The sequence below is a fragment of the Stegodyphus dumicola genome, chromosome 1 (genome assembly GCF_044657685.1).
Source record: "Stegodyphus dumicola isolate Sdum_Otavi_A_Nest chromosome 1, ASM4465768v1".
NCBI classification, from domain to species: domain Eukaryota; kingdom Metazoa; phylum Arthropoda; class Arachnida; order Araneae; family Eresidae; genus Stegodyphus; species Stegodyphus dumicola.
Window position 1 is genome coordinate 130946509 of NC_140768.1, and position 243793 is coordinate 131190301.

Genomic DNA, 243793 nt, shown 5'->3' on the forward strand with positions numbered 1-243793 from the left:
TTTATAAATCCTTGTGAAATATTTCTACGTCTTGTGTAACTTGGAAAATTCGTCTTCTTCTCGTCGATTGGGGTGGAGTTATAGAAAAGAAATGGGATTGGAAAGAAATCAACATATTACAAAAAAAAAAGGAACTTTTTGTTTCTATTTTTTTTTCTTTAGGGATTTACATACCATTTCATTCATGAACATTCAAGGGTTCTCTCCAAGACCAAATTTTAGAAGAGGACCACAAAGAGTACACTTGAGGATCCTCTTTCAGATCTAGGTGAGATAAGGGTTGAGACCAATATTCTTGGGTCTCTAAAGCATCCCAACTTAGACATTTATTATTATTATTATTAGAAAGTTCATCCTCCTCCTCCTCCTCATCGTCGCACGAGTTCTCCTGGGGAGATTCTTCCGCCTCCTCTTCGTCTTCGACAGCTTTGCTCTCGGAGGGGTAACAATGTAATTTCCGGAAAACGTAACTACCCTCCATCAAATGGTATCGAAAATTTCTCACCTTGTTCTCGGCACAATGAATCATCTTTTGGAAATATTGGTGTCGCGTGCATTTCGACTTGTTCCGCCACTCGGTTTTCCCTGGGATGTAAAACTCATAAACGGATCGCTGGCAGAGCTTGCTGAAAAATTCGGCTTTATCGTATCCATTGACGTAGATCACCTCCACATTTTCGGTCAGTATTTTCAGGATTGTAGGAAGATGCTCGTAGGAAAGACGACCCTCGGTCCATTGCAGACCGTGTCGGTTATTTGTAGTCTGGTTGACCACAGCTTGATTGCGGGACGATAAGTCATCGTAATGGACAGGAGGGAGAAAAATCATGGATCCGCATAAGGTTAAATCGCAAGTGATGTAGCCCGGTTCTTTCAAGATGAAACATATATCTCCCGTCTTTGGATCATAACAGTGAAAGTATTCCATATCCAGAACAATGTAGGAATCTTTGAGAGGTTTGGCACTCAAAATGTCCATCTTCTTCAATTGAGGAAAAAAAGAAAACAAAATTCTCTCTCTCTCGCTGTGTGTCCTGAAGGAAAAAATGGATAGTGTTCTCTCGCCGTCTCCTCTTTTATATATATAGAGAGAGAAGGTTGCACGTGACAGGTCGTATGAATTCTGGGAAAGGTCACATTCGTATATATATTTGTTTTTTGAATAATATCGTGCGTATCTCAATACACATCCATCATAATAATAATAAGAAAGGTCACCTTGGAAAGAAAAAGAAATAAAAAACATGGAACTCGTGCTCGACTTTGAAGGTTTCTACGATTCTCAAGGAGCCTTTATTGTGAAAGAATTGGCTTACGTCACATTGGACGGTACTTCTCGAGGGGTATTTGTTTTTAAACCCCCGTTTCCATGGCAAATGCTCACCGAGAAAGAAAAACGAACCGCTGTGTGGGCGAGTGATTATTATCACGGCTTGTCGTGGTACGAAGGAGAAATTCCGTACAGTTATTTTCCATGGGTGTTAACGAAGTTGACGGAACCTTTTTCCATGATTTGGGTGCGAGGAGAAATGAAACGGCGGTTTTTAGAGAAATGGTTGCAAAGATCCATTTATTGCATTTCGGGATCGACGCAAGAGATTCTCAAATACAATGGGATCGAACACATGAATTGTTCTAACCATACAAAAGGTTTTTTCCATTGCGCTCTACAAAAAGCAGTTCGGTATCATTATTATTTAAAGACACAGAGAAGAAATTCGCAAGGTCGATCCTGCACAATTCAATCTTGACAGAACTCATTAAAAAAATACATATATCACGTTACTTCTTCAACAGCATAGATGGTTCTGAAGTGAAACTTGGAATTTTGAAATAATAGATCAGAGAGAAATCATTCTTAAAAAAAATGGTAAAGTCTCGAATCGGCTGGGAGAAAAAAAATTTCTCAGAGCTGAAAAAAAAAAAAAAACTTTTGGTTAATTTTTATCATGTCTTAGACATGATAAAAATTAATGACCCTCCCTTTTTGTCTGGGAAGGATGTCTCACCCTTTCTAAAAATAGACCATGACTCATCCTTTCTCTAATGGCAATCATTCCATGAATGAATCACGATTTGTTTTTCAAAAGAGTGAGACAACATTCCCAGACGAAAAGGGAAGGGGGGTCGTTAATTTTTATCATGTCTAAGACATGATAAAAATTAACAATTTTTTTTTTTTTTTTTTTTTCTCAGCTCTGAAAATTTTTTTCCAGCCGACTCAAGACTTTACCATTTATATTTATGAATAGTCTTTGGATTATTTATTTATTTTCTTTTAAAAAGAAAAATTCTGAGCTAGACCTATCTATTGGCTTAACACTCTGGTCATAGAAACAGTCTAGAATCTCATTTTATTTTTCGAGGCTAATGCACGGGTTCTCCAATCAAAAGGGTTACTATAAAGAGATTGGTTTGAATGCATTTATCTGCAAATGTTGTAGGATTCTGTTGTTGAGAAGGGGGTATATTATTATTATTATTATTATTATTATTATGATGATGATGATTGTGGCAGATTCGTTTTCTACATGGAAGTCTAATCTCCTCCGAAGACCTTTTCTGGGGATCGTCGATAGATGGTTTTTCAATAGGAATCGTTTCCCTCGGATCCTCAAGAGATAGAGGGGGGTCCTGTCTTGAGACATGGAGCGGTCTCTCCTCCTCCTCCTCCTCGAGAAGTCTTGAGAAAGGGAGAGGATTTTCGGTTCCCTTATTCTTGAGGGGTCTTGACAAATTGAGAGGTCCCTCCTCTTCGAAAGAGAGAGAAGTTTTGGTTCCCTTATCCTCGAGGGGTTTTGACAAATCGAGAGGTCCCTCATTTTCGAGGGGTCTTGATAAATGGAGAGGTTTTTCATCTTCGAGGGGGTTTGATAAAGGAAGAGGTCCCTCCTTCTCGAGGGGTCTTGATAAATGGAGAGGTTTTTCATCTTCGAGGAGGTTTGACAATGGGAGAGATTTCTCCTTCTCGAGGGGTCTCTCTTCCTCAAGGGGTTTTGAGAAAGGGAGAGGTTTTTCATCCTCGACGGGTTTTGACAAACGGAGAGGAATCTGAACAGGCTTCTCCTCATCCCCATCATTATCGAGGAGGATGAGGATAGGCTTTTGGAAAGGTTTTTTCTTTTTCTTCTGAACAGGCTCCTCTTGATGCTCGGGGAGAGGGATGGGGTAGTTGTTCCACCATTCTATTTTTTCTTGCTCGAGGATTTTTTCAAAAGTCGTGGCCTCTCTATGATGAGACGAAGGAGGAGAGTCCTCGAGAAGAATATAATAGGTATTCTTCCCAGTCTTCTCGATCGAGAGAGGTTCGTGCAAACATTTATGCAACCATTCACTAAAATGAACGAGAATCCCTTTTGTCTTCTCAAGACGATCCATAATCCTATTCATTTGCGAGACGGTTAGAAAGTGGGACGTGTAAAAATATTTGGCTCGTTTCATTAACAAAATTTGTGCATCCAAAGGTGGAATGTCACGAGCCATCAACACGTTTTCGTCGGATAAAAATTCGTCCCGCATCTTTTGATAACTCCCCACGGTATAATAACCTGCACATTTTGAAAAATCGGAGGCTTTCAGGTAAACGACTCCTTGGATGATATAAAAGGAAAGATCAACATATTTATATTTGAAAGGAATACACGTAGTGAGCTGGGGATGCCTCCTCATGATCCACTTGGACAAAAATACGACTTTGGGGCTCTCCCCTTTTATTTATAGAGAGAAAGAGAGTGTGACCTTCCCTCCCTCCTCCTCCTCTCTCCCTGCTTCCTCTATCTCTGGACGTCCTTGGATTGGAAAGGGTGACTTTGAAAAAAAAAAAAAAAAAAAAAGAAGGTCATGGTTGGATAATTTTTTGTTTATTAAATTATTACTTTCACTTCCTCATTCCCACACACATTCATCTTTTTAAGAAAAGAAAAAGAGGTCATGGTTATAAGATTTCTTGGAAAGAAGAGAGAGAGAAACAAAAAAAAACAAATAAAACGGACGTCATAGAGCCTCTATGTGTGTCTGTGTGTGTCTATATAGATATATAAAAAGACGAGAGTACTGGGCGAGATCATTTCTTTTCCATTGGGAGCCATGTCGCTATTAGGCGTTTTTCCAACTCAACGGATTTCGAACGGGGAGGATTTGAAGACGCTAAAGCAAATCTCCAACTTGAAAATTTTTTTGTCGTGTCATTGTGCGACATTTATTCCGCATTTACCACCTCATCAAGCGATCGTTTCTTTCAACCAAGATGTCGAATCCTCCAACCTGCTCGTTCAGAATATATACAGAAATTTATTCGAATCGCAACAAACGAAAGAGGAATCTCCCTTCTCTTGGAATCGGATGGATCGAGCTTTGAGACGCCCCATTCAAACAGACCGGCGATATACAGATCCGCGCACGAGTTTTCGGTGGAAGAATATTTTTCTCACGAAACGATATTTTACGTTTGGAGTGAGAACGACGGCTGAGGACGAAGTTCATATTGTTCAAACCACAGCCGCTCCTCTCGCCTATTACGAATCATCGTCCCCCAATCTGAAGGAAAGAAGTTTTAAAGTCACCGACAGGATGAAATATAAGAAATATATTCTAAGACCTTTTCAAAACTATGTCGTTCCCCCGAAAACGCAATATCTCATCGTCACAACCCAGAAGAGTCTCTTTCTCGTCGATCGGTGCTCGTACTCGCTTTGGAAACAATTGAAAGAGGAGATTTCTTTCCAATCGCCGATGATGTTTCAGGAAAAAGAAGAAGAAAACCCTCCGCCACCTTTACCCATCCCTTCCTTAGATGATAAGAGGAGCTGGACCAAACCGTTATTTCCCGAAACAAAATCGACCCGGCAACGGAATGAAATTGAAGTCATCACAATTGAAGATGAGGAGGAAGAAAAAAATTACCTCTTAAAAACGGTCGACTTACCGGAACCTACCTGGCGTGCAAGATCCGCTTCAGAATCCAGAAGCTTCTTCTTCTTCTTCTTCTTCTTCCCCGACTTGTTCAAACAGGCAACCTCTTTCGGACTCCTCACAGACAGAACCTCTTCTAGTATCCTCTTCTTCTTCTTCTTCTTCTCCTCCAACCTGTCCCGACATCGTAGAGGTAGAATGTCAGACGGGTCCACAAGCTTCAAAAAGTCCCGACATCGTAGAGGTAGAATGTCAGCCGGGTCCACAAGTTCCAACAGGTCCAGAAATCATGGAGGCAGAATCACAGCCGGGTTCACAAGTTCCAACGGGTCCAGAAATCATGAAGGTAGAATTTCAGCCGGGTAAACAAGTTCCAACGGGTCCAGAAATCATGGAGGTAGAATTGCAGCCGGGTCCAGACATCCTAGATCCCTCCACTCATCCCAAAGAGACTCCAAGTGTTTCAAGACAGCCTTGTGAGGATCCAGCCCTTCCCGTATGGAATGATTATATGGACTTACAAAATTTGGTGCAACAGGAAGGAGAAGAAAATAATCATACGGATGGGTGGGTCAAAGACTGTTTAGATCATTTAACCTCGAATGAAATTGAACTGTTATGGAATTGCATTTCTGAAATCACATCGGAAATGGGATAAAAACCAAAACAAAAAAAACAATTTTTTTAATAACAAATTGGAGGAGGGTCATGATGTCAATTTAAAAAAAAAATATTATATAGAGTCCAATCTTGGTGGTTCACTTCAGTTTTCCAGCATGAGGTGATCCACGTTTCCCGAAATATGGATCCCATTCCAAGAGAGATTGTGTAGAGCCTTCACTTCAGTTCTTTTTTTTTCTACCAAGAGGAGAGGGTCCCCAAAGGGTTACCCATGTCCAAAGAGAGAAAGTGTAGAGCGTTCATTTCAGTTTTTTTTCCAAGTTTAGGGGAGGGAGGTCTCAAAATGACACCCCCCCCATTTTCAAAGAGAGATGGTGTAGAGCGTTAATTTCTGTTTTTTTCCAAAGTTAGGGAGTTTTCAAATGGCTACCCATTTCAGAGAAAGAGAGAGAGAGAAGGTGTAGAGCGTTCATTTCAGTTTTCCAACATTAGAAGGTCCCAAAATACCTTCTGAATTCAAAGAGAGATCGTGTAGAGCGTTCATTTCCAGTTCTCCAAGATCAGAAGAACAGGGTCCGCTTTTCCCAAAAGGGCTTTCCGCATTCAGAGACAGCGAAATGCAGACTTCAGTTTTCTCCCTCCCCAAAAATAGAGGGTCCCAAAATGGCTTCCCATTTCAAAGAGAGAGGGAGAGGCGTTCATTTCCATTCTCCAAGATAGGGTCGTCTGCTTTTTCCCAAAATGGCTTCCCAATTCAAAAAGAGAGAGAGAGTAAAAGGGTGTGTAGAGCGGTCATGTTCATTCTCCAAGATAGGGTCGTCAGCTTTTTCTCAAAATGGCATCTCCCCATTCAAAAAGAGATCGTAACCAATTTTTTCCAGTTTTTTCCAAGATGGGGGGGAGAAGAAAACCTAGGATGGAATAACACGACACACAGAGAGAAAGAGAAAAAAACGCCATCTTGTCATTTTCTGATAGGGTACCGGTGTTCGAATACTTTTGTGACCGACTGTACTGTATGCATGTATGTAAAAGTATAAACTGAAAATTCAGAAGTAAGTTGAGAAGAAAGTTTTTGTAACTTATATATGAATTTGAAATATATGTGAAAATGTTTTAAAAATGTATCATGAATCATATGAAAAATTCGTCATTTTAAAAAACTACTAGAGAGAAGTGAAACATCTTTATATGAGTGCGAAAAATCGGAACTTAAGATTCTCTAAAATGTTAAATAATTAAAGTTTTAACTAATACCGCTAAAGAGCCAAAGATTGGCCCCCAACCGAAATTGCAACCCTAAAGCGTCGCAACAACATGGCTGACGACTCACCCATATCAGTCGTGACGTCACGCATCGTGACGTATCATGGCTTCATTTTCATTGCATGGGAACATACGCTTCTCCATCTATTCTAACCTCCTTAGTTGCTACCACCCCCGCTACTGTACCGAGTTCATCGACCTCGCCTCACGAGCTCTGTGTTGTTTCTTCTTTGGCTTTCGCCTCGCAAAAGCGTCGCCTTAACTGCACTGCTGCACCCTTCGCTGAATAAAACAGGTCGTATTTTATTCTTTCTTCTGATTTTCTTTATTCACCGTGCTGATAAGGGTACCTTCGGGTACGGCCTTTAGTAAGGCCTTTTTCCAACTTATTTGCCTCACATGATTAATCAATATGACACAACAAACATAACTGTAACTAATAATAACATAAACATGGAAAATTCACCTCCAAACTTAGAAAATCCTCACATAAGACATCTCAATGATGAACCCAACGTTCTCCGAATATTAAGTCACAAAATTACTTTATCCAATGACGTCGAAACTACCAGATCCTTGGTGGAAGATATCCAAGATATCCGTAACGGCCCAAATGTGATTATGTCCGCTAGTGATCAAAAAGAACTAAACTTTCTCCTTGTAAAAGCCATCAATCAACTGCGTATGCAGGAAAACGAGATGGCCAATGCAAAAATAAACGAATTACAAACCTCTAACGAAAAGCTCGCTAAACAAGAGATCAAAAACTTCTGCGACATACTTCAATCCACTAGTGGTTTCAAAGAACAAAGAAAAGGAAAATTGCGCCATAGACAAACGGATTCTGACTCCGATGAGGAGCCTTCCCTCAAAACCAGCAATCGATATAAACAATTAGAGAACCAAATAGACGACATTCATTTGGACAACGAAGATGAATCAGCCACTCAGCTCACTACCACCCCAAAAGACCAACCAAACAAAAGTGACACCATTCCCGCAAATTGAAAACCAAACTCCAGCCCCAAAACAAGCAGAATTGATAAAACGCCAATTATTGTCGTAGATGACGTACCAAAAGCGGATGAATTCTTAAAAAACTTAAACAAGCAAACCAGAAAAGAGATAACTGGCACCTTAAAAGGACGCCGCCTTGAAATACAGCCTGCAGACTCTGACTCACATCGATTCATTCGCAAAATAGTCGAAGAAACAAAGCTTAAAGCCCACACCTACTTATTGCCCGAAGATAAAGTTTTAAAAGTCATAATAAGAGGCTTACCCATCACCACAGATCCCCAAACCATCACTCAAGAACTTCTTGACAAAGGATTTAAGGTTAACTTTATTACACTATTAAGAAACAGAAAAGAAAATAAACCAATGCCGCTTTTCTTAGTACATATACCAAAATCAGAAGGAAATAAGGAAATATTCAAAATCAAACGCATAGGTTATATGAACGTAACAATAGAATTATTACGCAAGAAACCCTGCCCTCCACAATGCTATAGATGCCAGGGATTTTTTCACAGTTCCCTGCTCTGCACCAGAGACTGGGTATGCGTCCGTTGCGGAGGCAATCACAAACCTATAGAATGCACCCGTAGCCGCCCCCAGCGCAAATGTCCTCACCCAGCCAACTTCTCAAATTGCCCGGCCAGACCAAAAAACAAACAAAATCAGTTCCAACCCAGTCCTCCACCAGCAACCAATCCCTGGACTAACAGAAGACAAGACTTTCCTCCGCTGACATAAAACAGTAACGAAAATATCGCTCAAATCTCCATTCAAAACGAAATTCTAAGAGAAGAAACTACCAGCACCGCAGAATCCTCCCTGTCAGACCTCTTTGACTTCTCTTCGCTAAAAACAATCTGGACAATAGTGATACAAGGACTCAAAAACATTAAAACCAAGAAATCGTCTCTTGATAAAATAATCGCAGTAGTCGAAATCATTGAAAAAATAGGAAATCATCTTTAATGCTAATAAATCCAAGAACAGATGCAACATAAAAATCCTCTCTTGGAACGCTAAGGGTCTTTACCATAAAAAAGATGAATTATCCAACCTCATTATTGAAACTGAACCTGACGTAATACTCATACAAGAGACTCACCTTAAACCAGCACTTTATGCTAATTATAACATCTACCGTACGGATCGTGAGACAGGAAGAGGCGGTGGCGTCATCACATTTGCTAAAAGGAGCATAAAACATGCTCAAATTCCTAATCCCAGCACCACTTTCGAAAGTAACACAATAGAAATTGTAATAGAACATAAAAAATTCAAAAATTTCGAATATATACATCCCACCAAATAATAATCCCAGCGCACAAGAATTGATTCACCTCCTTAATTCTAATACTTCTACCATTGTCAGAGGGGACTTCTGACAAGCCTGTAATTTCAGCCCTGTCTTCCGACCACAACCCCATTGTATTTGAAATCCCCATTAATAAATACCTCCCATCACTTGACACAAGTATAGGAGTTACAAATTGGATGAAATACTCTGAAATTCTGAATAACTCCATACAAGGTAACCCATGCATCAACAATACAGAAAATTTAGAACACGAAGTCTCAAAATTTACCAACAGCATCAATTCAGCTTTAAAGGAAGCCACCAATACTTTTTATGTGAACAAGCCTTTCCTTCCCCTGCCTGCCGATATAAGAAATAGGATTAAAGAGAAAAACCGGATCCGTAAAAGATGGCAAACCATCAGGGATCCACAACTCAAACACGAACTAAACTCTATGCAAAAAGAAATCAACAGAAGAATCAAGAACTTCAAAAACCAAAAATGGACCAATTTCCTAAATAACCTAGCTATAGAGGACAATTCCCTATTTGACATTTCCCGCAAATTCAAGAAACCTTATAAACCTATTCCACCTATCCATGGACCTAGTGGAACTTCATATGCGGAAGAAGATAAAGCTAAATCTTTGGCGGAAAATATGGAAGATACATTCACTCTTAATCCCACTCCGCACGACAATAACCATATTGAACGGGTCAACCAGGTGGTCAATAACTTCCTTAATACCCCTGCTCCGTACAATTTCACTTTCCTGACTACCCCAACAATCGTTGCCAACACCATCAGCGCCTTACAAACGAAGAAAGCCCCAGGACATGATGGCATCTCGACCAAAGCACTGAAGCATCTTCCGATCAACGCTCTTACCTGCCTAACTAATAATAACTAAGATAATCAACAACATTATCAAATTCCCTCATTTTCCTAACTCATGGAAGCAAGCTATAATAATTGCTTTTGCTAAACCGCAACAAAATCCAACTCTCCCACAGAACTATCGCCCTATCAGTTTACTTAGCCACCTGTCTAAAGTTACTGAGAAAATCCTACTTTTCCATTTCCAAAAAATTCACCCTTCCATGAATTTTCTCCCAGAAGAACAATTCGGTTTTCGTAATCATCATATCACTTACCACCAACTTCTTAGAGTTATCAACATTATCACTGAAGGCTACAACTGCAAGCTTCCGACCGGTGCTATATTTCTCGATATCGCGAAAGCTTTTGACAGGGTATTGCATCTAGGCCTTATTTACAAACTAATCACTCTTAATTTTCCAGATCATTTTATTCGCTTAATAGCCTCTTTTCTCAGCAACAGAACATTCAGAATCAAAATCGGTACTGCTTACTCTACCACCAGAGTAATAAATGCTGGTGTCCCACAAGGGTCGGCACTTTCGCCGTACCTTTTTAATATTTATACACAAGACATCCCTAAAGACCCTTCTGTTCATCTTGCACTCATTGCCGATGACACTGCCATACTTACTAAAGCCTGCACAGTTATCGCCGTAAGAAACCAACTCCAAAGCTATCTCATAAAACTGGAAAAATGGCTTACCCTTTGGAGGATTAAAATTAACACTGATAAAACTAAGGCAATAATTTTCCGTAAAGGAAACATGAAATAATATCCTCCACCCCCTGAAATATTTGATGAAGAAATAGACTGGATTAATGAAACTAAATATCTTAGAGTCACCCTTGACCAAAAACTTACCTTCAGAACCCACTTCCGTAGTACAAAAATTTAAAATCACCATAGCTACTATGCGACCTCTTCTTGGTAGAAAAAGCAACTTATCTACTACAAACAAATTAATTCTATATCGCTCCATACTGCGCCCAGCTCTTCTTTATGCAGCACCGATCTGGGGACATGCAGCTAAAACCAATATTAAACAATTACAAATTCTACAAAATAAAATTCTACGAGAAATTATCTTAAATTGCTCCTTGGTATATTCCCAACATCTATATTCACAGAGAGCTTCGAATCGAACTTATTCAAGAGTATATTAAACGATTAGCGGTCAACTTCTTTTATTCAGTACAAACCCACAGTAATAGCCTTATTAGCACTCTCAGACACTCCCCGCGTCCCAGAGAAAAACATCGTTACCCTGGTGACGCCCTTCCCACATAAGAATTACAACCTTAATTGACTCATTCACGCCAAACTGACTCTGAGGTTTTACCACCCGCGGCTACATCTTATAACGACACTGAACTTGACACTTCCCCTTTTTTCGCCGCCGCTAGTGCGACCTCACTCTCTTTCATCCGCCTCCCACACTCCTTTCACCCTTTTTCCTCCCACCCGATCTTTATCAGAAGTCGAGTAAAAAGATGTTTCTACATCTTGACACTCGAGAATAAAATACGATCTGTGTGTGAGGTATTAGCTCCTCCTTCGCACCGCCCACATTTCGACGTCAAACGATTGTACAACAACCAATGAGAAGACTTGTTGAAATATGTTGAAATATGAAAAATTTAATTTTTTTTGTATCATTTTGGCTGTGTCTACCTGTACGACGTCGGACGGTTAGCTCAAACATGGTAAAAATGCTAAACGTACGACTAGTTGCGCAGAAACACTTTCGTGAATTCTGCGCATTCCGACCAGTTGTGAAGAGATGTTTGTTTACATTTGTGTTGTTTATCGGAAGGGTGAATTGCTTTTCCGTGTAGTGCTAGAATGTAAATAAAAAGTTATTTTTATTTCGTTTGATGACTAATTACTATAATTCTTTGATAGATATCTAAAACTTTATATAAAGTAAAGAACTTTAAAAATATCTGACTATTAGTCTTGTTTTAAATTGCTAATGTTTGACCATTTTATACAGATACGGTGTTTAAACAAATAATGCGAATTTCTTGAAATTCTTATCAACAGATTTAGATAAATCATGCATGCAAGCAGTAAAATCACATTCTTATGAAACGGAATTGAAAAATCATCTTAAAACCTTGTGTAACTTGTGTCATGCGTAGCTAAATATTTCTATAAAATTGCATACAGATGCATTTATATACATAAAGAGTGTTTAATTCAGAAATGTATGTGCAAACATGGTAAAAATGCTAAACGTACGTACGGATGTACGCTTGTATGTATCCGTAATTGTGCTTTCCATGAATGTATAATGTTATGAATATTTTCTAAAAGAAATATTTTCCTGAAAATAATTATATATTATATTCAAGCATATTTATATATTAAATTCAAGTAATAGATGGCATATTTATATATTCTCTTTAAGAAATAAATGGCAGCATTATGTCTTGTCATTATTACAACTTTATCAAAAGAACTTAGGTTCAAAGCACCTAATTTCTAGTATAAGAACTGTACTTCGAATGTCCCCCCCTTTTTTTTGTCTTTTTTCTTTTTTTTTCCCCGTAAACCTTTTACTTTATACTATTTATAGATGTAAGTGTTCATGTAGCATATGTATATGTGTGTACATACATTTGTGTGTGTGTGTGCACAGATATACATGCATACATACATTTTTGAGTCTGGTCTCGAAAAAAGTCTTGCTGAAAAAAAATGTAAACGAACCACCCAGCTCCTTAAAAAAAAATTTAGAAATTTTTTATCATAATTTTGGTTTCTACGGCAAACTTTTGTGCGTGGGTTTGTTTTAAACTCTTAGAAGAACTCATTTTAATATAAAGACGTGAAAATTTTTTACCTTTTGATAGTGTACCTGATGATTTATTAAAAATACAATTGACTCTCTTATATTTAATATTGAAAAGAAGGAGGGGGATATGTACAAAATGATAATAAAGATAATTCTAAGGTATTTTTCATAAATATATGTGACTGATTACACACTCTGAATATAGAAAATAATCGCTTACAAATGACTTATGCAGTATTTGTTTCATTATCATATCCTGCCCCCATAAGCTCAAAAATAAAACTTTATACAGGAACACAGAAAGTCAATTTTACCTCCAAATATATTTTATGGTATTGAAGTATGATAAGATATGATTATTTTTGTTAGAAAAATTATAATGTTATGAATATTTTCTAAAAGAAATATTTTCCTGAAAATAATTATATATTATATTCAAGCATATTTATATATTAAATTCAAGTAATAGATGGCATATTTATATATTCTCTTTAAGAAATAAATGGCAGCATTATGTCTTGTCATTATTACAACTTTATCAAAAGAACTTAGGTTCAAAGCACCTAATTTCTAGTATAAGAACTGTACTTCGAATGTCCCCCCCCCCTTTTTTTTGTCTTTTTTCTTTTTTTTTTCCCCGTAAACCTTTTACTTTATACTATTTATAGATGTGACATCTAAAAATGCTTGGCCTTTTTTATCCAAATATCTAATATGGAAGTCTGAAATAATGCAATATATTTGTATGTATATAGAGTAAAATATTAGTAAATTCTACATAAGTACATTATTAATCTAAGATTATGTATTTAAAAATATTCAGTTTAATGCAAATATGTGAACCAATTTATGCATATTAATTTTAAGTGTATGACTTCTGTTGGATGTTTTAAGTAAACGATAAAAAAAATTAACCTTTTTATCAACTTATCTTGCACATATATACATTATTACTTTTTTTTCTATAAGAATAAACTTAATCTAATATAATAATCTAAAAATAAATAATACACAACATCTATTAAGGCAGACCATTTTTAGTACAGTAACAAATAATACAAGCAATATAATTTAATACTTTCAGTCGTCAGAGAATGAAGTGAGTTTTGTGAAGCTATTTAATGAAAAAATCTGAAAACAATTTTTGATGGTTCTAAAATACACGTTCTAAAAGAATTAAAATATGTACATGAGATAAATGTCGTTCTTTTTGTTTTAACCCCTTTGAATAAATTTTAACCAATTTGATACTTTTTTTACTTCTTTTCAAAACCTTAAAATACACGAGAAACTGATTTCAGGACAACACATTTCTAGAAATATTGCTAACTGCAATGAATCAGCACACATGTATGACTTCATCAGAATGTCTTGTATTACCTTTATTCATTTATTTAAAGTTACTAATAGATTTATATCTAGAAGAGCTGAGATTTCTAATACAGTTACCACACTGGCATTTTTAATGATCTTTTCACTAATGATTTGTAATCTATATATATTTTTTATTATTATTCAAATGAAAAGTTTTTGTTCATTTATTTCCAAAATAACAGCTACTTTCTTAGTTCAATTATTATTTTTTTAACTGGTTTGTCTGGAACTCCTGTGAATTTTTTATTTTATTTTTTTATTTTATTTTTATTTTATTTTTTTTTTTTTTTTTTTTTGTCAATACATTGATTCTGTAATTTTTTGTTTTCAGTTTTTAATTTCCCTTTTGAAAAGTTTTCTGCAGTTTAACTTAATAGCCTTGAAACTTATGATAAACATTCAAAATCAAACTTCCATTTAAAATTTCAGTGTTTACTTGGATTCATAACAAGTGTATTATTTTTTAATTATTCAGACAACTTAAGAGCTCTGTGTCTTACATCTTCATAATGGTAGAAAATTTCATTGCACAGCCTATGTACATTTTAGTTTTGTCATGTCATGCCATTTGTGAAATATTCCTTCTCTCTGTTTAATTTTATTCCATATATAGAGATATTCAGTAAGTTTAAGCATAATAAATTTGTAGAAGATAAATGTCTAAAATTCCATTTTCAGTTTCCTATGCAGACTTAAATACATTTACACTGGTGTGCAAAAATTAAGGACGAGACGGTTTTTTCAACATAACTTTGTACAAAAGCTTTCCAAATCAACACATTTAATACCGTAAGATGCCCAATACGTAAGGACATGAGTAATATAAGCAACACTTACTAAACGAGAAATCAGAGGGATAAAAAGAAGCTTTATTGAAAAAGTAGTGTACGTATCCAAATGATCAGAAGGTTGTTGATGCGTGTTCCTTGATCTATTACACCAAGATATTTTACTGTACATTTATTTACAATTTATTTACAAGTCGTATGCCACCCGGCATGTTTACAAGCGTTATGCCTCCTGGCATGTACATGATAGACATATTCTGCCATCTGGCATGTGAATTGATACATCATACCAGTTTTCTGCCACCTGACAGATACAATGCAATTACCTCAATTAGCGGTAATACGTCCGACATTTTTGCGTGTCCGCTTCCCTTACGTTCTGTAACGCAACTAACTCTTTGTGCGGTGCGCCCTCTGGGCACAAATCACCGCAATCACCGAGGAGGCCAAAACATCCTCCCCCCCCCGATGAATTACATTCATCTTAATACAATCTTCAATATATGCAAACATGTAAATGAAAAATATAGAAACTGAAAACATACAAGAACCTTCAAAAAGTATAAAATTACATATCACACTTACCATTCTTCTAGCAAAACATCTTATATCTTACTATATTGAAACGTTAACTATGAGGGTTAAACTAGAACAAACAAATAAAATTATTAGTACAATAAGAAATGAAAATAATAATAAAACATATTCAATATGAAACAAACACTTAAGTTAATGTTCTTCAACTGGTAAAAGACACAGTTTGGTAATAGGACGTTTAATGTCCCCGTGTACAGTTTTTAGTCTAACCACTCGGACATTATTGTCTCTTCCAGGAAACACTGCTATTACTCGCCCGAGTTTCCAACGTAATGAAGGCATATTATCTTCTTTAATGAGAACCAAGTCATTTAGGCGAATATTTCTGCTAGGCTGTCTCCATTTGCTACGCTGCTGTAGTTGGCACAGGTACTCTTTAGACCACCGCTTCCAAAACCCTTGGAACATCTGCTGTGTTAGTTGCCATCTTTGCAATGGAGACACTCGTACTTCGGTTAAATCTTGTTCCGGAACAGCTGTTAAAGAAGTCCCTATAATAAAGTGTCCAGGAGTCAAAGCTGTCAAATCATTGGAATCACTGGAGACCGGTGTTATTGGCCTCGAATTTAAGCATGCTTCAATTTGTGCAATTAGAGTTAGAAACTCTTCATAAGTCAAAATTTGAGTTCCAACACATTTCTTTAGATGCAGCTTCATAGATCTAACAGCTGCCTCCCATATACCACCATGATGTGGAGCAGCTGGCGGGTTGAATATCCACTTTATGTTTTCATTTGCTAACCACCTTTGAAATTCTGAGGTTGACTGGGCAGATGAAACTGCTTCCTTGAGGATTTTATTTGAACCTATAAAATTAGTTCCACAATCACTTCTTATTTCTTGAGGTTTTCCTCTCCTCGAAGCAAATCGTTTTAGAGCAGCTAGGAATGCTTCACCTGATAAGTCGCTAGCAATCTCTAAATGGATAGCCTTTGTAGCTAAACAAACGAAAATACAGATATAACATTTAATTGGTTTTATACCTCTTCCCCTTTTCATTTTCACAGAAAATGGGCTGGCATAATCAACGCCAACCTTTGAAAAGGTTCTACTTGGAATCACTCTACTTGCAGGTAGTTCTCCCATTAATTGAATAGATGTTACTGCTCGTACTCTGCAACATTTTATGCATTTCCAAATGCATTTTTTAATTTCATTCTTTGCACTTATTATTCAGTATTTCTGTCTTATTGCGGATAACATTAAATGCAACCCTCCGTGTAAATGTTTTTCGTGATAATGCTGTATCATTAATTTTGTGAAGTGATTATTATTTGGCAATATAATGGGATGTTTACTTTCTCTGTAATTTTTGCGTTTCTTAATCTACCTCCTACTCTTAAAATTTCGTTTTCATCTAGAAATGGATTAAGTGAAATGATTTTGCTTTTAATTTTAATCGGTTGTTCTGTCTTTAAAGCCTTAATTTCTTCTGAAAATTCATTAAGTTGAACATTTCTTATAATAAATTCTGAAGCCTTCCGTAACTCATAGGCGGTAAGCACACCAGATTGCTTTTCACGAGCGGATTTACAGTTGTTCACGAAGCGCAGAACATAAGCCATTATTCCCAGTACTTTGGTTAAATTTCCGTACAGTTCAAGATTTAGTAACGGTTCTGTAGATTGATTCCACAAGTGTTTTCAAAGTAACACATTTTCGTTCTTCACTAACGTTTTGAAAGTCAGCTTCTGTATTCATTTCGTTTATGTGATGTCGAATATCTACTTCTAAAAGCCAGGGTGGCCCAGAAAACAAATCGCTATCATTAATTAGAGCTTCAGCATCCATCCCCCTCGTAAGTTTATCAGCAGGGTTTGTCTTCCCACTGCAAAAGTACCAACTGTTTAAAATTGTTTTCTCTTTGATTTCTACCACACGATTTCTAACAAATTGTTTCCACTCGTTGGCAGATCCCTTGATCCAGTGAATGCAAATTTGGGAATCAGTCCAGTAAAATATATTTCCCTTATCCAACTGCGGAAATATCGATTGCAAATACGAACCTAATCTTGCAGAAATTAATGTCCCCAAAAGTTCAAGCCTAGGGAGTGTTACCCTTTTTAATGGAGCCAAACGGGATTTAGACATTATGATACTTGTTTTACATTTATTTTTCTTCTTAAATCTAAAATATGCTACGGCACCATAGCACTTGGGACTGGCATCAGAAAATATGTGAACTTCTATAAACTTCCAACACATATCACTGAAGTACTGTCTGGGAATTTCGAAAAACTTTATTTTTTTAACTTCTTTTAACCATTCCTGAAATATGAATTCTGTATCAAGGGGAACACTTTCGTCCCACTGAATACCCTTTTCCCACATAGTTTGCATTAAGAGTTTAATTCGAACAGTAAATGGATTCATAATTCCTAAGGGATCAAAGAGCATACCACATGCTGCTAAAATGATGCGTTTAGTTACTTTGAGATTTTGTAACTTCTCAAACTGAGATGCATCTATTTTCAAATTATCATTGACATTGTCCCAGATAATACCTAAAACTTTCAACGTTCGTATTTGCAATCGATATTTCCAACGGTACCAAAGAGTCTTCAGATGTTTCACGAGAGTCAATTCCATTAAGTTTCCATAGTTCATTCAGCTCAGGTGAGTTTGAAACCCATCTACGTAAATTCATACTGGCCTCGCTAAGAATGAAAATCATGTCCTTGCTTAAATGTAAGGCCTTTGCTACATTAACTGTCCCAGAAATTAAATCAGCTACGTAAAGCTCTTTTAACATACTGCATGCCTCTTCGTAGGCATCTTCATACTTTTTTAAATGCAGTCTTACTGTAGCTGTTAATAAATAAGGTGAGCACTTGACCCCGAAAGGAACTCGATTGTGTTGGAGAACTTGTAAGTTGGAATTACTGTGATCGAGATTTGACCCTTCTTCATTTATTCACAAAAACTTTAAAAAATCCCTATCTTCTTTAGCTAAGCCTACCTCTAAAAATGCACGCTGAATGTCGGCACAAAACGCAATGGAATGTACTCTGAATTTAATGATAATCTTTAGCAAATCAGGATTTAAATTAGGTCCGCTTTCCAAACAATCATTAAGTGATAAATTTCCCTTACTTTTAGAAGAAGCGTCAAAAACTATTCGAACCTTTGTAGAATCCTTCTGCTCGCGCACTACCGCGTGATGAGGCATGTAATACCCCGTTTTCAAACTACTATTTAAATACGTATCTACCCGTTCCACTATACCATCTCTCAAGTGTTCATTAATTATCTCATTATATTTTAAATATAGCTCGCTATTTTTCTGAAACTTATTTAAAAATTGTAAACGCTGTTTCGCGATTTCATAATTGTTATTTAAACCTTCAACACCCTCTTTCCACAATAATCGAGTTTCATACCTTTTATTCTTGTAAGTTGTATTTCGTTCAAATGACTCTAAAATTTCTTTATCTGATAGAGATATTTCTTTATCCGAACTTATCCCAATTGCTTCTAATTCCCATAATTTTTTAACTCTTTCATAATCTAAGTCCTCATTTACAACGGTTATATGATTAACTTTTGCTTCCTTACACTTTGATCCTTCGTCCTTGCCTTGAATCACAAAACCGAAATTGCTTTCTGTTGCGACTAATTTTTTACAAATCTTCACGTTTCGTTCTCCTAAAATTTCCCAAATATAATCCGAACCTATTAATACTTGAATTTCGTCATTTGTACCAGCATCTGCTAATTCTATTCCCTTCTCAAACGCCATCTTTCGTATCCACCGAGAAGGAACTTTTACTTGCCCTAGTGTTATAGAATCAATGACTATTGCGTTAATTTTTATCTTTTTACTGAGATGGCTTACATTTTGCAATACGATTTCTACGATATCATACAAGCGCTCTTTTGCATCTTTGCATCCAAATGTGAAAATAATAAGCGCTTCTTTATTAATAATTTTCAACCCCAGTGAATCAACCACTTCTCGTAAGATGAATGACTTTGTTGATCCTGAATCTAGCATACAACGTAATACCTTTTCGTTCCCCCCTTTACACCTAACTGTTGCCGAAAACGTCTGTAAAAGAACGGAAGTCAGTGGTTTAATTTTGTTATTATTTTCATTACATAAGAGCGAAAGAGAAGCTTCAGCGATTGGCGTTTGTTTTGTCTGATTGGAAGTATCCGTCTCTAAACCTTTCGATGCGGCGTCACATATTAACGAATTATGTAAACCTTGGACATTGCACAGTCTGCATTTTTCATCTTTATGAGCACAGAAACGCCTTGGATGCCCTTTCGAAAAGCAAATAAAAAATAAACTTCGATCCATTAATGCCTTTCGGCGAGCCTTTAAATCAAGTGCGCAATCATGATTCATATGACAAGCAGATAAACAAAATATGCAGACATTTTGATTCTCTTTCTTAGGCGGGGTAGAGAACATTCGATTTGGATTAAAATGTGATTTTGAAAGTATTTAGAGGGAGTTTCGCTTTGACTAGTTAATACCGAAGCACCTTGCTTATTCGTACTGTAATCATTTCTTTTAGAATGCATGTAAGATTTATTTTGATAACCTTGATGGGAACTTTTGTTTCGTATTGATGTTCCATTTACATCAAAATTCTTAGAACGCGCTAACATCATTGATGTTTCCCTACATTCCACTTCGTTTTCAAGAACGTTAGTAGTTCATTAACATCGAAATTTTGTTTATCGCTTCTTTTCCTAGTGAATTCTAGAGTTAAATTCTCGGGTATTAACTTTAACAAAATAGGGGATAATAAATGTCCATAAGAACCACTAGTAACATTTAAAGAATTTAAATTCCTTATTTGTATTTCTATATCGTCATAAAGCTTCCTCAAAGAAGCCGTATTTCCGGAATATTTTACAGGTTCTAAACTCAACAATTTATTCATATGCGCATTAATTAGCAGGTCATCTCTGGCGAAACGGTTTTTTAGTATATCAACAGCCACCGTATAGTTTTCACTAGTAAATGTTAATCCACTAATAGCATTTAAAGCTAAACCTCCCAAAAGCGATTTTAAATAACAAAACTTGTCAACTGAACTGAGACTTTCGTTTTGGTGAATGGAATTACTAAACTGATTCCAGAATTCAAGCCAAGAACAAGGATCACCGTAATATTTTGTAATCGTTAATTTTGGCAATTTTAAAGTATTAACTTCACAAGTTTTCAACTTCGGAGATATAGTTTCCTCACTAGAATTTCTAGATTCAACTTTACACGCGTTTTTTCTTAATTTTTCCTGAATTTTACATTTAAAACTTATAATTCTTTCCTGATATTCCTGCGCGGAAATTACTTCTGTTTCCAACTCCTGTTCCGTAATTATAAGTTTTTCAATCTCAGAATCGTATTGTTTCAACAACTGCGATTTTTCAAGTAACATTTCGAGTAATTCTTTTAATTTCTCATCCGCGGTTTCACCCTCTTCTAACAATGCAGAATCTATTTTACTCATCAACTTAGTAGTTAAGCTACGCGTCACCCTACGCAACTTCTTTGCCTTATTCATAGCCTCCATTTTACCATTAGATTCTATCAACTATAATAATCACCAAGATTTTTATTCAACAATTCTATTCAAAACTGGAAAAATGAAAAAGGGCCTACCTCGAATTTCTTCGCGTTAAATCCTGGCTTTTCAGTCATGAACTCACTAATTTTCTTTGTCCATTCTTCACTCCACAAATCAAGTCCGGTGTCACCAAAAAAAAAATGTACGTATCTAAATGATCAGAAGGTTGTTGATGCGTGTTCCTTGATCTATTGCACCAAGATATTTTACTGTACATTTATTTACAATTTATTTACAAGTCGTATGCCACCTGGCATGTTTAAAAGCGTTATGCCTCCTGGCATGTACATGATAGACATATTCTGCCACCTGGCATGTGAATTGATACATCATACTAGTTTTCTGCCACCTGACAGATACGATGCAATTACCTCAATTAGCGGTAATACGCCCGACATTTTTGCGTGTCCGCTTCCCTTACGTTCTGTAACGCAACTAACTCTTTGTGCGGTGCGCCCTCTGGGCACAAATCACCGCAATCACCGAGGAGGCCAAAACAAGTAGCATGGAGCGCAATGCGACTGAAGGCCGAAACATCCCTGTGATGGGTGTCCAGTAAGAAACATCCGGTCTTTAATAGGGGATATGGTCTCCCCTGACTGCTAGGCAGGTTTCACAGCGTCTGACCATGCTCAGAATGAGGGTGTCAATGAGTTGTTGAGGCATTGCTGCCTATTCGTCTTGCAGCGCCAATCGAAGCTCCGGAATCGTAACAGATGGTAAGGTACGAGCTGCCAAGCGTCCGCCTAGAAAATTCCATACATGCTCGATGGGATTGAGATCCGGAGATCGTGCCGGCCAATCCATACGTTCAATATCCTCACTCTCTAAGAGCTGTTCGGCAGATACTGTGCGATGACATGGTGCATTGTCGTCCATGAAAAGGAACTGCGGACCCATAGCGCCTCTAAAAAGATGCACATATGGAAGAAGAATCTCGTTACAATAACGGGTCCCGTTAACTGAACCTGCGTCGAAGATGTGAAGGTCTATACAACTACCAAGCATGATGCCTCCCCAAACGAGAACACCGCCACCTCCATACCTGTCCATTTCAATGATGTTCGAGGGATGATTGCGGCTTCCCCGCTCTCTCCAGATGAGTATGCGATGAGAATCGCTACTCAGACTGAATCTGCTCTCATCTGTAAAGAGTACTCGTCCCCATTCATTGTCTCTCCAATTCCGGTGTTCCCGGCACCACAGAGAACGCCTTCTCCGATGGGCAGGCGTTAGAGGTACACACCGTACAGGGCGTCCGTACCGTACAGGTGCAAACAGACCACCACCGTGCAGTTTTCTGGCCACGGTAAAGCGCGATATCTGTCGTCCAGTCACCTGTGTCGTGTGTCTAGCGATTTCTCCCGCTGTCTGCCGCCTGTTTCCTCTGGCCTGTAAGGCAGTATACCGGCCATCTGCGGGTGTGGTTCCTCGTGGACGACCACTACTAAACCCCCGGATAGCTGTTCCTTTGAAATTGTCTCCAAAGTCGTGAAACGATGCTGTGAGCAATTCCGAACTCTGCAGCCACACCTTTCACACTGCGGCCTTCCTCCAACTTCCCAATGATTCGACCTCGGGTAAAAGCATCCAGATGTCGTCTAGCAGATTGATTATTCGCCATTTCTCGCTGCAACTCGGTGTGATTTTAACTGCTATACGGCGTGCAATCTCTTTGCCAGAAATACTGATCTTACACCGACAACATGCTTTACACTACTCAGACACTCCCCCATTACGTCTACCTGCACATCTGCGCATGTGCTACCGCACATCACCTTACTTAATTTCCTGATTGATCTTTCTGTCCGCTCTGCCTCTTCGTTCAGCTGATATGCTAATTTTTCGACTTCGTCCTTAATTTTTACACACCAGTGTATTCAAAATGAATGTAGATGCAATATTTTACTTTCAAATATGTCAAGAAACTCATACTGATCAGCCAGCTAATTCAGTAATAATTCAGTAATACTAAATAATAATAATAAAAAGGACAAGAGCTTTTCATTATTAAAAACTGTTATGACCTAGAAAAAAATTAATCACATCCCTTCACATTACCATCCATGCACACCAATCACATAATCATCCAGCTAGTTGGAGAAAAATGGTTTGAGGTGATGAATGTATTTTGCTTTCTTTAATTCTCCTGATATGAAACTCAACCAGATCAGATTCGTGTATTTAATTGTAAAATATGGGTATTCAGAAGAAACTGTCATTGGCGAAGGGCTTGGGCATATTGCAGATGACAGTAGGAATCTCCCCAGGAGCTGGCCCATAGTTACGGATGGATAGAGAACTAACGTCAATTTAAAAAATATGTCTATTAATTAATTAATCATGTGAGGTTTGTTTGTTGCATTATGAAAAATGAGCACTATTTATGAACAACTTAAGATACTTAACAGTAATTTATCATCACACACATCACAAAAAAGAAATGTATCTCTTTGAGTGTGCATATAGTAGCCTTGGATATTCAAAAAAAAAAAAAAAAAAAGACAAAGTATATTTTGTTTAGTATTATAATATATTATTATTTTTCTTATTTTTATGTTAAATGATAATTCTTAAATAGATAAGAATGAATGCCTTTATAAAAACAGTCATGTCAATTTTCATATTAAATGACACCTAAAGGTTTTCTCAAAATTTAATACAGTTATTCCCATACATGTTGATTTGGCATTCATAGTTTGTTATGGCCAAACTATTATAATGCAAATAATAGAAGAAAAAAAATCAAAATACAAAATGCATTTTAAGTGAGAACAGGCCACATCATGCCAAAATAATTTGTACTAAAATTCCAATCATAAGCACAAATACACAAGCATAAAATTAAAAAAAATTATTGTTCCGACATCAAATACAATACCGCTTAGTTTGCTTATAGTACTTAACATTTTATTCAGGGTTTAATTAAAACATCAGAATTCTCAACATTAGAGATACAGAAAATATATTAAAAATGTATACGATATAGTGTCCAAACCCAGCATGCATAATTTATCAATTAAATTTGACTTCATTTATATGTATTTTTCAAATCATGAGAAACAGTTTTTGACTGATTTTTGTTATGAGACACTAGAAGATATTTTCCAAGAAGGGATGTTTTAAGACAAACTGGCTTGCATTCATATTACACATGGAAAAATCAAGACAATGCCTATGCAGGCAGTCCATTCACCAGGATTCAAGCTATTAGTTTTCAGCTTCTCATCAGCTTGTCCACTGGCACACAACAGCCTCTTGTAATACTTTATCTGCAGACATGAAATCCTTCTGTATTTATATGTAAAGAAAAAGTTATACATTCAATATTAATTACAAAACCCAATTTCCTACATGCCTACTGACAAATTATAAGTAATCCTCAACTCATGATGAGTATTGTTCCAATAGACCCATCATAAGTTCATACTGATGTAACTCAGGGACTTAATAAAAGTAGACCTTGGTATGTTTGATTGTATTGTTATGAATAAGGCTTCTGTTTCACATGAAAATGATTTAAGGAGGTATAAACTTATGTGACATTTATAAACAATTTATTTTCATACATTCACATGAATTTTATAAAATTAATACATATACATACCTTTCATTAGTTGATAAGAACAAAAATACATACAAAATTCTTTTAATTAAAATAATGAATAAGTAATTGTTACTCATTTGAAAGAATTGTTGTAAAATACAACTTAGTGAAAAATTATTATTCAGGTATGATCAGAATCCTATAAAAACAATGCATGATGCATAAGCTGTTTATATTTTTCTATAAAATAAACATTTGATCTGGACAAATGCATACTTTTATTTCAAAATGCTTTTTTAGTTAGGACTACCTAATATACACTAATGTTTGTGAAAATCACAACCATGAAGGAATTATGCACTTTGAACCAAACTTACATGAAATGTAAAGTGAAGTAAGACATACAAATGATTAGAATTACAAAGAGATTATGCATGTATGAAATGAGAACTGGCAGTTGTAAAGGACTGTAAAGTTGTGCTGAAATCTGTTTATCATCCTCTGTCTGCAGTGAACATTTAATTTGTGCTCAGTATGCCTCGTGAACAGTGGAGGATGCCATACCAACAAGTTTGAACGAGGCCGCATTGTCTGTATGCAAGAGGGTGGACTTTCATATCAAACAATTGCAGCCCGCACGCAACACAATGCCACAACAGTGATGCATGTTTCGAAGAAATGGACAGAGAGAACCAAACAAGGTGAAATCCTGGCAATGGGGCACACAATAGCACAGGACGACAACACTTCATCTGCATGGCTGTGATGGATCGCAGAGCATCCTCTCGTATGTTAGCACAATATTGAAGCACGGTGACAAGTGTTCGTCGCTGTCTGCTGCAATATGAACTGCATGCAAGGGTTCCTCTACATAGCATTGCCCTGTCGCGGAGTAACAGATGCCTCCGACTTCAGTGAGCACGGCAACGCAGTGTGTGGCGTGCTCTGTGGCAACAAGTTGTTTTCTCAGACAAATCTTGCTACAATCTGTAGTATAATGATGACAGAGTATGCATTATTCGACGCATTCCAGGCACTATATTTTAGAAAATAAATGCCTATGCACAAGCCTTCTTTAGGGTACAACAGGTTCTGCTTCTTCCCCAGATAAGTTGCTCAGTCAGCATGCCTAGAATTTCATCGGTCAGCATGCCTAGGATTTCATCGGTCAGCGACTCACACATACAGCTAGTGGGGCACACACTGAAACTGAACTTCCAAATCAAGACAAAGCCATTCCCCAGGATTACATTCAAAACCTATACGATTCAATGCCACGATGTGTACAAGCTCTCGCTCAGCATGACAGAAACCCAAAGTACTGATTCTCCAATTTTCGGTTTTTTTCCTTTGTAAATGTGATCGCTTATTTGTATCACTATCGGTAATATGTGGAATAAATTTCATTCATTTCTGACAATTCCTCCATGGTGTTGCCTTTTTCACAAACATTAGTGTGTCTACAGCTTCCAGTGCCTGTTCAGCATCCTCTCGTATGTTACTGAAGATAAATGACTAACTGAAGACAATTTTTAATCTCTATTGAAATGCCTGTAATGATTCGTTGCTAAGCACTTGTCACTCCTAGAGATGCCTCATTCTGCCTCTAGTCCATCATCAGAAAACTCCATCAACCTGCTCTGGAGGAAGCTCCACGTTTATAAAATCATTGCCGTCAGATTCAAAGGCAGAATTACAGAGGATTCTGGGAATCCCATATTATCTTTAAATTCTTTATGTACAATGCTTGTTGAAATTCTACTCAGTATCAACTGTAATCTCCAAATGCGGCTTTATGAATTTGTGTCCATCATCTAATGTTCCAATCACATTATCTTTCGGCTACACCGAACTTGATGATAAAAGGGGCAATTCTCAGAACCCGCACATTTCCAGGAAACCCACGTAGCTAGGTTACCATTTTCACTTACTACAAAGACAACGCCAAAGAATAATCGATTATCGCTCAGATTGGGATCACGTGATCCTTCAGAAGCAGAACTTTCGTCTGATTGGTTGATTTCTGCCCGGGACAGAGCTTCAGCTGAGACTTTTTGGCGAGGTTTGAAAAAATATCACATAGCCGCCACATTGTTTCCGTAGCTAGGCGGGATTCTTTTTTCTAAGAATCCTCTCATTTAAAACAGTGCTACCAAAATCTTGTTTCTCAGGAAAGTCCCGTCTAGCAGGGACTGTTGCTAGAAGTAATAACAGCTTTAATCAACACTCACCAATAATATAGTAAAATCACAATGACCAAAATTAGCCTCAATCCACTACGTCTAATCAGTTTTCCAAACACGTTTCACTTCTGTGATAAGAGGAGAGTGGAATGGGAAAATGAACATGAGCTCAGCATAAGATCATATAGGTAGTCTACCACTTTAGGTTTTCTACAAACGACATTCAGTGGATGAGTTGAATGTTACCTTTTTCCCCCTCCGAGATAGCTAGATGGTGTTACTAGGCGGCTTAAAGTATATGATAACCAAATGAGCACCACAGCATTTAATGGGTTAATATATGACATAATTACACAGATCAGAATTTGCTAGCAAGTTTGCCCTTGAAACAGAAAAGAAAATTAAAAATCCTGCTCCAGAGGACATTCCAGCTGGCAACTTTATCAAATTTATATACCACCGTTACGAAATAATTTGATCTAGTCTTGTGAAATTAAGAAAATATATGGCATTACTGAACTATACAATCTTCTGATGCATATTTTAACTTTGAATGTCAAAACAGAATGAGCACGTTTTTTCTTTTCTTTTCTTTTCCCACTGCGGCTGATTCTTACCTTAAGTCATAAAGATGTTGTGATCTCTTATTACGATGCATGTTGCTTTATCCAAGACCTGCCAATGATGGATTATTATATTCCCCTCATTTTCCACTTTTTTCAATACATTATTAGAACGAGCTTTCCTATAGTTTAAAATGGATTTGTTGATGTGGTAATCATTGTCTTATTTACAAAGACAAAATCCCATAAATACATATAAAGGTTATGCTGAACCTTTCTTCTCCTTGTAATTTTTTACCTTAATGCCAACTTAACACAAGAACTGTTGAACCACAGTGAAGCAAACACGAACTGACATTCATTCTATGATTTCAGCTGCATACTCAACTTCTCGCCTACGACTCTGCAGTTGGGAGACAAATGATAATGTTAGGCATGTCTACATTGACTTACACACTAACAATGTTGTGAATTACATGCATAACTACCTGTACTACCACACACATGCAATTACAAAAATGCAACTATTATATTTGACATGGCATTGTGTCAAGAGATCGCAAAATCTCTCGCCACACTATCTTATTTCAACTGAAAATAATCACAGCTGCAAATTGAATCCTGTTGTACAACTTTTTCAGGAGGGAATTCAATGATCTCGTCTAACATTTCTCTATCTTCGGTCATTAAAAAATTAGCAGTTTACGTATGAAGCAATAAAAAATGCTGCAATCATACAAAATCCATCAATTTGGATTAGTACTGACAGAACAAGCACATCGCAGCGAAAGCCACTGCTTTTTGCTGCAATTTTGTATATTCTTTACTTAATTTCCCTACAAATAACAGAATTGTTGATTGCAACTAGGTTTGTTTACAATAAAACATATAACGATAGGTTTCTGTTTTTAATATTACACGCTCTGGCTTGTCTGAGGACACAATGGGGATGTTTCTGGGTAAACAATCTCAATTAGAAGCATTATTAAAGGTGATATCTAATAATAAATGGTGCATGTTGAGCAGGATAGTTAACATAATATTTTATTTATTTGCTCAGCCAGATAATTAACAGTACTGTTCATTTGATACAACAGAAATGATACCAAAAAAAAAGGGGGGGGTGTCTATTTGTTCAAGAGAGCACACAAATACAAAGATATATCACATTTCGCCGTATTTAATAAGAAAATTGGGTGCATAAGTACATAAATGACACGAATTTTTTTTCTCTTTCAACTGCACACACAAAACTGATTAAATTACATACAATTAATAAATAATTTTGTATTCAAAGTTAATTAAATATTTACGAAATTAAAAATAATTCTTACCTATACATTCAGAAATTCAGCAAAACTATTTATGGCAATAATTGTCCTCTGTGCAAGGGAAAAAAAAATATTAATTCAAATTAATTAAAAAGACAATTAAATTAAAAAAGACTATTCATTTAAGTGGAAAAAGCATTAGAATTTTAATTTATTTTAATTTCAACTTAAAATTTGGAACAATAAATATCACTCGTACACTCACCATCCAACCACGTTCGAGAACAAAATGGCGCTAGATTCGCATGGCACATTGAAGGCATGTTCATGCGCAGATTGTTTCTGCGCAACTATGCCAATGCCAATGATTTGAAAATTACGGAGTTCCTATGGTTCAAAACCATTTACCTCCTCATCAGAATTAATAAAAGCGAGCAGAAATGGGAAAAAATTTTGCATAAGTGAGTTACTTGATGCACACTAGAGGGAGCCACTGGCTCAAGAAAGTTTAGGGATAGAGATGAGATAATAAAAACTTAATAATCATAATATTTTTTATAAGCTTTTAGGTTTTATAATTTTTTTGTATTTAATATTTTATACTTTTTTTTGGTTTTTATAAATTTTTGTACACAATACAACACTAAAGCAGAAAGCGGAGAGGAAAGATTTTAAGATTAAGAGGCTCATTGGCATGTGGCTTGTGTAGGATAGTGCAAATAATAAATATGAACGCGTTGAAAATATTCATGGGCAGATTTTAAAAATCTGCGGGAGATGTGATTCTATGCGAACAGATTGATAACTTTGCTTGAAGATCTTGGCTGCAGGTAAAGATGGTAATAAGCAATTATATGGCAGCTCGCTGAAGAGACTTCCTTCCTTCATGGCGCGGGAGCTGGTACTGATGTAGAGAGGGCGTGTCTTGCCCTTTTAGATGGAGGGTAGATGCCGAACTCTCGGCCAATCACGGCTCTTGGTCTCTTCTGTGAGCTGCGAATAGCAGGATCGTAGGCTGGCATCTGCTGAAGTGCTCGGTTATCAATCTGTTCAATATTGAGGAATAAATTTTGACTATGTTTTTTGATAAGGTAATCAACAGGTTTAATGTTAAGGTCCGAATGAATCACATCTGTACGGACGTACCAAGCTGCGTTTAGGGCCATACGTAAGGTTTTACTTTGAAAAGATTGAAGTTTTTTCACATGAGTTTTTGCAGCAGTACCCCAGATTGTACATGCATACATAAAGACAGGTCTTATTATGGAAGTATAGAGAAGGATTTTGTTTTTAATTGACAGATTGCTCTTTCGAGCTAAAAATGGGTAAAGTTGGGCTCTGGCACCTTTTGCTTTGTTGAGAACATTTTCAATGTGAAGGCGCCAGGTTAATTTTGAATCAAGTACAACTCCTAGGTACTTGTAAGAGTTTGACCAGGGAACATAGTCGTCAAAGAATTTAATATTAATGGAAGGGTACGGGAGGGGGCTACGTTTGAATATCATAGCAGCACATTTGGCAACATTAATTTTTATTTTCCAAGTGATGAGCCAGTGCTCAAGGCTAGAGAGATAACTCTGAATGTTTTGGACTAAGTTTTCCAGGCGTTTGTGTTGAGCTAGGATGGCCGTATCATCTGCATAAAGTGCAAGAGTGATACTTGGTGATTTTGGTATGTCATTTATGAAAATGTTGAACAAAATTGGGCCTAAAAGTGACCCTTGGGGGACGCCGCTTAGTATAGGACGGGGTGTCGAAATGATAGAATTAACTCGTACAGAAAAAGATCTATTAGTGAGGTACGAATTAATTATATGAATTAAATGGGCCGAAACGTCAAGTCGTATGAGCTTGATAATAATTCCTATATGCCAAGTCCTATCAAATGCTTTGGCTATGTCAAGAAATATCTGCGCAACTAGTCGTACGTTTAGCATTTTTAGCATGTTTGAGCTAGCCGTCCGACACAGGCGTCTCAAGACCAGAAGAGGAAAATGCGTAACCTAATGCTGATTGGTTATTAAAGGTCACGTGGTTTTCTTTACTTTGGACGTCAGCATTAACACTAGAACTTAGCTGCGTAAGTTTGTTTACCACTTTTGGCGAAAATTTAATATTTAGAATCGCCAAAATAAAAACGCCATATCACAGTTGCTAGTTGCATCGTTTGTGATGAATTACCAAAATAATTCATTAATAAGATGGGGTATATTAAAAGGCGCAACAGTTTGCTTAAAAATTTACATTAAGGTTCAGAAGTGGTGTCAGTTTTTTCAAAGTGAGCCAGAGTCAGGCCGAAATGTTAATACAACATTTTGTTTATTTAACACTGTTTATATTATATTGTAGTTCATATGTTTGCGATGTGCTGTTTACCACTTTTTGAGATGAATATATTTCAAAGACTAAAATCATATTTTGATGTTCAAAGTAAAGATATGACCGGCTCATTTGGGATACCCGGCTCTTGGCTGAATTTGGCGAGTTTTTGGCCGCCATCTTGGATTTCAGAAATGCGCCAAAAAGCGCATTTCTGAACTGCCGATATGATCACATTAAAATGGAATATATAACGCATTTTATAACATATGGAATTATTTGCATGCATTTCTCCGGTCATAACTAAAGAATTATAAAACAAAATTAAAAATTCAAGTGTGAACAGGCATACCAAACAGTATATTTCAAGTACTATATTACACAGGAATTATATAGAAATTGATTTGAAATAACTGTTTTGGGTTTGTATTATAATAAGTTGCAATGACAGGAATATTATGGTAATGCCATTGTGAATGAAAGCATATTTCTGCTAACTTTTATTTTGCAATTGATGTCAAAATTAAAATTGCTATATTTTATAACTGCAAACTGTTTTAATAGTTATAAGTGTATCTACTTATAATTTCCATTAGAATATCATTTATGTTATTGATAATTTGTCAGTATGTTTTCTCATGCTAAGGAATTACGTATTATTTATTTTGAAGATACAACTTTTGTACCCTTTTTTTTTTTTTTTTTTTTCAAATCCATTTCACTTAATAAATAATGTGAGGTATTTCAATATATATTCTTTCACAAGATATTTTGGCCATGTTCTGTTATCGGAACCAGATTCAGAAATGTATATATCAGGGTTGGCCAAACTTCATTTCAGTAAGCACGTAAAAGCCACAAGTTCATATTTACATCATTACAGAAGTAGTGGAGGAGGTTTTAAATAGAAAGAAATCCCTGATAACTTTGTAAAAAGAGTCTAAACTAATTAATTACTTCCTTTTGGACACTGAATAGTTTTAGTTTACCATATTTTATATGCATGAGCCGCACAAATTGCCTGCAAGAGCCGTATAAGGCTCGCGAGCCGCACATTGGCCACAATTGATATATATATTTTGCATGTGCATATATATATGTATGCATACACACACAAATAGACATGCACATGTATATTCATACATACAATAAATCCTCATAACAGAAGAGTATCAATATTTCTAGCAGCTGCTTTCTTAATTTTGCATGAAGTTATCCTGGTTATGAAATCTCATTTTCATATTTGTTCAACTACCTTTCTTCTATAATTCAAGGTAATTTCATATGTTGTATAAAAATTAAAAGCAGTTTTATAGAGTGTTCGTAAGATTATTCTTTATCTTCACCTGTGATTTTTTAATATTGTGAATTCATTGTATTCCTGATTACTTTTATTTACATTCCACAATAAAATATGAGCATATAAAAAGTGTGGTTTCATTTTGGCATGAATGCAACTTCAGTACTTGGTTTAAATTTCATAAAACTTTCCTGAGTCAATAGGTGTTTTTCTAAAATTAATACCATAAATACTTAAATATACACTTATGCATTATTTCATTTAGCCTGTTTATATTATAGACTTTTAAAAATTTAGTAGCTTATTCATATTCAGTTCTTGTTCTTCATTTTTAATCTAACTGATATGCAGTTTGAAGTTTGCTCACATGGTATCAAGCTTGTAACAAATTGGTTAAATGTGGTACTTTATGGTGTATTTTCAGGAAAAGCAGCTACAGGTTTTATAATCTTAAATACTTTTCACAGTTATATATCCAGGAATGTTTGTGCTCCGGGGAAACCCCGGAATTCCAGGGATTTTGAACTTCGATACCCGGAAATTCCGGGGATCGTCGTTCAAAAGGAAGTAGGAATAATAACGAATTATTTATTTTGATCTGGGTAATTTTGTTTGCTTTGAAAGCAGAAAATGCAAGGTCAGTGTGTGTGGTGAAAACTTTTCCTTTCTTTCTCCAAAGGCAGTGATAATGCGTGAAAAGGGGGGAAAAACTTCTTTTTTGTTCTTTCCTTATCGCGAGTTATGACTCATTACCCCGGTTCTCGGACATTCTCTTCTGGATTCTTTTCGGCAAGTAGGACTTCGTTTGACCAGATGTGCGATCACATGACTCTGAGTTCAAAGGTCTTATCTCTCCTGGCGTAGCGCCAATAAGTAGAGAAGGGGGATTTTTCGCCATATTAGCTATTTGTCATTGATCGCTTCTCAACTTTTTTTTCTCCGTTGTGTAAAATTTTCGTTTCATTTATTGATGCACGTGTAAATTTTTCATTTTGTTTATTCAGAAATCATCCAATAGCAAAAGAATTCCAAATTTCTCTGATGAAAGCGTATACTAATACAGCACAGCATATGAAACAGAAATTACCCCTTAAAAATTCATATCTAATTAGTTTTACAGCATTAGACCCAGAGCTAAGAGGTAAAACCAGTACAATATTAGCTTTTGAAAAATTATCATCTTTTATGTCCCATATTTTTAGTGATAACGAAAAGTCAAAAGTAGAAGCCGAAATAAGGTAAAGAGTGATATTGATATCACCAAAGAAATGCTCTACACATCTGATGAAAGTGGAAATCAAGTCAAGTATACAATTGATAAATATTGGTCTAAAGTTTTTAATTTAAAAGATGATTTCACAAATGATTATAAGTATCCTACATTGGCTAAATTGTTCAAAGCCTGGCTTAGCTGCTTCCATGGCCCATTAGTGGAAAGTGCATTCAACTTAATGGATACACTTGTCACTGACTACAGAACCTCTCTTAAGATTGATTCCCTAGATGCAGTGCAGACTATTAAATATGATTTAATGGCTTCTAAAGAAACCTCATGTGAAAAATATGGCTCAAAAAATCCAATGACTGATCCAATTCACAAAGATCTCTTACTGAATATGAACAGAAGTTGGAAAACATATCAAGAGGACTTAAAAACATGTATTTCAGATGAGTCACCTATAAAAGTCTCTGAAAAACCTACATTAGCAGAAAAGCAAACTGCTTCTACCTCTGCATGTGCAGTTCTCGAGGAAATTTCTTCAACTGTAAATGAGGAAAATAAAAGTCAACCTTCCTGCAATTATGAAGTTCACCACAAAAGAAAGACAAGCCCACAAACATCAGAAAATAAAAAAAAGCAGCAGAAATTAGATAATTTTTTTAAAAGAATTAATTCAGGTAGTTAAAAATATTTACATAAAATGTAGTAGTTTATATGTTTGAAAATTTATGGTTATTAATTTTGCAAAAAAAGTAATTCATTGAACTTTTATAATTAGGTCATTCAATACTTCATAATTGTAATTTTTCATTTCTCTCCCCCCCCCTTCTCGAAACTCCAAAATGTCGGTTAGTAAGTCCGTAAAAGTTTCAGGGGATTTTTTGGGGTCCCACAAACACCCCTATATATCTTTAAATTATAATGTTTTTAAAATGTAGGGTTATGAAAACTATGTCAGTGCTTGCATTGTTATAGTATTCTATACTAGCTTTACCCGCGGCTTCGCTCGCGTTGATATCCTTAAATAAGTTTCAACTCCGCGTAAAAATTCTTTAAAAAAATACGAAACAAATCATTAAATATATCACAAAAGTCGAAATGTTAATAATAGTTTCAAGTCGGTAAATTAATTAGAAGTTACTGATTTTAAAATGATTTTCCACGTGTAAATTCGTGAACTTTGACCTTTTTGCCAACCCAACGGTCGACCGGATACCAGTTCCCCTCACCTCTCCGTCGCTTTCGAATGGCAGCCTGTCAATAAAGAGTTAACAATAGCAAGCGGATTATTGTTTCATCTGTGATTAAACTGGAAATAATTAAGCGACAAAAAAAGTTACACCAACGTTGTGTTCCTATCATTCAGAGAGCGACACAAATTTCTAAATTTCGAGAAATTTGGATAATTAGATCAGAAGTGATAATTTTTATCACCAATTTATTGGACCCACAAAGGAAGACCTAAGAAAAAATCCCTAATGTCACTATTCAGTTGCATTCAAATTATGTTTTTAGAGTTTTTAATTAATATTTCAGCTGATTAAAGTCGTAAGAAGATCAGAATGATATCGATAGATTCCGATGAATTTTTGGATCAGGGGATATGTGTCCTGAAATTCAACTAACTGCTGTTCCATAGATATTTGTGAAATTATAAATTGGCGCGTAGCCAAATTCCTTTAATAGGGAAAAACCGAACAAAGTAAGTGAAAAATGTAGGAAAAAAGTAGTTTTTAATTAATATCTCGGCTAATTAAAGTCATACGAAGACATTTTATAGCCTATTATTTGAAAACAAATAATAATATCAGTGAGTCAAAAAAACCGTGATTAATTAATTATAAATAATTTTTTTAAAATTTTTCTAATTCAAAAATCGAAAATCGGGCTTCGAGGTCTGGTGGCCAGCCCCTTTGTGCTTCCGTATAAAAAATTCCAGGTCCCTGCGTGCGATAGATTTGGCTGGAGAGCTCGGTCAGACAGACAGACAGACTTACACTTGCTTTTATTATTATAGATTAAGAATTAGTCAATTTTTTATATAAACCAACAGATTTTTAACATCTGAGATAAGTATGAGTAGTGTGCTCTCTAAATTTTTTATCGCTTAATATTCAAATTTGGCATCTTCGCTTATTTGTTATCTGATGAAGGTTTTTACTTGTTTCATCCTCGTTATTCTCCATAATACAAATGAAATAGTTAAAAATTATCTTTCAAAAAATTAGCAAAAATATACAAATTTTATTCAGCTTTATTTTCCTAAAATAAACACTTGCATTTATGCTGGAAATAAAGCAAAGATAGCAAATTTTCATTATTTCATATAGCCCACCAGAGGCCGAGCGGTTAAGACACTGAACACTGGTAGTTCGGTCTGAGGTTCGAATCCCGCGAACGTGCTGGCTGCATGGGCGTTTTCATGGTTTTTCCCATGTGTAACATGTATACGAGCCAGTTTCCCTTAGAAAGTCATCCACGAAGGCATCCCTTCCCTTAGGCAGATAGCCATAATTAAATAAACCAAACCAAAACCATTATTGATCTTCATCAGTAACTAATAATAATATATGTAAAACAATAATAATAATTCATAATAAATTCTCCTGGTCAAAAGACAAAAAAAAAAGTTAAAGTGAGACATTGAAATCAAATTATGAGCCATACTGTGCACTTTTATAACAACTTTTCCATATTAAGGAACAAGTAGTACAACAAATTATACATGGCAGTAGATAAAAAAAATAAGTTGCATTTTTTGTTAAATTTTTATAAGACATTAGAATAAAAATATACAAATTGCACCCACACAGAAAAATAATCTTGGTTGTTAAAACTATAGTGTTCTGAAATTATAAGTTTTATAGTAATTAATGTATACTAATTTTTTCAAATAAATGTATATTTGTGTGCTGAAACAGCTTAAATTAATAATACCATATATATGGTGTTTTTTCAAATAAATGTGTGTGCTGAAATAGCTTTAATGAATAACACCGTATTCATTAAGCTATTTAATTTGAATATAAAAAGTTTAAGAGCTATATACAGAAGTCACGTAATATATTTTGCTTATTTATAATTGAACTAAAGAACAAAATAAGGAAAAGATCATTACAAACCTTGCTTTTTATGGAACTCCAAGTTTCAGACATTTTATCATGTTATTATAATTATGGCGAGTCTTTAATCTTAAATCTTAAAGTGACTTAAAACTCACTTAAAAGTGAGATCTTAAATCTCCTGTGGTGAGAAACAGTTCTAGACATCCTACTTCACTGAATTTAATATTTTTTCACTTTACATTATGAATGCATATTCTGTGTTTGCTTAAAATTGATGACGAATATGGCGTAACTTTAGCGACGGTATCTTTGTGCATACGTTTATGTGCTTTTAAATATCTCATCACATAGAAAGACACACTGCAAGATTTGCATTATGTTTAAATATCTATATAATATGGATATGTTTAAATATCCATCTCAGTAATAAAAGCAAAAAGAAAGAAAGCGAAGTGCAAGCTCTTTGATTTAAACAAACTGCTAACAATTGACGAGATACGCAGTTGGAGGAGAACTAGAAATAGAGCCAAAAACGTTTCAGGACTGTCACGTGATATAGTTAATGACAGTAAAGATAAGCATTTTACGTTATCTATCTTGAGATGCCTGTTGCAGCATGGCTCTAGAAACTTCTGGATGAATTGGTCACAGGGCTTCGAAAATAGGTTTTCGTGTCATAACGAACTTTGCATTTATCTTGCATAACGCATCCTGCAGAGTATAAATATGGGTCTGAGAACAAGAGAGTTTGCTTGTGAATCAGGTGCCAGACTTTGCAGTTAGCTGAATTACAAGTTAGTGTTTATCCTGAGAGAGTGATTTAGGAATCTGAGAAGTGATCCTTGATTTGTTTTCAGCCATTTTTGTTCTGTGTGTAATAGTATTGTGCCTATTCTCCTAATAAATTGTTCATACCATCCTGCTTATCTGGACTCATTATTTAAAGAAACATCAACAATCCTATCACCTAACTGGGCAATGATTACGTATATGATAAATGTGTAATTCACATTTACAGTAGAATAGTTATTATAAAACATGACTTTATAAATAGATTTAATATATGTGTAGATTAAGTATAGGATAAATGCATAGCTTAGATATACAGTAGAACAGTTATAACAATTTTGTTAAATTTATAATAAGATACATTATTAAATTAAAATAAGACATCCAGATTAGTTACATAAAAATCAAATAATTTGTTATAAATACACAAATTTTAAAAATACTTAAATAGCATAATTTTCTTAAACATTATTTAAGGACTTTTCTTTTAAACTTTTGGCATTCAATTCACTGCAATACAAATGATCATAGCTGGGATCTGAATTAACAATTAATTGATTTAATAAAATAGGTTTGGTATTATTTTTTTCTGCTGTTAAAGGATTTCCAAACTGTACTTTTTTACACACTTTTCGTTTTTTAACTGAATAAAATCTCTTTGGGGGAACAATTTTTTTTATTTGTTGGTTCTTTTGAAATTGAAGCATGTGCTTTATCTAACAAAGGAACTTCTAATAATTAATTAATTGCATTTAAATGCTTTTTTATTTGTGTAGCAAGATTAATGTCAAAATTTTCAATACAGTTTAATTTTTCAGAAATTGAAAATGAAGATTGAATAAGTTCACTAATGCATGTTTTACTTACTGTTAAAGATTCATAATTATTCCTAGTAGGTATTCTGTTTAATGGGCCTATATAAGATTCTGTCTTTTTTTCAGACATGATTACAGAATGTATATGTTTACACATATTATTTAAAATAGAATAATAATGGCATGTACATTTATAAGCTTTTAAACTGCATGAACAAAGTCTACAAGTTATGAGGCATAAATCATTACAAACATGATCTCTGATAATTTTATTAAAATTTTCTCCCAGTTCTGATGAAACTTCCCATACATCATCTTTTTTTACACAGTTAGTATTTAAAAGCTCAGCAGCTTTATGACGTTGAAATGTTTTTGTTGTCTTCTTCGTTATTTTTCCTTTCTGATATTTTATGTAAGTGTCAAATTTTTGATCACTGACAAGATTAATTAACTCGATGATACATTTATCAACCCGTTTGGTTTTCTTCCCATCTAAATAAATATATTTTAATTTCCGATGAAATGTTTCAACATACATATTGGTGTTGATTTTAGCCCCTTTTCTGAAACAGTATGCTCACATTTTGGCTCTTTCAAAATAGTATGTCATAAAATATTTATGGAATTCTCTCGTGTCTTCATCTTCACATAGTTGCTCAGAAAATGTTTCTAACATTTTGTTGAACATTTCTTCATCTAATTCATACATTAAAGTTTTTAAAGTTTTATACACTGCTTGTCTTTTATGTTTTAGCACAGAATTCAAATGACCTTACCATGCTCTGTCCACATGCCAAGCACATAATAATTTTTGGCAAGAACCAAATGTATGCTCCCATGCATTATAGAACATGGGAGCATTATCGCTCATGAAAACCTTTGGCTTGATATCACTGATCTTTTTGATGCAGTTAAAAAAGTTTACCAAAATTTTTTCTGATACTGTTGATGATATTAAGAAAGCAACTGGTATACCCTCTTCATACATATCAACGACAAGCAATGTTACAAGTTCAAATCCATAAGCAGAAATTCCATGTGTAGAATCAATACAGATTCCATCATTACCAAATTCTATCAACATTTTTTTTTTTTTATTTTTTAATTCTGTCATTATTGCTAACATGAAATCATTTTCGTTTACATTTGCATATTTTTCTCCTTGACGTTTATACATCAGAATGAATTTTACAGATAACTGAGTCCCTGATACCGGAAGTTTACCGAAAAATGTGTACTTTTTCCCATGATGCCTTTCGAAATCGCTGATGCAATGTAAGGTTACCAGAATAAATTTTAGAGCCAAGTGCATTGTTCAAAAGTAGCCAAGCTTTTGTTCAATCTGTCTTTGTTCGTAGTTGTATTATTAATATTAGGTCGTTCGCGTCGTGAATACGAATTGGAAGTTTACCACAAAGTTGACCCTTTTAAAATAGAAAAATTAAAAGTTGAGATGTATAGAAAGGCCAATAGGTTCGTAGGCATAATTATTCCTATTATGTAAAAGAGCTGCTTTGAGGAAAACTGTGAGAGAAAAAAAATTTTAAATTGATGATGCTTAGTGAATTGAAACTAGTGCCATATTTATTCTCATTATTCAAAACTGCTTTAGGAAAGATTTTAAATGAAGTATGCTATAAAATTAAATATGTTATTAATATGTTGCTTTAATAGTTCATTAATACTCTTAATTCAGTTTTGTTCATCAGGCTTTTGTAATATTTAAATTAAACTGTATATTTTTATTAAACCAAATAAATATATATTAATATCTTAAAACTGTTAAAAAATAAACTTAAAAAAGTTACAATAACATTTTTTTTTTATATCATTTGTTAATTTGTTGTCCCAAGTAAAACTGAGAATGACTAAGAACTTTAAAATGTTCTGGTTATAAACCCATTTTATACCGTAAATCAAAATATTGTATTAAGAAAATACAAAATTTGAGAACAACCTTTAACAGAAAATTTAAATAAAACTCTACTTTTGAACATTGCTGTCTAAAAAAAATTTTTTTTTTGGGGGGGGGCTCCTGTGTCAGATTCCCAAAAAATTAATAGTTTTATTTAAAAATCTCTGCCGATTTATGCATTGTCATAAGAGTTATCATAAAGTCATGCATAATTTTGCATAACATCTGTATATATGCACAGAATAAACGACTTCTTTTCCAAAAGGAATTTTTTCAATGATTTCTGTACATACATATGTATTTATCTCACATAACTAAAAAAGATTATCCATAGAATGTTTATTGTATATGGGACTGCTATAGTTGTGCATCTCTCTTTTTATTGTAATTGCCAGAACCAAATGTGTATATATACACACACACACCTTTACCTAGCCTTAATTTTCACAATCATTGGCCCTAGTCTATACTCCCAATTATCATTGAAATGCTTTAAATGATGAAAATAGTTGTGTTTTATCAATGTAAAACTTTTTTTTTAAATTATTTTGACAAATAACGAAATCTATTTTAATGCGATCTCCAGCTTCCTTATGTCTGCAAAAATATCTGGGACATTTTTATACTCATTATAAAAAATGAAATTATGAGAAGTTTGACTCCCATGTGACAAAGACTGAGCAGTGTTTTAAATTTCAAAATCTGCAGTTTTTGTATAATTTAATAAGTAATGTGATGTGCACATCAGATTTTGCATATGTATTTTAGAATTTTATACTCTTTAATTTACATCTAGTAATAATGTATTAGATTGAATTAAATTTTATAATATATGTTTCTGGTGTTATTTTTATTTTAATGTTTGAATTTGTGTTGAGTCAGAATACATACGTGTGAGCATCTCAGTTAAAGGATGAAAATATGACTTTTTAAGTAAATTCAAAATAGTTTCATTCAAATAATTTTGAAACTGATAAAAAGCTTTCAGAGATTTGTAAAATAATAATAATTTGTAATTGTCTCCCGAATCCTTCTCTTGTAAACATTGTATGGTAAAAAAATCTGAAAATATTAGTATATATGATGTTTGAATATATTCAAATCAAATAGATATTTATTGAAATTGTTTTGTTCTAAAGAGTTTATGTTCATAATGTATATTTTAGCATCTATAATCAGAATTACCTAAATCAAACTTATGTTTGTTTGTCCCTTCATAATAACTGATGGGCAACAAAAATAAGCTTGTTTTAGTACCTGACAGATTGAAGGAAAACCAGCACCTGTATATCTAAGTGGGTAGGTATTGCTGGGCCTTGCTAAGTACTAAGCTTCCACCAAAATGGAATTTTGAAGAAGAATGCTCTGAATGTGGTCAGAAAGTCTCCTACCACCAACCTCTCAAGGATTTCGCCTCACCTTCTGCTTTTAATGCTCCTTGCTAAACAACCATTACACACTTACATTACAACATCCATGCCTTCTTTGGGATTTGAACTCGAACCTTTTGGTATGGTAGGCAGCGTCATTAAGTACTATCCTGTCTGGGTGCTACAGCATAGTGTTGCTATAATGGAAGATGTCTTGTTCTGTGAAGACATGAAAACAATCACAAAAGAAAAAGATGCCTTTCTGCATGTGAAGGAATTCTTTGTGAAGTATGCTCTTTTGTCAATCAAAACAAAATTCAGAAATCGCTTGGATGCTCAAGCAGATATGCAAATTGCTATTAACAATAAAGTGCCACAATTTGAAAAAAAATATCCAATACAGAGGAATAGAAATAGTTATTAATTATTGTTTTGAAAAATTTATGCAAATATTAAATTTTGTAATATTTTTTTTAGTTTATTATTAAAATTTGATTACATAACTGTTTTCTTTTTCCTCACCCTCTTTAGAAACTTTGTTAGGGGCTGCAAGAATATAATTTTTTAGAACTGCTAGACATGGAAAAGTTTTGGAACCTGTGTCTTAGAAGATGATATTGTGAAGTTCAGTTTTGAACTAATAAAGAATACTGTATATGTACATATAAAAAAAATCTAATATCTATGTGAATATGTTTCAAACCTGTTTCTGAATATATATATATTTATTTATATTTACATAATACACTTAAAAAAAAAGGGAAAATAACTAAAGTTTTCATTTAATAAACTAAATATACATGCAGGAGTAGTATTTGACCTACTCCACTCTCATGTAGACATTACTCATGCAGGAGTAGTGTTTGAGCCCAATACTGGCATATGTATATATATATAGGAGTGAAATCATTAAGCAACTGGGAAACAAAATAATTTTGCCATTTACAACATTCAATTTTTTCCATACATCTAAAGCATTCTTAGTTACATTGCTGTCATAAAATCTGGTCTAAATTTTTGTGAAATGTAAGTTAGTACATTGCTTATACCACATGTCCATCAGAGTTCTTATGCAATCATTGGTGGTATGCATATATTGGAGTTTAAAAAAACATGTAACTTCAAGTTGCGTAAGTCAGGTATAACTCTACTTGATATGGGATTAAGACCAGGAAATTAGCTAGATGCTTTTAAACATGGACTGTTTATTGTATGACATTCTAACTCGATGAAAAGGAGATTATCATTTGCTTATATTATACATTATACATATCAATAAGTGTGGTGTTAACTTATTCTGAGTCTTTACATGCGGAAAGATCTTGAATATTCATAATAGTGCAACTTTATACCTGTTACTTGTGGTGTTTATGTTGCAGCAGTATAGGTAATTATTTCTTAGATTCGATACATAAAACCCGAAAAGACAGATTCCTGTGGTTTACACCTTTTGTTTGCTTTCTATCATCCACATCAGAGCACTTTTGGACTGACAGATTTCAAGTGTCCTTAATGTACTTAAGCATAACAGTAAAAAAGTAGCTTATTTGAAGTTCGAATCTTGGCACAAGTGAGTCGGTTCTTCTGAACCATATTGATCAAGTTGCTGCATAGCAATGAATTATCTAGCTTAATATTTCAGAAAACACAAACAGTTCATTGTTTCTGGTAAAAAAAAGGGGATGCAATGTCACAAAATAAGCGAAATGTAATCACAGAAAAACGCAATGAAGTTCATTCACTATAACATAAATCAACAGTGCTATGTATTAAATCGATGAAGAATTAGCAATTTAAAAAAGACTGGAAGAAAAAGAATAGATCAAATAAGAAGCAGACTATATTACTTAAAATGAATGACTCGTAAAATTTCTGGGCTGGCGTAAACATTCAGGAAATGTAGTGTTAGAAGAATTAATGTGCAATTTGAGAATACAGTCAATGCGTGGGAAGGTGCAGAAAGAACGTCTATGCATACAACGTCGAATATATAATCTTTGTTTGATCAGTTGACTTATGCGAAAGCCGGTTCTTTGGAGAAATCAAACGAGAAACAGTGCTTCAAACGAAACATTTTCGTTTAAGTATAAAATTATCTCGCTAGCTAGGCGAGACGCAGTTTTCAACGAAACATGTTTCAGTTAGAAACACTTCAGTAGTACACTGTTGGCCATTAAAATAGCAACACTGTGAAGAAAAGCAAATACAAAAAAGATATTTATTGCAAAATGATATGTATGGCATACGACGTGCAGTCTCCTCGCTGCCTCCAGACACATATACGGCCATCAGAATATCACACGCTGAACAGGGACATGTCTGAAAAGACAACATTGTGACATTCTTTTATCCAGCTTTGTCGTTTGGTGCACCAGAATCACTGTCTCTCTCTATGCTGCATTTTCAAGGGAAGCCAAAGTAGCAGTCATCGTGTTGATAGTTCACTCCGCTGCAGGGCTTAAATTTTAAAATTATAAGTGCCGGAGTCCTATGGAAGACCGCCAGCAAAGAGCAATAAAAGTAAATAAATAAATTAAATGACTATTAAACTCATTAATAATTTTAAAATTAAACAGTTAATTATAATCAAATTAATTAATAGCTATTTAATTAAAGTTTATAGATTTTATTCAATTAACAATTATTATATAATTCATTATAATTTAATTGATAATTATTAGATAATTAATTATTATTTATTGAAATAATTAAAACTAAAATAATTGTAAAGCGACAAATTAAAATGTCATAAGCGATTTTTAATATAATTTTATTGCTAAAAATAAAATTTTCGAGTTAAAATTTCTACGGAAATTGTTATTCAGTTACATAAAAGAATTTCCGCAGCCTTCTTATTTAGGGCTCCGGTGCACTCCGGCTAGAATTGTAATTTATCTTGAAAACTGAGAAGTACCAGAGCTGGGCTCCGGTGCAATTTAAGCACTGCTCTGCTGCAAATGTCGAAGCACCGTACGAGCGGATACTCGGCGTACTGCAAACATACCCATTTCCTAACTAATGGTTCGTTATGTGTTTGTGCGGTTTTTTTTCAAGGCTAACCTCACAATATGTCTGTCCTCTCGAGCGTTAGTCAGGAGACGGCGTTGAGATCCTGCATGCCGTTCAGTATGACCCTCAGCAACCCATTGATTATATATTCGCATGACAGTGATTGGATGTCGAGCAGTGCGACGGGCGATATCGCGGAACGATAATCCACACTCTCTATGGGAAACAATCCTGCCTCTACCATATTCCGACTCTTGCTGGTAAGAATTTCGTCTTAATATTTGAGGCATAACACGATATTCTGAGAAAACTCTGGCCGTACAAAGCGCATTCCGAATGAGAAATCCACTATGCAACTTTTTTTATGCAATACGTCAGATGTCTTTTCTCCCTCCTTGCATGCGCTTAAATTCTAATCCATTTGCATACCAAATCTCTTCTTCCTTTCACGTGCTTTTACCGTTCGTCGCATCATTCCTTCCTGGTGTTGCAATTTTAATGGCCAGCAGTGTAGGTGAGGACAAGCTCATTTCCCGAAAAAACAGTGTGCTTATATAAGCCTTCTCTTGTCTTACTTAAAACTGCCTGAGCAAGATTTATTCAGTTAAGCATATCGACTAACGTGTCAACGTTCTATAACTTTGACTACTTATTTCACAGTTTTGTTTGCATTAGCTAATGAGAATGTATCCGAATACTCAATATAATCCAAATGAATAAATTCGACAGTGACTGCATTACCACTTTCATGGGAACGGACTGATCTTACTGATGCATCGTCTGACCTGAGAACCAGAATTCTGACAAGAGTGTAATACAGTTAGAACTGTATTGTTACTAAGTATTACAATAAGGCATTCAGAATCACCAAAAGGACAGACGCAGAGCTAGAATGGCAGTTTCTGGGAAGGATCGTGGGATAGCAAGAGTTACTGCAAATTAGTTGAAAGCTTCTACCATTCAGCATCACTTACCTACATACTCTAGACGTGTAGTTTTAAAAAACAGTGTTGTAAGGAAAGGTGGTTTGAATTTTCGGCGTCTGTTGCAATATCCATAACTCCTAGGCATGGAGAGCAGAACAGAACACTGGAGACGAGCTCCTGCCCTGTATTAACTTTCAGAAAAAATCCTCAGATCTGCAGGAGACCATTCAGGCGGACGTAACTCACGCGGTCTCCTACGGACTTTATATATATAACATTGGACGAAAGATAACGCTCAGTCAATAAAAGTTTCAGCTGGGTACCAGTCCTGTTTCAATGATTATATTTGATGTGTTGTTCCATCTACTAAGTGCACCAGAGGACCGAAGAGCCAATGACCCAATGAAAACGCCTCATATCTAATCATGTTGCGACCTACAGTCAATAGGCAGACAAGACAGTGCCATATGGTCCCTGCAGGTTCTGAATGGTGCCATATGGTCCCTGCAGGTCCTGAATGATGCCATATGGTCCTGAAACATTCTCTGAATGAACGTAGGTTCTAGTCCTGTAAAGACTGATTATACGTGGCCGAAACTGCTTATGTATAGATCTTAGACAGTAGCTTCCCGATTTTCCGACGTAGATCCCCGGAGAGGGGGCATTGAGAGCAACGTTTATTCTGGTGTTGCGGCTGATAATTTTCGAATGTATCGGGTTAGAACTGGATCATGTTCTGCGATGAATTATGATTTTCGTTAGCTTGGGATTCATACGTGAAAGAAGATTGGCTTACCTTAATTCAGCATAGAAGTCCCAGTGAGCTGTGTACCCTTTGTCAACGTAAAACAACCATACCTCTGTATATACTGGCATTATTATCTAGGCAGCCAAATTCTATAATAACCAAATTTGTACTGATCTTTCGCAGCACTTTAAGAGCCCAATGATTTATGGACAAGATCCTGCCAACTTCTGTATTGCCAAAACTATGGCATTTGTCAGCGATCATCCTTGAGCAAGATAATAGCCAGCTGCATGCGGCCAACGCCTCCAAGGAATGTCTGTTTAATATTACAACGTCCCTTTTGCTTGCCAGATCTTCAGTTTTTCCCCAAAAGTGATATGCATGAGGCGTGTTAGGACGACAGTTACAACCATTTGAAAACGCGCATAAACCTGATCAACAATTAAAAACTCTTGTCATCAAGTTTCGAAATTTTATGTTTCAATTTTGTTTCTGAAAGTGCTTATAGGATTGAAACCAAAGAATTGAGTTGGCACTATTTATGTTCGGAAATATGCTCTTCAGCCAATATGAGATCAATTATGCACGGTGACAATCGTTCTCTTGAAAGTTAACATTAGCATCTGGTGGATAGCATCAATGAAGGAGTGTACGCAGGGCCAATGGTAGGTTCTTTGCCCCACGGTGCAGTCTTTGCTGTCTTAACTTCTGCCGCCCAGTGCCTCCCTAAATTCTAAAAAATTTGTCTTCCCTAAGTGCTACCGCCCGGTACGGCTGCACAGGCTCCGAACCTGGTCCTGAGTGAATGTGATCGGCAGCGATATTGTGGTAAGCTGTAGTGCTAATAGCTGTTTTCTGAGAGCATAATTTCATTGCCGTCAGTGAATAGTTGTCTCTTTTACAGTTGTCTTTTTTTCAATCGTCAGGAGTTCACTTTTAGGGATCTTGGGCCATGTTTATCAGTCCCTCTCCGTGGGTCCTTCGTCGACGTAGGGAAGAGACGGCAATGCATGAGTTGGCTGCTCTACTTATGCGAGTTAATCGGACCTGACCTCGCCCACGCTGCTCACTTATTCTGCGCATACGTTGGGAGTGGAATATGGAGAAAATTAGCGGCCTTCACAGAACTATAAGCACCGTTCTGTTCAGTGCGCGCTCAGGCGCGGTAGGGATTCGTAATGATACTACCAAGGTTTGACTCGGGCTGAGTGATCGCTAAATAGTTTTTAGACACCCTTTGGTGTCACAGCATTCAATGCTGTATGGCTTATTGCCGGGTCGGAACTATTTTAATCTTTATGGCATGGTAGGCCGCCAGATTCGGGCAGAACAAAATATCGCAGATCTGTAGCGACAACTGATGAATGCTTGGCAGAATGTGTCGCAGGATGACATTAGGAACCTCTACCATTCCTTGCCTCGACGAATTAAAGCATGCATTGCCGCCAGAGGCAGTTCGACCAACTACTAACTTGAACACTCAGTGGGTGATTGTGAGCCATGAACAGGTACTATAACTTTGACCTTTTAATCAGTTTATTACCTGTGTATGAGTCATACATATATTCAATTTCATCAAAAACAACCACTTCCTTCATGGTGCTTGGATTTTTTGCAAAAGAGTGTAGTTTGTGTTCCGAAGTATGCTCTTCAATCAATTTGAGACCAATTATGCATGGTGACTAAGCGTAGACTCATAGGCTTCCATCGTATTTTCATTTCTGTATTCTCATTCCTCTTGCATGTTTCATGATGATCATATAATTTTTCTAAATGCACACAGCTGATGGTTAAAGTACTCTGCTTTTGGGCGTTAAAATTGCTACACTTCCATATATGGATACGTCCATCATGATGGCTGACGCAGAACCGAGTTTCATCATGATGTTGAAGCAGAACCTCTACAAAGAGGATGTGGTGGTACTCTTGTGTCCAATATCGTCGTTCGTCAATCTACTGGTACGTACGCCTGTCTCTGCTGCGTCATCAATTGAAAACCGCAATAACGGTCGCAGTCCTAACAGTTCGTGGTGCTGCAGACGTCATAGCGCGGTCTGTGCAGACACTCGTAGTCCTGAACATGAGGAGCCAAATTCCTGACTCAGGGCACGTGAAGTCATTGTACAATCCCGCAAAAGCCGAGACGAAATGGCTGTCCTCTAGGCGCTAGTGGACCGATAAACCCTCCAATCCTGGAGCAGTCGATTTCTGACAGGTGCTGGTAGGAGTTTTTCGTTTATAATAGTATGTAGGCGTAATACTCAAACGACCGATGTTCAGTTGTGATTTCTAAATGAAAATCGCGGTGTGACTTTACAATTATACACAATACAGATGTTATTCATACCTGCTTTGTGTGCATGCGCTAGAATGCTCATCATTAACTATTTGCACATCCCACCATGTAGTACTTTAGGCAAATTTGACATTTGTTGCATGTCGCAGTCATGGTATAGCAAGTTTAGCAGCTAGCAGTATAATACCAATTTCAAGGAAGAAAGCAAAGTATGACAGTAGGGACTCAAATAGGTGGGAAATATAGTCCTCAAATATGTACTTTGTAGGTTATGTAACCATCAGATCCTGACTAAGGCTTAATCGACTAGAAAGTTTATTACTATAAAAATTTAAATATATCTAAAAAGTTCGCATGTTTGAAGCAGTAAAGCATAGGAGGGTCCCAAAAAAGTTTTTGGTAAAGTCCCCATTTAGGCTAAGTTGGGCACTGGCAATCATGCTTCTTATATCATTGCTTCTCATTTTAGTTTGACAACAGCTTGGATTTTTTTCTGAAGTCACATACGGAACATTATATAAATATTAGGACCAAGCAAAGGAAACAGTGTGATTTAATTAATGCCAAGGTAATCAAGAGTTACATAGCACTAATAATTTATTATTAAAATTTAGAGGTACCAAAAGATATAGCATTGATCAAGAAACCAAGCTGCCGTGTTCTCATATGCTAGCATCCTTAAACCAAGAATTGTGTTCTTTCCTAATAAATAATGCTGTATGATACATGATATCTCTAAATATTTATTACAAATATTACTGTTATGTGTAAAAAATTTGAATATTGACAAAACACTGCCTTCGAAGAACTTAAATTACATACCACGGTAGATTTTGTTTCAATTAACTTAAAGCAAAGTGTGTAAGGAACATCTGCTAAGAGAACGGATGCTTTTCTGGACGATTTTTGAGATACAGACTTCTATTCATGTTACAACATTTCATTTGCTTGTCAGGACGAAAAGGGGAAGTTCGTTTTTTACCGAAGACTTCTACATATTTGTTAACATTCCAGGTTTCAATTGATTAGAATCTCCTGAGAAGTTAGAACAACTTCTATGAATTTAGGATAAATAGGAAAAAGTAGGGGGAAAAATAAACTTACTCAAAATTCTGAATTTTGAGTAAATTGAAAATTTGATTGAAATTTTGATTACAGCACCCAACGAAATTTGACTTATTAAGAAAAGTTAGTATCCATTTTTGATAAAACTTTTAAGGTATTTCTCCGACTTTCTTGGCATGCCTTCATGATGTAATGGTCTACACACTGGGCGCGTATTCCAGAGGTCCGTTGTTGGATTCCCGGCGAGAGCATTGCTCATTTTTCATCTTTTCTGCTTCCAAAAAAATACATAATGTCTCTAAAGTGGCACTCAAACTAAAAGAGTGGTGGATGATGATTCTCCACACCCAGGATTTGGCGAGTGGGTCCCATAAAACCTCAGTCACCTTTTAAAAGGGTAAGTGTATAAGGTAATTCTCCCAGCTTCTTAGCATGCTTTCGTAGTGTAGTGGTCAGCACGCTGGGCGCGTATTCCAGAGGTCCGTGGTTCGATTCCCTGTGAAGGCGTCGCTAATTTTTTACTTCTACTTCATTTTAAAAAAAAAAAAAAAAGAAGAAGAAGAAGAAGAAAGAAACAATATCTCTATAGTGCCGCCTGAACTAAAAATGATGGTTGATGACGATTCTCCACCACTAGAGTTTGGTGATTAATCAACAGTGCCCTTTAAAAGGGGGAGTATATAACATATTTCTCCCACCTTCTTCGCGTGCCTTCGTGGTGTATTGGTCTGCATGCTTGGCGGGTCTTCGAGAGGTCCGTGGTTCGATTCCCGGAGAGGGCATTGCTCATTTTTCATGTCTCTTGTTTTAAAATAACTTAATGCCTCTACAGACTCATCAGGGAAAGAGGAATTTAAATTATCACAAATTTTGAATTATCAAAGTTATGTTTGATTTATGAAGAAAAGTTAGTATACATTTTTAAAACAACTCATCAGGGAAAGAGATATCTAAATTTAAATTATCACAAATTTTGAATTAACAAAGTTCTATTGTCTTTTCAAACTATTAGATATTAGAAATAGTATTAGTAAGTCTGAATACTATTATCAGAAGCTCTATGCTAACAGGAATAATTTTTTAATGCCATAACTTCATATCAGTGAAATCTCCCATCTGTTAGGTACAATTTTATCTTTATTTCCAACATTAGCAATGAGATTCATTACATTAAAAACAAGAATTTTTATTTTAAAAAAAGTTAAAAATTTCCATAATTTTTAAATATTAAATCTGAGAACTTTTTTTATGAGATCATGCATTGACAAATTATGTATGAATAAAAAATTCAGGATGTTTATTTCATTAACACATCATGATGCTAAGTTTTTTTTCCCCCTTGAGAAAGTAAATAAAAATTCCATATTAAACATTTCTGAAATGTGAAAAAAATGTAATAATATATACTATTGGATTAAAATTATAAATTTTTATTAAACATATTTCTGAAAATCTTTTAAGCATCATGCATATAGTTTATGTGAGAGAGCAGAAGCAAATAATGAGTAATGAAATAGCAATAATTAAATATCTACACAGTGAAATCTCTGCAAGAAGGGCATCCATGGCTCTTATCTTTCATGGAATCCATCATCTTATAGAGATATTTAAAGCTTAATATTTAAAAACGAATTCTGTGAAGTTTGATTTATGATCTCAGAAACATTACTCATTTTCAGGAAGTGGTTGCCCCAATGATTTCACTGTAACTGCTAAAAATGATCAATAATTATAAATAAGTAAGCAGTAAAATCAAAACTTCTCCCCATTTCACAAACCACTGCATTTAATAATTGTTATTGACAACTTATGTTAGCACACAGTGATGAAATAGCACATATACATATATAAATAGTAAACTATTACATAAGTTATATTAAATGTAATAAAATCTCCCTAAGATGACCATATATGATTCCTGATGATTTTTCAATTTCTGTTTCTTTTAATAGCTTTTAGATTGCTCAAACAAGAAAATAACTATTACTAATGCCCAATAATAAAGCTTTTTTATGTTCTCAGAATTACTATTAACTTTCAGAAGTTTCCAAAATTGTTTTACCAAAGATTTTGTACAATACTAATTCAGAAGTCAAACAACAAAAATCAGCGTTATACCTACAAAATTTTCACAGGACTAGTTTCGATGGTTTTACCGAACCATCATCTTCAGCTGCAAAACCGCAAATGAACAAGATAGGAAATTTCCTATCTTGTTCATTTGCGGTTTTGCAGCTGAAGATGATGGTTCGGTAAAACCATCGAAACTAGTCCTTCCTATCTTGTTCATTTGCGGTTTTGCAGCTGAAGATGATGGTTCGGTAAAACCATCGAAACTAGTCCTGTGAAAATTTTGTAGGTATAACGCTGATTTTTGTTGTTTGACTTCTGAATTAGTATTTATTCGGCGTGTTATTGTGTCTTAATTTTGTACAATAATAAAATTTCATATGTGTTATATGTTAACTTTTGTTATACTTATTATAAGTAATGTACAGATCATAATTAAATTGCCAGATTAATTTTTCAAACTGCAGATTGGTATTTTTGCTTTCATTGAAAACATCAAAATGGATGTACGAGTAAAATTTGAATTTGTTTGGCAAAGTGAAATTCCAATAGTATGTGGATTTGTGCCTTTATGCAAACAAAAGCAAGCTCTTATGATATAAGTCAGTTGCATTTAAGAAATATATAACTTACAATCGTTACACAAAATACAATAAATATCAAACATCTTTAACATGACTCATCCTAGCCATTTTAGGTCAATACTATTTCTTACTGCTGGATAGAAATTTCTATTAAAATTTTACATGCTGGATATGAAGGTTTATATATTCAGGAAAAACATGACTATTGATTTGACCATTTGTCATTTTTTATGGAAATTTTTTTCTATGTAATTTTATTCCATAGTACTGTTTTGTTTTTAAAACAGTAATTTATTCCTCTATTATAAATAAAGTGACAAAATAATCATATTTATCACAATATGGTTTATTTTAAATCCTTTTTTTATTATTATTACTTATTTTTATTTTTCGCCTTTTAGGGGTTTCATTCTGTCCATCAGAATATATAAGTGAATAGTAAAATCTGATGTTGAGAGGATGAAGGATAATTGAATTTCTGTTAAATTATATTTAACAGTACATATCTAAAAAAATAGAAATTTAATACAGATCTCCACTTTGCAAAAGAACAGCACTGCTGTAAAATCTTTAATAAGACAAAACGGTAAAAAGTAATGAAGCAGCTAAGGTGAATTTATATAGAAAAACTAACCTTTATTAAAGGATATTATATAGAATACTTTTTTTTTTTTTTAAAGGACAGCTATTAAATCATCATTGGCATTTATTTCTGTATGGTTAGCTTCTGTGCTTATGTTTCAGAATATGATGCTAATGTCTGAAATGTTGACTCATACCTGATACTCTGAAGAAACTTATGGAAATGATTCACCGCGAAAATTTTATCCAAATGAAATCATGAATGTTTAGGAATACGCAGAGCTAAAATGTCTTACAACTAGTCCGAAGACAGTATGAGAATTATAATAATCTGCCTGGGGAAAATCTTAAAGCTGATAATGTAACCAAAGTCATAGGTAAGGTTTTCAGTGCCCAGCTGAAGTTTTCGCACCCCCTTTTGTTTGCTAAGAACGGAAAATATTTAATTTTAAAATTTAGTAACATCAGTTTGGCTCCCCTTGGGGGGGCAAGGGACAGATGTCCACCCTCACTCCCCTCTAGCTATGCCCCAGGAGGTAACAATGAAAAGAATGTTACATGTGAACCACCATGCAAGGAGACCAATTGTCCTCATTTGGTAGACTCTGTCCTTCTTCAAGAAGTGTCCTCCCAACTGTCTTCCTTTTCAATATTTTACAACTAATCTGTTTATCTCTGTATTAGTTAAAGATGCTGCTTCGAAATGTTACACGTCAATGGTCATGTGATGGTGCAGTTCGAAGAAACATGATTATAAAATGCACAGACAACACATTCTGGCCATATCAATACATCACGCAGCCACACTTGTCATGCACCTCACACTTTTGCGCACTTTACTTTGTTTATTTTAATGTGTCTATAATATTATAGTTCGCATTTACATCTGATGCAAATACAAATTTCCTTTCACTGTATAATTATTATACTCTGAGTATAATAATTGTGACAATATACTTGCAGAAGACTTGAAAAATGCAGTATTTGTAACAGTTTTATCTGAGGCATCGAATCATAATGAAACAAAATTGTATCCAATAATAGTAAGATATTATAATGTTAACAATGGCACTCACATAAAAATTTTTAATTTAAAGTCTATTGAGGGCGAAGAAATTTTGGTGAACCATCTATACAGAGTAATAAATGAAAACAATTTGAAATATAAAGTTGTTGCACTAACAGCAGATAATACAAATACAAATTTTGGTGGGAAAAGATGCAAAAGGAGTAAATAATGTCTATGAAAAATTACCAGATTTACTCTAAAAGAAAACACTAGGCATAGGTTGTAATACACATATTTTGTCAAATGCAATAAACATGGTATCATCTGCCATGCCAATTGATGTAGAAGTAATAATAACAACAATTTATTTGTATTTTAGTCGTTTTACGGTTCGTGTGTCTGCTTTAAAAAAATTTTGTAAAGACGCAAATGTCCTGCTTTGTTCGCTTTTTGTCCTCTTTTTCACTGTAAAAAGAAAAGGGTAACCTTCATTAAATCATTTTCTTATAATATAAATGTTGTCCTTTTTTAAAATCATATCAATTTCTTAAGAAATAAAACATAAATAAAAGAAACAATCATATGATGAATACATAGATTATGTAGATAGAAGTACATGTATATTCGGTGTAAAAAAATGAGTCCATTGGAAACTGTAAAGGAGATGGCAGTGAAAATGTAAAGTGAGTTGTGAAATATCTGGTTGTGCAAGATATAGGAGACAGGTTGAAGACCACTTATTAATATCTAATTATTTGAATCTATAAGATCACTATGTCTATAATTTAGGTGCCCAAATGGGTCAAAAAGTTAAAAATTTGTTACACTTTGACTAATGTTTAGGATACTAGCTGTTAAAATTGATATCTGCAGATACTTCCTTAAAACTGTTTGTTTCCTTGTTTTTCCTGTTACATCATAATTGGTCCTACTTTTCAGCAGGCATTATATGAAATAAATGTTGCACCATAATTCTGCTTTCCAACTTTCTTCATAAAAGTGAAAGGATGTAAAAAAGAACAAATTTTTAAACAGAAACAGTAAATTTTACATAAGCTGCAATAATAAGTGTAGTTAAATATAGTAATAAGCAATAAAATCTATATCTAAAATTATCTAACATTCTTGCATTCAAAATTCTTTAGTTTTTAGTCATCTAAATTTTCTCAGTAATTTGCCGATTACGCCCTAATTTTTAAATAAAGATAAAACAATTGATATCTAAGACACTACTTAACAGTCTTACTTTTATTTTCAAAGAAAATATATCTATACTTTTTGCAAATATGCAGTTTTACGATTGCAAGGACAAATATTGTAGAAATCAATAAGGAATCTCTGCATTGATGAACTCACATAATTGTTCATTATATATAAAAACAAATTCTGTTAACATGAAAATATATATGTGGACAAGTTTTTTTACATACACAATTCTTTTGACCTAAATATTTATTTTTGATTGATTTCAAAGGTTACAATCATAAATATTCCACATTCATTACATAATATATAAAAACAAATATTTGAGAAAATGAATAATAATTGCCTTCCTTAAATCTTTTAGGGAAATATGTTTTTAATACAATGTAAGGTTTCTTTTCATAATACAGTGGACATATTCAACAAAGAGTTAACAGAGCGTAATGTTCGGAAAAAACTTGCTTAGCAAAACAATCCATTATACAGTTTTTATAATATTTCAAAGATTACTCCACTTGACAATAAAAACGTATCTCTCCATTAAATCAGTAATAAATAAGTATCTCTCCATTAAATAGATAATAAAATATAACACAGATTTCAATCTGATTTCATGCATTTTAAAAACTACTGCACACTCCAAATATTATATACATATATGCCAGAAATATATATTTCTATTTGTGTATGTACGAAGAAATAATGCATGAGTAAAATCACATATCTAATGCATTTTTTGAGCAGACTGATTAGTTTTAATGCAAGCGTATATATAATGATAATCTTAAGTTCTTGCTACAAACTATACCACTAAAGAGAAGAGTCGTAAATATTTTATAAAAACTTCCCCAAACCCATTCACATGGCAATTACAACATACGTAAAAGTATGATAACAAAAAATAACCAGTACGGCGATAAATAGCCAATTACAATAACCCTTCATTCGTCAATAGCACTCGTGTGTCGAGAGTATTTGCCCTGAGGCCGGTAAATATCCGGGTAAGCCTCCTTCGTCGGGTCTCAGATATCAGACAGATTCCATCAGAATGGGGTTGAATTCGATTTGCGACATCGTATTAACCCAGGACCAAACACTTGTCTCATCATCTGTTAAAATTAATCCTTTAGAAATTAATGCTCAGACCAAAATCCCTCTTAATGTTATGCAGGTCTTTTCTCGTTATTAACTGTTTTGTTTCAATATCATCTCTCGAAGAGAATCTTGCATCTTGCAAAATTCGTTTCTCTTCCACCCCCTGCAATAATTTACCTGAAATAATTTAAAAAGATAATTAGGAGATAAAAATTATATATACTATAAGCAAAATAAAGTTTTTCATTTATATGAACTTGAAAAGAAAATTTTATATTATTTTATACCTACTAAATATTAATTCCATGCAAACAATGGTATGATATTAGAATATCAGCTTGCAACTGAAATTTTTTTTTAATGAACACGAATACAATCATTGCCCTAATCAATTATTTCAACAATATATAAAATAGTAAGTGTTTTGAAATTTGAACATCAACTTAAGGAGTACAGCAACTGAGACCAATATTTATCCAGCGCTTTTTGCATTTCTGCCTTATAAGACACAAGCAACGTACGTTGTAGTGTTTCAGGAAGTGAAATGTTAGTACCCTAAGTAGAAGCCGGACATTATAAAATTTGATTTGGAAGCCGCAGCCATCAATAGCTGTATGTTAGAATTTCCCAGTTCGACTATATCCGGTTGTAACTTTCATTTTAATCAATGTTTGTGACATAAGATGAATGGGGAGAAATGGGTGTAATAAAGGAATATAAAGAGAACGAAGATATAAGACATGTCTGTAGAATGATTTTGCCTTAGCTTACTTGCCAATAGAACATGTAGATGATACTTGGAGCATTGTATGGGAAAAAGCTTTGTAGTGGCCCAGTTAGTGCATGAGAAATAATTATTTTTTATTTCATATATTTGTTCATATATTTAATTATTTTATAAAATTAACTTTAATATTTTGTTAATATTCATATTTATATTTAAATTTCTTTATGCTGAATGGCAACTAGTTCTAGTTCTGATTCATGATTGCTAGGTTTTGGTTTCAAAACGTTGCTCGTAGCGTCGCATTTCGATAGCTGGAAAATAAAATGCAATAACTTAGCTAGTTGTTTATAATTCATGCTGTTACTAGTCATAAATTAATTTTAAACATTAGTAGCCAAGGCTACATCGTGGTGACCCTGATTAATTTTCGAAATGTCAACAAATGACTCTTCTGAAACTGCTATGAAAGATACGATGCAGTCACCGGAGCTTCATAATGTGAGTGTAAAAATACCTCCTTTTTGGATTGATAAACCGGAAATATGTTTTTTTTCAAGTTGAAGCTCAGTTTAAAATTAGTAATATCGTTTCAGAAGAAACGAAATTTAATTATTTAGTTTCACAGCTTGAACCTAAGTTCGTCGAAAATATTTGGGACATTGTAACGAACGATAGTGCCACAAAATATTCGGATGCTAAAATTAGGTTATTGCATTTATTCAAAGAAAGTGAAAATGTACGGATTAAACGTTTGATTACTGGTATCGAACTTGGAGACATGAAACCAAGCCAACTTTTGCACAAGTTGAGATCAGTTGCTACTACAGATGTGTCTGAAAATCTAATCAAAACTTTATGGCTGGAGAAGCTACCTGACTCCATAAAAAATATATTATTAGTTAGTGATGAAGATGTAACCAAGTTAGCGTCTATGGCAGATAAAATTAGTGATATGAATCGGAAACCAGAAGTATTTAGTACTAATGCTCCTTCCGTTCCCGCAAATGATTTGTTGCAAAGAATTACCTTTTTTGAACAAAAAATTGATCAAATAACCATTTGCTCAAGACGCAGGGACTCGGATTTACGTAATTCACGTTCACGATCTCGAAGCCGATCTCGTAAACGATATGACGCTACTGGCAAATTTTGTTTTTATCACTTTCGTTTTGGAGCAAAATGCATTCCAGAGAAATGCAAGCCTCCGTGTGCTTGGGTAAAAAACGATTTCAAAAACCAGGAAAACTCGAATCTGCAGTAGGTTCAGCGGCAAACGCTGCTGCAGAAAATATGAAGGATTGTCGCAAATTTCGTTTATTCGTTCGTGACCGAAGATCAAATTTGCACTTTCTTATTGATAGCGGAGCTGACGTAAGCATAATTCCTGCTACTTCACAGAATAAATGTAAAACTGAATATAAACTCTATGCAGCTAATGGCACAGATATTTCCACTTATGGCATAAAAACGCTAACTCTTGATTTGGGATTACGTCGTGATTTTCAGTTTCCGTTCATAATTGCTGATGTCACAAAAGGTATTTTAGGAGCTGACTTTCTTCACAAATATAAATTGCTTATCGATATAAATAAGAAAAAATTAATTGATGGCGTAACACAGCTTTGTGTCCAGTGTGATGTCGCTGCTATTTCCAGTGATTACTCAGTAACCACATTAAATAAATCCATAAAAATTTTCGATTTACTGCCGAAATATCCCGAAATTTCTAAACCTAACCTTTTTCCTACACAAATTAAACATGGTGTTACACATTTTATTACGACTGATGGTCAACCCGTTTATTCAAAGGCACGACAGCTCGATCCAAAACGCTTAGCTATAGCTAAAGAGGAATTTAAATTTATGCTTGACAATGGCATAATTCATCCATCAAACTCCCAGTGGTCAAGCCCCTTGCACCTTGTTACGAAAAAGGATGGTTCATATCGTCCTTGCGGAGACTACCGACGATTGAATGCGCAGACGATACCTGATCGATACCCAATTCCTCGCATTGAAGATTTTCATCATATTTTAAGAGGTACAAATATTTTTTCTAAAATTGATTTATTCAAAGCTTATTTTCAAATTCCCATTGCAGAAGAAGACAAATGTAAAACGACTATCATCACTCCTTTCGGTTTATACGAATTTAATGTAATGAGTTTCGGTTTAAAAAATGCTCCTGCAACGTTCCAAAGATTTATTCACGAAGTCTTTAGAGGATTAGAATTCGTTTTTCCCTATTTAGACGATATACTCATTGCATCCAGTACCCATGAAGAACACGAAAATCACCTTAAATTAGTTTTCGAAAGATTACATACATTTGGGTTAAGAATTAATGTTTCAAAATCTGTCTTTGCTGTTCCCCAAATCGAGTTTCTAGGCTACCTAATTACACCTAAGGGTTCCCGTCCTTTGCCAGAAAGAGTTCAAGCTATTACTAACTACAAACGACCAGAAACAATTCATGAACTTAGAACCTTTCTTGGAATAATTAACTTTTATCGTCGTTATATAAAGGATGCAGCGAAGAATCAAGCATTGTTACATGCGTATCTCAAGGGAGCTAAAAAGAGGGACAGACGTAAAATCGAATGGACTGAAGAAGCTGAAAAACAGTTTGAAACGTGCAAGAATGACCTGGTGAACACGGCACTGTTATCTTTTCCCAATTCTGAATTACCTCTGGCGTTATTTACAGATGCTTCAGATACGGCGATTGGCTCAGTGTTGCAACAATATGAAAACTCCTCATGGAAGCCAATAGCATTTTTTTCTAAAAAATTAAGTGATACTCAGCAAAAATATAGCACCTATGATAGAGAACTATTAAGCATATATCTTTCAGTTAGACACTTTAAGCACTATCTAGAAGGAAGAGTATTTACAATTTATACAGATCACAAGCCCTTAATATTCGCCTTTCGTCAAAAACTTGACAAAGCAACACCTAGACAGGCTCGCCAACTTCAATACATCTCCCAGTTTTCGACTGATATCAAATATGTAAAAGGTGAGAATAATATTGTGGCGGATACATTATCTAGAGTTAATGAAATTTCATCGATAGATTATGATAAAATAGCTGATGAACAAACTCAAGATGAAGAACTGAAGAGTTTGCAAACCACTACTTCCTTGAATTTCAAGCAATGTTCTCTACCTTCGGGGAAATATTTGTGGTGTGATACATCAACTAAACATGTTCGGCCGTATATTCCTCAGGCTTTCAGACAACACGTCTTTCAACGAATTCATGGTTTATCACATCCAGGAATAAAATCGACTATGAAATTAATGACATCAAAATTCATTTGGCCTAACATAAAAAAAGATGTACAGTTGTGGACAAGAACCTGCATTCCTTGCCAAAAAGCTAAAATCAGTCGGCACACCAAAACAAAATTAGGTGAGTTTGAAGTACCACCAGGAAGATTTTCTGTCATCCATATCGATCTCATAGGACCACTTCCACCATCTAAAGGGAATATTTATTGTCTTACTTGCATAGATAGATTTTCGAATTGGATGGAAGCAATTCCTTTAGAAAATATTTCCGCTGAGAACGTCGCAAGAGCCTTTTATAGCAACTGGATTGCGCGTTTCGGAACGCCAAGTAAACTCATTAGTGATCGTGGATCCCAATTTAAAAGTGATACATTACGAGCTTTGTCCAAAATCTGTGGCATCAATTTACAACACACTACTGCCTACCACCCCTCGTGTAATGGCAAAGTTGAGCGCCTTCATCGAACATTAAAAACAGCATTAAAAGCCCACAACAACATATCTTGGACGGACACGTTACCAACAGTACTTTTGGGTTTGCGTACTGCTATTCAAGAAGATACCAATCATTCTATTGCGCAAGTAGTTTATGGCCAGAGTCTCAGACTTCCTGGAGAGTTTTTCAGCGAACCAAGTATCCAGACAGCATCGGAGACTTTTGCTAATAAACTCCAGAAACAGATGGAAGTTGTTGGACCGAGACTAATTCGTAAAAATTCATCTGAACAGATATTTGTCCATAAAGACTTACAAACTTGTTCTCATGTGTTTCAGCGAATAGATCGGGTAAAAAAACCTTTGGAACCTCTTTATGAAGGACCATTTCCTTTTATTGATCGCAAGGACAAATATTTTACTATTAGCATAAAAGGAAAACATGTTAATGTATCCCTGGATCGCTTGAAACCAGCATATATTTTAGCTGAGGAAAATTCTCAGTTGATACAACCTGACTACACTAATTTGCAGAGACCGGACTCAAATTCGGATGTGAATCAAAAACATTCTCGCACAGGCAGAACTATACGTTTACCTGTTAGATTCAAGGACTGACTAAATTATTTTGATAGTCGTTAACACTGCAATACTAGTTACTACCTATTTCTCCATCTTCGTAACGTAACTTAGTTACTGGTGGGGGAGTAGTGTAGTGGCCCAGTTAGTACATGAGAAATAATTATTTTTTATTTCATATATTTGTTCATATATTTAATTATTTTATAAAATTAACTTTAATATTTTGTTAATATTCATATTTATATTTAAAGTTATGCTGAATGGCAACTAGTTCTAGTTCTGATTCATGATTGCTAGGTTTTGGTTTCAAAACTTGCTCGTAGCGTCGCATTTCGATAGCTGGAAAATAAAATGCAATAACTTAGCTATTTGTTTATAATTCATGCTGTTACTAGTCATAAATTAATTTTAAACATTAGTAGCCAAGGCTACAGCTTTCAGCATTGACAAACTTACCACATTCATTGATTCTTTTGTCGAGCAGTGGATGGAAAATCCAAATATGCCCATTAAAATACGGAATGTACATGGACAGCATCATAGGACAAATAATTCTGTTGAAAGGTGGAATTCTAAATTAAACACAATCACTGGCAGAAACCGGCCTATTGTGCACTTATTAGTTAAAATACTAAAAGAAGAAACACAAAAAAGTGTCTTTTAATTTGAAAGCCAGAGAATTAGGCGACCCTGAAATAACAAGGAAAAAGCATATGTAAAATTGGATGAAAGAATTAAAAACATCCTAAAAGAATTCGAAACATCAAACAATTTAGAAAAATGTCTAAAATCTTTAAGTTTTGTAACTAGGTTGGACTAAATTGTAAATTATATTTATGCCTTTATAATAAAGGATAGCTAGTATTTATTTACTAGTATCTGTTTTGTATATTTTACTTCTAATATTTATTTTTACTTACATTAATGCAGCTAATTAATTTTATGGTAACTGCACCTTAAAATACAGTTTTCCACAAAATCCCTGAAATTTTTATTTTTATTACATTTTATATTTACACAAAAGTTTTTATTTTTATTACATTTCGCTATGTTTAAAATGCATTCGCACTATAATATCATAACAATTTAAATACATATAAATAATTAAATATTATTGGCAAAAATGTATTTATCATTGTAATTCGATAATCGAGTGCAAAAAGAGAAAACGTCGGTAAAAGAGATTTGCCACTTAAAATACTGTTTTAAATTATATTTGCGATTTTTAAAAGTATTTATTTACTTATTTATCTACACCCTTTATCTGTTCTAAGATGGGGAAAAGATGTGCAGCTCTAACCACGATGAGTTTCGAAGTGTCCGCTCTGATCGCGAAATTGTATGTGTTCGCTCTGGCAACGTCCGCTGTAGCCACACCACCTGTTCACAAATGTGACAATAGATTACTGGCGAAAACTCTAAACTGACTATTAGCTCATTAGTATAATATAGTTACTGAAAAATGTAAATATCATAGCAGATGTATCTTATATACTAAAAACTAATGGAATAAAAAAAGTATCTTTAAATTTACAAATATGCCTATACAGTAGATTAGTAAGAAATATGATACTTAATTTAACAATAAGAAAAACAATTGTTACAAATATCAGGTTACTTAAATATAGATAATTAATCACTTTTATATAAATATTTAATATGCTGTTCATAAATACAAGAGAAAACAATTTACCATAATTTTAAATCAGGCAAAATATTAATCTTAGTTTCATCTAGATTTTGAATCACACTTCAGCATTTTCAAGGTCCCTCTTCTTCAAGAGAATTATCCAAATTTATATTAAAAGCAGTTGACAGAGAAACACAAACATTGCACCATTCAGATAAAACAGTAATGAAACAAATTAAGATATTAGAATTATAAATGTGTTAATTCCTTCATAACACATTTAGAATTATAATATCTTGGTTTTACATGCTTCATTATTATTTTCCACAGCAGACAGTGTTACGTTCAACTTTACTTTGCTCTACCCACTCCTTCCATTTTGCAAAAGTTTTGTACTCCTGAAGAGATACCTGTGTCTGTCCTCAAAGCTGATAATTTTATTTAAAATCTATGCAAATTAAGTCTGCTGTTAAGCCTAATTTTAAATTTCACACTCGCGTGTTTCTCTCCCAATCTGAATTTTCCATGAATGATTTTCATTATCAACTTCATTAATATTAAAATTCATTCACTTTTGGAATTTTGAACCACCTGTATATTAATGACAGCTGGAAAGGCTCCAACTGCATAAGTAATTATAGTTTTATTTAAGAGAAATTAATACAATCAAAATACGGTCTAATACATAACTTGCCAGCTATGCTTTGCTTTTCTTGTTTAGGAATAGGGAGATGACAAAGGGATTTTTCATGCTTGTAATGTTCTTTAAAATATACAGCTTCAAAACGATTGCCAAAATCTTTTAATATGACAGTAGCTGTGCAAGAGAAACCTGTTTTGGAAGTCCCTTGTGCTTTTAACTGTCTTTCACCTTTGCCTTTTGCTTTGTATGTCCCACTTCTATTACAGCAAAACAGCGTCCTGGTGTAATTTTTATGTTTCTGCCCAGATGAATCTACCACAAAATGAGTCTTTGTTTTTCTTTCTCCATCCGATAGCCACGAATAAAAGTCTAATAAATAAATAAATGTATAAATTTTCATAATAAGGGCATCTAATTAGTAAATAAAAATATGCAGATTGCAGCCACACAGAAAAATAATCTTAATTGTTAAAACTATAGTGTTCTGAAATTATATGTTTCAAAGTAATTAATTTGTTAATTTTTTCAAATAAATGCATATTTGTGTGCTGAAACAGCTTAAATTAATACTACCATATATATGGTGTTTCTTCAAATAAATGTATTGCTGAACTAGCTTTAATGAAGCTATTTAATTTACAAATAAGTTATTTAATTTTAATGTAAAAAGATTAAGGGCTATATACAGAAGTTACGCAATATACTTTGCTTATTTATAATTGAACTAGGAAAACAAAATAATAAAAAGTTCATTGCATATCTTGCCTTTTTTTAAACTCCAGTTTTATACATTTGGTCATATTGCTGTAATTATGGCAAGTCTCTAAGTGAGATCTTAAATCTCCTGTAGTAGGAAATAGTTCCCGGCATTCGTCTTCGCCGCATTTAATATTACTTCGCCTTATATTATGGATCCTATGTTTAGCTAAAGAATTTTTTGTACAAAATTGCTTCGTACAATACGTACACGAAAATGGTGCAACTTTATTGTTTAAATTCGCGTATTCTTTGTGCATGCGCTTCTCATGCGCTTTCAAATATGTTTCTGCATAAAAAGATGAACTGCAAGATTTACATTTAAACATATCCATTTTGATAATAAAAAAAAAAGCAATATCCTTGATTTAAACAAACCGCTAACAATTGGCGAGAAACACAATTGCAGTTGGCGAAAAACCAGAAATAGCGCCTAAAACGTTTCGGGAGTGTCACGTGGTATACAGCCAATGACAGTGAAGATGAGCATTTTCCTCTTCTGGTCTTGAGACGCCTGTCCGTCACAGTCGTACGGGTAGACACTTCCTATCATTTTCCATCTCTGTTTAGAATAAGCTGTCATCCCGGATGCGATGCGTATTTCCAAACCCTACCCCACTTTTCGAATTTTTGACGTCATGGACAAATCGACTAGTTTCGCCTGGATGGTAATTCTTGAGCATGCGCGGAAGGGCGAGAAGTAACATAAACAGAGCTTTGGCTTTCACTTGTAAACAGTATTAAGTATATTGTCTGATAGTGCATTCGTTTATGTAATTGCATAATTTTACTATTTCTGTAATAAGAAAACTTCATTCAGATAAAATTTATTTTAATATTATTATTATCTGCTTATAGGATTATACGAAATGCTGAGTACTCCAGGTACTATCGTAATCTTCGCATAACCTTTCACATTGGATTTTGCCTTATCATTGTAAAATATATTGTATTATAAAGATTAAATCAAAGAAAATTACTTTGTTAGAGATGTCAATGTTCTAACTTAATTTTCTTTTTATCACGTATTATTTATTTCCTCTTTGAAAACACATTCATATTTGACAAATAATGATCTCCGGTGAAAATTTTTTGATTGTTTGAAAACTACTATATTTGTCAATACTATAATAAAAACTCAATCTAGTGGTTCATAGATCAATATGACAACGAATTCAAAATGTTTTAAAAACAGTTCTTAAATCTTTATTTTGCAGTAGATGCAACTAATGTCACAGAGAAAAAAATATTTCAATAAAAAAGTTCTCCATGTTAATTCAATAGCAAAATTATTTCTATTTCAGTGAGAAATCCACTTTCAATGCTTATATAACAGAAAAATGGTATATAACATAAGCATTTTAGCAATACATAAGCAATGGGCTTATATAACATAAGCATTTTAGCAATACATAAGCAATGGGCTTATATAACATAAGCATTTTAGCAATACATAAGCAATGGGCTTATATAACATAAGCATTTTAGAAGTTTTAAATATAAGCTCAAAGTTTATTGTACAATTTTATGTAAGAAACGTAATAATTTACTTTCATTCCTTTTAAATTGGCATATTAGTTTTCAATCAACTAAAATTTTTGGGGTTTAATCCTAGTATCCGGTGCACACAGGATTTGGCTACTTTTGGCGACTTTATGATGAGCAGTAAAAGCAGGACATATACGATGAGTAGTTAACCGGTCATTCAAAGAAAATATACAGTTAAACATAGTATATACTATGTATATAGTATATATACTATGTGTGTATAGTATATATATAGACGTTCTTTGGATCATTTTTGGTGTTGGCGATAATTTTCAAAGTCACGCCAAGGCTGCACCGTATACTAGGATTTTACCAATTTTTGGCAAGGTAGAGACTTAACACACAGTATTCCGTCACTTAAAATATCAATTAATTGTTCTTTTTCATTTAGAGATACATTGGAATTGAAAATACCAAAGGAAAAATGGGTCACAGATCCAACCTAATTCCTTATTTGGAAATTTTTCAAAAAATTTTCTGTCAATTTTATCATATGTTGTTTTAAATAAGAAATCTGTATTATTTTCTTTAGTAAATTCTGAAAAGCATGTTTCTGTTCAATTCTCCTTGCCAAAGTATTGGCTTAGTTTTAAAAGCTTCCATTAGTACAAACTGCGACACAGTGTGTCTAGGTAAGATTATTCGTTTCAAAGTGTCTGTTAATAATTTCAAATATTTTCTCTCCAGTTGCTTTTCCTTCACAAATATTATAACATAAAAAATATTCTACTGCATCGTCTTCAAAAACATATCTGAGATAAACGATGAATTGAAACATTTTAGTAATGTCAGTAGTTTCATCAAGTTTTATAGTAAAGACTGGATTTTACATTCTATAGTGTCTGATATGACAAAAATTTGGTGAGAAACGGTATCTTTTTTTAATGCTATTGTTTTTAAATCGTCACTATATTTTTCTGCATGCATAAATGATGTTATTTTAATTGCTGAAGGAAGAATGAGCGATTCTCCAATTGTATGAGGTTTTAAATTTTTTGCAATTAAATATGAAACTTTTAAGGATGCTTGTAAATCATTCTCAGGAACTGTTGTATATTTTCTCAAAATTACATTTTAATTTTTCATACTCTCGGCTCATTCCTTAAAAAAATTCTCCAGATTTATTTACTTAATCTTTATGTTTAGTTTCTGAGGTACTTTTCCGTTTCACTGGCGCATATCGCGCCAAGCAGACTTTGTTGGTGACAACATACATTATTCACATAAAAAATTTTAACAAACGTTAGTTCTAAGAATTTTTTATTTTGATGGCATAAACATTTTAATATCTTTTAAAATTTTGTAAAAAGCCAATAAATAAAGATAATAAATTTGTAAAAAGACATTAAGAATTTACTATATTTTCATGGTTCAACATCCTGATTCGCCGGTTCGTATCACGTGACACCACGTGATCTCATCTCACGTAAACTACACTACAAAAATATAATTCTCTCAGTAATTATTTACATTAATTTCAAGTTAAATCTTAATTTCGAATACAAGTTTAAATGCAAGAATTATTTCGATTCGTACAAATAGCTTACTCAGAAATTATGTAAAACCGCAGTGCTTTACTTCGCTACTGCATTCTCATTAGAAATGATGAATTTAACCCTTGATTTTGCCTTTTCTATTTTTTTGCCTTCGGGTAAGTGATGTGATTGCAGTCTAATTGACTTTAATTAACGCGAATGGTCTTGGGGCATAAAATTTAATTATCTTGTAAAAATTCTATGTAGTTGTATGCCAGTATTGAAAGAAACAATCAATCTGATAAGAAATCGCTGCGACTTGTTTTGAAAATGAGGCATTGAAGGTTGGCAGAGAAGATATTCCGTTTGGCATCAGTTGTACCATTGTTGGCGTCTTTATTTTTTGCGGCGGCAAAACGGTAAAAGTACCGTTTCTAAATGTGTTTTTAATTTTGCAGGTTTCATACTTTCCATGTGCCAAGTTTCCACTGCATTTCACACACAATGGGTATTCATTTTCCATTGATAATGCAACATGTAAAACAGTATAAAATAAACTCTTCTTGATATTTACTCCATTTTTTTTTTTTTTCTTTTAGAAGTATAGAAGTAGAAAGAGAGCCAATGGTTTTATTTTTGTTTGCATTTTCATTAACAGTTTTTCTCTTAAGTTTATTTGATGTTGGACCATCCATCCCGTTTCTCTTGTGAAATACCCAATGTTCACAAGAGATTTTCGGCCATTTAACCATCATGAACAAAATTGCAACTAAAATAAAACTGTTTTTATTATCCTTCGAGACACTACTGAATTTTCCAATGCTTAGGAAATGTTATGTGCTTACTTGACAACAAATTTGATTAGAAATAAGACACATAGTTTATAAATGATGCGTATTACAATTACAAATTGCATGCAAGACACTACTAAGATAGCCGAAAAAACTACATCTTAGCTGCGCATATGCAATTGCTTTGAAATTTGATTCGAGCTGTTTGGAAATCATCAAACATAACACAAAAATCAAGTGGAAAGCAATAAAATCAAAATTAAAATATGGAAATGTTTAATTTAAAATTCCTGGCAAATGTTAAAAAACATCCAAAATTCTCTTCAAATTCCGTATATCTTTTATTCTCAAATAAATTTCTTTAAATTTGGTGACCCCCCACAAATTTGTTCATGACTCCCAGGTTAAAATTTTGTAAAAAAACAATACAAGTTATCAATTGCATTTTGAAGGGAGGAAAAAAATGATTTCAGGCTTGGCTTCAACAGAACAGCATGCAATGAAGTATTTTCAAATTTACGGAAAAGTACGACTTATGTGAAAATTGATAAACATTGGCTGTCCAATGTGAAAAGTGAATTATGGTTTAAGATGTTATGTTCATAGCTTGTGTATTTTGATTATCAAACTAAATACAGAATGATCCGTTCCTTCAAACTTCTGCTGGAATAACTGCTAGAATATCTATCCCATTTCAGATGAACAGAAAGCAGGTGTTGTATTCTTATTCAACAATTACAATACTCTTGCATAATACTTACAAGGAATGAGTTAGGTTATTTAACTAAAGTGCAGTCAATTTTATTTCTTATTTACATGAATGATGTATCACACAATGCTGTGTAGGCTGGTGACGTAGCGATGATGACTCAAAATGCATCTCTGCATTCAGGCATACACTCCTTACGAAAATATAACCATGCACTGGAGTCCTAGCTTTGGTAGGTACATTTTGTTGTGCTATGCAATCTCTTTGGGTCCTAAATTCTAAAAACTTTTCCACTCCTTAATTACAAAAATTTTGCTACTCGATATTTCTGTAAATTCCAAAATTTTGCACACCTGCCATAATTGCACTGGCTGTGGCCTCAGTTATTCAATGTTCCAACGAAATCAAATATTGTAACGTTATTTTAGACCAGACTTTCTTAAACTGTAGATCACAACCCCCATCTACAGCAAGGGGTCGCAAAAAACTTTAGTAGTTTGGGCATTTCTTAAACTTAATATAATAATTTTACAATTACCCAATGTTTTTACACAATGTATCTGAAAATAGATAAAGATAAGACAATACAGACAAAGAGAAAAACAAAAATGTTTCAACGCATTCTGTTTATAATATAAATGTTCATTTTACTTGCTTTGCATGTGACGCTGTCATTTCGTCTGTTAATTAATTAAAATTTTCACATTGTTCTATGTCTTAAAAATGAGAAATTAAAGATAATGACCTAAAACTGCAATATTATCTTATAATACATGTGAAAAAATTGACAGTTTCACTCACGCACATGTCAGATTTTCGGAATATGAGGTTCCACAAAATTTTCGTAAATATTTTGGGGTCGTAAAAAAAATCTGTGATAAAAAAGGTTCACGACTGAAAAAACGTTTAAGAAGCTCTGTTTTAGACCAATCAGTTTCCTGACGCCAACCAAATTTTTGGCCTGTTTTGTTTCTCAGCCAAATTATGTTTCTGTGGGAATTTTTCTATATTTTTACTGTTTCAGCTGAATGGAAAAACACGCTAAAATGTTTCAAATGACTATTAGGGGAAGAGAATCAAATACCCCACATTATTATTATCTCTATTTATCTCCTGTTTCGATTCTGAGTTATGTTTTTTGATAGAATTTTTCCATATTACATATTTCAGCTCAACAAAAAATCAACTTTTAAAATATTGAGGAAAAGCATGTACTAAAATGTTTCAAAATGAAAATTTGGGATAAATAAATATATAAATTAGTTTTTTCTAGGAGTGTAGGAGTTCTTATATATAGTATATAAAGAAATTTGGAAACAACTTTTCACAAGGACTAAAAAATTGAAGTTCAAATGATCTTCATAAAATCTTATAAATGTAGAACAAGAATACTTTAAAATGTAAAAATTAACATGTTGACTGCCGCGCGCATTTTTTTACGTGATTTGCCCATGACGGCAACTTGAAATTTTTATTATGCGATATATATTATGTCGAAATATTATCTACAGAAAATAATGTTATGTAATTGTGCTTCATGCTGGGGGTCACCAGCAACCCCCAAACATCTGTAGACCATTTTTGTGATTTATAATTTAAATTTTTACGATTTATTATTCTTCAAACCATACAGTAAGAATGGTACTATTTAAAAATTTATCAGTATCGGTATTTATTCTAATTATGTATTTTACTGTTTGTCGCGTTGCCGGTGGTACCCACGGCGCTGTAGCCAAGTCGAGTGCCGGTCACCGGTGACCCCCACGGCAGTCAACATGTTAAAATAAACCATCACAAGAAAAAACAAAAAAGTAGTATAAAAGAACAAGAAAGGTGGGGAATCCAACCAACTTTAACATAATATCATCAAGAGGAGGTGTACTGTGATTCTAAACTAATAAGTGGACTGTATAGCAAAAGAACTAACTAATTTATTTAAAGTAATTAACTATTCAGATCTAATACATGCTCTGGCATGTTGCTTAGCCGAATCCAGATGGCCAAGTGAGAGTTTCTCTACTTATCCAATAGGTGGCGCTGTATTCTAACTTAACATGCCGCCGCCCGTTGAAATTACAAATTTCAACATACAAATTACTAACATACATACAATTTAACAATCAAGAAAACTAATTCTCCAATACAATATGAAAACTAATAGATAATCTTTCATCATGAATATAATATAAAATATTATAAGCATTTAAGAACATTAACATTCACACTGTGCTACAATCGAACTTATTCTTTAAAACAGTTCCATTTTTATGTAAATCACAATTTCAATAAGAACATAATAATGTAAACTAAGCATTATTATCCTGGATAGGTAATAAACAAATTTTACTAATACATCGAATATACACACCATCTGATGTTTTCACTTTAACAACTCTGGCCTTATTATCTTAAATGACTTAATACCTGCTTCCCATAAACCACCGAAATTTGGTGCTCTAGGTGGAATTAGTTTCCAATTTATACCTTCAGATGTTAAGAAATCTGCTATATCAGAATTAGATTTAAGGACTAAGCTATGCAATTTTTTCAGTTCTGATTTTGCACCAACCATATTAGTAACGTTATCTGACATTATGGTATTAAATTTTCCACGTCTAGCAATAAATCTTTTAATAGTAGCAAGTAATGAATCTGTGGTTAAATCAGTTACTACCTCTAAATGTAATGCTTTAGTAGCTAAACAAATGAATATAGCAACGTACACCTTTGCATAATTACCCTTTCTCTGATTTTTATACTTGATGAGGAATGGACCAGAAAAGTCAAGTCCACACATATTAAATACAAACCATGGATTAACTCTCTCACTAGGTAAATTTCCCATAAGTTGTTCACATACAATTGGTTTAATCTTAAAACATGTTACACATTCATGTACAACCTTTCGAGCTACATCTCGACCATTAATAACCCAAAATTTACTACGAACCTGATGCAATAGTGCTTGAGCACCAAGATGTAAATATTTAACATGGTAATACTGAAAAATTAATCTAGTAAATACATGATCTTTTGGCATTACATAAGGAAACTTTTGGTTGTAATTAAGATTACTATTGGCAAGTCTGCCTCCTACTCTCAGAAGAGAATCATTATCTAGAAATGGACATAAAAATTTTAACTTACTTTTGGAAGAAACACAATTCTTATTTTTTAAAGATAGAATATCCTTGCTAAAATTTTGTAACTGTACATACCTGATCATGATTTTCTCAGCGTCATCCAATTCCTTAACAGTTAGAGAACCTATTAAATTTTTTCCCTTACAATTGGCTTTAAATCTACAAACAAAGCTTAACACACGAATAATACGAATATAGTTATTACTAATGTTAAGAATATGATCTAAAACAAGATAATTAGAGTTCACATTTAGATTAACTAAGTCATTATCCTTAAGTTTGAGTTCTTTGACGTATTCCACATTATCCATATCAGATGAAATTAATTCATAAGGATTAGTCAAAAACCTCTCCTTAGTCAAGAAAGTTGGTCCATACCACCATAAATTATTATGAAGATCTTTAGGTTCAGCTCCACGTGATATCAAATCAGCTGGATTATTGTGAGTGCTAACATGGTACCACTCATGAACAGCAGTCATGCTTCGAATAACAGATACTCTATTAGCAACAAATGTCTTTAGTTGATAAGGTTCCTTCTTAATCCATGCTAACACTATTGACGAATCAATGAAGTAATAAACCTTGACTATAGGCAGCTGAATGGCCTCTAGTATTCTTTTCATTAGTTTTACCAACAGAACAGCACCACAAAGTTCCAAACGAGGAATGGTAATTGACTTCAGAGGTGACACACGAGACTTGCTGCACAGAAGTCTTGATGAACATTCATTTGAAGATGACAAACATTTCACATAAATTGCAGCACCATAGGCTTTCTGACTAGCATCACAGAATCCTATAATTTCTATTTGTTGTAATCCATTGGTTAGAACAAATGTGGGGATGTGATAATCGTTGACTAATTTGAGACTATGCAGAAATTCCGGTTGATCTTTACATTATGGTAACTTGGCGATTTTTTGGTGAAAATTTGGCAACCAACTCTCCTACAGCAACCCTCTATTTTTTTTCCCCGCCGCCATTTTGTCTTCACGAAGTAAAGACATGTTTCTTTTCTTTTTATCTACTGAACACTTCTTCCAACAATCTACTAGCCGAATTACACTTATGCTAGAAATTTTATCAAACAAAACTGCTTAATCATGACAAATATTTACTGTAAAATTGGGAAAAAGTGCACAATACCATACTCCTTACGCGTTTTTCAAAATAACACATACACATAAACCATGTACACGCCGACTTATTTTTACTTAAAAAAACATCCCAGAATTGCACAAAAATGGCATTGCGAACACTCTTCACTATATCTATGTACACTGCTTTTTTCTCATAAATTAGAAAAATTTCACGAAAATACATGACAATTTTCTCAATCTTTAAACCCGGTAAAAAGAACATATATGAAATTACCTGATCGCGAAAAAGTATTTACCCTTTACAAATATGAACATTTCCACATATAAAATAAATAAAATATCCAAAAACTTTTACGTCTAAATCATCTATTATATTATAAACGTCACCAACGAATTCATACCGCAACCATTACAAATACTTAGTGTCAGATATTTAAATTATTTCCATGCACGTTTACTTCAACTAAAACGTATACCAAATTCCTACAAACATAAAATTCACAAAATAACTATCATTTCATTAAAATATAATTAAATTCAAAAACACTACTTAAAATATAAATGAGCACATACATTAAATTAATAAAAATTACCTTACAATCCTAATTACTTTAAACTAAATCGTTGCTAATAACAATTTTCCCAATAATACCAAATTCCTTTCCACCTTACATTTAGAACAATGCATAAAAATAATATCCTCAAATAATTAAAAATACTAACTTACCTAATCTTCTTCAGAATCTTGATTACGTGGCGGATACACTTTTCTAATTCATTCAATAAAATTATTGAAAGATTTTTTCTGCGAATTTTTCCTCCATACTTCCTCCGCTAAATAAAAAGCAAACTTCTCTTTATCACAATGCCTAAATACCCATTTCGAATTCACTTTAGTTAGGGCCATGGGATCCAAAAATTAACCAACACTGTTTCACACAACACAGAATAAAGCTAAATACAAAATTTCCAGAGTTTTTCCCGATTTCCCCCCTTTTCCGATTAAAGAACCGTAATTCGTCCATTAATATCACATGACATATCCCATGATCTCTCATTTCCCTCACGCAAAATAATGCGTAATCGGAATTGAGTACTGCTCACATTATTACCAAAGTCCCAGGTAGTAACCTTTATCGCCTCCAAAATGTCGCCAAACTACCAGTTACCATATTGTAAAGATCAACCCAGAATACAACTGTTTAGCTCCCCTAAATAACTTTATAAACTGCTTAACAGATAATGCAAACGTATCCAGTCTGCTTCGGAAAATTCTTCTTTGAATTGAATTACGATGATGTATTCAGTTTAAAATATACATCGCTAAACATTCATCCGACGCCATTACTTTTCGATCGCAAGATTTTTAAACGGTTACACATAAGCAGCCGAAAACCAGACGATCGCTACGCCGCACGAAATGGTTTCGATCGGTGCTCGAGGATTGCAAATTGTCGCTCCGCACGAAAAGCCCGTCATATGTGACGTCACTCTCGTATCGAGATCTCGTCGCATGCAAGGAGGATAAGGCCCTAAATTTGGCGATTTACGAGGTCTTGGCGAAATTTGTGTGGCTAGCGCATGTGCAGAGATGGCCAAACTATGGTGATGATTTATACAAAGCGTCTAGACCTCAAACCTCACTTTTGCTCATAACCGGTGTTTTCCTTCTCTGGGATATGAGGAAGGGAAAAGGGATTTTGAGTATAGGGAATTTTATATAGCGTGCCTGTGAAATCTCTATACGAAAAATGTGTTAAAGTATCTTCTGAAATAATAAAACGACCTTTAGAGGGACAAGTATTTTCGCGTCGGAAATTCAGCGGTTACCCTTGGAAACAATTGAAAGATCTTTCTCAGGGACACGCAAAATCAACTGTCGACTCTTCTATGAATTACGGAGAAAGATAGCTGCATGCCCAGAGTTGGCGATTTTATTACCCAGATAAAATTCCACTGCTAAAAATTGAGCTAAACTGTGTTCCATCTATCTAGATCTATTAGTAAACTTGTATGAATAGTTAAAGTTCCAATATGAAAACAAATTTTCCAGAGAATTAATGCAGGTAGTGCAACACAAGAGTACCTGATGCGTATTTCCAAACCTTACCCCACTTTTCAAATTTTTGACGTCACGGAAATATCGACTAGTTTCACCTGGCAAGACGCCTACCCCACTTTTGTCTACTACGGCGCGCTTTCGAAAGAATTTGGTGCTGAATAGTGTGTTTAGGTGCTAATTGTGAGATTTTCGCAATTTAAATTATTATGAGTGGGAATTTACGCAAAATCTTTAGTGAATGGTTATTGTTTAACGCCGTAGTGTATTTGAGGAAAGAGGAGAATAATTCACTGCTGATGTATACATTAACAGTATTTGGAAGGTGATACTCGGCAATAAATGTGCTGCATTTCATCGCAAAATTCAGCGACGCCAGTAAAATAAACGAAAGTGTTCGAAAAACTTATCCACATCTGAAGCCACTATACAAAAATTGTATGTTTGCCAATAAAACAATTTAAATTAAAAAAAAAATTGCAGAAAACTTCAGATCAAGGAATAAGAATTGCAGTGCCTCTATGTGCTTAAAAACTACGAAGCATTCTGCAGACTTTTGTGCCAAAATCAAGGTTGACAAATAGATTAATACATTTTATTATTTCTTTTAGTGTATATATTTCAAAATTATTAAAATAACTTGAACAGTTGTTTAATTGCTTAAAACAGCAATAAAGTTCATTTATAAAGATATACAAGGAACTTCATAATTCATTGCTTTGTTGAACAACTGAAATTTACTAAATTACCTAACTTTATAATATTAAATATCTTTGTAACTGTGTTATTATGCTCTGTTTTATAAAAGCTTAACTACTTCTAAAAGCTAACTACTAACTACAAGCTTAGCTACTTACTATTCATTTGTTATACATTAAATATTTTCTGATTTATTTACTAAATGTATTAAGAATTTCCATACATACTTGTGCTGTGTGAATGCATGTTTGTGTAATGAACTTTGATTTTCATGAACGAAAAAGAAATACAATCTCCGAATAAGTACTTTTTTGTTTTCCAGTTCCTGTGTTTAGCTGTAAAAGTAAATTCACTTCAAGTATGTGTCTGTGCAATTTTGACGATGTAAATGCTGAAATGTATGTATAGTAAAAATTCAACAAAAAAATATCCGGAAAGCTCTTGAAATTTTGGATAGCCGAGCATATAAAAAATGAAATATTGTAATAAGTGAATGGAAGAATAAACTAATAGTCTAAAATCATAAAAACAGTTCATCTTATTTGTATCAACTTGACTATCAAAAGCCAATATTTAATATTATGCACGATTTTGAAAAAAATATATGCTGCTGATCTTTGGAATATGATAATAGGTGATTTTTACAATGGTTGTTATATGGATTAAGACTGCAAGTTGAGACTTTAAATATGAACAATAGTAATCTGAAAATTTGAAGTAGTAATTTTATATCCAACAATCTCTGCCAAATAACTTCCATGTTTTAAGTAATTAAAAAATATATTTTTAACCACTTATTATTAATTTTATAAAGTACATTCTATAATTTAAATCTTATTTACTTTCATCTATTTTTAATGTTTGCCATTATAAATTTCATACTATACTTTTTTAAGATTTCATAGTTGCTAATTAAACTTCCTTTACAATTTATTTAGTTATTCTATACATACATTTATATTTTATGTAAGAAAGGGATTTATGTGCAACAGATATACAGTGAAAATCATTTAACACAAAACTGAGTGGACTGAAATATTTTTTCGTGTTAAAGAATATTAAAAAAAAACATATATTCAACAAAATTAAGCTTATTATTAGAGTATATTTTATTTACATATATATGTATATATGCATGTATTTAATAAATCAATGAAACAAAAACATCCACAAGAACTTCATGGAATTTAATACAAAATTTTCATGTTTTTTAAAAACAAAACATTTATTGAGTTTTGGGAAAATAATCTGATATATTTCTTTCCATTGTCTTTTTTAGCATCAAATTGTTCAATGTCGAACATTTTGTTATTCATTTCACCATTGGAATGTGCGTCTAAATAACTGTCCATACTTTTTATGATATTCCTCATTTCGGATGACATGGGAACAGGAACTGCATTCATTTTATTTTCGTCTCTGCATCAATGATATCTTTTTAGCTTTGAACAAACTCCAAAATAACTTTGTCTGCCATAATTGGGGCTGTACACACATTATCATAAACTACTGCAACGAATTCTTCCGATAGTACAGTAGGACAGTTCATTAATACAGAAACTTTCTCAAACATTTCATTAAGTGTCAGCTCAGTTTCAATATCCTACTTCTCCATTTCTTTTGGAGCCAAAGAATCTGATACTTTTGAGAATCGTGTGTAATGAAAATAATTTTCATTCAACCTTGGAGTCACTGAATTCTATGCAGTGCAACATATGAGCCAAACTCACTAATTTTTACTTACACTGCCATGTACTCATCACTGAATTCCAAAGCTAACTCATGAGAGGTGAGATGTTTGTCTGGCGTTCGTAGACGTGGAAGGCGAAAGTCCGTAGATAAACAAAACTGGCTCGTGTCACAGGCTATTCCGAGGGTATTTCAAAGTCAAATTAGCCTCTTTTCTACGAAACATGTGAAACCACCTCTCTTTCATTTCACACCCCGCTTAAATCTCGCCAGCAATGCCAGTGTTTTCTGTATTTTGTTCATTTCCAGAAAAGGATATCTTTTCGTGTTAAGCGATTTTTGTTTCGTGTTAAGAGAAACAAAATGCATGAAATTACATAGTACAGTCAAAAGTCGTTAATTCGGACACCCATAATCCGGAATGATCTATAATCCGAACCTCAAAGCTAAAAACATTCTGCGCATGCGCCGCGTTGACACATGCGCATAGACGTTTACGCATGCGCGTAAGACCTTTTACGACTGCGCAAGCGCAGAATACATTTTCGCTTGCACGTTTTACATATAACGGACGGTATAAGCTAAAACTATCTAATTATCTATTTCAGTTAATGGTGATGATTGCGTTGTTCCTTAATCTTCGAATTGGATCCGGCTTATTATTTTTTGCAGACTGTAAGAGCAATTTTATAAAAGTAAACTTGAACTTTCGATTATGTCAAATAGAATTTCCGATTCTGGAGCTCCCAAAGGATCGTACAAAACGAAAGTATGTTTCGATGTCCATCAAACAAAAAGTGAAATTGCTGCAAAAAATGGATAAAGACATGAAGAAGGTGACAGAGAGGTTAGTGAAAACGAAAAAATTTCGATTGACAAATTAGTCGGTATTCTCGGCACAGCAATTATAGGACTTGGAACTTTGTAACTGAACAAGAAATTATGTCTGTTTATAGAATTAAAGAGAAATTATTATCACATAAAACGAAGCAACTTAAACAACTTACACTGAAAGAAATGTTTAATAAAGTAAACAAATAAATATTAAGCTTTTTTTTTTTTTTTTTTTTTTTTTTTGTAAATTTTGATACCCTTTAGATTTCATAAATTACGGTTTCATATTTTTGATTTTAGAATTTCTGCATGCCATGTTACGAGATTTAAACTGTTGATCTATAATCCGAAATCGCCGAAGTCCCGACGAGTCCAGATTAACGACTTTTGACTGTAGTTTGTCGGGACTGTTGCATTATTTCGTGTTAAACGTATTCCACTGTATACAGATGTGTTTGGACTATGTATATACAAATAATTTTTTAAAAGGAAAATTTATAATCCTTCCAAAACTTTTTGTGCATTATGCTGCTAAAAATGGATCAGTAAATATATAAAGAAAGAAATTTAGAACCAATTTTTCAGAAAGAATAAAAATTGAAATTCAAAATAACTTGATAAAATCCTGTTTAGACTAGTAAAGTCTTTTTAAATTGGAAGATATTTTTAATGATTTTACTTCCCTCCCCCCTCCATTTTCCTTTGCTACTGCTGTTTGATAAGAGGTTCTAGTAAAGATTTGTGTTAAAATTATTTTGAACTTTCAAAGATTTTCCACTGCAGGATTTTAATTTTTTCTACATTTTTTAAGGCATGTTTTCTTTCTTTCTTTCTTTTTTTTTTTTTTAAGATTAGAAAAAAATATTTTTAAATCGGAAGATATTTTTAATGATTTTCCTTCGCTTTGAGGAGGACTAGAATGTTTTGGTGAACTATTAAGATAAAAAATATATTGAAATGGTTCATCAGCTGATTCTGGATACAGAGAAGCAAGGATTTTGTCTTAGAAGGGAAAATGTAATTAAATATGACATACCTCCTCTTGACGATATTATGTTAAAATTGGTTGGATTCCTCACCTTTCTTGTTCTTTTATACTACTTTTTTGGTTTTTTTGTGATGGTTTATTTTAACATGTTGACTGCCGTGGGGGTCACCGGTGACCTGCACTCGACTTGGCTACAGCGCCGTGGGTGCCACTGGCAACGCGACCAATAGTAAAATACATAATTAGAATAAATATTGATACTGATAAATTTTTGAATAGTACCATTGTTACTATAATGGTTTGAAGAAGAATAAATCGTAAGAATTTAAATTATGAATCACAAAAAAGGTCTACAGATGTTTGGAGGTCGCTGGTGACCCCCAGCATGAAGCACGATTATATAACATTATGTTCTGTAGATAATATTTCCACATAATATACAACGCACAATAAAAATTTCAAGTTGGCGTCATGCGCAAATCACGTAAAATGCACGCGGCAGTCAACATGTTAATTTTTACATTTTAAATTATCCTTGTTCCACACTTAGAGGATTTTATGAAGACCATTTGAACTTCAATTTTTTAGTCCTTGTGAAAAGTTGTTTCTAAATTTCTTTATATACTATGTATAAGAACTCCTACACTCCTAGAAAAAACTAATTTATATATTTATTTATCCCAAATTTTCATTTTGAAACATTTTAGTACATGCTTTTCCTCAATACTTTAAAAGTTGATTTTTTGTTGAACTGAAATATGTAATATGGAAAAATTCTATCAAAAAACATAACTCAGAATCAAAACAGGAGATAAATAGAGATAATAATAATGTGGGATATTCGATTCTCTTCCCCTAATAGTCATTTGAAACATTTTAGCGTGTTTTTCCATTCAGCTGAAACAGTAAAAACATAGAAAAATTCCCACAGAAACATAATTCGGCTGAGAAACAAAACAGGCCAAAAATTTGGTTGGCGTCAGGAAACTGATTGGTCTAAAACAGAGCTTCTTAAACGTTTTTTCAGTCGTGAACCTTTTTTATCATAGATTTTTTTTACGACCCCAAAATAGTATTTACGAAAATTTTGTGGAACCCCATATTCCGAAAATCTGACATGTGCGTGAGTGAAACTGTCAATTTTTTCACATGTATTGTAAGATGATATTGCAGTTTTAGGTCATTATCTTTAATTTCTCACTTTTAAGACATAGAACAATGTGAAAATTTTAATTAATTAACAGACGAAATGACAGCGTCACATGCAAAGCAAGTAAAATGAACATTTATATTATAAACAGAATGCGTTGAAACATTTTTGTTTTTCTCTTTGTCTGTATTGTCTTATCTTTATCTATTTTCAGATACATTGTGTAAAAACATTGGGTAATTGTAAAATTATTATATTAAGTTTAAGAAATGCCAAAACTACTAAAGTTTTTTGCGACCCCTTGCTGTAGATGGGGGTTGTGATCTACAGTTTAAGAAAGTCTAGTCTAAAATAACGTTACAATATTTGATTTTGTTGGAACATTGGATAACTGAGGCCACAGCCAGTGCAGTTATGGCAGGTGTGCAAATTTTGGAATTTACAGAAATATCAAGTAGCAAAATTTTTGGAATTTAGGAGTAGAAAAGTTTTTAGAATTTAGGACCCACAGAGATTGCATAGCATAACAAAATGTACCTGCTGAAGCTAGGACTCCAGTGCATGGTTATATTCTTATAAAGAGTGTATGCCTGAATGCAAAGATGCATTTTGAGTCATCATCGCTAGGTCACTAGCCTACACAGCATTGTGTGATACATCATTCATGTAAATAAGAAATAAAATTGACTGCACTTTAGTTAAATAACCTAACTCATTCCTTTTAAGTATTATACAAGAGTATTGTAATTGTTTTTTCGAAATCAACCTCAAACTTCGAAACAAGTCGCAGCCATTTCTTATCAGATTGTTTCTTTCAATACTGGCATACAACTACATAGAATTTTTACAAGATAATTAAAATTTATGCCCCAAGACCATTTGCAGTAATTAAGACAGTTAGACTGCAATCACATCACTCACCCGAAGGCAAAATGAAGGGTTAAATTCATCAATTCTAGTGAGAATGCAGTAGCGAAGTAAAGCACTGCGGTTTTACATAATTTCTGAGTAAGCTATTTGTACGAATGGAAATAATTCTTGCATTTAAACTTGTATTCCAAATTAAGATTTAACTTGAAATTAATGTAGATAATTACTGAAAGAATTAGATTTTTGTAGTGTAGTTTATGTGAGATGAGATCACGTGGTGTTACGTGATACGAACCGGCGAATCAGGATGTTGAACCATGAAAACATAGTAAATACTTAATATCTTTTAACAAATTTATTATCTCTATTTATTGGCTTTTTACAAAATTTTAAAAGGTATTAAAATGTTTTTGCCTTCAAAATAAAAAATTCTTAGAACTAACGTCTGTTAACATTTTTTATTTGTATATTGTATGTTGTCGTCAACAAAGTCTGCTTGGTGAAACTGAAAAGTACCTCAGAAACTAAACATAAAGATTAAGTAAATAAATCTGAAGAATTTTTTTAAAGAATGAGCTGAGAGCATTTAAAATTAAAATGTGTTTTTGAAAAAATATACTACAGTTCCTGAGAAGGATTTACAGGCATCCTTAACAGTTTCATATTTAATTGCAAAAAATTTAAAACTTCATACAATTGGAGAATCGCTCATTCTTCCTTCAGCAATTAAAATGACATCATTTGTGCATGCAGAAAAATATAGTAACGATTTAAAAACAATAGCATTAAAAAAAGATACTGTTTCTCACCAAATTTTTATCATATCAGACACTATAGAATACAAAATCCAGTCGTTACTATAAAACTTGATGAAACTACCGACAATACTAAAATGTTTCAATTTATCGTTTATGTGAGATATGTTTTTGAAAACGACGCAGTAGAATATTTTTTATTTTGTAATATTTGGAAAGGAAAAGCAACTGGAGAGAAAATATTTGAAATTATTATCAGACATTATGAAACAGCCTTTCTTAGACACACTGTATCACAGTTTGTACTTATATAAGCTTTTAAAACTAAGCCAATACTTTGGCAAGGAGAATTGAAGAAAAAAAAAAAAAAAACAGAAACATGCTTTTCTACAATTTACTAAAGAAAATAATACAGATTTCTTGTTTAAAACGACATATGATAAAATTGACAGAAATTTTTTTGAAAAATTTCCAAATAAGGAATTAGGTTGGATCTGTGACTCATTTTGCCTTTGGTATTTTCAATTCCAATGTATCTCTAAATGAAAAAGAACAATTAATTGATATTTTAAGTGACGGAATACTGTGTGTTAAGTTAAGTCTCTAACTTGCCAAAAATTTTAGTTGATTGGAAACTAATATGCCGATTTAAAAGGAATGAAAGTAAATTATTACGTTTCTTACATAATATTGCACAATAAGCCTTTAGCTTCTATTTAAAACTTCTAAAATGCTTATGTTACATTTTTCTGTTATGTAAACATTGAAAGTGGATATTTCACTGAAATAGAAATAATTTTGCTATTGAATTAACATGGAGAACTTTTTTATTGAAATATTTTTTCTCTGTGACATTAGTTGCATCTACTACAAAATAAAGATTAAAGAACTGTTTTTAAAACATTTTGAATTCATTGTCATATTGATCTATGAAGCACTAGATTAGTGAGTTTTTATTATATTATTGACAAATATAGTTTTTAAACAATCAAAAAATTTTCAGCGGAGATAATTATTTGTCAAATATGAATGTGGTTTCAAAGAGGAAATAAATAATAAGTGATAAAAAGAAAATTCAGTTAGAACATTCACATCTCTAACAAAGTAATTTGCTTTGATTTAATCTTTATAATACAATATATTTTAAAATGATAAGGCAAAATCCAATGTGAAAGGTTATGCGAAGATTACGATAGTACCTAGAGTATTCAGCATTTCGTATAATCCTATAACCAGATAATAATAATAATATTAAAATAAATTTTATCTGAATGAAGTTTCCTTATTACAGAAACAGTAAAATTATGCAATTACATAAACGAATACACTTTCAGACAATATATTTAATACTGTTTACAAGTGCAAGCCAAAGTTGTGTTTTTGTTACTTCTCGCTCTTCAGCGCATGCTCAAGAATTACCATCCAGGCGAAACTAGTCGATTTGTCCTTTACGTCAAAAATTCGAAAAGTGGGGTAGGGTTTGGAAATACGCGTACCTGATCCATCATGAAGTATTTTTTCTGAATGTATATCCTGGAAACAGATCTGTAAATGACTATGAAAAAGTTCCAAGAAAATATGTAAATAAGTAAAACACCCTGAGCCAAAGTATCCGCTAAAACATGAACCCCCAAAATAAGCACATGGTCCACATTAAAAAAATGGTTCTCATAAATACTAGTTATTTACAAAGCTTGGAACAGCTTCAGTATAGCCCACCTTCAAAGTCTGGCGAATTTGTTTTGACGCCAAAGTACATGAAATACGTTGTTTTGAAAAATGATTGCCATCCATATTTTCGACGAAACTCCCGTGTTTCAAAAAATGGCGGCCATTTTGATTTCACCAGAAATCGTGGATAATAGAAATAAATTTATGACTATTATACACGATTTTAAGAGAAAGAAATGATTAATAAAAATGATTAAGGTTAAAAGGATGTAATTTTAAAAACAATACCGGAAACCTTTACTGGTAAAAGCGTACAATAGGCTGCATCAACAAAGTTGAGAAGGCGGAGCTGTGTGACGTCCATAAACGGGCGGGAATAAGCTTGTGAAGTCACAATGTATTCTCCATGCTACGCGTAATTTCTATTTTCTCTTTTAATGAATTGTTTATTATTGTAAATTAACATCAAATTCTTTATTTTAAATTTACATTTCTGACATTTAAGCTTAGGCGTAACTGAAAATAAGTATAATAAATTGTTTATATTTAAAATTACTATGATTCAGTAAACGAATTCAACCAATTATTAAACCGATAAAGAACGTCGCAGTCTCTCGCCTATTTATCCCTGAGTACCTTTGCTGAGAACAGCAATTACCTCCACAACTTCGTTAAGAAGGACTGAATAATTAACACAAAGCATAACTAAAGTAAAAGGAACGAGAACCGTTAAGGGTTTAAAAGCACAAGAGGATGGTTAAGAAGTCCACACAAAGGGAAAACTTCTTTCAACTCTTAACTTCGCCTAGGTATCGGTCAAATACCTCCCGCTGCAGCTAATGTAAAAGAGAAAGAGGTGGTAGATGAGGATATCCTTACTTTACACACACACACACAGATCGTATTTTATTCTCGAATGTCAAGATGTAGAAACATCTTTTTACTCGACTTCTGATAAGAATCTGGGAGGAGGAGAAGTAGTGTGGAAGGAGGTGGGGGAGGCGGAAAAAGAGAGTCAGGCAAAGAAAGTCTATGTAAAGAAGGAAAGGCTCCATAGACGTAATGTAAACCAGTTTGTCTTCTACGCCGCTAGAAAGAAAAGGGACAATTCGCCAAGGGATTTGGCGACGGAACCTGTTGGCGAGAATTTCCCCCTTTGTGATGTACCTGGCCGAGATTTTCCACCTCCGCCACGTGTACAGGAAATTGAGGAACACTGGTTAAGATGAATCGTTCTTTGACTTTTCGCGATAATTTAAACTCGAATTTTCGTGCTTTTTTGCTTTACTAGTTGAAGTTGTATTATCCATATCGCAGTTTGATGTATGATTTTATATCTGTCAATATGTAGGGGGAAAATGGAGTCATACAGCTTTAAGCTCTTGATAAACGTGACCGTCGAACCTGTTCGAACTTCGACATCAGCTTCGAGCTTTGGCGCTTTTTGGCGACAGATATTTCACGCATGCGCAGCTGTGTCCCTTTTCGTTCGGAGGGAGCCACTCCTGCTCTTGCGAAGCTTTCCTTCTTAAGACTACATATTCTTTGAGTCAGGTCCGCGCTAAGGGCGTCGAAGAAGGGGGGTTAAGTTCAGTGTCTAGCCGCGGGTGGCAGACCGCAGAGTCAGTTAAGCGTGAATGAGTCAATTAAGGTTGTAATTCTTAGAATGACTACCTAAAAGCAATTTGCCTTAAATCTGATCCTGCTAAAATTTAATCGATTTTCATGAAAAAATAGGTTTATTAGAGGCCGTGTGGTTAAGACCCTTTAACACTGGTAATTGGTTTCGAGTTCGAATTCCAACAGATGGGTTAGTTTCATAGGAGCTTCATATGATTTCCCGTATATGTAACGTGAATACAAGCCCGTTCCCTTTATAAAGGCAATCCTCCACAAAGGCTGGTCTCCCACGAGACAGACAGCACTTTTGTATTTTGTAGTATTCATATAATCTAGCCCGTTATAAAAATTTATTAAATAATTCAATTTTTTAAATATTGAATTATTTTATAAATAATGAATTTGAGGTTACTGTGGCGCCCTGCCTACTACAACTCAACGCTGCCAGTCTGGTAACTCATAGCAACGAAAAACAAAATAATATTTATTCTATTGTTGATATAGATTCGAAGAAGATTGATATTATTAACGATCTATTTTTGTTATTATAGTTGCTTCTCCAGCTACGCTTTATTTATTATTGTTCAAGACGGCTTATTATGAAAATTAAATTATTATATTAAAAGCAGTGTGTAATTCTCTGTCTGTTTCAAAAAATTGTTCTACAATAGTTACTAATGTTCTTCTTGATGTCACGTTGAAGAGCGTTCAATTCGTTTTGAGACTTGGGTTTCCTGTATTTTGCCATTTTTCCTAATGCGATTTTTTCAGTTGGTTTTTTGTCTTATGCTGGCTTGAAGAAGAAGAAAAGTATGGGGACTGAGGAATTTATTGGTAGAGAGATATTGATAGCATGTCAAATATAGGTGATCAACTTCTTGATTTCAGACTCAATATTGTTTTCATTCATGATGTTGGGATTTCCAGGAATGATATCTGAAATTACTTGTGAATTTTTTCCGGTCTGTGACTCTCATACTCCTGCCCAGTGAAGGTAAATAACTATTTATGCTAATTTCAAGAAAGATGGGATTATGGTCAGATGAGATAGCTGGAATAATGGAAATCTGGCAATTATAGTTGAGGCTGTTGGATAGAAAAAAGTCAATAATAGAAGAATTATTATAGCCTTAATACGTTGGTTCTTCAATAGTATGAATGGTATAGCTTTTATTTTGAATCATGCTAAAAATTTCTCTTAATTTTCTATTATTAGCTCCTTGATTCCAGCATTGATGCTTAACGTTTAAGTCTCCTCCAATTAAAGCAGGTGAGTTAAAATCCAGTGGCTGTTCAATTTCAGAAATGATGGGACTATTATTAGGAGGTATATAGATATTAGAGATAATGAATTTTTAGAGCTCAATTTAAATTTGGATACTATTACTTTCAAAAGAGGTAGAAAATTTTGTTTCAGTTGATGTTGGATGCTCCTTTTAACAAAGGTGATGATTCCATCTCAGCTTGCGGTTTCTCGATCGGCACGGTAAATAGAATAGTTTGCGTAAAGCACTTTCAGTGCAGGTTTCAAACGCGTTTCCTGTGTAAGAATTACGCCAGGTTCGAGTTCCAGATGAAGATCGCCAAATTCGTCTTTTTGTTAAATAGGCCGTTAGCATTCCATAAAAGAATTTTGATCTTTCTCAGATTAATACTGCGTAGCAATTACTAATTTTTGTCAAAAATGTCCACAATTGCACCTATTTTGTCTATAGGCGAGGTTTGCTTCTTCATAGTTTTGAGTCCTATAATAACAGTCCATATTGTTTTTAATGAGCGCAAATTAAATAATTCTGAAAAGGTGGAGCTTGTGGTTGGAATTTCAAATAAGTTGGAGTTCTTAGTACTTTCACGCTTCTGAGAATCCAATTCTTTATTGAGAGGTGGAAAGTAGTTGTCCTGTAAATTCCAGGAATTTTTGTTTGGTGGATTGCTGGGTGTGAACTTCTGCTTGGTTTGTTGTGGTCTAGCTGGACATTGGGAAAAGTTAGCTGGATGTGGGCCACCACAATGGCAGCAAGTTGCAGGTTTATCTTTGTCAACTGGGCAGTTTTTAGGTTCTTGATTCTCCCAAACTCAGTCACGAGTATATAAAAGTGAGCTGTGGAAGTATTGCTGGCAGCAATAGCATTGTGAAAGGGGCAGGCCTCCTTTTAAGGTTTCAGCAGTGACATTCATATATCCGATGGACTTGATGTGATAAATGTCTTTTGATGCTTCAATCTTAGGAAGGTGAAGTAAGAAAAGCGGCATTGGCTTATTTTTCTTTCTGTTTCTTATGATTGTGGCATGATTTATGGTAAAGCCTTGGTTTGTTAGTTCTTGGACAATATAGTTGGGGTTCATTGTCACTGGCAGGCCTCTGATTACGACTTTAATCACTTTTTCTTAAGGCAGAAGATATTTATGGGCTTTAAGACGTGTTTCTTCTATGACTTTGCGAACAAAGCGGTGAGAGTCAGATTCAGGGGGTTTAATCTGCAGTCTGTCTCCTTTAAGAGTGCCCATTGTCTTTTTTCCAATTTTATTCCTAAATTTGCAAGAAATCCTTTGGCTTTTATAATATTATTCTTTCAATAATATTGTGGGTGAAACATCATTCTTTTTAATTTGATTTGGTAGTTTTTGGAATGGTGGCACGTATAGCTGGTTGAATAAAAGTAGGTGGATGGTCATCTTCAGTATCATTCACGTTCATTGAGTCATTATCGATTTGGAGAAATTGAAATTTGTTATTTGTTTTAAGATTTGGTTCGTCATTTGCCGCTCTCAGAATTTTCTTAGTTTTGTTTCCGTCATTTACGGATTTCACCTCTTTCATGAGCTTCGCAGTACTGTTTCAAGTCATTTATTTGATTTTATAAGAGCTCATTAGAACTTTTGAGTTTACTGATGGTTTCAGTAGCTTTATAAAGATTTTAAATTTTACTAACGTTTATTTTATTTTAAAACTTTGCTATCCTCTCTTTTCCATTTTTGGCCAGAATAAGCGTGAGTACGATTTTTATGTTAATGAGTTTGAAAACTGTGTATTTATTTAAGAAGTGGCTTCTTGCTAAGAGAAAGAGGAGCCTTCCTGCAGCCCTGCTATGCGCGTGCTTTTCACTCAGTTCATGTCTGCCTTTAAGGCCAGAACTTAGTTCCTACTGATATACTACACGTATTGTAGTATTTGCATTTCGCTCACTACATACGTAGTGTCAAAAGGACGATCTTCGCGTTAGTAGTCTCTGTACAGAATTTAAGTTTAATTATTATTTAGTGAATATTTCTTATTTTCTACGTTTTAGACCAAAAGTGTTGTTCTCTGTACCAAACTGTTCTCTCTGTTGTTCTCTGTGTGGGAGCGCCTGTACGCTGTGAGAAATAACGAGTAAAGTTAACCATTCTTACTTGTGCTGTCTATTCCACGCATACATGAACATAGCTTGAGTAAGCTTCCTGTTTCCATTCAGGATTACTAGATGTTTCCCAAGGAAATTAGAAGGAATAGCAGGCCTGACAGCTTGAGCATTTTCTTGTTCTCTTAGTCGATTGATGGCTTTTGCATGTAGCAGATGTAGTTCTTTGATTGTTTCAGATGAAAGTTCAACATTCGTTTGATTTAAGACATTTTCAGTGTCGAGTACAACTTGCCTGGTGGAGTTAGCACTGTTCGATAAAGTTATCTTGTGACTGAGGACGTGAACGAAATGAGGATCTGATAAAGTCTGCGTGTAGTCATGATCATTAGTTTCATATGAATGTGCAGAACCCTCCATGTTCGTTGCATGCGCAAGCGCAGGATCTAAGTGTAAATTCGACCTTATATCAGCACAAGATGTCATGCTCAAGGAAAAAAGAGTAAAAGAAGTTGCAGTCTACTCTACTAAAAGACGCTAAACTTCTCAGCAGTCTTGCAACTGAATTTCTCGGGATACCTCTGACCGCAGTCGGGGCCGCTGCTTGGAGAGAACATTCAAGAAAGAGATCCAACGAGTAATACTTACCAGGAAGCAGGCACAGCAGCTATAACCCAAACGCAGAACGGCATGTGGGATGCTGTTATCTAGACGTATAAAAGCAGGTGTGTGTTGAGTCATCTACAAGGGGGAAGCGACGCAGACGATAATGGGTAGTGAGAGCAGCAGACGAGACGAAAAAAACCTTCTCGTACGACAGCACAAGCTCGAATGAAAAATTACATTATCAGATGGAAAAACGTTCGAAAAATCTTACCTCTAAAGCAATTCTCTAAAATCTTCTTCACCCTCTTCTACAAGGTTTCCATTTCAAAGTTAAAAATAATAATCTCACAGAATTATCTTTTAATACTGTTTCCTTATAAACGGGCTTGTTACGCATACAGTTGTTGATATCTGCGAAGGTTTTTCAAAATATTATTAATTTGTAAAACATCCTGGAATTGAGTGCTTTATTAACCTTGGATATGTGCAGGGAATTCTTATGTAAAGTTATACATTCCAATACTGTATTTCCCATTACATTTTTCAATACAGCATTCTTTTTGCCCCTTATGTTCCTAACATCATGTAAACTTGCGTGTTTCTTCCCTTAGCTTTATAGCGCAAGGCTCTAAAATTGTTTTAATTATTCACGCAATATTTGTCTTCCTCAAGGCCCCCTTTGAGCCCTTGTAGTGGCAGCGCCAAACAGGCGATACAGACTCAAAACCTCTGGAGAAAAACGCCAATTGGCGAAACAGTAAACCTGCTTGACAAACCTACGGGCTGACGGGAAGAGAAGAATTTTCCCCGGCAGTTCTGGGTAACAACTTCAGTCTGTGTGTGCGGGTCTGTGAAACAACTCTTGTGCCTTCCACGTGATATGTAACGCCGATCTGCGTTGGGATTGTACGCTTCCTTAAGCTATTATTATGTATCTATATTACTTCTCCTTATTAAATCTCATTCTTAATGTTAAATGCTTATCTATTTCTATTTTCCTAGGTAAGGTTATCTATACTTTTCTAGACACGCGTCACTCGCACGTACCTCACTGGTGACCCTGTCTCTCGCTCCTTCTATTTCAGATTCCTAATGGCTATCCGTCTCAATCTTTCTTATAAAGCTAAAAATATGCCTTATTTTGATGAGCATGCTCTTTTGTCTGAGTGATAACTGCTCCATCCTATTTATTTTCCTTAATTTCTTTCTTATTTTATGGTACGGATTACACGTGGTTTATCACACTGTGAAGGAGGATTTACAGGTATGTGGTCAAATTTTTTTCCTTATCTGTGATTGGGCTTAATGTGCTTTTGTGATATATTTTGCTCTAAAATTATAGTTTAAATTTAAACTTAATTATTCATTGTTTAAAATTGATCTTTGTGTAATATTGGTGCTCGCAATTTTATTGAGATATTGAATGACTTCATTATTGTATTCTAAACTGATACGTAAGTCCTAAAGCATAGTGCAAAACATTAAGTTAACGATTTACGGTATATTTATAATTGTTAACCATGCCAAGATCGGAAGGCCAAACCAACGACGAATCGAATGTGGTGGCACAGGAGCCACAACTCTCACATGTGGCGGTTAAAATTCCCCCTTTATGGAAAAATAATATTAAACTTTGGTTTATTGAAGTTGAAGTAACTTTGCTCTAGCAAAAATTAGTAACGATATTACGAAATATAACCACATGATTTCTTCCATAGACCCTGAAACTCTTTTTGCAGTATCAGATATTTTACTTAATCCCCCCGCGACAGAAAAATATAATGCCCTAAAAGCTAGGTTAATAGCGGAATTTTATGATTCGGAAAACGAACAAATAAGCAGACTTATTTCTGAATTGTATTTAGGGGATGACAAACCACCTCACTTATTGAGAAAAATGAGAGAATTGGGTGGAAACTGTATAACTGACGAATTTTTAAAATCATTATGGCTGCAAAGGTTACCTTCCGAGGTGCATGCCATTTTATCAATAAGTTCTGAATCCTTAGATAATTTAGCAAAAATGGCTGACAAGATAGCTGAAGTGCGCACGCCAACGAACAATAGCGTGTTCCCTGTCCAGGCAGCTTCGGCGAGTTTCCCCAGCGATCCGAACGATTCTTGTGGCCCCCTCGAAGAGCTTAAGGACTTAAGGAGTGAAATTTCTGCCTTAAGTAAACAGGTCGAGCGACTCTCCCGAGAAAAAAATTCCCTCGGGATCCACATAACAGACCACGTAATTCTTCACGTGGGCATTCTCGAGAGCGCGTTAGCAATTACTGTTATTTTCATTCGCGATTTGGTAATAACGCACGAAAATTTTAAGCACCTTTTCTTTTTCTCAGAATACAACGGGCCAGGAAAACTAGAAGTAGCGGCTGTCGACCGAAACTCGTCGGCAGTCGCGCATTCATGTCGTTTACATTTTTACGATAACAGATTAAATTAAAATTTTTTATTGATTCGGGTTCGGATGTCTCATGTGTGCCAGCAACTTCTAAATTTAAGAAGATGTATCCTGATTCGTTACAATTATTTGCCGCGAATAATTCCAGAATTTCTACGTATGGAATAAAATTGTTAAGTGTGAATTTAGGACTTAGAGGAAACTTTTCTTGGAAATTTTTAATCGCCGATGTACCAGTGCCTGTAATAGGAGCCGATTTTTTAAGACATTTTGATCTTTTAATCGATTTAAAATGAGGTAGGCTTATCGATAATACTACGAAATTAACTCGAATTGGTTTTCTTTCCGATTCTGAAAATTACTTTTCGGTAAAGCTAATATCGGGTGATTCACCGTAGTACAGAATCTTGAAAGACTTTCCGGATTTACTGAAGTTAAAATCTGATTTGGGCAGAGTAAAGCATAGTACGGTTCATTACATAGAAACAAACGGTCCTCTCGTGCATAGTAAACCGCGTAGGTTAAGCCCTAAGTTATATGAAGCAGTAAAAAAAGAATATCAATTTATGATGGATCAAGGTATTTGTAGGCCATCAAAATCGGCATGGTCCACGTAGTTTCTAAAAGTTCGGGCCATATACGGCCAGTAGGAGAATACCGAAAATTAAACGCGTGCACCGAACCCGATAGATATCCTATTCCGCATTTGCAAGACTTTAATAATACATTTAGCGGAAAGAAAATTTTTTCAAAAATCGATATCGTTCGGGTATTACATACCAGTTCATTCAGATCATATATCTAAAACTGCAGTTTGCACCCCATTTGGTTTTTTTTTTTTGAATTTCCGTTTTTAAATTTCGGACTGTGCGAAGCAGCTCAAACCTTTCAAAGGTTTATGAACGAAATTCTTGGAGATCTAAAATTTGCCTATGTCTACTTAGATGATATTTTGATATTTAGTGATACAGAAGATGATCATAAATCTCACTTACGTACTGTTTTTGAAAAATTAACTACATTTGGATTGACAATAAACGCTTCGAAATGTGTTTTTGGCGTTCCCGAAATATCTTTCTTATGACATTTAATTAATAAAGATGGTACCAAACATCTGACGAACAAAGTTGAACTGATACTTAACTACCCACTTCCTAAAACGGTAAAAGATTTGCAGAGATTTTTAGGATTTTTAAATTTTTACCGTCGATTTTTACCCAACGTGGCCCAGAATCAAATACATTTAACTTCGTATTTAAAAGGAGTTAAGAAAAATGATAAGACAATCCTGAATTTGTCTGATGAAGCGCGTAATGAATTTCAAAAGTGTAAACAATTAACAGTTAATCGCGAATGCCGTTCTTTTAGCACACCCGAAGAAAGATGCCCAGTTGGTTTTACAGATTGATGCGTCAGACTTCGCGATAGGCGAAACGCTATCACAAATAGTTGATGGAAACTTACAGCCTCTCGCATTTTTCTCACGAAAGCTTTCGCAAGCAGAAAGAGACTATAGTGCGTATGATCAGGAGCTATTGGCAGCTTATGCTGCTATTTGGCATTTTAAGCATGTGTTGGAAGCACGGAACTTTCCTTTAATCACCGATCACAAACCGCTTACGTATGCATTCCGACAGCGTTTGGATAAGTGTTCACCTCGTCAGGCTAGGCAGTTAGACTTTATCTCACAATTCACCACTGAAATATACCATATAAAAGGTTCGGATAATATCGCCGCGGACGCACTTTCGCGCATAGAAGCGATAAGCATGCCTAACCCTATCGACTATGAGGAAATTGCTAAAATGCAACAAATTGATCCAGAATTACAAACTCAAAAGAGTTACCTTACCTAATTGCAGTTTACCAATATATTGTGATTTGTCAACAGGTACCGCCCGCCGTTACATTCCCCCGGCATTTCGTGAGAAAGTTTTTATTTCGAGCTCTTTCCCAATTGTTGGGAATCTAGAGGGTCAGGACGTCTCCGTACAATCCACAGGCGAATGAACTTATCGAGGAATTCCACCGTCCTTTGAAAGCTGCCTTAAAAGCTTATGATACCAGTAACTGGGTGGCAGCTCTTCTAACGCTTCTGATGGGTTTCCGCTCCGCTCTCAAGGAGGACATAGGAGCAACCACTTCTGAACTTGTGTACAGAAAGATGATTCGTCTCCTTGGAGAATTTTTCAATTCGACACCTATGGACGCCTTCCCCAAACAGTTTGTAGAGGATTTAAAATCCGATTTTGCCAGTGTACGCCCGACTACGACTTCTAGCCACGGTCAGCGAACCTGTTTCGTTCATTCACGAATCCACGCATGTGTTTGTTCGACACGACGGAGTTCGAAAACCACTGCAAGTTCCCTATGATGGACCATTTAAAGTGCTAGAAAAACGAGATAAAACGTTTGATCTCGAAATAAAAGGGACTAAGCAAACAATCTCCATAGATAGATTGAAACCCGCTTTTGTAACCATGGACTCTTCACAAGTTGTTCCAAAGAGTGTAAAAAAACCTTCGGACATTGGTATCACCCGTTCTGGACGTTTAATCCAACCCTCACGTCAGTATGTCACATTTCGTTGACACTGCGGAGGGAGTATGTAGCGGCAGCGCCAAATAGGCGATACAGACTCAAAAACTCTGGAGAAAAGCGCCAATTGGCGAAACAGTAAACCTGCTTGACAAACCTACGGGCTGACGGGAAGAGAAGAATTATTCCCGGCAGTTCTGGGTAACAATTTCAGTCTGTGAAACAACTCTTGTGCCTTCCACGTGATATGTAACGCCGATCTGTGTTGGGAATGTACGCTTCCTTAAGCCATTATTATGTATCTATATTACTTCTCCTTATTAAATCTCATTCTTAATGTTAAATGCCTAATTAAGATTGCTAATTTCCTCAATTAAGATTCTCAATTAAGATTGCTAATTTCCTAGGTAAGGTTTTCTATACTTTTGTAGGCACGCGTTACTCGCGCGTACTTCCCTCTCCTCTCCTTTGAGGTCTAAAGAGTAACAGTGAACAATAATAAGACTGGGCGATATTCTAGATAGAGAAAGTAGAAATGAAGTTATATTTTAGATACTGGATAACGTTATTATTACATTTTATTCGTAATGGAATGTATATTTCTTATAAATAAATAATATTACGATAGTTACCGTTAGTTTATCCATGAAAACTTTTCATTTGTTTCATTGTTCTGTAACCACGTCTTTTGGAAAATAAATTATTTCCATAATTTTCCCTTCTCAAATTTCGTGTGGTAAAATTAATGAAGAAAGGAGAGAAGAACGGTATTTTTTGGAAGAAAGTAATAACTAAGTATTTTTTGCATGAAAAATTCATTTTGCATTATATATTACTACGTATATCACAAAGCACCGTCCAAATGGAGATGTGAAGAATGTTATTCAAGAAGGACGAACAGATACGACTATCATTTCTGAAGGCTTCATTTCAATCTGGATCATTCTAATTACTCGATTTTCAAGTTAATAAATCTAGGTGTTCCAAAGACAGAATTCGAAAGTTTTATGCAATGTGGATGATTCTAGCCGCGACCTGAAATCTAGAGGCAAAATATAATGTCTAACTCTGAAAACCATTATATAAACGGATTACGGAAACGCAGAAATTAATACTGTCTAAAAGTGACTGAGAAGAGTTTAGGAAAAAACAGGATTTCCAAAGGCCTGCATGGTTCTGATCAAACTGAAAATACCTGGCAGTCGTTGAAAATGGCGATACCAATGAATTCGCGGGATTCGACAAGAGCAGTGGATCAGGCCAAGATAATTAGTAATTCTTTAACATTTCAATTTAACTTTTCGACAACATACTTAATCACTTCATAGTTCATAGTTTCTGTTTCATTTTTACCAATATTCTATTGCTTATTTATATTACTATTATTTGTTCATTTTTAGAGGACTTACAGGTATCATAAATATTCTATATGTATGCAGTTAAATGATAAGATTTCATACTGCATGGAACATTATGTATTAGATATTAAGTATTACACATATTTTGAAAGATCATGATTTCTTTAGTTAATCAAAGTACCATGTAAATTTAGTAGCTCTTCTCTGTATACTTCCCCCCCATTTTCAATTAAAAAAATAACGAAAAGTACTCGCACTAATCAACTAATTAATTGATCAAAATCCCCATTATCCATGTTTTCATAATCTTTAGATCTCCGAAATGTGAGTTTCTAGAATCCTCGATAATCAACCTACAGTTCAATACAGTACAGATTCCGGACTCGTTGGGACTTCGGCGATTCCGGATTAGGGTTTTTTCCGGATTATAGATCATCAATTTAAATCTGGTAAGATGGCATGCAGAAATTATACAAAATTAAAAAATGAAACCGCAATTTATGAAATAAAGAGCAATTATGATCTAAAGGGTATCAAAATTTACAAAAAAAAAAAAAAGCTTGATATTTAGTTGTTTACTTTATTCAACATTTCTTTCAATGTAAGTTGTTTAATTGGCTTTGTTTTATGTGCTAATACCTTTCTCTTTAATTCTACAAACAGACATAATTTCTTGTTCAGTTACAAAGTTCCACTGTTCAAATCCTGTAGTTGCTGTGTCGAGAATACCGACTAACTTGTCAATCAAAATCTTTTCGTTTTCAATAACCTCTCTGTCACTTTCTTCACTATCGGAAGCGCGCATGTGTAAAAGCTTTACGCGCATGCGTAGCGGACGCGCGTATTAAACGCGCATGCGTAAGTTTGTGGCTTTGAGGTCCGAATTATAGATCATTCCGGATAATGGACGTCCGGATTACGGACTTTGCACTGTATTTTCTTTGGACACTGTACTGTTTCTTTATTGGACTTTGTACTGTACAATGCTGGCCATTTTCTTTTTGAAAACAAGAACTATGAGTATAATGTGAAGGTCTTACAGAACCTGTGTCAAAGTCTGTGAGTTATATTAATTAGATCTGATAGCCCAGCGGTAGTAACGTGATATTATAAAGCAATGAATTATTCAAGGCTAGGAAATGAATGATTCATAACCTTAACTGAAAACCAAAACGGCGACATTTAAATTATTACTATTTTTGTTATTATAAATATTATATTAACAGTCATATGATTCGTATGAAATCTGTACTTGTTATATTATAGAGATTGTCAAGATTATTGATATTATTCAAACCCATGTACATTCACATTTTATTATGTTTAGAATTGTTTAAAATTAACTGAACATTGTAACAATCTCATCACAGTTTTGTGAATTGCCACATGCTGCTACATTTTTTATTTTGGGGTTTTAATTATTAATAACATTAAATGGTAGAAACCTTAATTTTTTTAATTCTAACTAGCTTTACATACCTGGTAAAGGTACCTGGTATTCCTGTACCTTAAATAAGGCTTACTTGTACATTATGTAAACTTGTATTTTATGCCAATCAGTCCCCCTCCCCACACATGTTGATGTCAGCATTTATTCGTATTCCTTACATTTTACAGCAATAATTCATAAGTTTGTCTTATAGATATCTGAGATATGAAGGAATATGTAAAGAACACGTTCCCCCCCCTTCGGGGCCGAATTTTGAAAACCTTTGAAATTGGATTTTAGGTATTCATATTCCATACATTTTAAAGCAAGAATTTTATGTACATCTGTTTCTTCCTTATATGAAAAAACATAGAAACACATTTTGCCCGCCGAATCTTAAAAATCGCTTCTTAAATAACATCTTCGGTACAAAAGGAATAAGTTCCTAAGTTTTGATATCTCTAATAGCTTTGGGCGATGATCTGTAGGTGAATAAATCAGGAATTCTTCCTTTATGTATGGATTTATAATAAAACATCTGAACAAATAACTATGTATACCAGTTAAAAGGAAAACTATTTCAGATAAACTAATAAAAGAGATTAATTTACACTCAGTAATGTGCACCAAGTTTGCAACGTTTTAAACGCGTGTCGTTTTAAAAAAACGGCTTTGACCACTCCAAGCTTTTAGGAGTAAACACGCTGCGCGTGAATCTGCGCAAATGATCAGGGAGGAATCAGGAGGAAACTAGCATCTGAGGGGCTAGACACTTGTGCCTCGTGCCAGTAGCGTGGTTGCAGTCGTCCGAGATGGAAGCTCTTATTCCTTCTCCTGCCGCCTACGAGGTTGGGTCAAGTTCTTGAATGCAAGTACTGCGCCAATTGAAATTCATTTTCAGGTCTATGGGACAAACATCATGAGTAAAGCAGATGATGCATCGTTGGTGTAGGCAGTTTTCAGAAGGTCGTCAAAGTGCTCATAATGAAGAGTGCAGTGGCAGACAGTCCCTCATCAATGATGATTTTGTTGAGCTTGTGCGGCAGCTCGTGATGGAGAACCGTCGCTTCACGATTACGAAGCTGAGGAGCCATTTTCTGCAGATATCACAATCCTTGTTGCAAGAGATTGTCACTAAGCACCTGCTGTTCAAAAAATTGTGTGCCAGGTGGGTGCCGAAAAACCCGACATCTGAACACAAAATTGAACGCTTAGGAGCAGCATTGACATTTCTGTAAAGGTATCACGATGACGGCGACAAGTTCCTCAATGGGATTGTCACAGGCAATCAGATTTGGATTCTGCACTTCACCGCGGAAACCAAGCAGCAGTCAATGCATTGGCAACATAGTGGATCTCCAGTCCGGACGAAATTCAAACAGACGCTATCAGTAGACAAAGTGATGTGCACAGTGTTATGGGACAAGAAGGGCATTCTGCTCATTGAGTTCCTTCCACGTGGGAAACAGTAAACGCTGACCATTACTGTGAAACACTGTGGAAATTGTGACGCACCATTTGAAAAAGATAAATGGCTTCGAAACGTTTTGGGGATCGAGAAGTGATATGTCTTCATACAACTTCCTTTGCCTTTTAAACCTACTATTCATCGATTAAATGGCGTTATCCATTATAAAAGTAAAGACAATAACTTGTTTGATAGAGCAATTTAAATTATAGTCGGCCGATTCTTCATCGTCTAATTGTTTCACTTTTGGTATCTTCTAACAGGTAGCTCTACTTTTATATTTTTGGTGGTCGTGTGTGCTTAATGCATGATATAATTAAAGAAAATAAGAATAGACAATCTCCTATAACAAAAGAATATATTAAGTACTAAATTACAATTTAAATTACATTGAAGAGATCAACACAGAGCTCGGAACACAGTTCATGCTACCTTCGCGTACAGTTGTGTGTCGAGAAGTCTGAGTGAGTAAAGATGTCGCTTTGCTGCTCGGATTAAGAACTGGATTTTACACGTGGCGCCATCTCATGAATAGAAGTTGAAGTATCTGTCGGAACGCCACAATACTCCCCCCCAAGTACCATCGGTACGTTATAAGTACTTTGGGTTAAATTTAACCTTTCTTCCAGATCTGGTAGTTTTAGGTTGCTCTTTAACGGGATGTAAGCTTTCTTCCGGGAGTGATGTTGATGAGGAAGTTGTTGGATCTTGCATTAGAAATGCTGGTTTGAGACGATCGATTCCAATCACTGAGTGTTTGCCATTGCAGATGATGGTGAAATGTTTCGGTGTTCGTTTGACAACTTTGAATGGACCATCGTATGAAGGTGTTAAAGTTGGCTTGATTGCATCGTTGCGCACGAATACGTGCGAAGATGTCTCAAGCGCAGGATGTACAAAATAGCTTGGCTGGTTATGCGAAGATGCTGGGGTTGGCGAGATATTGCTCATGGTCTCACGTAAACGTTGAAGGAATGTTGGAGGGTCGATTACTGGAGTAGATTCTGGGTGAAAGAATTCACCTGATAAATCTTTGCCAATGCTTAAAATTAGCACATTGAAGGGTGGACAACTATATTTGTCAATTTCAGCAACTAAGTACTGTAGCTTCTTTAACAAGGTCTGTTTAATCACTTTTCAGCTCAATAAATTTCAAAGAACTGTCCACATATTGTCATATTTTTATTAGAGAATTTGAAAGAAAACTGAATTTTTAGATGAACTTTATGAAAAAAGTCAGCACTCCTGGGATCATAGAAAGTGTTGTTTTTTAACATTCTTTGGTGGTCGTGTGTGCTTAATGCATGATATAATTAAAGAAAATAAGAATAGACAATCTCCTATAACAAAAGAATATATTAAGTACTAAATTACAATTTAAATTACATTGAAGAGATCAACACAGAGCTCGGAACACAGTTCATGCTACCTTCGCGTACAGTTGTGTGTCGAGAAGTCTGAGTGAGTAAAGATGTCGCTTTGCTGCTCCGATTAAGAACTGGATTTTACACGTGGCGCCATCTCATGAATAGAAGTTGAAGTATCTGTCGGAACGCCACATATTACAACCCGGCCTTTCTAGTTTATTATTGTAATCCGTTGCAAACAATTTTGATGCATTAAATGTTAAATTGAAGTTTCTAGAGATGGCTTTTAAAGAGCTTGCAGCCTCCCTAACTATATTATATGCTAGCATGTAATCTAATCCTTTAGTCTGCAAATATTTCATTACTGGCTCAGTATATTGAAATATTTTCAAATATACACGAGCAGACAAAATTATTCTAAAAGTTGTTATTTTATCCAGAATAGATTTTGCCATTTGTCGTATCTGTGCATTTTGTATACCATTGGAAGATATACTTTTCAGAGAAAGTATTAATTCTACGCACATACCCTCCCTCCCAGGGCTGTCTCGCCGAGTCATCTGTGTTAATTCGATTGTTCGAATTTCTTGATCAGCCCATAACCGCACCAGCCTTATCCACCACTGAATCTTACGGATATCTAAAGTGTGAAGAAATATGTGAAAAACATGTTTTGCCACGGGCGGCTAAAACCCGCCAGGAACTGGAGAAATTCAACCAATCAGAGACAACCGTTGCGCCAGGAACTTTTGGCGTCATTTTCCGATCGCCAAACGCAATTTTTGTGCAAAACTGGTATACAAGAAAGCAGTTGTTAATGTTATGGTAACTTGTTCATATTTCATGGGTAGAAGTAGTTCATTGGTTTTGGTTATTTTGTGTTGCCCTGATATGATTTAATATTTAATTTACTGTAGAAGCGATAAGTGAAGTATGTAAATCTCAATTTCGAAAACAAATACAATTTTATATTCCACTCAATTGGCTAACTCGATACCCAATAACTTTTCTTTACTTTTAAATAAAGGGTGAAAATAATAATTGATAAAAATTACTTAATGTGAAATTTCTGGGCTCTTTGTGTATTTGAAAATGCTTGTTGATATCTAGGTTCATATTATTTCACGTACTCTAAACATCGTGAAATTCAATAAAGAAAAATATTTTAAGAATGTGTCTTTTTTTTTTTTTAAATTTAAACTACTTTTAAAACTTTTAGAAATTTCTCTTTTGTATATTTTTCCGTAGGCAAAAATCACATTAACAAAAGCTCCTACTGAAATATAGAAAATACAATGATTATTCAGAGAATCTGTATATTAAAATGCTGATGTGGGATAACTCATAAAATAACCCAGTAACTCCCAAAAGAAAAAAAAAATAATTGAAAAAATTAACATGAAACTTGTTTATGCATTATTCTCCATCGAAATAATTCTGTTTCATTTCATTGTGTTATGTAAAAATAAAGATGTAATTTTTGAAGTCTTGGAACATTAGCACAATCAAGTAATTTTTATTCATGATGAATCTGTGGGGTATTTTACACTTTATATTACACCGTATGTGTTACTATGTACATTATTTTCTTTCATTGCCAAGACTTTTCTGAATAATATGCAGTAATTTATCACCTTCATTAGTCTCCAGAGTTTGTAATTATATTTTAGGAAATCACACAGTCTTTAAGCTGCAATTTTAATTCCACTTGCTTATGATTTCAGATGTCATGTATTAATCCCTAGCAGAAATTCTGTATAAGTTTTCTTGAAACCCAAAGCATTTTCTTTTTCTGTACAAATAAAATATTCCAACAACAGCTATCACCATTGGATGCTTCTAATTTTTATTTTGTAAAGAGCAACAAATTGTATATTGTAGTCTACACATCTGCTGCCTATGTTCCTATAATTTGCTATCATTTCTGATTGTGGAATTGTGGTGAATTTTCACAATTCTGTATTATGCATATTAGAGCACGCATAAAAATATTTCAATTGGTAAGAGATTGTATAAGTGTTTTCTTTCTTTTTTTTAAAAAGTTCTGTATCAATGGTAGTAATTTATTTAATTCATTATTGCAAAGCAGGAAAACAGTATCTTCTTAAGGGTAGTAGACTTTCATGAAGTATATGTTTAAAAGAATATGACTTCTGTTCATGCGGCACAAGAGAAATATCCCATGCAGCTAGCCTGTCCACCAGTGTTCAAACTATTAGTGCTTCTTAGTCTTATCCACTCGACTGCTGATGAATACTAATTATGGAAGATAGTAATAATTTTTCTCAATGTGAAAATTTTGTGACCATTTTATAGAAAATTTCTCACTGTAGTCTGCTCCAGAATCTTCGGATGAAGTTATCATTACATGATATATCATAATTTATTCTTTATATTGAAACTGATTGGGGAACTTTTTTTTTTTCATCTGGAATAATTGTTCTTAGTAGCAGAATAACTGCACACAAAGGACTCTGTTTATAATTGTTATTCTCTAAGCAGATTTAATAAATTAACATCATTCAGTTTATTATACCAGTGTTGTATAAGAGTCAAAAACGACTTTAAGACAAATGGGTGGTATCTGAGTATAAGTGTGCATTTAGTTACAATAATTAGTAATAATCATTTGTTGTTTTACAATGGTTTACATTAATGCTATGTTTTCCTAATATCTAACATGTTAAATAACAATTCTATTTTGCTTGGTTTAAGGTTTTTTCCTAGGGACCAATGCTATATTTAATATGTTAAGAAATGACTGATGAAGTGTTAAATTGATAAAAACAACTTACTTACACATAGAAAACAAACACTTGAAATTTTGAACTTCAAGTTATATTTTGTGGTTATCCATATGATCCATGCGCAAAAAATATTTTAAAATATAGTATTAAAAAAGAAAATTTACAGAGTTTAAAAATTTATTAAAAAATATTCATATTATGCTACATAATCTGATATTTTGAGCAATATATATTAAATTGTAATTTATCAACCTAGATAAAATTTTGATTAAAATATCTAGTGGTGACCTATTAAAATATTAACAAAGAGCACACACTTTATTTTATAAAATTCAAAATACCAAATTATGTTTAATTTTTAAATGTTTTAATTTTTACAAAAACGGAAAACAAATAGTAACTGTACATGAAAAAAAAATTAAATAAGAAATATCATGGAAATTACATAAAATAGCAAATAAATTTCATGATGTGCACAATTTGTGCCAGAAGTTGCCCCTCACTTTTCTTCTCACATCAGTTGATCATTTGTAAGGTTTTAAGAACCAGCAGAGATTTTTCAAAAATTTTCTATTCTGCTAAAGGTTTCCCCATTTAGCATTGTCTTTAAATCTAAAACTTCATGTGAGTCAAAGAAGGTCTTATTGTGGAAACACTTTTCGTTAAGCTTAAAGCCTGCTTACCTTCACCTCTATTAATACTAATAGTCTTTATAATAACTATACCTTCCTTTACACTATTAGGAATTCCATTATGCAGTTTTCATGTTAAAACCATCTCGATGGAAATCCTAAAATAATTTATTTATATTTCATGTTTTAATGTAAAATTTAACGTATGTTAAAGTACGGTTACAACATGCAAGACGTTTTTCCATGGAATAAGTAATAAGCAAACAAAAAGAACAAAGGACAAATTGAGCAAAGGACGCGTGCAAACTTCGTACATCTCATCACTGAAGATATCATAATGGACTTTTTGTACCCCATTTAATGTTGAAAACACCTAATATTACTGATACTAAGAATAGGCTAAATAGATTTCACTTGTATATATATCAAAGCTATATTTGCAGACATCTTTAGAAATTTCAAGACACTTTCAACTCAGACTAATTGCCAAGCAGGCTCATTTCCATTGTAGAACTGATGGTAATGAAAAAGCTGATTTCCTCACACAGAAAAAACAAATTTACTGAGTGCATTAGATTTCACTTTTGACGAATTTAATTTGTAAATTTTTCATGCAGAGTCATTTCAAGCATGTAATCGAAGAACATGGAATGCTATTCGAACAAATCCCCCTGTGGTCCCAGTTTCTCAAAAATATATACAGTCAAAAGTCTTTAATCCGGACTCGTCGGGACTTCGGCGATTCCGGATTATCGATTTTTCCGGATTATAGATCATCAGTTTAAATCTGGTAAGATGGCATGCAGAAATTATAAAACTAAAAATATGAAACCGTAATTTATAAAATAATGAGCAATTATGATCTAAAGGGTATCCAAATTTACCAAAAAAGAAGCCTAATATTTATTTGTTTACTTTATTAAACATTTCTTTTAACGCGCGGATGCGTAAAGCATACCTTACTCATAGCCGAAATTAGAAAATTGCAACCAGAAAACTATGTGATTTGTATTCGTGATATTTATAATGACGAGGAATTTGATTTAAATCATATCAAAGACGGAGTACATCGAAATTAAATACTACATTTAGTAAGGAATTATAAGCCGACTAAAATAAAAACATCTGCCCTGAAGATAACGATAGTGTTGACAGATCAACTTCCAGTTCATTGCGCGCCGCGACGTGCCCCCCCCCCCGCGCAGAGCAGCGTGAAATTGATAAACAGATTTCGGAACGGTTAGATAAACAAAGGATATGCTTTTATTCATTTTTTGTAGCAATTCGTTTTTTGTTTGATGGACATCGAAACATACTTTCGTTTTCTAGATCCTTTGGGAGCTCCAGCATCGGAAATTCTATTTGACATAATCGAAAGTTCAAGCTTACTTTTAGAAAATTGCTCTTACAGTCTGCAAAAAATAATAAGCCGGATCCAATTTGAAGATTAAGGAACAACGCAATTATCAACATTAACTGAAATAGATAATTAGATAATTTTAGCTTATACCGTCCGTCATACATTAAACGCGCACGCGAAAACGTATTCTGCACTTGCGCAGATGCATATGCGCAGTCGTAAATGTCTTGCGCACACGAGTAAAACGCCTATGCGCATGCGTCAATGCGGCGCATGCGCAGAAAGATTTTAGCTTTGAGGTCCGGATTATAGATCATTCCGGATTACGGGTGTCCGAATGAACGACTTTTGACTGTAGTTGTCACAAAATTTGTCAGGTCATGAATTTCAAGATTAAAATAAATCAAGAAGGCTTAGAATGATGCAGAATTTGTATAATTTTTATTAATTTTGAGTGTTATCTGATATCTGTTCTTCAAAAGGCCAGGAATAAAAACCTTTTTTCATTTTTATTGAAGAAGAGGGACCTACATCAGTTATTTCTTAAAACTGACACAAGATTTTATGTTAAAGCTGCTATTTTTGCCTTACTTTAATTTTATATGTTTTTGTCAGTTAAGTATGACTTTTATCTGCTCTTGAATGTCAGAAACATTAGTTTTTCTAAACCATGGGTTGTATCAAAATAAAGTACTTTGGAAGTAGATTTAAGCAAAATAAGTATGTTTCAGAGAAGACTCATAAGTATTACAGAAATATAAATTCTAATTGTATTGGAAGCCTATAACTTTAAAATACATAATTACAAATGTTTGATATGTACATATTTGGTTATATGGTACCTGTCCCCATACTGCTTGATAAGAGTACTCTAGCTGATGTATTTTGTGTAATATCTACATGACACATATATTTCACTGGCATGTCGGTTTCCGCAGCCACAGTAATCTTATTTGCAGATCAGACTTAATATTGGGTACAAATACTTTGTTTTTCATTTACCATTTTATACAGATCATCAGACCAGATAAGCTAAGCAAAAAGTGTCCAAATATATAGTTAGGATATAAGCCTAACTATCAGTGTTCAGCAGTCTTACCATTCATGGGCTCTTTTTCAGATGATTATCAACTGCATTATATTACATTATAAAGATCTTCCCATTTTACACTCCTCATGTTATGCTAATGACAATTTTTCTAAAAATCTATTTGTTGCATGCATTAATCCTTCACGCATCCTTCTTTTGAAATTGGGAAAGAATTCCAGATTTTATTAGATAAACAAAACAATTTAATAAAATTTCATATTAACCTTTTCAAAAATACAGTACATTTGAGATTTTTACTATCAATTTATTCAACATGCTACATTTCTTAAAAATCAAATATCACACAAAAACGTAATGCATTTTAGAAAAAGTTCAATCAAATTATTTATTATTATTTAGGAATCTTCTAATACATATATATATGTGTGTTCTGCATGTGGCTTTGTTGGCTAAATTTGAGTACCTAATAAATACTTATATATATATATTAAGAAAGAAAAAAGCAACACATCTTCTGCACAGGCCAAATTAATAAGCCTTTTTCATGTGCATTTTTTTCTTGATGATCAAAAAAATAAATTCTTTCTGTAATTTTCAGTGCCACAAAATAAAGTGAAATGTACAAACTAGCATAAAACTTTTGCGATACAACACCGTACACCTTTTACGGGAACAGGCTAGAAATTTTATTACACATTTCACGTGATAATGCACCGAATTTTCCGTATTCACTACATTATCTTTTATAGCAATAAAAGTTAGAAAACTATTATAAATTGGTTTCGAAAAAGAAGTAATCAAAAGATACGAAAAGAGGAATATGAGCGGAAAATAAATCCAAAACAAACCCTTCAATTGCTGCCATAAAAATTGGTCGCCAAAAACAGTCTCCGGCGGTAGCTTATTCTGATTGGTTGAATTTCTTCAGTTCCCGGCGGGTTTTAGCCGCCCGTTGTTTTGCCCCTGTGGCGACTTGCCTATTACAATGCTGCCAGTCTAGTAACCCATAACAATGAAAGACAAAACAATATTTATTCTATTCTATTGTTATTATTATTATGATCTGTCTCAATTATTGTACTACCTTAATAAAAATTTTATTACCACAGCCCCGCCGAATTCTCAAGGGTAGGGGTCCTTGGGAGGGTCGAACTTCTGAAACTGGTTTTTAAGTATTCATGTTCCATACATTTTAAAGCAAGACTCTTGTGTACATCTGTTTCTTTCTTATATGAAAAAACGTAAAAACATTTTTTTACCCTCCCCCCCATTGGGTGCCGAATTTTTAAAAATCTCTTCTTAAATGACGCCTTCAGTAGACAAGAAATGAGCTCCTAGCTTTTGATATCTGCATCTGTAATAGCTTTGGGCTAGAGCTACTAGAGATACAGGCTGACTCGTCAGCCATTTTGAATCTAAGCTTTAGGGTTGCAATTTAGGTGTGGAGCGGCAACTTTGGCTCTTTAGCGCTGTCCGCTAAAATTTAACATTCTAGAGAATCCGAATTTCAGCTTTTTTCTGCAATCCTATAAAGATGTGTGGCTTTTTCCCCTTCTTTTGTCTGCAGTACAGATTCTTTCTCGTATTTTTTTTTTTTAAATTGCCAAATTTCTCGTATGATTCAAGTTATTTTAAAAGTTTCTAAAACATTTTCACATATCATATTTCAAATTTGTATTTTTAGTTAAAAATGCTTTCTTTTTGAATTCCTTCATTGAATTTTCAATTTTTTCTTTTAAATACACGCATAATGTTATTTATCTCAAAATGTATTTTTTGACAAGAGCTTTCCCTCAACCACATTCTTAATATGGTTGAGGGAAATCCCTCAACCTCCATTAATTTAGGATAAGGTTTAATCTTTAATTTTTGTTTTTTATTTTTAATATGTTATTTGAATTTTGCTCACATGGAATCAAATGTCTATTACTGTAGCAAATTTGTTAAAAATGTTATTTTGTGTGTGTTTCCAGAAAAAGCTGCTAAACACTTTATGATTTTAAATACTGATTCAAGATATACACCTTTAAATTATAATGCTTTTAGAATGAAGTGCAGAATGCTATAAAAATTACTTCAATGCTCAGATGACTGTGGGATTCATAGATTTAATAGAGTAAAAAATTCCATTAAATTTTTTTTTTGTTCTTTATTTAGCTATAAACAATATTAAAATAATACACACACAAATAAATAAAAATAAAAATAATACCTTTACATACAGAATTTACAGATACTATTTACTTATAAGTTTATTTGTTGTTGATGGTTACTTTTTATTATACTTGGAAAAATTATACTTACATACATATGCTCTTAATATTACACGTATCTGAATATTTAAATGATAATTCCATAACATAATAAGATTCAATCTATATCACAGCAAAGACAATACTTAAATCACAGTTCTTTTTATTAATTAATTTGCATAAGTAAAAACATAAAAATATTATTTAGCTTCAAATCTATAAAATAAGTCCTCTAGTAACAAACATATGACAAACACATATAGTGAAAATAAAGATAAATAAATAAAAATGTTTTGCTTTTTGGTCTAATGTAGTGCAATTAGTCTATTATATTCAAATTTTATTAAAACATACTGCAGTAATTGAATTTTTTCCATTATACATCAAACAGCTTTATATAGAATGATATTATATTAGTTTTACTTTTAAAACTAATATAATATAATTAATTCTCATTTATATGCGGAGATGTTTGAATAAATGCAAAAAACCATCTGAATAAATTTTAGCCAACACTATTCACATAGTATTCTTGTTTTCAAGGTATATCATTTTTATTTTGTTCTTTTTCCATTAAAGGAGCTAACCTAAGACCACAAAGGTTCGATAATATTCAGGTCTGGTGACTGTGGTGGCCAGGGGAGATGGACAACTCATCCTCGTGCTCAGAAAACCAGTTCTGGACAATGTGAGCTGTGTGAACAGGGGCTTTGTCATCTTGGAAGACACCATCACCATCGGGGAACAAAGTTTGTACCATGGGATGAACTTGATCGGCCAAAATGTTCACATAAGTCTTGGCAGTCATGTGCCCTGACACAGTTCATTTGGGGCTAGCAGAGAACCACGATATGGCTGCCCAAACCGAAACAGAACCCCCGCCATGTTTCACTCTTGGCAACAAACAGTCTGTATTATAGGCTTGAGATGGCGTTCTCCAGACGTAAACTCGGCCAGAAGTGGGAAACAATGTGAAAGAAGACTCGTCAGACCATATTACTCGCTTCCACTGCTCTATAGTCCAGGCTTTATGACTTAAACACCACCTTTTCTTGTTACGGGCATTAGCATCACTGATGAATGTCTTCTCAATTGCAGCACGGCCAGCAATTCCCTGTTTATGAAGCTCCCTTCTAATTGTTTTGGTACTCACAGGGTTCGGTAACACAACATTCATTTCAGCAGTAACTTTTGCAGCTGTGGTCTTCTTATTTTTCGTCACAATTGCCCTTAATGATCATCTGTCACGATCACTCAGGACACACTTTCGTCCGCGCTGTGATTTAGCAGATGATGTTTTTCCGCTTTTCAAATATGCGGAATAAATCTTCGATACAGTACCTCTTGAAACACTAAACACCTCGGCTACCTTGCTTACGGAAGCACCTACCATATGTGCTCCAACAATTTGCCCACGTTCGAAGTCTGTTAACTCTGACATAATGCAATGACAACCTCACATAACATAACTCCGACAACAACTGAACTGTTTAGCACATTTACGAAGTTGTATAGGTGGCGTCAGTAGTCAAAAACGCCAGCACCACGTACATTTCATTAAAATCAATCTTTCTTTTCAAACATGCATTTCACAAGGTGTTTCCATATTTTTGTCCATCCACTGTATCTCATTGATATATTATAAATATAGCTTAAACATGTTTTATGTGCATACCCAAAGGGGGTGGGAAGTAAGCCTTGATTCAAAATCTGTTTTAAAGCAATAAGTAAATAAATAAAATACACTGGTTCTATTAGAATGTCAAAAAATACTGTTATGTATTCTATAAACAAATCCAAATTATCACATCATACTATATAACCCTGGTACAAAAGAAATGTCTGATTAGGAACATACTCTATTTATTTGGTAAAAAAGAAGAGTAAAACATATGCAACATCCCATTATGAAAAATCCTGCAAGCCATTACAATACTATAAGACATTGATTAGTAAGGTAAACATCAGTTGATCATTCTTTCACAACAGCAATAAATGTTTCATTTAAAATTCCTAATAACATGCCAAAACAGATTCACAATTGATGCCTCATTTAAGGTCACACAAAAGTAAATCCGATTTAGCTGACTATGAGATCTTCTATTGTAGAGGACTTTCTAAGGAGAACTGGCTTGTATTCACATTACACATGGGGAAAAACCACAAAAAAACCAACCATGCAGCCAGCCTGTTCGGAAATAGAACAGAAGATGGAACTCCCAGCATTCAGTAACTTTAACCATTCAGCTGTTGGTGGGCCTAATTATTATTCGAAGAGACAAACAGCAATTTTTCAGTGACAACTACTCTACTTTTTTACAGACAGAACTGAACAGCAAAAACTTCTTAAACTCTTGATTAGATTCTAGTTTACTTTCTTCCTTTTAAAAGCAGGAGATGCAAAACTTTGCCGCTGCTGCCTTTTATTTTGAAGAAGCTTCTTGAGACCAATTCCACGGGCAGTCAAATAATATTTTATTATCTTTGTTTTGATATTGCAACAGGAGGGAATATTTACCTCGCCTGCTTTCTTACAAATCATATTAACAAATTCCACATCCATAGTTACATTTCCATGTATTATTTCGTCTCGAAAATTTTGAATTATTTTTTCACACAGAAGGCACAATTTAAAAATTTCTGGAGAAGGACATTTAAGCCCACCTAAATTTGCAAAATTAATTATGTACTGCTTATTTTCATCAATGGAAGGAGTATTTTGCTCACAAACTAAGAGAAACTGTGAGCATGAATTACAAGCATTTTTCAAAACAGAATTTATTGCAGCTCCTGCAATATAACAGACGTTATTTTCCTCACTAAGGGTGAGATTCTGTAGAGATACATCAGAAACTTCTGGTATGGTAACAGGCTCTAAAGCTTTTTTCTCCTTCAGAAATTCAAATTCATCTTTCGCATAGTTTAATAAGTAAATATCTGAATCAGTAGCATAACTGGAGTTCTTAATGTCAGATATAAACTGAGATAAACAGATAAGCTTTAATGCTTTCACATCTTGCAAAGCACTTGGCTTCAAACCAGCTTTTCTGCGTATCTGAGAAAATACATTTTCTAGAGCATCTTGTGTCAATCTGCTCGTCAAAATAAACTGAAAATCATTCAGAAAACATGCCTCTGCTAACTGTATGGCTGATAAAGCAGAAAGAATCAAACCAGTATGTAATGGTTTCCACCCTTTACCAATTTCTATAAGCTGTATAACATTAATAAATTCAAAAAGTAACTTTTTTGCTTTTATTTGTCACAGAAATTGAGTTCTTTCTACATCTAGAGGATAGCATTTGAAACCACTGACATATAAATCTTATCCACCCTGCTGTTGTAAGAGCATTAGGGCTTATCTCTTTTAAAGCTACTGCCTTCTCCAATCCCACAGCTGCTTTAATTGGAAAAAACCTCACAGCAGAAGCAACATTCATTTTACCAAAATGTGAGGGGAAGAGGTCTTCTTTGCTGAGAAGATGCATAGTTCTCAAACTACAATTTTGGTTTGTTTCAGTAATCCAGATATCTTTTATAAATCCTGCAGATACATGCAAAGTAACCAAATTTTCTTTATTGCAAACATAACTGGGCAGTTTTATACTATGATTAAGAGTTGCAGACCAGAGATTTTTTAAAAGATGTGGCAAATACATAAATAATTTTGCCCTTAATTTCAGTAGTGAAATTATTTCTTTGGTTTCAAGAAACAGATATTCCCAAAGAATTCCACAGGCTTCTATTTACTGCTGCCATATCGCTAACAATACCAACAACATTAAATCCAACAGAATTGACAGCTTCGATAACACTGACAACAAGTTGTTTGAGCTGGCATCCTGTTACCTGTCCAGTTATCTCATGGGCAACCACTTGCTTCCATTTCAGCTTCAAACCTCTTAGTAAAATAACTAAATAGTGATTTCCTGCACCCTTTTGATTTCCTAATGTACATTTACCAATAAATTTCCGTTTTGAAATATCAAAATCAGGATTGCCAGAAATCTCCATTTCATCCAATGATAAAATACAGTCTTTATCACTAGCATTCATTTTTTCTCCTTTAATTTTCAAAGGTTCAATCATCTCACTGATGACTCCAAAATTCATTTCAAGACCTCGAAGTCTTTTATTTAAAGTGCTGTATGAAGGCACGGAAAACCTATTCTGTGCAAGTAATTATAACCATGCTTGCCCAAGGCAAATCTAACTTTGAGGCCTTTTATTATTCCCTCGTTAGACCATTTTGCAATGCTTCTACGAGGAATTTTCAACATTGCTATTTGTTCATCTGAAAGAAATCTGTTTCACTCCTTTCAGCAATTCCTCATGCTGTACTTGAAGGTCATGAAGTTGAATTTCAGTGCTATGCCATTTTTTTAAAACATTAATTTCATTTTTTTTGGTTGCTGTAAGTTCTTTCAGTAATATTCTGTTCTGGCATTGCAGAAGCGAGATCAATTCAGTCTGCTGTTTTATAAAATTCCTTAAAAGAACATCCTGGAATAAAGACAAAATCTATATGAATAATCATCAAAGAAGGGGGGGGGAACACAACAAACAACAAAAAAGATCTGAAAGGTTTCAGATTTTAAATTACACCCAAAGGGGCCTTTTTTTAACATTTTGTGTTTTACCTTTATTTATTAAATATCAAGTTTTTCACACTTAAACTATAAAATTCAGTTCAACAGCAATATTGCAAGATAATTTTAAAATGAACATATCTTCAGAATTCCCGATTCATTGTTTCACATGCTGGAGATAAGTGTCTTTTCTGTACAACATTGCCATTGCTCGCTTTGAAATCCTCAAGTTTGTTAATCAAAAATTCATTAAAGTTTTACAACATATAAAATATATATTAAAACAAATTCCGAATTTCAAATTCGGTCTTCCAGATGTCCATATTCACAGTAGAATTAAGTCATTCAAAATTTGATGGCTCTAGGTACTGTTGTTTTATCAGAATGCAAAAAACATACATGCATTTATGCAGATTTATTAGAAACTCAATATAGCAGAGAGTGGTTACTTGCATGCATGAGAATAAATAATACACAACATACCTGTTGGGAGTTTGGAACACAAGTAAAGTTTTATTGGAGTGCACAGTTATAGAAGAATATAAAAACAGTGGCGCCATCTATGGGCCAAGAACATATTTAAAGCTAACCTTTTTTACACTCCCACTTTAGGCTTAAATATCATCCTAATTAAATACAATGAGAAATTACATCAGCACACATACATATAATAAAACATTAAATTACATTGGTCTTCATTTTAAACCCATCATTTTTGCAGACATTTCATGTTTTGCACTGTTTACAATTTTTGTCAAAAAGTCTGCAATCATATCATTAGTAGTCTTATATTGTATGTCAATGAGCTGAAGTTTCACAGCTTCTCGCACGAAATGATGTATATCAATATGCTTTGATCTACCATGATACACACTATTTTTGCTGAGATTAATAGCACTGTTGTTATCGCAGTATAATAATACTGGCTTTGCAGTAATAATCCCAAGTTCATTAACAATTTTGTTGAGCCATATGGCTTCTTTAGTAGCTGCAGAAAGAGCCATATATTCGGCTTCTGTTGTACTAGTTGCAATGGTTGGTTGACGCTTACTACACCATGACACTGCACCACCTCCGATGAGGAAAACATATCCAGTGGTTGATCGTCGATCCCCAGCATCACCTCCATAGTTTGAGTCGCTGTAACCAAGGACATCAGCACTATGGTCCTTTGAAAAAGACAATGTAGCATCTGTAGTGGCTCGAAGATACCGCAAGATGCGCTTGACAGCATTCCAGTGAACCCTTGCCGGATTATTGGAGAACTGGCTAAGGAAATTCAGAGCATAAGTTATATCTGGCCGTGTTGCTTGAGCTGCATAAAGAAGACTCCCAATGGCAGCCTGATAAGGAACAGGTAGCTTTTGTTCCTTACTAGTTGGTATCTGCAGTTTAGATAACACTTGATTTTGGTCTAATGGTGTTTTTACACCATGAGATTCATGCATATTATATTTGCAAAGCATACTCTCTACATACTGAGTTTGACTAAGGCTAATGGACCCTTTAGTTCTATCTCGTTCAATTTTAATTCCTAAGCAATAATTTGCTGGTCCCAAGTCTTTCATTTCAAATTTTTCTTTAAGTTGTTGTTTTACCCAGTTTTTAAGTTCTATGTTATTACTAAAAATGAGTAAGTCATCAACATAAATAGTAACAATAACAAGATCTTTATTTTCATTTATTTTAATATAGACACAACTATCAAAAGAACTTTGCCTCAGTCCCATTTCTATTAAACCCTTTTCTAACAGTTGGTACCATAGTCTACCACTCTGCTTTAAACCATCTAATGCTTTGTTTAATTTTAAGACCTTTCCCTTTAAGTTTTGCTTGTAAAATTCACTGAAACCGTCTGGAATTTTCATATCTGAGAATAGCCCTTAGCAACTAAACGTGTTTTATATCTTTCAATCTTGCCTACTGAATTACATTTAATTTTGAAAACCCATTTACAATCTACAATGTTCTTATCATAAGGTTTATCTGTTATTTCCCATGTTTTGTTTTTAATATGGCCTAATATAGTCTCCCATATAGAATCCTTCCAATGGTTTGCATCATTGCCCCTCAATGCTTCATCAATGGTTTTCGGTTCAGAATACACATCATTTGTTGCTGCTGCCATAGCTTTAACAAAGCACATTCGATCTAAATTTGGCATTGGCATTTCTGGCATCCCGTATGTGTCATAGTCCGTATAACTATTTGGGAATCTAAGTTTTCTGTTTCTAGTCAATGTAGGTAGCTCATCAACTACACTACTGTTATCATGGCTATCATTTTGAGCAGTATTATGTTCATCGTGATTAGATTTAACACTAGCATTAACTAATTCATGATCAGACTGAGTATTATCATTAACCATCCCTTCCAATTCACCGTTCTGATCATCAGCTATTGCATTCTCAGTATCTGAAAATGTCATAATCATGCTCCCACTGAATGAGGATTCATCATAGAATTTTGGCATATTACTTGCCTTTTTGTAGTACATTTCATTTTCCAAAAATTGTACATCTCGTGCATTTATTATTTCATAAGTTTTGGGATCTATTAATCGATAGCCTTTTCTATCCTGACAGTACCCAACAAGCATTAATTCATTTGCTTTTATATCCCACTTTTTACATTTTTGCTTTGGAATGTGAGCAAATGCACGACATCCAAATACTCTCAAGTATTCTAAATTTGGCTTATCCCCATACCATTTTTCATAAGGGGTCATACCTGCAACTGCAATAGTTGGAGATATATTTTTACAGTGATTTGCAGTTTGCACTGCTTCAGCCCAATAATTTTGATCAAGGTGAGCATCCACCAACATTGATCGTGCTCGCTCTACAAGAGTTCTGTTACTACGTTCAGCTACACCCATTTGCTCTGGTGTAAATGGAATAGATTTTTGATGCTGAATTCCATTTGATGCTAAATAGTTATCCATCTCATTGTTTACATACTCAGTACCATTATCTGAGTGTAAGATTTTGATTGATTTGCCAGTTTGCCTTTCCACAAATGCTTGAAATATTTTGAATTTTTCAAAAAATAAACAAAAGTCATTCACGACAAATCATCAATAAAACTAATAAAGTAGCGAGAACCACCAATTGATGTAACATTCATAGGCCCACACAGGTCACTATGTATTATGCCTAATAACTCTTTTGCACGCTTAGCTTTTCCCTTGGGAAATGGTTGTCTATGCATTTTGCCTTTAATGCATGACACACAATTTAACAATTTTCCGTTAAATGTAAAACCTTCGACCATATCTTTTAATCTGGTCATTCCTCCTTCACTTAAATGGCCCACTCTTTTGTGTAATAATTCATTTGAAATATTTTTATCAGTAATTAAAGCCCACTCATTACATAAATCAAGAGAATACAAATTATCTCCCATACCTGTTCCAGTAGCAACTAAATGTTTACCATCATACACAAAACATCTTTCACTTGTAAAAGTACTAACCATTCCAAATACTTTATTTAAATACTTAATGGACAGCAAATTGGCTGTTAACTTTGGAACGTGTAAAACATTACTAAAAGTTACAGACTCCCTTTTTTTATTTCTAGATAAGAGGAAAGTTATTTTACCCTTACCCTCTACTTCTATTACTGAACTTCCTGTTTTTATTTGATGAATACTAGCATCCTGATAATCATCTAATAATTCTTTATGTGGAGTCATGTGGTAAGAAGCACAAGAATCCATGTACCATATATTGGGATGTGGATTAGAATTAGCTACACTAATTTCCACTACATAAGCTTCTTCCCCTTTTTTATGTTTTAATCCAACATTAGACTTTTTGTTAAACTTGTTTTCATTATATCTATCCTTTTTGAGAGGTGACTTCTGACAATCAGAGCTTTTGTGGCCAAACAAATTGCATTTAAAACATTTTCCTTTAAAGTACCTTTTGCTTCCGATATTTTTATTAACAAATGCGTATTCCTTACTTTCGCTAACTAGTAGTTTTGAATCTTCAGCTAACAAGCGATTTTTAACATTGTCAACTGTTATTGCCTCACCACAATTTTTCAAAGCCATTATAAGAGGTTCAAACCTATCAGGTAAATTAGCTAAAATTATTCCTGCAATTAATTCTTCATCAGGTTTAACACCAGTAGATTTTAACTGCTGATAAGATGAAATGACCCTATGTAAATAGTCAGACATATCCTTACAATCAGTATAACGGGTATTCACTAATGTTTTAATTATTGAAACCTTTCTTGTGATTCCCTTATCCTCATATGTTTCAGCAAATACTTTCCAAGCTTCCTTTCCACTTGTTAAATCCCTTATATCATTGAAAATAATTTCACTTACCCCTTCAACTATATATGACAAAGCTTTGGTATCCTTTACTGGATCTTCTTTTGTACCCTCTACATAAGCCCATAAATCTAATTTAATAAGATGCATTTTCATGGAAAATTTCCAATCCATGTAATTTTCCCTTCCACTCAATTGTTTATGACTAAATGAACCTTCTCCCCCTGGCATTTTTCCTTTTTTAACTTTAATCAACAAGAGACAAAAAAAAAAAAAAAAAAAAAAAAAATTATAATTTGAGATAAATTCAAATAAATTTTCTATTGAATTAATTTTATTCTCAAAGAAACATTTGCCCAAATAATTAACAGTCAAAAATATTTGTACTAGTTAAGCTTTTGCAACCATGTGCTTTGGCTAACCCTAACATAACCATGTGGTCAATTTTGGTTAAAGTAATTCTAAAAATTTACAAATAGAATTGAATAAACAAACTAACTTAACTAATTACTAGATTATTTATCCTCATTTCTTAATCTGGCCTGGGCCCATAACCTATTAGAAACTCAATATAGCAGAGAGTGGTTACTTGCATGCATGAGAATAAATAATACACAACATACCTGTTGGGAGTTTGGAACACAAGTAAAGTTTTATTGGAGTGCACAGTTATAGAAGAATATAAACACAGTGGCGCCATCTATGGGCCAAGAACATATTTAAAGCTAACCTTTTTTACAAGATTCTTCACTATATAATTTCTTTAAATATAGTACAGGGTGATAATATTTGGTGGCAACAATTTGAAAAGTGATGCAGCCATTTATAGTGTTTCAATACAAAACGAAAACAATAGTCCTTCAGGGACAAAGCCCCTTTGGATTAAATGTCAAACTTAAACAGATAATAAATCCACAAAATAAAAATGCAAGTTCCAGGTCTCTTTTCCTATACTGTGGTGGGTTTTTAAATTTGACTCTATTGTTTTCAGCATTTTCTAGATTATTTTTGTTTTATTTTCTAATATTTAAAATTTATTTCACTTAAAAATAGATTTTTAAAATTTATTTCAGCTTTTCAAGGGATCGATTATCTCCATAATCATGAGCAATTTAATAACACAAATTATCAACTTATACCACAGCCTTCACAAATGCTGATGAAATTAATTAAAATTAATTACAATTTGGTTGCAAGATGAATCTAAAGGTTGTTTTTGCAAACAAAACTGAAATTTACATAGAGAATTTGCAACTATTGATGAAATTAATTACATTCCTTTTACCAAAAAATTACTTTATAGAACATTTTAAATGCATATAAGGAAGTAATTTAATTATACATTAGTTATCAACTTACATCAGAGCCTTCACAAATAGATGGTATTTCATTGCAAAATGAGGCTAAAGGTTGTTCTTGCAAACAAACCTGAAATGTACACAAAGAATTTGTAAATGCTGATGAAATTAATTACATTCCTTTTACCCCCCCCAAAAAAAGTTAATAGAAACGTTTTGTATAAGCAAGCAATTTAATAATACACTAATTATCTTACATGAGATCCTTCACAAATAGATGGCATTTTATCACAAGATGAAGTTGAAGCTTGTTCTTGCAAACAAACCTGAAATATATATATAAGAAATTTAGAAATACAGATAATATAAACTACATTCATTTTAAGAAATAATTTTTTTTACATAACATTTTATAATTCATAAATAGATAATAAATTTTTAACACTCAAAATTCAAAAATAATTCCATAGCACAACAGCCAGATATAGTACAGCTGTTTAGCAACCATAAGACAAACAATTTCATATTTCAGAAATCATATAAAAATTCATTAATATATGTAAAACATATGACATTTAATAGCTGCTCAAATGAAAACATAGAATAGATTCTTTACTAGCAGCTGTTATTTAATCAGAAGGTAATGCTAAATGTTGTTGCAAACACACCTGAGATGTACTGTAATGTACACATTTGCAACCACTGGTGAAATGAAATAAAGTGCATGATTATGAAGATGGAAACATTTAAAAAAACATAGTACAGTTTACGAATAGATGTTAAAAAACTATTAAAATTTTTTAGAAGTGCAAAATGGCAATTTACATCAGATACTTCGGCAGCAAAATTTATTTCTCCAAAATATGAAGCTGAAGGTTGTGGCAAATGAACCTAAAAGAAATTATAATATATGAAATATGTGGAAGTGAAAGAAATTATAAACTCTGATCGGATAAAAATAAATACAAATAATCATTACCATTTTCAAAGTAACTCAACTTATAAAAAAGCATAAATACATTGGACTGTTCATAGCATTCATACTTCTTAAACATAAGTAAATATTACGTTAATATATTTTTTAATTTTAGAAACAGTGTTAATACTTTTTAGAAAAAGTTTATAATACTAAATATTTAATAACTTTTCAAATGAAGACTTACAACAGATGGTTCAGCAACAGAAATCGCTTCAGTTGATAAAGGTAAACCGTGCAGCAAGCCACTCTGAAGATGCAAAAATTATGAAACACATATAAGTAAGGATACCTGAAAATGCTGATAAATAAAATATACTTAATGTAATTTTAATAATAAATAATATAAATAATCCTAATAAGTTTTGTAAATCTTTAAACAAAAAATAACAACATTCAGACAAGACATATAAGACATTAAAATATACATTTAAATCAATGTATTATAACTATATTATTGTATTACTCAAGATTAAAGTTATTAATTTCAATATTATTTCTTTTACTTACTCCATACATATTTCTCTCTATTTATCTGGAATTTAAAATTAAGCAAAAAAGTAACTTTAGTTTAATACAAATTTTGATTTAAACTCTTTTGACTTTGAAGGCAATCAGATACCGGTTTCTTTCTTTTAGGAGCAAATTTGAAGAAACCAGACCCATGTATGACCGTCCTCGAAAAACTACAAAAACTTTATCCAAAAACTACATCAAATTGAGGTTTTATGCTTAATTTTCAATATATGATTATAATAACAAAGTACATACTTAATTATATATATAACAACAGCAAAATTTTAATTTTTTAATCTAATCTTAGGGACTGTAATTACAGCTTTATCACATAATGCCTTAATTTCAATATTTTGATTCTTTTATAAAGCAATTTAGTCAATTTGTAATAAAAACATATTTTTTTATGAAAAACCATAAAAATAAAAAACACATACATTACAAAAATTTGATGTAACTGAACGGTGCTTTGGTAAACCAATGCCTTTTAGACGCTGTGGGGTCAACAGTTGTGGGGGATTAGGCACAGTGAAAACAGTTGGCACAGCATTGGGCTTGAGTTTTTTACGCCCATCTTGCCTAGAGCATTCAAATTTATTTTCTTCAAAATGTACCTGCATATTTAACAAAAGCATGCATGAAATTTAACATTAAAATCAAAAGCACTAGTATTAAATTACAGTTACATATATTATAATAATTTAAGAATGTAATTTTCTGATAAATTAAAATTTTTTTATGAAAATAGAACAAAATTTTTAAAAAGTAATCATGTTTGTAAAACTACTTAAAACATATTTCCTGCTCACACACTAAAAATAAATTTAAAGTACCTATAGTTAAAAATACAACATTAAGATTTACTACTACAATAAATGATAATAATGGGATCAAAACGATTCATCGAATATTTAAATTAATATTTAACTTCTTAAAAATGTCTAAAAATACAGAATATATTTATCTTACTATAAAGAAAAAACAAAATCATTTATTATTTGGATCATACCATCCAGTTTTTAACATTGGCGCCAACTATCCGATTTGGCGACAATACATCAGAATCAAAACATAGAATGCTACTTTAAATCACCAATCGTACAGTAAAATTAAAGAAATGAAAAAGGCACATCACATTTCTAACTGAGCACAAAGTTTACATGAAATGTATGATACAAATTTTACAAACGGTATAAACTTTTCACGATAACAAAAGAAACAACATGAAACAACGATATTTTACTGCACAAACACATACACATTCCGCAGTTGATTTTGTACTTATAAAATCAGTTGATCGTCAATAAGTGACAGTTAAATGAAAATAAATATTTTAAAGTACCAAGAAGAGTAATTTTTCTAACATTCTATGGAAAAATACGAAGCTGAACTTACCTCACAAAGATACGCTCCTGGGCCCGGGATCCATTGATCTCGATGAGAATTAACTATCCATTTTCTTCGTCTTTCTTCATTTCTAGGGAAACGAAACATCCTAAAGTTATTTTTAGACTGATTCGCACAATTTGGTGCAGCACAACCACCCATTTTTCTGAAAATTAGGTCGAAATCGATCCACAAATATGTCAAGAAATCAGTGCTAATCCAATAGCGAATACCAACAAGTTAGCTTCAAAATGGATGATGATTCAGCTCCCCTTTATAGTAGCCTTACTTTAGGCGATGATGTATAAATGAATGAATGAATAAATATCAGGAATTCGGAAGCACTTCCGGAGAGAACCCGGTGAATGTAAACATTGCCAAATTTGGCGATAATAGTTAAAATCTGGTAACCCAGCGGATTTCAACCTATTCGCTTGTTGCAACCATTCATCTTGCGTCCATTTTGTTTCGTTATCACTGTGGTTCTTCGCATTTGCAGATTTCTATTATTCTTCTTTTATTTATTACTTTTTTTCTTAATTTTTTAACAACGAATAGATAGAAATATTTTCGTAGATCCCGGTTCTCGGTTCGGGATGAAAGGAAGAAAATAAAGCGGGAGGGGTGAATGCTAATTTGTAACACGGCTGTTCACGTTGTGAACAGAATTATTAACAGCTGTACGCACGCAGAACCACGAGGTTCGAAACGCTCAAATAATTCGTTTTCGTACTCCGCAAAAATGTGCGTTTTAAATAATTAAGTAATGCTTTTATTTTTATTATTGTTTATTGTCACCTAAAACTATGATAATAAATCAATTTTAAGGCGTAAAATTGTAACAATATATTGTTAATGCTTTTCTTACAATAACCTTTCAGAGGATGGCAGGTGTGACATAAATAGATTATTAAATTTTAATAATAAATACTATTTATTACTGATTATCTGTGACAGAATAGTTTGATGTATTCCCATGGTCATCAAAATTAGCAAACCACTGCTGGTGTAAGGAATATAGTTCAAATGACTCTTGAAAAGTAATGAAATGTGTAATGTTCAAGTTTTATTAACAATGCTACTGAAGAAAATTTGATTACTGTTGAAGGTTATTAGTATTGTGAAATAAATTATGAAAAGGATGGGTATTTGTTTCAATGTAAATTGCTTTAACCTGCATGCAAGTAACTTAAAAAAAAAAAAAAAAAAAAAATACTGAAAACTGTTAATCAGAGTTCATACACATTTCTGCACACAGAAATTAAGGACCATTAATGAAAAAAAATTCAGGACCTATGAGTAAACGCGAACTGAATAAATTCAATTAAAAATATTAGCGATGCCTGCATTTCACATTTGTAATACCATCCTAAAAATAAAATAGATCCATAAGTAGTATGTATTATTACTAAACATGAATTAACATAATTATTAATAAGTTTGAAAATGAAATAAACTTTAAGTAATTGATCAAGTAGCATTAAATATTTTACACTTATAATAGTTGGGCATATTTGAAAGAAGTGACATTTACATTTTACTAACTTTATGTAACTTTTTTTTTATGTCTCATAATGTCACATACTTGGTCAGGCTAGCGGTTTAGTAAGTAGCAGGTTGATTTTATGTCAAATGGCATAGGTTAAAATGAGAAGTATCATAATCAGCAAAATTCATAACAAAAGTTAATAATTTAATAATTAATTTCTGTTTAAATTTAATACCAATTTATTTCCTTATATCACGTTTAACCTGTTAGTTTTACATCTACATGCTTATTATCTGTGAATTTTTACTACCATATGCTTAATATATTGTTTAGTCTGCTAACTAGAATTTACATGCACTAAAAATCACGTTTACAAAGTATCACGTTTACGGCTCGCCTCAAGCGTCGATGAAACGCGAGCTTGGCGAGTAAAAATGGAACGGCGCCAACGGGTTCGCTCCCGAAGCGCCAACGGGTTCTCTGCGGATGAAAACCCAGGAATTCTTTTATAATATATTATTTGATAGAAAATGAGAAACAAGCAAAAATCAATAACAACATGTAAATATGTATCCGACTTAAAAAAAAAAATACTGTAGAAAAACTAATAAAAGAAATTAATTTGCACTGAGTAATGCGCAGCACTTTCGTAACTTGACGGCACGGCGTCGGTGCCAGCTGATTTTTTTCTGCATGCCGAGCTCCCTGACATAAACACGCTGCGCGTGAATCTGCGCAAATGATCAGGGAGGAATCAGGAGGAAACTAGCATCTGAGGGGCTAGCATCTAGGCTCCTCTAAAACTCTCTATAGGAGCCTTAGGCTAGACGCTTGTTAAATCTAAAACACCCCGCTTTTGACGTCAGATGTGACGTGTACCGTTGACCAATCAAATTTTCCTGCCGAGTTGAAATTTAGTCGCTCGGCGCTGACCCTGTAAGTACTGTTATTTAGATTATGCCACTTGAGCTCTAGGAAATATTCATTACTAAAAAATTAACAATTGTTTTTGGGGTTAAAATATAATAAGTTATAAATAAAACTTAATTTTTTAATTAAATCTTGTATTAGTTACATGGTTAAATAACTTAGTTACATATGACTGAAAATGACAAATTTAAAATTATGCTGCTGTTTATTATAATTTCGAAGGAGATGCTATTAGAAGAACGTGAGGCAGTGCAACATAAGTATAGTTTTCCCCAAGGAGGTCTATTCTAACCTCCTTGGTTTTAGGAAATTACAGAACCAAAACTGAATTGGCGTACTATTCCATAACGGTAACCGTTCAGTTAACATTATTATTTATTTTTTTTTATGACAGACGAAGTACGGGTGTTTATGTGCAAACTGTTTAAATGTAACGTTTAGTACAACATTATTTTATAGCAGCGCGTTTGTATATTATGTAAAATGGAGCTTTTAATGAATAGTGATTATTATGTACTTCTGAAGGGTGATTACAGTCTTTGGTGTAGCAGAAGTGATGGGAGTTTGACACCAAAACATGGTAGGAAAACAGAAATTGTATTTTTCCTGATAAAACGTTTGTTAATCTGTGTTTACGCTCCAATAACGCTTTGGTTTAAGGAAGATAATTTTTTAAGTGAAATTTATAAAGAAGCTATCTGAAATTTTGTATTAAAAACTGGTGCTTTTAGGATACACGCCAGTTTTTTTATTATTTACTTATTTTGTGCTTTATTTTATAATTCAACATATTCTCAAGTTTAATTATGTATAAATATTAATGAGTTATTTTTATATTCCAGAACTATTTATATGCGTAACTTGCAACCTGATTCAAATGGAAATCATAGTTCTTGCTTTTTTAATTTGTATAGTTTCCATTCAAATTCTAAAAATTTTCTTATTTCGTAATATATAGATAAAAAAATTGCATTAAAATGTTAGAAAATTTAGTTTCCTGTCTACGCATTACAGTTTCTTTTTTCGTGTTTACTTGTATGAAAGAGTGCTTTTTAACTATAAAAACAACTTTTTGAATCAAAGCAATTAAAAAATTTAAACAGTTTGAAGAAATTTGTGAATCTTTTGCCCATTGTTCATTTTACGAATTTCATTATTCATGTGAGAAAAAAAAAAAAAAAAAAAAAAAAAAAAAAAAAAAAAAAAAAACTGAACATGACTATGAGGCAGTTTCTGTTAGAAAATCCTCCATGAAAGCATCTCGTTCCATATGAAAAATAACCCTTCCATACTCTGATTTCAGTGATAAATGAAATAATTTCGGTTAATCTTTGGATTATGGTAACTTGGCGATTTTTTGGCGAAAATTTGGCGACCAACTCTGCTACAGCAACCCTCTATTTTTTTTTCGCCACCATTTTGTCTTCACGAAGTAAAGACATGTTTCTTTTCTTTTTATTTATTCAACACTTTTTCCAACAATCTGCTAGCCAAATTACACTTATGCTAGAAATTTTATGGAACAAAACTGCTTAATCATGACAAATATTAACTGCAAAATTGGGGAAAAGTGCAGAATCACAAACTCCTTGCCACGTTTTTCAGAAATGCACATACACAGTAACCATGTACACGTCGACTTATTTTTACTTAAAAAAACATCCCAGAATTGCACAAAAATGGCAGTGCACACTCTTGACTTTATCCATCTACACTGCTATTTTCTCATAAATTACAAAAATTTGCACGAAAATGCAGGAAAATTTTGTGAATCTTTAAACTCGGGAAAAAGGACATATATGAAATTACCTGATCGCGAAAAAGTATATACCCTTTCCAAGGATGAACATTTCCACGTATGATATAAATAAAATATCCAAAAACTTTTACCTCTAAATTATATATTATAAACGTCACCAACGAATTTATAACAAAACATTAAAAATGGTTACAAATACTTAGTGTCAAATATTTAAATTATTTCCATGCATGTTTACTTCCACTGAAACGTATACCAAATTGCTACAAAAATAATTCACAAAATAACTATCATTTAATTAAAATATAATTAAACCATGTACACATCGACTTATTTTTACTTAAAAAAACATCCCAGAATTGCACAAAAATGGCATTGTGCACACTCTTCAGTATATCCATGTACACTGCTTTTTTCTCATAAATTAAAAAAATTTCACGAAAATGCATGAAAATACTCAACGTATTCTACTCAAACATATTCCAAAATAATACAAACATATAACTCACAAAATCACGATCATTAAATTAAAATATAATTAAATTAAAAAACACTACTTAAAATATAAATAAGCACATACATTAAATTAATAAAAATTAGATTACAATCCTAATTACTTTAAACTAAATCATTGCTAATAACAATTTTCCAATAATACCATATTAATTTATTTATTCCTTACATTTAGAACAATGCATAAAAATAATATCCTCAAATAAGTAAAAATACTAACTTACCTAATCTTCTACAGAATCTTGAGAGCATGGCGGATCACCAAATGTCCATTTTCACCAGATTTCTTGCACCGCTATTCAAACTTATCTGTGATATCCTTCCTTTCACACAATCTCATTTCATTCCCACATGTTGGACATTCATACTTATCCGCAATTAAGCAATTCTTTTCAATTACACGTAAACACAATAAAAATTATGGAATTACTTTATATAGGGCCATGGGATCCAAATATTAAACAACACTGTTTCACAGAATATAAAATGAAACTAATGCTATAAAGTACAGCAGATATTTTTACAAATTTACCCCCTTTTCCGATTAAAGAACAGTGATTCGTCTATTAATGTCACATGACATATCTCATGATCTCTCATTTCCCTCGCACAAAATAATGCGTAATCGGAACTGAGTACTTCTCACATTATTCCCAAAGTCCTAGGTAGTAACCTTTATCGCCTCCAAAATATCGCCAAACTACCTGTTACCATATTCCAAAGATTAGCCATAATTTCCTTCTATCTGTAATTCAAGATTTCAAAAGATTATATATTTTACTATTAAAGCTTTTGGTTAATCTTTTGATTATGGAAACTTGGCGATTTTTGACAAAGATTTGGAAACCAACCCTGCTACAGCAATCTTCTACTTTTTTTTTCGGCGCCATTTTGTCTTCAGAAAGTAAAGACAGGTTTCTTTTTTTTTTTTTATTTACTCAACATTTTTTCCAAATCTGCTAGTGAATTACGCTTATGCTAGAAATTTTATGGAACAAAAGTGCTTAATCATGATGAATATTAACTGCAAAATTGGGAGAAAGTGCAGAATCGCAAACTTCTTGCCGCGTTTTTAAGAATGGCACATACATGGTAACCATGTACACGTCGACCTATTTTTACTTAAAAAAAGCATCCCAGAATTGCACAAAAAAGGCATTGCGCACACTCTTGACTTTATCCATGTACACTGCTTTTTTCTCATAAATTAGAAAAATTTCCACGAAAATGCAGGAAAATTTTGTGAATCTTTAAAGTCGGTAAAAAGGACATATATGAAATTACCTGATCGCGAAAAAGTATATACCCTTTCCAATGATGAGCATTTGCATGTATAAAATATCCAAAAACTTTTCCCTCTAAATTATCTATTATAAACGTCACCTGCGAATTTATAATGCAAATATTAAAAATGGTTGCAAATACTTAGTGTCAAACATTTAAATTATTCCCATGCACGTTTACTTCTACTGAAACATATTCCAAAATGCTGCAAACATATAATTCACAAAATAACTGTCATTTAATTAAAATATAAATAAATTAAAAGAAAGGGTTGATCTTTACATTATGGTAACTTGGCGATTTTTTGGCGAAAATTTGGCGACCAACTCTCCTACAGCAACCCTCTATTTTTTCCCTGCCGCCATTTTGTCTTCACGAAGCAAAGACATGTTTCTTTTCTTTTTATTTACTGAACACTTCTTCCAACAATCTACTAGCCGAATTACACTTATGCTAGAAATTTTATCAAACAAAACTGCTTAATCATGACAAATATTCACTGCAAAATTGGGAAAAAGTGCACAATACCATACTCCTTACGCGTTTTTCAAAATAACACATACACATAAACCATGTACACGCCGACTTATTTTTACTTAAAAAAACATCCCAGAATTGGACAAAAATGGCATTGCGCACACTCTTTGCTATATCCATGTACACTGCTTTTTTCTCATAAATTAGAAAAATTTCACGAAAATACATGACAATTTTCTCAATCTTTAAACCCGGTAAAAAGAACATATATGAAATTACCTGATCACGAAAAAGTATTTACCCTTTCCAAATATGAACATTTCCACATATAAAATAAATAAAATATCCAAAAACTTTTACCTCTAAATCATTTATTATATTATAAACGTCACCAACGAATTCATACCGCAACCATTACAAATACTTAGTGTCAGATATTTAAATTATTTCCATGCACGTTTACTTCAACTGAAACGTATACCAAATTCCTACAAACATAAAATTCACAAAATAACTATCATTTCATTAAAATATAATTAAATTCAAAAACACTACTTAAAATATAAATGAGCATATACATTAAATCAATAAAAATTACCTTACAATCCTAATTACTTTAAACTAAATCATTTCTAATAACAATTTTCCCAATAATACCAAATTCCTTTCCACCTTACATTTAGAACAATACATAAAAATAATATCCTCAAATAATTAAAAATACTAACTTACCTAATCTTCTTCAGAATTTTGATTACGTGTCCGATAAACTTTTCTTCTTTCTGTTTCAGGATCTTTAAAATCATACTTATATTTCACAGCAAGGTACCAGGTAAAATAAATAACTTAATAAAACATCTTTATTTCTATCTCGCACAACCTTAAAGAAACATTTATTACTACCCTTTTCAATACCACTAAATACCCATTTCGAATTCACTTTAGTTACGGCCTGGGATCCAAAAATTAACGAACACTGTTTCACACAACACAGAATAAAGCCAAATACAAAATTTCCAGATTTTTCCCGATTTCCCCCCTTTTCCGATTAAAGAACCGTAATTCGTCCATTAATATCACATGACATATCCCATGATCTCTCATTTCCCTCAGACAAAATAATGCGTAATTGGAACTGAGTACTGCTCACATTATTACCAAAGTCCCAGATAGTAACCTTTATCACCTCCAAAATGTCGCCAAACTACCAGTTACCGTATTATAAAGATCAACCAAAGAAAGTGCAGAATCGCAAACTGCTTGCCACGTTTTTAAGAATGGCACCTACACGCTAACCATGTACACGTCGACCTATTTTCACTTAAAAAAACATCCCAGAATTGCACAAAAATGGCATTGCGTACACTCTTGACTTTATCCATGTACACTACTTTTTTCTCATAAATTAGAAAAATTTGCACTAAAATGCAAGAAAATTTTGTGAATCTTTAAAGTCGGTAAAAAGAACATATATGAAATTACCTGATCGCGAAAAAGTATATACCTTTTCCAAGGATGAACATTTGCACATATAAAATAAATAAAATATCCAAAAACTTTCCCCTCTAAATTATCTATTATAAACGTCACCTGCGAATTTATAATACAAACATTAAAAATGGTTGCAAATACTTAAAAATTAAAATTAAATTATGGTGATAAATTAAAATTAAAAATGGTGTCAAATATTTAAATTATTGCCATGGACGTTTACTTCTACTGAAACGTATTCCAAAATGCTACAAACATATAATTCACAAAATCACTATCATTTAATTAAAATATAATTAAATTAAAAAACACTACTTAAAATATAAATAAACACATACATTAAATTAATAAAAATTAGCTTAAAATCTTAATTACTTTAAACTAATTCATTGCTAATAACAATTTTCCAATAATAGCATATTAATTTATTTATTCCTTATAATTAGAACAATGCATAAAAATAATATCCTCAAATGATTAAAAATACTAACTTACCTAATCTTCTTTAGAATCTCAATCGTATTCGGATGTACGCCTGTTTCAGGATCTTTAAAATGATACTTATGGTTAACAGCAAGATGTTGAAAACCTTCATCCTCCAAACAGGCATATGACTTCCAGCAATCAGATATTATTATTGTACCAGGTAGAATATACTGCTCAATAAAACTTAATAAGCAATCTTTACTTCTATCTCGCACAACCTTAAAAAAACACTTATTATTACCCCTTTCAATCCCACTAAATACCCATTTCGGATTCACTTTAGATAGGGCCATGGGATCCAAAAATTAAGCAACACTCTTTCACACAACACAGAATCAAGCTAAATACAAAATGCTATAAAGTACTGCAGATATTTTTCCAGATTTCCCCCCCCCCCACCCTTTTCCGATTAAAGAACTGTGATTCGTTCATATATGTCACATGACATACCTCATGATCTCTCATTTCTCCGAGATAAAATAATCCGTAATTTCACGAAAATGCATGAAAATACTCAACGTATTTTACTCAAACGTATTCCAAAATACTACAAACATATAACTCACAAAATCACAATCATTAAATTAAAATATAATTAAATTAAAAAACACTACTTAAAATATAAATAAGCACATACATTAAATTAATAAAAATTAGATTACAATCCTAATTACTTTAAACTAAATCATTGCTAATAACAATTTTCCAATAATACCATATTAATTTATTTACTCCTTACATTTAGAACAATGCATAAAAATAATATCCTCAAATGATTAAAAATACTAACTTACCTAGTCTTCAGAATCTTCATTACGTGGCACGTACACTTCCACTATTTCACACAACACACAATGAAACTTAATACAAAATAACAACAGTTTATACAATAAATACTACAGTTTTCCAAATTCCCCCCCTTTTTCGATTAAAGAACTGTAATTCGTCCATTAATGTCACATGACATATTTCATGATCTCTCATTTCCCTCACATAAAATAATCCGAATTGGAACTGGGTACTTCTCACATTATTGCCAAAGTCCTAGGTAGTAACCTTTATCGCCTACCAAAATGTCGCCAGACTGCCTGTTACCATATTCCAAAGATTAGCCAAGCTTTTTTCCTGGCAATAATTGTTTTTATATCTATCCTTTATGCAACTACTTTTTTCTTCTGATCATAAGAATTTCTTTTTTCTTCAATGGATTTCATTATTTGGCATTGGGAATATTTCACAGTAAATTATTCTTATCACTTCTCAGTTCAATAAATTTCAGAAAACTGTCGAAATATTATATATATTTTATTGCAGAATTTGAAAGAAAATTACATATTTAGATCATTCATATACCAAAAATTAAATATATATATATCAGTCATAATGAAACATAAATGGGCATTACCAAAAATGGAATTTTTTATTTAACATTATGATAATAATAATTTTAAAAAATCTTAAAAGTTTTCAGATTTTAACAGTCATTTGAAAGGGTTTTTTAAGGTTTTTTATGCTTTTGCTGAGCTTGTAAACTACTAGTCTGGTATTACATTTATTTTTACTAATCCACTTTATTTTTGTCTTTTATTATTAAACATCATTTTCTTTGCACTTACGCCATATACAATTCAACAGCTAAATTGCAAAAATTTTAAAGGCAGCAAAGCAGTATACTAGTATGTTTAGAATTGCTAATGCAGTGTTAAGTGTTGGCATACATTTTCAGTTTTTATCACTCTTTTCTCAGTTCATCATACTGATGTTCAGTTTTCTTACTGAGATAGCTTTGCAAAACCTTTTTTTTTTTTTAATTATTATTATTAACATTTTGTGTGTTTACTTTGTTTATTAAATATCATGTTCTTGGTGCTTACTCCACATAAAATTCAATTCAACAACATACTCAAAAAATATTTAAAAACAATGTATGTTTAGAATTTCCAAGGTATAATCTTGAGCATTGGAGATAAAAATCTTTTATTTCATACAGTGTTGCCATAGTTTGCTTTCAAATCATTCTGAGTTTGTTAATCAAAAATTCATTAAAATTTTACAAAATATGAAGTAGATAATAAAACAAAGTCAAAATTCAGGCTTCCAGGTGCCATAATAGAGTGGAGGACTACATTATTCAAAACTAGATGGCTCTAGGTACTGTTGTTTTTTCACAATGTGAGAAATATGTATACATTTATGCAGATTCTTCATTATTTAATTTCTTTACATATAATACACGGCGATAATATTTGGTGGTAACAATTTGAAAAATGATACAACACATTTAAGTGTTACTGGGTTCCTCACTCCTTTTGTCTAAGATGAACATCGAGGAACCTAGTGAACTATGTAATGACTTACTGCAGAGTTCAAACAACTAAAGATGTAAACTCAAGAAGGGTTAAAATAGCCTTTGTTTCACTCAAATTATAACATAATAAACCTTTCTCGGGTTTACAAGAAGCCTGTACTTGGGCTTTAATTCAGAATTAGAAATAAGATACTAAATTATAATTAATTAAACACGAGTATCTAACATAGTTGGCCCTTATTTTAAACTAGTCGGCGAATATCAAAAGGCACGTAATAATATGGCTGAGTGTAACAGCTTCAAGAGTGATTTAGCCCAAATGCAAACATGCGCTGCTAAGGATTCTTAGCATTCTCTTTTGAAATAAGTTGAACCTGCCTTAAATAGTTCTTCTAACACATTTACATTCAATGTGATTCTAAACACTCAATCTGGTAGGGATTTAATTGTAAGTGGAAACAGTAATTGATAGGAAAAAGCTGTAAAATTAAAATAACTGTTATAAAATTAAAATGTACCTTACAGTGTTTCAACACAAATAGCCATTTTAAGACTAATATCCCATTCGAGAATAATGTCCCTTTTGAGCAAATAAATAAAAATTAAAATAAATTAAAATTAAAAAAAATGCTTAAAAATGTCTGAAAGGGTTCAGATTCTAACAATATAAGAAAAAAGGGACTCTTTTTAAAGTTTAATATGGTTTATCATTAGAGATTATCTATGGACATGGCCCAGGTGGAATAGCAAAACATTTTATCGGATATTAGATGAGTATGCATTTAAACTAACATGGGACTATTATATATCTTCTGTGTATTTAAAAAGAGAAAAAAAAAACATGTAATGTAATTCTGTAAATATATTTAGTGTTTTTAATTAAGTACAGTAAGACCCCGCTTAACGCGGGGGATACGTTCCATCAAAGTAGAGCGTAATGCGAAACAGCGCTAAACGAGGCTATCTTAATATGTAAATAATGGGGTTAGGGGAAGATGGATAAGAAAATTGGTTAGGTATTAAATTTAATAATGTTTTTTTTAATAAAAATAAAACCAAACATTGTTTCTTACAAAAATGAAAACGATGTAGACGAATATACTCATAAAAACGAATAAAATTCTCAGTCAGTCAGATCATTCAGTCTCTGTGTTTCCAATTTTCTGCCTTTTTGTCAAGAAGGCATTATGATAGATTGGCTTAATGGCATATTGCGTTCAATTTCGTCGTCAATCCATATAGACAGTCGTTTTTCCATTTCCTCTATAATGTTATTTCTAGAACTGGTAATTCTAGTTGCAGAGCTTGACGTAGTTGCAGTTACCAATGGCAGTATTTTTTCTTTCTTCTTAAGAATTGTCCTTATTGTTGAAGTTGTCAAATTCAATGCAGTACTAATTTGAGATTGACGTTCACCAGAAACTAATCATCTAATCACTTGCATTTTAGTGTCCAGTGAAATGCTTCTTCTGGTTTCTTTCTTTTCTTGTTTTTTATTATCACCTATGATAAAAACTAAAGATCATAATATTTGTCACTGTATTAATCGTTATAGTATTATATAAATTTATACTTATAATCATGTCAACAAATGTTTCAAATGATAAAAATGCGTCCGTACAGCACGGCACCAAACAAGAAACACAACTATACTGTTTCGGATATGTTATTTGGAAACCTAGCGCTGCGCACAATTTCGGGGAATACCCGTAATGCTGCGAGCAATTTTGGGGAATCCCCGGGTTGAAATAAAAGAGCGTTAAACTGAAACAGCGCTAAACGAAATAGCGTTAAGCGGGGTCTTACTGTATATCATGATTTAAATGAACAATCAGATAAAAAGTAAAAAGAAAAAAAATATTTTTAAGAACTGCATTTATTGCTTTTGAACAATTTAATTGATTTATTAGTAACAGACAAAATAAACATGCAAGAAAAATATCTTATGTTTTTTTGGAATAGCAATAGATTTAAATTGAAAGTGAAATAACACATTAATGTGAAATAACAGGAAATCGTGTTTTGAGACTAACAGCCCTTCTGGGCTGTTAATATCAAACTACATAGTTGAACAATATATGAAGCAGATAAAATAGATGAGAACTTATTTTTACTGAATCTGTATAAGGAGAGAGGATGACATAAATGGAGAATTGTGAGGAAGATGTTATTGTCATCGGAAGACATCTTCTTTTACCTTTTCTTTGTCTCTTTTACCTTTCAACATTGAAGATTCACCGAGCTTCTGTTTTAATCAAAATTTGTCTAATGTGATTTGTTCATGCTTATGTTTTAAAATGCTTCTAAATAAGGCATGGCATTATCTTCGAAAATGCTGCAGCGTTGCCAATAGCTTGCTAATGCTTTATCAGGCTACTATTGTCGCATGCAAAATTTGCATCTTACTCCATTTTGCACAATTCCATGGATCAGAGAATTAAGATAATTTTCCTTTCTTCCTCTTCTTTTGAAGAGATTTCATTCACAAAAAATATGGAAGCCCGATTATACTATCCAAGAGGGCAGTCTATGCTGTTCTAGATGGTAGCAGCATCAGCCGCCCTAGAGTGGTAACCACCATGTTCGTTGTTTTCATAAGCTCCACATCCTTTGTGGCATCACTGAAAAATAAATCTGAATGTTCAAGGTTTGGCACTATGATGCATGAAAATTTTTATTCATACTCTCTTAGAATGCGGTGTGTGGGAAGGTTCAGTGTAAGAGAATTAGCTTATTGTCCCACTGGGAGCTTATAAGCCTGCTGTCCTGGGTAACATGGAAAGCAGAGTAAGGGTGAGCATTCATGTTGCTAGTGAAAGTGGGTATAAAAACTTGATTGGTTACCAATATTATGCTGTACAAATATGAATTTGCATGAAGTGGAGAAGGAATACACTTTTGATCGGTTTGTAAGGATGTAGTGGTTTATTTTAATTTCTTATTTGTTATTTTTATTTTTGAATAAGCTGTCTTTTACTTCTTTATTTCTCACCTACAATTCACTGCCAGAATGAATTTTCAGGATTGCGTTTTATGTAAATGAGTTAGAACTAGTATTTAATTGGAAGTCTCAGTCACTTCAGTAGAAAAGCTTAGAAGTTCTTATTAGAATGTGTTCTGCCTTCTGGCCACATCGTTGCTTTAAGCCTAATCTTTCTACATTCAGCGTATTGTTAGGAGCCTGCTAGTATTTGCTGGCGAGCTTTAAATAAGGGCCAACTGTGTTGTTTATTTCTGTACAGCTTTGGTTGGTTTTAGTTTAGTTAGCATTAGTTTCTTATTTTTTAACTCAAGTTAAAGCCCAAGGTGGAGGCTTTCTATAAGCCCAAGAGGGGCCATATGTGAACCATTATTAAGTTGAATAATGGGTAAATTTAATCCTTCTTTTTTTGTTACATTTACGGACAAAATTTACGTTAGTGAAGTCTGCGATACTTCGCTACACAGCTCATAAGCATTCTAGCTTGTAGGGACCACAAATTTAGCTAGAACATTATATTGGATCCTAAAAACTCATTCTGGCAGGGAATTGTAGATGGGAAATAAGGAAGTAAAAGACAGCTTATTCAAAAATAAAAATAACCATTAGAAAATTAACATAAACCTTTACAAGGAGTTTTCCTCTTTATTATCATATGCAATCATGGTGTTATTAGGGCCACATCTGACTAAAAATCAAGAGATCTGGAGTTCAGAAAACAGCAAGGGCATTGGTGATTTTTCATTTTCTTCTGTGAAATAAATATAAGGACTGTATAAGTGGTACCTAAAGTATAATATGGTAGATTGTTAATTCATCACCAGCAGGATTTAGCAACTGTGTTCTCTCTAATAACCATTGAAGTGGAAGGGAATGCAGGGAATTTTCTCTTTCCTTTTCATGTGGCTTTGTGGTGTAGTTGGAAGCACATATGGCTAGCAGTTGCAAGGTTCAGGGAGTAATTTTCATGTTTCCTGCTCCAAAATAAACCTAATGACTTTCAAAAATTTTGATAAAGCTTGGAATTATGTTAATTATGCTATGACTCCTGTATTCCAACTGTTACTAAAGTAAAAAGTAATGTGCAGTTTTTCTGAAAAGGTGTAGGTCAGAGCTTTTAGTGAAGACAAAGCTTCATCCACTGCTTGTTTATTGTAGTAGTAAATGAAGATGATAAGCAGTTGTGCAACATGTGAGTCTGAGGATATTGAGAGACAAATCAGAAATGGTAATTTAGTCTTAAGACGACATATAGATAGTCGCTTTTTTTTTTTTTTTTTTTCCAAAATCATAAATGTTGTTTAGGTGCAGTTTTGGAGGGGGGAAACTTTTTGTTATTAAAAGCAAGGATATAGATAAGGTTTCCAATATTGTGTGCATAGCAGAATCCATGGAACCAATTCCGACTACCGTATTTGACGGCATATAAGACGCACCCTTATTTAGAAGGCGTTGAAACTGAGATGGCTGAGAAAATGGACGTTTAAGTATTGATAAATAATTTTGTGGAAATAGGTTAGGAGACGCAAATTTTAAAAGAAGGATTTTTTTCTTTATGATGAATTTTGGCCACCAATGTTATCATTACACTTATTGAGGGAGGAAAAAATTAGAGAAGAAGAGCAGTACGGACTGAGAAAAATTAAAAGGAAACAGTAAAAAACTTTAGCATTCATATTTTTTTTATAAAAATCATGTATTCAAGTATCTTAGTGTACCAAAAGGTTTTTTTTAAAAAGACAGAAAAAAACTTTACCATACATATTTTCTACAAAAGTTTTATGCTCAAATAGTTTTCTTTATGAAGTTTATGATAAATGTGTTTTATATTTAACAAATGTATCATTTACATTGTAAAAGTTCTTATTTATTACTTGTATATTATTGCATAAATCATGTTTGTAAGCTGAGTAAATCACAGAGTACTATACATTAATGTAATAGCTATTCTGTACGTTTATCAATTATCTTGTCTGTCGGTTTATAATATAACTAATTATTTATAAGTTTGCTAACTTAGCGAAAAAACTGATATTTATGCAGATTTTATATAAAAATTTAAAACATTAATATGTAAAACTTCTTGGACTTTATATAAAAATCTCCGCAAATCTAGGCTTTCTTCTTTTTCTTAATGCTATACGTCGACATGTTCCTTTTTTTATATAGACTCATTCGTTTATTATCAGTATGCATCTCAGTGAAAGGAGAGAAAAATCTGTCTTTCGCACTCATACAAAAAGTCTCAAGTAACTGAATTAAAATCATCTGACGTCAAATACCCAGACTAAAGCAAATTTACATTTCACCAGTTTGTCAAGGGAAATTATTTTCCTTTTTATTCTTTCTTCATGTTACGTACCTTTCAAATGGTTCCCTATAAACGTGCTTATACTTTTTAACAATTAATCCAGATGTGATAAAGAGGCCCACCAGCAGCCGAGCGGTAAAATCGCTGAACACTGGTAGTTCGGTCCGAGGTTCGAATCCCGCGAACGGGCTGGCTGCATGGGCGTTTTCGTGGTTTTCCCCATGTGTAACGTGTATACGAGCCAGTTTCCCTTAGAAAGTCCTCCACGAAGCTTTTTTTTTTTTTTTTTTGTTATTTTTAAGCACATTAAATTTACTGGGAAAGGGGCCAGGAAAATGTTTTGCATAAGGGCCGAAGAGTTCTATTTACGCCACTGAAATGGACAATAGAAGAAAGTGGATTATCAGTGTCAACAGTTAGAATTCTCCTTCAAGCAAAGGACAAATGAGCATTAAAACATCTGTTGGAGGACCTAAGTGGTGTGTGTATCTATCAGCACCAAAATAACAGTCAAACAAAAGCTTTCCGTGGACTGGAGTGCCTGTTACTTTTGACTGTCCTCTGCGCAGAACTCTTCATTCAATAGGAGAAAAAACTATTTCAGTGTTGACAACTGGGTGTAAAAAGACTTCTTTTACTTATGTTTTGTGTTGTGCCGCCAATGGAGCGATGTTAACTGCTTTGATAATTTTCAAAAGAAAAACAATTCTGAAAGGAAACTTCCCTAAAGGGGTTATCATTTGCACCAACTAAAAAGGATGGATGTGTGAAGAAGTGATGTTGTTTTGGCTGAGAGAAATTTATTGAAAAAGGAAAGGTGCTTTTTTCCATCCCTGAAGACTCATTGTTCTGGATTCAACGCGATTCCATTTAGTGGATACAGTAAGATCCAAAGCAGAAAAACTTAGCACCGATGTCTCAGTGATACCAGGTGGGCTTACAAAATTTTACAGATATTGGTTGGAATGGATGCAAAGTGGACTCCATTCCTTCACAATTTCTGGACGAAGGAGAAAAGCTTATCAGGTTCAGTGTTCCTCCTTACTTGCTTGGGGAACATTAAATTACCTGACTCGGAACAGGGAGCTTAGTAAAGCTATGTTCAATAAATGTGGGAAGTAGACAAGATACACAGGAAGGGTATACGAAACCCTTTATTTTTCTCTCTTTACAATGATTTCCGGACTTCGGAATACAGAGACCAACCACTTGTGGTCTGAACGTAAGAATATAAAAATATTAACTAAATTCTAACTAAACTAACTTTGGATTAATAAACAAGTGTCTACTTGAAGATTGGCCGTATATTAACAGAAAGGCCGTATGTAGTACAGAGAACTGTTAACACTACGATACGTTTAAAATTATCAAGAGGATTAAACCTCTGGCCTTGAAGGCAACCAGCAACCGAGTAAAACTGCAATGGCAAGCGGCCCGCTCCTAATCACTCCTTCCTCTCTCTTGCTTGGCAAAAAGCCACAACTTAAGTACTTGGCGTTCGCAAGACAAATTTGCATAAATAAGTTAAAGCTTTTAATTCTGGCCGGAAGTAGAAAATAAGAAGTGATAGTAAAGATTTAAAATAAAATAAACGTTAGTAAAACTTAAGATCCTTACAAGCTTCATATGAGGAGGTTGCCTTATGCAAATCATGGCATGGCAATCAGTCCGAGCTGATACGATTGTATCAGCTCAGATTCTGATTCAATGAAAGCTGATACGATCGTACAGCTTTCATTAAATCGGAATCTTTCATTAATCATTAATTTCATTAAATCGTTCATTAAATCGGAAATCATCGGAAAAGAAAAAAAATGAAGACAGTGGCGTTGAAAGAAGTGATTTAGAACAGAATGATGAAATTGCCCTTGATGGTCATTTGTTAAATTTATTTAATTCTGACATCGATGAGTCAGATTGTGATGGTTTTGCATAAATAAATGTAGTTTAATTTAATTAAAAAATCTGATTGTTTATCTAATGTACGTATTCTTTTCACAATATGTAATTTATGGTGATAAATGAGGTTTGCCGAACCCATAAAAATAATAGCTATTAGAAATTGTCAGAGTTTGCTTTCTTCAAGTTAAGATGTTTCTTTCTTATTTATTTATACATTGCTGATTATATTTATGTTGTAAATGCTATAAAATATTATCAAATCAATATGGTAGGGAATTACTGATTAAGTGAATATTAAGTGCCATGTTTCGGAATGCTTTGCTGAGGCGTACACAGCAGTGCGGCTTATCTGAACTTTAATTTTTTTAAGTCAATGATCATGTGTGTGGTGTATATGCTAGAGCGGCTTATCTACCTGAAATTATGGTACTCTGAAAATAGTGTCTCACAGATATAGGTACAGGGTTTGTAAAATATCAAATTACTGAAGCACTGTATGCCTGAATGATAAAGCCACATTCCATGAATTGTTAAATAGATGAACTAGGAAAAGCTTTGATAGGTATACAAGTAGGAAATCTTGGCACTGAAGTATCAGTCTTTTGCCAGTATGAGTTTAATAAGTGGCAGATGTGTTTAATAAACGGTAGTTTTTTTATTGATTAGCATGTACTTTTTTTGGTTCTTGGAAGTAAGTCTAAGTGGAACTAGCTGTTGAGTTTATTGACTAGTCAGTTTAATAACTGGTAGGTACATATGTATGTATATATTATCGTAAAGTATCTGATTTTTTACACCTGAAACTTGAACAAACAGCTTTCAATCAACAAATCTGTGGGAAATCCTAGGAAAGGAAAAAATACATGTTTAAGAAACTCTATCATTGAATTAAAGTAGTTATAACAAATAACAAAATAACATGTTCAGTTATAGTGATTCTTTAACAAATAACATGTTCATAATAGTGATTCTTCAATTACTCATTTTGTAGAAACATTAAGTATTTTGGAAGCAGGAAAGATGAAAAATTAACAACGCTTTCGCTGGGAATCGAACCACGGACCTCTGGAATACCGTCCCAGCGTGCAGAGCCACTACCCCACGAAGGCAAACTAGGAAGGCGGGAGAAATATCTAATAATTTTATTCTTAATATTTATTCTTAATTATTTGAATTTATGAATAATCTCTTTGTGAAAATTTTCCCAAATGATAATTTTTAATTTTTTAAATTTTTATTTTTTCTTAGCCAGAGAAGTTGAAAAACTGTCCGATTTTGTATGTATAGGAATTGTGTTTGGTCTCATTGGAAAGTTCACTATTCAGCAAGGTAAGAAAAAAGAGATATTCTAGTGTATAAATCCATATTTTGTGTTTTCCAATTCTGAATTTTTTATATTTTAATCTTTCAGATATTGACAAGCGATTAGTTCTTGTCAGAGAACGCTCCTTAGTTGGATGCCTTCCAGGTGGCCATGATGTTTATAAAATCCAAAAAATAGCACTTTTGCCATTGAACCAGCAACATCTTCCAGATGTTGAATTTGAAGTATGTTTTACACTTTTTCTTGCATTTATAAATATTGACATACTGTATTTGTCAGCATGAAAATATAGGCAGTTTTATTATTTTTTATTATCTTTTAAAAGAAATATTGTATTTTTAAAGAAGTATTGTTGATAAGGGAATCATTGCATTTAAGTAAATTTTGGAATTTGTATTGCAGTCTGTAATGAGGAAATAAAAATCCATTTCTTATGATGGAAAATATTAAAATTTTTCATCATTTAAAATGTTGCTTTATTATGATGGTTCTTTAACATTATGATAATATTGTTCGTGTATGTTTTCTGTTTTAAGAAATCTAAATGGTTTTATTTGGGGAGAACATAAAAATTTATAAAAAGATATTTTTGCTAACACATTTTAATACATGAATTCTATTCAGATACTAAATGTATTTAAGGTCAAAACTAATTTTCTGATTTCCCTATCATTGGCAAATTTATTTTAAACTTAAATTCTTTTTCCGTGCTCTGAAATAAAGATTAACATTTTTAAGACGTAAATCTGTAAGTTAATATTTTACAGTGCATTTGTTTTTAAGTATCATGAAATGCTGAATAATTCAAAATTTTAATAATATTAGACAAAAATTCAGTGAAATCTAAAGGCTTAGATATCACAAGATCTGTTTGCTGATCTAGTTTTCTGTGTAAAGAGCCTGTATAAGAACATTGTGTGATTCAGGGAAAGTCATTGTCTTTTAGAATGATTTAGTAAATATATGCATTTTTTTTCAACAGATGTATTTTCTTCTACAAGATAAATTCTCTGATTATAATTCTATCTGCTGAATAAGTTTTAATACAAACAAACTGTGGGTATTCAGAAAGTATTAACTTACTTCAATAAAAGCAAAAATACTGTTACTAATAAATAAAAAGTTTTGATTTTACTGCGATAAAGCCCTTAATTTTAGTAGGATTATCGTAGTAATATAAAAAGAGATTCTTGAAATAGGTGGTTAGAGGGAATCAGAACTAAAATATCTAGTAGAGAATGAACGTAAATATTTTAATTCTGTAATTTGAATGATAATTTTCAGAGAAATGGGATTCAGCTTCTTTGTGAAGCTGTATTCAAATGTTTTTATTATTTAGTCAGAATAGAACAATGTTAGAAAATGTGTATTACAAGAAATTAATTGAAAATGGTAGTTAAAGGAATTTGTACCTTAATATTTTTTCTGTTTTATTTATGTCTTTGAAACAATGCCTTGTAAATTATAGATATGCAAAAAACATCTTTTTAATCCTAAGAAAGTCGACAAACCTTCAAGCAATCCAGATATTCAACAAAAAGCATTTCAAAAAACGTGGAACACCTTAAAAACAGCAACATCGCAAGTAAAACCTAGAAAGGTAAGTCCTTTACAATAAAATATGTGAAGTACGAGATGCTAGCTTTTGTAATAATTTTTTTTGGCTTTAAAAATTAAGTTTGATTTTTATTTTAATTTGTGAAATCGGTACAATGAAAACATATTTTATTGCTACTCATTTGTTAGCTGCCAGTTTGTAAATTTATGATTTCCAAAGAACCTTTGAATTTAATTCCCCAGATCTTTCTCTGAAATTAAATAATTTCTGATGGAAATTCAGATGCATGCTAACTATGTCTTGCACAGGTTAGAAATCTATTTTTTTTCCATTCCATTTTATTTTTGTGACATTATTCAGGAAGATTTGTGAATTGGGGAGGAAAATGAACATCTAAACTAAAAACTAAACTCAGCGGCGCAACAGCCCTACTGAGCCATGGCCTGCAGTGCCCCTGCTTTCTTGATCTTGGGCCCTGGAATGCATCAGTATATGCCCTAGGCAATTGATCGGCTTGTCACAGGACCCCCCCCCCCCAGTGCTTAGTCCTCACGTGAACTTGGTACTTAATCGACCCATTCAAGGCATAAAAGATTGAGTCAATCTTGTCCAGCTGGGGATCAAACCCCGGACCTGTGGTGCAGCTGCGCATTGGGCTAGCCACTTAAATCAACATATAAATGAAAGGTAAAAGTATATTTTAGGATACTCCTTGGCGATTTTTGGCGGTACATGGATACCGAGTTTATGCAATTCTTTGACTTATTATTTTGGCATAACCCAAAAATCGCCGCTACACAAAGCCAAAATGACAAGAAAAAGAATTACACAAACGCAGTATCCATGTACACATCGACCTATTTTTCACTTAAAAAAAATCTCTGAATTGCCCAAAAATGGCATTGCACACTCCCTTGACTTTATCCATGTACACGTCGACCTATTTTCACTTCCCTGAATTGCACAAAAATCCCCGAATTGCACAAAAATGGCATTGCGCACTTTTTTAACTTTATCCATGTACATTTTGAGTGTTACATTTATTTATTAAATATCACGTTCTGTGCACTTAAACCATAAAATTCAGTTCAACAGCAATATCACAGAATAGTTTTAAAATGAGCATATCTTTAGAATTTTCAATACAGAGACTCGTGCACTGGAGATAAAAATGTTTTTTCTATACAACGTTGCCATTGCTCACTTTAAAATCCTTGAGTTTGTTAATCAAAAATTCGTTAAAGTTTTACAAAACAAGAAATTGATAATAAAACAAATTCCAAATTTCAAATTTGATCTTCATGCCCATATACGTAGGAGGATTACATCATACAAAATTCAATGGCTCTGTGTACTGTTTTTTTATCACAATGCGAGAAATATACAAACATTTATGCAGATTTTTTATTATTTAATTTCTTTAAATATAACACAGGGCAATAATATTTTGTGGCAACAGTTTGAAAAGTGATTTGCCGTTTGTAGTGAATTGACGGAAAATCGCAAAACGAAAACAATAGTTCTTCAGCGACAAAGCCCCTTTGGACTAAAAAGCAACTGAAATTAGGAAATTTGGGGTTTTATTAATTTTCCAAGTTATCTACAATGCCTTACAAAAATGATCGGACACTATGATTCCTTAAAATTTTTTTAGTAATAGGAGAAAAGCTTTGAAATAAAATATTAGAGAATATTTTTCATTTGAATACACATTTTCTTAGCTCCCTTTTGGTACTAAATAAATTTGACTAAATTAAATTGTAAAATTAAAAAGTACTGTTTTAGGCTGAAATGGAAAAAAAAAAAAAAAAAAAAAATATCACATCACAAAATTAATCAGACATTTTCAGAATTTCTAATTAAAATTGTCTTCAATAAATAGAAAACTAACTTTTATGGTATTTTGGATAAAGAAGATGGACAACAATCTGAAAATAGTTTGCTTTTATAATTTGAATTTTTTTTAATAGAATATTCGTTATTTTTAATGTTTTCTTACTATGACTAGCTCATGAAATTAAACATCTTTAGAAACTCGCAGATTAGTTATTGATTTGCATTAAAAGAAAGAGAAATCTATTAGAAAAATTTCCGATTTACTTAATTTTAAGTAATTCTCTACTTTTTTATATTAAGCCTAATAAGAAACAGAATTGTATTCAAAACAAAACAAGACCAGGAAGACAATCTAAGTTATCTGATGGAATGAAACACTTTATTCTAAGGTATATAAAAAAAGAATCCAAGACTGAGTGGTCCTAAACTCATTGCTGAACTACATGCATTATATGAAACAGTTGTATATCAAGAAATTGCAAGGACTCTCTTTCGCAAAATCGATGAAACAAAACGTACCCAACTACTGAAAATTTGTTGTTTGTTGATGAAAGTAAATTTAACATGTTTGGCTGAGATGGACAAGTGCTGATAACTAGAAAACAAAGAATTTCGGAAGCAAAACTTAGTATCCAGTAAAACTTAGTAAACAAGGTCAAGGAGGATTTATGGTATGGAGATGTATGGTATATTCCAAAGTTGGTAATATCGAGTTTATACATTGTATCATGGATCAGTATAAGTATAGTTGTATCTAGAAATGAAATTTGGCATTATCAACACAAAAACTTAATATACAAATTAAATTGTACCAGTACAATGATCCAGAGCATACTGCTAACAATATTAGTCTCTAGCTGTTATATAAGCAGCCAGAAGTAGCTAAGGCACCATCCCCTGTTTAACATATTTGTCAGAAGCTAAGAAAAAAAAAAAAAAAAAAAAAGCATATCTTCGTGGCAGCAGCTGAAAGCTGTGATTCAAGAGAAGTAGCATAAAATTAGTCCAGAAATAACAAAAAACTTGTGGAGCCAATGCCCCAAAGATTAAATGAAGTATAAAGGTAATCCCATAAAATAATAAAGAGCAAAAGCAATGCAAGTTTTTGTCATTTTTAGCTGTTACGAAAAGTGTCCGATTATTTTTGTGAGAATATTTATCCTCATTAAACAAACAATATTGATTTTTTAATTTAATTTTAGTCTTTTCAAAAATGTATTTACTATAATTTTTTTTAAATTTATTTTTGTTTTTATGTTGATTAAAGTACAGAAAATTTCAAAGTGTCTGATCATTTTTGTGAACCACTGTAGATGAAAGTGACTGAATTGCATATATTTCACATCCCCTCAGAAAGGGTTAAAAATATGATCATGTAAGTTATTAGATGGAATCTGCAGAATGAAATTATTCTTAATGTAATTTGCTTACAGACAGATTACTTTAAAAATAAAAACATATTGCTGTAAGTACATTATATATGAAAAAAATTCAAATAATATTTTGTTTTGATTAAAATTTTAAATACATAGTTGTTTATTTAAGTTATTAGATAGTAGATTGTAATAGGAATTATTATAGTTTATGAATCATTATGGTTTATGAAGTGATGTATGGGTTTGCACATGCAAATATCTGCTTTCATTATTTTAGAATAAGCATAGTTTAGCAGCCAGATATTCATTTTCAGTTGAAACTTCAGTCTTTGGTCATCAGTATATAAACAGATTCTTTATTTGGTATTAGCTAATCTACATATATTTTAATCCTGTTGTATTTTTCATTTTACTTTGCAAAGCGGCTTGTTCAAAATGCTTGCTTTTTGGTGAATTATATTTTGTTCTTGCTTTCTTGTTGCTGTGTGTTGACTATAAAAAGTGTAAACAGAAAATATTATTTACTCTGTAGGGAAAGTGGTTGCTGTTCACTGGTTTTGAAGTTTATGATACACATAACAATATATATTTTAGTTTCCTTTCATGTATGAACATTTTGTGCTTAAACAAAAAAGGAAAGCATATAATCCATGTACATCTGATAAGTAACCACAGAAATCATACAACAATATTGTTAGATTTCTATCAGTTTTTAGGGTATGTTTAAAGACCATGTTATTTTCTGTATCATGCTGCAGTATTTAATATTTTCGTATGAAAAGCCTTTTTTTGAGTACATTTGAATTTTTCTATCATTAATTCTTGCATCTATTTTTTAATTTTTTCCAGTTTTCTGTTGCAAGTATATGATTACTAATTTATTTTACACTTATTACTAAAATCAGATTCACTCCCCCCCCAAGTATACCTGTTCTGATATAAGTTAAGCATAATAAAAAATAATTATCTTATTTAAGGTTTGTGAAATAATAGTTATTTTGCAACACATTATATTTAAGTAGCTTTATTTATTTATTTATTTTTATTTGTGAAGTGTTTGCATGTAATATTTATTTGTATGGGCCTTTTTTTATTTACTTCTTTACATTATTTATTATTTGCAGTGCTTTACTAAATTTCATAAAAATATTAAAAGATGTAGCTACTGGAGCAATATTATATTGACTTAAATTTGGTGTATTAGTGAAAATTTTTAAGAAATTCAGATGGCTAGAAAAACAAGTAGTCTAAATATCCATTTCCTCAAAAAATATTCTATTAACACTGGAACAACCAGCTTTTGAAATGATGCATTGTAGATGTAGTAGAACTAAATATACCTTCAATGCTAATAGTTTTAGAATTGAATGTTGACTTTTTCATGTATTAGTAGTATGCATAATCTAAGTAATTAAACATTAGAATTGCCAGCAGTGAATATATAATTAGTTTTGCCACATGAAAAATCAATCATTTTTATGGGTTTGCTGTTCTAGTATTAAAATCTATAATTGCCTATTCTTTGGTGCTAAAGCTAGATTCATAAAGTTCCATAAAAGGAATTCTTCCTGTAGGTATGCAGCACATTGATTTCAGCTGTTACTTACCTGACAAGTAGAATAATCATTCCGGTACTTTTAAGTCAAGTGGATTTTGGACCATGGAGTCAGTTTTCAGAGATACTGGCGATACAGGTATGACTTCTGTGAGGGCCTGTATGTTATCGCCTGCTGCATGATTATTTTGTCATTACTGGCAGCTAACAAAATATGTTGTAGTTCCTTTTCTAACTAATATTATTTTAGCTTTTCTCCAAATATACTTTTTTAAAAAAATTTTTAAGAAAGGTGACGGGGCATCATGTAATAATTGATTTCCTCTGTTTAATAGAAATGCTTTACTGTTCACATGATTTATTTATTTTATATATCACATGATAAATTTGCTGTTCACATGATAAAAATTACTCAAAAATGTTTAGAATTATATTAGGGTGAAAATACTGGATTTAATCTGAGTATATGGTTTTTACTTTTTTGAATTTTAGCATGTTTTGTGATATATGGCTATAATTTCTGTCTCAAAATTTGAATAAAATTATTATTATTCATGCCATAGATATTTTCATTTTGTGTGTAAATGGACTAGTTTAAATATAGCTTGTAGCTAAGAATTACATTCAAGCTTCTGAAAATGTACATTAACATTCTAATAATATTTCATATTTTAAAGTAGAACTTTTTACCCCTACATTCAATTCATTTTTGTAGTTTTGTGGAGCCTTTTTTTCCCCTATGCATCTATTTAATTCAACTTATGTGCTTTTGTTTCTTGCAATGCATTATTATTATTTATTCTGGAATTTCAAGTTGTTTTCATTTTAAATAAGATTATAGAAACAACTTATAAACAAATATGTGTACATGATTCTATAAAAAATTACTTGCCTTTAAATTTTATGTTAGAATCATATGATGGTAGTTGTTTGTTAAAATTCCATTATTAAGTAACTTTAATAAATTGAATTTATTTTCTGTTTATCAGTTTTTAAGAATTGAAAATATGATAAGTAATATATATTCACAACCGATTTAATTTAATGAACAATTCAGTATTAGTAAGTATTATCCTTCTGAAAGCATTTAATGAAGATCCAGCTGCAGTGTAGTTAAAGTGACTCATTTTTTAATGTGGCCAATTTTAGAAGTGGTTCTCTGACTTCAAATGCATACTGAATTGTAGTATTGCCCTGATTTAAATGAATACAGAATAATTGCTCCTTGTAAACATTATTTTCATTTCCCAAAATTTTGACTGGCTTCAATAGAGAGCAGTTTTTTATTCTTTCTTTTGAACCTCATCTAGAAGTCCTGCAGTCTGAGTCATTCTCAGCTGCTGTAGTTTGTATTTTTTTAAGTAAGATATTCAGAATAAATTGTTAAAAAAGTTAATAAGTATGAAATTAAAAATTAAGAACTGTACATTCATTTTTTTATGAAACAAATTAATAAAAATTATTTTGAAACTTTTCAAAAAATAATAAATCGTTAATGTAAATTTTATTGTTGAAGCAGATAATAATGTTATATTTTATACTTATGTATTACCGAAATTTTCAGCTGCTAAAATATTTTACTGAATGCACTCTTCTCTTCTAGATATAACATGTGTCAGTACGAGAAAGGTACCTCCCAAAAGATAAAAATGTATACCAATTTTGAATATAATATAGAAAACTGATTTTAAAAATTGGTTTAAACTTAATGAAACCAGTGTTTGTAATGCAATTGTAATCTGTCTTAGAATAATTAATCTAATTCAAGTTGGTTTATCTCTGATTATCACATGAATAAAATTATTTATACCTGAGTTCTCAAATTTTTTGCATTCTATAATTTCAGACATTTTTAAAAAGTAAAAAGGTGACAAATCATATTCAAACAGTCATTTATTGGTAACAGCTTCTGAAGTAGAGTTTTTCTGTTATTTATTAAAACATAGCTTGCATTTGAGATATGTAGACAACTTAAGGTAATATATATATATATATACTTATCTTTGAAGGAGTTGAATTAAAGTATGAAACTTTTTTTTTTTTTTTTTTTTTTAAGTTTTAAAAAGAGAAAACAAGTTTTGTACAGTGCAAATAATGCATTTATTGATACCACTTGACAACATTTAGAGCATATTATATTAATTTAAATATGTATATTATGATCACTTTTATAGATACTATGACCAATTTCTCTTACACTTATCAGAAATGTTTTGGTATTTCTTCATGTTTCATTATTATGTAATATCCTATGGTGTCATTTAATATATCATAATTCATTGAAAGCTGCATTAAATAAATCTTATTTGTATTAATTTGGTCAAACACATTTAAAAAAAAACAGTTAAAAAAATTTTTCAGGTATCTAAAAATAAATGAATAAATAATAAAAAAATAAATAAAAATGACAATTTTTTTTGAAATTTTTTCAAACAAAAAACATTGATATTATGATTACATATATAAATTTGCTGCATGTTTGATCTATAATCTGTTATATTTTTTATTTATTTTTACTGTAGCTACATTGTGTTGTTGCTTTAAATAGTAGTCACTGAATTATTAAATTATTTAAAATCTTAATCTTATTTTTAGTTGAAATTATTATGAATTTTATTTATTCAAGTGAACTTGTAATTTGCTTGCTTTGCTATTAAATTATGCTGCAGTTTTATTAGATGTAATATTGCAAACAGCATGTATGATCTATTTCGGGATCACATACTTGGTTTTTGATAAATAATATTTATGTAATCTTAATCATTCTACATAGTTGCTGTATAAATATCCTTTATATAAACAGTTATTTGATTCTGATTTAACTTTATTTTCGTAGAAAAATACCTTAGTGCATGCGATTTTATTGTTACATTTGGTTTTTAATTTTATTTTGCAGTATAAAAATGTGTGTGACTTCTAATTTGCCTTAAAAAATTCTCTATCTTGTGATAAAATCTTATTGAAACATTATGTTTTAAAGGTTCTTGAATCATGAATGTTTGGTATTAAAAAAATGCAGATCTTAAGTTGTTATTTATACTAAGTATCACAGTGTATATTAATTACATTGCAAGCTTTGGACTATGGAATTAATTTAGCTGTAATTAAATTCAGTTTCAGATAAAATTCTGAAAACAATTCTTTGGAAAGTAATTTTTTTGTTCAATTGGTATCTAAAATTATATATTGTAGAATTTAATGCACATTTAAACTGGTTTTGAACAAGTTTTAATTGTACTTTTATTTAATATTTTATGACAGTGTGTTGACACAGGATTAATTATTTTCGTTTTTTTGTTGGAATTATTAAAATTTTAATATTAATATTTAAGTATGTTTTTAAAAATAATAATTTTTTAATCCCAGCAACCTAAAGAACAGCGGGACAGAGAAAAATTAGAAAAGAGAGTTATTGAGGTAAATGAATGGACTAATTTAATAGTTTAATTTATAAAATGTTAAGTGATGATTATGCTTCCTATTTAAATTGTAATTATGTTACTAATTTTACTTATGCTTTTTTATTTATACTTATTTTTTATGTTTTTACTTCATTTGCAACTTTTCTTTTACTGTGCAATATTTAGGAGATATACAATTTATTAAACATGTGTATTTATTTTTTAGTAAATCTATCAAAAATTCTTAAGTTCCAAAATTAACTTTTGAATTATATACCATATCAGATTGTATTTATTTTGGAAATATGATTTGACCATACAAATCAGACAAACTTTACTTTTTCATATGCTCTTCACATGTGCTTTTTATTTATGTTCACAGAGTTGACTCGTATTACAACAGTCTCTTTGAACTGTGTAATTACTTATAGTTCTGTAACATACTGTGTTGCAATCTAAAAGAGACTTTTATTACTTCAGAATTACTTTGGGAACCATAAGCTTATGTTTCAAATTATTGTGTTCTGACCCCATCTCTATATACTGCTTAAATTTGCCAAGAGCTTTTAGACTTACTCCACACATATGTACACATATAGCCATTTGATGGTCATTGTAGCAAGTTTTAAACCATTTGGTAATAGTATTACTACTGTGGACAAAATCGCTGAGGGGTGTTATTGTGTAGAATCATTCAGGCTATTGGACATAAGTTTGGTATTTAAGACTGCGAGAAGTATTCCCTTTTTGGTAAGGAAATATTTGTATCTTTTTTGATGTTAGATACAGTTAAATGAAATTATAATTGAGATAGTATAGGAATATATTAAAAAGCAGTACTATTATCATCCCAAAGAAACTGGATCCTCAGGAAGGACTCAAAAACAACACTTTACCCCTTCCTCTCAAATATTCAGCTGTCATCATCAGCAAAGTGATGAACTTGGCAAGTTCCTCAGTGTATAAGGTAACTGCAAATCATGTGAAAGTACCAAAAGCAGCAGGTACAATTTGAATATGAAAGAGTTTCTTAAAATTAAAGTGTATTAATTATTGGAAAGGACCATGACAGAGTGGAAGGAGAAGTAAATGCCAGATAATATTTAGTGACACTGGATAAGGTTTATATCTGCCTTTCGACCTTTGTCAAACTTAAAGTGATGTCTTTACATTTTCAGAGGAGAGAGAGTAAAATGAGTGGGTGGATAAATGTTAAAAATATTTAGTAAGCAAACTCATTATAATGGGAGGGTAGTGCTACAGTGGAAACTTCCTTTTTTCAGGATAAAGGGTAATTTTTTTAAATGCAGTTTTATTATTGGAATGAAATTTTAGAACCATTTTATTGGATTGATATCCCATCCATCTGCACTAAAACTGCCAGCAAGGTTATTATTTCCCAAGTGAAGTGAGCAAGTTGTTACCACTCATGTTATTTCTTGCTTGGAGCATGGGCCATGTAGCTGGTACTGGATACTTTAAATTTTCCACCTTACTAGTAAAAGAACTCAGTGCAGGGCTAGTGGATTCCTGTGGCTTCATATTATTAAAACTAGCTCTCAGAAATCTACAGTTGATCCATAGACAGGTTATGGAGGAGTCTGTAGGGAAGAGAGGCAAACATTTGATACTGCAATTTTGTAACAGAGCCTGTTACTACTGAAAATTATGTTAATAAGCTGTAATCCAAGGAAAGGGCTGTTGGATGAATCCCACTGGATGGTGACTTCTCTTATTTTGTGTTTGTATATTTTATGTTTGTTTCCATAAGTTCAAGTACTTTGTGAGACTTAGAATGAAAACTTATAAACTAGAATGTTAAGAGTACAAAGCACTCCTAATTGTGAGGAAGCAACATTTCACAGGAAAAAAAAATGTAAATAGAAGACGTTCAATGCTGTTCATATAAGTATGTAAATATGGTAGCTCTGACAAGGCACTGTACCTCAAGATAAAACCATCTGACATTTTGTAATGTACTTTTTCAAAAGCTAAGCTATTCCAATAAAGAATAATATCAAAAGCTATTTCTCTGAAATAAATTTTTGTGATTGTTAGGAAATCTACACTGGAATATGCTTTGTGATTTTATGCGTGGTGAACTTTGTTAAATTGAATGTTATATCATATCATTTAATCTTTGAATGAAATTTTTCATTATATTAGAGAGTATGTGTGGGACAGGGGTAAAACATACTGGAATTTTATCATTAGAGCTGCTGTTGGCATGGTCACTTTATTATTGAAATTCACTTGCATAACTATAGTTTTTTCAAAAGTATTTAGATGACTTAAATGTGATAGGGCAGCCACACACAAATAATTGACAGTATTATTGTGTATGACTGTTATGTGTAACTTATAATTTATTTGCTTGTAGTACACATGCAAATTGTGTCTATAATATCTAAAGCATACAGCCACTGCATTTAGTTCTTGACAGATCTATTTTATGTTATTGAGCTTTCCTAAACAGAATTATAGCATTATAATGCATTACTAAGGGTAAGCAGGGATCATTACTTTGACAGGTAATGAACATCTTTTAAGAAATAAAATCTGATTATTTCATATCAGGGCTAGAAAAAAAATGTGTATTTAAAACCATTCAGTAATGACTATAAATAGCTCTTAAAATTTAATCAGCCAAAGATATAATTTTTTGACCGTAATATGAAGTAATTTGTCTGACAGTTATTTTGATTAATATAAGTATTTAATTAAATTAATTACTAATCTCATTTTTATTTTGCAAGGAAAATTGTATTATCTCCTAGGAGTCAAAACCTAAAATTCCTTTTCTAGTATATTTTTGATCTAGTAGATTATATATTTTTTTTTATTTCTTTTACTTCCTTTATATTCAGAAATGTTTTGCTTAATGTAATTAATTGAATTCTTATACAAGATTATAATGAAAAATTTCTTTTATTAACTTGTATAAGAATAGTTATCCGTAGCGAAAATTTTGTCTCTATGAGAGTAATGAAAAACCTATCGATAATGCCATAAGGTACAGCTTTCGTAAAATTCTGGACATTGCATATAAATCAGGTTTAGCAGTATAGCTGGGGATTATCTTCTAGATTTACTGTGAAAATGTGAGATCTGTAATTTAATTAAATTTCTTAATTTTCAATATCTTTTTTTTTTTTTTTTTTGCAGGAATTTACCAAAATGTTTACAGATACAGATTCATTCTATTATTCATATACTGGTGATGTAACTAATTCAGTTCAAAGACAGTATTATCAGTCAAAAAATTCAGATTATGCAACACTGCCTTTATGGAAAAAAGTTGATGACAGATTTTTTTGGAACAAGTATATGTTATCAGAATTAATCAACACGCAGGTAAGAATACTAAAGTCTATAAGTGATACATATAATAATAATCATTTAGTAAAAGGAATTTTATTCATGGGTAAACTTCAGTAAATAATTTTATCCTTTGAATTAAAATCATATGCATAATGTTTGTATGATGTTTTCATGCTAAAGTTCATGATGTTTTCATACTATAGTTCATAAAACTTGTAATGTTTTCATATTGTATTTCATAAACTTCTATGGACTATATTATAAATGTGAATGGCTATATTGAAAGAAGTTATATGAACATCAACCAATGATGTATTCAGATTATTATTTAATTTCTCATATTTTAAATATAGTTACACATGTATCATATTCATATGAAGTCTGAAAAACCTTGCATGTGTCGATATTAATAAACTTTTGATCTTTGTTAATTTTTCAATATTTTCAACTCTTTGTAGATTTGAAATTTGAATCAAGCATCACAAGCATCTATCAGCTATAATTATTTAAAAATTGAGAATTTTTAATAGTATCTGTGATTTCTTAAAAAATTTTAATGTAACAAAAATGTGAATTTTCATTTATGTATTGTATATAGAAATTTATAAATGTGAATGGAATCTGAAGAATGCTTATTGTGAAAAATTGATATGTTAATAGGTTAAAAGTCTTAGTGGTTGAGATATTGATCAAGGTATCAGTAGTGGTAAAGGCCTCTGGTTGATCAATGAACTGTAAAGAATGTCAGTTGATGTTATTCAATTATTTTAGTAGATAATTATCAGACACATTTCAAGTAGGTTTGGAGCTTATCCTCATAAGAAAACAATTTCCTAAGCTCATGATACATAGCCCAATATGCATATGAAGGATAGCTAAATTTGATGATGATAGCCGCTAATTTTAAAGATTTTTGGATATCGCAAAACAAACGTTAAATTTTCCAATTAACGGATTTTGTAAAGAACTGTGGAGAAGTGGTAATAAATGAAGATGATATAAAAGAAGTTCTTCAGTGTGATGACAATTCTTGTCAATCAACAATCAATTAATTAATCAATCTGTAGTATGGTTCTAGATCAATAAAATCTGCTACCGATAGTGAAGAAAGTGACATAGACATTGCTGAAAACGAAAACATTTCAATTGATAAGTTAGTCGAAATTCTCGAAACAGCAGTTACAGGACTTCAACAATGTAACTAAACAAGAGATTATGACTGTCTGTCTTTATAATTACTGAATTAAAGAGAAAGTATTAGCACAAAAAATGAAGCAACTTAAACAGCTTACATCGAAAGAAGTGTTTAATAAGCTAAACAAATATTAAGCTTTTTTTTTTTTTTTTTTTTTGTAAATTTTGATATCCTTCAGATCATAAATACTTCATTATTTCATAAATCACGATTTCATATTTTTAATTTTATAATTTCTACATGCTATCGGACCAGATTTAAACTGATGATATAATATCCGGAAAAATCCCACATCCGGAATCGCCGAAGTCCCGACGAGTCTGGATTTCGGACTTTGTACTATATATGCTTCATTGATTAATGATGTGCTACTACAATGTAGTGCCCCTAAAACTGAAATACTGAGGCATTTACTTCATTAATATATGTGTACTGAAAAGTTTCAGATGTTGTATTATGGTTTCCCTCAAACCTGACACAAAATTCAACAACACATCTGCTGAATAATCATAGAAATGTCTTCCTACACCAAAAAACGTTTTGGATAATCAGTAACTGTGAACAAATATTGAAGACACTAGTTGGCCAACTGCAGATTTAAATGTCTTCTAGTGTAACCTTTAAAAAACTTTGTATAGGTTTGGCACCTCGAATATCAAAAAAGGGAACCAGAGGTAGTTCCAAAATTTCTCTAAAGATGTATTTTGTTTCAATTCTCTTTCTTAATCACACGCAAATGTTGCCTTGATAATTAATATGTATAATTATTCAAAAATGGCAAACATGAATTTAAATAATTATAGCTGATAGATTACAAATAAAACAAAATATTTTATAATACTTTCTGACAGGCTAGAATGCCATTAAAAACACATGTATTACACACATATTCTTTCTGTCATTAGATTCATTTCAATAATTAATAATTAATACCATATTAAAATATTGTAACAAATTACTTAATCATTGGGACAAACTAATATTCATGCCAATGCATGAATATTAATAAAAAGAATTAACAGATTACTTTAAAAAATATTTGTGCCTTTTATACTTCAGAATCTCACTCAAATACTACTCAAGAATATGTATCCCTCAAAGAAGACTTTGTTCCATTTAATATATTACCTTGTTCAATCTGAATTAATTGTAAAGTTTGTTTTTTATAAAAACAAGGTAATATATTAAATGGAACAAAGTCTTCTTTGAGGGATACATATTCTTGAGTAGTATTTGAGTGAGATTCTGAAGTATAAAAGGCACAAATATTTTTTAAAGTAATCTGTTAATTCTTTTTATTAATATTCATGCATTGGCATGAATATTAGTTTGTCCCAATGATTAAGTAATTTGTTACAATATTTTAATATGGTATTAATTATTAATTATTGAAATGCATCTAATGACAGAAAGAATATGTGTGTAATACATGTGTTTTTAATGGCATTCTAGCCTGTCAGAAAGTATTATAAAATATTTTGTTTTATTTGTAATCTATCAGCTATAATTATTTAAATTCATGTTTGCCATTTTTGAATAATTATACATATTAATTATCAAGGCAACATTTGCGTGTGATTAAGAAAGAGAATTGAAACAAAATACATCTTTAGAGAAATTTTGGAACTACCTCTGGTTCCCTTTTTTGATATTCGAGGTGCCAAACCTATACAAAGTTTTTTAAAGGTTACACTAGAAGACATTTAAATCTGCAGTTGGCCAACTAGTGTCTTCAATATTTGTTCACAGTTACTGATTATCCAAAACGTTTTTTGGTGTAGGAAGACATTTCTATGATTATTCAGCAGATGTGTTGTTGAATTTTGTGTCAGGTTTGAGGGAAACCATAATACAACATCTGAAACTTTTCAGTACACATATATTAATGAAGTAAATGCCTCAGTATTTCAGTTTTAGGGGCACTACATTGTAGTAGCACATCATTAATCAATGAAGCATATATAGTACAAAGTCCGAAATCCAGACTCGTCGGGACTTCGGCGATTCCAGATGTGGGATTTTTCCGGATATTATATCATCAGTTTAAATCTGGTCCGATAGCATGTAGAAATTATAAAATTAAAAATATGAAATCGTGATTTATGAAATAATGAAGTATTTATGATCTGAAGGATATCAAAATTTACAAAAAAAAAAAAAAAAAAAGCTTAATATTTGTTTAGCTTATTAAACACTTCTTTCGATGTAAGCTGTTTAAGTTGCTTCATTTTTTGTGCTAATACTTTCTCTTTAATTCAGTAATTATAAAGACAGTCATAATCTCTTGTTTAGTTACATTGTTGAAGTCCTGTAACTGCTGTTTCGAGAATTTCGACTAACTTATCAATTGAAATGTTTTCGTTTTCAGCAATGTCTATGTCACTTTCTTCACTATCGGTAGCAGATTTTATTGATCTAGAACCATACTACAGATTGATTAATTAATTGATTGTTGATTGACAAGAATTGTCATCACACTGAAGAACTTCTTTTATATCATCTTCATTTATTACCACTTCTCCACAGTTCTTTACAAAATCCGTTAATTGGAAAATTTAACGTTTGTTTTGCGATATCCAAAAATCTTTAAAATTAGCGGCTATCATCATCAAATTTAGCTATCCTTCATATGCATATTGGGCTATGTATCATGAGCTTAGCAACTAACGACAAGTTGTTCCGTTAAATTTTATCTTGCTTCTATTGTGCACTGAGACAATTAAGCATGAATTGTATTAGTTTATTTATTTATTATATTTATGTCTATTTCTTGCACATGCTTAAGGCTTATCAGAGTTCTGAATAAATAAATTCTCACATATACTTAAGCCTTATTGAGGGCCGGCGCTAGATATCTTATCGCCCGATGCAGTCTCTGTGGGTCTAAAATTCTGCAACTCAGTGCGGCCATAAAAGCCCTGATGCTGGTTTTGGGTTTATGTGAATAACAAATCAGTTATTCTTAATTCAAATAGCCTTAAATGTAATCTTTGGGTCTATGAGTGTCATCAACAAAATCTATTTTTAGCATATGGAAAGAAATTTCGGGTAAATATTTCCTCGTTAACATTTTTTAGCACATTTAACTTAAATCTGTAATCATCGCCAAGCGTAATGTCAACATAAAAGGTTGCCATACTCCTTTATTATTCAATTACTAACATAAAAAATATTTTGGCATCGCTACATGAGTCATTACCCAAGTGTCATGTTTTGATAAACATGCGGTAATGAAAGGAAAGTATAATAAATAATGATTCGCCAGGTTGGCATCAGATCAACGATGTATCTATGTGGAATGTTTTGGTTTGAGATGTGTGCCAAGCAGATATGCAATGTAGCCAAATTACTGATCATAGAAATTTATGCTAAAATGATTATTTCTTCAATAACAAGGTATTTTATGTAGTGTTGAAGTGAAATTAAGAATCGGGACTCTCCAGATACTTTATTATGCAAAGGGGGGGGGGAATCAAATTCGCATGCATAAAGCCAACGAGAAAAAAATTGTTGGTGGTTTTGACGTCTGGATTTTAGATCATTCCGGATAATGGACGTTCAGATTTTGGACTTTGGACTTTATTATAATATTCCCCCCGGGGGGGGGGGGTTGACTCAGGCGAACGCATGGGAAGTGCTGGTTAGGATCTGTACCTAGGCAGTCTCAACCAAGGGGGTATATAATTTGACTTCACAGGACTAGAGCCCGAGTATTGTACTCAGATTGGTTCAGGCTTGGCAGGGACCGTACTGGTACTGTCATGTCTGTTCCTTCAGCTGTGCTGGAGCTATATGGAAGATGTGTCGACTGGTTTGACTCCATTCAGTTCTCGTGGCGGGGACTGACAAAGCGGACAGAGCACCTTTTTACAATGTGGTTTTGCCAATGGAGTGGTGCCCGGAGGCAAGGTGACAACGTATTAACTTCGCAACATTACTGTTCTGCCCAATGCTTAGTAAAAGCCGGGTACAGACAGCGGGGGTTGCGCCCACGAGAACGAGATCCCACAGACGTTGGATACCCCAAACTCTGAATGGGTCCCATATATTGAGGACTTGTGATGGAGGTCCTTTGTCCGGTGTGTCTGTATTATAATATTATGATGATACAGTATGCAAAGGCGGGGGAATCAAAAGTCCGAGATCTGGACCCGTCGAGACTTCCGTGATGCTGGATTTGGGATTTTTCCAGATATTAGATCATCATTTTAAATCTAGTAAGATGTCATGCGGAGATAATAAAATAAAAAATATGAAATCATGATTTATGAAATAAATTAAAAATATGAAATCATGATTTATGAAATAATGAAGCATTTATGATCTAAAGGGTATCAAAATTTAGGAAAAAAAGCTTAAAATTACTTAAACATTCCATATGCTAAAAATTTAGGGGGGGGGAAAAACTTGTTTACTTTACTAAACATTTCTTTCAAGTTGTTTAAGTTGCTTTGTTTTTTGTGCTAATACTTTTTCTTTAATTCTATAGACAGACATAATTTCTTGTTCAGTTACAAAGTTCCATTGTTGATAACCTCTCTGTCATTTTCTTTACTATCAGTAGCGGTATTTTCTGGATTTAGAACGATACTACAGATTTCGCCATTTGTTGATTGATGATTGAGGAGCATTGTCATCACAATAAAAACCTTCTTTTATATCATCTTTAGTTATTCCTGGTTCTCCACATTTCTTTACAAAATCCATTATTTAGAAAATTTCACCTTTGGTTTCTGATGTCTGAAAACCTTCAGATTCGAGGCTATCATCATAAAATTTAGCTGTCGTTCACTGTACATATTTGGCTATGTATCATGAGATTGGCGACTAAAGGCAAGTTGCTCCGCTAAATTTTATCTTACTTCTATCATGCACTAAGACAGTTTAAGCCCGAATTGTATTAGTTTAGTTATTTATTTTACTTATGTCTATTCCTTGCACAAGCTTAAGGCATATCTGGGTCCTGAAAAAATAAATTCCCACATATACTGAAGGCTTATTGAGAGCCGGTGCTAGAAATCTTATTGCCTGATGCAGTCTCTGCGGGTCCTAAATTCTGCTACAAAGCACCTCCCTATGTCTTTCCTAAACTTTGCTGCTCGGTGTGGCCGTATGAGCTCTGGGGCTGGTTCTGGGTTTGAAAAACAAATCAGTTATTCTTAATTTAAATAGCATTAAATGTAATGTTTTGGCCAATGAGTATCATTAACAAAATCTGTTTTTAGCCTATGGAAAGAAAGTTTTGTTAAAATTTTCCTGTCAACATTTCTTTGTGCATTTAACTTAAATCTGTAATCATTGCCAAGCATAATGCCAATATAAAAGGTTACCATACTCTTTCTTAAATTACTAACATAAAAAAATTGTTTATGCATTACTACATGAGTCATTACTCAAGTTGTCATCTGTTGATAAACATGACGTGATGAAAGCAAAATATAATAAATAATGATTCGCCAGGTTAACGTCAGGGATATAAAATATTAGTAGGTGTAAAATCAACGATGTGTCTATGTAGAAAATACGCAGCTATGGAGCCAAATTATTGATCATACAAATTTATGCTAAAATGATTATTTCTTCAATAACGAAGTATTTTATTAAGTGGGGAAGTGAAATTAAAAATTAGGATTCTTCACATGTTATATTATGCACAGGGGGAATCAAATGCTCATACATGAAGCACACACACACACACACAAAAAATGTTGGTGGTGGCTTTGAGGTCCGGATTTTAGACCATTCCAGTTACTGGATGTCCGGATCTTGGACTTTGTACTGTATATGATTCATTGGTATTATTATAATAATATATGATTCGATTAGCTATCCATTATGGAATGGATATTATTCCATATCATATTATTCTTTTAGGTTATCCACTATGTGTATATATCCATACATGCAGTAACATTATCCACTATGTGTATATATCCATATATGAGCAGGTAGTGAACAGTGACTGTTATGTAAACATATTGAAAATTATTTTCATGGAACCATAAGGGAGAAAAGACCAGATTTGTGTCTAAAATAGTGGTTCTTTTCCAGGATGATGTCTGGCAGCATTTACTGGCATCAGTTGTGCTATTTAAAATCAGTTTATAAAATTAGATATAGTTTTTCTGACATATGGTTTCTAGGTGTTCTGACATAGGATTTCTAGGTGTTCTCAGCATTGTACAGGCAATCAGGTGTAAAGAGGATTCTCTTCAGATGAAGTAAAAAATACCACAACTACAGTGCTAAAAAGGAGGTCACAAAATTGTCTATTTCATGTTTTTGAATTTTATAAAATGCTATGAAAAGTGTAATTCAAAAATTCAAACTGGGGGGGGGAGGAGAAAATAGGCCTGTAGAGTAGAAATTACCTGATTTCTGAATAAAAGAATGTTTCAAGACTTTTTAATCAGCCTACATAATTTCAAGTTTTGTAATACTGTGAAAACAATATTAGTTTTATAACATTTTTTGTATATTTTTGAATTTCAATTGAATTGTATAAAATTTAAATACTTGAATTCAACTGTATCTTAAATTCTTTTTTAAATTTTTAGGATCCTTTATGCGATCCTTGGATAGTGCCTGTTATCCAAGGTTTTGTACAAATTGAGCAGTGCTGGATTGATACAGTTGACGATGCAGAATCTCTCTCTGCTGAAGGAGCAAGGTTTTTTCAGCCACCTGCTCATTTACCAGAATGTATTGGTAAAAATTATACCATGATTCTAATTTCTCGAAGGAGTCGGCATCGAGCCGGAACCCGTTACAAACGCAGAGGAGTTGATGAATCAGGAAAATGTGCTAATTATGTTGAGACAGAACAGATATTTGAATATTCTTCCCATGTTGTTTCTTTTGTACAAGTGCGAGGCTCGGTTCCAGTATTTTGGAGTCAACCAGGATATAAATATAGACCTCCACCTCAGCTTGACAAAGGTGCATAAGGACATTCTTTCTCTGTAGAAAATAAATATGGTTAGCCCTCAAACAATATAGATTTGAATTGAACTTTATTTCTCTCTATATATTAGAAAATATCTGTGGTTTTAAAAACTCGCAGATAAACTATGCAATGTATTGGAAAAATTAAATCAGTAATGTAGGTGTCTGTAAATACTAGTCTATTTTATCATTTGCTAATGTAAAATGCATACAAATCTATTGACAAAAGCTTTTTATGAGTAATATTAGTATTGTTTATAACATCTGCAGTGTTTTGTAAAATTGTATTAATTTAAACACGTACTGACAGACGAATGATTTAGCAATGTAAAGTATATGAACTTGGTTATAGATAGTTACATTAAAGCATTATTTATGTATCTTTTAAACAACAATTTCTGTTTTTCTTACCTGTAAATCTACTACTTAGAATATAGGAAATATAAATCTAACTTATAAGATGTGTTAATTGATTCTTTATATAATCTTTGGTCAATGGTAGAGCTCTGATCAGCATATGTCACATGATAACAACTTATTACTCAGAAATAGATATCACTAATATCCTCACTAATCAACTTGAAGAAATTTTTAAACCAAACCCCCCCCCCAAATGAGGGAGGGGAAGAAAAAAAAAAACTTGCACAAAAAAAGTCGAAAATACTTGTAAATATTGTTAACCCCTTCGAGCCGGGTAGCGAAAACGCGCGCTTATCGCGGAGGCCGGCAGTGTCTTCCGCGAGCGTCTCTCCAGGGCCGGGGGCGTTTTTGCTACTAAGCCAAAATCCATGAAATTTCCGAAGTATCAACGCATTGTTTAATAATGCTCTATAGAGTATTTAAATGGCTTATGCTTTATAGATATTTTTATATATATACTTTAATTACCTTATTTCTTGTTTAAATGCATATTTTACACATTTTATTTTAATTACTCACCATTTTATGACTTTTAACATTATACATCTGAAAACTAAATATATTACTTAAAATTCTCTTTTCGTATGAAAAATTTGAAAACAGGGATCTACACACAGTCCTACGTTACATTCCTGGAACTCGTAATAACTCATTTGCCGTTTTGGAGGATTTTTCCGGAAATGTGAACGAACGAAGCATCGTCGTCTCATTTTCTTATCAGTCTCTTCTGAACAAAGTTTTGGAAAATGTCTTTCAGTTAATCTTTCTGAATCAATATCAGAATATCAGAATTTCAGAATCAATATCTGAAATATTTTGCATCATTTCTGCTATTTCATGCTCTGTTAAACATTTTCGATGCTTCGACATTGAAACGGTAAAATAGAAAGAATTCATGTCTAACAAGATCTAATTATTTTCTAAAAACTGAACTGTAAACCGAAATACTCAACGCTTTAGCGCATATAAAACTTACAATAAACAACTACCACATGCGAATAAAGTGCGATTTAAAGAGACATCATAAATCATGCCATTCGGAAACATTTAGTTCCCCGTTTGTTTATATAATCAAAAACACGTGTATGTGAGTCATGCTTCTCTCATTTCGAGTAGAAGGTCTAATGTACATGTATCTGAAACCATATGGACATGCAGTGCCATCTTGTGGCAGAAATTATAGTTTGAAAAACGTTCCAGGGTACTGGCACAAATACGTGACAGTTGGTAGTAACCGCAAAAATGCTCTGGCACGCCTGCGTGTTGACCGGTAGATAAGTGTGTTCGTTGTTGGCACATATACGTGACAGTCGGCGCGAAGGGGTTAAATCAAGAGAAAACTCAAATTTCATTCCTTTTATCTCCACTGGCAAAGGACGGAAATTTATCAAGAAACTTAAAGTTAAGAAAGCTCACGATTATGTTGGAATTAACAACCAATCACTAAAAGCTCTTCCCTCAAGATGTCTCATTCTTTTAGCTAACATATTTAATGCCTGTATAAGAAGCTGCTATTATCCGCAACACTGGGAGCACTCTATAATAATTATGATCTTAAAACTAGAAAAAAATCCATATGAAACTTCAAGCTATAGACCAATTAGTCTCCTGTCAGCAATCGGTAAAGCTTTAAATGAGTTCTGAATCAAAGATTAACTGAAAACCTGTAACATCTAGATCTAATAGATAAAGGTCATAGTATGACTTGCCAAGTTGTAAATCTAGTGGAATATATTTCTAATCCCTTTTCCATAAAGCCGGAGTCACCACTTATCGACAAAGTATGGCATGATTGCGTAATTTACAAACTGCATAACTTCTTTGTGCTGTAAGTCATTTGAGGGATTTGGTTTAAAAGTTTCTTCAAGTTGATTAGTGAGAATATTAGTGATATCTATTTCTGAGTAATGAGTTATCATGTGACATATGCTGATCAGAGCTCTAGCATTGACGAAAGATTATATAAAGAATCAATTAACACATCTTATAAGTTAGATTACCAATCAGTTTTATCAAACTTATAATTTCATTCCTTAAGAGAAGAACTTTCCAGGTATATGAGTTGGAAATTCCCTCTCTCAAAAGAAAATAATTCAAAGTACCATCCCTCAGGTCTCGATCATTGTTTCAAAATTATTTAAGTTATATATTAACGACTTGCCTAATCCATTAAATTCAAAGATTCTCAAATATGGAGATGATAAATTTATTCTTTTCAAATCTAAAAACAACCAGATCGCCCTAGACAACTTGCAGTTAGATGTCAGCATTGTCTCCTTCTGGTGTCAACTTTGGAAAATAAAAATAAATTCATCAAAATGCAGTATAGTTCAAATCAGATGATATCGAAGATATATGTGCTCTGAAATAAACTCTGAAATATATAATAACTCTGAAATAAATATTATTATATATAATACTGTTATAAGAACTCTGAAATAAAAGTCTTCAACAAAGTTATTCTGGTTTCCAGTTTTGTAAAATATTTGAGTGTCATCTTAGAGAACCACCTTTCCTTCAAAGATCACGTTATTTATCAAGTAAACGAAGCTAATGGAGCCTTCATGGCCCTATACAATTTGCTAGGAAGAAAATTCAGACTCAACATCAGAGTGAAAAGAATGCTTTGTTTTACTTTAATCCATCCGATTCTACTATACACAGCCCCTGCTTGGGCCATTGCTATTAAAGTTGGAAGAAGAAAAATTACAGCTCTACAAAATACAAGTAGAATACTCTGAGCCATGATGAATGTCCCTTGGTTTGTGTGAAATGCAATTATCCATGCAAACTTTAACATCAAGCCTATTCCGGAGCAAATTCTAATGGAAGCACACAATGTTTTTGAAAGATTGCAAAATTCATCCTACAGCACATTATGTGAAACAGTGAATTACGACCCAACAGTGGAAAGTGTGGTAAAAAGACCTACTTAAATTCACCACAATGCCAAGTGGTGATTGTAAATATGTATATATTTTTGACAAAGTGACATGGACTTTGTTTTTGCAGGCAAATCAGGAATGAATGGACTTTGCTAATTTTTATACTCCCAAATTATGTTTACTTATCATTTTATTACTGGCAAAGCTTAATGGACTTTAGTGCCTGGTAGAACAGGCTTAGTACTCTAATGATATTAAAATAATTATTACATTTTATTTCAATTTTACTATCTCGTTTTATTATCATTAAGTGTATTTATGCTAATTATAAATTGACCACGCATACCACAGTGGCTCAAAATTTCAATTCACCTGATATCATCACGTGACAACCAAAAATAGTTCATTTCGAATTATCTCAGTTTACTTAAATATTTTGGATTCAAGATAAAAGAACTTATTTATTTACTACTATAAAGGAATCCTAGCTACTACTATAAATGAATCCAATTAACCCTCTTACTGAATTTATGCTACTGCAGTGTTTTTACGACTGTATCTTCTCAGATTATGAACTTTATGTTTACGACCACCTTGACTTTCTGCTGTAGTAAAATCGCCTCATTCAAACTCATGAACTTTATTTTGCCTTTGGTTGAGTGGTGAAATTGCATTCTATTTAATAAAATCACCTGAATGGCCATATAAGCTTTTCAGAAAGAACTTGTAAAAATTTTTAGAAATTCATACCAGAATTGAAAGGAAAGCAAAAAATAAATAGATTCCCTCCCCCATGGTGAAGCCAGATTAAATTGGCATGGATCTCTTCTGCATGCGTACTAGCGGCTAGAACTAAAATTTTGCTAATTAAACCTGGTTTATAACCATAGTGAATGAACTGGCTGCATGAGTACTTTTGAGGTTTAGTCCAAGTATGACATAAATATCTCTATGGAGGAATGGAATTCTGTACAGAAAAATTGAGTTCTCTGTAAATACATCTCTCTCCTTTTAGTGTTCTGCCATAATCAGCTAATAAACCAACTTCCATGTATTATTTATTATTACTTGATTTTTATAATCTATTAAATTTGGATGAAACACACAAATACATCTTCAATATCATGATTCAGAAACACAAGCACATTATGAATGATTTTTTAATAACTTTTTTTGTTCTTATTTTGTACTGCTTCTCTTCAAAGTAAAAAAAAAAAAAAAAAAAAAAAAAGTTTTGTTGTTCAAGTTTTTTCTCCTATATGTATATGGAGACAAGCTATTTATATAATATTGTTATAATTAAATATTTAACTTTTATAAAATTTGTACTGTTTTCTTCTAAGCTGTTGATATAACATTCTTATAATTAAATATTTAATGCTTATAAAATTTTGCAGTGTGTCTTCTAAGTATGGAGAGGCAAATTCCTTGTAGGACTTTTATTACTGTGTATTGTGAATATTTTAATCTTTATCCTTGTAAGCTATATATTTTAGTGTATCTTTCACAAAAAGTACACCATATCTCAAAAAATAGAATGAAAAATCATATCCATTTATATAGGTTACTTGTAAATATCACAATGGTACCTAGTCCAGAAAACTATATTATATGGAGCAATGAAGCTGAACATCTTTGTGATCAAATGTTTTGTAATTTATGTACATATTGAAAAAAAAAAAAAAAAAATTGTAAGCATTGCTAGAATGGGAATGTTTACAATTTTTCAGTATTGCTTTTGTAAACTAGAAGAATAAGATTATAATATCAGTGAGGGATAACTTTCATTTTTACAGTTTAAAATTTAATTTTGTAACTAACAACTTGATCTTAACTTCTGCTGTAATTAGAGATATCTTGCAAGCATTGCTTACCATAAATTAGCTGACTTATCTCATACAGAGCATATTTGGCACATGTTTAAAAGCATAAATTTTAAAATGTGGACTATACAGAAATAGAACAAGCAGGTCATGGAAGCATGGAGAAATATTCTCAAGTTATTCAAAGTTTGTGTTTGCTGCTGTGGTTGTCAGAGGGAAAAAGTATATTAGTGCCATAAAATGGCACATAACACATTGAATTTTGCTGTTCTCATGATCAAATATTTTTAGAAAGAAATCCAAATTATAATTATTTAATTTGTGCACTACCTGTTAAATATTTTTTAATTTGATCAAAATCTCTACTCCTTTCATGTAACAGTTTCTCTTTCAGTAGTTGACTGCAAGATTATATATTGGAAGATTTAACAATACTTTGATAATGATAATTTGAAAATAATTATTTTCTAATATAAAAAGTATAGTCATTAACAAGACTACTAATATTTGTAAGTTAAATGCATTTTAATCTGTATACGATTATTTTCTCATACTTAAGGTACAAATGTTATTTATGAATAACTATTCTTTCTGTTAAAGTAATAATTCATTTTAAAATCAGCTTTAATATTATAAAAGTTTCAGAATGTATAATATTTTTCTAATGTATTGATTTATTTTTAATATGACTGTATTTATATTCTTTGTATGTAGGTGAAGAAGAAACTCAAATTGCATTTGAAAAGCATTTTGCTGAGGAACTTAGTATTTATAATTCACAAGTCATAATCAATCTCATGGAGCAAACTGGAAAGGAGAAAGTAATTAATGATGCATATTTAAATCATATATTAGAGTACAGCTGTCCAAATCTCATATATGTTAGCTTTGATTTTCATGAATATTGGTAAGTATCAGATATCTTATTTTAGTTTATTTTATTTTTGAAAAAGAAATCTGATAATGTAAATTTTATTACTAATGATTTCTATGGCTTAAGCAAAGCTAATAGCCAAGCAATCTTTGTATAGAAATGAATTAAATTTAATTCTGTACATTAATCTATCTAAAGAACTTTGTGATTATTTTGAATTCAACTGCTTCAATTAGTTATTAAATTGTATTCTAGTAATAAAATGATATGTAGCTAATTAATTGTAATTTTAAGTTGCATATCCATTGTTTTTCATACTTTCAAGTAGAATCAGTCTGCTAATACTCAGATTAATAAAACCATTAAACAATTTTTTCCCCATAATCATCCCTTTCAGATGAACTGCTTAAAATTTCTTATAGTTTCATTCTTGGGTTATGTAAATATAGCCAAATTCAAAGCTTATTTCAGTCTTACCCTCGAAACTGAAAATTGTAAAGTTTCATTGAATGAAGTTGACATGTTTGGGAATTATATGATATAATTCATATTATTATTCATATGAATTATATGACATATTCAATGTTTGAGAATGACTAAGTAGATTTTATCATTATCTCCCCCCCCCCTGCACTATGCAGAAACTTCTAGCTTATCAGAAAAGATATTTATTGCTTGTAGTTGTTAAGTAAGAATAATATCCTGAATGATCTTGGTTAAAGTTGAAAGTTAAATTTTTCTTTCTGAACTTCCAGTTTGTAGCAACTGTTTTTTTTTTTTTTTTTTTTAATTTATTTTCATTACCTTTTTAAATTCTTGTAAAGTTTGTAGCCATTCATGAATTGTGATTGACTTTTTTTTTGTTTCAAATATATATAATGAAATTGCTAATTATGCTAATATTCAATGCTTTTATTACTCACAGAGTATTTGTTATCCCAAACCATTTTATTTGAAGTTTGATTTGATTATTTTATTAGTGTTCTCTCTGTCATATTATTGTGCGAGTTATGGGTATTGGTTGAAAAATAATTGCAAGAAATATTTAACAATTGCTACGTCTTTTTAACTGAATTTTAGTGTAGAATTAGTCTGAAAAAGAAGCTGAAAACAGATGTTATAATTATTGAATTGTTTTTTTAGAAAATGAATAATTCTTTCAGTACTTTATAAAACCATACTGTAGTTAAAAAAAAATTGAACTATTTAATGAGTTCTGTGAAAATTCGTTTTGAAAATTAATTTTATTGGAAAAAATATATGTATTAAAAATATATATAAATTTTGTAATTTTGTAGCAAAACAATAATAATGCAATAGAATGGTTTCCCATTTTTCAGTGATTATTTTAAGTACATTTATCTCTATTTATGTTGTATTATCAATTTTCCCCCTATACTTTTAAATAACTATTTTAGCAGAATATGATCATCGTAAAAGATTGCAGTTTAAAATCTCTGAGCTCAATAGATATTTTAGTCATATCTATTTTCAGACTTTTTTATTATATTTTTACTTTTATAATTAGAAGAATGTAGGTATTAGTTACTAAGTTAATTTTTTATCATAATTTGTTATTGAAACAATTTATTGAAACAATTTTTTAAATGTTTGAAAGTATGCATATGTGTTCATTTTCTGCTTACAAAATTATTAGGAAGTTGTTATGCTATAATGGGCATATGTAAGAATGCGTACATAGTTTTTTAACTTTCAGTGCCTTTTCTTTTCCTTTAGTCGAGGTATGAAGTTTGAGAATGTATCTGTTCTGATTGACAGCATACAAGATGTTATACGTGATATGAGGTACTGCTGGTAAGTCTTAAGTTTTATTCTTGTGATTTTTTTAAAATAAGATTGCATAAAAGTATTAATGAGATTTTGTTAATGACTGGTGCACATTTATTTTGTTAGTGTTGTTATTGCACAAAAGAGTAATAGTTTAAGGTTTTCTATCAATACAAATAACATTTTTTTCATCCCTTAATATTTTAATTTATTGATATTTATATGCATTTAATTTATTAAGTATAAAATTCATTTTGCAACCAAGGAAAAAACTTAAATAACAAGTGGTTCAAAATCATTCACGTTTTAAATAATTCATGTCATAATACAGTATTTTCAGTTTTATAAAACAATTAGTAATGTTTAATTTACTAGAAATTATTACACTGTATTCTTGGGTGGAATTCACAGAGTTGATTGTAATAATTTTATGTTATGTTTACAATACAAATGGCTGCTTATTAGCCCAGAGGGACAATTTGCCCAAAAGGGCCATTAATTTCATTTTGGCATTTTGTTTTGTCCACTATAAAATAGCATTTCACTTTTCAAATTGTTGCCACCAAATATTAGAGCCCTGCATTATATTTAAATAAATTAAATAATTAAGAATCTGCATGGATATATGTATGTTTCTCACGCTGTGAAAAAAGAATGGTACCCAGAGACATCAAATTTTGAATAACGTAGTCCTCTACTTGAATATGGGCATCTGGAAGCTAAAATTTGAATTTGTTTGATTATCTATTTCATATTTTGTAAAACCTTAATGAATTTTTGATTAACAAACTCAACGATTTCAAAGCGTTCCGATAACATTGACATCAATATTGGCGTGCATCTTCAAGCATGGATATTTTATGTGCAAGGTTTATTTATTATTATTATTATTATTATTTTATTTATTTATTTTTATTTATTTTGATATTGCTATTGAATTGAATTTTATGGTTTAAGTGCAAAGAATATGATGTTTAATAAATAAAGGTAACACACAAAACGTATCAGGTATCCTTCATTTTACAAACATGTCCTTTTACAAAAGATTAAAATAATATGTTGCAGTCAAAAGTCATTAATCCGGACTCATCGGGACTTTGGCGATTCCGGATTATCGATTTTTCCTGATTATAGATCATCAGTTTAAATCTGGTAAGATGGCATGCAGAAATTATAAAATAAAAAATATTAAACCGTAATTTATGAAATAAAGAACAATTATGATCTAAAGGGTATCAAAATTTTTTTTAAAAAAAGCTTAATATTTATTTGTTTACTTTATTAAACATTTCTTTCAATGTAAGTTGTTTAAGTTGCTTTGTTTTATGTGATAATACTTTCTCTTTACATTATCGGAAGCGAATTATAATGACAAGGAATTTGATTTAAATCATATCAAAGACGGAGTACATCGAGATGAAATACTATATTTAGTAAGGAATTATAAGCCAAATAAAATAAAAACATCTGCCCTGAAGATAACGATAGTGCTGACAGATTACCTTTAAATTCATTGCACGCCGTGGCGTTTCGGCATGTTCCCTCCCGGGCCGCAGAGCAGCGTAAAATTGATAAACAGATTTTGGAATGGTTTGAGAAATGAAGGATATGCCTTTATCCATTTTTTGCAGCAATTCCAATTTTTTTTTTTAATGAACTTCTAAACATACTTTCGCTTTGTAAGATCCTTTACATATTCGGAAATTCTATTTGACATAATCGAAAGTTCAAGCTTACTTTTACAAAATTGCTTTAACAGTCTGCAAAAAATAATAAGCCGGATCCAATTCGAAGATTAAGGAACAACGCAATCTGCAACATTAACTGAACTAGATAATTTTAGCTTAGCTTATACCGTCCGTTATACATTAAACGCGCAAGCGTAAACGTATTACGTGCATGCGTACACGCAAATTAGCAGACGTAAAAGTCTTATGCGACGCATGCGCAGAAAGTTTGTAGCTTTGAGGTCCGGATTATAGATCATTCCGGATTATGGGTGTTCGAATTAACGACTTTTGACTGTATATATAAAATACAAAGTAAAAAACAGTTGAATATATATGATAAAATAAAATAGAGATATTTGGCAAAGTGCATTATGACAGCAGGTCTTGCTGGTACAAAAATGAATTAATGCAATAAAGTAAAAATAAAAAAAAATGAATAAATAATGTTTTAATAAATAAAATAAATCTTTTGGTAAAGTGCAGTGTGAGCAGCAGGCCTTGCTAGTAAAGCAATAAGTAAATACAACAATGAATAAATAAAAAATAGAAATACATTTTTAAAAAATTTTTTAAGCTTTGTTGTTTGTAAATAATAAATAAATAGTAATAATGAAATAAAAACTTTTGGCAAAGTGCATTATAAGCAGCAGGCCTTGCTACTACAAAAATGAATAAATACTGTAAAATGAAAATTTTTGCCAAAGTGCACTGTGAGCAACAGGCCTTGCTAGTACAAGAATGAATAAATACAAAAATGAATGAATACAATTTTTATTTAAGAAATTTGCATATGGCATTGTTTTCAAGCATCAGATTATTATTTTTGCAAGTTTTCTTTTTGAACTTAAGTTTCTCAAAATAATTTTATAAATTTATTTATTTTTGTGTAATTATTTTTAATTTGTCTATGTTTTTGAAGCTATAATTTTCCGATATTTTGCCCTGTTTATTTCAACCTAAACTTAAATTTTAAACTTTAATTTGTATCTTTATTGATTCAAAAATAGGCAGTTTTATTTATTTACTTCTTTCATTGCATCAACCATGACCTTCGAGAAGGAAAAGGCCATGACACTTAATAAACATGGCGGAGCTTTCCGTCCGATGTTATCGTCGGAAAGTCATCTGAATTTTTAAATTTTCGTTGGAAATATAACTTTACCATGTTTCTTAGTTAATTGAAATAGGCTTTATATACATACACACTTTTCAAGCTTTTTACAGATATTTTCATTAACTTTGTGCATAAATATAATTGAAAGAACGAAAAACAAACTAACACTTTACAAAAATTTAAACGCTGATTGAAAATTGCTACTGTCATGATAAATTGGGAAAGGGTTCTTAAGATAATAATTAATATTTTATCCAGGCTCAAGTATTAATTTATTCGCATTTCAGAGCAAAATATATAACCATCAACTTCTATCTCTAGCGAATGTAAATGAAATACTATATAAATTAGCTAATAAACATGATAAAAATATTTCATACAAGAAACATACCTAAATCTTATAACAAAAAAGCCTTCCAACATTCATATTTGAAATGAAATAACCTAAGAAACAACATACACGACTGGCAGTAAAAAAATAATAAAAAGCATATAAATGGTAATTCCCATTATCCTCAAATAATTTAGAAGCTGAAAATATGTATATACATCTGCATATGATTAAAAGAAATGGTGCTAAGAAACATTTGCATTACTACTAAATATTATAATCCATAATTATTACATTTTTAATATAATTATGGATTATAATATTTAGTATATAATCCATAATATAATATTTAGTATATAATCCATAATATATAATTATATTAGTCATATAATATTAAAAAAATATTAAATTTTACATTAAGTGCAAATTGCAGTTCTATTATTTTTCTTTTGGATTTTGTAGTATATCTCTTAGTATGAATACGAATGTTGCAAGTTATGTTTTTTAATTATTACATTTGAATACATTCTATTTTCATTGTTAATTTTTGTACATGCTTGTGATAGCAATAAAATTCAAGATAAATGGGAAAAAACATTTTGTTGTGTGCTATGTACTGAAGAGCCAATTTAAAAGTGCAGTTCTTACTATTGTGTATATTATTCAAATCATTTCTGCACAGTATCCAAGGGAAAGAACCCAAAGGAATGTTATTGATTTGAAAAAATGAATAAAATTGCCGTGAGAATCTGCCATTGTCTAAAACAAGTGTATATAAATATATTTACACATGATCGAAAGAAATGATGTTAAAAATCATCAGCATTGCTACTAATTATTGTACTTTTAACAGCTTGCTTTTAAAAAACACTAAATGATTTTTTATTAATTGGAAATAGTAGTTCTGTTACTTTTTTCTGGTAACTTTCAAACATTGCATAGTTTATATGTTTTTTTTTTTAAATATTGCCTCATACACTAAATATGTATAATAACGAATATAAGGTTGTTTGTTAGGTTATCTCATTTCAAATATGAATGTTGGAAGGCTTTTTTTGTTATAAGATTTAGGTATGTTTCTTGTATGAAATATTTTTTTCACATTTATTAGCTAATTTATATAGTATTTCATTTACATACGTTGCAGATATAGAAGTTGGTGGTTATATATTTTTCTCTGAAACACGAATAAATTAATACTTGAACCTAGGTAAAATATTAATTATTATCTTAAGAAACCCTTCCCAATTTATCATGACAGTGACAATTTTTCAGAGTTTAAATTCTTGTAAAATGTTCGTTTGTTTTTCCGTTTTTTCAATTATATTTATGCACAAAGTTAATTAAAATATCTGTAAAAATCTTAAAAATAGCTGAAATAGCTGAAATTTCTGTCAGCTATTTTAATTATCTAAGAAACATGATAAAGTTATATTTCCAACGAAAATTTAAAATTCCAGATGACTTTCCGATGATAACATCGGACGGAAAGCTCCGCCATGTTTATTAAGTGTCATGGCCTTCTCCCTCTCGAAAGTCACGCATCAACCCCCTGGTGTTAATGCAGAAAAAGATGTAAATTTCATATTCCATGTTTGTTTTTGGCATATCGCTCCCTCCGATTTCATACAGTTTCCCACTGTGCTTCTGGTTTTTGTCTTTTCGTATGTGATTTATTCCAGATTGAATATGTGATGAATTTTAAATGTTTTTTTATTTTATTTTATTTTATTTTATTTTGCATTATATGTATACGAAATTAAAACAGTATTTTCATTTAAAAAAAAAAAAAAAAAGATGATAAGTGAAATTATGGTTCAGTTTTTCTTGTTCAGTCATATTAGAAAATATGGTTAATTATTATATAGCATACAAGTTAAAGGCAGTTTTTGCCATATGTCTTAATTGCTTGCAAAGAGCTATACTATAGAAAGGAAATGTGTTAGTCCTAGACAAGCATACTATTTTACATATATTACTATAAGCCTCTCGCAACAGAAAAAGGGAAGCAAATTTCAACTTTCAACATTATATCAAGTGTGCAATGAAACTGTTCTCATAGTGATGTCATGGATACAAATGACTATCATCTATATCCTGTCTGTTCTACACTGTAGGTCCTATTTTTCATTGCTAAATACTCTAATAATTCAAGGCTCAATCCATGCTGCTACATTTTTGACTCCCAGAATACTTTTTTCTCTGTTTTGACGAAACTGCATATAGTTTCTTCTTAAATTCTTAAGAGATGTTTGATATGATTTCATAGATTTTTGTCAAAGGTTTGGGGTTTAAAGATATAAGTTCATATGAAATTAAAACACAAGTCTTTTTTCTGTGTAAATAAGTGTTAATTTCTCCTTTACTACATATCATTTCATCTTTCAAAAAATTTGACAGGAATACTCTGCTTTTGTAAAGCTGAAGAAACATGCATGTGGTCAGCAATAACGTGTTTATGTTAAGTTACCATTTTTAACGTAATATTGATGCTTTTTGTTTGCACGATGTATGTGTTTATGCTGTAAAAATCAGCATAATAATATATTATTTCATGTATTGTTTTTATTGTATGTGTAATAGAATTTTAAATGCCATAGTTTTATAATGGTACTTCTTGTATTATTAAATTACGTTAGTAATCAAGGCAGATAAATTTTTTAAAAATTTCTTTTGTTGATTTCAATAGTTTTAATCATTATTTCCCTTTTATTCCCAGGATTGATAGTGAGGGCCTTATCTGCAACCAGCGAGGAGTTTTTCGTGTTAATTGCGTTGATTGTTTAGATAGAACAAATATAGTACAAACTGCTCTTGCAAAAACTGTCATGGATATTCAGGTTAATAAAAATTTTTATTATTAATTTTGAAAATTTCAAGACTTAAAATCCTTTGAAAATACCCATATAAAAAATGCAATGTATTTATATATTCATCAGGTCACTGTTAAAAAAACTGGAGTGAAGATATTTTAATATGCTTAATCTTTTGTAACCAATTTCAAGATTATTGTATTTGTATTTTTAGAGCTTGCATATGCAATATACGGAAATAAGATTAAGAATGTCATCAGTGATTGATAGTTCTTTTTATTATTATTATTATTTTTTACATTGAATGTTTGTTTATATTGACTTTTTATGCTGTAATAACATTCTATGTAATTTTATGTTGTTCCAAGCAGTTATCTGCTTAATTAATTTTGAATTTATGAAAATTTAACTATAATAATTAAATTTTGTTATACCCATTTTAGGGAGTTTAAAATATAATATTTTAGTTGTTTTGTTTAAAGTTTAAATGTACACTGAAGAGCAACAGAACTTAGAATAGCTGGTGTTATACAAATTTTGAGCTGAGTGCAAGCCTGGAAGATGCAAATGATGTATAAAGCATTTGACAAGATTAGAAGTGCCGCTTTACAGTATCAGTAATAGTTGAAAGTAAAATGGGTAAGAGCACGGATCTCGGCAGATTTGATCATGGACAAATGCTTGGTACCCGATGAATGGGTCACTCCATTACAGAAGTAGTGCAGACTCTTCCCATGCAGCACGTCTCCAAAAATATACGTATAATTTTGGTGAAATAAGGGTATGGTATTTTTTGCACGTTACTTTTACGAAATTTATACGAATGAAAAGGCTGAAGTTACTGTTGACTCTTGATCGTTATTTTCCACACGTTATTTTTACGAAAATTATACGAATCCGAATGTACTGATAAAACTACCGCCATGATGGTATATTTTATTCGTCACTTTTACGCATATTATACGAATTCGAATGTTCTGAAAGAAACTACTGCCTTTATGGTATATTTCATTCATCACTTTTACGGATATTATACGAAGTCTAAAAAGATTGAAAATGAAGTATATTAATTCAAAATATTTAGTGTATTTCTGGCATTTTACTTTGTTTTCTTTGTCCACGAACATGAAAAAAGGGGCATTCATATATGAGGCTAAAATTTTTCTATAAATTTTAACATGTGAGCTAAATCTTTACGTGCATTTTTGCAAAAAATTATATTTTCTTAATTCAAACATCTTCAAAATAACTTATTTATTTTCTTATATCAAATTTGTTATTATTATTCATATCAACACTTACATTAATTTACACAATTTAATTTCTTTTATGAAAATCCTATTACCCATTTAACTAGAATAAGCTGTATATTAAATTTGTGTACTTACTGAGTTTGGTACAATACTCGCCTTATTTTATTTAGCAAATGTGGGCAATTAAATTGGAATAAGACTAGCAAATCTTTCATGTCGAAGAAAAGAATAATAAATACAGCAGAAGATGCTCGAAAGCGTTTAACTTCTTGAACAATAGTTTAATGTAGACCAAAGGATCATTAATTATAATCAAAGATATACTAATATTTTTATTTAATAATAATAATAATAAGTCTACGAAATTGCAAGCTGAATCCTGATATTTTACATATATTTCAGTTCCTTTAATCTTTGTTATAAAAATCATATGAGGCTAATTTTTTAAAATTTTGTTTAATGTACGGAAAAAATGATATAGCGATTTTAATAATTTTTATATGAGGAAAAAATTAATAAATAATGTAAAAAAATAATTATATTATATTTTATACTTTTCCTGAAACAATTAAAGACATTCTTAATATGGAGATCTACAGAATAAGTGCAAGGGTCCAGTTAAATGAACTCAAAATTTGCATAGTTAATTTTATGCTAACTTATAAAAATTAACCGGATTTACGATTATACACTGAGCGTGTGCATACACAGACATTTCTATTTTTCGTAGAAAAATTTAATTATTACCTTAATACAGAGATGCTGTGAATATAAATTTATATAATGCAAAAGTAAGTTTATTTCATATGCTAATTTAGAGGCTTTCTTAATATGTTTAATTATAAAGAAAAAAAAAAGCGTTGCAATTCTTGTTCACTGACCAATGGCAAAGCAGACACTTTCTACTTCCGGTTGTGGCGGGATATTTGTGAAGTCAGCACTCGGCAATGGCGGTCGAAAAGAATGGTAAAGTCGCAAAGAATACTGTTTGTTCGTGGATTGGCATTTGTGACTGAATCCATCGAAGTTACTAATTATTTGAAGAAAGTAAGTGAATATTTTATATTTTCAGTGTTTAATACTCGTACTTTCTTCACCTATATAAAATTTTATAAATAGCGTCTGTGTAGTAAATGTGATTTTCCATGTGTTGTTCTTTTGTGTACGTGCCTAATGATTCATTTTCAGGATTTGGTACTGTTAAATTTTGCACTAGTCTGTTTCTTACTGTTTGTGTCACTCCTTTTTGTATGTGTCTCACCTTTTTATAGTTATATTATTTTTACTCAAACGTTTTAATATTTATCTTAAAGCATACTGTAATTAAGCAGGAAATAGCTTTTAATGGAAAAAGAAAGGCAATATTAACATGACTAATTGTTCAGAAATCTGTTATGGAAATGTTATCTACCTTATGCCAAAAAATAAAGCATGTAACTTTCATTTATATATGAAATTCAAAATTTTTTATTTGCTTAGTGTTTTCCCTAAAAATAATTTAATTTCTTATTTTTGAATTTAGTTTTACAAATTTGCTTTAATATATAATCTTTAACTCAAAGATATTGTGCTATTAAAAAAGGAAATTTTATGCCATAGAAACACAGGTACTTTGTTCCAAATCTGTGTTCATTTTTTTTTTTTATATATATACTGAATTTTTATGCACTTGTAATTACTGAAATATATCCTTTCATGAATAATAAGTAAGTCCTAAGTCCTTTCATGAATGCATTTCTTTTTTGTTTGTTTGATTTTGTTGTTTTAAAAGATCTGCCATAGTTAAAGAAAGAAAATAAAGTAAGAATGCTTTACTTTCTGTTTTGAATAAATTTATTACTATTTACTGCAGCTTCAAGTTTCTTTAAACATAATTTTCGAAGTCAAAACTTGATAGTTATGTTGATTATTAGACTTGCATGAAAAAATTTATTGAAAAATTAGTATTTGATCTAAAATACCGTAAATTATTTGAATTATATTTTACTAAATCATGTATTTTGATATAACTAGATAGTTAAAAAAATTAAAATTGTAAATGTGCAGAAATGCTTATATAAAACCAAGAAATTGTTTATATTTTTGGTGCTTTTCCCTTGTAAATTAATTGTATATATATATTACAGTCTGGGGAGTCAGCACCCTGCTGAATTGTAGTAAACGAGATGTCCAATCTACTAGACCATCAAAGATGCAGATTTGGATTTTCTATTTCATAGTTATTGAAATCATAATGGTATGTTTGTTTAAATTAGTACTGTTTATGAATGTGATAAAAATAAATTCTGATAAGCTAAGAAATGATTTATTTTCTATTAATTATGAACTGTAAATAATGTAACCAATTTTCTTCATAGTATTTACTAAACATTTTTTTTTTTAAAAGGGAGGTAGTCTTATTTATACAATTCTTGCAGAGATACCAAGAAATAAAACATTTCAGGAATTTTCACTCAGTATATCTTGATGTGTGAAATCGTGTTGTTCAATGCCATATTACTTTTTCACAGGAAAGTAATTTTATTGATCTAACATCTGCATAAATCAAACTTTTTTAAGAATGATTACAGTTTCTAACTTAAAATTTTCAGATTTAGAAAATGTATGTTTAATGTAGCATTAGTTTTCCATGGAATAGAAAAGGTTTTCAAAATGTTCAGTTGTTAGAGGGAAATAATATAAATGAGATTGTCCTGATACAGTTTCAGCTGGAAATGAAACTGAATTTTCGGATAGTGAAGATTTCATTTAAAAATTCTAATAAAACTGATTAATGTAAATCCTCTGCATTTAAAAATTCTAATAAAACTGATTAATGTAAATCCTCTGCATTTAAAAATTCTAATAAAACTGATTAATGTAAATCCTCTGCATTTAAAAATTCTAATAAAACTGATTAATGTAAATCCTCTGCATTTAAGAATTCTAATAAAACTGATTAATGTAAATCCTCTGCATTTAAGAATTCTAATAAAACTGATTAATGTAAATCCTATGATTCATGTAGGTATTCTTCTGTTATCAGGACCAGATTCAGAAATGTGTGTTTATATGCATGCATTTTTAAATGTAGGTGCTCATGTGTGCATGTGTATATTCTTTATGTATGTGTATACTTATACACATATATGCGCATACATACATATACACATGCTTACATATCTACAGTGGAACCCCAAGATACGAGTTTAATTCGTTCCAGCATTCAACTGGTATAGCGAATTTCTCGTATCTAGAAACAAGCTTTCCCATTGAAAATAATGCAAATTCAGTTAACCCATTCCACACCCCAAAAAATATCAACATTTTAATATCAAGTCAATTTTTTCTAATAAATAACACTGGTAAATAATATAACAATAGTTTAACTTTGTTACCAACATTTTAACTCCTTCTCATTAATCCACACCAACAACAGCTTCTCAACATCTAGGTTGAGATCTCAACAAAGCTATTTTTATGGTGCTTGGAAGCAACGATAATTCCTTTGGTTACATCAGGTTTCTTAATTTTTTCCTGCTTCTTCAGAATAGTATAGATTTTTGATGTTGAAAGGCCGCAAGTCTTCGCCAATTCCGTCACCATGCTTATGTTTATCTATGATTTGTTTCTTGATGTCGACGGCCATGGCCTCCTTATTTTTCTTTGCAGCACTATCTGAGCCAACAATCTTCTTGCGAGGCATCTTGAAATAATTATTTTCACGTTAAATGTCAAAACAATTAACTTACAAGTGCACAAACACGTATATAAAAGAACACTGAGTGATCTGACGAGGGGATTCCCCGAGTTGAGCCGGATAGGGAAATGGTGCCACCCATACCAGCAGCCTGGCTCATTGCTCGTTACTCGAATTAATGCTAGTATTTCGCTCATACTTTCCTCGTATCTCGAGGTTTCATTGTACATTTCTGAATCCCGTCCTAATAACAGAGGAGTACCTTTGCCAGTATTGCAACAGAGCTAGAATGAATTATTGTGTTAAATATGTGGAAAATGCATGCTTAAAGTACTGTTATTTTCTAAAAATATTCTGTATGTGTATTTTTTACAAGAAGAAAAAATAGCTAAAAGCTGTTAATTTACTCGTATCTATTAGTCCAAAGGGGCTTTGTCCCTAAAGAACTATTGTTTTTGTTTTGCATTGGTTCACTATAAATATCTGTTTCACTTTTCAAACTGTTCCTACCAAATATTAGAGTCCCTAGTGTGGGATTAATACTCTCTATCTTAGTGCCCTCTATAACCTATGTTAGGGTTAACCTGTATAACCTACAAGGATTGCCAGTTTAGGCGAGATATTTAGGTAGTCATCATAATACATACCTTTTTATTATTTTTAAATTAAATTGAAAGTAGTAAACTAGTTTTCAAGAATGGAGTTAAACTAGATTTGCATTCAACTCTGGTTTATTGTGTTAATGATGTTTTGCTGTAACAAATATGCATTTTTTGTTTAAGTATAATAATTTAAAATGTTTTTTTTAGAGAATGAAGTACTGCCACTAAGGTAAAGGTGCTAACTTGCAAGGTAATTTTCTATTCTATATTAACTCAATCTTTATGTCCTGTTACAGATATATTGGCAGAAATAATGAAAACCTGACATTCAAAAAGAAAAATAATAACGTTGAATGTAGTATATTAGATGGTTAACTGTGGTTTGGCAGCTCATTAATAATCATACACATATTGAGTACGAATAACTTTGACAATTACCGGTATTTTCAATAGCATAAAATTAGGCAAGAAAGCAGCTTTAGCTTAGCACCGATTTTAAATACAACTCTCTTACCAATATTGGTTTGACGAAGGTAAAATATAATTGAATTTAATAAGTTGGAAATACTGTCTGTCTTTCCATGAGTTAAAAAATAATTTCAAATAAAATTTCTTTTTTCAGTTTTTCATATTATTTGTTTAATGTTATTGTAATCTGATTTATCATATTTAGTCACATATTCCATCCCTCTTTGCACTATAGTATATAATTCAAAGGACTTATCAGTTTCAGCAATATTTTTTTTACCAGTACAGTTAAAAGTCGTTAATTCGGACACCCATAATCCGGAATGATCTATAATCCGGACCTCAAAGCTACAAACTTTCTGTGCATGCGTCGCTTTCACGCATACGCACAGGCGTTTACGAGAGCGCATAAGACCCTTACAGCTGCGAATATGTTTGTGCGCATGCGCGTTTAATGTGTAACGGAGTTATACGCTAAGCTAAAGTTATCTAATTCAGTTTATGTTGCAGATTGCGTTGTTCCTTAATCTTCGAATTGGATCCGGCTTATTATTTTTTGCAGACTGTTAGAGCAATTTTATAAAAGTAAGCTTGAACTTTCGATTATGTCAAATAGAATTTCCGATATATATTTACTACAAAGCGAAAGTATGTTTTGAAATCCGAAATCTGTTTATCAATTTCACGCTGCTCTGCGGCAGAGGGGGGGGGCAGAAACGTCATTATTAGATTATGATAGATTAGAAAGATTATGTCAAATAGAATTTCCGATATATATTTACTAATATGTAATTTGTATCTACAAAGCGAAAGTATGTTTTGAAATCTGAAATCTGTTTATCAATTTCACGCTGGGGATTGGAAGTTGATCTGTCAGCACTATCCTTATCTTCAGATGTTTTTATTTTATTTGGTTTATAATTCGGTACTAAGTGTAGTATTTCATCTCGATATACTCCGTCTTTGATATGATTTAAATTAAGTTCCTGGTCATTATAATTCGCTTCCGATAGTGAAGAAAGTGACCCAGAGGTTATTGAAAACGAAAACATTTCGATTGACAAATTAGTCGGTATTCTCAACACAGAAATTATAGGACTTGAACAGCGGAACTTTGTAACTAAACAAGAAATTATGTCTGTTTAATAGAATTAAAGAGAAAGTATTATCACATGAAACGAAGCAACTTACATTGAAGGAAATGTTTAATAAAGTAAACAAATAAATATTAAGCTTTTTCTTTTTGTAAATTTTGATACCCTTTAGATCATAATTGTTCTTTATTTCATAAATTACGATTTCATATTTTTAATTTTGTAATTTCTGCATGCCATCTTACCAGATTTAAACTGATGATCTATAATCCGGAAAAATCGATAATCCGGAATCGCCGAAGTCCCGACGAGTCCGGATTAACGACTTTTGACTGTATACATTTTTACCATAACTCTGTTTCTAAATCATATCCTGAAAAATTAAGGAGTAAAGTACACAAAGAAGGAAAATATGCAAGTAAATAATGGCATTTAGTGTTGTTTATGTGTCTAATATTTGTACTAGATTGTAAAAGTTATAAAATTCTATTAGCTTTTTTAAATTGAGATGCTTCTTTGCACCCAAATGGTTAAAGCCCTAGTGGGACTTTGGTACTTCTATTCCTAATAAATAATCTAACTTCTATTCCTAATAAATAATCCAGCTGCATACAGTTTACTCAATTTCTGCCATGTGTAAGGTAAACAATATTAGCTTTTTTTAAATATATCTTTTACAACTATTCCATCAGGTAGATTTCTTTCATATTTTGCCTTAATTGAGTCATCCTGCTAATTAAGAATTTATTAAAGTTAATATGTTAAGTTTTTGTGTGTATAATTCATTTTAAGTATGTGCAAGCAAATGCATACATTAACAGTTATGTAGAATTATGTTTTGGGTATCAAATTCAGAAATTTTGGGGCTGTTTTTAGAAGATTTATTAATGATTTATACTATATTAATATTGGTAAAAAATTCTGTGGCTTTTATATATTTTAAAATAGCTGCATGATATGGTAGAGGTAAAAAGCTTCATGTGGATCATATATTAATATTATGTGGCAATTTTTCATTTATTTAATAAAGAAAATATTCAAGCCAAAATTAAAATTTTTTCACTGTATTATTTGCATACAAAGTTTGCAGCAAATATTTCCTGCAACAGAAGTGACAATTTTTATTTTGCCAAGACAGGAAATTTAGTTAGTGAAAGCAGTAACCCTATTTTGAGATGTTAAACAGGAAGGCAAATTTTTGAATTTAAATTGATTTTTGAAGGAAGACTTCATTTAGTCTTGCTATCATTCTACGTGACTTTTAACTTTTTTATGGTATTTATAATTTTATTGTTATTCAGCTTTCTGTTTGCTTAGAATGCACATGAATGTAGACTTGAAATATTTTATATTGCAAACTGAGATGCCATTGTTATCATAATTAAAGATTTTTACTCTGATTTTGGAGGAATTTACTGATAATACTTTTGATTGTGTATTGGTTTCTGGTTTATTGAAATGTGTAAAATAGCCTGTTAATGCATATACGTATGTTAATGACATGTATATGTTTATGAAGTATTCTGTTATATGTATATAGTGTTGTGATTAGTTTTCTGCTTACTCTTTATTTAAGAAAAAGTTATCTGTAAGAAAGCGAATATTCTTTACTGTATATAGGAGTAAAATTGAAAAGGCTAATGCAATATAATTAATACAAAATTAAGTTTTTTCTTATGTACTTAAATACAAACATAGCCATTAAAGACTTTCTCAACCTTGCAGTTCTAAACAAATCTTAAGTATTTTTTACTTGAAATTATAGGCATTGTGTAAGGTATATAATTGAAGCTTACTGTGTGATAGTATGAAATTAAATTTTTAATTACTGAAATGTAAATTTTTAAATATGAAATACTCAGTGCATTTTATACTTCAATATATTTAAATACTTCAACTATATTTAAAAACTGAAAACATCTGAAGTGTGAAATTATTACAAAATTTTCTTTTTCTTGTTTAGGAGCTGTTCTCAAAACATTGGGTGACAAAGAATTCACTTTTACAAAAATTGAGCAGGATATTAAAGACAGCGAACTATAGAACAAATATGGCGAAGCTGCATGAAGTCTATGTTGAATTTTATTATTGAAAAAAATATGCTCTTCAGATTTAATGTTAGTTTTTATTGTTTAACAGTAATTGCAGTTTTCGAATACCTGTAAAATAAACCTAATTCTTAAATTAATTTCATGTGTATTTCTTTTGCAAATATTACAGTTCATAATACTTCAAACAACTTGAAATTTTATACTTGTTAATTTATGTGGGATATGTTCATAATAATTTTATAATTTAAATAACTCATTGTTATCATATGAGTATAATCTAAAATGCACAGCATTTGACAACAATTTAATGAAAAATTAGCCAACTTTTAATTGCTTTCTTTTGTCCAGTTGCCTCTTTTTAAATCATTTAATACCATAAAGCTATTTGATGAAAAAAAATAATTGGTATGTCCACATCAACATGTACATTTATAATGATGTTATAGAAAAAGTCACATGAGATAAATATTTAAAAACTTCAATACAGTCAAAAGTCGTTAATTCGGACACCCATAATCCGGAATGATCTATAATCCGGACCTCAAAGCTACAAACTTTCTACGCATGCGCACAGGCGTTTACGAGAGCGCATAAGACCCTTACAGCTGCGAATATGTTTGTGCGCATGCGCGTTTAATGTGTAACGGAGTTATACGCTAAGCTAAAGTTATCTAATTAAGTTAATGTTGCAAATTGCGTTTTTCCTTAATCTTCGAATTGGATCCGGCTTATTATTTTTTGCAGACTGTTAGAGCAATTTTATAAAAGTAAGCTTGAACTTTCGATTATGTCAAATAGAATTTCCGATATATATTTACTACAAAGCGAAAGTATGTTTTGAAATCCGAAATCTGTTTATCAATTTTACGCTGCTCTGCGGCAGAGGGGGGGGACAGAAACGTCATTATTAGATTATGATAGATTAGAAAGATTATGTCAAATAGAATTTCCGATATATATTTACTAATATGTAATTTGTATCTACAAAGCGAAAGTATGTTTTGAAATCTGAAATCTGTTTATCAATTTCACGCTGCAGATTGGAAGTTGATCTGTCAGCACTATCCTTATCTTCAGAGCAGATGTTTTTATTTTATTTGGTTTATAATTCTGTACTAAGTGTAGTATTTCATCTCGATATACTCCGTCTTTGATATGATTTAAATCAAGTTCCTGGTCATTATAATTCGCTTCCGATAGTGAAGAAAGTGACCCAGAGGTTATTGAAAACGAAAACATTTCGATTGACAAATTAGTCGGTATTCTCAACACAGCAATTATAGGACTTGAACAGCCGAACTTTGTAACTAAACAAGAAATTATGTCTGTTTAATAGAATTAAAGAGAAAGTATTATCACATGAAACGAAGCAACTTACATTGAAGGAAATGTTTAATAAAGTAAACAAATAAATATTAAGCTTTTTCTTTTTGTAAATTTTGATACCCTTTAGATCATAACTGTTCTTTATTTCATAAATTACGGTTTCATATTTTTAATTTTGTAATTTCTGCATGCCATCTTACCAGATTTAAACTGATGATCTATAATCCAGAAAAATCGATAATCCGGAATTGCCAAAGTCCCGACGAGTCCGGATTAACGACTTTTGACTGTATTCCTAAACAAATTAACTTTTTAAAATTTTATCTGGTATATAAGATAAAATAAAGAACATATTTAGGTAATTTTGAATTTGCATAATTTTATGTACTTATTTATGAAATAAACAGTTACATTGTAAAAGGGAACTTTTTAAAAATACCTCAATAAAGCATTTCTTTTGTAGAGGTGAACTTTTAGTACTGATCTAATATATTTATAAGATTTTAAACTGAGAAAGACAACAATAATAGATTACAATACATTGCAAGATTGACTCATAAATGTAAAATTTTTACATATCATAATTATGTGTGTAATTAAAACAGAAGTTACTCGATTAACTTGCATGCAAATTAATATTTTCTTTAACATGTTTGGGATAAACTGAATTTTAATAAATAAATATGTATATATTTGTGTATTATCTGAAGATATGAATGAAATATTTGTGACATTAAACATTCATCTTCAAGGAAAATAACAAAGTCAACTTGGTAAACTATTGAAAAAGGTAAGTTTTCTACAATTTCCTGGTCTATATTTAACAATTTTAAAATTTAGCACACTCATTCAAATAATCTAAACGTATGATGTTTTCTTTTGTGCTACATTTGTTTACTGAATTTTTTAATTAACTATATTGTACTTTAGATAGAAATTAACGTAGATATTCCCTGTATTTTACGGTACAAAAACTTATATATTTGATAATAATTGACCTAAAGCTTCCCTATGTTTTCTTTGCATATATGAATGACTTTGGTAAAAATTTAGTCCGATGTCTTCTCCTCTTTACTGTGTATAAGTGCACATTTTTGGTAAAAAATTTGCATAAATCTCCAATTACCTATTTACTGCATTTTTCGTAAAATGTGCTTATTTTAATCTCTTATTTTTTATATAAATCTATGAAAAAATGTTCTGCATATTATGATTAAAAGATAAAATTAATTTAATATCAAATTTTTACATATCCACCTTTTAGGTATGTACAGCAATATGGAATATATATAACTGGAAAATTTAAATGCAAAAAATTAATTTCTATTCAAAAATTACATAACACTAAAAGGCTGAAAATAACTTTTAATATTTCATTTCAAAGTGACTACAAAATATACATTAAATTTTGTAAACCTGAGTTCTATGTTTTAAATCAATTAATGCTATCGTTCATTTACATGGCATAAGAAAATGTCCTTCGGAAAAGAAAATAATTTATTTAAAGTGTTATTTAGTAATAATGAATTTAGTAAACAACTGTTTGCTACTGTTTTTTACTAAATTTAAGTTTTTGAAATGAATTTAGTAAACAAAAATGCAAATGAACGATAGCATTAATTGATTTAAAATACAGAATTGATGTTTACGAAATTTATTGCATATTTTCTAGTCACTTTGAAATGAAATATTAAAAGTCATTTTCAGCCTTTAAGTGTTACGTAATTTTTTAATAGAATTTTTTTTTTTTTTCATTTACTAGTGCATTTAAATTTTCCTGTTATATATATTCCATATTGCTGTACATAACTAAAAGGCAGATATGTAAGAATTTGATATAAAAATTATTTTACCTTTTAATCATAGCATACAGAAAATTTTTGCATAGATTTATATAAAAAATATGAGATTAAAATAAGTGCATTTTATGAAAAATGCAGTGAAAAGGTAATTGGAGATTTATGCAAATTTTTTACCAAAAAATGTGCATTTATACACAGTAAAGTGGAGAATACATTGGATTAAATTTTTACCAGTCATTTGCATATGCAAAGAAAACATAGGGAAGATTTAGGTCAATTACTATCAAATATATACGTTTTTGTACCGTAAAATACGGGAAATATATACGTTAATTTCTATCAAATATATACGTTTTTGTACCGTAAAATACGGGGAATATCTACCTTAATTTTTACCTAATATATACGTTTATATACAGTAAAAAATCGGGGAAATTTACGTAAATTTTTACTAAATATATACGCATACGTGAGGAAAAAAATTGAGATTTACGTATATGCGATAAATATACGTAAATTTTTACTAAAAATATACGTAAATCCCTGAAATTTACGTATATTATACGTAAAAGTTGCGAATGAACAGTAGTCTCTCGCGTAAATATACCTAAATTTTACGTAAAAGTTACGTATAGTATAACGTAAAAATATACGTAAATATTTAGTAATTGCCACTGGACACTTTTTATGATATTTTTACGTTCAACTTGAACGTTTTTTTATACGAAAGGCCATTTGTAAATTGCACGTATTTTTCTCGTGCAATTTACGAATGCATGCTGCCTGGGTTGGATTTTCACATATCACCGTGTCGGGTGTACCGTGAGAATGTCAATTCTGGTAAAACGATCAGCGTCAACTGCTGCGGACAACAGCTAAGGTCTGTGGTGGCTAGCCCACAGTGCAACAACAGATCATCTGTCAGTTTAATGCTGGTACACAGCAACATGTAACCTGCCACACCATACAAAACCATCTCCCCTCAATGGGGTATAGGAATCATCCTACTAGTGTCCTTCTGCTGACTGCACAAAACATGGCACTGTAGTTAGCATGAGCTTGGAACATCGTCAGTGGATCTTCAAGATGTGTAAAAATTGTGCTTGGAGTGATGGGTTGAGATTCACTTTGGTACACAGCTGATGACAGAATACATGTACTTCATAAAACACATGAAGCGATGTATCCTTTCTGCTAATAGGGAACTCTTCAAGCTAGTGGTATTCTTGTCTGGGGACTATTCACATGGACTGAAATGGGACTCCTGGCATATGTGACATCATCTCTCATGGGTGAAAATTACCAGAATATCCTTGATGACCATATATCCTTGATGACCATATATGTTCATTTTTGACAGCCCAACTCAGAGATTATCTTTCAACAAGACAATGCTCTGCGTTGTTGCTCCTGAATTGTATTAGAATGGTTAGATCAACATTCCACAGACCTGCACTTATTTTCCTGGCCATCAAGGTCACCTGAACTGAATCCTGTCGAGCACATCTAGGATGCAATCGAGAGAGGGGTTTAAGGCTCCGACTACTTTTCATGTATTCTTTGTGAATTGTGGGAGGTTATTCAGGAGTCTTGGACAGGGCTGTGGAGTCGGTAGGAAAAATGACCGACACTGACTCCTGGAATTTTAATGACTCCCACTCCTTCATATATATGTAAACATATAAATATGGGTACAGCTTATTTTTTTTAATATAAAAGAAGTAATAGATGCTACAGATAAAAATTGATGCATAGTAAATTTTTATATTAATTAGCATTTATTATAAAATGGAAAAACTGGCATTGGTAATTTCTAAGAAACAGTAAAACTTTGGCAAGATCTTCTTTGTTAAAGGACCATAGATCCGATTTAATAAACTTCAGAATTGAGAAGAGTCTTTCCACACTGACTTGAGTAGGAAGAAGAGCTGTTATTGTTACGGCTACTTCCTTTAACTTTTCAGGATAGATTTTTGTAAGTTCTAAAAGAGGTGTCTTGCAAGAGCAATCATATTTATCCATTTCTTAAAAGGCCGTGTATAAATCTTGTTTGTATTTTTTCATTTTTATATCTAAAGGCTCTTGGTTCTTTATTTTCATTCGCTTTGCCTTAGCCTTTTCAATATTATCCAAATATTTCTCAAAATCTAATTCATCAGTGCAAGAAGATGATAGAAACTCAATTGCAATATCTGCAGTTTGACTGTCCTGATTTGAATACTTCAGTTGTTCTGAGAATAATTTCATTCTTAATAAAAGTTCAAAAATGGCTTTCTTTGCCTTTTTAATTTGGTTGTCATCCAAGAAAATTCGACGTTTTGGATCTACATATATTGAACCCAGCTTGATGTTTCTTTTTTCTTCATTGAAGAAATGATTCCTTCTGCAATAAATCCTCCAATTCAGAAAGAACAAACATTGCATTCTTCAAGTCTTGCCTCTTGTGAATTCTTCAGAATGTAGCTTTTTTGTGGCTATATATGGTGTTGAAAGAAGGATTTCCAGTCCTGCAAGATCATTCCACAGTCTTTCTGTTAGTGAAATATTAGGGTTATTTACATCTTCCGAAAAAGTTCTTAATCCTAACAACCACTATATCATCAATTATGTACTTCTCCATTGCGTTGCTCCTTTTCCTGCTCGCTTCCTAAGAATGGCATCAATTTTGGGAGTTCTTGCTGCTTACCTCAATTCACCAATAAAATTAGTAACTTAATGAATCAGTTTAATCAATAATGGCAAATATCACATCCATCCTACTCCCTTATATTTATTTACTAATATGTCAATAAAATACAAAATAACTATTTATCAATGTATATAGTTCGTAAATAAAAATATTAACTCAGTTTGTCATTATTTGTTTTTCAATTCACTTTAATTTCGTTTCAAATTCAAACTGTCCAACAAAAATTGGAGTCGGAGTCGAAGTGTTTTTTTAGCGATTCCAACTGTGACTCCTTTTACCCATCTCCTCTCAATCTACTTGACTCCGACTCCATAGCCCTGGTCTTGGATATGCATGGCTTCTTATCACTTCCAGTTATCACTTCCAGTGTCTTGTCTTGTGAAGTTCAGCTGTCATCAAGGCGAAAGGTGGTGCCACGCGCTACTGGACGAGTTTCCCTAATATGGTTGCTCTTCAGTGTCTCATTATTTTATTATTATTTTTTTGGCATATTTTTTTGGGGGGAGGGAAGAGGGTTAAAACAGTAGCTAAATTTACTGCCAGGTATTTTAATTTTACGAATACTAAACTATCTTTTCTTATTGCCTATAATTGCAGTTTAATAAACTAGGCCTACTTCCCCCTGAAGGCGTCTTACCAGCTGGTTGCCGCAGAATTTTCCAGATGCTTTGGGCGAACAATGGTGATATAATTAGTCGTCAATATGCAGGGACAGTAGCATTAAAAGTAATTATTTCCCTTTATTTATTTGCATATATATATATATATATGTGTATATATATATATGTCAATGCATAGTTTTTCTATTTTGCTGTACTTTTTAAAATTTATTTATCTCATTATTTCTGGATTTTTATCTTCTTAATGTCAAGAAATTATAATTTAACATGGTGGACTAATGGATCACTTCGTCTAAGCTTCATGGTGTGGTATATGTAGTAAGCTGTTCAGAAATAACTCTCATTTTCTATATTAAAATACAAAACACTTTTTCTTACAAAAAGAAAGAACTTCAATTTTTTGTACTGTCTGTTTTGTTTAATAACCGTTTGCTATCTTCCAGGCAATTTCATGATTCCACTTTCAAATAACTGTTCTCCCCTGTAAGAGAAGTTTCCCAGTGAGGTTTTTACACTTAGTTTGTGTTGTTCAGAGGTTCATGCACACAGTAAAGGATCCATAAATTGTGGGACAATACACTTTATTTGGACATAAAACAGATAAATAGATCACATAGCAGCCTCTACACTGAGCATGCTTGCATGAAGGGTGTGTTGGCAGAAGTGACCGCTGTGCTTCTTATAATCAGTATGCAAATGCATAGGGAAAACATTTGCTCACCCAACACAACTCCCTGCAAGTAATATTTTTTAATATAAATATGAAATATAGACCAACAATATGTAACACATTAAAAAATTAAAGAACTGATTTTTTATGTACACATTAATTTCTCTTCACTGACACTTTTAGTAAGAAAATCTGCAGTCATATTATCAATTTGTGAATATTCTGATTTAATGGCATTGTCCATCACTAAGTCCTTCATAAAATGGAAATGTAAGTTCATATGTCTGGACTTTGATGATGATCTGGAACAGTTGATCCACTGGATAGCAGCTTGACTGTCTGTATTCAAAATCACTGCACCATTCAAAAATTGCTTACATTTTAACTTTAATAATAAATTTATAGTCCAAATAATATCTATATGAGTTTCAGATATAAAAAACAGTTCTCCTTCACAAGTAGAAAGATGGATGTTTTTTTGCTTATGACATTTCCAAGAAATCAATAAATTACCTAGTAAAATGACTTACCATTTTCTGCATTTCCCCAACTGGCATCGCTTATGCATTTAAAAATCAAAAATCATTGTTATAGAAAAGCTTTTATTTTAAACCTTTTAAATACCTTAATAACATTTTAGCCAAACAATAGTCCCCTTCTTCTGGTTCATGATTAAATTGTAACAAATGAGGTGTTACGTATGATATATCAGAATGCTGTCTATTCAGTATATATGAAAGTTCCTAAATTAATTTCTGATACAAAGTTGCGTCAAACTTTTCATTTGAATGTGAAAAAAACTTTATCTGCCCCTTTAATTATTGGCATTTTTACTGCTTTGCAATTATCTAGATTGTGTTTAATCAATAAGGTTTCAATATATTCTGTTTGAGACAAATATGCACCATTTTTAAGTTTTTTTATTCGCATTTCCAAAAATTTTGAATTGATATTTTCATGTAACTCAAATACATTTTTAGAGTTTTAGAAACAATATTTTCAAGTATTTCTTTATTATTACAAAATGCAGCTAAATCATCAACGCACAAACATAATACAAAAAAAAGTCTTTACTTTCATTATTAATGAATATACAGTTATCAGATGCTAGTTGTACCAATCCAAGTATTTCTAATTCAATTTTTATTTTCATATACCAGTTTCTACCCGATTGAGGCAACCCATGAATACTTTTCCTTAATTTACATCTTAAGATTATCTTCGTTTAAGTTGCTATACAAGTATGCAGTTTTTACATCATAAAATTTTACAGTCAGATTTAATTTATCTGAAAGTGTAAGTAATAATCTAAAACATTCGATATTAACAACTGTTGAATTTGATTTGGTGTAATCCTTATTCTTTATTTGATGAAATCCAGACGCTACTAATCATGCTTTATGTTTTATTTCTCCTGAGTCTCCTTTCTTCAAAATGCACACCCATTTACTTTTTATTAATTTTGACTTTTCAAGCCTTTACTGTTTCCCACACTTCGAGTTTATGTAATGAGTCTAATTCATTTTCCATTGCTGACTTCTATTCCTACCAGTTAGCACTATTTTTTCCTTCTAAAACTTATTCGGAGCATTACTGATTGCATTCGATGATAGTTGTTTTGATTTGAGCCTTTTGGATCATCTTAATGGTATTTCACCTACACTTCTATTACTTATTTCATAGCCAGCAGGTGTTTGGATTTCATTTCCCTATCACCCTCATCATTGCAATGATTTAGGTTGGTGGTTTTGAAATTCAGCGAGTGCTTGTTTGAGTATTTTTCGTATTAACAAATTCGAGGTGTGATTTTTCTTTCTTTCTTTCTTTTTTTTTTTTCTTTTTTTTTTTTTTTCTTTTTTCTTTTTTTTTAATCTACTGCATTTTCCTTTCATGAAATTCTTTTTAATCCTTCAATATCCCAAGTTTCTATGGTTTTATGTTTTCCTAAATTACTGCCTTTTAAAGATTCATTAAATTCAACCGATCTTTTTTTATTACTTTATTATTTACTGTATCATAAATATAATATCCTTTCTTTTCTTTGGCATTTCCTAACATTATCTCCCATCTCCCAGGTACATCGAATTTGTTTCGCATTACTTTTGGAATGAGAAAGTGTGGCCCACATCCAAATTTTTTTAGATAGTTTAATTTGGATTTTTTACCAGTTCAAATTTTTATAAGAGTGGTTTCTTTTCCTTTACAGAGTGTTAAATTTGATACATGAATACTAAAATTAATTTCTTCTCCTGAGAATTTTACCGGATGCTCACTCTCATGTTCTACCACTTTCCAAAAGAACTCTGTTTGAGAATTCAGCTTTACCATTACTATCATTATTATATGGAACAGTTTTTGTTAAATACCAGAATTAGCGAGATAATTATCTAATTGTTCATTTACAAATTCTAAACCATTGTCTGTTCTCAAACATTTAATTCTTTTACCAGTTAAATTTTTATACTTAGATTTGAATTTAGAAAATACATCAAACACTTTATTTTTACTTTTAAGAAAATATGTTTTTACATATTATGTTCCAGAAAATCATCCACTGGGATCATATAAAATAAGACCCATCAATAAATTCAGTTTGAACAGAACCACAGAAATCTGAAAGAACTAATTCCAAAATTTTTGAACTCTGAATAACGTCAATATTTGGATGACCTTTTCTGGTTATTTTACTTATATCACAAGTTTCACACTTAAAATTGCTTATTGTTAATATTAATGTTTAATATAAATGTTTAAGCATTCATTTTAAGCATATATTTTGGATTTAAATGACATAATCTAGTATTCCAAAGCTTATAATTGCTACCACCACAATCATTAGCAATGCAACATTTAGAATCATAATATGGTTCTAAATTAACTTCAAGTCTGCCATTATTCTTACATGCTTTAAAAAGTATTGGTTGCATCTACTAAAATCCAATGTACAACTATTATTTGATTCATTTTTACAACCTTTATCCATTAAGGCAGCGACTGACAGTAAATTATTTCTTAAGTCAGGAACATAACTAACATTACTAGTAATTAAATTAATGAAACTAGAATTTTTTTCTACTTAAAATAGTTGCTTTAACAGTACCAATACCTCCAGAAAATATTTTTAAATGTTTTCTTGCATGGAAAATTTCCCTCACCTTTGATATAATATTCTCAAACCAAAAAAAGTCTTGTGCCATGTGGCCAGTTGCACCACTATCCAGTAACCAAATTTTGCCACATTCATCAGTTTTTCCACATGAAAGTTGAAGAGTGAAATCAGTTTCCGTCTCATCAAAATGAGATGAAATGTTCGCACTCATAGGCTGGGACTTCTGTATTTCTTTTTACCTGTGGATACTTCACTCTTTATGCTCTTGTTTCTGTAGTAGCAGTCTTTTGCAATGTAACCAGGCCATCGGCAAACGTAATCAATTCTTAGATTACAATTTTTATTTCTCTTAGATACAAACGCCTCAGCATTGATCCCATCAGGTCGTCTGCCATTCAGCAAACTGTATGTTGGATGTATTTTCAGTACTTCATCAACTGTTTTTCCACGTTGAGTTTTAAAAATTTCCCTGATTAGAGAGAATTTTCCACGGACTGTGTAAAACACCAATTCCCGAGGAGATATTTCTAGTTTTAGCGATTGAAACTTAGTAGTTGCTATTCCTCTTGCTCTTGTGATATAATCAGTAGCCAACTCATGCAACTTCATTTACAACTTTTTTATTTCATTACTGGCATTTATTTTTCTGTCCGGCTTGTCCAATAAAATTTGATTTTATTTTCTTCCAAAGTACTTTTGCATTCTCTTTTGTGGCAAATTGAAGCACCTGTTGATCTGATAGTGAAAGTTTTATACAGTCAAAAGTCGTTAATTCGGACACCCGTAATCCGGAATGATCTATAATCCGGACCTCAAAGCTAAAATCTTTCTGCGCATGCGCCGCATTGACGCATGCGCATAGGCGTTTTACTCGTGTGCGCAAGACATTTACGACTGCGCATATGCATCTGCGCAAGTGCAGAATACGTTTTCGCGTGCGCGTTTAATGTATGACGGACGGTATAAGCTAAAATTATCTAATTATCTATTTCAGTTAATGTTGATAATTGCGTTGTTCCTTAATCTTCAAATTGGATCCGGCTTATTATTTTTTGCAGACTGTAAGAGCAATTTTCTAAAAGTAAGCTTGAACTTTCGATTATGTCAAATAGAATTTCCGATGCTGGAGCTCCCAAAGGATCTAGAAAACGAAAGTATGTTTCGATGTCCATCAAACAAAAAACGAATTGCTACAAAAAATGAATAAAAGCATATCCTTTGTTTATCTAACCGTTCCGAAATCTGTTTATCAATTTCACGCTGCTCTGCGCGGGGGGGGGCACGTCGCGGCGCGCAATGAACTGGAAGTTGATCTGTCAACACTATCGTTATCTTCAGGGCAGATGTTTTTATTTTAGTTGGCTTATAATTCCTTACTAAATGTAGTATTTAATTTCGATGTACTCCGTCTTTGATATGATTTAAATCAAATTCCTCGTCATTATAAATATCACGAATACAAATCACATAGTTTTCTGGTTGCAATTTTCTAAGTATGCTTTACGCATCCGCGCGTTAAAAGAAATGTTTAATAAAGTAAACAAATAAATATTAGGCTTCTTTTTTGGTAAATTTGGATACCCTTTAGATCATAATTGCTCATTATTTTATAAATTACGGTTTCATATTTTTAGTTTTATAATTTCTGCATGCCATCTTACCAGATTTAAACTGATGATCTATAATCCGGAAAAATCGATAATCCGGAATCGCCGAAGTCCCGACGAGTCCGGATTAAAGGCTTTTGACTGTATATGCTTTTATGTGTCAGTATTCTGTTCATTTCACAGCTGTTCATCCTTCTTATTTTAAGTTTTCTGGTTTTAGTTCTGAAATAACTGAGTCAAGTCTTTTTTAGGATAAGGCAGCTTTAATTTTTAATGACTAAACGAAATAGTTACCCCAGTTAGTTCCATTTTTGATAATTCCATTAGTACCATTTTTGCCTTTCACTAAGAACAGTTTCAATTTCCACTTAGAATCCCTTGCATTTTTCTTTACATCCAATACTTCTTGGCATAATTATGCTCTGATACCATTTTGTTGTTCAGAGGCTCGTACATATGGTAAAGGATCCTTAAGCTCTGGGACAACACACTTTATTTGGACGTAATACAGATAAGTAGATCATATACAGCAATTACATAATACATCACACAGCAGCCTCCCTTAGTCACTGAGCATACTTGCATGAAGGATGTGTCTTCAAAAGCGACTGCTGTGCTCCCTATAATCAGTAAGTAAACGCATAGGGAAAAAAATTCACTCACCTCTACCTAACAGTTTGAAATAGTGATTTTAATGATGAGAAGTAATTTTGTAAACCATGAAACAAATGATAGTCTGATGGTGCAGCGCCAAGCTGTGTGGTGGATGTATAGCACATTTCAACTCTGCTCCAGTAGTTTCTGAGGAATGACTAAAAGTGTGCTTTGGCATTGTTATGATGAAACACCTTTATGAATTACACTACTTATTTAACCAGTCTTGGACATTTCTATTCCTAAGTGCTGTTTCAGTTTTTAATTTAAATAATTTTTTATTTTATTTATTTTTTTGGTGGCTGATAGCATACTTTGGAACTGATTCATCTCAGAGAACATCCTTATAAATCAACCAAACCAATAACATGATCTTTTTTTGATAAATATCAGCTTTCAATGTTTGAGCTAACATAAATACTTAGACCATGATCATTTGCATTCATTGTTATTGTAAACAATCTGTTTTCAGTTAGCAGCTATCAATTGTTTTGATTAAGTTTAAAATTCTAGTCACATATGAAAAATATATTAAGTGGTTTTTTTTTAAGCTCGTGTGAAATTAAAATTTCAGGTTTTTTTTTTTCCTTCATTACTAAGCTTTTTTAAATTCTCATCAGTGATTGTTTTGAATGAATTTAGGCTCTAGGCAAGCTCTCGTACATTTATGGGACAATAAAATTCAATTAGTACTTTTAATCTGTCCTCGTTAATCTCAGTTAATTTATCAAAACATGAGCATTATAAATTGGAGAAGTATCCAAGCAAAATTCTGCAAATCAATTCTAACATATGAAGTTTTATTTAAAAATAATATGCATACTGATTAAAATGCTGTGGTTATTCTTTCTTACTGAGAATATTTTGTGAAAACTATCTACCTGTATATTTTCAAGAAAATCAAGTTTCATAAATAAAATGTAATAAAATTAGATCAAAATAAATTTTGAAATCAAGTTAGCTGTTTTAAAAAGTTAAAAGATTATATAGCTTTCCAAGTTTTTGTTTTTTATAATTTTCATGCATTTTTAAATATTTAGTAAAGTTCAGCATTTATTCTGGTAATTTTTTTAAATGAGCTACTACATTGCTGGCTTATCAGATATGAATTACACTACTTATTTAACCAGTCTTGGACATTTCTATTCCTAAGTGCTGTTTCAGTTTTTAATTTAAATAATTTATTATTTTATTTATTTTTTTGGTGGCTGATAGCATACTTTTACATTTAAGCTTTTATTTTTTTGCAGGGTGATTATACACGTACTGGTGAAAGAAGAATAGCTGGCATGATGAAAGATGGGTATTATTCTGCCAACAGGTATGAATTTATCTTTAATCTAAATGTGTCATTTATTTCTTTACATCATTAATTAGCAGAGCAAAGTATGTTGCTTCTTCTAATAGTAATTACTTGATTTCAGTGTCTTGATCTACTCATTCTTCACCACCCACTTTGTATATATACCCATTTTCATTCCTAAATTCTCTGGTTATTGATAATTACTACATATTTCACAGTTTTCTTACTTTGTGACAATCTTTTACTGTAGCCTAATTTAGATATTCAGCTATAATACTTTCTGTAATCTATTCTTTATTTTCTGAGAAAATATTATATTTGTGAAATGTCATCATATCAGTTGGCAGTCAGTAATTTTTCAGGCTCAGCGACATTGAACCACTGTACTTGACTGAGAAAATTTCTAGCTATTTCTTATGTGACATTTTTCGCAGATATGTTCAGATTCTGACTAAACCACACTCGTAGAGAGACAAGAGTGCTGAACAAAAGGTATAATTCTCACGTAATAAAGTTCCAGTAGCCGAGAGTAAAGAATGATCACTAAAAATGGGATCTTCATTTTGGACAATATCTTACCATACTGAATATGGTGGATTATGTATAGTAATCTGAGTTCACAGCTCATCTGTGTTTCATTGAAATGGGAGAATGTTCAACTAATGTGTAGTGATGTTCTATGGATTCTCAATTGGTAATAGATCAAGACATCAGGCTGGTCAACGAAGCATCTGTACAATTCGTAAAGTCAATAACTTTTTTTAGAGCCGAAAACTTGAAAAATTTGCAATATCCTTTCCTGGATTCAAATATTGGGCCTCACAATTGCTAGCCAGATTTGCTTCTGATAACATTATGAACATATGCAATAAGTAAAGGGGAAAAACTCTTATAATGTTACTAAACATGTACATTGATTTATACCATACATAGGTAGTTGTTAAGCTGCTGAGAAATTATGTTTGGGACACAGTGCAAATCTGATAGTGCCACTGGCTGCAGCACCAACATAGCAGTAGTGCCATTACTTTGTCCATAATGCATACTAAAGATGAGAGGTTATTGGTGCTGATAGCATACCAAAGCAAGACACTGTTGGGTTGTGTGGCATTTCAAAATAAAAAAAAAAAAATCTGCCTAATATTCGGTACTGATGTAGTATGTGATCTACCATTTTTGCTACCTTATCATCGAATTATAACCACCAAAAAAACTTTGCAGATGGTACTAAAATTCAAACAGTTGGATCTTGCTGGGGGAATTTAATGCTAATACAGTACAAAGTCTTTAATCCAGACTCGTCGGGACTTCGGCGATTCCGGATTAGGGTTTTTTCCGGATTATAGATCATCAATTTAAATCTGGTAAGATGGCATGCAGAAATTATACAATTAAAAATATGAAACCGTAATTTATGAAATAAAGAGCAATTATGATCTAAAGGGTATCAAAATTTACAAAAAAAAAAAAAAAAAAAAAAAAAAAAAAAAAAAAAAAAAAAAGCTTAATATTTATTTGTTTACTTTATGTTCTTAAACTTAATATGTTTCACAAACTATAATCAATCAACAAATGGACTGTATTCCTACACTTTTATTAAATTACACTTGTCAGCGATGCAAAATAATTGATACAAAATAAGCGAGCCATTCTACATGGCTGTCACAAACACAATTCTATCAATCAATTATCTTGTTGCCACACATAAAGTTCAAAACTAAAGAAAGAAAAGCAAAAGGAATTTACGCTGTTTGCAACAATAAAATGAAGCAAACGATACTCACATAAACATCCTGGCCCTCGTTGAAATCCCAGGGGATTTCAACAGTTGGAGCATTTTGAAACTTCTTAGTCTGTAATAAAGATAAACATAAGAAAAATAATACAAAATATTATATGCGAAGCAGTTCATAGTTTTTTAGTTTGAATAGGAAGAGGACACAATTTCACGACTGGTCGTTTTATGACACCATGACCAGTTTTAATACTAGCAACTCTGACTCTTTGATCTGAGCCCGGATGAACAGCAATTATTCTCCCTAACCTCCATTTAAGAGGCGGAAGGTTGTCTTCTTTGATGAGGACTAAGTCATTGACTTCTAAATTGTTTTGACTTTTTTGCCATTTAGGTCTTTGTTGAAGCTGAGACAGGTATTCTCGACTCCATCTTTTCCAGAAGTGCTGAAAAATAAATTGTCTCACATGCCATCTGTCAATGTGATTGAAGGAACTATAATTTAGGTCTGGTTCAGGTATGGCAGTTAAAGACGTTCCTATTAGGAAATGACCAGGTGTTAATGCAGTTAAATCATTTGGATCAGCCGATGTTGGACACAATGGCCTAGAGTTGAGACAAGCCTCAACCTGCGCTATCAAGGTCTGAAATTCCGGATAGGTCAGCACAGTATCACCAACAGTCCTTTTTAGATGTAATTTCATTGACTTTACTGCCGATTCCCATAGTCTACCAAAATGGGGAGATGATGGCGGGTTGAATATCCATTTTATTTCCTCTAAAGACAAAAATTTGTGAATTTCTTGATTTTGCTTATATTGCAAAAAACATTTTCTGATTTCTTTGTCTGCACCTTTAAAGTTAGTACCGCAGTCACTATAAATCTCAAATGGTTTCCCTCTTCTTGCAATAAATCGTTTCAATGCACTTAAAAATGCCTTTGTTGACAAATCTTCTACCACTTCAAGATGTACTGCCTTGATTACAAAACACACAAATAAGCATACGTAATATTTAAATGATTTTTGTCCACGTCCTGCACGATGTTTAATCATGAACGGTCCAGAAAAATCTATTCTAGTTCGATGAAATGGTCGTGATTGTGTTACTCTAGATTCCGGTAGATCAGCCATTATTTGACTTGCAGTTTTAGCTCTAAGTTTACAACACGTGATACAAGATTTTACTACTTTTCGGATAGCAGATCTAGCAGCTATGATCCAAAATTGCTGTCTAATTAAAGATAGAAGAAGTTCCGGTGCTGCATGCAGATATTTGACATGAAAGTGTCTAATTATGATTTCTGTCAGATTGTGTTTTGAAGGTAATAAGATTGGATGTTTTTCATTTTCTGACAGTTGCGCATTTTTCAGTCTTCCCTCTACACGTAACACTTTCTTGTCATCTAAAATTGGACACAAACTAAGGAGGTTGCTGTTTGTAGGTAAGTCCTTTCCCAACTCCAAACATTGAATTTCTTTAAAAAAGTGAAATCGCTGTATTATTCGGACAATACAGAAAGTTGCAGCTTGAATTTCATTACTAAATAAAAAAGACGTATTTCTTTCTAGATATGCTACTTTAGAATTCGATATGAATCTTAATATCCAAGCAAATATGCGTTGTAACTTTGGAAATGAAGATATATTTGATATAATAGCAAGTTCCTGTACAGGTTCAGAAACTACAAATGAGACTGTTTTACGTGCATCTGGTGTAACACCTCTTCATCTATAAGAATATTTTTAAACAAGGCAATCTCACTGCACTTTAACCAAGAAGGACCATTCCACCACAATTGATGAGATAATAGTTCTGCAGGAAATAATCCACGTGAAGCACAATCAGCTGGATTTTCCTTTCCATAAACATGACTCCAGTTCTCAGGTGGTAAGATGGATTGTATTTCAGAAACTCTATTGGATACGAATACTTGCCATTTTTTAGGATCTGAACTTAGCCATGACAACACGATTTGTGAATCACTCCAAGCTTGCACTAAATCAAAATTTATAACTAATGCAGCTTTTACAGACTGAATCAAGCGTGCCAATAACACTGCTGCACATAATTCCAGTCTTGGAATCGTAATAGATTTTAATGGTGCTACACGAGTTTTAGCTGTTACGAGTTTAACATTAATGTCAGAGTTATTGCAAGTTTTGATATAAATAACTGCTGCATAACCTCTTTCAGACGCATCACAAAATCCGTGAAGTTCACATCGAAAATAGTCAGGTAGCAGAATTTTCCTAGGTATATTTATAGAATTCAAAAGTTTAATTTCTCTACATAGATTTCTCCAATTTCGATCAATCTCTTCTGTTACAGGATCATCCCATGATAACTGTAATTTCCACAATTGCTGAAGGATCATTTTAGCGAAAATTACAAATGGAGCTATCCACCCCAATGGATCGAATAGTTTTGCTACGAATGACAAAATAATAATGACAAAATAATCTTTTAGTCGGAACACTTTGATACTCTATTACACCGACATTACATTTGAATTCATCATTGTCCGGATGCCATTCCAATCCCAGAACTTTCAATGGTTTGTCTTCTATTACACGATGAATATTGTCACTATCTGTGTTTGTTAAGCCAGAGGTTTTTAACAATGACGGTTCACTTGTCGACCATTTGTGAAGCTCAAAGTCACCACTTTTTAGCAGATGTTGCAATTCGTCTATCAATGCAATACCTTCCGAACTATCTTTTACACCAGTTAACATATCATCAACATAAAAATCTCTTAAAACTATATTCTTTGCTTTTGGAAAGTTCAATCCTTCATCAATCGCTAACTGACTCAAAACTTTGGTTGCAAGATATGGAGCAGCTGCAGTTCCATATGTAACTGTTTTCAAACGAAAAACTTGTATTTGCTTATACGGGCTATCTCTCCATAATATTCTCTGAAAATCTCTATCTTTTTCATGAACCTTATCTGTCTGTACATCATTTTAATATCAGCAGTTATTGCAATGTTATGAAGTCTAAATCTTAGTAAAATACAAATTAAATCATCTTGTATTTTTGGGCCTATCATTAGTGTATCATTTAAAGAAACACCTGTGGTTGTTTTAGCGCTCGCATCGAAAACAACTCTCAATTTTGTTGTTAAGCTAGAGTCCTTCAACACAAAGTGATGTGGGATATAATAGTGTTTATTCTCTAATTCATAATCTGTGTCTGGCACTAATTCTACGTGTTCTAGTGAAAAGTACTCTTTCATAAACTGAATATACTGGTTGTAAATTTCTTTCATAGATAACAGTCTCTTCTCCAAGTATTGAAATCTTCTGTACGCCATTTCACGGGAGTCACCTAGAATATCTCTATTATGTTTGAATGGTAATGCAACTGAATAATGACCTGATGTGTCTCTAAAATGCGAGTTTTTAAAATGTTCTTCACAAAGTTTTTCTTCATTTGTTAAAGGTTGTACATTTGGAAACTTTTCTAACTCCCAGAAAGAATTTACTAACTCATCTGTGTTTGTATTCAAATGATTTACATATACTGGCTCAAAATTTGTAGATTCAAAATTTGTAGTACCCGAAATTATCCATCCCAACCTCGAATTTAGAGCAAATGGTAGATCAGGACCACGTTTGACAATTTCTCCCGTCATTAAATGCAGAAATACATTTACTCCAAATAAAATGTCAACTGGTTGTGACTTGTAAAATAATGGATCAGCTAATTGTAAATCACTGAAGTTATCGAAGATGATTGATGGCAAAGATACATAGGGAATGTTATCTGTCACCTTGTCCAGTACAAACGCTGATGTTGATACACGAATATCACTTTTAAAATGAGAAGTGAATACTAAATCGACTTCCCCATTACTTATAGTATTAAATTCTCCTAAACATGATACAGAAATGGAATTATCTTTCACTCGTAATCCTAATTTCTTCACACAATCCCTTGAAATAAATGATCTCTGAGATCCAGTGTCACATAAACATCTACACTTCACAAATTGTTGCTTAGAATTTTGAACTTTTATTAAAGCAGTACACAATAAAATGTGACTGGTTTGATTATCTTTTGCATTCGAATCATAATGAGAGGCATAAACTGTGGCTGAAACGTCCTTAGGACTCGTTAATTCATCTCTTTTAATGATAGATTGCGTAGGCGGAGATATACTGTTTAACTGAGTTTTATTCTTTGAATTATTTACAATGTGCAAAATACTGTGATGCTTCTTAAAGCAATGTTGACATGTATTTAAACTCTTGCATTTTTTGAGCAAGTGCATATTAGATAAACAATTAAAACAGTAACGATTAGATTTTACAAAATCTATCCTTTGCTGAACCGATAAATTTAGAAATTTCGAACATTTGGCTAAACTATGATCTTCTTTACAATAACCACAACCCAAAGTAGCAACCAGAACATTATTCTTATTTTGAAACACAGATTTAGGTACCTTATTACTTGTGGATTTGCTATTTTGAAGTGTTCTTGCATAGTTTTTTAGGAATTCAATTAAAGTCGTAAGTTTTGGAATTTCATTACATTTTAACTGACGTTCCCACCATAATTTTGTAGAAGGGTCTAATTTTTGCAAAATTAAATAAGTCATTAAAGTGTCACCAAAATTATCAATGGTTTGATTCAATACTTTTAAAGAACCAATTACTTCATTAATATTATCAACTAAATTTAAAATAGCAAATGCTGATTCATTTTGAATAGTTGGTAAACTTAAAAAACGTTTAATATATGCAAAAATTTGTTCTCTCTTATTTGAATATCTTTCGTCTAACAGATTCCATGCTATTTCAAAATTACAATCCGAAATTTGAATGGTTTGAATAATGCGATATGCTTCACCTTTCAACGAAGCCTTCAAATACTGCAATTTTTGAGCATTAGATAAATTTGTATTATTTCTTACACAAGCACTGAAAAGATCTTTAAAAGCTATCCATTCTGTAATATTACCACCAAAAGTCGGTAATGTTAACTTGGGTAATTTAATATTGTCAAGAACCTGTTCTGAAATTACACTATTAGAATTATTTTTATTATTTTGATTTTTTAATATTTTTTTGTCTTTAAATTTCCACAAATAAATTTTATCTGTGTACTCCTGAACATTATCTATTTCGTTTTCTAATTCTTTAGTATCCGTAATTAAACTTTCGATTTCAGAATCAAGCTTCCTTAACTCAGTTTCTTTTTGTTTCAATAATTCGACACATTCCTCTAGTTCTATTAAATTAATTTTATCTGCAGTTAAAATAGTTTCAATTTTCTTTACATAATTAGTAACACTCCTGCGTAAGACCGCTCTTTTTGTTTTAAAAGTTATAAGTTCACTCATAATTGATCAATTCAAAAACAGAAATTGTTCTTAAATCACTTAACACTATTATTAAAATGAAATCGAATTCTATGTTGTATTACAACATTGTTCTTAAAATTTAACAACAAATTAAACGAATTTTTGTTCAAAATCCACTTACCTCACAAAGTGGATAATTTTCACAAACCATATGCATATTTGTGTTGTTAGAATACACTTAGAACAGTCACTATCTTCACTAGCTCTCCGGCTAGACTTTTGACCAACAATATGTGTTCTTAAACTTAATGTGTTTCACAAACTATAATCAATCAACAAATGGACTGTATTCCTACACTTTTATTAAATTACACTTGTCAGCGATGCAAAATAATTGATACAAAATAAGCGAGCCATTCTACATGGCTGTCACAAACACAATTCTATCAATCAATTATCTTGTTGCCACACATAAAGTTCAAAACTAAAGAAAGAAAATCAAAAGGAATTTACGCTGTTTGCAACAATAAAATGAAGCAAACGATACTTACATAAACACTTTATTAAACATTTCTTTCAATGTAAGTTGTTTAAGTTGCTTTGTTTTTTGTACTAATACTTTCTATTTAATTCTATAAACAGACATAATTTCTTGTTCAGTTACAAAGTTCCACTGTTCAAGTCCTGTAATTGTGCTGAGAATACCGACTAACTTGTCAATCGAAATTGTTTCGTTTTCACTAACCTCTGTGTTACTTTCTTCATGCTTTTATCCATTTTTTGCAGCAATTCCACTTTTTGTTTGATGGACATTGAAACATGCTTTCACTTTGTAGATCCTTTGGCAGCTTCAGAATCAGAAACATAATCAAAAGTTCAAGCTTAATTTTGCATGCTTTCACTTTGTAGATCCTTTGGCAGCTCCAGAATCGGAAACATAATCAAAAGTTCAAGCTTAATTTTTATAAAAATGCTCTAACAGTTTGCAAGAAATAATAAGCCGGATCCAATTAGAAGATTAAGGAACAACGCAATCTGCAACATTAATTGAAATAAATAATTAGATAATTTTAGCCTAGCTTATACCGTCCGTTATACATTAAACGTGCATGCGTAAACGTATTATGCACATGTATAAACGCATATGTGCATGCATAAATGCATATGCGCATGCGTAAAGGTGTTATGTGCATGCGTAAACGTATTATGCACATGTATAAATGCATGTGCGCATGCGTAAAGGTGTTATGTGCATGCGTAAATGCATTATGCATTTGTAGCAGAAAGTTTGTAGCTTTGAGGTCCGGATCATGGACATCCGTATTAAAGACTTTGTACTGTATGTAAAATTCACAGTACCACATTGCAAATCTTCTATGTTACCTCACAGGAGCATGGTGGAAATCCATTAGCACTTTTTGGCCATGCTGTGGGACATCTGTAGTGTAATGGCCGAAAGACTCATAAAAACAACACTGTTAAAGGCCACTCTTGCTTTGTAAAACTGAAAGCAGTTTAAATTTAATAGAACTAAATATTTAAAAGCTATTTAAATTTATTAATGGAATCATTTTCATTTATGTATTCTTAAAAAAAAATAGCATTTTAGTGGCACCACCTAAGAAATAAGTAACTAACTAAAAGTAGTAGATTTCATACTACATCAATACCCGATATTCACATCACCTTCAGATTCTCACACTGTGATCAAACTTATTTTCACAAATGTTTATGGTATCTTTGAATTAATATTATGCAGCTGTTATATCTCTTATGAAGCATGATAAATGAAAAATTGAGAAATCCATTACATGTTTATTATACTCGTGTATTGCAAACTAATAAATAACTTGTCATGCTTCATAATTAAAATTTTACATCTCAATAGATACCTTGAATAGATATATGTAACTTGAATAAGGAAAATATATGTTAAAGAGCTTAATATTTTTAGAGTTAAAAACTATATTTCCATTATAGAACTGAGAAATGTTTAATTTAAATGAAACAAAATTGTAAGATTTAAATTAGCAAATTAACAAAAGGAAAGTGTAAAATTTTTTATTACCATTCCAATTACAGTCAAAAGTCATTAATCCGGACTCGTCGGGACTTCGGCGATTCCGGATTATCGATTTTTCCGGATTATAGATCATCAGTTTAAATCTGGTAAAATGTCATGAAGAAATTATAAAATTAAAAATATGAAACCGTAATTTACGAAATAAAGAACAATTATGATCTAAAGTGTATCAAAATTTACAAAAAAAAAAAAGCTTAATATTTATTTGTTTACTTTATTAAACATTTCTTTCAATGTAAGTTGTTTAAGTTGCTTCGTTTTTTATGTGATAATACATTCTCTTTAATTCTATAAACATACATAATTTCTTGTTCAGTTACAAAGTTCCGCATTTCAAGTCCTATAATTGCTGTGTCGAGAATACCGACTAATTTGTCAATCGAAATTTTTTCGTTTTCAATAACCTCTGTTACTTTCTTCGCTATCGGAAGCGAATTATAATGACGAGGCATTTGATTTAAATCATATCAAAGACGGAGTATATCGAAATGAAATACTACATTTAGTAAGCAATTATAAGCCAAATAAAATAAAAACATCTGCCCTGAAGATAAGGATAGTGCTGACAGATCAACTTCCAATTCATTGCGCGCGGCGATAAAGATAAACAAAGTTTAGATAAACAAACCTTAAAGTTTAGATGAACAAAGGATATGCCTTTATCCATTTTTTGCAGCAATTCCACTTTTTGTTTAATGAACTCCGAAACATACTTTCGCTTTGTAGATCCGTTACATATTAGTAAATATAAATCGGAAATTCTATTTGACATAATCAAAAGTTCAAGCTTACTTTTATAAAATTGCTCTAACAGTCTGCAAAAAATAATAAGCAGGATCCAATTCGAAGATTAAGGAACAATGCAATCTGCAACATTAACTGAAATAGATAATTAGAGCTTAGCTTATACCGTCCGTTATACATTAAACGCACATTTGTAAACGTATTTTGCACACGCGCACATGCAAATTCGCAGCCGTAAAGGTCTTACACACATGTGTCAATGCGACGCATGCGCAGAAAGTTTGTAGCTTTGAGGTCCGGATTATAGATCATTCCGGATTATGGGTGTCCGAATTAACGACTTTTGACTGTACTCATCAAGGAATCTTTTGAGCTGCTCTAAATTAATTTTTCCATGCAGTACAGAGTTCTTAAGTATATGCCATCTGGTGGGAATGAAACAAATATATGTTGCATGGTATCTTGCCATACACAGTATGGTGAAACATTAGTGGCCACAATGTTCCTTCACAGCCTCCATGCACCCTTAATTTTTAAAAAATTATGGTGGTAGTTTAAACCTATTTCTTAAGTTTTTTTTAATTACTTTCAAAGCTATCTTCAGAATAATATTTTATTTATTGTATCTGGAATTAGTATTACTTTTCTCAAATGCATTTATATGGTTAAATACTTGTTTGTTGCAAGACTTATCTACTAAGCTGTACTTACATATTTGCTGTTTTTAACAACAAAAATTTCACTTCTTGTAGTAGTAATCTCATTTAAAGTTAATTTTTAACTATCTGAATACAAAAATGAAATTTAGATTGCCTTCTATTATCTACTTTTCACGAAAAGTTTGGATTTCCTCTTAATATTAGTTGCATCTCCATGAATGCATGAAAATATAAACTTTAAAGGACAGTTGCATTTTCGAAAAATATCTAACTAAATATACAATGCATTTATAACCAGTAGCACTGAATTAATCATTAAGCAGTGTAAGCATGTGCTTAGGGCATAAAGGAAAAAGAACACCACGAAAACATCCTTAAGTATTCAGAAAAGTGGGCATCAAAAAGTTTCCTATTCCCAATTTTTACCATAAGTACATGGTGCAATTAACGAAAACTGAGAGAGATAGAAGCAATGAAGAAAAAACTGGCATAAACATCTATGGGGGCATCAAAATCTTTTAAGTTCTTAAAGCCTAGTCTTAATCCAGCCGTAATAAGCAGTATCACGACCAATAATTCAAAAGATAGTTAAGAATCAAATTCTTGTTTTGAAAAAGCTGTGAGCTATTTTGATATTTGTGCTTATCATTAAACTGATAAATCACATACATTTATGCACTAAGAACCGCATAATAGCTTGTCAAATAAATAAATAAAATTATTATGGAAGTTAAATATTTCAGAATAATCCACTGACAGTGGTTTGAAAAAAGACAGAAAGAAATGAATGGCGTATGCAGCAGAGGAACAGGAAATCAATCAAATTTAATAAATATTTAGTTAAATTTTTGACATATCACTAATCAGCAAGTACATTTAGATTATTTTCTTAATTTCTGTCAGAAAGTTTTCCTAGAAGTTGTTTGAAGAGTAATGAAGTAGATTAAAGAGCTGAAAAATATTTTTTAGAATAGCAGACCAGTTTTCGCAACTTCAGCCATCATATTTTATTTTCCTTTAAAAATTTACCTTAGATTAAAAATCCCATTAATGTATGTATTCAGTACTAACTTGTAAAACATATTAGAAAATTCTTCTCAATTCAAGCTTGAATTACACATTCAGTTCCAGTGAATGATTTTACTTTAAAATGAAAATACATCAGTGAATAAGACCTGCTTGAGATAAATTAACTGTAGGATTTGCTTAAGGTAAATTAACTGTAGGATTAAGAATTCAGAAACTGTTTAAATGGATTTTCTCTTCACAGTGTGCCAGAACTTCATTCAAATGATTTTTTTATTGCATGCATGAACAGATAATTTTAATATACATGTTAATTATTGATAATTTTAATTATTTAAAATGTTTTGAATCTGTCACAAATCATTCTTAACTTGCACTTCAGAATATGACTATTAAAATAATTAAAATTATTGTAGGTATTATGAGACATATTATTAACTTTTCTATTAAAAACTGTGCATGTTTTTATTAAAAAAATGTATGTCTTAAGATGTATACTTCTAAAAATTGTGGGGTTGCACATTGGGCCCATAATGATGTGTAAATCAGATTATGCTTCTGAAGAACTGTGTTATCCAGTAATAAAATTATGTTGAATGTACAGCTAGATCTGTCTGCAAATATCATCATTCTATGTACATATATACATATGAGTTATAAACTGTATATATTTAATTTTAATATTAGAGTTTTATTTAAAAATTAGGTATTATGTAAATCGCTTTAAAGATGCATTTCGTCAAGCCACCATTGACCTTATGATGGGTAATCCATTGACTGAAGATATAAGTGCTGTTACCCCAGAACGAGAAGAAGTTGATCCAGAAATTGAAATTAATGAACAAGAGCATCATGAGCGAGTGAAGCAACTAATAGAAGATTGCAAAAAAATTTTGATACCTGAGACTGAAGTTGTTCTTGGAGGATGGGCTCTCATTGATGCTGATCCTGTGTAAGACATAATTTTTTTTTTTTTTTTTTTTGTATTTGCTAATTTTATTTTGCAGTGTACAAGTTAATTCAAGACTTCTTAGTCTCTAGTTAAATCTGCTTCCTAGTCATTTACATTTTTCATAATAGTGAAAAATATTTGCATGTCTATTTTTTATTAAATTTTGTTATAAGCTCTTAAAGGCATATAAAATTAAGTATTTTTCGTATAATACCTTTTAAGATGATAAATGTAAATATATATGAATATAAATAAATTGCTTTAGTTTCCAAGTATGTGTTATCTGACATTAGAAACATTTTATTTAGATTACAAATATAAGTTTCCAAATATGTATTATCTGTCTTAGAAGTATGTTTGTATGTTTTATTGATCGTAACAAAGCTGCAGTTGTTCATAAAAATTATCAGTTGAATGCACTATAGGTGAAATGTATTGTCATTCATATGATTCATATTAACTGCAAATGTTTATAAAAATTATTAAAATTGATTACATAATAAATTAAAATTTAATGCATAATACATAAAAATTAAATACATTATAAATTAAGTGTATTATAACTTATATTAACTTGACAAGTTATCAACGAAAATAAGATAAAGATTTAAAAGTATTTAAAAGAAGTGCATTTATTGTTTTTAAATAATTGTGTTAAGCAGTTAGTTGTAATTTGAAAAGTACATTAAAGATCTTAAAGTTATGTTAAGCATTGTGGTAATTGACTGTTTGCCAGGCATATAGAAGGTAAATTAATAATTTTGTGTTGAGGGCTATGAAAACACAACATTTGTAGAGTTATGTGCATAATACCTAATAACATGATGTAATGCAATGACATGTAACATATAATAGCAAATATAATGATCCAAAAAAGTCTTGATTGGTAAAATTGTTCAGTGTTGGAAATTCAAGCCAGGTTAAGATCAAATCATATGGGCAAGCTGCATAGGAGTGTTCATGATTTTGTCCATCCATTAATTAAACCAATTGAATAAGAGCCAGTTGTCTCGAAAATATCTTCAATGAAGGCATCCCTGCTCGTATACAGATAGCCCTTGATAATATAATTTGGATATCTACTAAAGATATGCATATATATAAAAGATAAACTAATTTCTAATGTCCACTAAAAATTAGATCCTTTTCTAATGTCAAAAATGAAAACTAAAACTCATTATATATTTCTGTATAGTAGGATCATCCATATCAATTTCGTACAAAGTTATCTGATGTGATGTTATTTCAGAGGTGATGCTGTGTCCTATGTACTGAGGATGTGCTATAGATACACCTAAATGTGTATTAAAGCTGTGTTCGTTTTGACTTTGTATGTTGTTGTGCATCAGATTTTGCATAGTGATTAGTTTAGGAATATGGTTCTTGTATGTTATCCAATGCCAGCTAATACATCACCAAAATGCCACCCATTCAAATTCTTCCAAGTGTTCAGCAATAAATTATTACAAATTGACAGGAATTTTTATTTTTTTATTTATTTTTTTTTTAATTTCAACAAACCCAAGGTTGGAATCCAAACACAAGCAATGGAATGTATGTGAGGATCAGCAAAGTGGAGGAAAAAAGGGTAATTTGATAGATCATGTCATCATTTGTTTTCTTACATATCAGGGTATATCAGGGTGAAGGCAGAACAAGCTGCAGGAAATAACAATCTGTCTGATATTGTTTTGAGTGCAATTACCAAACAATACTTGTTGAAAAAAAAGTCAGATTTCATCCCCCAAAAGCATTAATAGATTATTCACAGTATATCAATGGATACTAGATAGCAAGCAAGTACTGAGAATGTATATAGTTTTGATACTTAAAAATTTTAAATGCAATACTCTTGTGGCAATCATTTCCCTAAGAGGACCGGTTCTGTAAATGACCAGTAATTCTTAGAACATAAACAAACTTTTATTAAACATCACTTCTCTAAGATAATCACATTCACAGAAAACCAGAATGGCTGCAACTATGAGTGGTCATCTTAGGAAGGATTCATTGTATTATTTGCTCTGTCTTTCTAATGATCTGTTCCCATACATTAAAAGAAATTTGAGGATAATCAGCCAAGTTTTTATCATTTTCTTTCTTAATTTGAAAATACATTTTTAAGCTGGTGGTTAACTAATTATTAATTCTTACAAGTAAAATTCTCAATGCTAATATTTTATTCATTTTGCAGCTAATGAATTAATGAAAAGTTTACAGAAATATATATGTCTGAAAGTATTCTTTAGATGCAAACTTTATTTTATGTATTTGAAAAGTTGATTTATGTGTTTGAATAAATACATAAATGGTGCAATATAGAAAACATATTTTAATTCTACCTAACTCCAGAGAAAATGAATGAAAATAAGAAATCGTGTGTTGCTAATTTTCCTTTTATGTACTGTTATGGCAATATATATATATTTCAATTTTAGAACTGGAGATCCGGATAAACAAGATATGGATGCAATTTTGATTCTGACAAAAGATTCCTATTTCGTTGCAGAGTAAGTAATAATTATTTCAAATTTAAGTATTAATTCAATATGTTGTACAAAGCTAAACTATAATTTTTTTAACTGAAATAATAAATGTAAATTTTTAAGTTTTTAAAGGAATCAAGGTTTTTAAAGAATTATTTTGAATTTTTTAAAAGTTGAGAATCATTTAAGAGGAATTTAATTGCGTTATATATAATTATTTTAATGTAAACTTTATAATAATGATAATGTAGTGTAGATAGAATAAAACTGATGTTGAGATAGAAGTAAAAATTTGTATAGAGCATCATCTTGTAGTTGAACTTCATATTTTTATACTGCACAAATTCTCGCGCTTGGTTTCTTTTGCATAATTGCTTACTATTGAGTCATCCAGAAAGTTCTGTTGTCTTTTGATACAGATGAATGCAATTAAGTATAAATGAAGCAGTAAAAAACATAAAAAACTTTTATTGAATCACATGAGCACCATTTTAATCTGTGACTTTTTGCTATCTCTGAGGCAGCTGAAAAATTCCTTTTTTTTTTAAGAATGTCATTAGGTTTACGTGTAAGTAAGTTACCAATATGTTGTTTGATAGTCTTCAAAGAAGTGAACTCTAGGCCATTCAGAGAATTGTGAAGTCACCTGAAGAGATAAAAATCTCTAAGGGTGAGGTCTAGTGAATATGAGAGATGACAGAAAACATCTTAGCCATACTCAATAAGTTTTTATTTGACATAAAAGTGATGCTTTGCGTTTTCTTGATGGAAGACAACACCTCAAAGATTGGTCACTTTTGGGTGCTTTGCTTCGATTTTTGCTTTTAAAACTGTGATTTAGGAACAGTATTTATCCAAAAATTTATAGCATGCAGTTCCTTTGTAGTTCCACTATACTCTAAGTATAATTTTTTAGGGGATGGAGTCTCCCCTTGAAGGTACTAAAGAAGGTTCTTTTGGCTTAGTTCATAACCTTTGTATTGCAAAATCATTGTATAGTATCCACTTCTTATTACTTATAATGACGTTTTCTTCTTTGTTTTTTTTAAAAAAGGAGCTTTATTTTTTCAGCAAGTATAGTTTGCTTTGTTAAAATTATAGGGTACCCATTTATCCTAGCAGCTTGCATACCTAATCTTTTTTAAATGATCATGTATTGCACTTTTTTGAAATATTTATTTTGTCTGATAGTTCCTAAGTTTGTAATTTGAATTTTCAGTGATAGCTTCTTTTAATAGAACCTTGAATACAGATATGCTTCGTCTTCGAGGCTGAGATTTTCTTGCTTAAACTCTCAAACCCCTTCAAACTGAAACATCAGGAACATCAGTTTTCCCATATACAGTATAAATTTATGAGTAATCTTACTCGCATAGTTTTATTTCTTAAAGTAAAAGAGCATATGATGAAAATTGAAGTTTTGTATTCTATATACTTAGCATTGCCTTGAAACAAAAATTATGCCACAACACATGTTAGAAGTATGCAACCAGCAACTGGAAAGCAATTAGAACAATTAGAAGAAAGTGCACTTCGATTTGAAAAACCACTGAACCTTTGGAATGACTAAATATTTTTATTCTATTAATTTAATCCTCAGTATTTTAATATTTTTCATACCCCATTGACATAGATAAAGTTATCTGATTGTAGCAAACATATTTTTTATCGTTAGTACATTTCTTGAATTAACCCTCTGAGCGGTCAGGATTTTCTCTAAAAAAGCACAAATTTCGCAAAACTATTATGAGAACAAATTATATTTTGATTTTAATGTGAAAACTCTCCTCGTATTTCATACCTGGATTTGTGTACTTTTGATATATTGCCTTAATTTCTTTGACATATTTTAATATGCACGTATACAGTCAAAAGTCGTTAATTCGGACACCCATAATCCGGAATGATCTATAATCCGGACCTCAAAGCTAAAATCTTTCTGCGCATGCGCCGCATTAACGCATGCGCATAGGCGTTTTACTCGTGCGCGCAAGACATTTACGACTGCGCATATGCGTCTGCGCAAGTGCAGAATACGTTTTCGCGTGCGCGTTTAATATATAACTGACGGTATCAGCTAAAATTATCTAATTATCTATTTCAGTTAATGTTGATGATTGCGTTGTTCCTTAATCTTCGAATTGGATAGGGCTTATTATTTTTTGCAGACTGTAAAAGCAATTTTCTAAAAGTAAGCTTGAACTTTCGATTATGTCAAATAGAATTTCTGATGCTGGAGCTCCCAAAGGATCTAGAAAACGAAAGTATGTTTCAATGTCCATCAAACAAAAAACGAATTGCTACAAAAAATGGATAAAGGCATATTATTTGTTTATCTAACCGTTCGGAAATCTGTTTATCAATTTCACGCTGCTCTGAGCGGGGCGGGGGGACGTCGCGGCGCACAATGAACTGGAAGTTGATTTGTCAACACTATCGTTATCTTCAGGGCAGATGTTTTTATTTTATTCGACTTATAATTCCTTACTAAATGTAGTATTTAATGTTGATGTACTCCGTCTTTGATATGATTTAAATCAAATTCCTCGTCATTATAAATATCACGAATACAAATCAAATAGTTTTCTGGTTGCAATTTTCTAATTTCGGCTATGCATAAGGTATGCTTTACGCATCCGCGCGTTGAAAGAAATGTTTAATAAAGTAAACAAATAAATATTAGGCTTCTTTTTTGGTAAATTTTGATACCCTTTAGATCATAATTGCTCATTATTTTATAAATTACGGTTTCATATTTTTAATTTTATAATTTCTGCATGCCATCTTACCAGATTTAAACTGATGATCTATAATCCGGAAAAATCGATAATCCGGAATCGCCAAAGTCCCGACGAGTCCAGATTAAAGACTTTTGACTGTATATACGTTCATGCAGATAAAAAAAAAAAAAAAAAAAAAAAAAAAAAATTCTAGACCGTATATATACGGCCTTGCCGCTTAGAGGGTTAAGGTTCTGTGGAGTGGCAAAATAAAATATAGTAAGTAACATTTGCCACCATATGCCATTTTACCTGGCAGTATTGAAATGGCAACTAAAAGTCACATTTGTTTTGAAGCTGTATTGCATAATATTGCTAGATACAATCCATAAGAAGTAAATAGACTGCATTACCCCTGAAAATGCTGCCATTTTTATTCTTGGTACTGGGAAATTTTAGCAAATGTATATGCTTAGTGGTGAAAACAGTAATTTTAATTCATTTGCTTAATGGAAATTAATGTATGTTAGTAGAAAGTTTTATAAAGCAAATATTTTTCAACTTCAAGGTCTGAAAATTAAGTTAAGTTTACAACTCTCTGAAAATGTTACAGAGGAGGAGGGGAGACTAATTTTGATATAACTTCATATATGGGGCATATAAAAGACTGTACATTCTAATCTTGCATTTCTCTTTATTAAAAGCCCTTTTATGGTAATTTTTAAAGTAGTTATTTTCACATCAGAAGTATTATGTTCAATATTAGAATTTATTCACAGAATATCAAATTAATTTTCATTGTTCTTTTTGAGTCATAATTTTATTCTGTAATGTTCATAAGTTTACTTCATGGCTTAGCATTTATTGTAAAATAAACTAATTAATAATGTAATTAATATAACTAATTAATTTTATTAGTAAATAATTAACAAACTTAATATGACTAGTAATATGCATAATTTTAAGTAATTGATTAACAAAATTACATTGATACAGTTATACTGTATGCAGTATTGGGTAATAAGATATGGATTAGTAAATGCATTTAAAATTTTTTTTAATGCTCATACATGAAAAAAGGATCAGCAAATTTACAGCTGGAATGGTTGATAAATCTGTAAATTATGTGATGGAACTAAACTAAAATAATCTCTGGTTAATTTGTCACAAGCTATATAAATCTCCCTGTGTTGGTAGAAAGTTTTATAAAGCAAATATTTATCAACTTCAAGGTCTGAAAATTAAATTAAGTTTACAACTATCTGAAAATGTTACAGAGAAGAATGGGAGAGAAATTTTGATTTTACTTCATATATGGGGCATATAAAAGACTGTACATTCTAATCTTGCATTTCCCTTTATTAAAAGCCCTTTTATGGTAATTTTTAAAGTAGTTACTTTCACATCAGAAGTATTATGTTCAATATTAGAATTTATTCACAGATTATCTGATATTATGTTGTGCAATTTTTCAAAGAAATATAAGGTTCTAATATTTTTTCCTATTATCTGATGTTATGTTGTGCAATTTTTCAAAGAAATATAAGTTTCTAATATTTTTTTCCTATCAAGATTTAAATAAGCAGTACTTTCTTGTATGTTTTAGAGAGACATTCATGTAAGGAAAGAAATTTTTTAGGTAATTTTTGAGATGTGCTGTTAGTGAATACTTGATGATATCTGGTAAAACAGTTATTGAGCAGCTTTATAATTTGCTCCATATTGAGATTTTAATTCTGAAATAGAAACACTTTTTTTTTTATCAAAAAAACAGTTTCACTGTTTAAAAAAATTATTTCAACACAACATGAAAATTAAATTTTATTAAGTTTCAGTGCATTAAAATTGTACCAATGATGCAATAATGTCAGCATTGGGAGAAACAACATTGCTTAGAAAACAATTAATTAGTACTTTTAAACTGCGTTTAATTTAGAAGTTTGAAAATGTGCTTTTGCAGAATAAATTAAAATCCTAAGATAATTGTTTTCCTTATGTAGAACTAATTAAAGTTTTAGGATAATATACTTTTATTTGTTTTGTAGGAAAGAAAAAATAAAAATTTTAAGATAATAAACTTTTTTAATGTGTTGTTTTGTACAAAAAAAAAAAAAAAAAAAAAAAAAAAAAAGAAACAAAAATTTTAGGATAATAAACTTTTTTGTTTATTGTTTTGTAGGAAAATGTGAAGTTGATTGCTAAGCATTTTTGTTTAGCATAATTTATTTCTGCTGACTATTTATGCTTAAAAACACATGTGCTCGTTAATATATGTAAACATTACCTATGTTTAAATATATGTAGTTAAAAAACAAAAGTTCTTGAAATATCACGTTATCTTGCTAGAATGTCTCTACTAATTTGTATAGGATATCTCATTAATGAACTACTGAAGAGTTTCAGTTTAATCCAAATTACATTAATGAATATCGTGATTTTTTTTTGCTTGTAGATATATTTATTGCTTTGGTTTACATTTGTCTTTTAATTAATGTTTAGGTATGATGACCAAACTGATAGAATTATTAAATATCAACATGTATTATTGGAAGACTTAGAACGAATAGAGTTAGGCAAGTATTTCTCTGTTTTTGATTAAGTAACATTGCATAATTTTTCTCCTAAAAGGTGCTTCATTTATCATAAATAATGTATAAAAAATAAACAGCTAGATTTTTTAAAATTTGATTCAGATAACATGCTAGCCAAAATTTTTATTACCTTAAAATTATTTTCCATTTTATCATTATATTCATGATAATGACTAATGGTAAATATCAGGGGCTGGATTTTGATGATCCACAAATTCACTAAAAATGCACTTAAAATGGAAAAGAAAAATGCCCTGAAAAATAAAAACAATCTCCCCAGAAAATAAAAAGTAACAATATAAAAAATTACACAACTGACAAACATCGACAAATAGATTAAAATAGAAACAATTACACACACCTGTCACTTAAATTCTATTTTTTCTTAAGAATTTTCATCCTTGCTGAAATGTTTTACAATTCCAGTGAATTATTGGGTGCTTTTGGATATTTCTGAAAGTAAAAGATCTTTTATTGTCCATATATAAGTTTTTGCATCGAGAGAATCTTCTCTCAACATCTAACTGCAGTTATTGGAACATACTTGGGAAAAAAGTCATTACTTATCATTAACTCTTCTTTAGTTTCAAAAGAATCTCTGTCTCCTGTCGAGGTAAGGGATATGTTCTGCATAGTTTGGAAGCCACAATTTTTAATCAAAACAGTGTTGAATTTAGCAGGTGCAGTATTTGGAATTTTGCCTTTGGCCTTTTTGAAAACATTGCATAATTTATCAATGTATTTTATTCCATTGACAAGTTCCATATTTTGCTGTTGTAAGGATTTAATAGTTGAAATCAGGATCCTGAAACTGGATCTCATGTGCGCAAGATTTCCTTCAATTTTGTGCATGGACAAAGAATTCTGTGCAATTTGAATTGCAACAGGTTTATATCAGCTGATGAAAAAAAATTATCCAGGTAAAAAAGTGTATTACATGCAGATGTGAGTCCGTTATACCAAGAATGTGTCTGTGGATGAGCTTTTTCACTTTTGCATGTAGTCCTCTGGCACTGAACAAGGTCAAAGAAGTCTTAAAGAGCTTAGATATGCTGGTATGAAAAATTTCTTTGAAGTGACACTCGTATCTAGTGAAAAAAGTGAGACTCATTCCATGTGTTTGAGATAGATAGGACTAACAAATTACATAATCAGTTTTCTGTGGATAGGACATCCCTGCCAAGTAAAATTAGTTCACAGAAGTTGAGACGATGTTATTTCAAGGATAACTTTATTTTTCAGTTTGATTACTAGCATGGACCATAAAATGCTCTAAAAACTTAAAAAAATTGCTTTAAAGAGAAAAATATTAAAAAAATGCATGTATTATCAAAATCCAGGCCTTGATAATTATGGTGGTTTTTTTTTTTTTTTTTTTTTTCCTTGAACTGGTTCAGCAATATTAAAATCAGAGTTCTCAGAGAATCAAATTGGATGATCTTGTACAGTCGAATCCGGTTAATTGGACCACCAGGTAATCGGACCAGCTGTTTTTTCAGACCAAATCCTAAAGAACTGAAACAAATCCTATGTACATAAGCCTAATATTATTCACTTATTTGGACTAAAATTATATTTAATCGGACCAAAAAACGTGAGAGGGAATAAGAAACAGAAGCCACAAGTCGGCCGCGTACAGCAGATGTACAAATGGTCTGCGACATATGGGAGGATCTGTAGTTGTGGCTCCCCAGGAAAATTCTTTATCAAAGGTCAGGAATTCCTTAAAGTGCACGACAAAAGCAAAACTGGTGGGAGGTGAACATGCACACCATTTTCTTTGACCTGTGCCTCCGAGTTTGGAGGAAATGAACAATAGAATGTCTGACTCCACCTGAAAGAAATTCCCGCCTGCCAATCACGACTAAAGTTTACATGAGAAAGCTATCATTTCATCACCTTTTTTGGGATGATTTTAGTGCCAAAGCTTTGAATGGCGAGCATTTTATCTCCCTCTTGACCTCAACATCTTGAATTTGAAACACCAAGGTTTCTTCAGACCACTTTATTCAGTGAACTGTGTGCGTGTCTTGTCTCCCCTGCCAAAATGCCATGACAGGACGTTAGCTGAAAAAATTGGTTTCCTGGATAAAATCAAGCAACAAACACAAAACACTAATCAGCGTCGGTTGGTGGAAATAACCGGATTGGCAAAGAGAACAATTTCACACTTGATAAAACAAGAGAATGAGCTGCGAGAAGAATGGGCACAATGTTGAAGGACGAGGAGGAACTTCTAAAAAAACGGAAGCATGAAGGCAAGGACCCAGATGTCGATGAGGCCCTTAATGAATGGTTTGCCATTGTTACTGGATGATCTGTGTGAGTAAGCGGCCCAATGTTAAAGTGCAAAGCAGAAGAACTCGCTAAAAAGCTGGGCCACGGTGACTTTAAAGCTACCGTGGGTTGGTGGTCTTGATGGAAATCTAGACATGACATAAAATTCAAGAAAGCACATGGCAAGAAAGAAAGTGCTGATAGTGCAAATGCTGATGAATGGAAATCAATAAAACTGCCCGAGCTTTTAGAAAATTTTTCAGCAGATGACATAAACAGTGCTGATGACACTGGGCTGTATTATCTTCCTACACCGGACGGCTCGTTTAGTTACAAACATGTTGCACTCTCTGGCTCCAAAAAAGCGATGGATCGCGTAACAGTTTTGTGCTGCTAAAACATGTTAGGAATGGACAAGAGGAAGCTGTTGGTTATAGGAAAAAGCACTAAGCCTCGCTGCTTTAAAGGAGTTAGGATGGAGAGTTTACCAGTTGTGTATCTTGCGAACAGAAATGCGTGGATGACCTCTGAACGTTTTAAAGAGTGGCTAAAGGATCGGGACAGAGAGCTACAATGCCAGTCGAGAAAAGTGCTGCTTCTTCTTGACAATTGTGCAGCACATCCTCATTTAAATTGCTTGATGAACGTCCAACTGGAATTTCTACCTCCCAGGACCACAGTTTGGTCCAGCCAATGGACATGGGCATCATAAAAAATTTGAAGACCCTTTATCATGCAAGTTTGGCTAAGTGCATACTTGAAGCAGTTGAAGAAAGTTTGCTGACTTCATCGTCAAAAGCCAGCAAAGTCAGTGCAAAGGTCAACATCTTACAAGCAGTTACATTTGTGGCTGACAGCTGGCGAAAAGTGAGCAGTGAGACAGTTCAGAACTGTTTTTTTCACTGTGGTTTTAAGCACGTGGTTTTGGAGATGGATGTGGACATGCTCATTGAAAGTAAAAATGATAATTTACAAGTGGAACTTCAACAGGTACAAAATTGCGAAGAATTATCTGTTGACAACGAGCTTCAATGCTACGATGAAAATGAAGCTGCATTTGTTAGAGTTGTAGAATTACGACGCTGCAATCGTTGCTCAAGTTGCAGCAAAACACACGACAGCATCGGAAGACCAAGGAAGTGATGATGATGCCGCTAATAAGTTGGTGCAAGTGACAACACAGGATGCGAGGAAACTTTGCGTCGGTATTTCATGCAGGAGGGAAATGAAGGCAGTCCCATTGCTGCGTTAGATGTTTGTGGCGATTTCATTCACGTGCAATCCATCAAGAGAACGCATCAGATCACATTGGATAAGTTCTTCAAATGTTGGCTGGAACTTCGTAAGAAATTGATTTTATTGTGCTTCGCATATTGAGTATCATGGCGATTGTTTCTTAAAATCTGTTTCTAAATTAATTTTCTCAATGCAAAAGTTTGACTGTATTTCTTGTTTGTACATGTATGTTCGCCATACGTGTGAACCACACCATAAAGTTCATAATTACATTTTAGTATATGATTTACGTGTACATTTACTGTTTGCTACATATAGCACATCCCGTCTTATAACATAGGATATGCTCGTGTAATCGGACCAGTCGTTTATTAGGACCAAAATGATTGCTTCCTGATGTGGTCCGATTAACCGGAATCAACTGTATATAAAAATGCATCACTATACACTGGATCTCATATACAGTACCAAAAGTACTGGATCTCATTTCATAATGATACTTTGATCTACACTAGTGGGTAAAACTTAAACAATGTAATGTTTTTGATGTGGGCCATAGTTCCACAAAACAATCATTTTGAAAGGCAGAAAATTCATACTACAGAAACACATTATAGTACTATAGAAACACATTATAGGTTGAGGAAAGCATAGTAGCAAAAAAATGAATTTTATGTATATTGCTGTATGTAGGACGAATAGAAAATGTCTTTATTTACAGAATTGCATTGGTGCAAAAAATTGTCTGGTCAAAAGGGAGAACAATAAACCAAAGAGCCTTAGTAAGGCATATAACTTCCGCTGACTACAATGGCTGCATTGCACCATCTGTTGATATTCAACATCAGATTATCTAACAATTCTTGCGGTAAGAGTTGTCATTCTTCAAGGAGCATCTGCTTCAGTTGTCTGGTGTTCTCTGGAAAGTAAGATTGTGCTGCTAGGCATCTCCCTAAAGTAACCCATGTATGTTCAATGGAATTTAAATCGGAGAAGCATGCTGACCAATCCATTCTATGGATATATTAACTTTCCAGCAGCATGAGTCCCATGTAGCCATGCATTCTCATTCATAAAAATAAAGTTGGGATCAATGGCACCCCCAGAAAAGAGGCACATGGAGGAGAATAACTTCATCACAGTAATGATCTTCGATGAGTGAACCTCTGTCCATCCGTTCATTGTAATACTTTCCCATACAAGCATGCCAGGACTACCCCAGTGATCTCGTTCCTTGACATTAGTCATATGAAAGCATGTCCTTACTTCTTTCCATATCAGCTGTCACGAAGAATCATTTGTCAGACTAAAACAACTTTTCATTGGTAAAGAGGACATGATTCCATTGATGAGGTAGCTAGTCTTTGTGTTTTGTACACCATTGTAAACAGTGCTACTGATGGGCTGCTGTTAATGGTATGCACCATTCAGGGCAGTGGGTGAATCAGCCACCTTTATGCTGTTGTATGGCCAGAGTAAAATGGGACACACATCAACTAGTTGCCATGTGCAGTGTTGCCTGCTGTCTGGTTTCGATCTCTTTTCACCTGCAGTGTGATATATTGGTCACCAGCCACAATTGTTTTTCTTGGCTGACCACCATGAATCTTTCTTGTAGTTGTTCCTGTCATTTGGAAAGTTTTCCAAGCTCATTAAATAACACTTTTATGAATTTCAAACGCATGGGCGAAAGACATCAAGCTGCACCTCTCTAGTTGCTTGCTGCTCATTCTACCATGTGTAAAGACGTCCTAATGTTTTCTTGTAGCCAAATTACACATATAATTTCACTTTCTTTTGTAGAAAAATGCCTGGAAATATGCCTTCCTTTCTTCTTTTAAGTTGCACTGTGAACACTGACTTCTGGCGTTTTGCATGCCCTGACATCATGTTGCTGATATTTCCATATGCATTACCATTCTACTGAGTTCGCTTTTCATTGTACTGAAAAGGGCTTTTTTGACAATTTCATGGTTCAAGACAGAAGAGAAACATGCCAAAGTAAAACATAAAAGTAACTAAATTTAGATCTGTTGCCATTGACTAAGCTTTTTCTTCCATGTCATTGATAAAGCCTTTAAAAAATTTTCATCTTTCCATCAAAGAAGATATTCCACTATTAGGAATAACATTAATAACCTTTTCGTGCTTCTGTACCATCCTTCTATCAGTTACAAAATTGCACATATTCTCCAGAAGTTCAATTTTAAAGTCATTTTCTCATCTATCGATTCTTAAAGATTCTGTTTCTGATTTTAAAGCTTGGAGAATATATAGCATATCTTGGCACTGTGGTTTAAGATATATAGGCCAAACTAGAAGAGCATTAAAGTTTCGTATCAAGGAACATGAATCATTTGTCAAGTCTTTGATGGCTAATCATAGTTAACAATTTAATCATAATTTTGGGTCTGCAAAAATTATCTGGAAAACATCTTGCATTGGTAAATTAGCTTTGAAGCTTTTCATATTCACAAAGATTTATCTTACTTAGTTAATGACTTCCACTCCAATCTTTCCTAATGCTTTTAAGATTCTATTAACTTAATTTTTCAATTTTCATTACTATTTATGCTGACAGATGCTGCTGCTTTTCTCATTATCTTAACCCCTTTTGGGTATAAATACCATAGTGGCTTTTCCTTTGTTACAAATTTCTTTGCTCCTGGAGAGGGACTTGTACATGTTTGTCCTTGAAACTGATAGAATCTTGACTAAAACCTATGCCAAACATAAAGTTGTTACTGAGCTATTTTTAAATTTCATGGTTCTATGTTGAAAAATGATATTTGTTGCATAAGTTTTGCACACTAGTTATTATGCATAATTTAAGTTGTACTACATGAATATAAGAAAAATACGCTAACTTTAAAAGTAGGCAAAATTCAGATCAGTTTAGCATAAATTTTACAGAAAGTAATACAGTTTAGCATAAATTTTACAGAAAGTTTATGAATTTCAAATGAATCTGACATGGGATTTTTGAGTAAAGCCTAAAGCTGCTCTTTTAGATTAATAACAGCTTAAAATTGAATTATGATATCACGACCACCTGTAACTACACTGTAATATAAATATTCTGTTTCTGTATTGATATATACAAAGGATCAGTCCGGTGAATTTAAACATAAGTTAGGTCAGATTCAACAATAGCTGCTCTTAGTTACTTTAAATTATGATGAAGAGCTGTTATAAACAGGGTTCATATGGTACTTCGGAGTCCTTAGGTTTTTTGAAAAAAAAATTTTTCATCTTAAAATTCTTACTTAATTTCATCTTACTTAATTTCAGGCCAAATTGGCGAAAGGTTTGTAATTTTACTCATCTGACATTTCTTGCTGTTTTTAATGACTGTCATTTTGAGTGTGAATTAGCATTTTGCAAGAATATTTTTTGGCGATACATTGACAAATATGTATTCAGTGGGTTAATGCTAAAATTCTTTCCTACTTAATATGAATGGTGGATACTCGAGTTTTAGGCATGAAGCCCTGCTTTGATTGAAATGTAAACATTTTGAAATAATTTCTTTTTTACAAATACCAAGTTCATAAAATATTACGTCAAAAACAGTTTTTCCCTTTTTTGGGATTTGAGTTTTTCTGTTATGTGGTGCTAAGTTTGGTGACTTATCAACATTTCGGTTTCAAGATCAGTTTTATACAAAAATTTTTTATTTGGAAGTTTGCAAATTTTTTGACAATTTTTTTTACATATATAAAATAACATTGATAAATATCATAAAAATAATAATTTATTAAAATTATATTTAAGAAATAACATTAAAATAAAGCGTTATTTTCTTCTACCATATTTTAAAGTGGCATTACTTCTTATTTTTGTGACTTATGATATTTTGATTTGATTTAAATATTTTGATTCTGAAAATTAAATGAGATAATAAATGCTAATAAGGCAAAGTTTCAAAAACACATCTTATTAAAAAAACAAAAGGGCTATTGTAATTATTAAAAATTAATTTCGTCTTCTTTTATATTTTTTCATGATAAGAATTTTTTCTTGTGTAATTGTTTCAGAATATTTAAATGTTTATCAGTTTTCTTTTAAAAATTCACTTTACACTTCTGTTTTTTGAATTTAAAAAAAATGCTGTTGATAGGTATAATTTTTCTTTCGGATTTTAAATCTTGCACCTTGGAAGGTTTAGAAGGATTAAGGCAAGATTTATAGATTTGCAATTTCCAGATAAATGTGAGGAAATGAAAAGTTTTTTTATGGTATTAACATGTAGATGTGTGATATATGGTATTTTTGGTGAATTTCTAATCTTTTGGAAAAATTTTCAAAAAACAGTGAAAACAAAATTATATAAATTTTCTCCTTTTGATACCAAAAGTCTTTCTTCTAAAATATTTATCTTCTCTTCTTTTTTTTTTTTTTTTTTTCTACTGTTCCACTAGACACAAGCATTGAAGGAATTGGAGAACTAACAGTTTACCATATATGACCAACAATTTATCATATATGTTTCAGTGCACCATATATACCTCAGTGCCTCACCTAAATTCTAAAAATGTTGCCATTTCTAAGTTTTGTTGCTGAGCGCTTCACTAAATTCTAAATATTCTGCTACACTGGTTTTGCCAGCCCTGACCTGATACAAGGGATGATAAATAAAAAGGTACAAAACGACGTAAAAACGTAATAGTTAAATATTTTCATATTCCACCATGGGAGAATGTAGCGAGACATCTCAGGATGCGATTGGAGTCTCTGACTGGGATCGGAGTTTGCGTGGGCACCCGCATGCGCAGGAGAGAGCAGAGGCTCTTATCAAAAGCGGGGTCCAAATGATGCGGCAGTCCATATGAGGACAGGATGGCGTTCTCGTTGCAAAATTCGACGACTGAGGAGCAGCGAGGTGTTATCCGATTTCTGACAGCGGAAGGTGAGAAACCAGCAGCTATTCATTGCCGGATGGTGACAGTTTACGGGGAGAAATGTGTCTCTGACAAGTCTGTCAGAAAATGGAGTGTCCGATTTCGTGCAGGCCATGAGAGTGTGGGTGATAGCCGAGACCAGGCCAGACAAACACTGTCATCACGAGCGATCTCATCGATAAAGTGGACGACCTAGTGAGAAGTGATCGGCGTGTCACATTGCGAATGGTGGTGAAGGTGGATGTCAGCTATGGAACCGTGTGGACAATTTTTCATGACAGGTTGCGATATCGGAATGTGTGTGCCGCTTGGGTTCCGAAGCAGCTCACCGACCAGTAAAAGGAACTGCGTATGGGGCTAGCACTGCAACATCTGTTTCGGTATCAGGAAGACCCCGCTTTCATGGAGCAGATCGTCACAGGTGATGAGACCTGGTGCCATCACTACGAGCCAGAGAAAAAGGTGATGAGACCAGAGAAAAAAGTGATGGGACAGCATGAAGTGGAAGCATGTGTCGTCACCTCCCCTAAAAAGTTCAAAGCCGTACCGTCAGCAGGCAAGGTGTTGCTCACCATCTTTTTCGACGTTCGAGGTCCACTACTTGTGGAATTCCTAGAACACAGAAAAACCATTAACTCCGATGTGTACTGTGAGACACTCCGACGCATACGCAGGCTCATCAAGAACAAAAGACCGGGGCTGCTCATGGAGGGTGTGTTTCTGCTCCATGAAAATGCGCGTCCACACGTCTCCAAAGTCACACACATGGAACTGGCCAAGTTCAAGTGGGAGACATTACACCATCTGCCCTACAGTCAGAATGTCGCTACGGACATGTCGCCCTGCGATTTAAATGTGTTTGATCAACTGAAGAAACACCTGAAAGGGAAGCGCCTTCAACTGGGACGATGTACTCAAGGATGCTGTGGAGGACTGCTTCTCGTCACGGCCACAGGAATTCTGGGAACAAGGAGTCCTGCAGCTTGTTCATCAGTAGGATCTTTGTGCTCAGGTCTATGGTGTATATTTTGAATAAAGTCTACATTTGTACCCACCGTGTCCTTTCGTACCTTTTCTTTTGATCACCCCTTGTATCATGTCATATTCATTCTCAATATTCATATTTTTAAGAAATAAAACGAGTGGCTTTTTCTATACATTCTAAGTACAATGTTCTTTAGAATAATGGAAACATCTAATTAAATCTGAAAATTCTAAAATGAAGAGGAAACTCACTGAAGAAGAAATTGCTTTTTTAAAGAGAGAGAGAATTATTTTTCAAAGGTATATTGTTGAAACATTAACAAGAGATAAAAAAAGAACTAGTGGAAATATGGATTTGTTTATTAAAACAAATAAACTTAGGAACAGTGTTAAGGAGAAGGAAATTGTACATTGAAAGCTACAAAACATTTATGTTTTTAATGCATAATTGTAGTAATATCATTTTAGAATCAATATCATAAATTATAACATCTGTAAAAATGTTCTTAGTGCTTTTTAATGGGTATTTTTCAAAAATTAAAAATAATATATATATATAACTGTAAATCTTTTTTGACTAAGGATATATAACTATGTAATTTGATTATTTCTAACTAACTGCTTGCCCTTTGAAGTTATCTCTGTGTATTAAAAGGAATTATCACCTTTCCTTAAACCTTACTATAGGTATGCCACTTGACATAAAATTTGCATTAACCTCTGGACTGAGTGAGTACACAATGAAATGAGAAGAAAAGAAAATCACTATAAAGTGTACTGTTAGGAAAATTTAAATAAAAATCTGCTTATCTTCTTTAAAATTTGTTGGACTATTATAAATGTAAAATATAAGTGTTTCAAGACATTTTATAATTTAATGTTATTTGGTTGAAATAATTTCAAGACATTTTATAATTTAATGTTACTTGATTGAAAAAATTTATTAATTTTATTTTTGAATGTGTTCTATGAGTTAAATATTAGACTATGTTTAATAATAATGCATCTGACTTCTAGATTTATTTTCTTACAAATTACAAAAGTGAAGTTCGGGTGTAGATAATTGTATTAGTTTTTTTCAATTCCTGTTTGTTTGATAGGTCCTTAATTTTTTTTTTTTTTTCATTGACAGTCATTGAAAGTATTTAATTTCTACACGGAGACATGTGTATGAACCCTGTATTTAAATTAATTTTCTTTTCTTGCTTTTAAATTTCATGTTTAGTATTCATATGAAATGTCAGCAAAATTCATGAATTCAATGCAATAGTGTGATTTATAAGAAAATATGATTTTAAAATACAGAACTACTTAATGTATAGGCATACGTTTTGAAACTTTATAAAAATTTTGCAAATCATGATTTTTAAAGCAGAGATGTTTGAAAGGTATCCAAACCAATAATGTGGAAGCATAAGTATTCACATTATGAGTTCTTTTGTCTGAAACATTATTAATAAGTTAATTTCCCATTTTTTTTAGGTCCAGAACCCGGTGTTTTTAAGTCAAAACATTATTGCCTTCGTTTACATTATTCTGTATATGGGCAGTCAGGATACTTTCATATGTTTCGTTCAACTAACACACGTTTTTTCAACAACATGGCAGTTCCTATATGCAGTGAAGAAGAGGCAGCTGGTACTTAAAATATACTTTACTCTTGTTTTATTTTGTGTTGAATTATGTATTTTAATGTTCTAATAAGTCTTACAAATTTGTAAAAAAATTATTTCTGAGATGTTTAGACTATTCCCTTCTTAAAGTTATTAGCATATGCACTAAAGTTATTAGCATATGCATAAAGTTCTTACTCACAAGGAGATGTAAAGTTAAAATCTCATTTAATTATTGATATAAGTAGTGCTGTCTCATAGCATTAACGGTGGGATTGGAATTTTTATTTCATCTGAAATATAATAGTAAGTTATCATTTAAAAAATAACAACACTTTTATAAGTAGCTTACCTGTTTTATCTCTTGTTATTAATGGAATGATGGGCTTGTTGAAGTGGTAATCATTTTCTTTATAAGTCAAAAAAGTAAATTCATAAATTATTACTTCAAATTTTAGCTACAGATGTAAGTTATGTTTGAAAATAACAAGCCTACTAACTGAAGGTGAGTATGGTTGTAATCATGAAATAATTAACAAAAAAGATACTGTTCTCAGGATTGCATGTATATGTTAAATCTTCTGCTATGGTGACTACATAGTTTAGAGGAGGGATGGAACTTTCAAATTATTCTTTTTTATTAAAAATAGATGATTTACATGACTTAAAATTTTGATTGTTATTATAAATAAAAGTAACTCCGTTTTATACAGCATATCCTGCATATATGCAGGAGCATGTTATTGTCGTGTAAATGCTAATAATTTTATCAAAAAATTCTTGAAACAATTTAAAATGTGTTTTTAATTTTTAACAATTTAAAAACAGAATTCTTTTAAAGTACAGTGAAGCAGTTGATCATATCAAGATTGAAATAAAAAAAGCTGCTTGAGAAAGCTATAAAAACATAATTCTTTTAAAATATAATATAGCAACTGATAGTGTCAAGATTGAAATAGTGAGGAAGGAAAGCACTGTAAAAAATTATCTATTGTTACAATTGTTAGAATTTCTGATGAGAAGTGCATACCAAGGCACATAGCTGTGTGACTAAATGTAATCTAAGCAAGCAGAAAAATGACATCATTATAATTATAAACACATATACAAAATAATGCAACATAAAATAACTGTTTCTACATTTTAGTACATGAAATGGTACCTTTCATAAAATGCTTGTTACTTCATACAAAACAAGCCTTTAAATGTAGGGCTTCGTTTGGCCATGTAAGTCTCAAAATCAACATCACTTAAATAATTAGGAGAGCTGAATTAATTTCAGTATTTGTAAGACAATAAAAGAAACCAAATTTCATAAATTATATGTAAATTGTGATGACGTTAACATGAATTCAAGGACATCTAAATTGCTCTTTCTTGTTACCTAAATGTCATAAAATGGAAAAAATTGTTAATGGCATCTTTTGATATTTCAGAATAAAAGATATTCGAAAAACTTTATGATGTACTCTTTTTTTTTGGAGGGGGGGAGTACAAAATAAGCTTTTAAATTTGACAGCTTGCATCTGCTTTGTTTGAAGACAAATATGTCATATTTTTGAACTTACTTAAGAATGTTTTTCTCTGAATCTTAATATAACTGAAAGTGTCTGCTTAATGAGAACAAGACATTTGTTTGAATGAAGCATTACTTTGCAATTTGCATGGAGAACCAAATACAGGTGTTAACCTGGAAGTAAGATTATCTGGTTTGATAACTGGTTGATGTAGAAGGTAATGTTCTTTGGAATTTAAATCTTCCAGTGGTATTTGTTCTATTTTTTCTTTCTCTCTTAAAAAAAAAAAAATTAAAATTAAAATTAAAAAAAATTTTAAAAAAACCACACTGTCATATTCATGATATTTATTGACACTTTCAAGCTTTTTTTTACATTTAAGAAACATTTTTCTACTACACCTTGGATGAATGAAATGTCTGGGTGCTCTTCAAGTCAAGGAAAGCCAATGCAGTAGCAGCCATGAGAATTATCTATCAATTATAGCTTATGATGAAAATATTTTTATTATTAATACTAAAAGCTATAAGCAGAATGTTTTAGCCAAAATGACTGCTTAATTAAAAATTCAAGCATGAATTTCAGATAATCGACAATGCATAGAAATAACTTTCTGTTGATTCTATATTCTGTCACTTGTCAGAAATTCATATTTGGATTCATGACTAAACAATCCATTATTAATCTGACCTTTATTAAAAAGCAGCAAAATAATTACAGTCAGTGTAATCAATGAAAGAAATTAAAATGTTCTAAATACAACCAGTACTATTTTAGTGTGTTGTTAAATATGACCAATGCCCCTGAAAATTCTTTTGTTTAATAAAAGAATTTTTTTTATATATTGCATATACACAAATTTCATGGGCACGGACATTAAAAATACTGTAATGCCATGTCATAACAAATGCATTATGAAAATACATGGGCCAAAATTGTCCCACATAATCTTGCATATAAATAATTATGTGCAGGAATGGACTAGTAAACTTATTTGTTAATAACATGCTACTGCTTAAGACTTGCAAATCATTTGTAGAGTCATTAAGTTTTTATTTAAAGTCAGGAAATTGAAGAAATCTGGCAATGGCCTCACCAGCATTCAAACTCCAGATCTCCTGAATACATGTCAAGTGTACTTCCAGTTACACCATGAAAGCATGTGGAGAGGATAGAGGAAACACCTTGTATACTCCTTCTCTTAAAGGTCACTGGGAGTGATGGGACTGAGTCACATAATCCTGGTGGTGACAAATTACAATCTACCACCTTTTTGTTTGGGTGTTACTTGTAAAGTTATTAGGATTTTTTTTAAGTCAAGAAACTGAAGAAATTCGCAATGCCCTCACCGGGATTCAAATTCTGGACCTCCTGAGTACTCATTGAGCATGTTTCCATTTACATCATGAAGGTGCGCAAAAAAGAGGGAGAAAATACCTTATACCTTTTTGTAAGAATATAAGAAAATTTCTTCTGGTGAGAAGGAACATGAAAGTGTGTGTTGTAACCTTTTGAAGTAATTGGTAGGTGCAGGCCACTGCTAAGTAGGTGACATCTCAGTCAACCTGAGCTGAACAGAGTGGCAGATCTTTTCTGTAATACATTATTTCAGAACTGTTCTGAAGAACTTACTTGATTGGTTAATTTAATTAGGGCAAAGAGGGTTATTTGCTTTTGTAGAGGAATGTTATTGTAGAAGACTTGCTAATAAAAATTAATTTATATTTATGTTATACATGGGAAAACTAGATTTAATGAGTCAGATTGTTGGGATACAGCACTTAGTCAAACTAATTATTTTTCAGTTTCTTTAAAGAATTAAAAAAGGGGAGTCTGTTACTCAAAAAACAGGGACACCTCTAATCGAAAATGGGAAAACTTATACTGAACTAAATTAAAAATCTGTGAGACTTCATTGATGTATGTAAATATTTTTTTAAATAAATTAATAAATGCACAGCATTTTCAACAGTGTGATGTTCTTGTTATTCTCTAAATTTTTTATCATGTTTTATAATTTTGCCCTGGAATTGGGGACAGACTTCAAATTATTTCCATAGTAACATATGAAGAACTGCATCCTGCATAATTCTGGAAATGGTCTTCAAATTCATAAGTTACCTGGAAAAATAGTTGCCTCGCTAAAGAAATAAGTTAAAAATAGTAAGTGGCCAAACAAAATTCACATCTTTTGGACTCTGAGCTAAATAAAATAGCTTGTAATTTCAATACAACTTTTTGTTTTTTGAAGCAGCACATTTTCAAACAGTGGTAGCATAACGAACACTGTGACATTCATTAATACTTTTTTAAACACTGCTACATTGTTTAAGTGAAACACCAAAAATGCATCAAACTTGAATAAAATATGCATGTGGAAGAAGTCAAGAAAGTTTTTTAATATTAATTTTTATTCCTATAAAGTTGGTACGATAAATACTTTTACTGATAAGAGATTCAACTTTTATAAATTATTCTTTATAGATATAAGATTCAACTTTTATAGGGAAATAGGTACTTACGTATTAACGCAACCAGGCCAAAATTCGGATAAATCGCCAAATTTGGCGACCCTACTTACAGCAACCCTACGTGTTATATGTAGTTTTGTAAAAAGAATTTATTTGTAAAAAGAAAAAATAACACTTGGCGTGTACTACCACAGCAATGGGTTTTCGGCGGAATTTGCCGAGAAAAGAAAGAGACTTTTTTTGGTTACTGTACCTAACAGAAGCGCCGGTACCCTCATGGAAAAAATTTGCGAAAATATCAAGGAAGGAAGCATCATTTATTCGGATTGCTGGAAAGGATACAATACAAGTGAGTTCGAAAATGCTGGATTTCTGCATGGAACTGTTAATCACAAATATAACTTTGTGGATCCCAACACGGGCGTTCACACACAACATGTAGAGCGCATGTGGGGCTCAGCCAAATGGCGCAACAAAAAACAGAGAGGAACAGCCCGTCATCATTTTGACTCATACCTTATCGAATTTATATGGCGCCAAGCTTAAGCTGTTAATGGCGAAGATGGTTTTCAATCAGTGCTAAAAGCAATAGCCAAAAGATTTCCGCCGAAAAAATAATTCTGCAACTTATTCAAATTCGAAACTGGAAGGGTTTAATTGCTATTTTATATTTTAAAACAAAATAATATAAAAAACTGTATTAAAAATTATTTGTAATTAATAAATGTACATTTTCTTTCTATTCATACTTTTTTACTCAAACTTACAAATCGTGCCAACCTGGTTGCGATAATACCTAAGTACCGTAAAATATTCTGCATTTTCCACTGTATTTATATTCAGTGTTTTCTGATGCTCGCATATTTTGGTATGATCCCTACCTAAAGAAATTATTCAAGCTAATTATAATTTTTCTAATTTATAGCATGTCCCAAAATATTTCCTAATATCATGAAGTAAATTACTTTCTTAAATCTGATTAAAATTTTGTTTCATTTATTTTTCTTTGATCATCTCAAGGATTTGATTCATTTTCTAATTTTTATTTCCAGAATCATTAAAAGCCATCTGTGAAACATTCAAAGTTGCTCTTTGTGTAAAGGAATTAAATGTTCCTATTTTTGAAGGCAAACTAGAAAGAAGAAAGAGCAAAATGCCACTCTCTCAGGCTGCTGTGAGAGCCAGTGTTTTTCGAAGCAATCGAAGTCATCAGGGTCACAGTCCTAATCAAGGCTTTCATCTAGAATTGCCATCATTTTCTTCCATGCCTCGCAATATTTCAGAAGGGCAGCTAAATTCTTTGAAAACTGTTGGCTCTCGTGCACTGAGTAATGTAACATCTCATTTTGCCAAGCTAAATCCTATACGATCTGTTAAATCTTTAGGTAAAAAAACAACTAATGGCACTACTACTTGTGCTTCTTCAAATTTGGCATCAGTAGATGAGACAAGTACATCAATGGTATGTTCCTTTTTTCTTTTTATTGAAGTTATCACTTGTTAAAATTGCTTTATTGCTACTACTATTTAAAATCGCATTATTTTGATTTTAAAAGCAACAGTTTTAAAACCAATGTAAAAAATTCAATCTTCAATAAGGTGGAAAGAGAATATTTTCTAGTTATTAAAACTTAAAAGCAAAAGTTGGGAAAGACATTAATGCAAAGGAAAAATCAGAAACTACCGTTCTAAGCTCCAGCTTATGGGAATGTTTGGAATAAGGAAATCTGTCTAATGAGTGTTTCATTAAAGCCTTGTTTCAAAGTTTGGTTTCTTCTGCAAGGACAGTGGAAGAAACTGAAAAAATTAAAGGGGGGGGGGAGAAATATAAGAAACTAAAAAAAAATTAACCATGGTACACGCGGTGAGCTGCTAATTGAGATAAATTTACTAATAACAATTTAACTTATTAGGAAATAAGTATTTTATTACTTCTGTGAAAAATGTAAATTAATTAAACAATTTTCTATAAAAGGATCCATTGAAAAATATGGCACAACTCTTATTCATTTACTGACATGATATTTCATTAAATTTTTCTGTCTCAAACCAGTGAGAAAAGGATCATTACTATTTAAGATTTTTATAAATAAATTTTAAAAGTTTTGCTCACACATAGTACTAAGACAGTATTCAGGCATGCAAATGAGGCTAAATATACATATAATGAAAATATTTAAATTGACTAGTATAATATATAAATATAATATAAAATTAGCAAAAAATCAATTTCTTCTGGCTGATATTTTCCACAATGAAAAAATTTGTCAAACGTGCTGACATCTCATCATTTTCAAAATTTTCCTTTACTCTGATATCATTTAAATTCCAAATTGAGGTTCCTTTTTACTTTTTTTTTTTCTTCCTATTTTGAAATGTTTCATTGCTATACAGAATTCCGCCAGATTTTTATGAATGTTTAAGAACTCAATGGTCAATTTCAAATGCTCCTTAGGTATTTTTTTAAATCAGTTTCATATTAGTATTTAATGTATTACATTTTTCATTGCCTATTTTATTTATCTGGGCTATATATTTAAGTTCAACTCTGTAATGCAGTTTGTAAAAGGGGGGCAGTTCTCTATTTCCCATTCTACTGGGCCGATTGACAAAATTCAAATTGCGTTCTTCATGTCTGAAAAGCGCGACTTAGGATTATATCACATTTAAATATAGCTGTACTCTAACATAGTTATTTTGACACGAAATCAGACTTTTTCTGAAATAACATACCATTTTTGTTTTTCCATATTTCGATTCTACGACTCAAATTATCCCCAAATATGAAATTTACGGAGAAATTCACAAATTTATGTTGGCACTTTTTTTTCAGTTGCGCCAAGAATAGTTCACTTGGCGAACTTCTTAATATATGGCAACCTATTTTCCTTTCCCGTGAGATAAAAAAAAGGCACAATCGTTCCTTTTTAAAAATAATGTTCCTCATATTATATTTTTAATTATAATTTCCATTATTTTAAGTATTTTTTCTTTTTCGAATTTCATTTTAATTGTTAAGTTGCATGGTTTCTTTCGAATAACTGTTTTAAAAAATTTCTATTTACCCATTCGAACTCCGTAGTTTAAATAAAAGGTGAATCGTTTATTTTTTTCAAATAGTTTTCTTTATATTTTTTTAATCATAGTTATTATTTTAGGTAATTTTTAAATTTTTATACTTTTATGTTGGTTTATACTTTTGTGTTGGTGTTGGATTGTCTCCTCAGATAATTGTTTTAAAATTTTCTATTTATTCATTCGAACTGAGCATTTTAAATATAGTTATTAATATAAATTTTCCAGGATTTCATTTTATTTATTTGAATTGCATTTCTTTTGGAAGAATACTTTATGTCTCAGACTAGGATGCATCTGAAAACTGAATATATTGAAAGAGAAAATACAGTAAAGCACAGTTAACACGGTCATATAAGTAATTCTCCGTAAAAATTTATTGAAATTTAAAATTAAAAATAGCTGTGGCAATTCACTGTAACAAAAATCCATAAACCACTTTTGGAGTTATTATCGCACAAAAAAAAAGATGCCAAATTTCAAAACGCGAAAATATGTAAATTCGTGCATATCTTCGGAAATTTTGAATAAAAAACTCTAATTTTTTGCATGTATGCTTAGAACTACACCTACTTTATGATGATGGTAAAAATTTTATAGGTTATAATTCAAAATTTTTTTTGAAAAATTTGTAAAATTATTTAAAAATAGAAATTTTAAAAATAAAACACAAAAAATGAGTGATTTTTATTTAGAGTGAACCTAAATTTTGAAATGTAAAAGGAAAAGTAAAACAAATTTAATAAAAAAACCGATATTAATAAATATATGCCAAATTCAATTAACATTGAGGAAATTAAATTTTGAGAGCTAATTTTTTAAAAACTACTCGACCGAGTTTAACAAAACGTAGCAGTTTGGCGTAATTTGAGTCGTAGAATCGAAATATGTAAAAGCAATGGTATGGTATTTCAGAAAAAGTCCGATTTTGCATCAAAATACCTATGTTAGAATTGTGCTATATTTAAATGTTATATAATCCTAAGTGGCGCTTTCGAGACATCAAAAACGCAATTTTCTCAATCGGCCCAGTAGAACGGGAGATATAGAACTGTCCCCCCTTTTTTTTTTCGCACTGTACATTCTTTACAAATTGCATTACAGAGTTGAACTTAAATAGCCCAGATAAATAAAAAATAGGCAATGAAAAATGTAATATATTAAATACTAATATGAAACTGATTTAAAAAAGTACCTAAGGACCATTTGAATTTGACCATTGAGTTGTTAAGTATTCATAAAAATCTGGTGGAATTCTGTATTGCAATGAAACATTTTAAAATAGGAAATGGTAAAAGTATTGAATTAAATTTATGTACAACTAAAGAATCAGATATTTCAAATATATAAATTTATATGAAAAATCTGTAATGCAGTTTGTAAAGAATGTATAAAGCTTTCTGAAATGGTAAAAGTATTGAATTAAATGTGTATACACAACTAAAGAATCAGATATTTCAAATATATAAATTTATATGAAACCTTATCTCTATATTAAGTACATACTTATATTTATAATAGAGGTTATGTAATTAAATCAAAAATGTAGTTACCTTTTTAATTTGGATATTTTTTGGCTTATCTGAATCATTAAGAAATATACATAGGCTTCACAAAGTAATTATTGTTAAAAATTTCTTCTATGCAATAGAAGAAATTTCAAGATTCAAGATTTTTGCTATTAAAGTCTACTGCTAAATTGTATATAGCAGTAGACTTTAATAGCAAAAATCTTGAAGAAACTGAAATATGATCCCTTTTCGAGAGAAAACTCTGAATAAATTTTAAATTCTTTTTAGTAAATATATCATCATGAAGGCAGCTAACTCAAATCTTTGCAGCTTACTTCTTAGTACTTCAGCTATTATTACTTAATACTTTTGAGTTAAGCTGACTAGTATCGCAATACCAATCAGTTTTCCTTGAAATGCCCTAAATATGAACGATTACTTTTTCCTAATATATTTGAATCTTTATTCCAAAACAGTGCTACTTTTCTTAAAGTTCTCAAGTTACATCTAGCATAACATTATGTAATTTAATAAACCAAACCGTATTTTTGATGGCATGTGTGGCATTTTTATGCCTTATTAATATATACTAATCCATACACATTTTGAATAAAGTATGAGGCATTTTTATTCAAAATGCTGCTTTACTCAGAATTTTTGCTCAGAATGGGAGCAACATTTGTATTCTTTAGAACCAACCATACATTAAAATACGATTATATATTTCAATTTTTATTTTAAATAAAAAATATACAAATTTTATTGCCTGTTTCATTAAATCTGAGCTTCATCCCATACATTAAAATATGTTTAGATACTTTCAGTTTTTATTTTAAATAAAAGATCATGCAAATCTTCTTCATCGCTTTGTTAAATCTGTGGTTTATTCATGTGACATGAGGTATATTCTCTTGACGAAAAAGAATTTTATACAGCTTTACAGTTCAGAAGTTATAGTAATAGTGTTGTTGACAAAAAATTGATTTTCATTTCTTTGGCACCAGGCAATAGGATAGAGTTATGAGTAAGAAATTGTAATCATAATTTAGGGGATACTATTATAAATTTCTTCAAAACATCTGTGATATATTATTAAGCTCATAATCATTTTGATAGCCATGTTGCTACCATTTTTTAAACTTGAAATTAAACTTGATTTTATCAAATTAGTAATACTCTTAGTGTAAAAAATAAAAATAAAAATTAGATTAAAAAAAATTAGAAAGTTACTTAACCTTCCAACACGTGCGTATGCACAAAATTTATGACAAATTCAGTTTTTAATGCACATTTTTCGCATATCAAAGCTGAGATGTATTGAAGGTCATTCCTATTCCTCCTTTCTACTCTTCCCCACATCATATAATGTGCCAACAGGAAGTCATTTGACTTTTTTTTAACTGGGCTTTTGTGCTACGTGGCAGCTTTTTTATAAAAGTTACGACAGGCGCGTGGTCGTGTTTTAAAATTCGGAAAATATTTTTTTCTCAAATATTTTGTCATTTTGTGTTATTAATTGCCGTGTATTATTTTAATTTGAATACATTTGGCTCTGTAAGTTTAATATCGGTTTTCATGGCAAAAAAATATATGTAACCAGCTGATTTTGCTCGGATTCTTCAAGAATTATCTGATGAAGGAAAGGAAGATAAGGAAACCTTTGGATGGGAGAACAATAGGGATTTCCATTCACTTCTTTTCTTTTATTTCTATTTTTTAGAAATAAGTAAAAACATGTTAAACAGGTTAGTTTAAAGTGCGTTTTTGTAACCAGTAAGAAGTAAATTTCCTTTCAGAAGTAAGTAATGCTAAGCTTACTTTTTTCCCTTCCAAGGTGTTTTCCTTTTTTATTTTCTATACTTGTCTCTGATGTATATTAAAATTAGCTTCGATTTTAAAATATAATTATTAAATAATAAATTTAAAATTTTCTATAATTAAATACATCATTGCATTTCCATCTCACTAACATAAGAACTTAAAAATAATTTACTTACATTTAAATGTGATATCATTTGTATTTTGCAATGATAAGATTAATATTTTATTTCTTAACAAATTTATTATCAATATTCACTCATTTCTGTCGTTTTTCGTGCCAAAAACGGTAAAATAACAGATGTCGTAAAAAATATGACGCATGCATGCTCATGTAAAATTGCCAAGCGTGCGTGCTGGAAGGTTAACAGAAGATTTTTTTTAATTGCTTATTTGGATTGCATGTTCCAAATACAGTTCAATTATGATTATAGACATTTCTTGTAAAATTCGGAGTTTACTATAACTTTCAGTCATACAGTATTTACATAATTATAGTAAGAAGTTTATTGCTACTGCACAATACTAATATTTAATTTTGTTCACATAGGGTCCACGTTTTAGCATGGATAGTTCTTCTGAATCAGAAGAAGATTCTGTCCTGCATCATAAAACTTACACAGCTGCTGGATTTCATGGTCATATTAGTGATCGCACGTTAAGCTCTGATTATTCAGAATTCAGTGATGTAGATGAACCAGAGATGATGCTCTCCACCGAATGTTTGAATAATGGTGCTACTCAAAATAAACATGATGCTGTACTTGAAAGCTGTGGAATTTTGGCAACATTTAATTTTAAATCAGATGAGTCTGCAAATGATAATTTTGTTTTTCTTGAGGATCGCAGTAATTTCAATCAAAGAAGGTATGATACTGAAGTAGATGATTTTGTCTTAGATGCCATGAAAAAGGCATCTCTGCGACAGATTACTAGGAAACCAAAGAAACAAACGAATGAACTGACAAACTGTAAACAACAATTGCCTTTGGCTTCAATGCCACAGATCCATATTAGCACTGAAAGTAATTTAGCAGCTTATGCTAAACCAGATGAGGCAGCTTCTAATTCTGGAAAAGTTGGAGTATCCCGCAAGTTATCCAAATCCTCAGAGGATTTGGATTTCCGCCCTTGTATGATGGCTACCTCTAATGAAGTATCTCATCTTTTAGTGCAGGAAGAAGTCATGCTTGATACTGATGGCATGAATGCAAAGATGAAGACATCACACAGCGAAAGTGCAATACAAGATTTTTCCCTCTCCTCTCTCAATCTGTCCAATACTTTGTCCCCCATTGCTATAAAGAAAGATCTAGTTTTGTCACCCTTGTCAAGGATAGCCAAAGGTATGCACAATTTTGGTATGAATCTTCGACCTGGTCATCGCAATAGTCCTATTTCTCCTGACACTGAAGAATATGAAAAGGTGAAATTAAAACGAAAAAAGTGTGCTACACGAATTATTGAACTATGATTTATTCTCTAGTTTAAAAATGCAGCAAGCGTTAGTCATATTATTAAGATATTTGTATAGAAATTAAAAATATGTGGCAAAGATTATGGTATTTAGCTTTAGTCTTTTTTTCCCATTATTTTAAATTGGATAGGCAATCCTGAGCTAAAAAAGTAATTTTATTTTAAATATTTCCTTGGTACTTTCATATCATGGATAGTGTAGATATCAACAGTTTTGCATGTGTGTGTATATGAGCATATTTATAAAGACAAAGTCTTCATTATACATTTCATGGACTTTTAAATTCTGAAGCATTATGCAAAAGCATCTTACAAAAAGTAGAATTTCTCAGTTCTTCCACAATATTTAATTTAGAGGAAATTATGAAATTCGTCATAGTTATATAATTATGTTAAATTATTATAGCTGTTAATAAAATTAATTAATTTCACTTTGCATTTTTAAGATATATATATATATTGTAAAAATAGTTCTGAAGGGCCGTAAGTGAAAATATCACTATTTTCGGATTCTGTCTTGAAGAAAATGATGAATTTTTTCTTTTCTGTGTATAATATTCTTTTCTAAATTATCAGAGAATGAGCCTGATCATTAAGAATTAATATTAACCAGGCAGCAAAAGTAGAAGAAATTTTATTGGTGTATATATGAAATGTAATTTCTCATACATTATTTGTTTTGTGCAGTCGGGGCAACAGGAATGAGACAAATTTTCGAATATAAGGTGGTAGGTTTATTTTAGCATTCATCTCACAAGCGTTTCTCCTCGTACCTTGAGCAGAAGCTTTACTTATACATATGTGTGCGTCACGAGGCTCCTCCAATCAGCGATATTAATTGAAATCACGAGGTGACGCTATCTTTTCATCAGGAGTGTTCTTAAGCACTTTATGTAATATGACAGATTTATGAGTTTGGCGATTTGGCGGGCGCCAACAGGTTAATATATTTTATACTAAAGAAAGGATTTCGCCAAAATTTAGGAACAGGGATGCAATTTAGGTAAAGAATCGCCAACAGGTTATTAAGCAATATTAATAGAATTTAATTTAATCAATTGATTTAAAAATATCATTGCATATATATATATAAACTAAGAAACTCGGCGTGACAGCCGTAATGAGCCAAGGCCTGCAGTGCCCAAAATCTGCTTTCTTGACTGTGGGCCCCAGGCTGCATAAGCATATGCCCTGAACAAGTGGTCAGCTTGGGTCATAGCCCCCTCCCCCAGTGTTTAGTCCCCAAGCGAACTTGGTACTCATTTTATCTACCCAAGTGATGGACATCAAGGGATGAAAGGCTGAGTCGATCTCTCTCAGGCCGGGAATCAAACCCTGGACTTGTGGTGCTGCTGCATGATGCGCTAACCACTGTGCCACCCGACCTATATTTATATATATATATTATACACACACACTTACGTGCTCTGAAAGTGTAGAAAATTCCTAGCTTCATGAAATGTTTAACCAAGAGGAAAAACCACTTGTATAAAAATATAAATATCTAAGATTATAGTTGGCTTCAAATTACAACCGTATATATGCATGTGTCTAGTTTCCTGCAAAATATTAAATGCATATTTTTTGAAGATTAAAGTTTATTTTTTGCTTTTAAGTTTAAAATTATATATAGTTTTTTGCTTTTAGCCTGACAGCAAGTGGCTGAACAATTCCTTAAGCATATTAAGGGAAATAAGTGTATTAAAACTTTTCATGAAATATATTTATCCATAAAATCTATATTAATAAAATATTATTAGAGAAATATATAGAGAAAAAAATTTTTGGTATATATTTTACTCTAAAACTTCTGCACTTTCTTGAGTAATTTGGTAAATCATAACTGCTATTTTAATATTTTTTGGCTATGTTAAACAGCTTTTGGAATGGAAAAAGTATTTTGTGATGATAAATATAATATTTCTATATACTCTACAAAACGCAATTATGTAAAATTTTTGTAAGTTTAATGCTAAAATGTTTTCAAAATTGTTCAAAACTGTTCCCCCCCTTTTTTTAATGTAAAACTTTAGAATATCACCAATTTAAAAATTGTATTAATGTCTCTTAAAAATTCCCTTTCTTCATTTGTTTTTTATCGAAAATATTTATCATCGATTATATTTATCATCGATTACACAATTTACTGTAAACTTTGGGGAGAAAATGTTTACCCTATAATAATTTGAACATATTAAAATAAATAAGTCTTTTTGTAAAAATTTTAATGCATTAAAGTTATAGACATTTTAATTAGCTTAAAGTCACTAAAATTGCTTATATTAAGATTTGTTTATTTTGTTTCAAAATCCATATCATTTCTGTTTCTTCAGTTGCTTATTTTTTTAATTTTCTTTTTATAAAATTTTTTTAGTCGTTCTTTATTTTTTATAAATAAATTCTGTCATATACTCTTATTCTGGAAATACGTATGTAAAGTGTATACGTATGTAAAGAATGGTGATTTAATTATGTCTGAAAATTGTTTTTGAATGTGCTTTTGTAAATGTTTTTCTTTTATTTAAGATTTACAGCTTTACATTATGAGTTTTACTTTGGAGCTTTTACTGTGATAATGAAATAATAGGTTTGATAAAAT

At 32.1% G+C, this 243793-nt stretch overlaps 1 protein-coding gene and 2 long non-coding RNA genes across 5 annotated transcripts; 2 read left to right on the forward strand and 1 right to left on the reverse strand.

Annotated features, from left to right (window-relative positions):
- The first annotated feature begins 39498 nt into the window (after positions 1-39498).
- Positions 39499-42184, forward strand: LOC146999246 (uncharacterized). The gene is made up of 2 exons (XR_015042166.1): positions 39499-39837; positions 42025-42184. It is a non-coding gene; the product is annotated as an uncharacterized LOC146999246 (long non-coding RNA).
- Positions 42185-118073: 75889 nt separating this feature from the next.
- Positions 118074-119261, reverse strand: LOC146999247 (uncharacterized). The gene is made up of 3 exons (XR_015039571.1): positions 119145-119261; positions 118807-118872; positions 118074-118307 (listed from the first exon to the last, which is right to left on the reverse strand). It is a non-coding gene; the product is annotated as an uncharacterized LOC146999247 (long non-coding RNA).
- Positions 119262-121279: 2018 nt separating this feature from the next.
- Positions 121280-243325, forward strand: sp3 (phosphatidylinositide phosphatase spermathreecae). Of its 3 annotated transcripts, XM_085820629.1 has the most exons (19): positions 121280-123858; positions 140038-140118; positions 140201-140337; positions 141582-141713; positions 146458-146577; positions 149805-149855; positions 153005-153193; positions 160913-161294; positions 167143-167335; positions 169040-169117; positions 174985-175105; positions 190640-190768; positions 197953-198023; positions 210273-210518; positions 212957-213028; positions 218224-218297; positions 229196-229351; positions 234367-234776; positions 240269-243323. In XM_085820629.1, exons 1-19 carry the CDS (start codon positions 123762-123764, stop codon positions 241190-241192), a joined length of 3663 nt encoding a protein of 1220 aa, XP_085676755.1. In that variant the 5' UTR covers positions 121280-123761; the 3' UTR covers positions 241193-243323. The 3 variants fall into 3 exon arrangements, with proteins under 3 accessions (XP_085676755.1, XP_085676768.1, XP_035232422.1); XM_085820642.1 differs by lacking the exon at positions 146458-146577 and having other exon boundaries at positions 141612-141713; positions 240269-243325; XM_035376531.2 differs by lacking the exon at positions 146458-146577 and having other exon boundaries at positions 240269-243322.
- Positions 243326-243793: the final 468 nt, after the last annotated feature.

Excerpts from the sequence above, each read along its gene's own strand:
- sp3 (XM_085820629.1), top strand. The coding sequence starts at position 123,762 with ATGGAGCTTTTAATGAATAGTGATTATTATGTACTTCTGAAGGGTGAT. Across the intron at positions 146,578-149,804 it reads CAGAGATACTGGCGATACAG|CAACCTAAAGAACAGCGGGA; the intron begins GTATGACTTCTG and ends TTTTAATCCCAG. Across the intron at positions 210,519-212,956 it reads CTCATTGATGCTGATCCTGT|AACTGGAGATCCGGATAAAC; the intron begins GTAAGACATAAT and ends TTTCAATTTTAG.